Source organism: Staurois parvus, unplaced genomic scaffold (genome assembly GCF_062004578.1).
Source record: "Staurois parvus isolate SC_StPar_1 unplaced genomic scaffold, SC_StPar_1.0 ptg000191l, whole genome shotgun sequence".
Taxonomy (NCBI): Eukaryota; Metazoa; Chordata; class Amphibia; order Anura; family Ranidae; genus Staurois; species Staurois parvus.
Window position 1 is genome coordinate 8408409 of NW_028317987.1, and position 288358 is coordinate 8696766.

General features: G+C 45.9%; 3 protein-coding genes across 3 annotated transcripts; 1 reads left to right on the plus strand and 2 right to left on the minus strand.

Annotated features, from left to right (window-relative positions):
* Nucleotides 1–31933: 31933 nt before the first annotated feature.
* Nucleotides 31934–240415, minus strand: LOC149461971 (uncharacterized). Its single transcript, XM_089677773.1, has 14 exons — nt 240054–240415; nt 237912–238006; nt 226340–227268; nt 177155–177970; nt 134585–135850; nt 127557–128902; nt 125680–126854; nt 123350–123474; nt 121197–122174; nt 105219–105354; nt 73228–74134; nt 33533–33545; nt 32436–33285; nt 31934–31956 (listed from the first exon to the last, which is right to left on the minus strand). The coding sequence occupies exons 1-14, from the start codon at nt 240413–240415 to the stop codon at nt 31934–31936; spliced, it is 9021 nt and encodes a 3006-aa protein (XP_089533899.1).
* A 26464-nt stretch (nt 240416–266879) lies between these two features.
* Nucleotides 266880–273685, plus strand: LOC149461972 (uncharacterized). The gene is made up of 3 exons (XM_089677774.1): nt 266880–266897; nt 269370–269511; nt 271308–273685. The coding sequence occupies exons 1-3, from the start codon at nt 266880–266882 to the stop codon at nt 272570–272572; spliced, it is 1425 nt and encodes a 474-aa protein (XP_089533900.1). The 3' UTR covers nt 272573–273685.
* Nucleotides 273686–282930: 9245 nt separating this feature from the next.
* LOC149461973 (uncharacterized) lies at nt 282931–284694 on the minus strand. Its single transcript, XM_089677675.1, has one exon. The coding sequence runs from the start codon at nt 284414–284416 to the stop codon at nt 283019–283021; it is 1398 nt and encodes a 465-aa protein (XP_089533801.1). The 5' UTR covers nt 284417–284694; the 3' UTR covers nt 282931–283018.
* Nucleotides 284695–288358: the final 3664 nt, after the last annotated feature.

A 288358-nucleotide genomic window follows, 5' to 3' on the forward strand; every position in this document is an offset into this window, starting at 1 on the left:
GTGTGAGAATTCTGACTACAGTTTGCGCATCTTCTTTATTAGTGACAAATGCTTCCACCCATCTGCTGAACATATCCACCATTACCAACAAAAACTCTTGCCTCTGTCCTGTTTTTGGCATGTGGGTAAAATCTATTTGTAAATGGGTGAAAGGTGTAGTTGGGTACACTAGATGCTGGTGTTGTGATTTCTTTGGGTTCTGTGGATTGTTCCTTATACATGTAATGCACCTAGAAACATATTCTTTCACCAACCTAGATAAGCCTGTAATGTAAAAATCCTGCAATAATGTTTCACATGTCGTTTTCCATCCTCTATGTCCTAGACCGTGGTACTGTGCGATGAACAGTGGGGCACTTGACATGGGAATGCATGGTTTCCCCTCTAAGCACACTAGACCAGAAGCTGGATCTAGTTGAGCTCCAGAACCATTCCAGTCTGCTAGATCGACTTCTGTAGCAAATGTTTGTAAATCTGCATACATCTGGTCATGTGGGGTAGTTGTGACGCCTGAAGTGGGCATAGACATCTGTTCACTGACCACCTGTTGTAATGCGGCTTCCTTTGCTACCTTATCTGCTAATGCATTTCCTTTGGCAATATGATCTCTGTGATTTGTATGTGTCCTGCAATGAAGAATGGCTAATGTTTTTGGTAACTGTATGGCTTTGAGTAGATCAGATATCAAGGAAGAGTGAGATATGGTTTTGCCATCAGCAGCAATGAATCCTCTTCTCTCCCAAATGACCCCAAAATCGTGTACAGCACCATGGGGGTACTTGGAGTCTGTGTAAATGTTGACATCCTGTCCTGCAAATAATTGACATGCTCTTGTAAGGGCAATCAGTTGGGCTGCTTGGGCTGACTGATATGAGATTGGCTTTGCCTCGAGTATTTTGTCAGGAAGTTGCACAATGGCATCTCCTGCATGGTAAGTATTATCATTTGGCCTAGAACATGAGCCATCTACAAACACATCTGGGGCCCCATCAAGAGCCACAGCTGACATGTCGGACCTAGGGGAAGTGTCTTGCTGTATGTGGGTTATACAATTGTGTTCTGGTGCCACTTCATCCTGTTCCCCCTTTAGCCCCAATAGGGCATTCAAAATTGGAGCAGGACCTGAATTTGCTGAAGAATATTTAATAATCAAGTTGGGATCAGATAGAAGAATCACTTCATATCCGCTCAACCTTTGTGCTGACGTGTTGAGTGTGTATGTTTTTCAGTAGTAAGGACACTTGATGTGTGGTGTGTAGGGTAGTTTCATGTCCCAATGTGAAAGAAATAGCCATTCCCACCACCATCACGCAGGATGCAACAGCTCTCAGACAAGCAGGCATGCCCTGAACCTGAGTTGGCACTACTTTGGGAAAAAAAAGCTACAGGGCGGAGCTTGCCTCCATGTTCCTGAGCCAGGACCCCCGCCATGGTTGTACAATTTCCCCCCGCATACAGATGAAACATATTCTTATAGTCAGGTAGTCCAAGACCAGGGGCCGTTACCATAGCATTCTTCAGGTACACAAAGGCATCAACCATTTCATTTGACCATGTGAGAATGTCAGATGATTCTGAAAGTGTGGCAGACCTCAGAGTGTGATCATAGAATGAACAATCAGGTACCCATTGGCGGCAGTAACCAATCATACCAAGAAAAGATAGCATGTCCTTTTTTGTTTGTGGGCGGGGCAGACCCACGAGAGCCGCAGCTCTTTTGTGACTGACATTCCTCTCACCATGACTTAGAGTAACACCAAGGTACTCAACCTGTTTTTGGCACCATTGCAGTTTCTTTTTAGATGCTTTGTGACCATTCCCTGACAACCCTTCTAACAGAGACCAACTATCCTCCTGACTGGCCTCCTGACTTGAACTACAAATCAATAGGTCATCCACATATATAATGAGGACCGAACCATTGGGAGGGGTCCAGGACCTCAGTGTGGTCTGGAGGGCAAGTGAGTAGACTGCAGGCGAATCTACATAGCCCTGGGGCATTCTACACCAGGTCATCTGGCGGTTACGGAACATAAATGCTGTATCGTTCTGTATCGTTCTCTGATATGAAGGACGGGACATTCTGGGTAGTCTGTCTCAGCCTCTGATTTGAAGGATGGGACATTCTGGGAAGTCTGTCTCTCTCTGATATGAAGGATGGGACATTCTGTATAGTCTGTCTCTCTCTGATATGAAGGTTGGGACATTCTTGGTAGTCTGTCTCTCTCTGATATGAAGGATGGGACATTCTAAGAAGTATTTCTCTCTCTGATATGAAGGACGGGATATTCTGGGTAGTCTGTCTCGGTCTCTGATATGAAGGATGGGACATTCTGGGTAGTCTGTCTCGGTCTTTGATATGAAGGACGGGACGTTCTGGGTAGTCTGTCTCAGTCTTTGACATGAAGGACGGGACATTCTGGGTAGTCTGTCTCAGTCTCTGATATGAAGGACGGGACATTCAGGATAGTTTGTCTCTCTCTGATATGAAGGATGTTACATTCTGGGCATTATGTCTCTCTGATATGAAGGACGGGACATTCTGGGTAGTCTGTCTCTCTCTGATATGAAGGATGGGACATTCTGGGTAGTCTATCTCGGTCTTTGATATGAAGGACGGGACATTCCGGGTAGTGTGTCTATCTCTGATATGAAGGATGGGACATTCTGGGTAGTCTGTCTCTCTCTGAGATGAAGGTTGGGACATTCTGGGTAGTCTGTCTTTCTGATAGGAAGGATGGGAGATTCTGAGTAGTTTGTCTCTGTCTCTGATATGACGGAGGGGACACTCTGGGTAGTCTGTCTCATTCTCTGATATGAAGGATGGGACATTCTGGGTAGTCTGTCTTGGTCTCTGATATGAAGGACGGGACATTCTGGGTAGTCTGTCTCATTCTCTTATATGAAGGATGGGACATTCTGGGTAGTCTGTCTCTCTGTCTCTGATATGAAGGACGGGACATTCTGGGTAGTCTGTCTCTCTCTGATATGAAGGACGGGACATTCTGGGTAGTCTGTCTCTCTCTGATATGAGGGACGGGACATTCTGGGTAGTCTGTCTCGGTCTCTGATATGAAGGATGGAACATTCTGGGTAGTCTGTCTCGGTCTCTGATATGAAGGATGGAACATTCTGGGTAGTCTGTCTCATTCTCTGATATGAAGATGGGACATTCTGGGTAGTCTGTCTCTCTGTCTCTGATATGAAGGACGGGACATTCTAAGTAGTATATCTTTGTCTGATATGAAGGACGGGACATTCTGGGTAGTCTGTCTCGGTCTCTCATATGAAGGATGGGACATTCTGGGTAGTCTGTCTCGGTCTTTGATATGAAGGACAGGATGTTCTGGGTAGTCTGTCTCTCTCTGATATGAAGGACGGGACATTCTGGGTAGTCTGCCTCAGTCTCTGATATGAAGGAGGGACATTCTGGGTAGTCTGCCTCTCTCTGATATGAAGGACGGGATATTCTGGGTAGTCTGTCTCGGTCTCCCATATGAAGGATGGGACATTCTGGGTAGTCTGTCTCGGTCTTTGAAATGAAGGACGGGACATTCTGGGTAGTCTGTCTCTCTCTGATATGAAGGACGGGACATTCTGGGTAGTCTGTCTCGGTCTCTGATATGAAGGATGGGACATTCTGGGTAGTCTGTTTCGGTCTCTGATATGAAGGTCGGGACATTCTGGGTAGTCTCTCTCGTTCTCTGATATGAAGGATGGGACATTCTGGGTAGTCTGTCTCGTTCTCTGTTATGAAAGACGAGAAATTCTGGGTAGTCTGTCTCTGTCTCTGATATGAAGGATGGGACATTCAGGATAGTTTGTCTCTCTCTGATATGAAGGTTGGGACATTCTGGGTAGTCTGTCTTTCTGATAGGAAGGATGGGAGATTCTGAGTAGTTTGTCTCTGTCTCTGATATGACGGAGGGGACACTCTGGGTAGTCTGTCTCATTCTCTGATATGAAGGATGGGACATTCTGGGTAGTCTGTCTCAGTCTCTGATATGAAGGATTGGACATTCTGGGTAGTCTGTCTCTCTCTCTGATATGAAGGACGGGACATTCTGGGTAGTCTGTCTCTATCTGATATGAAGGATGGGACATTCTGGGTAGTCTGTCTCTATCTGATATGAAGGACGGGACATTCTGGGTTGTCTGTCTCGTTCTTTGATATGAAAGATGGGACATTCTGGGTAGTCTGTCTCGTTCTCTGTCATGAAGGATGGGACATGCTGGGTAGTCTATCTCTCTCTGATATGAAGTAGAGACATTATGGGTAGTGTGTCACATTTTAGAGGTCTCTGTTTTATTATGCATTTTGTTTTTATCTTGTGTTCTGTGTCTTTAAGACTTTTCTATCTGTAGTAAAATATCTTTTTTTCTATTTCAATGGTTTTTATTAAATGTTTAAACAGTATAAACAGAGGCAATAAGACACGCCCACGCAGGGGCTATCAATTGCACAGATAAACAAAATGCAAAATAAAAAAAAACATTCTGGGTAGTCTGTCTCTCTCTGATATGAAGGATGGGACATTCTGGGTAGTCTGTCTCTCTCTGATATGAAGGACGGGACATTCTGGGTAGTCTGTCTCAGTCTCTGATATGAAGGATGGGACATTCTGGGTAGTCTGTCTCTCTCTGATATGAAGGATGGGACATTCTGGGTAGTCTGTCTCTCTCTGATATGAAGGATGGGACATTCTGGGTAGTCTGTCTCTCTCTGATATGAAGGACGGGACATTCTGGGTAGTCTGTCTCAGTCTCTGATATGAAGGATGGGACATTCTGGGTAGTCTGTCTCTCTCTGATATGAACGACGGGACATTCTGGGTAGTCTGTCTCGTTCTCTGATATGAAGGACGGGACATTCTGGGTAGTCTGTCTCTTTCTGATATGAAGGACGGAACATTCTGGGTAGTCTGTCTCATTCTCTGATATGAAGGATGGGACATTCTGGGTAGTCTGTCTCTCTCTGATATGAAGGATGGGACATTCTGGGTAGTCTGTCTCTCTGTCTCTGATATGAAGGACGGGACATTCTGGGTAGTCTGTCTCTCTGTCTCTGATATGAAGGACGGGTCATTCTGGGTAGTCTGTCTCGGTCTCTGATATGAAGGACGGGACATTCTGGGTAGTCTGTCTCTCTCTGATATGAAGGACGGAACATTCTGGGTAGTCTGTCTCTCTCTGATATGAAGGACGGGACATTCTAAGTAGTATATCTTTGTCTGATATGAAGGACGGGATATTCTGGGTAGTCTGTCTCGGTCTCTCATATGAAGGATAGGACATTCTGGGTAGTCTGTCTCGGTCTTTGATATGAAGGACAGGATGTTCTGGGTAGTCTGTCTCTCTCTGATATGAAGGACAGGACATTCTGGGTCGTCTGTCTCAGTCTCTGATATGAAGGATAGGACGTTCTGGGTAGTCTGTCTCGTTCTCTGATATGAAGGACGGGACATTCTGGGCAGTCTGTCTCGGTCTCTGATATGAAGGACGGAACATTATGGGTAGTCTGTCTCATTCTCTGATATGAAGGATGGGACATTCTGGGTAGTCTGTCTCTCTGTCTCTGATATGAAGGACGGGACATTCTGGGTAGTCTGTCTCTGTCTCTGATATGAAGAACAGGACATTCAGGATAGTTTGTCTCTCTCTGATATGAAGGTTGGGACATTCTGGGTGGTCTGTCTCTCTGATAGGAAGGATGGGAAATTCTGGGTAGTTTGTCTCTGTCTCTGATATGACGGAGGGGACACTCTGGGTAGTCTGTCTCATTCTCTGATTTGAAGGATGGGACATTCTGGGTAGTCTGTATCATTCTCTGATATGAAGGACGGGACATTCTGGGTAGTCTGTCTCGTTCTCTGATATGAAGGATGGTACATTCTGGGTAGTCTGTCTCGTTCTCTGATATGAAGGATGGTACATTCTGAGTAGTCTGTCTCTCTCTGATATGAAGGACGGGACATTCTGGGTAGTCTGTCTCCCTCTGATATGAAGGATGGGACATTCTGGGTAGTCTGTCTCTATCTGATATGAAGGATGGGACATTCTGGGTAGTCTGTCTCTCTCTGATATGAAGGATGGGACATTCTGGGTAGTCTGTCTCTCTCTGATATGAAGGACGGGACATTCTGGGTTGTCTGCCTCGTTCTTTGATATGAAAGATGGGACATTCTGGGTAGTCTTTTTCTCTGTCATGAAGGATGGGACATTCTGGGTAGTCTATCTCTCTCTGATATGAAGTAGAGACATTATGGGTAGTGTGTCACATTTTAGAGGTCTCTGTTTTATTATGCATTTTGTTTTTATCTTATGTTCTGTGTCTTTAAGACTTTTCTATCTGTAGTAAAATATCTTTTTTTCTATTTCAATGGTTTTTATTAAATTTTTAAACAGTATAAACAGAGGCAATAAAACACGCCCACGCAGGGGCTATCAATTGCACAGATAAACAAAATGCAAAATAAAAAAAAAAGGGGTGGAAAAACAATGCTCTAATGCCAACAGGGCAAAAGGTACGCCCACGCAGGGGCTATCAATGGCACATAAGTTACAAAACAATAATGTAACTGATTATAACAACTAAATGCAGCTGTCCTAGTCACACCAAAAACAGAGAGAGAGAAAAAGGAAAAGAAAAAAAAAAGAAAAAAGAGGGGGGGCAAAGAGCAGGGATTCAAGAGCGCCAACACCGAACGCCATTACATCCCCAGACTAGCCGGGGGGAGTGAGGGAAGGGCATATTGCAACCACGGCTCCCATATTTTCAAAAATTTACGTTGGGAGTCATTGCGGATACTCGACATCTGTTCGTTGAGCATCATAGTGGTCATACGATCCCGCACCCCCTGAAGAGGGACAAACGGACTCTTCCAGGCCTGAGCAATTGTTCTAGTGGCTGATGAAAACAGATAGGAAGCCAACTTCTGCTGGTGAGCCAAGAGGCCTGGTATGGGGCAATGAAGCAAAGCATACCGAACATCCCGGCGTATGAAGGTAAAATATCTTTTTTACACAGTTTGTTGCATAAGAGTTAGGTTTATTGTTTCTTACATTTTTTAGTCGTTTTTGAACTTCCCTGGTATCTCTGTAAGGTAGATACAATGCAGGAATGGTTATTAGGGTACATTTCTTGGGGCTGCAGTTCCTCTGAACTCCACAAGATGGTGATCTCATTTCTACTACCCAGACAGGACTTCTCTATGGAATACGGACAGGAAGTGATGTCAGGAACAGACAGGAAGTGATCTGGAATAAAGATAAGACGTTCCCTTTGGTCTGAAGGAGATCGGAGAGGTTGCTGGACGTGGCAGTAGAGGAGGTAATTATTATTATACAGGATTTATGGCACTGACAGTTTGCTCAGCGCTTTACAATATAAGGAGAGACAAAAGAGCAACAATACAGATCAATACTAGAGGGATAGGAGGGCCTGATCCTGGGAACTTATAATATAAGAGGGAGGGGCTAGTGGTACAAAAGGTAGTAACTGTGGGGGATGGACTGATTGGAAGAGTAGAAGATTCCAGTATTAGCTGAGGGCAGGAGAGGCTTCCCTGAAGAGATCGGTTTTCAGAGATTACCTAAAAGTGAGCAGAGTAGGTGATAGTCTGATAAATTGGGGTAAAGAGTTCCAGAGGATGGGGAAGTTCTGGAGAAGTCCTGGAGACGAGCATGGGAGGAGGAGACAAGGGAGCTAGAGAGTAGGAGGTCTTGTGAGAAGCGGAGAGGATGGTTTGGGTGATATTTAGAGACAAGATCGGTGATGTACTTTGGGGCAGAGTTATAAATGGCTTTATATGTTATTGTTAGTGTTTTGAATTTTATCCGTTGGGCAATGGGAAGCCAGTGGAGGAATAGGCAGAGAGGGGTGGAGGACACTGAATGGAGGCCAGTGGAGGGATTGGCAGAGAGGGATGAAGGACACTGAATAGAGAGCAGTGGAGGGATTGGCAGGGAGGGGTGGAGGACACTGAATTGAGGCCAGTGGAGGGATTGGCAGAAAGGGGTGGAGGACACTGAATGGAGGCCAGTGGAGGGATTGGCAGAGAGGGGTGGAGGACACTGAATGGAGGCCAGTGGAGGGATTGGCAGAGAGGGATGAAGGACACTGAATAGAGAGCAGTGGAGGGATTGGCAGGGAGGGGTGGAGGACACTGAATTGAGGCCAGTGGAGGGATTGGCAGAAACGGGTGGAGGACACTGAATGGAGGCCAGTGGAGGGTTTGGCACAGAGGGGTAGAGGACACTGAGTAGAGGCCAGTGGAGGGATTGGCAGAGAGGGGTGGCAGATACACAACGGTTAGTAAGGTGGATGAGTCTGGCAGCAGCATTCATGATAGACTGAAAAAGGGATAGCCTGCGATGAGGTCGGCCAATGAGGAGGGAGTTACAAAAGTTGCTTAGTGGTTTCCGAGGTTAGGAACGGGCGTATCTTGGAGATGTTGCGGAGGTAAAGTCTTCAAGATTTGGACAGTGATTGGATTTGGGGGTGAAAGGACAGATGGGAGTCTAGGATTACACCTAGTACCCTGGCATGGGGGGAGGGACTGATGGTTGTATTATTGATCTTGATGGAGAAGTCAGGGGAGGGGGCACAGGCTGGGGGGAATACTAAGAGCTCAGTTTTGGAAAGATTGAGTTTGAGGAAGTGGAGTGACATCCATGCCGATATGTCACTTAGTAGGTTAGTAATGCGAGAGGAGACTGAAGGGGTGAGGTGAGAAGGAGACTGAAGGGATGAGGTGAAGAGGAGACTGAGGGGCGAGGTGAGGAGGAGACTGAAGGGGTGAGGTGAGGGGTAGAAAGATAGATTTGTGTGTCATCAGCATAGAGATGGTACTTAAAGCCGTGGGAGTTTATCAAGTGACCAAGGGAGGAGGTGTAGATGGAGAAGAGAAGGGGTCCAAGGACAGAGCCTTGAGGGACCCCTACAGAGAGAAGGAGTGAAGAGGAGGAGGCAGAGTTATCGGTAACACTGAAGGAGCTCTGCGATAGGTAGGAGGAGAACCAGGAGAGAGCAGAGTCTCGGAGGCCAAGAGAATGTAGTTTTTTGAGGAGGAGGGGGTCAAGTAGTAAGAGTACGGAGTAGTGGCCATTGGTTGGGATGAGTACGGAGTAGTGGCCATTGGTTGGGATGAGTACGGAGTAGTGGCCATTGGTTGGGATGAGTACGGAGTAGTGGCCATTGGTTGGGATGAGTACGGAGTAGTGGCCATTGGTTGGGATGAGTACGGAGTAGTGGCCATTGGTTGGGATGAGTACGGAGTAGTGGCCATCGGCTGGGATGAGTACGGAGTAGTGGCCATCGGCTGGGATGAGTACGGAGTAGTGGCCATCGGCTGGGATGAGTACGGAGTAGTGGCCATCGGCTGGGATGAGTACGGAGTAGTGGCCATCGGTTGGGATGAGTACGGAGTAGTGGCCATCGGTTGGGATGAGTACGGAGTAGTGGCCATCGGTTGGGATGAGTACGGAGTAGTGGCCATCGGCTGGGATGAGTACGGAGTAGTGGCCATCGGCTGGGATGAGTACGGAGTAGTGGCCATCGGCTGGGATGAGTACGGAGTAGTGGCCATCGGCTGGGATGAGTACGGAGTAGTGGCCATCGGCTGGGATGAGTACGGAGTAGTGGCCATCGGCTGGGATGAGTACGGAGTAGTGGCCATCGGCTGGGATGAGTACGGAGTAGTGGCCATCGGCTGGGATGAGTACGGAGTAGTGGCCATCGGTTGGGATGAGTGCGGAGTAGTGGCCATCGGCTGGGATGAGTGCGGAGTAGTGGCCATCGGCTGGGATGAGTGCGGAGTAGTGGCCATCGGCTGGGGTGAGTGCGGAGTAGTGGCCATCGGTTGGGATCAGTACGAAGTAGTGGCCATTGGTTTTAGCAGACTGTAGATCATCAGTGAGTTTTAGTAGGGCAGTTTCAGTGGAGTATAGTGAGTGAAAGCCAGACTGTAAAGGGTGAAGAAGGTTGTTGTCGGTGAGGGAGGAGCTCAGGCGATTGTAGACTAAGCGTTCTAGGAGTTTAGAGGTAAATGGCATCAGGGAGATGGGTCTTAAGTTGTTCAGGTTGGTGGGGTCCAGGGAGGGCTTGTTAAGTATGGGAGTGATGTGCGCATGCTTTAGAGGGGAGGGGAAGGCACCAGTAGAGAGGGAGAGATTGAAGATGTGAGTGAGGGAGCATAGGATGGAAAAGAGGGTGACAGTAGTAGTTGTGAGGGGACAGAATCCAGGGGGCAGGTGCTGAGACGGGCTTATGAGAAAACCTTAGTGACCTCTTCAGTAGTAGCGAGGTCAGAAGAGGAAAGTGTGGAGGGAGGTTTAGTATAAGGAATGCTAAGTGGGATGGATGTCTGTGCAGTGGCGATGTCCCTACGAATTGCATCAATCTTGTTTTTGAAATGATTTGCAATCTCATGAGCAGTGAGTGAGGTACTGGGTGGAGGTGGAGAAAGTAGAGAGTTAAAAGTAGAGAAGAGAAAACAAGGACTGGATGACAAGGTATTGATGAGAGCGACAAAGTCGTCTTGTTTGGCAGCATGGAGGGAGGAATTGTATGTGAAGAAAGCAGATTTATATCGGGTGAATGCTTGCTGAGATTTGGTTTTATGCCACAATCACTCCAACAATCATTTCTGGTGTGGTCAGTCTGCCACGGATGTAATGGTCTGATGGGCTTGATGCTTCGTGTTGTTAGAGGAGCAAGTCAGTCTAATGTGGATGAGAGCAAACTGTTGTAGACAGCAGTGGCCAGGTCAGGGCAGGACAGGGGAGAGATTCTGTCATAGAGGAGGTCAGTTGCAGAGTGGAAAGGAGCCGGGTTCAAGTTGTGAAGGTTTCTGCGGGTAATTGTTTGCTGCTTGGAGGGATAGGTGTTTGAAGATGAGGAGACTGTGAAGGTGATGAGATTGTGATCAGAGAGAGGAAAGGGGGTGTTTGTGAGGTTGTAGGGAGTGCAAAGATGGGAGAAAACAAGGTCTAATGTATTCCCATCAGAGTGAGTGGAGGACGGTATACATTGTGCTAATGTAAAAGATGAGGTTATGTTGAAGAGTTGGGATGTAGCCGGGTTGTTGACATTAATAGGAATGGTAAAATCTCCGAGAATGATAGTTTGTAGTTTAGAGGAGAGAAAGTAGGGTGTCCAGGTGGAGAAATCATCAAGAAAGCGGGACACGGGTCCAGGAGGCCGATAGATCACTGCAATCCTCAGAGAAATGGGAGAAAACAGCCGGATGCAGTGAGTCTGGGAAGAAGAGAAGGATAGAGAGGGAGGGTTAGGGAGGACTTGAAAGGTGCTCAGTGGGGATAGAAGCAAACCAACCCCACCACCTTTCTGACCACTGGGTCTGGGTGAGTGGGTCCAGATGAGGCCTCCATAGGGAAGTGCTGCGGGGGAAGCAGAATCTGCTGCTTGGAGTCAGGTTTCTGTAATTGCTAGTAGGTTAAGGGAGCGGGAGACAAAAAGGTCATGGAGAGAGGTGAGATTATTACAGACAGAGCGGGCATTCCAGAGCGCACATGAAAAAGGGAGGGTGGTTTTTGTGAGCACGGGGACTGATATTAAATTGAGGGGATTGCAGCTATTCCTGGAGGAAAGAGGATGCCTGGTGTGGGGGTGAATTACTGGAGGACCAGAGTTTGGGGAGATATCCCCAGAGGTTAGGAGAAGGAGGAGGGTGCCTGGTGTGGGGGTGAAATACTGGAGGACCAGGGTTTGGGGAGATATCCCCAGAGGTTAGGAGAAGGAGGGTGCAGAAAGTAAGATGGGAGCGGGATGTACATGAGCGCACATGCCTTCCAGTCCTGGTGTTTGGGTCAGCAGGAGGTGATGAGAGCAGTAGTAGGGAGTTGGTAGCAGTGAAGGGGAGATGTACAAGTTCTGGGGTGGAGCAGAGGGGTGAGATTTTTGGAACACAGGAAAGTAATATGAGAAGGAGGCGTAGAGGGGAAATATGAAAGGTACACTGAGTGGGACTCAGACTTGTAGGAGATGTTTCCCGGGGTGTTTGCTTGCAGTCTGTCCAGCGTGCAGGAGAGTTTCTTGTTGTATCTTCCTGCTGCTTTAGTTCAACTGCTTCTTAGCACTCCATCAACGCAGAACTCACTCAAAAGCAGCCACCCCATCAGTGATCTTCCCCCATCAGTGACTGTGCCCCCCATCAGTGATCTTCCCCCATCAGTGCCTGTGCCCCCCATCAGTGATCTTCCTTTAGCTGATCTAAATTTATAGGGAGATGGCCCAATGAGCACTCATCTCCGCCCCAATTAGGAACTGATAAGGATCACATGAATAGGGGGGGATGATTCTAAAACACAGACCAGACACAGGCTACAGTCATAAAACGGTAATAAGATGTTATGTTCTATTTACACCCAGTAGCCCCCCGTCATGTCCGTCCTCTTCGTCCATAGTCATGTCCATCCTCTTTGTCTATAGTCCTGTCTGTCCTCTTCCTCCATAGTCATGTCCGTCCTCTTCCTCCATAGTCACTATGATGTCTTTTATCTCCAGCAGATGATACACACATGTTGATGATATACATCAATATTTAGAAGGACACAAGGATCTCTACAAGGACGTCATGATGGACAATCAGCCGCCCCTCACATCACCGGGTAAGAGGAGACTTTATTGTAAAGGAGAGAGCAGTACGGAGGATCCACCTAGATCCCCCATCATCTGATAAACACATAGAAACAATGGATTCAGTCAGTGTGTGTGTTTCCTACAGATGGATCCAGTCATGGGAACCCACCAGAGAGATGTCCCCGTCCTCTGTATTCCCGGGATTCCACACAGGAAGGTCACACCATCCCTCACCATCATCAGGTAGATGAGGAACAATCACTGATAGTATCATTAGGATCTGTACATTATCTGCATTGTTACCATTGATGTCATTTTATTATATCTTTCAGAGTGGAATCCTCTGGGATTATAATATTGTTGTTAAGGAAGAATTTAAAGAGGAGGATGAGGAGTATGGAGTGATGGAGGAGTTTTCAGAAGGACACAAGGATATGATGGAGCCACCTAATACCAGGAACCCACCAGAGAGATGTCCCCGTCCTCTGTATTCCCGGGATTCCACACAGGAAGGTCACACCATCCCTCACCATTGCAAGGTTGGTGGGATGGAGAATCTTGAACATGGAGTTTTTTTATGTGACCTTACATTTTACAGATGATATTCTCTCTCATTTCCTTGATTTAGAGTGGAGATCCAATCGATATAGAATTTGAGGTGAAAGCAGAAGAAGAAGAGGCGTATGTGAGGGATGATCAGCAGTCTATGGAGGAGGATGGAATAACGGGGACATTTATAGAGGAGGACACTCCTACAGAGATCAGCACAGGTGGGTCATGAACACTAAATCCATTCCTCCACCCATACTGCTCACTGATTGGTCCAGAGTAGGGCGGGGACTGGGTGATATCAGCCTGTAATCCCCTGGTCACTTTCCTGAGCTGTGTTCCCCGTCCTGTATTCCTGGATTTCTCTCGGATAATCTTCCTTCTCTGTGCTGCAGACACAATTTATGTATCTAGACTGGATTTATGGAGGTTCTGGGGTTCAGCTGGCAGCAAAATGTTGATTTTCACCATAGATGTCTATGAGTCCAGCAAGATCTCTGACAGAACATTTCTCCCAGGGTTCCTTGCTCTGTTATCTGCTGGCTGTGCTGGGTGGAGGGATATGTCTGTAGTGTCTCAGACCCAAGTCACTGAGTGCAGTCTCAGGAGATGGGAGGCAGCGGTGTGGGATCTCTGCAACTTGTCTACAGTAAACATTTAATCTTCCACTGATTACTGAATACCAATATTATGAGTTCTGACCCTTACACTGTATAATTTATATTGTACATTCCATACTCCTGACCCCTGCACTATATACTCTATGTTGTACATTACATACTCCTGACCCCTGCACTATATACTCTGTTGTACATTACATCCTCCTGACCCCTGCACTATATACTCCATGTTGTACATTACATACTCCTGACCCCTGCACTATATACTCTATGTTGTACATTACATACTCCTGACCCCTGCACTATATACTCTATGTTGTACATTACATACTCCTGACCCCTGCACTATATACTCCATGTTGTACATTACATACTCCTGACCCCTGCACTATATACGCTATATTGTACATTACATACTCCTGACCCCTGCACTATATACTCTATGTTGTACATTACATACTCCTGACCCCTGCACTATATACTCTATGTTGTACATTCCATAGTCCTGACCCCTGCACTATATACTCTATGTTGTACGTTACATACTCCTGACCCCTGCACTATATACTCTATGTTGTACATTACATATTCCTGACCCCTGCACTATATACTCTATGTTGTACATTACATACCCCTGACCCCTGCACTATATACTCTATGTTGTACATTACATACTCCTGACCCCTGCACTATATACTCTATGTTGTACATTACATACTCCTGACCCCTGCACTATATACTCTATGTTGTACATTACATACTCCTGACTTCTGCTCTCCCCCCTCCCCCCACTGCTATATATACACATAATATGGATTCTCTTTTGTTACACCCATTTCCTCCCAGCTGGACATTTTATATCGGATGATGTGATTGGAGCACAGACTTTTACATGGTGATAATAATGTGGTAACATCCTCCAACTTTGGACCCTTAAACAGAAAGTGATAATGAGGGAGGAGTCAATACCCCAATGATGGTGGTCTTCAGGATCAGTCCAGTCTTCATCTTGGTTGTTTTCCCCCCATCCTCACTCTCTGACCTCTGGTGGGGCTCAGCCCTGCTGTTCTTCATGACTAAATCATGGAGTAAATAAGGATGTGCAGTACTTCTTGTGTTGGGAAGATGGCGATGAGTGATAGAGGGGGTGGGGACCCTCGTCCTATAATCCCCTCATCACTGTCCCTCCTATAAAAGACAGTTCTGGTTGCTTCCTCACTCTCTGACTAAGGTCCATGAATAAAGAAATGACCTGGTAGGAGATCAGAGGAGCCATTTCCTAGTTCCCTTGAGGGTGGAATTGTAAGCTCCTCAGAGATCAAGCTGCCTGATGTGGGCGGAGTCCTGGTTTGGGGGAACCAATCAGCTCCTGTCTAGTAATCCTCTTTGTCTTTGTATTTTAGTCCATGGCCGGGAGATGAGGAAAACCTCCGAGGATTGTCTCACTTTGTCTCCAGACTGGAAAGTAGAAGATGAGGACATCACACAGTATAGTCCAGGAGAAAACCCGGCTCCCTCCAATGTCCATCCGGCACCACCCAGTGTAGATGGACCATCGGATTCCTCGTATCCTGAGGAACCTCAGACTGTGCAGGACCGGGCCGGCCTTCCAACAGGGAAGAGCTTCTCCTGTACTGAGTGCGGGAAAGGTTTCCAGTCTAAATCTGGTCTGAATGGGCATAAAAGATTTCATACAGGGGAGAAGCCACATTCCTGTCCTGAGTGTGGGAAATGTTTTTCAGAGAAGTCCAATCTTTACAAACATCAAGGAACTCACACAGGGGAGAAGCCGTATTCCTGTCCTGAGTGCGGGAAATGTTTTTCAGAGAAGGTCAGTCTTTCCACACATCAGAGATCTCACACAGGGGAGAAGCCGTATTCCTGTCCTGAGTGTGGGAAATGTTTTTCAGTGAAGTCCAATCTTTACACACATCAAAGATCTCACACAGGGGAGAAGCCGTATTCCTGTCCTGAGTGTGGGAAATGTTTTTCATTGAAGTCCAATCTTTACACACATCAGAGATCTCACACGGGAGAGAAGCCATATTCCTGTCCTGAGTGTGGGAAATGTTTTTCAGTTAAGTCCCATTTTAAAAGTCATCAGAGATCTCACACAGGGGAGAAGCTGTATTCTTGTTCTGAGTGCGGGAAATGGTTTTCACTGAAGTCCAAACTTGATTATCATCAGAGATCTCACACAGGGGAGAAGCCACATTTCTGTCCTGAGTGTGGGAAATGTTTTTCATTGAAGTCCAGTCTTTACATACATCAAAGATCTCACACAGGAGAGAAGCCGTATTCCTGCCCTGAGTGTGGGAAATGTTTTTCAGTGAAGTCCAGTCTTTACACACATCAGAGATCTCACACGGGAGAGAAGCCGTATTCCTGTCCTGAGTGTGGGAAATGTTTTTCAGTTAAGTCCTATTTTAATACACATCAGAGATCTCACACTGGGGAGAAGCCATATTCTTGTCCTGAGTGTGGGAAATGTTTTTCAGTGAAGTCCAGTCTTTACACACATCAGAGATCTCACACGGGAGAGAAGCCGTATTCCTGTCCTATGTGTGGGAAATGTTTTTCAGTTAAATCCCATATTAACAGACATCAGAGATCTCACACTGGGGAGAAGCCGTATTCTTGTCCTGAGTGCGGGAAATGTTTTTCACAGAAGTCCAGTGTTTACATACATCACAGATCTCACACAGGGGAGAAGCCACTTTCCGGTCCTGAGTGAGGGAAATGTTCCTCACTGAAGTCCTGTTTTCCTGTACATCAGGTATTATAACGGGGTAGACAGATCAGATGGGTCAATACTTATTGGGGGGTGGAATGGGGAAAGATGGGGGGAGGGCTATGGTAGATGATAAGAAGGTTCCCATGTTACAAACAACCAGTGCAATTGGTACCGTTTTTGTATGCAAATAAAAAATACAAAAAATCCATGTTAACAAGGTGTCGGCGAATGAACAAGGTGTCGGCGAATGAACAAGGTGTCAGTGAATGAAAGTGTTTGTTCCCCAATGCCAGAAGTGTGCCCAGCACAATAGGTGAGTTGGAAGGTTTGGTGCATGAAGAGAACTAGGATTGAATTGGTATTGCTGAATCTTGGCTTCATTCCTCACATGACTGGACCATTCATATTCTTGGCTAGGTTCTCTTTCGGAGAGACGGGGGAAATAGGAAAAGTGGTGGTGTCTGTCTCTATGTGAGAAGTGATCTCAGAGTGAGTGTGAAAGAGGACCTAGTTGATAGAGAGTGTGATGAGGCTGAAGTATTATGGGTGGAACTGCACATGGGGGGCGGTACTACAAAGTCATCATTGGAGTTTGTTATAGGCCTCCCAGTGTTAATGAGGAGGTGGAGACTCAGCTCCTCCCACAGATGGAAAGGGCTGCAAGGGCTGGGACAGTGATAATAATGGGGGATTGTAACTACCCGGAAATTGACTGGAGTAATGGTACTGCAGGAACAGTTAAAGGGCAGAAATGTATAAACCTACTACAGGACAATTTTATGGTCCAGTTCATAGAGGCCCCAACTAGGAATGATGCTCTGCTGGACCTGGTCATCTTCAACCATGCAGAGCTTATTATGAATGTCCATATAAAATAACATCTGGGTAGCAGTGACCATAACATGATTTCATTTATTGTTAGCTATAAACAGTAAGCACAGGAAAAATAAAAATGCTCAACTTTAAGAGAGCTAATTTTCCATTGCTGAGAGCTGCTCTCCAAGACTTAGACTGGGAGGGAATATTGGCATCGATGAACACAACACAGAAATGGGAGTTCTTCAAAAAGACTGTATGTGACCACACTGCAAAATATATTCCCATGGGCAACAAGTATAAAAGGCTACAAATCCAACCTATGTGGCTTACGGCCAAAGATACAAAAGCGATAGATAATAAGAAAAGAGCTTTTATTAAATATAACAATGAAGGAACGCGATCATCGTTTACACATTACAAAGAATAGAACAGAAGATGCAAAAAGGAAATAAAGGCACAAAAACTGAAAACAAACGACAGAAAGATATCAGGACGACCCCAAAACATTCCTCCAATATATGAATAGTAGAAAGGTCCGGTCCCAGCATGTAGGCCCTTTACAGAACCATCTAGAGGGGGGGGGGACAAAGAGAAGGACAATGTATGAGATCCCTTCTTCAGCTCTGTGTATACAAAGGAGCATGGGGGGGCTCTTGTCCATAATGGGGGGTGGTACTGACACCCCCCCAGATGATCCACATTGGCTCACAGTTGATATGATCCAGAAATATTTAGACTGAATAAAGCCCCTGGACCAGATGGCAGACACCCACGGGGCCTTAAAGGATTCAGCTCTGTCATTTCACGGCCATTGTTTCTGTCCAGGAATGAGAAGATCGCCATGACGCATGAATCTGACAAGACATACAGGCAGGTGGGCAGTAGGACCCAGGCACGCCTGTCACCAATGATGGCACCGGCAGGCACTAGGACCCAGGCGCACCTGTCACCAGTGACGGCACCGGCAGACAATATGACCCGGGTGCGCCTGTCATCAATGACGGCACCGGCAGGCACTAGGACCCGGGTGCGCCTATCACCAATGACGGCACCGGCAGGCACTAGGACCCGGGTGCGCCTATCACCAATGATGGCACCGGCAGGCACTAGGACCCAGGCGCGCCTGTCACCAATGACGGCACCGGCAGGCAATATGACCCAGGCACGCCTGTCACCAATGATGGCACTGGCAGGCACTAGGACCCAGTAGCGCCTTCCACCAATGACGGCACCGGCAGGCAATATGACCCAGGCACACCTGTCACCAATGACGGCACCGGCAGGCAATATGACCCAGGCGCACCTGTCACCAATGACGGCACCGGCAGGCAATATGACCCAGGCGCGCCTGTCACCAATGACGGCACCGGCAGGCACTAGGACCCAGTTTAACCCCTCGCCATCCTGAGGATTTACCCCCCTTCTTGACCAGATCTCTGGCGCTCTACTAATTCAACGGATAATTGTGCGGTCATGCAATGCTGCACCCAAATGAAATTTATGTCCTTTTTTTCACACAAATAGAGCTTTCTTTCGGAGGTATTTGATGACCTGTGCGGTTTTTATTTTTTGTGCTATAAACAAAAAAAGACCAAAAATTTTGAAAAAAAAATATTTTTTACTGTTGGCTATAAAAAATATATAGTAAACTCAAAGTTAGTTATAAATTTAGGCCAAAATGTATTCTGCTCCATGTTTTTGGTAAAAAAATCCCAATAAGTGTATATTGATTGCTTTGTGTGATAGTTATAGCGTCTACAAACTATGGGAGAGATAATGGAATTTACGCCATTTTTTACTATACAGCACTGCACTAGTTTTACTGACAATTGCGCGGTCATGCAATACGGTACATAAATGAACATGTAACTAAACTCTTCTTTAAACATAGATGAATCTATCCCAATATACAATAAAATAAAAAAATAAATTGTAAAATAAAATAAAAATCCCAAAAAATTATATATCAAACTAAATGTCCCAAAAAATAAATGTCCAAAATGTCTCTGTAAAGATGTCTTTCCAAATTCCAAAGCAAACTCGTATCATCTTTAATCATCCAGTATGGAAATTCCAAAAATTCTTCATGAACCTCAAAAAACTAAACTTCTGATAGTGTATTACCTTTAAACTGAACATACATGTAAAATAGTGAAAGAACCGTGTATCATGCCAACTGCATACCGTGAGCTCACACGTGAAAAAACAATTCCTCTACCAATATATCAATCTCTGAATATGTAAATACACTCGTGACAAGAATCAGAAGAGTGACCATTCCAAGTCCAAACGATGAAACGTGATCACCTCCAAATAGTGAGAATGGAGAATAACCCAAATCTCTAATAGTGAGCTCTACAAACTCAATAATAGTGAACAATAAAGTGCTCTCCTCCAACTGGTGCAACAATGGATCATTCCCCTCTGGAAATAAATCCCAGGCTTTCAGGGGATAGTCGCACTCTCCAGGCTTCCTAATGTTCCTGTTGGCACTCTTCCATATTCCTCATCAGGTGAGATAGGAGACAATCAGCGCTATATAGTAACAGAAGTCAATATTTATTGAATATCTTACATTACAATTGAAGAATATCAGCTTTTAGCATTCAGAACAGCTCAGGTGTAGTCCTATGTATAGAGAACCGCATGTTCCCACTTCCAAAATGGCCACCACCACACTTCCGGTTTTGCGTGAGTGCTTTAGACGTCGCATGTCCCAATGCATTTCATCATTTCCTGGACTTTTTCACAAGGGATCAAGATGTCTGAGAGGTGGTTCCTTATATTCTGTCCCACATCAAGGGCAGGAAATCGAATCCGCCATCTTACTCTATGGAAAAATGGTGGCATGTATATCTTTATTCCCATTCCCTATACGAGCACTGCAATCCCTATACAAACACTGCAATCCCTATACAAACACTGCAATCCCTATACGAGCACTGCAATCCCTGTACGAGCACTGCAATCCCTATACGAGCACTGCAATCCTTATATGAACACTGCATTCCCCATACGAACACTGCAATCCCTATACAAACACTGCAATCCCTATACGAGCACTGCAATCCCTATACGAGCACTGCAATCCCTGTATGAACACTACAATCCCTATACGAGCACTGCAATCCCTATACGAGCACTGCAATCCCTATACGAACACTGCAATCCCTATACGAACACTGCAATCCCTATACGAGCACTGCAATCCCTGTATGAACACTGCAATCCCTGTACAAACACTGCAATCCCTATACGAGCACTGCAATCCCTATACAGACACTGCAATCCCTATACGAGCACTTCAATCCCTATACAAACACTGCAATCCCTATACGAACACTGCAATCCCTATACGAGCACTGCAATCCCTATACGAGCACTGCAATCCCTGAACAAACACTGCAATCCCTATACGAACACTGCAATCCCTGTATGAACACTGCAATCCCTGTACAAACACTGCAATCCCTATACGAGCACTGCAATCCCTATAGGAGCACTGCAATCCCTATACAAACACTGCAATCCCTGTATGAACACTGCAATCCCTATACAAACACTGCAATCCCTATACAAACACTGCAATCACACAGCATCTATACTAGAACCATATAACTGTGTACCTATACTGTAATATAAACTCCATCTTAATGACCCCCCCACTCCCCCTAACAGGTACACGCCCCCATACCTGATCTAAATCCCCATGTAATTAAAATGCTAAAAAGGATCAACATATACTGTGAATCCAACTAAATAGCAGCAATGTATATACACCCTTCTTATATAATATATAAATATATAACAGACCGATATTCAATACAATGACAATCCCTATGGTAATGACTCCCTCTACTGGTCAATCTATGCATTCCCAGATCAATACATTCTACATCTACTCACACACAAACTAAACCTAATCCATATCCCCCAAACTATCTCATAACAATTATCATAAATATGATATATAATAAAATAAATTAAATAAAATATATGAATAAAATAAATAAAATCAACCCCTAAAAAACACTAACAGTTAATATAAAATCTACCAAATACACAAAAGTTTTCACTATTTTACATGTATGTTCAGTTTAAAGGTAATACACTATCAGAAGTTTATTTTTTTGAGGTTCACAAAGAATTTTGGAATTTCCATACTGGATGATTAAAGATGATACAAGTTTGCTTTGGAATTTGGAAAGACATCTTTACAGAGACATTTTGGACATTTATTTTTTGGGACATTTAGTTTGATATATAATTTTTTGGGATATTAATTTTAATTTACAATTTATTTTATTTATTTTATTGTAAATTGTATTTATGTATTATTTATTGTATATTGGGATAGATTCATCTATGTTTAAAGAAGAGTTTAGTTACATGTACACATACTTTCAAGGGTGAAAGTTTACTTTCTTTTGGGTATAGTAGATATTTTTGTAGGTGATAGGGTGCGGAATTCTGTTTATTGATTATTGTGTAAGTAAATTAAATTTGCATCCTTTTTTTCACACAAATAGTTTTCCCTTAGTGGTCATTGATCACCTGTGCACTTCTTATTTTCCGCTCTATAAACAAAAAAGACCAAAATTTTTTAATAAAAACAATATTTTCTCATTTATGTCATAACAAATATCAAAAAAATTTAATTTCATCATAAATTTAGGCCAAAATGTATTCTACTACATGTTTTTGTTAAAAACATTCCCAATAAGTGTATATTGATTGCTTTGTGTGAAAGTTATAGCGTCTACAAACTATGGGAGAGATCATGGAACTTACACAGCTTTTACTTTGACTCCTCATCACATTTCTTGAGGTGCTAAAATACCAGGACAGTACAAACACCCCCAAATGACCCCTTTTCAGAAAGTAGACACCCTAAGCTATCTGCTGAGAGGCATATTGAGTCCATGGAAGATTTATTTTTTTCCACAAGTTTTTGGAAAATTATTATTTTTTTCTTTACACAAAGTTGTAACTTAAATTATATATTTGTCACACAAGCCATGGGTATATGTGGAATTACACTCCAAAATATATTCTGCTACTTCTACCGAGTATGGGGATACCACATGTGTGAGACTTTTTGGGAGCCTAGCGACATACAGGAGCCTGAAATCCAATGACTGCTTTGAAATCCCAAAGGCAAAGGTGTGGAATCTCCTTATTTCACTTCCTCACTACCTATCACAGTTTTGGAGGCCCTGAAATGTCAGGATAGCACCAGACCCCCCAAAATGACCCCTTTCTGGAAAGTAGACACCCCAAGGAATTTAAAATGAGGCATGGTGAGTTTTTTGCAGATCTCATTTTTTCCTACAAGGTTTTGAAATATAAAAAAAAAAGAAATTTTTTTTTTGTTTTTTATTCATTTTCCAAAAACATGTGGCAACAAACGAGATCTGCAAGATATTCACCGTGCTTATTATCAATTTCCTTGGGGTGTCTACTTTCCAAAAAGGGGTCATTTCGGGGGGGTTTGGTGCTATCCTGACATTTCAGGGCCTCCAAAACTGTGATAGGGAGTCAGGAAGTGTAATGAGGAAATAAAGCCCTTTAAAAGGTGCTTATTGTATTTTGGGGTCCTGTACTTGGCTAGACTGCCAAAATGTCTCACATGTGGTACCCCCATACTTAGGAGAAGTAGCAGAATGTATTTTGGGGTGTAATTCCACATATATCCATGGCATGTGTGAGCAGTAAATCATTTAAGTGACAATTTTGTGTAAAAAAAAAATTTTTTTGTAATTTTCCAAAAAACTTGTAAAAAAATTATTTCATTTATTAATTCAACATGCCACTCAGCAAATAGTTTGGGGTGTCTACTTTCCAAAAAGGGGTCATTTGTGGGGGGTGGGGGCATTGTATGCCCAGCATTAGAAGTTTATGCCACACATCATTCACTCTTCTACCCACCTGAAGACCAAGCCTTTTCTGACACTTTTTGTTCACATGAAAAAAATCAGTATTTTTTGCTAGAAAATTAATTTAAACCCCAAACATTATATATTTGTTTAAAGTAGACATCCTAGTGAATAAAATGGTGGGTGCTACAATTTTTCATGTCACAATGATTATTCAAATGCAAATTAAAAAAATGCACTTTTTTTACTTTTAATGCACAAAAACACATTATGTTGGCCAATTATTTGGTAAAATATAAAAGATGATGGTATGCCGAGTAAATAGATACCAAACATGACATGATTTAAAACTGTACATTCAATGGTGACAAACTGCAAACATTTTTAACATCCATAGGCAACGTTTTAAAAGCCTTTACAAGCTACCATTTTAGATCTACAGAGGAGGTCTAGTATTAGAATTACTGCCCTTGATCTGACGTGGTGATACCTGACATGCATGGTGCAACCGCTGTTTACATACCAGTACAGGGTCAACACTCCTGCACACCGGTGTGCACATGCGTGGGGGGGGGGGGGGGGGGCAGGGTTTTTTTTCATTATTTTGTTATTTTGATTTTTTCAATTATTTTTACACTGTCCCTTTAATTTTTTTTTATCACTTTTAATGCTATCACAGGGAATGCAAATATCCCCTATAACCTCAATGGGGAGAAATCTCGGGCCTATCAGACTCTAGATATCTCCTCTGCCCTTACATTATCTAATCAAACCAAGATCGGTGATCAGATGCTTTCCCAATTTACAAATGGCGCTGTTTATATCCTGCGAAACTGAAGTGATGAAATGCTGGTAGCTTCCGATTTCTTAGACTATAGAGATGATTGGCACCATTCTGGTCTCCAATCAGCTCTATGGTCAGCTGGCAGAAACACCGGCTGCATTCTCAGGTTCCCCTGTTGGCACGGAACTGCCCGAAAAGGCCATGGAAGGCAGCGGGGGAGGGGGGGCATCATATCCTGCTGCTTGAAAAAGCAATCTTGCAGCTAATTAGCCACTAGGATTGCTTTTACATGAAAGTTGATCGCCGGCTGAAAAAAAGGATAACAGGATGATGCCTGCAGATGTAGGCATCATCCTGGTATAACCATTCAAAGTCCAGGGATGTACCAGTACATCGCTGGTCCTTGTTGGGTATATATACTATATTATTTTTTTTTGTATGCAGCCAGTGGACTGAATGAAAAAAAGAGAAGAAATCTCTGCCAGTAAAAGTGTGTGGTATGCCCACCATTAGAATATACCACCCTGCATCCACCCACTTCTAATGGTGGGCACACATTAGGTCACATGGTGCCACATGCCCCAATTCCAAGATTGTACAAATGTCTAAATAGTGGCACGCTTGAATAAAAATTGTCCACGTATAAGTGGTACCCCATATGGAAAAATGATGACACCAAGTCCCAAACTATCTTGCCACTACTCCCCATGTAAACTGGGCATCCGGGGGCTCCACGTGACTATCTTTTCCCTCATACATCCAAAACATATAAGTATATCCTGTTGTCCTCTCACAGGTCTTCTACATCTTGACCCCATATCTGGCACGCTTGCTGGGGAGAAATTGTTGAATGCAAGGCAGCCAGAAAAATGAATCAGGGACTCATCAACGCAGATGTTTTGCTGGGAAGTATAGACATCTGCAAATTTTTGGTTAAGGTGATTTGCGAGGGGCTGAATTTTGTGGAGCTGGTCAAATTCAGGGTCTCCCCGAGGATGACAGAGTGTATTGTCATTGAAATGCATAAAACACATTATACTCTCATATCTATGCCTGGCCATGGCAGCAGAGAACACGGCATATGATGAATCGGGTCTGCGGACCAATACAACCGTAATTCATTTCTTTTAGTAATGCCCATGTTGAGCGTTAGGCCCCAAAAAAATGTAAATTTGAAAACCGTAATGAGTTTCCATGCGAATGGTCTGGCAAAGTTTGAATTTGGGTTGGCAGCGATAAATTGTTGTGCATATAAACTGCTTTGATCCACAATCAATGCATACAGATATTCCATGAAAAACAGCTCCAAATATTAAGGAGGTATGTGAAAGATCAGGATGTACTAGACCGCTGGTGCTCTCCAGTTCACCAAAAGGTAGCGTGGCACTAGTACTGGCATTCTGCTGCATATGAGAGTCATCAAAATTTACCGGCAAGTGCTAGCAGAGATCAGGCCTGATTCTGCGAACACTGCAGTTTTGTGTGCAATGTATCAAGTGACAGTGATCTACTGACACTGTGCTTGCTGGGGGAGAAGGGGGGTAAGCGTACGGGCTAAACACAGGTGTTGGTAGGTGCCGGGGCTGATCCCACTAACGCTGCATTTTTGGGGATGCTATACTAATGTGAACGCTGGTGTAGTGCTGATCTGATCAAAGATATTGACCCGTTCAGACACCATACTAGCAATGGAGGATTATTGTACATGAGTGTGCTCCTGGCAATCGAGGGGTTAAATGTGATGACTGGTGTACTGACTAGCAATCTGACACTATCTGGGAGGGGTGTGAAAACCATGAGAGCGCAAATCATGTATATATATATATATATATATATATATATGTGATTTTGCACACCCATGCCACCCTGTAGCAGTATTTCTGCTATAGGGTAGTCAGGAAGCGGTTACAGAAGAGGTTTGTGTTACGGCGCTGCTTTACTTTAACTGACAATTGTGCGGTCATGCAACACTGCACCCAAATTAAATTTACATCCTTTTTTCCCCACAAATTGAGCTTTCTTTCGGTGGTATTTGATCGCGTGTGTGTTTTTTATTTTTTGCGCTATAAAAAAAAAGGCTGACAATTTTGAGAAAAAAAACAATATTTTGGAGACTTTTTGCTATAAAACATGTCCAGTAAAAAAATTTAAAAATAAAATTTCATCATAAATTTCTGCCAAAATGCATTCTGCGACATGTCTTGCTGAAAAAATAAAACAAACAATACGTTTAAATTAATTGGTTTACGTGAAAGTTATAGCGTTTACAAATGGCTGGAAAGATACCGGGATTTTTAATTTTTATCTATACTAATAATGGCGGCGATCAGCGACTTATGGCGGTGATCAGCGACTTATGGCAGGACTGCGGCGGACATTCTGACACTGGGGGGAACTGACTTGGGGTCACTGACATCCCCAGTGACACCAATACAGTGATCAGTGCAAAAAAAAAAATACTGACACTGTACTAATGGCACTGGGGAGGGAGGGGTTAAAATTTTTATTCAATGACAGGGTTAACTGTGCGAGGGGAGTGTTTTACTAGGGGGCGGGGTGTGTACTGCAGTGAGACACGCTGATCCGGACAGATAAACATTTCTGTCCCGATCAGCTTGTCAGGAGCTGACAGGGAACTGACAAAGAGTAGAGCTGTGTGTAAACAATGCAGCCCTGCTCTCGGTCAGTGTTTGCCACTAATCGCAGGGAAACGGCCGGTAATGACTGACTGTGACCCGGTGACTGACATCCGCAGCCGCGATTGGTGACACAGGTAGCGCGGTGGTGTGCCTCGCGCGTGCCCCCTACCTGTTTTGCAATAGCACGTTTTAAAACATGCTTTTACACAGCTGTGCCGCTCTGCAAACGTTTTATTGCAGTGGCTGGTCTTAAAGTGGTTAATAACCCCACTTATAGCTCTATATTGTATGGAATAGGTTGTTATAAAAGGACAGACCCGTGAAGTTGGTGTTTTCATTGTGTCAATCAGCCTTTGGTCCCTATCAGGACCAGCCACAGTTTTGAGAGTATTATCCAGCGTATTTACACTGTAACCTTTTTCTACAAATCTATCTTTAAGGACTTTAGCCTGAGAATGGTAATCATCAATATTTGTGCAATTTCTACGAATTCTTGTGTTCTGGCCCTTGGGAATATTTTGTAACCACGTCGGGTGGTGGCAACTATCCGTAGGAATATAACTATTCCGGTTTGTTTTTTAAAAATGATTTCATCGTGTCATTACCATTTATGTTCATTATAGTAAGGCCTAAAAAGTCAATTTCTGATTTGCTGTAGGAATATGTTAGATTAATGTTCAGGCTATTATTATTTAAGGTGCTAAAGAAATTCGTTAAGGATTGATCGTCTCCATTCCAAAAAAGAAGGATGTCATCTATATACCTTTTGTATAGTAAAAGTTCCGGCCAATCATGAGCATGAATCAGGTCTTCCTCCCAGGAAGCCATAAACAGATTAGCCAAGCTAGGGGCAAATGTGGCCCCCATGGCCACGCCTTTAATCTGTAGATAATATTCCTTATTGAACCAAAAATTATTCTTTTGCATTGCAAACTCTAAAAGGTTTAAAATGAATTCTCTTTGTGGTAAGTGTAAGGTGCTGCAGTGTGAAAGAAAGAAATCGTCTGCTTCCATGTCGTCCTTATGACTGATGTTAGAATATAGAGATGTCACATCAGAAGTGACCAAAAATGTGTCTGGTGATAGAGTGACATCTCTCCCTACATTAAGGACTTGTTTTGTGTCTCGGAGATATGAGGGTGTCTGTGTAACTAGTGTCTGTGTCTCGGAGATATGATGGTGTCTGTGTAACTAGTGTCTGTGTCTCGGAGATATGATGGTGTCTGTGTAACTGGTGTCTGTGTCTCGGAGATATGATGGTGTCTGTGTAACTAGTGTCTGTGTCTCGGAGATATGATGGTGTCTGTGTAACTGGTGTCTGTAGGTAATAATCAATATACTCTCCTACTTTACAACACAGCGACCCTATACCACTAACGATCGTCTACCTGGTGCTGTAATAGGGTCCTTGTGAATTGTAGGTAGTAGATAAAACACGGGTAGTTTAGGTGCTACTGGACAGAAAAAGGCTTTTTCTTTTTTACTTAAAATCTTATTGTCAAAACCAGTTTTGATAATCTATTTCAAAGTACGTTTAAAGCTGGGAGAGGGTCTTCTGGGAGGAGAGAGTAAGTAGTTGTATCATTTAAAATATTGTAACCTTCTGGAATGTAGTCACTTTAATTAACCGTTTCAATACCGTGTGATTTTCCCCCTTCCTGCCCAGGCCATTTTTCAGGTTTCAGCGCTCTCACACTTTGAATGACAATTGCGCGGTCATACAACACTGTACCCAAAGTAAAATTTTATCATTTTCTTCACACAACTAGAGCTTTCTTTTGGTGGTATTTAATCACCGCTGGGGTTTTTATTTTTTGCTAAATTAACAAAAAAAGACCAAAAATTTTGAAAAAAAAACACATTTTTCTTTGTTTCTGTTATAAAAGTTTACAAATAAATAATTGTACTTCATAAATTTAGGCCGAGATGTATTCTGCTACATGTCTTTGGTGAAAATAACCCAAATTAGGATGTATTTTTTAGTTTGTAGGAAAGTTATAGAGTTCACAAACTATGGTATAGATCTGAATATTGATCAATCCTGAAGTACTGACAGCCAATCTAATTTCTTGAGGTCCAAGAATGTCAGAATAGTACAGATATCCCCAAATGACCCCTTTTTGCAGAGTAGACAGTCCGACGTACTTCATAAGAGGCATGGCGAGTTTTTTGAAGTTGTATTTTTTTGTCATAATTTTTCGGAAAATGAAAAAATTAAAAAAATTATTTTCACTATTTTTTTTTTACATACTGTCACCAGTGCAGTACAGCGTCATCATATAACTGGCATGGCGGTGAACATGGACACTGACTGGTGACAGTATGAAAAAAAAAAATATATATTTTTTTTATTTTTTTATTATATATAATTTTTTATTACATTTTTTTAAAGATTTTTTTTTCATATTTTACTATGACCAAAGTAGTACAATGTTACCATAGTAACATTGTACTACTTTGGGGGAGTGATCAGTATTTTTATTTTTTTTTTTTTATACACAGTTTGCTTATAGCAAAGAATTACTTTGCTATAAGCAAGCATTTAGCTGAATGAAATCGATTCATTCAGCTTTTTTTTTTTTTTTTGTGCTTAGCTGTGATTTGGTCACAGCTAATCACATGACATGTGCATGTGATCGCTGTGACCATTCACAGCTAGGCACTAGTATACAATGGATGGCATCATGAATGAAGCCATCCATTGTATACAACTATCATGTGACCTGCTGTGATTGGTCACAGCAGGTCACATGGTACCAGCTACGGGAGCAGGTACTCTGATCTGTCATCGGCCGTGTCTGCGGTGCACGGCCCGTGACAGATCCCGCTGCTGCGCCGCTCTGCTGTGCCACAAACTGCGCATGTGCGGGAGCACGCCAAATGGCGTGCACCCGGAATACAGGAGCGCATTTCAAGCCGCCAAACGGCCATTGGCCGGGCGGCTAATGGTTAAGGATCACCACGCCTCCCCCCTTATCAGCCGGTCTAATGAACAAATCCTTCTTCTCGAGGAGGGACTTCATGGCTTTGTTGATGCCTGCACCACCATGCGGCTGCTTAATGGGCATATTTACCAAATCTTTCAGGACTTTCTCTTTAACCACTTCCCGACCGCGGTTGCATATAAACGGCCGGACGGGTGGCCGTTTATAAATGGCTTCCCCACACCCTGCTTGTGCGCGCTCCCTTGAAGCGCGCAGCACCGCGATCCGGAGCCCGCTGTGTCCTCCAGACACAGTGAAACACCGATCGTTGGGCGGGACCTCTGTACGAGGTCCCGATCATGTGATCACTGATTGGCCAATCAGTGATCACATGCAAAGTAGTAAGCAAGATGTCACTTGTGACATCATTGCTTACTACGTGTGAAATCTGTGAATGATCACAGAGGTCACATGGTACAGGGCTATTCACAAATGCCTTGTACAATGTGACAAGCTGTGACCAATCACAGCTCACTCAGTACTTCTCAATGAGTGCAAGAATGCAGCCAGAGAGAAGGATAAATGATTGCTTTTACATCCTATATGGGTGTAAAAGTAATCAGTGTAAAGAAAAAAAAAAATATTCATCACCCCTCACAAGTAGTACAGTGTCACCATGGTGACACTGTACTGCTAGGGTGACAGTACGTAAAAAAAAATCTAAATAAAATAAAAATGTAAAAAAAATGTTTAAAAATATAATTTTTGGTTATAAATTAATTTGGATTTTTTTTTTTACTAAAAAGATAACGGAATTTTGGCAAAGATTTATGATGAAATATTTATTTGCAAAATTTTATTTAAAAAATTTTAAAACATTTTTGGACTTTTTCATTTACATAGCAAAAAAAATTAAAATCCCAGCGGTGAATAAATACCACAAAAATAAAGCTTTATCTGTCTCAAAAAATGGTAAAAAATTCATTTGGGTACAATGTTGCATGACCGCGCAATTGTCAAACTGTGATAGCGCTGAAAGCTGAAAACTGCCCTGGTCAGGAAGGGGGTAAAAGTGTCCGGTCTGGAAGTGGTTAAAGAGATTGATAAAAGAGCGATTGTGGTGGGGGGTTGTAGGTGGATATTGTGGTGGGGGGGTTGTAGGTGGATATTGTGGTGGGGGGGTTGTAGGTGGATATTGTGGTGGGAGGTTGCAGGTGGATATTGTGGTGGGAGGTTGCAGGTGGATATTGTGGTGGGGGGTTGCAGGTGGATATTGTGGTGGGGGGTTGCAGGTGGATATTGTGGTGGGGGGTTGTAGGTGGATATTGTGGTGGGGAGTTGTAGGTGGATATATTGTGGTGGGGGGTTGTAGGTGGATATTGTGGTGGGGGGGTTGTAGGTGGATATTGTGGTGGGGGTTGTAGGTGGATATTGTGGTGGGGGGGTTGTAGGTGGATATTGTGGTGGGGGGTTGTAGGTGGATATTGTGGTGGGGGGGTTGTAGGTGGATATTGTGGTGGGGGTGTTGTAGGTGGATATTGTGGTGGGGGGGTTGTAGGTGGATATTGTGGTGGGGGGGTTGTAGGTGGATATTGTGGTGGGGGGGGTTGTAGGTGGATATTGTGGTGGGGGGGTTGTAGGTGGATATTGTGGTGGGGGGTTGTAGGTGGATGCCTTGCGGAGATTTCAATGTACAAAGTGACTAGAGGAATCTTCGGTAGGAATCAGATTCTCGGCCAAATGCCTTTTGGGAGATAATTGTCTGGTAAACTCACGTATATCAATGTAAGTTGTAATTTGTGACGTTTCTTGGCTGGGGATATTTTACACCTTTGTCCAATAAGTGTAATTCCTCCTTGGTAACTTCATTCTTACTCAAATTAATAATGCCCTTGTCTATTAGAGTCTCCTTTTTGTTGTAGTGTGTTGCAGCGTCTGCCCCCTCTCTTTCCCCTGTAGTGTCGCTCCTTTTTCGGACCCTTCCTTCCCCTATAAAACACTGTTGTGTATTAGAGTTGTAATTATACTGCGTCCTCCCTAGGAGTGGAGGGAGGTGCCCTATGGGCTTGATACTGAGGTCTATTAGGTGGGCCTCTCCTGTGATGGTTGGAATAGGATTGTGGTCCCCTTCGTTCATTATTTGGGGAAGGTTGGTATTGGGTGTGAGGAGAATGGTATGATGGGGATCCAGAGTAGGTATTGTCATGGTTTGGTCTAGAACCTTTGTTTTTAGATGTGGAATTTCTATTCTGTGTGGTATTTCTACCTGGATGCCATCTATGGTCTCTAGTCCATTCCCTAGCAGATCCGGAGAGGTAAGTGTGCATGGATGGGGTGTAGGTCAGTCCTTACCCTAGATGAAATCTCTCATACAGACACAATGGGACTCATGGGACTTTATAAAGAGGAACTCCAGAAAAACATATCAATAAAGAGCTTAAAATGTTTTATTCACAATCAGTATATAAATCATAAAACCCTCCCAGCAGGTGTACAAGGCCATGAAATCTCTCACAAAGTGCATCAATGGACAATTCCTGGACAACAATCACCGTGGGACAGAATTCTGAGAGGTTATCTCCTGTCCATTCCTTCTCTGTGAATGGGGCTAAAACACCGATGTCATTAGGAGATTTGCTGAGCCGAGGGAATGTTCTCCATCATTACAGAGCATTTCACACTTCATCCATGTCTTTGGGGGCCTCTGATCTCCTTATGAACTGTTTCTTCCATGATGAAGATCAGCCATGGAGTATATCTGAGGTGTATATCAGGGTGTGCTTCTTCCCCACATGAGAGCTGGGATGTCCAGCAACATTCATCTAGAAGACATTTCCCACACTCAAGGCACTAATACACCTCCAGGGTTGTGTGGGACCCCTGATGTACAGGAAGACAGGACTTCAGTGAGGAACATTTCCCTCAGGACAGGAAAGTGGCTTTTCCCCATGTGAGATCTCTGATGTTTGTAAAGATGGGATTTCTGTGAAAAACATTTCCCACACTCAGGACAGGAATACGGCTTCTCCCCAGTGTGAGATTTCTGATGCGCAGAAAGATTGCACTTCTTTGAAAAACATTTTCCACACTCAGAACAGCAATATGGCTTTTCACCTGTATGCACTCTCTGATGTGTGTAAAGACTGGACTTCTCTGAAAAACATTTCCCACACTGAAGACAGGAATACGGTTTTTCTCCTGTGTGAGATCTCTGATGTCTGACAAGTTTAAATTTTAGTACAAAACATTTCCCACACCAAGGACAGGAATACGGTTTCTCCCCTGTATGAGATCCTTTATGCCTATTAACACTGGACTTATCTGAAAAACATTTCCCACACTCAAGACAGGCATACGGTTTTTGCCCCGTGTGGGATCTCTGATGTCTGACAAGTTCAACTTTTTGTACAAAACATTTCCCACACTCAAAACAGAAACACAGTTTTTCCCCCGTGTGAGATCTTTTATGCCTATTAAGGCTGAATTTAGAATGGAAACATTTTCCACACTCAGTACAGGAGAACCTCTTCTCTGTTGGAAGGCCGGCCTTGTCCCGCACAGTCTGAGGTTCCTCAGGATACAAGGAATCCGATGGTCCATCTACACTGGTTGGTGCCGGATGGACATTGGAGGGAGCCGGGTTTTCTCCTGGTCTATACTGTGTTATGTCCTCATCTTCTACTTTCCAGTCTGGAGACAAAGTGAGACAATCCTCGGAGGTTTTCCTCATCTCCCGGCCATGGACTAAAATACAAAAAGACAAAGAGGATTACTAGACAGGAGCCGATTGGTTCCCCCAAACCAGGACACCGCCCACATCAGGCAGCTTGGTCTCTGAGGAGCTTACAATTCCACCCTCAAGGGAACTAGGAAATGGCTCCTCTGATCTCCTACCAGGTCATTTCTTTATTCATGGACCTTAGTCAGAGAGTGAGGAAACAACCAAGATGAAAACTGGACTGATCCTGAAGACCACCATAATTTACATAGGTAGTCTTGCTGAAAAAAGACAAAAAAGTCCATCCAGTTCAACCATAGAAAAAAAAATTATAATCTTACATCCACAGTTGATCCAGAGGAAGGCAAAAAAAACCCCAGCAAAGCACGATCCAATTTGCTTTTGCTGGGAAAAGATTCCTTCCTGACCCCCCGAGAGGCAATCAGATATTCCCTGGATCAACTTTCCCTATAAATGTTATATCCAGTTATATTCTGTGTATCCAAGAAAGAATCCAGGACTTTCCTACAGCAACCCCCCCTTATGTATTATACATGGAGATCATATCCCCCTTATGTATTATACATGGAGATCATATCCCCCCTTATGTATTATACATGGAGATCATATCCCCCTTATGTATTATATATGGAGATCATATCCCCCTTATGTATTATACATGGAGATCATATCCCCCCCTTATGTATTATACATGGAGATCATATCCCCCCTTATGTATTATACATGGAGATCATATCCCCCCCCTTATGTATTATACATGGAGATCATATCCCCCTTATGTATTATACATGGAGATCATATCCCCCCTTATGTATTATACATGGAGATCATATCCCCCCCTTATGTATTATACATGGAGATCATATCCCCCCTTATGTATTATACATGGAGATCATATCCCCCTTATGTATTATACATGGAGATCATATCCCCCCTTATGTATTATACATGGAGATCATATCCCCCCCTTATGTATTATACATGGAGATCATATCCCCCCTTATGTATTATACATGGAGATCATATCCCCCCTTATGTATTATACATGGAGATCATATCCCCCTTATGTATTATACATGGAGATCATATCCCCCTTATGTATTATACATGGAGATCATATCCCCCCTTATGTATTATACATGGAGATCATATCCCCCCCTTATGTATTATACATGGAGATCATATCCCCCCTTATGTATTATACATGGAGATCATATCCCCCTTATGTATTATACATGGAGATCATATCCCCCCTTATGTATTATACATGGAGATCATATCCCCCCTTATGTATTATACATGGAGATCATATCCCCCCCCTTATGTATTATACATGGAGATCATATCCCCCCTGTTGTGGACCTTTTGAATTATATCTCAAAAATATGACTTTATCAAGACATAATATTATATGACAAACAGCTCAGTATAGCCGGATGCTAAGAGTTAATTTTGTCTTGGTTGAACCATCAAGGATTCTAGTTAAGAAATGGAGAAGGGGGGAAGTGAGTCTTTTCCAAGACAATAAGACTGTTTGGACTGTCAACAAGGACTATTTGTATATTGAGGTTGAGAAGAATGCAGATACAGAAAGTCAAACAAATAGCCAGATAGGACTTCGACTTTCAAACATTTTAACAATAATGAGACGGGAACTCAACTGGTTGAAAGCTTAACCAAAACGTGCAGAGTGTGATGAACCAACAGACCTCTGAAATATACTATTGTTCACCAAGGGTGAAAGCATTAACAGTTGTTTACCATGAGTCCAACACAAGGGCCAGGCAAACAGAAAGTTTTTTTTTCTACACAGAGAAAATGTTGATTCTAAAACAAAGAGGTGAAATTCAGGACATTTAAGTCTAAAAGTTGACTGTATATAAAGTCTAAAAGTTGACTGTATATAATTACAAAGATATATTACAAAAACATATTATAAATGAGATGTTATGGATTTTACACACCACTAAATATTCAGAAATGGGAACTATATATCACTAACTTGAGTATTGAGATGATGGGAAGTAAGATGTATTATAAACTAGCATTAGTTACATGTCTTATCAGGAAACAAACAGGATGGTATTTCAAGAAGGAATAACTGAATATACACCTATATTCCATGGTCCCTATTTAGAATATCATAGGTATGATCACTTATATCTGGAAAAAGACGTATATTTGATTCCTGAAATTACCTTAAGATTCCACCCGAGGTATGAGTCATCTCAAATACTCAAATTGTTCTATGATACATGACCGCCACCTGGCGGGCAGGTGAGAAATAGCTTATGTACACACATTTCTCAACTAGCCAATCAGGAAGCCTGGTGGGAAGGTATCTTAGAACAATGGATTAGTGGATATAAAAGCCTTTGTACCTTTAACAGAAAGGGGACCTCATCAAGAAAAAGCTCAAGAAGAGACCTCATCAAAAGAAGACCCTGACATCTGAAGAAGATCTCTGCTGAATAACTACTCTTCCATCCTTTCAAACCTCCTAAAACTTTAACTAAATTTCTAAACCTCTAACCTTATAACTTCCTACATTCTCCCTTACTGAATATCTATCACTTGCCCTATAATATCAGTCTAAAGGCGTTCCATTGCCAGTTAAATCCACGGGAGAGTTGCCTAGTCTGAATTCCGGGTGTGGTGAGATGTTTATTTGATTTTGTATTACCTATTTTCTCCGTTGTGTGGAATCATAGAATTACCTTAGTGTATCACAACAATATTGGGTAGTTAGATATATGTAGAGAGATCCTGTTTTACTGTTAAAAATTGTTTATTGCCATATTATAATTTTTTTCATATTTCATAATTTATTGAATATTAATAACCAGAGTATCATATATCAAGGGCTTGCTTCTTGCAATCCTATGGCCACGGCTTGTGAGAATATAACCTTTGAGATATTCGAAATTATTAATTATTAATAAATTTAATAAATAATCATATCATTTAAAAATTGTGATATTGATGTAATTAGTTAGAAACCTTATTATTGTGTCTTACATTGGTAGGATATATTTTTGATTGTGTGTACCAATATTCATTTATCACCAGTCTTTTGCGTTTTGTGTTAATATATATATAATTTTTGTACATAAATAAATTTTTATATTTATCTATTGCAAGGCAAATTTTGTGTGTATGGTACGAAATCATATTGGCTAAAAGAATTCAAGGTATAATAATAAGTGGTGATCAAATTATCAAGGTGTCCAAATTATTGGTTTACTAAATATTTGCCGCATTTTAACGGCTGGAGGCACTGTAATATTTCATCTAAGGGAAAGGGACACGCCCTTTATAAATAATATATATCCTTACATAAACCAACACAGGATAAATTTGGAGGCACTGCTGAGATCCATAGAAATCGTACCATAACACAAAACGCACTGGTGATTGTATATTTGTACACTTTGTCAAACATATATTTTATATCAAAATGACATCCAGTAATCACGGATCCACCTCTTCCAAGCATAACGAGGAAAATATGGCGGCTCAAGGCATTGAGCAGGAAGCTATGAAGCCAGCCCGGAAAGCTGTCGGTGCTTGGCAGAAGTATGTTGAATGTGAAGTAATAGATTATCTCCGCAAGAGATTAGGTCTGGGGGATAGCAATAATGAATTTGTGGATGAAGAGAAACAGCAGGCCATGAGCACCTTTGAGGACCTGTTCAACCAAAAGGGCCAGGTTGTTGGGTTTTTAATAGCATTTGCTGGAGCAGAAAGTGATAGAAGCCGTGACAGACTTCTCCTAGAAGCTTGGCCCATGTTATGGTTCATGACCGCTGGAGCTGCCCAGCGGACCATGACTCTAAGGGAAGAGTTGTCAGAGGCCCGCCTCTTGTTAGAAAGCAAAAATCAGGACATTGAGTCTTTGAAAGGGAAGCTTGGTCATGCCGGTATTCGTTTAGACGAATCCGAGAAATATTATGATAAATTGGTCGGAGACTTTCGAAGTGCTCAGGACCTGTATGAGAGAAACTTTCAGGAATTAAAACAACTTCAAGAGAAGTATCAGGACTTAAAAGATGAGGTGGAGTACTTCAGATCAGAGAGGTTATCTCCTGTCAAAATTAAAGTTCACCCAGGGGATAAGCATGACCAGTCAGAACTTACCTTGATAAAATCTGAGCAGAAAACTCTGGAGGAGCAGATTATAAGGTTGACGGCCCAAATAAATTCTGGGGTCCAAAGACGGACCAACCCAGTCAAGCCAGAGGCTGATGAGCGGAGATACCCGCATCACAGCGAAGTATCTGATAGTGAGTCAGGGTCAGAATATAGGTCACCTCCTAAGCTTTCAAGATACACTCCAGAGCGCTCTGAAGGAAAGTATGAGGTTTCATATAGGCAGGAAGGGAAATCCCAGGGGTCATTCAGGAGATATGACACCCCAAAGGTCATTAAGTTCCTGAAGGACACTGTTCCTATGTTTTCTAAGAAAGGGTCCCTTGAGATCACCGAACACATGAAAACATATGAACAGACGTTAGAGATTCTGGGCATTAGAGATGACCACACCAAAATAGAATTGCTGCCATGGGTGTTTGAAGAGAAATACCGGCAATTCTTTGAGACCTTGAGGGCCTATTCCAATCAGTCCTGGAGAGAGGTTAAACATAAGTGCCACATGGAATTTGGGCCTTATAAAACTGTAACCTCTGCCAAGGCTGCGGCCTACAAATTAAAGTGTGGTCCTCACCAAAGCCCTGCAGAATTTCTGGCTGTCCTCAGAAATGCCTATTTCCTGGCTGAAAAGGATCCCAATCCTAACCAGCCAGAATTCAAGACACTATTCTATGAAGCATTACCTGCTTACATAAAATTGGGACTTGCAAAGGATTACAGAAAAGGATGCTCTCTTGATTGGTTGGTGAGAGAGAGTGACTATTTATTCTCAATCCAACAGTCCAGTGAGGGCGGGATAAAAAGAGAACCTAAAAATAGCCCCAAGATAGTAGCAGCCACTACCGTTTCCCCTCCAAATCCAAATTTGCAGGCAGAGAAGAAATCATATGCGGAAGTAGTCCGTGGGGGTAAAACCAATGGTTCCCCTAGATTTGTACCTCAAACCCAGCAAGTGAAGGAGGTCCATAACTTTGCACCCCAAAACCAGTGGGTGAGAAAGGATAGACAAAAGCCAGGAAACTACGGTAGTGGAAGTGAGAAGAATAAAAAGTATGGTAAGGGTCAGTACAGTGATGAGAATCAAAGGAGTCAATGGTATCCTCAGAGGTTCTATTATCCTCGCCAAAACCAACATGGGAATTTTTATGGGAACCCCAATTTCAACAGGCCCCATAATTACAATAAGAATCCCAATTTTAATAAAAACTCCGACTTCCAAAGATTTCCTCCACGCCAAGAACACCCTCAGGCTCAAAGGGGGGATACAGTACCCCAGGCTCCCTTTAATAACAGGGAGACCCCAAAACCTCAGAGAGAACAATGGCGTCGGGACCAGAGCAGTAGTTCTGACTCTGAGTCTCATTACCAGTCCCGTCCAAAATACAAGCGCAAGTATAGGAAGAGGGAGAATCAACAGAATGACTCCTCTGAGCGTATTGGACAAATAGAGGCACAGGTCAGCAAAATGGCTGAACAAATGGACAGGCTTGTCACTCAATTTCCATCCAATCCTTTTTTAGGAGCAGCTCCTGTGACCAACCAAGGGTCACAGAATTAACAGGCAACCAAGCCTTAAACCAACAGGGGAGGACACTGAGTCAAATGACAGGAGATGTGTGTCCCGTCCCTGACACGCCTACTAATAGAGAATCTAGTTCTCAGGCAAAGGGGGACCATTTGTTGGTTATTAATGATTCTCCTGTTTTTCAGTGTCCATCTATTGCCCCTAATATAGTCGCGGCATCGGAAGTCGTCGGGATTGACAAGCCAGACGGAGCACCAACTTCTAGTTGTGCTTCTGTCTTGAGACAGTCCAAGAATCCCACCAGGGAGGATAAGGGTGATGTGTCCACCACATGCGGTGAGATAAGAGCTAGTCATATGTTATTGAAGGGCCCACAGATCTTCAACCACACTAATTTCATGTGTGAGCTGACTGAATCTGATGGGAGATATTATGCCACAGTACAGGTGCAGGATGCCAGTGATCTTTCGATTGTCGGTTTAATAGACACTGGATCCCAAGCAACCATCATGTCACAGGAACATTTTGATAAAGTGGCGAATGTCATGCCCACCAAGCCGAGACTTAAAAGCTTTGACAGCTCATTGATTGGTGTAGGTGGAGACCCTTTACAAGTCATGCGTACCGCCTGGCTTAAACTGAAACTGGGTAATAAGGAACTGAGACACCCCATCATCATTGCCAGCATCTCCCGGCACCACATGATAATTGGGATGGACTTCCTAAAAAGGCTGAACACAGTAGTTGACTGTGTGAACCAAGTACTGTGGTCACAGGTAAATACCCCGATTAAATATGGGAAACTTAAAACTCCCCATTCCCGACAACACTGCCACCTGGTGGAAGAAAGGCCTGGATCATTAGAAATCCATTTCAGGAACAGCCAACTTCCTGATGTAACGGTTATCAAATCTGATGACCATAACTAGAGATGAGCGAAGAAATGAAAAATTCGATTCGACTGATTCGGCGAATTCGTGGACAATATTCGATTCGAGTCGAATAAATTCGCTGTGAATTTAACTTAAAAAAGGGTGTTTCTAGGCTTCAGAGAGACTTAATATTAGTGCAGAACACTGTACCTTTAATTTAAATGCCCTTGGAGTCTGCTGGGGAAGAGAAATAATACTGTCTGTCAGTATGACATGCAGATGAGTGCCGTCGATCTTAGAATCACTGCACACTTCACTCCTTTGGCCAGTCACGGGGCCAAAACCAGTGTTTGGAGCCACAGTGTGGCGGTGGAGGCAGCAGCAATGGGAGGCCATACAGCAACCTATGACAAAATGGAAACCAGCAGGAGCGTGAGGAGACCTGAAAGTGGCACATGGCAGAGTGGGAGCAATGGGAGGCGGTACAGGGACCCAGGTCACACTGTGGGCCCAGCAGCAGCGTGACCAGGCGGTACGGGGGCCCATGGCCGATATGGGGCTTGGTGGCACCTATGGAAGGCCTGTAATCTGCCAGCGACCTATGACAAAATGGACAACCGCAGGAGTGTGAGGAGATTTCAAAGTGGCACATGGCAGAGTGGAAGCAATGGGAGGCCGTACAGGGACCCAGGTCACACTGTGGGCTCAGCAGCAGCGTGACCAGGAGGTACGGGGGCCCATGGTCGATATGGGGCCTGGCGGCACCTATGGAAGGCCGCTAATCTGCCAGCAACCTATGACAAAATGGACAACCGCAGGAGTGTGAGGAGATTTCAAAGAGGTACATGGCAGAGTGGAAGCAATGGGAGGCCGTACAGGGACCCAGGTCACACTGTGGGACCAGCATCAGCGTGAACAGGCGGTACGGGGGCCCATGGCCGATTTGACCTCATTCATCCCATAGTCCTGCCGACTCACGAATAGCGTGGCCTCCTCAAAGGGCCTGAGCAAGCGCAGGTGTCACACATGAGCTGACAATGGCTGACATCTAAGTTACACAGGGAGTACCTTTATCCGCTTTTAACATCAGGAAATCTGTGATGGCCTTTAGCTGTTCGTAAAGGCGGTCTAACATATGTAGGGTTGAATTACACCTTGTTGCAACGTCACAGCATGAGGAGTCGGTACGGGGGCCCATGGCAGATTACATGTCTGGCAGCAGCAATGGGAGGCCCGTAATCTGCCAGCACCCTATGTCAAAAAATTTAACACACCAGCAGTGTGAAGAGACCTGAAAGTGGCACATGGCAGCAGAGTGTGGCGATGGAGACAGCAGCAATGGGAGGCCGTACAGGGACCCATGAGAGACTCTGGACTTGGCAGCAGCATGAGGAGGCGGTATATAGGGGCCCATGGCAGATTAGGGGCCTGGCAGCAGCTATGTGAGGCCCGTAATCTGCCTGCACCCTATGTCAAAAAATTAAACACACCAGCAGTGTGAAGAGACCTGAAAGTGGCACATGGCAGCAGAGTGTGGCGATGGAGACAGCAGCAATGGGAGGCCGTACAGGGACCCATGAGAGACTCTAGACTTGGCAGCAGCATGAGGAGGCGGTATATAGGGGCCCATGGCAGATTAGGGGCCTGGCAGCAGCTATGTGAGGCCCGTAATCTGCCTGCACCCTATGTCAAAAAATTAAACACACCAGCAGTGTGAAGAGACCTGAAAGTGGCACATGGCAGCAGAGTGTGGCGATGGAGACAGCAGCAATGGGAGGCCGTACAGGGACCCATGAGAGACTCTGGACTTGGCAGCAGCATGAGGAGGCGGTATATAGGGGCCCATGGCAGATTAGGGGCCTGGCAGCAGCTATGTGAGGCCCGTAATCTGCCTGCACCCTATGTCAAAAAATTAAACACACCAGCAGTGTGAAGAGACCTGAAAGTGGCACATGGCAGAGTGTGGCGATGGAGACAGCAGCAATGGGAGGCCGTACAGGGACCCATGACAGACTCTAGACTTGGCAGCAGCATGAGGAGGCGGTATATAGGGGCCCATGGCAGATTAGGGGCCTGGCAGCAGCTATGTGAGGCCCGTAATCTGCCTGCACCCTATGTCAAAAAATTTAACACACCAGCAGTGTGAAGAGACCTGAAAGTGGCACATGGCAGCAGAGTGTGGCGATGGAGACAGCAGCAATGGGAGGCCGTACAGGGACCCATGAGAGACTCTGGACTTGGCAGCAGCATGAGGAGGCGGTATATAGGGGCCCATGGCAGATTAGGGGCCTGGCAGCAGCTATGTGAGGCCCGTAATCTGCCTGCACCCTATGTCAAAAAATTTAACACACCAGCAGTGTGAAGAGACCTGAAAGTGGCACATGGCAGAGTGTGGCGATGGAGACAGCAGCAATGGGAGGCCGTACAGGGACCCATGACAGACTCTAGACTTGGCAGCAGCATGAGGAGGCGGTATATAGGGGCCCATGGCAGATTAGGGGCCTGGCAGCAGCTATGTGAGGCCCGTAATCTGCCTGCACCCTATGTCAAAAAATTTAACACACCAGCAGTGTGAAGAGACCTGAAAGTGGCACATGGCAGCAGAGTGTGGCGATGGAGACAGCAGCAATGGGAGGCCGTACAGGGACCCATGAGAGACTCTGGACTTGGCAGCAGCATGAGGAGGCGGTATATAGGGGCCCATGGCAGATTAGGGGCCTGGCAGCAGCTATGTGAGGCCCGTAATCTGCCTGCACCCTATGTCAAAAAATTTAACACACCAGCAGTGTGAAGAGACCTGAAAGTGGCACATGGCAGCAGAGTGTGGCGATGGAGACAGCAGCAATGGGAGGCCGTACAGGGACCCATGACAGACTCTGGACTTGGCAGCAGCATGAGGAGGCGGTATATAGGGGCCCATGGCAGATTAGGGGCCTGGCAGCAGCTATGTGAGGCCCGTAATCTGCCTGCACCCTATGTCAAAAAATTAAACACACCAGCAGTGTGAAGAGACCTGAAAGTGGCACATGGCAGCAGAGTGTGGCGATGGAGACAGCAGCAATGGGAGGCCGTACAGGGACCCATGAGAGACTCTAGACTTGGCAGCAGCATGAGGAGGCGGTATATAGGGGCCCATGGCAGATTAGGGGCCTGGCAGCAGCTATGTGAGGCCCGTAATCTGCCTGCACCCTATGTCAAAAAATTAAACACACCAGCAGTGTGAAGAGACCTGAAAGTGGCACATGGCAGCAGAGTGTGGCGATGGAGACAGCAGCAATGGGAGGCCGTACAGGGACCCATGAGAGACTCTGGACTTGGCAGCAGCATGAGGAGGCGGTATATAGGGGCCCATGGCAGATTAGGGGCCTGGCAGCAGCTATGTGAGGCCCGTAATCTGCCTGCACCCTATGTCAAAAAATTAAACACACCAGCAGTGTGAAGAGACCTGAAAGTGGCACATGGCAGCAGAGTGTGGCGATGGAGACAGCAGCAATGGGAGGCCGTACAGGGACCCATGAGAGACTCTGGACCTGGCAGCAGCATGAGGAGGCGGTATATAGGGGCCCATGGCAGATTAGGGGCCTGGCAGCAGCTATGTGAGGCCCGTTATCTTGCAGCACCCTATGTCAAAAAATTAAACACACCAGCAGTGTGAAGAGACCTGAAAGTGGCACATGGCAGCAGAGTGTGGCGATGGAGACAGCAGCAATGGGAGGCCGTACAGGGACCCATGAGAGACTCTAGACTTGGCAGCAGCATGAGGAGGCGGTATATAGGGGCCCATGGCAGATTAGGGGCCTGGCAGCAGCTATGTGAGGCCCATAATCTGCCTGCACCCTATGTCAAAAAATTAAACACACCAGCAGTGTGAAGAGACCTGAAAGTGGCACATGGCAGCAGAGTGTGGCGATGGAGACAGCAGCAATGGGAGGCCGTACAGGGACCCATGAGAGACTCTAGACTTGGCAGCAGCATGAGGAGGCGGTATATAGGGGCCCATGGCAGATTAGGGGCCTGGCAGCAGCTATGTGAGGCCCGTAATCTGCCTGCACCCTATGTCAAAAAATTTAACACACCAGCAGTGTGAAGAGACCTGAAAGTGGCACATGGCAGCAGAGTGTGGCGATGGAGACAGCAGCAATGGGAGGCCGTACAGGGACCCATGAGAGACTCTAGACTTGGCAGCAGCATGAGGAGGCGGTTTATAGGGGCCCATGGCAGATTAGGGGCCTGGCAGCAGCTATGTGAGGCCCGTAATCTGCCTGCACCCTATGTCAAAAAATTTAACACACCAGCAGTGTGAAGAGACCTGAAAGTGGCACATGGCAGCAGAGTGTGGCGATGGAGACAGCAGCAATGGGAGGCCGTACAGGGACCCATGAGAGACTCTGGACTTGGCAGCAGCATGAGGAGGCGGTATATAGGGGCCCATGGCAGATTAGGGGCCTGGCAGCAGCTATGTGAGGCCCGTAATCTGCCTGCACCCTATGTCAAAAAATTAAACACACCAGCAGTGTGAAGAGACCTGAAAGTGGCACATGGCAGCAGAGTGTGGCGATGGAGACAGCAGCAATGGGAGGCCGTACAGGGACCCATGAGAGACTCTGGACCTAGCAGCAGCATGAGGAGGCGGTATATAGGGGCCTATGGCAGATTAGGGGCCTGGCAGCAGCTATAGGAGGCCCGTAATCTGCCAGCACCCTATGTCAAAAAATTAAACACACCAGCAGTGTGAGGAGACCTGAAAGTGGCACATGTTTGAGGCATGATTCATGGCGGATTTAGTCAGTTGTGTCAGGAACTGGTGGTTTGAAATCCAGACTAATCCACGCCTGATTCATTTTCACAAACGTGAGTCTCTCCACACTTTGGGTGGACAGTCGTGTCCTCCGCGGAGTTACAATACCTCCTGCCACACTAAACACGCGCTCCGATGCCACGCTACTGGCCGGGCATGACAGCCTTTCAAGGGCAAATTCAGCTAGTTGGGGCCAAAGGTCAAGTTTCGTTGCCCAGTAGTCAAGGGGATTGTCTACCTCGGTTGGCAGGGTGCTGTCCAAGTAGGCCCAAGCCTGTTGTTTGAGCTCCTGCTCCAGGTCCACCTGATGCTGCTGCTGCTGCTGCGGCTGGTTAGTAGTTTCCTCACTGCGCTGGTGAAGAAAGCTACTCATCATCGACTGCAGACTGAGGCAGCCACTGCTGGTGGAGCTGCCACTGCTCCTACCACCCCACCCCTCCCCTGCTGCCATGCCAGCGGAACGCGAGCGCACAGGGCCCACAGTGTCTGAGGATGGACGTTGGCGCACAAAGGCAGAGACCAACTGACTACATAGGTGGTTTTTATAGTACGTAATTTTGGCCTCCCTCTCAGCAGGTGTGAAAAAGGCCACCATTTTGGACCGGTAGCGAGGGTCCAACAAGGTGGACAGCCAAAAGTCATCCCTCTGTCTGATGGTTATTATTCGGCTGTCGCTACGCAAGCAACCGAGCATGCTATGGGCCATTTGTGCCAAGGAATGCGAGGGACTCCCTGCCTCCATCTCCACAGCATACTGCCACGGTGCGTCTGGGTCCTCTGTCTCCTCCTCCTCCTCCTCTACCAGATGCTCCTGCTCCTCCACTCCTGTCCGCTGAGTGGAAAAACCACCCATTTCACTCAATAATTCCTGAGCACAAATGTCCTCTACCTCCTCCTCTTCTTCCTGTCCTGCCCCCACAGGGGTCATGTGGCGTTGAGATCTGTGCGCCACGTCTACCGCACCCTGACCAGCCATTGTTAACAGCATTTGTTCCAGGACGTGCAACAGAGGAATGACGTCGTTCATCCCATAGTCCTGCCGACTCACGAATAGCGTGGCCTCCTCAAAGGGCCTGAGCAAGCGGCAGGTGTCACGCATGAGCTGCCAATGGCTGACATCTAAGTTACACAGGGGAGTACCTTTATCCGCTTGTAACATCAGGAAATCGGTGATGGCCTTTCGCTGCTCGTAAAGGCGGTCTAACATGTGTAGGGTTGAATTCCACCTTGTTGCAACGTCGCAGATCAGGCGATGCTGTGGAATTCCGTTCTGCCGCTGCAGCTCAATGAGGGTGTTCTTTGCGGTGTAGGAATGGCTGAAATGCATGCACAGTTTACGTGACATTTTAAGGATGTCTTGCAGTGGGATGGTGGATTTTAGGAACCGCTTGACAACCAGATTGAACACGTGAGCCATGCATGGCGCATGGCACAACCTTCCTTGACGCAGAGCAGACACCATGTTCTTTCCGTTGTCAGTCAACATGGTTCCGATTTTTAGTTTGCGCGGAGACAGCCATCTGTCGATTTCTCTGTTCATTACACTCAGCAGTTCCTCCCCTGTGTGACTACGTTCGCCAAGGCATACCAGGTGCAGCACAGCGTGACACCGTTGCGCCCTGCACATGTGATATGCCGGTCGGGTAATGGGACTTGGCACGGGGGTGGCGGCTGAGGACACGGCGGAAAAAGAGGTGGTAGAGGCGGACATGCTTGCTGGACCAAGGACGTGCAAACGTGGAGGCAAAAGCGTCGTGACCTGTCCAAGTTGCTGGTGCGGCTGTGCCGGCACCACGTTCACCCAGTGGGCCGTAAATGACATGTACTGTCCCTGACCGTAGTTACAGCTCCACACGTCGGCGCTGCCGTGCACTTTGGCAGAGACCGACATGCTCAAAGACTGGCCCACCATCTCTTCTACATGTGAATGCAGGGCTGGCACTGCCTTTTGGGCAAAGAAATGACGGCTTGGCACTCTCCACCGCGGCGCGGCACAAGCCATCATTTCTCGGAAAGGTGCTGAGTCCACCAGTTGGAAAGGGAGGGACTGCAGCACCAGCAACTTGGACAGGAGGACGTTCAGCTTTTGCACCGTCGGGTGCGTGCTCGCAAACTGTTGTCTCTTGGATACGGATTCCAAGAAAGACTGTTGACGGAATCCGAGAAGAGGAGTAGCAGGAGAAGGAGCATCTGAACGAGCGGAAGATGCCAACGAGCGACAACTCCCCTCAGCAGAGGTGTTGGAGCCTTGACTGGCTGATAGAGGGCGATTGACGACGTCGGGTGACGGAGCAAGTAACGGAGCGGGTGATGGAGCGGGGGCTGGGGCAGGCAGAACCGCCGTATGTTTATCACGGTTTTCCCAGGCCACCGAATGGTGACGCTGCATATGCTGACGCAACGCTGTAGTCCCAACATGGGCCCCCTGGCCACGCTTGCATTTCTGGCCACATAGTCGACATACGGCTACGTTTACTTCCTCGGGCGGCTTGAGGAAAAATTGCCACACCACCGAGTAGGAAACTTTGCCCCCGCTACTCTTCACTGGCTGACTGCTACTTCCTCCGTGCGCACCGGCACCACTACTGGCCGTGGTGGTAGGCTGCAGTGGAGCTGGTGCTCTACTCCGTGGACGTTTGGCTCCACTGACACTGATGCGACCCTGCTGCTGTCTCCTGGGCAACCCACCGACTGTTTTGCTCGCTGCCAAGCTGCCACCCTCTTCTCCTGATGATGCGGAAGAAATTGCCTGATGACGATGAGGCTGCCAAGTGCGATCAACCTCCTCATCATCAAGTAGGGTCTCCGCCTCACTACTAGCCCCCTCGGCTGCGTCTGGGTCAGGAGACAGACCTGTCTCTAGACCGGCTACCGAGCCACTCTCCTCGCCAGTACTTGTTCGCTTGGCTGCTGAAAAGGCCGATGTCTCCCCCCGTTCCTGACCGCCCTCTGTTAGCTCTTCCTCACTGTACAGTGGGGCTGAGCCCACAGCATGCGATACTTCGCTTGGTGAGGGAACAGCAAAGGACAGGGGCAGGTAGAGGACACGTGATTTCAGTGGGCTTGCTCCCGGGCCATGCCAACTAACGGTTGTGTCTGACGTACCCACCGACCGTTGGCTGTAGGTGTCAGAGGTGACCTGGGAAGAGGAAGACGACCGAGCCAACCAATCAATGACGGCAGGGTTGTCGGTGGAGACACGACCGCTGGATGACACCGGGAGCACTGGCCTCTGGCTGCGAATACTGCTGCCTCGACCCCTTCCTCTGCTGCCACGTCTGCTCGCTCCTAAAACATTGCCTCCTCTGCCACTCCTCTGCATGTTGTCTGACATACTATTTAATTCAACGATTAGGTGTCCCTGAGTAACAATTCTCTGGCACTCAGTAACAATTCTGTCTGTCCCTGAGTATGAATTCTGTGGCCCTGAGTAACAATTCTGTGTCTGTGCGAGTAACAATTCTGTGTCTGTGCGAGTAACAATTCTGTGTCTGTGCAAGTAACAATTTTGTGTCTGTGCGAGTAACAATTCTCTGGCACTCAGTAACAATTCTGTCTGTCCCTGAGTAACAATTCTCTGGCACTCAGTAACAATTCTGTCTGTCCCTGAGTAACAATTCTCTGGCACTCAGTAACAATTCTGTCTGTCCCTGAGTATGAATTCTGTGGCCCTGAGTAACAATTCTGTGTCTGTGCGAGTAACAATTCTGTGTCTGTGCAAGTAACAATTTTGTGTCTGTGCGAGTAACAATTCTCTGGCACTCAGTAACAATTCTGTCTGTCCCTGAGTAACAATTCTCTGGCACTCAGTAACAATTCTGTCTGTCCCTGAGTATGAATTCTGTGGCCCTGAGTAACAATTCTGTGTCTGTGCGAGTAACAATTCTGTGTCTGTGCAAGTAACAATTTTGTGTCTGTGCGAGTAACAATTCTCTGGCACTCAGTAACAATTCTGTCTGTCCCTGAGTAACAATTCTCTGGCACTCAGTAACAATTCTGTCTGTCCCTGAGTAACAATTCTCTGGCACTCAGTAACAATTCTGTCTGTCCCTGAGTAACAATTCTCTGGCACTCAGTAACAATTCTGTGTCTGTGCGAGTAACAATTCTGTGTCTGTGCAAGTAACAATTTTGTGTCTGTGCGAGTAACAATTCTCTGGCACTCAGTAACAATTCTGTCTGTCCCTGAGTAACAATTCTCTGGCACTCAGTAACAATTCTGTCTGTCCCTGAGTAACAATTCTCTGGCACTCAGTAACAATTCTGTCTGTCCCTGAGTATGAATTCTGTGGCCCTGAGTAATAATTCTGTGTCTGTGCGAGTAACAATTCTGTGTCTGTGCAAGTAACAATTTTGTGTCTGTGCGAGTAACAATTCTCTGGCACTCAGTAACAATTCTGTCTGTCCCTGAGTAACAATTCTCTGGCACTCAGTAACAATTCTGTCTGTCCCTGAGTAACAATTCTCTGGCACTCAGTAACAATTCTGTCTGTCCCTGAGTATGAATTCTGTGGCCCTGAGTAACAATTCTGTGTCTGTGCGAGTAACAATTCTGTGTCTGTGCAAGTAACAATTTTGTGTCTGTGCGAGTAACAATTCTCTGGCACTCAGTAACAATTCTGTCTGTCCCTGAGTAACAATTCTCTGGCACTCAGTAACAATTCTGTCTGTCCCTGAGTAACAATTCTCTGGCACTCAGTAACAATTCTGTCTGTCCCTGAGTAACAATTCTCTGGCACTCAGTAACAATTCTGTCTGTCCCTGAGTATGAATTCTGTGGCCCTGAGTAACAATTCTGTCTGTGCGAGTAACAATTCTGTGTCTGTGCAATAACAATTTTGTGTCTGTGCGAGTAACAATTCTCTGGCACTCAGTAACAATTCTGTCTGTCCCTGAGTAACAATTCTCTGGCACTCAGTAACAATTCTGTCTGTCCCTGAGTAACAATTCTCTGGCACTCAGTAACAATTCTGTCTGTCCCTGAGTAACAATTCTGTCTGTCCCTGAGAATGAATTCTGTGGCCCTGAGTAAGAATTCTCTGGCACTCAGTAACAATTCTGTCTGTCCCTGAGTAACAATTCTCTGGCACTCAGTAACAATTCTGTCTGTCCCTGAGTAAAAATTCTGTGGCCCTAATAACGTTTCTGTGGCCCTAAGTAACAATTCTCTGACACTGAGTGAAAATTCTGTCTGTCCCTGAGTATGAATTCTGTGGCCCTAACTAGCGTTTCTTTGTCCCTAAATAACGATTCTGTGGCCCTCATTAACAAGTCTGTGTCCCTGAGTAATGGTTCTCTGTCCCTAAGTAACTTCTCTCTGTCCCCAATTCTCGTTTCTGTGGCCCTAACTCTGTCCCTGTCCCTAGTACAGAGCGGTCTGCCTCTGTTCAATGACTGCAGGCAAATGAAGATTTCCAAAATGGCCGCTATATATACCTCGACCATTACACAGTGCTGGCTGGCTGGCTGCTGATTGGCTGATGCGATCACATGTCGTTGAGGAATGCATTATGGGGCAGCGCGCCTTGTCTGCGCGCCTTCCCCGACATCCCCGCTCCGTCGCCGCACATGTCAGCCGCCATTTTCGGAAAAATTTCGATTCGCGCGTCCGAATTAGGCTGTTTTTCGGATTCGGCACGAATCGAAATTTTTCCGATATTCGACTCGAATTCCACTTCGGATACTTCGATTCGCTCATCTCTAACCATAACCCTATCAGAAGAGATGAGGAACACATTTTTAGAATTCCCCAAGATAAAATAAAAGATATTTCCCTCCAAGATGACATCCTTACGATATCTTTTCATCAGGAGGATAAACCAAGAAAAGGGGGAGATCATACCCAATGCTTGACAGGTATTGAAAGGGTTAACAGCGACTTGTTTATCCCCATCCGGATAAATGGTCTTAATAGGTCAAAATATGCCAAACTAGATTTGAGACAGGAACACAGCTTTGTAAGCCATGGGCTGATAAAACACCTGACCGAAATGGAAATGATCCGTTTCTCCACACCTCAGCGTCATTGGATTTCAGACTCCCTTGATGACTCTGATGATCACAATTCAATGGCTAGGTGTCTCTTAAACGTCACTGTAGGAAACAAAACAGCCACCCATGTGTTCCTAGTCTTGGATAATCCCCAAACTAAAATTTATTTTGGCAACAATGTATTACATCGCTTTGCAATGCAAGTCGACCTAATTAATGACTGTTTATGGAGTCGACTAAAGGGGGACCCCGAAAAATACCAAAATCTGGACTTAGCTTTAAAATCCCAGCAACAGATGCCTTATGCTGTTGAAGTCCAGGTAGCCCAAAAGATTACAATTCCTAAGGGCATAAATAATTTCATACTCCCCATCCAAGTCAAAAAGGGACATAGACTGAAGGGGTCAGATGCATTAGTATGCCTCTCCCATAAAATGCAGGGGGAGGGACTGAACATTACACACACGCCCCTAGTCAACACACATCAATCCCCGATGTACATTTACGTACATAATCTGTCCAATCAGGACATCGTCTTACCCAAAGAGACCCTTATTGGTCTAGCGGTAGAGACTGAATATTACACCTTTGGGGTCACTAACCAGGTGATTGGACTCATCCCCGATGAATATTTGTCGGAGGAACAATTAATTGAACAAACATTCCATTCATTACCAGAGGGTATTTTCACCATAGAGTCCATTTATCCATTCGATTCTAAAGATGGCACCTGTCGAATCGAAGAGACATCAATTGTCTTTGATCACCCAATCAAAGAACAAGAGTACCCCAAAGAACCTGGATGGCAGGAGAACACACACACACATCACATACCCAATGACCTCACCACAAAACTTGAAGAGGCATATGAGATAGGTCAGCCGGAAAGCTTTCCTGGATTCAAGGAGTTAGTGGAAGAGATGGTGGCCCTCGCCGATGCGTGTTCCAATGATCTCGACCGACAATTGCTCCGAGAGCTTCTCCTTGAATTCCAAGAGATCTTTGCCAAGGATTCTTACGATTGTGGGACTACTGACCTACACATTGCTAGGATCCAAACAGATCCAGATGCCCCACCAGTATTCGTAAGACAGTATAGGTTACCATTAGCTTCCTATGAATCTCTAGCTGAGATTATCAGGAAGTTACATGAAAGGGGTATAATTCGGCCCATCCACAGCTCCTATAACCACCCGATCCTGGGTATTTTAAAACCCAATGGACAATGGCGTTTGTGCGCTGACCTCCGTCAGCTAAACAAACGTGTGTACATGTCAGGATGGCCTGTCCCATACATAGACCAATGTCTCGCCCAGCTCCAAGGATCCCAAGTTTTCACAGCCTTGGATTGTGCACAGGGGTATTGGACCATAAAGGTGAGTGAGAAAGACCAATACAAACTGGCTTTCAGTTTTGGGAATCGACAATATTGTTGGGTGAGAATGCCTTTCGGATTCATAAATTCCGGACATGAATTTGCTGTGTTCATGCACAAGGCCATGCCAGACGCCTTCGAAAGGGGGACGTTGGCATATGTGGACGATATCCTGATCAAAAGTACAGATATGGCCAAACACATTACAGAACTTCGGCATGTCCTGGGCCAATTAAAAGCAGCAGGAGTTAAACTGTCCTTACAAAAAGCCCAGTGGTGTCGCACGAAGGTAAACTTCCTAGGCCATGAAGTTACTGCTGAAGGTTTGAACCCGCAAAAGAAGAAAGTTGAGGCGGTTCTGAACTGTAAAGTCCCTACTAACCTTAAAGAATTGAGATCATTCCTAGGTATGGTAAACTACTCGCGTAAGTTTATTGATAATTACGCCGAGATAAGCAAGCCACTGCTTCACCTACTGAAGAAGGATGTCGAATGGTCGTGGGGTAAGAAACAGGAGGACGCCATGAAGGAATTAAAAGAACGTCTCACACAAGCGCCGTGTCTAGGATATCCCGAAGGGGGTAAAAATTTCTATCTAGAGACAGGGTTTACGCAGGTAAGTATGAGTTCCGTTCTTTACCAGAAACGTGATGATGTCAGTAAGGTGATTGCCTATGCCAGTAAAACTTTGTCCCCGGTTGAAGTAAAGTTCAGTGACTGTGAAAAAGCTCTATTGTCCACCGTGTGGGCATTACAGAATTTCCACAGTTACATTCAGGGAGAGAGAATCATTGTTGAAACGGCACACCAGCCTTTACAGTATTTAAAGAGTGAACGTATCAAGGGAGGAAATGTGTCTAATAGCCGCATCACTGCTTGGACTTTGTCTTTGCAAGGGTGGCCCCTTGAAATTCGGTACAAATAGAACAAGGAAAGTCCAGTAGCCCAGGGCCTAGCCGAGCTCCATGATTGTTCCGCAACTACGCCTGCTATGGAGGCCCCGGACACTGACTTTCTGGAAGAACAACTGTTCTCTCCCTACAAGGTTTACGATGAAGAATACTGTAAACAGCTGCCGTGTGTATATGTGGATGGTTGTGCTTTTCATCACAAGGATGGGGAACAGCTCCAACTAGTAGCAGGGATTGGAATCGTTTGGACCCAAGGTGTCACCCCAATTTCTGTGGGATACAAACTTGGACCAAAAAGCAGTCAGGTTGCTGAACTTACTGCAATCCTTAGAGCAGTTGAGATGGCTATAGAATTCAACATTAAAGAGTGTGCCATCATAACTAGAGATGAGCGAATCGAAGTATCCGAAGTGGAATTCGAGTCGAATATCGGAAAAATTTTGATTCGTGCCGAATCCGAAAAATAGCCTAATTCGGACGCGCGAATCGAAATTTTTCAGAAAATGGCGGCTGACATGTGCGGCGACGGAGCGGGGATGTCTGGGAAGGCGCGCAGACAAGGCGCGCTGACCCATAATGCATTCCTCAACTACATGTGATCGCATCAGCCAATCAGCAGCCAGCCAGCCAGCACTGTGTAATGGTCGAGCTATAAATAGCGGCCATTTTGGAATTCTTCATTTGCCTGCAGTTATTGAACAGAGGCAGACCGCTCTGTACTAGGGACAGGGACAGAGTTAGGGCCACAGAAACGATAATTGGGGACAGAGAAAAGTTACTTAGGGACAGAGAACCATTACTCAGGGACACAGACTTGTTAATGAGGGCCACAGAATCGTTATTTAGGGACAAAGAAACGCTAGTTAGGGCCACAGAATTCATAATCAGGGACAGACAGAATTGTTACTCAGTGCCAGAGAATTGTTACTTAGGGCCACAGAAACGTTATTAGGGCCACAGAATTTTTACTCAGGGACAGACAGAATTGTTACTGAGTGCCAGAGAATTGTTACTCAGGGACAGACAGAATTGTTACTGAGTGCCAGAGAATTGTTACTTAGGGCCACAGAAACTTTAATTAGGGCCACAGAATTTTTACTCAGGGACAGACAGAATTGTTACTGAGTGCCAGAGAATTGTTACTCAGGGACAGACAGAATTGTTACTGAGTGCCAGAGAATTGTTACTTAGGGCCACAGAAACTTTACTTAGGGCCACAGAATTTTTACTCAGGGACAGACAGAATTGTTACTGAGTGCCAGAGAATTGTTACTCAGGGACAGACAGAATTGTTACTGAGTGCCAGAGAATTGTTACTCAGGGACAGACAGAATTGTTACTGAGTGCCAGAGAATTGTTACTCAGGGCCCCAGAAACTTTACTTAGGGCCACAGAATTTTTACTCAGGGACAGACAGAATTGTTACTGAGTGCCAGAGAATTGTTACTCAGGGACAGACAGAATTGTTACTGAGTGCCAGAGAATTGTTACTTAGGGCCACAGAAACTTTACTTAGGGCCACAGAATTGTTACTCGCACAGACACAGAATTGTTACTCGCACAGACACAGAATTGTTACTGAAGGCCACAGAACTGTTACTTAGGGCCACAGAATTGTTACTCGCACAGACACAGAATTGTTACTCAGGGCCACAGAACTGTTACTTAGGGACAAAGAAACGCTAGTTAGGGCCACAGAATTCATACTCAGGGACAGACAGAATTGTTACGGAGTGCCAGAGAATTGTTACTCAGGGACAGACAGAATTGTTACTGAGTGCCAGAAAATTGTTACTTAGGGCCACAGAAACTTTACTTAGGGCCACAGAATTGTTACTCGCACAGACACAGAACTGTTACTGAGGGCCACAGAAACTTTACTTAGGGCCACAGAATTGTTACTCGCACAGACACAGAATTGTTACTCGCACAGACACAGAACTGTTACTGAGTGCCAGAGAATTGTTACTTAGGGCCACAGAAACTTTAATTAGGGCCACAGAATTTTTACTCAGGGACAGACAGAATTGTTACTGAGTGCCAGAGAATTGTTACTCAGGGACAGACAGAATTGTTACGGAGTGCCAGAGAATTGTTACTCAGGGCCACAGAAACTTTACTTAGGGCCAGAGAATTTTTACTCAGGGACAGACAGAATTGTTATTGAGTGCCAGAGAATTGTTACTCAGGGCCCCAGAAACTTTACTTAGGGCCACAGAATTTTTACTCAGGGACAGACAGAATTGTTACTGAGTGCCAGAGAATTGTTACTCAGGGACAGACAGAATTGTTACTGAGTGCCAGAGAATTGTTACTTAGGGCCACAGAAACTTTACTTAGGGCCACAGAATTGTTACTCGCACAGACACAGAATTGTTACTCGCACAGACACAGAATTGTTACTGAAGGCCACAGAACTGTTACTTAGGGCCACAGAATTGTTACTCGCACAGACACAGAATTGTTACTCGCACAGACACAGAACTGTTACTGAGGGCCACAGAACTGTTACTTAGGGCCACAGAATTGTTACTCGCACAGACACAGAATTGTTACTCGCACAGACACAGAATTGTTACTCAGGGCCACAGAACTGTTACTTAGGGACAAAGAAACGCTAGTTAGGGCCACAGAATTCATACTCAGGGACAGACAGAATTGTTACGGAGTGCCAGAGAATTGTTACTCAGGGCCACAGAAACTTTACTTAGGGCCACAGAATTTTTACTCAGGGACAGACAGAATTGTTACTGAGTGCCAGAGAATTGTTACTCAGGGACAGACAGAATTGTTACGGAGTGCCAGAGAATTGTTACTCAGGGACAGACAGAATTGTTACTGAGTGCCAGAGAATTGTTACTTAGGGCCACAGAAACTTTAATTAGGGCCACAGAATTTTTACTCAGGGACAGACAGAATTGTTACTGAGTGCCAGAGAATTGTTACTCAGGGACAGACAGAATTGTTACGGAGTGCCAGAGAATTGTTACTCAGGGCCACAGAAACTTTACTTAGGGCCACAGAATTTTTACTCAGGGACAGACAGAATTGTTACTGAGTGCCAGAGAATTGTTACTCAGGGACAGACAGAATTGTTACGGAGTGCCAGAGAATTGTTACTCAGGGCCACAGAAACTTTACTTAGGGCCACAGAATTGTTACTCAGGGACAGACAGAATTGTTACTGAGTGCCAGAGAATTGTTACTTAGGGCCACAGAAACTTTAGTTAGGGCCACAGAATTGTTACTCAGGGACAGACACAGAATTGTTACTGAGGGCCACAGAACTGTTACTTAGGGCCACAGAATTGTTACTCGCACAGACACAGAATTGTTACTGAGGACCACAGAACTGTTACTTAGGGCCACAGAATTGTTACTCGCACAGACACAGAATTGTTACACAGGGACACAGAACTGTTACTGAGGGCCACAGAACCGTTACTTAGGGCCACAGAATTGTTACTCGCACAGACACAGAATTGTTACTCGCACAGACACAAAATTGTTACTGAGGGCCACAGAACTGTTACTTGGGGCCACAGAAACGTTAATCAGGGACACAGAATTGTTACTGAGGGCCACAGAACTGTTACTTAGGGCCACAGAATTGTTACTCGCACAGACACAGAATTGTTACACAGGGACACAGAACTGTTACTGAGGGCCACAGAACCGTTACTTAGGGCCACAGAATTGTTACTCGCACAGACACAGAATTCTTACTCGCACAGACACAGAATTGTTACTCAGGGAAACAGAACTGTTACTGAGGGCCACAGAACTGTTACTTAGGGCCACAGAATTGTTTCTCGCACAGACACAGAATTGTTACTCGCACAGACACAGAATTGTTACTGAGGGCCACAGAACTGTTACTTGGGGCCACAGAAATGTTAATCAGGGACACAGAATTGTTACTGAGGGCCACAGAACTGTTACTTAGGGCCACAGAATTGTTACTCGCACAGACACAGAATTGTTACTCAGGGACACAGAATTGTTACTCAGGGACACATAATCGTTTAATTAAAGAGTATGTCAGACAACATGCAGAGGAGTGGCAGAGGAGGCAATGTTTCAGGAGCGAGCAGACGTGGCAGCAGAGGAAGGGGTCGAGGCAGCACTATTCGCAGCCAGAGGCCAGTGCTCCCGGTGTCATCCAGCGGTCGTGTCTCCACCGACAACCCTGCCGTCGTCGATTGGTTGGCTCGGTCGTCTTCCTCTTCCCAGGTCACCTCTGACACCTACAGCCAACGGTCGGTGGGTACGTCAGACACAACCGTTAGTTGGCATGGCCCGGGACCAAGCCCACTGAAATCACGTGTCCTCTACCTGCCCCTGTCCTTTGGTGTTCCCTCACCAAGCGAAGTATCGCATGCTGTGGGCTCAGCCCCACTGTACAGTGAGGAAGAGCTAACAGAGGGCGGTCAGGAACGGGGGGAGACATCCGCCTTTTCAGCAGCCAGGCGAAGAAGTAGTGGCGAGGAGAGTGGCTCGGTAGCCGGTCTAGAGACAGGTCTGTCTCCTGACCCAGACGCAGCCGAGGGGGCTAGTAGTGAGGCGGAGACCCTACTTGATGATGAGGAGGTTGATCGCACTTGGCTGCCTCGTCGTCATCAGGCAATTTCTTCCGCATCATCAGGAGAAGAGGGTGGCAGCTTGGCAGCGAGCAAAACAGTCGGTGGGTTGCCCAGGAGACAGCAGCAGGGTCGCAGCAGTGTCAGTGGAGCCAAACGGCCACGGAGTAGAGCACCAGCTCCACTGCAGCCTACCACCACGGCCAGTAGTGGTGCCGGTGTGCACGGAGGAAGCAGCAGTCAGCCAGTGAGGAGTATCGGGGGCAAAGTTTCCTACTCGGCGGTGTGGCAATTTTTCGTCAAGCCGCCCGAGGAAGTAAACGTAGCCGTATGTCGACTATGTGGCCAGAAAGTCAAGCGTGGCCAGGGGGCCCATGTTGGGACTACAGCGTTGCGGCAGCATATGCAGCGTCGCCATTTGGTGGCCTGGGAAAACCGTGATAAAGATACGGCGGTTCTGCCCGCCCCAGCCCCCGCTCCATCACCCGCTCCGTTACTTGCTCCGTCACCCGACGTCAATCGCCCTCCATCAGCCAGTCAAGGCTCCAACACCTCTGCTGAGGGGAGTTGTCGCTCGTTGGCATCTTCCGCTCGTTCAGATGCTCCTTCTCCTGCTACTCCTCTTCACGGATTCCGTCAGCAGTCTTTCTTGGAATCCGTTTCCAAGAGACAACAGTTTGCGAGCACGCACCCGACGGTGCAAAAGCTGAACGTCCTCCTGTCCAAGTTGCTGGTGCTGCAGTCCCTCCCTTTCCAAGTGGTGGACTCAGCACCTTTCAGAGAAATGATGGCTTGTGCCGCGCCGCGGTGGAGAGTGCCAAGCCGTCATTTCTTCGCCAAAAAGGCAGTGCCAGCCCTGCATTCACATGTAGAAGACATGGTGGGCCAGTCTTTGAGCATGTCGGTCTCTGCCAAAGTGCACGGCAGCGCCGACGTGTGGAGCTGTAACTATGGTCAGGGACAGTACATGTCATTTACGGCCCACTGGGTGAACGTGGTGCCGTCACAGCCGCACCAGCAACTTGGACAGGTCACGCCGCTTTTGCCTCCACGTTTGCACGTCCTTGGTCCGGCAAAGATGTCCGCCTCTACCACCTCTTCTTCCGCCGTGTCCTCAGCCGCCACCCCCGTGCCAAGTCCCATTACCGGACCGGCATATCACATGTGCAGGGCGCAACGGTGTCACGCTGTTCTGCACCTGGTATGCCTTGGCGAACGTAGTCACACAGGGGAGGAACTTCTGAGTGTAATGAACAGAGAAATCGACAGATGGCTGTCTCCGCGCAAACTGAAAATCGGAACCATGTTGACCGACAACGGAAAGAACATGGTGTCTGCTCTGCGTTAAGGAAGGTTGTGCCATGCGCCATGCATGGCTCACGTGTTCAATCTGGTTGTCAAGCGGTTCTTAAAATCCACCATCCCACTGCAAGACATCCTTAAAATGTCACGTAAACTTTGCATGCATTTCAGCCATTCCTACACCGCAAAGCACACCCTCCTTGAGCTGCAGCGGCAGAACGGAATTCCACAGCATCGCCTGATCTGCGACGTTGCAACAAGGTGGAATTCAACCCTACACATGTTAGACCGCCTTTACGAACAGCGAAAGGCCATCACCGATTTCCTGATGTTACAAGCGGATAAAGGTACTCCCCTGTGTAACTTCGATGTCAGCCATTGGCAGCTCATGCGTGACACCTGCCGCTTGCTCAGGCCCTTTGAGGAGGCCACGCTATTCGTGAGTCGGCAGGACTATGGGATGAACGACGTCATTCCTCTGTTGCACGTCCTTGAACAAATGCTGTTAACAATGGCTGGTCAGGGTGCGGTAGACGTGGCGCACAGATCTCAACGCCACATGACCCCTGTGGGGGCAGGACAGGAAGAAGAGGAGGAGGTAGAGGAGGACATTTGTGCTCAGGAATTATTGAGTGAAATGGGTAGTTTTTCCACTCAGCGGACAGGAGTGGAGGAGCAGGAGCATCTGGTAGAGGAGGAGGAGGAGGAGACAGAGGACCCAGACGCACCGTGGCAGTATGCTGTGGAGATGGAGGCAGGGAGTCCCTCGCATTCCTTGGCACAAATGGCCCATAGCATGCTCGGTTGCTTGCGTAGCGACAGCCGAATAATAACCATCAGACAGAGGGATGACTTTTGGCTGTCCACCTTGTTGGACCCTCGCTACCGTTCCAAAATGGTGGCCTTTTTCACACCTGCTGAGAGGGAGGCCAAAATAACGTACTATAAAAACCACCTATGTAGTCAGTTGGTCTCTGCCTTTGTGCGCCAACGTCCATCCTCAGACACTGTGGGCCCTGTGCGCTCGCATTCCGCTGCCATGGCAGCAGGGGAGGGGTGGGGTGGTAGGAGCAGTGGCAGCTCCACCAGCAGCGGCTGCCTCAGTCTGCAGTCGATGATGAGTAGCTTTCTTCACCAGCGCAGTGAGGAAACTACTAACCAGCCGCAGCAGCAGCAGCAGCATCAGGTGGACCTGGAGCAGGAGCTCAAACAACAGGCTTGGGCCTACTTGGACAGCACCCTGCCAACCGAGGTAGACAATCCCCTTGACTACTGGGCAACGAAACTTGACCTTTGGCCCCAACTAGCTGAATTTGCCCTTGAAAGGCTGTCATGCCCGGCCAGTAGCGTGGCATCGGAGCGCGTGTTTAGTGCGGCAGGAGGTATTGTAACTCCGCGGAGGACACGACTGTCCACCCAAAGTGTGGAGAGACTCACGTTTGTGAAAATGAATCAGGCGTGGATTAGTCTGGATTTCAAACCACCAGTTCCTGACACAACTGACTAAATCCGCCATGAATCATGCCTCAAACATGTGCCACTTTGAGGTCTCCTCACACACTGCTGGTGTGTAGAATTTTTTGACATAGGGTGCTGGCAGATTACGGGCCTCCCATAGCTGCTGCCAGGCCCCTAATCTGCCATAGGCCCCTATATACCGCCTCCTCATGCTGCTGCCAGGTCCAGAGTCTGTCATGGGTCCCTGTACGGCCTCCCATTGCTGCTGTCTCCATCGCCACACTCTGCCATGTGCCACTTTCAGGTCTCCTCACACACTGCTGGTGTGTTGAATTTTTTGACATAGGGTGCTGGCAGATTACGGGCCTCCCATAGCTGCTGCCAGGCCCCTAATCTGCCATGGGCCCCTATATACCGCCTCCTCATGCTGCTGCCAGGTCCAGAGTCTGTCATGGGTCCCTGTACAGCCTCCCATTGCTGCTGTCTCCATCGCCACACTCTGCCATGTGCCACTTTCAGGTCTCCTCACACACTGCTGGTGTGTTGAATTTTTTGACATAGGGTGCTGGCAGATTACGGGCCTCCCATAGCTGCTGCCAGGCCCCTAATCTGCCATGGGCCCCTATATACCGCCTTCTCATGCTGCTGCCAGGTCCAGAGTCTCTCATGGGTCCCTGTACGGCCTCCCATTGCTGCTGTCTCCATCGCCACACTCTGCCATGTGCCACTTTCAGGTCTCCTCACACACTGCTGGTGTGTAGAATTTTTTGACATAGGGTGCTGGCAGATTACGGGCCTCCCATTGCTGCTACCAGGCCCCTAATCTGCCATAGGCCCCTATATACCGCCTCCTCATGCTGCTGCCAGGTCCACAGTGTCTCATGCCATGTGCCACTTTCAGGTCTCCTCACACTGCTGGTGTGTTGAATTTTTTGACATAGGGTGCTGGCAGATTATGGGCCTCCTATAGCTGCTGCCAGGCCCCTAATCTGCCATAGGCCCCTATATACCGCCTCCTCATGCTGCTGCCAGGTCCAGAGTCTCTCATGGGTCCCTGTACGGCCTCCCATTGCTGCTGTCTCCATCGCCACACTCTGCCATGTGCCACTTTCAGGTCTCCTCACACACTGCTGGTGTGTAGAATTTTTTGACATAGGGTGCTGGCAGATTACGGGCCTCCTATAGCTGCTGCCAGGCCCCTAATCTGCCATAGGCCCCTATATACCGCCTCCTCATGCTGCTGCCAGGTCCAGAGTCTCTCATGGGTCCCTGTACGGCCTCCCATTGCTGCTGTCTCCATCGCCACACTCTGCCATGTGCCACTTTCAGGTCTCCTCACACACTGCTGGTGTGTAGAATTTTTTGACATAGGGTGCTGGCAGATTACGGGCCTCCCATTGCTGCTGCCAGGCCCCTAATCTGCCATAGGCCCCTATATACCGCCTCCTCATGCTGCTGCCAGGTCCACAGTGTCTCATGCAATGTGCCACTTTCAGGTCTCCTCACACTGCTGGTGTGTTGAATTTTTTGACATAGGGTGCTGGCAGATTATGGGCCTCCTATAGCTGCTGCCAGGCCCCTAATCTGCCATAGGCCCCTATATACCGCCTCCTCATGCTGCTGCCAGGTCCAGAGTCTGTCATGGGTCCCTGTACGGCCTCCCATTGCTGCTGTCTCCATCGCCACACTCTGCCATGTGCCACTTTCAGGTCTCCTCACACACTGCTGGTGTGTTGAATTTTTTGACATAGGGTGCTGGCAGATTACGGGCCTCCCATAGCTGCTGCCAGGCCCCTAATCTGCCATGGGCCCCTATATACCGCCTCCTCATGCTGCTGCCAGGTCCAGAGTCTCTCATGGGTCCCTGTACGGCCTCCCATTGCTGCTGTCTCCATCGCCACACTCTGCCATGTGCCACTTTCAGGTCTCCTCACACACTGCTGGTGTGTAGAATTTTTTGACATAGGGTGCTGGCAGATTACGGGCCTCCTATAGCTTCTGCCAGGCCCCTAATCTGCCATAGGCCCCTATATACCGCCTCCTCATGCTGCTGCCAGGTCCAGAGTCTGTCATGGGTCCCTGTACGGCCTCCCATTGCTGCTGTCTCCATCGCCACACTCTGCCATGTGCCACTTTCAGGTCTCCTCACACACTGCTGGTGTGTTGAATTTTTTGACATAGGGTGCTGGCAGATTACGGGCCTCCCATAGCTGCTGCCAGGCCCCTAATCTGCCATGGGCCCCTATATACCGCCTCCTCATGCTGCTGCCAGGTCCAGAGTCTCTCATGGGTCCCTGTACGGCCTCCCATTGCTGCTGTCTCCATCGCCACACTCTGCCATGTGCCACTTTCAGGTCTCCTCACACACTGCTGGTGTGTAGAATTTTTTGACATAGGGTGCTGGCAGATTACGGGCCTCCTATAGCTGCTGCCAGGCCCCTAATCTGCCATAGGCCCCTATATACCGCCTCCTCATGCTGCTGCCAGGTCCAGAGTCTCTCATGGGTCCCTGTACGGCCTCCCATTGCTGCTGTCTCCATCGCCACACTCTGCCATGTGCCACTTTCAGGTCTCCTCACACACTGCTGGTGTGTTGAATTTTTTGACATAGGGTGCTGGCAGATTACGGGCCTCCCATTGCTGCTGCCAGGCCCCTAATCTGCCATAGGCCCCTATATACCGCCTCCTCATGCTGCTGCCAGGTCCACAGTGTCTCATGCAATGTGCCACTTTCAGGTCTCCTCACACTGCTGGTGTGTTGAATTTTTTGACATAGGGTGCTGGCAGATTATGGGCCTCCTATAGCTGCTGCCAGGCCCCTAATCTGCCATAGGCCCCTATATACCGCCTCCTCATGCTGCTGCCAGGTCCAGAGTCTGTCATGGGTCCCTGTACGGCCTCCCATTGCTGCTGTCTCCATCGCCACACTCTGCCATGTGCCACTTTCAGGTCTCCTCACACAATGCTGGTGTGTTGAATTTTTTGACATAGGGTGCTGGCAGATTACGGGCCTCCCATAGCTGCTGCCAGGCCCCTAATCTGCCATGGGCCCCTATATACCGCCTCCTCATGCTGCTGCCAGGTCCAGAGTCTCTCATGGGTCCCTGTACGGCCTCCCATTGCTGCTGTCTCCATCGCCACACTCTGCCATGTGCCACTTTCAGGTCTCCTCACACACTGCTGGTGTGTAGAATTTTTTGACATAGGGTGCTGGCAGATTACGGGCCTCCTATAGCTGCTGCCAGGCCCCTAATCTGCCATAGGCCCCTATATACCGCCTCCTCATGCTGCTGCCAGGTCCAGAGTCTGTCATGGGTCCCTGTACGGCCTCCCATTGCTGCTGTCTCCATCGCCACACTCTGCCATGTGCCACTTTCAGGTCTCCTCACACACTGCTGGTGTGTTGAATTTTTTGACATAGGGTGCTGGCAGATTACGGGCCTCCCATAGCTGCTGCCAGGCCCCTAATCTGCCATGGGCCCCTATATACCGCCTCCTCATGCTGCTGCCAGGTCCAGAGTCTCTCATGGGTCCCTGTACGGCCTCCCATTGCTGCTGTCTCCATCGCCACACTCTGCCATGTGCCACTTTCAGGTCTCCTCACACACTGCTGGTGTGTAGAATTTTTTGACATAGGGTGCTGGCAGATTACGGGCCTCCTATAGCTGCTGCCAGGCCCCTAATCTGCCATAGGCCCCTATATACCGCCTCCTCATGCTGCTGCCAGGTCCAGAGTCTGTCATGGGTCCCTGTACGGCCTCCCATTGCTGCTGTCTCCATCGCCACACTCTGCCATGTGCCACTTTCAGGTCTCCTCACACACTGCTGGTGTGTTGAATTTTTTGACATAGGGTGCTGGCAGATTACGGGCCTCCCATAGCTGCTGCCAGGCCCCTAATCTGCCATGGGCCCCTATATACCGCCTCCTCATGCTGCTGCCAGGTCCAGAGTCTCTCATGGGTCCCTGTACGGCCTCCCATTGCTGCTGTCTCCATCGCCACACTCTGCCATGTGCCACTTTCAGGTCTCCTCACACACTGCTGGTGTGTAGAATTTTTTGACATAGGGTGCTGGCAGATTACGGGCCTCCTATAGCTGCTGCCAGGCCCCTAATCTGCCATAGGCCCCTATATACCGCCTCCTCATGCTGCTGCCAGGTCCAGAGTCTCTCATGGGTCCCTGTACGGCCTCCCATTGCTGCTGTCTCCATCGCCACACTCTGCCATGTGCCACTTTCAGGTCTCCTCACACACTGCTGGTGTGTAGAATTTTTTTACATAGGGTGCTGGCAGATTACGGGCCTCCCATTGCTGCTGCCAGGCCCCTAATCTGCCATAGGCCCCTATATACCGCCTCCTCATGCTGCTGCCAGGTCCACAGTGTCTCATGCCATGTGCCACTTTCAGGTCTCCTCACACTGCTGGTGTGTTGAATTTTTTGACATAGGGTGCTGGCAGATTATGGGCCTCCTATAGCTGCTGCCAGGCCCCTAATCTGCCATAGGCCCCTATATACCGCCTCCTCATGCTGCTGCCAGGTCCAGAGTCTGTCATGGGTCCCTGTACGGCCTCCCATTGCTGCTGTCTCCATCGCCGCACTCTGCCATGTGCCACTTTCAGGTCTCCTCACACACTGCTGGTGTGAATTTTTTGACATAGGGTGCTGGCAGATTACGGGCCTCCCATAGCTGCTGCCAGGCCCCTAATCTGCCATGGGCCCCTATATACCGCCTCCTCATGCTGCTGCCAGGTCCAGAGTCTCTCATGGGTCCCTGTACGGCCTCCCATTGCTGCTGTCTCCATCGCCACACTCTGCCATGTGCCACTTTCAGGTCTCCTCACACACTGCTGGTGTGTTGAATTTTTTGACATAGGGTGCTGGCAGATTACGGGCCTCCCATAGCTGCTGCCAGGCCCCTAATCTGCCATAGGCCCCTATATACCGCCTCCTCATGCTGCTGCCAGGTCCAGAGTCTGTCATGGGTCCCTGTACGGCCTCCCATTGCTGCTGTCTCCATCGCCACACTCTGCCATGTGCCACTTTCAGGTCTCCTCACACACTGCTGGTGTGTAGAATTTTTTGACATAGGGTGCTGGCAGATTACGGGCCTCCCATAGCTGCTGCCAGGCCCCTAATCTGCCATAGGCCCCTATATACCGCCTCCTCATGCTGCTGCCAGGTCCAGAGTCTCTCATGGGTCCCTGTACGGCCTCCCATTGCTGCTGTCTCCATCGCCACACTCTGCCATGTGCCACTTTCAGGTCTCCTCACACTGCTGGTGTGTAGAATTTTTTGACATAGGGTGCTGGCAGATTACGGGCCTCCCATTGCTGCTGCCAGGCCCCTAATCTGCCATGGGCCCCTATACCGCCTCCTCATGCTGCTGCCAAGTCCAGAGTGTGTCATGGGTCCCTGTACGGCCTCCCATTGCTGCTGTCTCCATAGCCACACTCTGCCATGTGCCACTTTCAGGTCTCCTCACACTGCTGGTGTGTTGAATTTTTTGACATAGGGTGCTGGCAGATTACGGGCCTCCCATTGCTGCTGCCAGGCACGTAATCTGCCATGGGCCCCCGTACCGACTCCTCATGCTGTGACGTTGCAACAAGGTGGAATTCAACCCTACATATGTTAGACCGCCTTTACGAACAGCGAAAGGCCATCACCGATTTCCTGATGTTAATAGCGGATAAAGGTACTCCCTGTGTAACTTAGATGTCAGCCATTGGCAGCTCATGCGTGACACCTGCGCTTGCTCAGGCCCTTTGAGGAGGCCACGCTATTCGTGAGTCGGCAGGACTATGGGATGAACGACGTCATTCCTCTGTTGCACGTCCTGGAACAAATGCTGTTAACAATGGCTGGTCAGGGTGCGGTAGACGTGGCGCACAGATCTCAACGCCACATGACCCCTGTGGGGGCAGGACAGGAAGAAGAGGAGGAGGTAGAGGAGGACATTGGTGCTCAGGAATTATTGAGTGAAATGGGTGGTTTTTCCACTCAGCGGACAGGAGTGGAGGAGCAGGAGCATCTGGTAGAGGAGGAGGAGGAGGAGACAGAGGACCCAGACGCACCGTGGCAGTATGCTGTGGAGATGGAGGCAGGGAGTCCCTCGCATTCCTTGGCACAAATGGCCCATAGCATGCTCGCTTGTTTGCGTAGCGACAGCCGAATAATAACCATCAGACAGAGGGATGACTTTTGGCTGTCCACCTTGTTGGACCCTCGCTACCGTTCAAAAATGGTGGCCTTTTTCACACCTGCTGAGAGGGAGGCCAAAATAACGTACTATAAAAACCACCTATGTAGTCAGCTGGTCTCTGCCTGTCTGCGCCAACGTCCATCCTCAGACACTGTGGGCCCTGTGCGCTCGCGTTCCGCTGCCATGGCAGCAGGGGAGGGGTGGGGTGGTAGGAGCAGTGGCAGCTCCACCACTAGCGGCTGCCTCAGTCTGCAGTCGATGATGAGTAGCTTTCTTCACCAGCGCAGTGAGGAAACTACTAACCAGCCGCAGCAGCAGCAGCAGCATCAGGTGGACCTGGAGCAGGACCTCAAACAACAGGCTTAGGCCTACTTGGACAGCACCCTGCCAACCGAGGTAGACAATCCCCTTGACTACTGGGCAACGAAACTTGACCTTTGGCCCCAACTAGCTGAATTTGCCCTTGAAAGGCTGTCATGCCCGGCCAGTAGCGTGGCATCGGAGCGCGTGTTTAGTGCGGCAGGAGGTATTGCAACTCCGCGGAGGACACGACTGTCCACCCAAAGTGTGGAGAGACTGACGTTTGTGAAAATGAATCAGGCGTGGATTAGTCTGGATTTCAAACCACCAGTTCCTGACACAACTGACTAAATCCGCCATGAATCATGCCCCAAACATGTGCCACTTTCAGGTCTCCTCACACTGCTGGTGTGTTCCATTTTTTGTCATAGGGTGCTGGCAGATTACGGGCCTCCCATAGCTGCTGCCAGGCCCCTAATCTGCCATGGGCCCCTATACCGCCTCCTCATGCTGCTGCCAAGTCCAGAGTCTCTCATGGGTCCCTGTACGGCCTCCCATTGCTGCTGTCTCCATCGCCACACTCTGCCATGTGCCACTTTCAGGTCTCCTCACACTGCTGGTGTATTCCATTTTTTGTCATAGGGTGCTGGCAGATTACGGGCCTCCCATAGCTGCTGCCAGGCCCCTAATCTGCCATGGGCCCCTATACCGCCTCCTCATGCTGCTGCCAGGTCCAGAGTCTGTCATGGGTCCCTGTACGGCCTCCCATTGCTGCTGTCTCCATCGCCACACTCTGCCATGTGCCACTTTCAGGTCTCCTCACACTGCTGGTGGGTTCCATTTTTTGTCATAGGGTGCTGGCAGATTACGGGCCTCCCATAGCTGCTGCCAGGCCCCTAATCTGCCATGGGCCCCCGTACCGACTCCTCATGCTGCTGCCAGGCCCGTAATCTGTCATGGGCCCCTGTTGTCGCTTGTTGGCATATTCCGCTCGTTCAGATGCTCCTTCTCCTGCTACTCCTCTTCACGGATTCCGTCAGCAGTCTTTCTTGGAATCCGTTTCCAAGAGACAACAGTTTGCGAGCACGCACCAGACGGTGCAGAAACTGAACGTCCTCCTGTCCAAGTTGCTGCTGCCAGGCTCGTAATCTGTCATGCGCCCCTGTACCGCCTCCTCATGCTGCTGCCAGGTCCAGAGTGTGTCATGGGCCCCCGTACCGACTCCAAATGCTGCTGCCAGGCCCGTAATCTGTCATGGGCCCCTGTACCGCCTCCCCATGCTGCTGCCAGGTCCAGATTGTGTCATGGGTCCCTGTACGGCCTCCCATTGCTGCTGCCAGGCCTGTAATCTGCCATGGGCCCCCGTACCGACTCCTCATGCTGCTGCCAGGCCCGTAATCTGCCATGGGCCCCTGTACCGCCTCCTCATGCTGCTGCCAGGTCCAGAGTGTGTCATGGGTCCCTGTACGGCCTCCCATTGCTGCTGTCTCTATCGCCACACTCTGCCATGTGCCACTTTCAGGTCTCCTCACACTGCTGGTGGTTTCCATTTTTGTCATAGGGTGCTGTATGGCCTCCCATTGCTGCTGCCTCCACCGCCACACTGTGGCTCCACACTCTGGTTTTGGCCCCGTGACTGGCCAAATGAGTGAAGTGTGCGGTGATTCTAAGATCGACGGCACTCATCTGCATGTCATACTGCCTGACAGTATTATTTCTCTTCCCCAGCAGACTCCAAGGGCATTTAAATTAAAGGTACAGTGTTCAGCACTAATATTAAGTCTCTCTGAAGCCTAGAAACACCCTTTTTTAAGTTAAATTCACAGCGAATATATTCGACTCGAATCGAAATTTTTCCACGAATTCGCCGAATCAGTCGAATCGAATTTTTGAATACTTCGCTCATCTCTAATCATAACCGATTCCAATTATGTCAGGAATAGCTTTGTGGAGTATTTCCCTAGGTGGAAGCGAAACAACATGAACAAGAGTAATCACAAACCCGTGAAACATGGTAAGCTCTTTTGTCACATCGATGAACTGGTAAGGTCCAATGATATCACCCTGCACTTCAAGAAGACCAAAGGCCACTCCAAGGTTCTAGGTGCCGAGAAAGAAGGGAACGATCTGGCCGATTCTCTAGCCAAGGAAGGGGCAATCACCGGTGAACTGTTAGACATTGATCAATTTTTAGGTACCGTACAGGTTGAAGCTGTCACCAGGCAACAGGCCAGAATAGCTGGTGATCCAAATGCATTACAGTGGAGTCACGATTCTCCTAGTGAGGATTTAATTACTGCCCAAAAAGAAGACCCAATAATTGGCTTGTTTTATAGTCATATGGAAGATCCCAACCAAAATCCCATAAATAAGGAAGTATGTAGTGGGAAGGAGGATTTACGTATCTTAATGAAATCCAAATCCCAATTCTCTTTATACCAGGGATTGTTGATACGAACCTCAAAGGGTGGCGTACAACAATGGGTCGTCCCACTTAAATTTAGAGGTTTGATGCTACAGCATGCCCACGATGCTCCCACTTCCGGTCATCGTGGAGAGAAGATCACGTATGAGATCCTGCGGGATTATGCCTACTGGCCTCATATGTTACGTGATGTGAAGGAGTACTGCCAAGGTTGCCTAATATGTCCCCAATTTCAACCTACCAAGCCAACTCACAGAGCACCTCTCCAGAAGAGGGGGATATGTATGCCTTGGTCAGACCTTCAGATGGATTTTATTGGGCCCGTAACAAAATCTTCACGAGGAAATCGGTATATGTTAACAGTTACCTGTTTATTCACCAAGTATGTCGAATGTATACCAGCACCAAATAATAGCTCAGAGACATGTGCTGCATTGCTAATAAATCATGTATTTTCACGTTTTGGTCTACCACAGAGGATAGAGTCTGATAGAGGATCGCACTTCACTAGCGAAGTGATGGCCAAATTGTGGAAAATTTTGGGGGTTAAAAGGAAATTGCATATCGCCTATCGGCCAGCCTCTAGTGGTGGTGTAGAACGATACAATCAGACCATCGTTAACGTCCTTAAGAAATTTGTTAAGGAAACAGGCAAAGATTGGGATGTCAAGCTCCCGCTGGTCCTGATGGCGTTGAGGGCTACTCCGAATACAGTTACAAAAATGTCATCTTTTGAACTGATGACAGGTAGACGGATGGTACTGCCCCAGCACTTATTGTATCGCACTACAGATCAAAATTTGATCAATGCCACCACCACACACCAGTACATAGAGGATTTACGTAAACATTTGCAATATGCTTTTGCCTTTGCCCAGCGAAATTTGGAAAGAGCTGCAACTAGTGCTAAGACATACTATGATCTCAAAACCTCCAAGAAGGAATATGAGATTGGTGACAAGGTCTATCTATACAACTTTGCAAGAGACCAGATCAAGGAACGGAAATTCCTTCCATCTTGGAAAGGTCCGTTCTCTATCATTGATAAAATCTCTCCGGTCGCATATAAATTGCAGGTTACCCGGCATGGTGAAATCAGTGATAGATGGGTGCACATCAACCAATTACGTGCTTGCCATCCAAAGTCTCAATTGCAGTTGTTGAAAGACTAACCCACCAGTTCCTATCTGGAGATATTGAGATCATTATTAAATTTCCTTTGAACATATTATTCATCTTTTGCCTTACAGGATCCAGTAACATAATTGTATATATCCAATACTTAAACTGTTCATTTTAATAATTTAGAAATGAAGGCCCAGACGATGACCAGACCGGTGATCGGAGGTGTCAATGACCAGACCCTAGAAGGAAGCTATAATGTCCTGTGGGAAAGACCAGATGCCAGAGATCGATCCGGAGACGATAACCTGATGTCCCAGGCCACCAAGGGCCAGTCTAGAGGATAAGACCCGCCTAGGAGACCGTCTAAGAGACCTGTCGTGCGGAGGACCCCATGGGCTCCAAGGTGGATGTGCCAGGCCAGGCCGGCCTCATCGCAAAACCAGGATCGTCATCAGAAGTGTCCGTCTGAGAACGCCGAGTCAAGTTGAGGACCAAACCAGCATCACCGCTGCCATTTTTTCTAAAAAAAAAAAAAAAAAATTCTTTATTTCATTCACCCCATATGAGAAGATGAACGGTCACCCTAGCCAAAAGTCCCACTCATGGTTTGCAATACAGACACCCATCTATACGTGCCTGTACCCCAAAAAAGGGGGATTTTGTAGTGACTTTTGAAATTATGTATCAAAAACATGACTTTATTTCAACAACAACCCAACCTAGCCGCCCGTTAAGGGTTAACTCTTTTTGGTTGAAAATTCAAAGGACCCTCCAACTCAGACATGCAAACAATGGGTGAAGTGAGCTTTTTCCAAGACAATAGACTGTTTGACTATCCACAGGTGGTCTAAGACTAGGATTATAAAAAGTTTAAATTGGAGACTATGAGAATAGCTAAAGTGTGGATATGTCAACAAATACTGTTTATATATTGGGGTTGAGTTGAAGACGTCTACAAAAGTTAAACAGATAGTCAAATAGGACTTCAACCTTCAAACATTAAGTCATAACAAGTGAACAATAATGAGACGGGAACTCAACTGGTTGAAAGTTTACCCAAAACCTTGCAGGGTGTGATGAACCAACAAACCTCTCGAACTGTCACAATATGCTATTATCCACTAAGGTTGAAAGTATAAATGGTTGTTTACTCTGACTCCAACACAATAGACAGGTAAACAGAGGGTCTTTTCTCCTCATGGGAATTCTGGTTCTAACACAAAAAGGGTAAATTCAGGACATATAAGGCTAAGAACTGGATATATCTACCCACAGAGATATTACCAAAAAGCATATTATCAATGGATGTTATAAAGAATATGTTTCACACACCACAAAATATTCTGCAGAATGGGGATTGTATATCACTAACTTGAGTAGTGAGATGAGGAAAAGTAAGATATATTGTGAATTAGCATCAGTTGTATGTCTTATCAGGAAACAAATGCTTTCACACAAGTTTGTATCTCAGGGAGATGAATAACCGAATATACACCTATATTCCATGGTTCCTATTTAGAACATTATAGCTATGATCACTTATATATCTGGATAAGACGTATATTTAATACCTGAAATCACCTTGAGTTCCACCCGAGGTGTGAGTCATCACAAATACTCAAATTGTTCTATAAGCCCTGACTGCCACTTAGTGGACAGGTGAGAGATAGCTTAAATACATACATTTCTCAACCAGCCAATCAAAAAGCCTGGTGGGAGGGTCTCTTAGAACAATAGTTTAGATGGTATAAAAACCCATGCACCTGATTTAAAAAAAAAAAAACCTCATTGAAAAAAAACCTCACTGAAGAACCTCACTGAAAAACAGCAAAGAGAGACAAGCTGAAGGAAATCTGACGAGGCTGAAATCCATCTGAAGAGCTACTGATTAACTCTTTTCAAACTTCTAAAACTTTACTAAATTTCTAAATCTCTGTACCTCTAACTTCCTACATTCTCCTACACTATTGAACTATATCTCACTTCCCCCTGTGGTCATCCCTGAAGGCGTACCATTGCCAGATGAATCCATTGGGGAAGTTTCATAGTCTGAATTCCGGGTGTGGTGAGACTGTCCATTTAATTTTGTATTGTATATTTTCTCTGTTGTGTAGAGTAATAAGAATTACCTTAGAGTGATCACAACTGTATTGGGTGGTTATATATATATAGAGAGATCCCGTATTACTGTTAGATATTGTTGGTGTCATATAACAAATTTTTCATATTTCATAAATTATTAAATATTAATAATTAGAGTATAATTTATCAGGGAATATCTTCTTCCATTGCTATGGCCACGTAATGAGAGAAAATAACCTCTGAAATACTCTAAAATTATTAGTTATTACTAGATTTAATCTTTAATAATCATTATCATCTAGAAGATTGTTATATTGACTGAAGGTCTTGTCCCCACTAAGAATCTCTGGAACCTTCAAGCTCCAGGTCCCGACCCGGACCTACTAAATCCATTGACAACCTAGAACACAGTTTTCTCTGCTCACTAAATACATGTTGGAGATTCTCAAAAAGCAGCCAGGAGGACCCTGTGTCATCGTCACAGTGGCAGGACTTCACACTTCCACACCTCCATCAGACTTCCAAGTGTTTGTGAGAGCTTCTGCTAGAACATTGACTCCATTTTTATTCTACTCCTGCCATCAATGGTGGACCCGGTCCCACACTTCATCCATTTCTTTGGGGACCTCTGATCTACCTATAAACGGTTTCTTCCATGATGAAGATCAGCCATGGAGTATATCTGAGGTGTATATCAGGGTGTGCTTCTTCCCCACGAGAGCTGGGATGTCCAGCAACATTCATCTAGAAGACATTTCCCGCACTCAAGGCACTAATACACCTCCAGGGCTGTGAGAGACCCCTGATGTACCGGAAGACAGGACTTCAGTGAGGAACAATTCCCTCACTCAGGACAGGAAAGTGTCTTATTCCTCGTGTGAGATCTCAGATGTGTGGAAAGATGGGACTTCACTAAAAAACATTTCCCGCACTCAGAACAGGAATACGGCTTCTCCCCCGTGTGAGATCTTCGATGTGTGTAAAGAGTGGACTTATTTGAAAAACATTTCCCGCACTCAGGACAGGCAAAAGGCTTCTCCCCTGTGTGAGATCTCTGATGTTTGTGCAGATTGGACTTCTCTGAAAAACATTTCCTGCACACAGCACAGGAATACGGCTTCTCCCCTGTGTGAGATCTCTGATGACTGGACAGACGGTATTTCTCTGAAAAACATTTCCCGCACTCAGGACAGGAGTATGGCTTTTCCCCTGTGTGAGATCTCTGATGTTTGTGCAGACTAGACTTCTGTGAAAAACATTTCCCGCATGCAGCACAGGAATATGGCTTCTCCCCCGTGTGAGATCTCTGATGTTTCTGCAGACTGAACGTCTGTGAAAAACTTTTTCCGCACTCCGGACAAAAATATGGCTTCTCCCCAGTGTGAGATCTTAGATGTCTGACAAGTTTTGATTTTTCTACAAAACATTTCCCGCACTCAGAACAAGAGTACGGCTTCTCCCCCGTGTGAGATCTTTCATGGACATTAACTTTGTATTTAGAATGGAAACCCTTCCCGCACTCAGTACAGGAGAAGCTCTTCCCTGTTGGAAGGCCGGCCCGGTCCCGCACAGTCTGAGGTTCCTCAGGATACGAGGAATCCGATGGTCCATCTACACTGGGTGGTGCCGGATGGACATTGGAGGGAGCCGGGTTTTCTCCTGGACTATGCTGTGTGATGTCCTCATCTTCTACTTTCCAGTCTGGAGACAAAGTGAGACAATCCTCGGAGGTTTTCCTCATCTCCCAGCCATGGACTAAAATACAAAGACAAAGAGGATTACTAGACAGGAGCTGATTAGTTCCCCCAAACCAGGACTCTGCCCACATCAGGCAGCTTGGTCTCTGAGGAGCTTACAATTCCACCCTCAAGGGAACTAGGAAATGGCTCCTCTGATCTCCTACCAGGTCATTTCTTTATTCATGGACCTTAGTCAGAGAGTGAGGAAACAGCCAGAACTGTCTTTTATAGGAGGGACAGTGATGAGGGGATTATAGGACGAGGGTCCCCACCCCCTCTATCACTCATCGCCATCTTCCCAACACAAGAAGTACTGCACTTCCTTATTTAGTCCATGATTTAGTCATGAAGAACAGCGGGGCTGAGCCCCACCAGAGGTCAGAGAGTGAGGATGAGGGGAGAACAACCAAGATGAAGACTGGACTGATCCTGAAGACCACCATCATTAGGGTATTGACTCCTCCCTCATTATCACTTTCTGTTTAAGGGTCCAAAGTTGGAGAATGTTATCACATTATTATCACCATGTAAAAGTCTGTGCTCCAATCACATCATCCGATATAAAATGTCCAGCTGGGAGGAAATGGGTGGAAAAGAAGTAAGGCCGATGTAATGTACAACTTATCATACGGAATACAAAAGTTAGGACTATACAGTATTAGTTTTCTTCTATATTTATCTGGTGATCTAGCCAGTAAATCTGCTGTTTTATAAAGACCATTTACCACTGACAGGGGGCTTACAATGAGCAGCTTTTATTTATTCATGACAAACTTTTATCCCAAAAGGAAAAAACTGTTTGATGAAACTGATTATGAAGTGTGATCTGGAGTTTGGCTTCAATTAGTTACTGTTTTTATATCTGCTAGTACATCTAACACTCCCCTCCCCCCAGACTGACCATGCTGCAATCTCCACAGTGGGGGCGCTCTAATACAGAAGGTGTGTTACTGGCCAGATCACCAGGTGAAAACAGGGAAAAAAGCCAAAGAAAAGGAATGCAGCCGCCACACCCAATGATTGGTAAGCTGCAATATGGGACATTTGTGGTCTAATATCCCTTTAGTTTGGTTGGTGAAATCTCATCCTATGTCCAGTGATAGCAGTGACATCTACTGGCCACAGTGAGACATCACAGGACAACCTAAACTTAGGGAGAAACCAAGTGAAGAACTATACAATCAGCCTGAGCCAAGTACAGCCCAGCCACAAACTAAACCCACATAGTAGCCTCTATTCAGGACAAGGGGGCCACACTAATAAATAGTGTAAGGATCACATCAAATTGGTGTTTAGTAATCAGAGATCACTTACAGGGGTTGTAACCCTCAGACATGGAATATGAACAAAGCATATCCCTCTACAGTGTGTACTTGTCTCAGTCCAGAGCACTAAGTGTCATTTCTGTCTGCTGTCTCCTTCCTCTGCGATCAGCAGTTGAGTCCCTTCTGACAAGTCTTCCTGACACCAGGAGAAAAAAAGATGACAAGGGAGGGAGTTCCAGCACACAGCCTGTGATTGACAGCCTCAGCTCTGTTCCTGTGTGAAGGAAGTGTGTCCCTTCCCATCAATCATCTCTCAGAGCTCACTTCACTGAGCTGTGAAGAGAGTGACTTCAGCTCTCTGCCCCCTTTTTTCTGACTGCTCAGACAACCTGTATAAATTCTGGACTTTGAACAAATATAGAGAAATGAGTGCTATAGATAAACAGGTACAACGTATGTAGGAGGATTTGTTTTATCTCTGTGTATCACCTGAGGCCAGTCATTGCACTGGGTATATGGAGGGATTATAACCACTTTAAATGTTTACTGTAGACAAGTTGCAGAGATCCCACACCGCTGCCTCCCATCTCCTGAGACTGCACTCAGTGACTTGGGGCTGAGACACTACAGACATATCCCTCCACCCGGCACAGCCAGCAGACCACAGAGCAAGGAACCCTGGGAGAATTGTTCTGTCAGAGATCTTACTAGACCCGGACATGGGGCAGGAGGCCCAAATTACATGACCCAAGTACCTAGGTCTAGTAATGCTCATGAATCAGCATTTTGCTGCCAGCTGAACCCCAGAACCTCCATAAATCCAGTCTAGATACATAAATTGTGTCTGCAGCACAGAGAAGGAAGATTATCCGAGAGAAATCCAGGAATACAGGACGGGGAACACAGCTCAGGAAAGTGACCAGGGGATTACAGGCTGATATCACCCAGTCCCCGCCCTACTCTGGACCAATCAGTGAGCAGTATGGGTGGAGGAATGGATTTAGTGTTCATGACCCACCTGTGCTGATCTCTGTAGGAGTGTCCTCCTCTATAAATGTCCCCGTTATTCCATCCTCCTCCATAGACTGCTGATCATCCCTCACATACGCCTCTTCTTCTTCTGCTTTCACCTCAAATTCTATATCGATTGGATCTCCACTCTAAATCAAGGAAATGAGAGAAAATATCATCTAAAAAATCCACACATGACCCATACAAGTCCATGTTCTAGATGCTCCATCCCACCAACCTTGTGATACTGAGGGATGGTGTGACCTTCCTGTGTGGAATCCCGGGAATACAGAGGATGGGGACATCTCTCTGGTGGGTTCCTGGTATTAGGTGGCTCCATCATATCCTTGTGTCCTTCTGAAAACTCCTCCATCACTCCATACTCCTCATCCTCCTCTTTATACTCTTCTTTAACATCAATATTATCATCCCCGAGGATTCCACTCTGAAAGATATAATAAAACATTCATTGTAACAAACATGCTGTGTATAAATCACAACTACCAATAATTGTCATCATCTACCTGATGATGGTGAGGGATGGTGTGACCTTCCTGTGTGGAATCCCGGGAATACAGAGGACGGGGACATCTCTCTGGTGGGTTCCCATGACTGGATCCATCTGTAGGAAACACACACACTGACTGAATCCATTGTTTCTATGTGTTTATCAGATGATGGGGGATCTAGGTGGATCCTCCGTACTGCTCTCTCCTTTACAATAAAGTCTCCTCTTACCCGGTGATGTGAGGGGCGGCTGATTGTCCATCATGACGTCCTTGTAGAGATCCTTGTGTCCTTCTAAATACTCCCACTCCTCCATGGAGAAATAGACAGTGACACCCTGACACCTTATAGGAACCTGACACACACAATGATACAGTCACCATCCAGACACATCCCTTGTCTGTTACTGGAGAATGTCCCAGAATTCCCGGCACCGCTCACCTCTCCTGTCAGCAGCTCCATCATCTTCTTGGTGACTTCTAGAATCTTCTGCATGTTGTGTCTCTCAGGGTTTAGGGAGTCACATGGAGGCACTGTGATGGTCATATGATCACCTGACTTCAGAAGAGGAAATCTCTGTATTGAGGAACCAATAGGAATATCATGTTAGAATCCCAGAATCCTCCTCACCTCTCTGGTCAGGTCTGTGTGATGTCATGTGACCTCCCAGAATCCTCCTCACCCCTCCGGTCAGGTCTGTTTGTAGGAATCGTGCACACAGAGACGGACACGGCCCTCCGTTTTGTTAAGAATTTTCTATGTTATACAATTTCTAACTCCCAAAGCAGGCTACCCCCTCCATCTTGTAGATCTCTCACCCCCCTCCCGTGCTGTGGGGTGACATGTGGCCCGAGTGATGAGAAGGGTCACAGGCGGCCAAAGCACAGCAGGAAGCTCCGAGCTATAAAACCTCATGAGCTGGGTGCATAGCTGTCTATTAACTGTGCAATCTGGCACATAGTAAAAGTATAAACCGAGTCCCTCACTGAACTTCAAAAGACCTTCCAAGGGGTCGTAAACACAGACTTACTTTTAAAAACTCACTTTACATATAAGTTGATATGTTCACGTAGGACATAACTACCTAAACATGGAGCCTATATGCGGAAGGCTCAGATGGAGACCATTCTCCTGGTATGTGACACCCCTTAGCTGACATACAGAGAAAAGCAGAAAAGTATATCTCTTGAACCATTTAAGTGCATATTTCATGTTTCATCTCTAACCATTCCGCAGATGCGGCTGAGTATTAATATACTAGTGACCAGGCCGGCAAATGTACCTAGGAAATGTTATGAGCCAAAATATAAGCTAGGAGAGATTCTGGTTGTAACTTAGGTCTCCACCCAACACCCCTCCCCAAAAGGAGACCATTGGTTACTACTCCAAAGAGACACCCTGCTGGGATTTTCTAGAAAAAGGCTGTTATGCTTGGAGTGTGGATGAGAGAAGAGAATAGTCTCCTGCTTTTAACATCGAGACTAGCAGTAGAGCCAAGAAATTGGCTTATGAGACTTGAAACTGCATAACCCAAGGCTTTTTGGCTAGTACTTATCTACCTAAACTTCTGTTATCTCTTTGCTGTGTTATTGCTCTCTATATATTTATATATATATTGGTTACATCTTTTTTCTGTAAATATTTTTATTGCAACCTTTTGACCTTTTAGTAATAAATCTTACTTTCTGAAACTGTTGAACTGTTTCTAAAGCTCTTTAATGCAACTTAAGAATTCCTGCCGCTGAAGAGCGCTACTGTGTGTGTTTAACCCTCTGTATAACCTGTCTGCAGTGACAGTGGTATACAGATGATTATTTCAACCACCCTAGTGTTATTGCTGATATTGCCGAGTTTCCTCTTTCTCTGTACAAAAAGGAGGTGGTGGCAATGTGAAGGGTTAATTGCGTAATTAACCTGACCCAGTAACAATCGTGCTCAGGTTGCCGGTACATAGATTTGTGGTCCAGTCAGCTGGAAAATCATTGTGCAGGGTGCAGCTGGGCGTGGCATTGTTACGCACCTGACATCGTGGTTTTAGATTGGCTAGTCCTTCGGTCACGAGTCTGGTGAGAGGGGCAGAGATTTGATATCGCAATTGTCACACTGTGTATTATTAATAGACATAAGAGTGCTGTCATGTGACCCCCCAGAATCCTCCTCACCTCTCCGGTCAGGTCTGTGTTTTATTAATAGAGATGAGAGTGATGTCATGTGACTTCCCAGAATCCTCATCACCTCTCCGGTCAGGTCTGTGTTTTATTAATAGAGATGAGAGTGTTGTCATGTGACTTCCCAGAATCCTCACCTCTCCAGTCAGGTCTGTGTTTTATTAATAGAAATGTGAGTGATGTCATGTGACTTCCCAGAATTCTCCTCACCTCTCCAGTCAGGTCTGTGTTTTCTTAAAAAAGTTGAGAGTGATGTCATGTGACCTCCCAAAATCCTCCTCACCTCTCCGGTCAGGTCTGTGTTTTATTAATAGAGATGAGAGTGATGTCATGTGACCTCCCAGAATCCTCCTCACCTCTCTGGTCAGGTCTGTGTTTTATTAATAGAGATAAGAACGATGTCATGTGACCTCCCAGAATCCTCCTCACCTCTCCGGTCAGGTCTGTGTTTATTAATAGAGATGAGAGTGATGTCATGTGACCTCCCAGAATCCTCCTCACCTCTCCGGTCAGGTCTGTGTTTTATTAATAGAGATGAGAGTGATGTCATGTGACCTCCCAGAATCCTCCTCACCTCTCCGGTCAGGTCTGTGTTTTATTAATAGAGATAAGAGTGATGTCATGTGACCTCCCAGAATCCTCCTCACCTCTCCGGTCAGGTCTGTGTTTTATTAATAGAGATGAGAGTGATGTCATGTGACCTTCCAGAATCCTCCTCACCTCTCCGGTCAGCAGGTAGATGATCTCCAGGGTGAGGTTTAGTATCTTCTCAGTCATGTGACTCCGGTCCTCCTCCATCCTCATTGGTGCCATCATGTGATCTATACAGGTCTCCTTGTACACGGATAACTTTGGGAAATGAAAGTAAGAATGATTTGGATGGTATTGGTCACACAATAATAGGATGTGGATGTGAGGGGGGAATAGGAGGGTTGCTGGACATTGAAGAACTACTCCCCCCATGGGAAGACAGTAGTCTGGACTGTTTAGCATTTGCTACATTTTGGAGGTCCCGGGACCCTCTTGACCTGTCAGATCAGAAATCCCCTTTTCTCTGTTGGGTTTGTTTGGTCTCTGAACTGGTTTTGATGAGTATTAGATCTGCAGACAAGGAATGATAAATACGATCCTTCCTATGACTTGTTTGCTCTGAGGCAGTGCTGTGAGGTCAATGTCGGCTCATCATGAGGTCCAGGAAGGGGAACTTGATGAATTTTGGCCGGAGTTGCTGGCTAATCAGGACAATTGGCAGAACTCCGGCTGCAAGGCTCCAATCTCCGGCAGCCTGCTGACTGACAGGAGTGATGTCACTGTCACTCTCTGCAGTAAGAGAAGAGATTGGATTGGGTAGCAGGAGGATGGTGCTGGTAGAGTAGAGAGCTGTCAGGAAGGAGCCTATTCTCTTCCCTCCAATGACAGCCTAGTATGGGTAGAAGGAGGACAGCAGGAGGGTTGGAGTATCAAGTATATTGTAATATCCAGGACATTGTACAGAGTGGTGGTGGGTTCCTGGGGCTCTGAATTCCAGCACCGGGCACTGCCAGAGCCTGTGTCATGGGAAGGTATTGGAGTGTCTCCTGAAGATGTATAGCACTGACCCCCACTTACCTTTTAGTCAAAAATGCACCAAGAGTCCTCCTCTAAGAACAAGTGCCCACCAAGGGGGGAAGGATTGTCCTTCTGCATTCTATTTGGTATCTTGGAATACATTATTTGACCAGTGAGATGGTAAGAAGGTGAAGGTTGCCTTCCTTTTCTAGTAGAAGCTCTGTAAGGAGGTCTGGAAAGTAAGTGCTTACCTCCTTACCTCAGTGTCCCCCTAAGCCTGACAAACTACTCTTTCCTCAGAGCCCTGCTCCCCACCAACCCTATCCACCCAGATTCCTTCAGCTACTCTACCCCCTCAAAACCCTTTAACTTCACTATCCTCTTTAATCTCCTAGACTGTAAGCTCGAAAGAGCAGGGCCCTCGAACCCCTTGTGTAGTGTATTGTTACTGTCTTGTCTCATGTTATGTCCCCCCTGCTACTGTACAGCGCTGAGCATACCCTTTGGCGCTATATAAATACTGTATAATAATAATATCCCCTCAGGGGCCCCAAAGTCTCCCATCCTCAGTAACCTCTGAGAGACCCCTCAGCTCCTCTACTTCCCTCAGACTCCTCAGTATTTCCCTCCCTCTGACACCAATGATGGAACATGTTCTCCATGGCCGGCTGGGGAATGTTTTCTTCCTCCTGAGCAGCAATGTAAGGGGCTCTATGCTCCATACTCCTGACCCCGGCACTCCATCATTGTGTTGGCTGCATAGTGTAATGATTGCCCATTGGCTGCCTGTGTAGTGTCATCATTGTCCTTTGTAGGCCATGTATGGTCAGGATGGTCCTTGTCTTGTCTATTTATTGTCAGTGCTGTTTGTTTAGAGGACCATATTACTAGAATTTATCTCCACAATGAGGAGAATGTTCCGGCCCCGGAAGTGGGGGAATGTTCTGCCCCTGAAGGGGTTCATCTGGGTTCCCACACTATATATGTGTGTATCATCATCTGCTGGAGATAAAAGACGTCACAGTGACTATGGAGGAAGAGGACGGACATGACTATGGAGGAAGAGGACGGACATGACTATGGAGGAAGAGGAGGGACGTGACTATGGAGGAAGAGGAGGGACGTGACTATGGAGGTGAAGACGGACATGACTATGGAGGAAGAGGACTGACATGACGGGGGTTACTTGGTGTAAATAGAACATAACATCTTGTTACCTCCTCTGCTGCCACTTACACCAATGTCTCCTCACCACTTTGTATGGTATAGAACTTCCTGTCTTTATTCCAGATGACTTCCTGTCTGTACCTGACATCACTTCCTGTCTGTGCCTGACATCACTTCCTGTCTGTTTTTTATAATAACTTCCTGTCTGGATAGAAGTGAGATCACCACCTTGTGGAGTTCAGAGGAACTGCAGCCCCGAGAAACATTAAAATAACCGTTCCTGTGGTTTCCATGAAAGATCAAAAATAACTAAAACAAATCTGAGAAAAAATAAATCTAGCTCTTATGCGACCAACTATTTATTTTCCAATATTTTTATTGAAATTTTTCAAGTTACAGAAAATGTAACAGACAAGTGTCATGTTATAAGGTATGAAATATCCCCAACAAACAGGCGGATGAATAAACAACAGACATCCCGCAGGGAAGCAGGAAATGTGTGCAATAATGACTGGAGACGTCACATAGAACATTCCCAGCATTAAGTCCACCTTGTACAGGGGAAGCAATAATAGGAGACATATGGATCACACAGAGCATTCATCATACACACCACACATAGTGCACAACACATACAACATGGAACTACACTAGCACCAGAACATGGGAAAATAAAAGAGACAGCAGAAAGGAAGAAAAGAGGGTAACAGTAATGAGAGGAGAGAGGGGAGGAGGAGAGGAGGAGGAGAGGAGGAGGAGAGGAGGAGGAGAGGAGGGGAGGAGGAGAGGAGAGGGGATGAGGAGGAGAGAGGAAGGGGGGGAGGAGAGGAGGAGGAGAGGAGGATTAGGAGGAGGAGGAAGAGAGGAGAGGGGAGGGGAGAGTGGAGGAGGAAGAGAGGAGAGGGGAGGGGAAGAGGCGGAGAGGAGAGGGGAAGGGGGGGAGGAGAGCCAAATCAGGAAGTACTAGGGCATGGAGATGTATGGAATCCATGGATCCCATGTTTTATCACATTGTTGATGTAGCTAGGGGCAGTGTTGTGGATGGCTTTATAAGCTGTGGTTAGTATTTTGAATGTTATATGTTGGGTTAGTGGAAGCCAATGGAGGGATTGGCAGAGAGGGGCAGCAGTCTCTGACCGGTTGGTAAGGTGTATGAGTCTAGCAGCAGTCACTGATCGGTCGGTAAGGTGTATGAGTCTAGCAGCAGTTGCTGATCGGCTGGTAAGGTGTATGAGTCTAGCAGCAGTCACTGATCGGTCGGTAAGGTGTATGAGTCTAGCAGCAGTCACTGATCGGTTGGTAAGGTGTATGAGTCTAGCAGCAGTCACTGATCGGTTGATAAGGTGTATGAGTCTAGTGGCAGTCGCTGATCGGTCGGTAAGGTGTATGAGTCTAGCAGCAGTCACTGATCGGTTGGTAAGGTGTATGAGTCTAGCAGTGGTCGCTGATCGGTCGGTAAGGTGTATGAGTCTAGCAGCAGTCACTGATCGGTCGGTTGGTAAGGTGTATGAGTCTAGCAGCAGTCGCTGATCGGTTGGCAAGGTGTATGAGTCTAGCAGCAGTCGCTGATCGGTTGGCAAGGTGTATGAGTCTAGCAGCAGTCGCTGATCGGTTGGCAAGGTGTATGAGTCTAGCAGCAGTCGCTGATCGGTTGGTAAGGTGTATGAGTCTAGCAGAGGTCACTGATCGGTTGGTAAGGTGTATGAGTCTAGCAGCAGTCACTGATCGGTTGGTAAGGTGTATGAGTCTAGCGGCAGTCGCTGATCAGTTGGTAAGGCGTATGAGTCTAGCAGTGGTCGATGATCGGTTGGTAAGGCGAATGAGTCTAGCAGCAGTCGCTGATCAGTTGGTAAGGTGTATGAGTCTAGCAGTGGTCGCTGATCGGTTGGTAAGGCGTATGAGTCTAGCAGCAGTCACTGATCGGTTGGTAAGGTGTATGAGTCTAGCAGCAGTCGCTGATCGGTTGGTAAGGTGTAGGAGTCTAGCAGCAGTCGCTGATCGGTTGGTAAGGCGTATGAGTCTAGCGGCAGTCGCTGATCGGTTGGTAAGGTGGATGAGTTTAGCAGCAGTTGCTGATCAGTTGGTAAGGTGTATGAGTCTAGCAGTAGTCGCTGATTGGTTGGTAAGGTGTATGAGTCTAGCAGAAGTCACTGATCGGTTGGTAAGGTGTATGAGTCTAGCAGCAGTCGCTGATCGGTTGGTAAGGTGTATGAGTCTAGCAGCAGTCGCTGATCAGTTGGTAAGGTGTATGAGTCTAGCAGTAGTCGCTGATCGGTTGGTAAGGTGTATGAGTCTAGCAGAAGTCACTGATCGGTTGGTAAGGTGTATGAGTCTAGCAGCAGTTGCTGATCAGTTGGTAAGGTGTATGAGTCTAGCAGTGGTCGATGATCGGTTGGTAAGGCGAATGAGTCTAGCAGCAGTCACTGATCAGTTGGTAAGGTGTATGAGTCTAGCAGTGGTCGCTGATCGGTTGGTAAGGTGTATGAGTCTAGCAGCAGTCGCTGATCAGTTGGTAAGGTGTATGAGTCTAGCAGCAGTCGCTGATCGGTTGGTAAGGTGTATGAGTCTAGCAGCAGTCGCTGATCAGTTGGTAAGGTGTATGAGTCTAGCAGTAGTCGCTGATCGGTTGGTAAGGTGTATGAGTCTAGCAGAAGTCACTGATCGGTTGGTAAGGTGTATGAGTCTAGCAGCAGTTGCTGATCAGTTGGTAAGGTGTATGAGTCTAGCAGTGGTCGATGATCGGTTGGTAAGGCGAATGAGTCTAGCAGCGGTCACTGATCAGTTGGTAAGGTGTATGAGTCTAGCAGTGGTCGCTGATCGGTTGGTAAGGTGTATGAGTCTAGCGGCAGTCGCTGATCGGTTGGTAAGGTGTATGAGTCTAGCAGCAGTCGCTGATTGGTTGGTAAGGTGTATGAGTCTAGCAGAAGTCACTGATCGGTTGGTAAGGTGTATGAGTCTAGCAGCAGTTGCTGATCAGTTGGTAAGGTGTATGAGTCTAGCAGTGGTCGATGATCAGTTGGTAAGGCGAATGAGTCTAGCAGCAGTCGCTGATCAGTTGGTAAGGTGTATGAGTCTAGCAGTGGTCGCTGATCGGTTGGTAAGGCGTATGAGTCTAGCAGCAGTCGCTGATCGGTTGGTAAGGTGTATGAGTGTAGCGGCAGTTGCTGATCGGTTGGTAAGGTGTATGAGTCTAGCAGTGGTCGATGATCGGTTGGTAAGGTGTAGGAGTCTAGCAGCAGTCGCTGATCGGTTGGTAAGGCGTATGAGTCTAGCGGCAGTCGCTGATCGGTTGGTAAGGTGGATGAGTTTAGCAGCAGTCGCTGATCGGTTGGTAAGGTGTATGAGTCTAGCAGCAGCATTCATAATAGACTGAAGGGGGGATAGCCTGTGTAACGGTAGACCAGTGAGGAGGGAGTTGCAGTAATCAAGGCGGGATATAACCAAGGCGTGGATAAGTTGTTTTGTTGTGTCATTGGTCAGGAAGGGGCAGATTTTGGAAATGTTCCGGAGGTTGAGGCATCAGGATTTAGCCAGTGAGTGGATGTGGGGCCCAAAGGAGAGGTCAGAGTCTAGGATTACACCTAGCACTCTGTCATGAGGGGAAGGACCAATGGTTGTGCTGTTGATCTTAGTGGTAAAGTCATGAGTGGGGGATCGGGGAGGAGGAAATATCACAGCTCGGTTTTGGAAAGATTGAGTTTAAGGTAGTGATGTGACATCCATGCTGATATGTTGCTTAGTAGATTTGTGATACGTGAGGAGATTGAGGGGGTGAGCTGGGGAGTGGAGAGATAGATCTGGGTGTCATCGGCATAGAGGTGGTATTGGAAGCCATGGGAGGTTATCAGTTGGCCCAGGGAGGTGGTATAGAGAGAGAAAAGGAGGGGCCCAAGAACAGAACCTTGGGGTACCCCAACAGAAAGAGGAAGAGGAGTGGAGGAGGAGGAGTTGTATGTGACACTGAACGTGCACTGAGAAAGGTAAGAGGAGAACTAGGAGAGAGCAGAGTCATGGAGGCCAATGGAGTGGAGTGTACTGAGGAGGAGCGGGTGGTTGACTGTGTCAAAGGCAGTGGAAAGGTCAAGGAGTATGAGTATGGAGTAGTGGCCATTGGTTGGGATGAGTATGAAGTAATGGCCATTGGTTGGTATGAGTATGGAGTAATGGCCATTGGTTGGGATGAGTATGGAGTAATGGCCATTGGTTGGTATGAGTATAGAGTAATGGCCATTGGTTGGGATGAGTATGGAGTAATGGCCGTTGGTTGGGGTGAGTATGGAGTAATGGCCATTGGTTAGGATGAGTATGGAGTAATGGCCATTGGTTAGGATGAGTATGGAGTAATGGCCATTGGTTAGGATGAGTATGGAGTAATGGCCATTGGTTAGGATGAGTATGGAGTAATGGCCATTGGTTAGGATGAGTATGGAGTAATGGCCATTGGTTGGGATGAGTACGGAGTAGTGGCCATTGGTTGGGGTGAGTACGGAGTAGTGGCCATTGGTTGGGGTGAGTATGGAGTAATGGCCATTGGTTGGGATGAGTATGGAGTAATGGCCGTTGGTTGGGGTGAGTATGGAGTAATGGCCATTGGTTAGGATGAGTATGGAGTAATGGCCATTGGTTGGGGTGAGTATGGAGTAATGGCCATTGGTTGGGGTGAGTATGGAGTAATGGCCATTGGTTAGGATGAGTATGGAGTAATGGCCGTTGGTTAGGATGAGTATGGAGTAATGGCCATTGGTTAGGATGAGTATGGAGTAGTGGCCGTTGGTTTTAGCACTTAGTAGGTCATTAGTGAGTTTTAGTAGGGCAGTTTCTGTGGAATGTTGTGGGCGGAAGCCAGGCTGTCGGGGATCAAGAAGGTTGTTGTCGGTGAGGTAGCAGTTTATACATTTGTGAACAAGGCGCTCGAGAAGCTTGGAAGCAAATGGGAGCAGGGAAATGGGTCTTAAGTTATTCAAACAGGTGGGGTCCAGCGAGAGTTTTTTGAGGATGGGGGTAACCAGTGCATGTTTGATCGGGGAGGGAAAGGTGCCCATGGAGCGTGAGAGGTTGAAGATGTAGGTTAGAGAGTTTAGGATAGAGCAGGAAGGAGGCTGCAACAGTCGTGAGGGGACAGGATCCAGGGGACAGGTGGTGAAGTGGGCCTTGGAAAGGAGTTCAGTCACTTCCTTGGTGGTAACAGGGTCAAAGGAGGAGAGTGTAGAGTTTGGTGTTGGGCCTGGTATGTTGGTTAGAGGAGGGAGCTTGACACTGGAGATCTCATCACGAATTGTGTTCATCTTCTTTTGAAGTGACTGGCAATCTCCTGTGCAGTAAGTAAGTTGGTGGGTTGAGGCAGAAGGGGGTGGAGTAAGGAATTAAGGGTAGAGAAGAGGTGACGAGGATTGGATGAGAGGGTCTTGATGAGAGTGTTATAGTAGGTTTGCTTAGCAGCGTGGAGGCTGGAGTTGTATTTGAGAAGAGCGGATTTGTAGAGGGTAAAGTTTTTCAGGAATTTAGTTTCACGCCATGCTCACTCAAGAGTGCGGCTACGTCTCTTGAGACTTCTGGTGTCATCTGCTTGCCAGGGTTGTGACAGGTGAGGCCGGGTTCTGCGTGTAGAGAGAGGAGCAAGAGTATCCAGGAAGGATGATAGATAGTTGTTGTAGGCAGATGTGGCCAGCTCTGGGCAGGACAGGGGTGCAATTTTATCATAGAGCCGCTCAGTAGTAGAATGAAGAAGATCAGGGCTGCGGTGGTGGAGGCTTCTACAGGTAACGGTTTTCTGGTTGGAGGCATGGGAGGTAGGAGGCATGTGAGGGTAGGAGGCAGGGAGAGTGTGAAGCTGATAAAGTTGTGATCAGAGAGAGGAAAGGGGTGTTAGAGAGGTTACAGGGAGTACATAGGTGGGTGAATACAAGGTCAAGGGTGTTGCCATTGGAGTGGGTGGTGGATTGTGACCATTGTGTTAGGTTGAGTAGTTGAGAGGTGGCAGGGGTGTGAACATTGACTGGGATGTTAAAGTCACCGAGGATGGCGGGCACCTCAGAGGAGAGAAAGTATGGTAGCCATACTGAAAAGTCATAAAAAAAGTGTGGCTGGGCCCGGGGGCCGGTAGATGACAGCGATCCTCAGACAAACAGCAGAAAAGAGACAAATACAGTGCACTTCAAAAGAGCGGAGGGACAGAGACGGAGGGGCAGGAAGAACCTGGAATGTGATTTGTGAGGAAAGAAGTCTGACTCCACCCCCTTTTCATCCACTGGGTCTGGGTGTGTGAGTCCAGAGGAGGAAGCCATGGGAGAGTGCAGCTGAGGAGACAGAGTCAGAATCCTGGAGCCAGGTTTCAGTAATAGCAAGAAGGTTGAGGGAGTGGGAGAGGAAGAGGTCATTGATAGTAGAGAGGCTGAGCGGGCATTCCAGAGGGCACATAGGAGGGAGGGGTTGGTGCATGGAAGCAGGGGGATGGAGATGAGAGAGTGAGGGTTGCGGCTGTGGCCAGAGAGGGAAGGCTGCTGCTTCTGTACTTATCATTTCATTCCCCCCACATACAATGTCTGGAACCGGCATTTCATGACACCAATACCTCCCCTCCTGGTACCGACCAGAAATTCCCTCATTGGAATATACAGGGTTAATCTGGGTTCCCACACTATATATGTGTGTATCATCATCTGCTGGAGATAAAAGATGTCACAATGACTATGGAGGAAGAGGACGGACATGACTATGGAGGAAGAGGATGGACATGACGGGGGTTACAGGGTGTAAATAGAACATAACATCTTATTACCTCCTGCCTGTACCTGACATCACTTCCTGTCTTCCATAGAGACTTCCTGTCTGGGTAGAAGTGAGATCCCCACCTTGTGGAGCTCAGAGGAACTGCAGCCCCGAGAAGCGTCTGGTAGTGTGACCCCGGCCTTGTGCTGGGTGTGTATGGACTGTAGATCCTTATAGAGGGGTCACCTCCACTCCCACCAAGGGGGACAGAAATATATGACTGCCTTGTCCAGCCTTTCTCAGCCAGGGTTCCTCCAAAGGTTCCTAGGGGTTCCTTCAGGAATGAATAATTTCTGTCTCCTAGTAACAGCTAGTAGGTGGGGCCTGGGGCGGAGTTCTACAAACTCAGAGAAATCACACCCAGTCCAGGAAGTTGTATAGTTTCTTCTATAATGTAATATAAATGAACAGAAGTGAATGTAGTTGGTTGTTTCAAGAATTAATATCCAGGAAACCCCCTGTGGGAGATCATACAGTTGGAGGAGAACGGTCATTATTGGCACAATAGTATAGTTAGTAAGGCATAGACAATACTGTGCCACAGTGAGTAATCTGATGTGGTACAGTATTGTAGGAGATTACTCTCATTGGTGACCAATGTAAGGGACAAGTACACTGACCACTGATATAAGGGGGTCCTTCTCCCATTGGTCACCAATGTAAGGGACCACTACACTGACCACTGATATAAGGGGTTCTCTTCCCCCATTAATCACCATTGTAAGGGACAAATACAATGACCACTGATATAAAGGGGTCCTCCTCCCATTGGCCACCAATGTAAGGGACCACTACACTGACCACTGATATAAAGGGGTCCTCCTCCCATTGGCCACCAATGTAAGGGACCACTACATTGACCATTAATATAAAGGGTCCTTCTCCCATCGGTCACCAATGTAAGGGACCACTACACTGACCACTGATATAAGGGGGTCCTCCCATTGGTCACCAATGAAAGGGACCACTACAATGACCTCTGATATAAGGAGGTCCTTCTCCCATTGGTCACCAATGTAAGGGACCACTACACTGACCACTGATAAAAGGGGGTTCTCTTCCCCCCATTAATCACCATTGTAAGGGACCACTACACTGACCACTGATATAAGGGAGTCCTTCTCACATTGGTCACCAATGTAAGGGATCACTACACTGAACTCTGTTATAAGGGGGTCCTTCTGCCATTGGTCACCAATGTAAGGCACCACTACACTGACCACTGATATAAGGGGGTCCTTCTCCCATTGGTCACCAATGTAAGGGACCACTACACTGACCACTGATATAAGGGGGTCCTTCTCCCATTGGTCACCAATGTAAGGGACCACTACACTGACCACTGATAAAAGGGGGTTCTCTTCCCCCCATTAATCACCATTGTAAGGGACCACTACACTGACCACTGATATAAGGGGGTCCTTCTCACATTGGTCATCAATGTAAGGGATCACTACACTGAACTCTGTTATAAGGGGGTCCTTCTCCCATTGGTCACCAATGTAAGGGACCACTACACTGACCACTGATATAAGGGGGTCCTTCTCCCATTGGTCACCAATGTAAGGGACCACTACACTGATCACTGATATAAGGGGGTCCTTTCCCATTGGTCCCCAATGTAAGGGATCACTATACTGACCATTGATATAAGGGGGTCCTTCTCCCATTGGTCACCAATGTAAGGGACCACTACACTGACCACTGATATAAGGGGGGGCTTCTCCCATTGGTCACCAATGTAAGGGACCACTACACTGACCACTGATAAAAGGGGGTTCTCTTCCCCCCATTAATCACCATTGTAAGGGACCACTACACTGACCACTGATATAAGGGGGTCCTTCTCACATTGGTCATCAATGTAAGGGACCACTACACTGACCACTGATATAAGGGGTCCTTCTCCCATTGGTCACCAATGTAAGGGACCACTACACTGACCACTGATATAAGGGGGTCCTTCTCCCATTGGTCACCAATGTAAGGGACCACTACACTGATCACTGATATAAGGGGGTCCTTTCCCATTGGTCCCCAATGTAAGGGATCACTATACTGACCACTGATATAAGGGGGGCCTTCTCCCATTGGTCACCAATGTAAGGGACCACTACACTGACCACTGATATAAGGGGGGGCTTCTCCCATTGGTCACCAATGTAAGGGACCACTACACTGACCACTGATATAAGGGGTCCTTCTCCCATTGGTCGCCAATGTAAGGGACAAATACAATGACCACTGATATAAGGGGTCCTTCTCCCATTGGTCACCAATGTAAGGGACAAATACAATGACCACTGATATAAGGGGGTCCTTCTCCCATTGGTCACCAATGTAAGGGACAAATACAATGACCACTTGGGATGATCTCTGGGTTTAGTTGTCGGAGAGTAGGGATGAGACGACAGTACAAACCAAACTTTGCCTGTTCCGGTCCCGTGTTTTGCAGGAGCCGATCATCACATGTAGAAGAGACATTTCTACCACTTCTATATATAACTAGGCGTGTCCATACTGGAGATTTCCATTTAGTTTGGATACATTCATTCATTGAAGAATTTCATTTACTCCCCTTCGTTATGTTGGCCCAATTCATCTTCAGAATTTGTTTTGTATTTCCAGCATTTGTTTTGTATATTCGTTGGTTCGGGTGGATTTGATAAAGTTGGTGGTTTTTCCAGAATATTGCTGTACATCTCAATCTCTGAAAATGACATTTTCATACAAAAAACAAATTGAAACCAAATGCACGTTTATATATAACAGCGTCCTGCACTGGGGCCCAAGGAAGCAACGGATACTTGTAACTGCCAAATCCCCAGGAATCAGTGATGTCATTGGGAATCCCTGCCATGTAAGGAAGGGGGTGGGGATAGCAGTGACATCACTGACTACATATGGCCAATGGTCACATTTGGACAATTGTCAGGAGCATTTAGCACTCCGCTCCATCACTGCTGCTGGTCTCATTCCAGCACCCTGGTTTTGAATGTGATACATTCTACATGTCTGTCCAGCTGAAAGTTGATGGATGTTGCCTGTTTCTGGGTGGAGACCAAACTTGATTTAAGCCAGCCAAGCCTGCAGTCCCATGCTTTTGATATTGTGTTTTTAACACATGTTCCAATCTCCATGTTTGTCTGCCAGTTTGGATTCCCTCATTGATGACCTCGGATCGGATATCTCTGAACTCTGCCTGCCTGTTGACTATGGATCTGATTCCGAGTACCCCAAGCCTTGCCTGCCTTGTACCTGGACTGTCATTGAACCAATCTGCCTGGCTGCCAACCTCAAGTCCCTTTTTTCTGTGCTCAGTTCACACCTGCCCCAGCATGGTAGCCAGGCACTATAGCATTGTGTATAAGTCCTGAGAGTAACTGAGCTTGCCTTATGGGAAAGGGGGCTGCTTTAGGTAAAGAACACAGAAGCCATCTCTAGTGTGTGACCACCTGTGTTAGGGGTAAGTGTGACATTATCACAAGTCTTTAACAAGAACGTGTTTCTGTGAAGATGGACTCTACACAGGATCATGTATTTGCTGAGGAGATATGCAAACTGAGATGTCAAGTCCAGGAACTGTCTGTGCTTGTAAACGCACCTCCAGCAGGAATGCAGGAACCAGAGCCCAGGGTTATCCCGCCTGATCATGTTTCTGGTGATCCGACATGTTTTCCAACTTTAAAAACAGTTGTTTACTATGCTTCAAGCTCAGACCACGCTCTTCTGGTTCTGAAGGACACGGGTTACCCTTGTTGTTACATGGTTGCAGGGGCCCCCAGTCTTGGGCTTTTAGTCTCCTCACAGATGACCCAGCCTGAAGGTCAGTTGGGTTTAATCAATGATAAATCTGACCGTGCCCACTCAGCAGAAACTAACCAGCAGGATAAATACATCACTGAACAATACTGTTCTGATTTCCACCACTGGTCACCTGACTCGGGGTGGAAGGACCCAGATCCAAGAAGCCGGTTCAGGTTAGGCCTATCCTTTATCCTCTGGGGACAAGGCTAGAAGATCTCAGGGCCTCTGCTTATACTGTGAGGACCATGGCCACTTTGTCACCAGCTGCTCCAATAAGCCAAGAAAAGGGCCCTTCCCCTGAATTTTTAAACTCTATTTTTAGGGCCCGTCTAGTGCTTTCTTAATCTACCCCCTGGAAAGCTGTTTGCTCCCCTCCACCTTAGGCATAAAGTGCTTTCAGAAGAATATCCAGCTAAGATGGCCGAGCACCCAGAGAGTAATAAAACCTTTTCTTTGGTTTCTCGTGGGCTTTAGTGGCCTCTCTCCATAAGGACTCCTGTTTCTGTGTAAGAGCTTGCAGAATCTGTGCTCACTATAAGTCCTCAAAAGTCCAACACTCTGGATTACCCCTTCCTTTGCCTGTCCATAAACACCCTTGGATGCATGTCCAGGCTGACTTGTCCTCAAGGTCTGCTGCCTTTACACCTGCTGATGTGGTCTAGTCTGTCTCTACACCTGCTGATGTGGTCTAGTCTGTCTCTACACCTGCTGATGTGGTCTAGTCTGTCTCTACACCTGCTGATGCGGTCTAGTCTGTCTCTACACCTGATGATGTGGTCTAGTCTGTCTCTGCACCTGCTGATGTGGTCTAGTCTGTCTCTACACCTGCTGATGCGGTCTGGTCTGTCTCTACACCTGCTGATGTGGTCTAGTCTGTCTCTACACCTGCTGATGTGGTCTAGTCTGTCTCTACACCTGCTGATGTGGTCTAGTCTGTATCTACACCTGCTGATGTGGTCTGGTCTGTCTCTACACCTGCTGATGCGGTCTAGTCTGTCTCTACACCTGCTGATGTGGTCTAGTCTGTCTCTACACCTGCTGATGCGGTCTGGTCTGTCTCTACACCTGCTGATGTGGTCTAGTCTGTCTCTGCACCTGCTGATGCGGTCTAGTCTGTCTCTACACCTGTTGATGCGGTCTGGTCTGTCTCTACACCTGCTGATGCGGTCTGGTCTGTCTCTACACCTGCTGATGCGGTCTAGTCTGTCTCTGCTGATGCGGTCTAGTCTGTCTCTGCACCTGCTGATGCGGTCTAGTCTGTCTCTACACCTGCTGATGCGGTCTAGTCTGTCTCTACACCTGCTGATGCGGTCTAGTCTGTCTCTACACCTGCTGATGCAGTCTAGTCTGTCTCTACACCTGCTGATGTCATCTAGTCTGTCTTTACACCTGCTGATGAGGTCTAGTCTGTCTCTACACCTGCTGATGCGGTCTAGTCTGTCTCTACACCTGCTGATGCGGTCTAGTCTGTCTCTACACCTGCTGATGTGGTCTAGTCTGTCTCTACACCTGCTGATGCGGTCTAGTCTTTCTCTACACCTGCCAATGCGGTCTAGTCTTTCTCTACACCTGCCAATGCGGTCTAGTCTGTCTCTACACCTGCTGATGTGGTCTAGTCTGTCTTTACACCTGCTGATGCGGTCTAGTCTGTCTCTACACCTGCTGAGGTGGTCTAGTCTGTCTCTACATCTGCTGATGTCATCTAGTCTGTCTTTACATCTGCTGATGTCATCTAGTCTGTCTTTACACCTGCTGATGTCATCTAGTCTGTCTCTACACCTGATGATGCCGTCTAGTCTTTCTCTACACCTGCCAATGCGGTCTAGTCTGTCTCTACACCTGCTGATGTGGTCTAGTCTGTCTCTACACCTGCTGATGTGGTCTAGGCTGTCTCTACATCTGCCAATGTGGTCCAGTCTGCCTCTGCACCAGTTGTTCTGATTCAGCCCAGGCCAATTGAGCCTTTTTTCATTTTTGGGACTTTCAGTAACCGGGCCTCACCCTACTGCAACTGCATCTGCTCAAACCTGTCTAAGAAGTTCCATCCAGCCTTTGGATAAACTGCCTCATTCAGCCATGTGGGGTCACAACTTTGTCTTCAGGCCACTCTGCATGCAGCCTGCATTCAGCTTGACTTCAGTACCATGTCACCTTCTATCCAACCTGATGTTACAGGTTCTCTGCTGTCCAGTTTGGCTCCATAAACTCTCTGCCTGCTAACCAACCTGACTTTGCTGATCCCCTGACCAGGGGTGGACTGACAACTCATGGGACCCCAGACAATAGGGGATCATGGGGCCCCTGTGTCCTTGCTCATACTCAAAAAAGCCTATGAAAAAGGTACCAGGGGCATCTCATGGGGCCCCCTACTGACCCCAGGCCCTCGGGCAGTGCCCAAGTTTCCAAATGGTCAGTCCACCCCTGCCCATTGCTCAGCATGCTGGTCCTTTGTTGGATGCCCAGCCTGATGGTCCTGTGCTGGATGCCCAACATGCCTTTAAGGGACTATTGGCCCCTCTTCAGATGAAGGTTAATGTCAGGAACATCTAGTGCCCCCAATCCATCACAACTGATGGTCTCATTACAGCATCCTGGTGTTAGCTATGATTCAGCCAGTCTCTGGGTGCAGACCAAACCTGATTTAAGCCAGCCAAACCTGCAGTCTCATGCTTGTGATAGCGTGTATAATACGTGTTCAAGCTCCCTGTCTGTCTGTCCTGCTCTGCTGTTTGTATTCCTCTGTTTATGACCTTGGATCAGATATCAATTACTCTCTGAACTCTGCCTGTCTTTGGACCAGGGATTGGACCCTGATTATTCTGAATATTGCCTGCCTTGTCAATCAAATGTTGCCAAACACAACAGCGCTCAAATCTTGGTGCTTCACAATTCCACATGGTATCTGTCACTTGATGAGGTGCAGCCCTCCACAGATGGGGGAATCTGGGAACTGACAAAGACAACACACAAGAGGGAGCATTACCGTAATACCAAATTTATTAAAAGATCGCAAATGGAATCTCACAGGCCGACCATAAAAACAGACATAGAGCCAGATCTTCAGTCCCAGACAATGGGGTCCTGTCCCAAATACTGCCCGGTTGGGAAACTGACATTTCTGGAGATGAACTCGCCTTGTACATGGACTGTCATTGAACCATTCTGCCTGTCTGCCAACCACAAGTACCTGTTGCTGTGCTCAGTTTGCACCTGCCCTGGTGTGGTAGCCAGGCACTATAGCATTGTGTATCAGTCCTGGGGGCACCGAGTACCAGTAGGCCTGCCTGCCTTATGGGAAAGGGGCTGCTATAGGTAAGGACCACAGAAGTCAGATATAGTGTCTGACCACCTGTGTTAGAGAGAAGTGTGACAAGACCTCCAAGTGTTTGTGAAATCTCCCACCACAAAATGTACTCAGCCAATCACGGGGCAGGACTCCAGTTGTATTCTTCTCCTGCTATCAATGGCCAACCCGGTCCCACACTTCATCCATGTCTCTGGGGACCTCTCATCTCCTTATGAACTGTTTCTTCCATGATGAAGATCAGCCATGGAGTATATCTGAGGTGTATATCAGGGGGTGCTTCTTCCCCACATGAGAGCTGGGATGTCCAGCAACATTTATCTAGAAGACATTTCCCGCACTCAAGGCACTAATACACCTCCAGGGTTGTGTGGGATCCCTGATGTACAGGAAGACAGGACTTCAGTGAGGAACATTTCCCTCACTCAGGACAGGAAAGTGGCTTCACTCCTGCATGAGATCTCTGATGTTTGGAAAGATGGGGCTTCTGTGAAAAACATTTCCCGCACTCAGGACAGACATAAGGCTTCTCCCCCGTGTGAGATCTCTGATGTGTGTGAAGATTGGACTTGTCTGAAAAACATTTCCCACACTCTGGACAGGAATACGGCTTCTCCCCTGTGTGAGATCTCTGATGTGTGTGAAGACTGGAATTGTGTGAAAAACATTTCCCACACTCTGGACAGGAATATGGCTTCTCACCTGTGTGAGATCTTTGATGTGTGTAAAGAATTGACTTATTTGAAAAACATTTTCCGCACTCTGGACAGGAATACGGCTTCTCCCCTGTGTGAGATCTCTGATGTTTGTGAAGACTGAACTTGTCTGAAAAACATTTTCCACACTCTAGACAATATGGCTTCTCTCCTGTGTGACATCTCTGATGTTTGGAAAGAGTGGACTTCCATGAAAAACATTTCCCACACTCAGGACAGAAATATGGCATCTCCCCTGTGTGAGATCTCTGATGTCTGTAAAGATCAGACTTCTGTGAAAAACATTTTCCACACTTCGGACAGGAATACGGTTTCTCTCCTGTGTGAGATATCTGATGTGTGTAAAGATGGGACTTCTGTGAAAAACATTTTCCGCACTCAGGACATGAATACGGCTTCTCCCCCGTGTGAGATCTTTTATGCACATTAAGTTTGTATTTAGAACAGAAACCTTTCCCACACTCAGGACAGCAGAAGCTCTTCCCTGTTGGAAGGCCGGCCTGGTCCCGCACAGTCTGAGGTTCCTCAGGACAATCCTCGAAGGTTTTCCTCATCTCCCGGCCATGGACTAAAATACAAAGACAAAGAGGATTACTAGACAGGAGCTGATTGGTTCCCCCAAACCAGGACTCCGCCCACATCAGGCTGCTTGGTCTCTGAGGAGCGCACAATTCCACCCTCAAGGGATCTAGGAAATGGCTCCTCTGATCTCCTACCAGGTCATTTCTTTATTCATGGACCTTAGTCAGAGAGTGAGGAAACAACCAGAACTGTCTTTTATAGGAGGGACAGTGATGAGGGGATTATAGGACGAGGGTCCCCACCCCCTCTATCACTCATCGCCATCTTCCCAACACAAGAAGTACTGCACTTCCTTATTTAGTCCATGATTTAGTCATGAAGAACAGCGGGGCTGAGCCCCACCAGAGGTCAGAGAGTGAGGATGGGGGGAGAACAACCAAGATGAAGACTGGACTGATCCTGAAGACCACCATCATTGGGGTATTGACTCCTCCCTCATTATCACTTTCTGTTTAAGGGTCCAAAGTTGGAGGATGTTATCACATTATTATCACCATGTAAAAGTCTGTGCTCCAATCACATCATCCGATATAAAATGTCCAGCTGGGAGGAAATGGTGTAAAATAATTAAGACCTATGTAATGTCCAACTTATCATAAAGGATACAAAAGTTAGGACTATACAGTATTAGTTTTCTTCTATATTCATCTGGTGATCTAGCCAGTAAATCTGTTGTTTTATAAAGACCATTTACCACTGACAGGGAGCTTACAATGAGCAGCTTTTATTTATTCATGTAAAATGTTTATCCCAAAAAGAAAAACCTGTTTGATGTAACTGATTATGAAGTGTGAGCTGGAGTTTGGCTTCAATTAGTTTCTGTTTTTAAATCTGCTAGTACATCTAACACTCCCCTCCCCCCAGACTGACCATGCTGCTGTCTCCACAGTGGGGGCGCTCTAATGCAGAAGGTGTGTTACTGGCCAGATCACCAGGTGAAAACAGGGAAAAAAGCCAAAGAAAAGGAATGCAGCCGCCACACCCAATGATTGGTAATCTGCAATATGGGACATTTGTGGTTTAACTGCTTGCCGACCCGCCGCAGTGTTTTTACTGCAGCAGGGCGGCACCTGTACGCACAATGCCGTCTTTTAATGTCGCTGTGCAAAACAGGTAGGGGGCGCGCATGTCCCCGCCCTACCCTACCCGCCGATCATGGCAGTGGGTGTCCATCACCGGCTCCCGGCAGGTGGGTGGCAGTGGACGGACGTGGCATACTTGGACAGAGGGGTGGCGGTGGACGTGGCATACTTGGACAGAGGGGTGGCGGTGGATGTGGTATACTTGGACAGAGGGGTGGCGGTGGACGTGGTATACTTGGACAGAGGGGTGGCGGTGGACGTGGTATACTTGGACAGAGGGGTGGCGGGGGACGTGGTATACTTGGACAGAGGGGTGGCGGTGGACGTGGTATACTTGGACAGAGGGGTGGCGGTGGACGTGGTATACTTGGACAGAGGGGTGGCGGTGGACGTGGTATACTTGGACAGAGGGGTGGCGGGGGACGTGGTATACTTGGACAGAGGGGTGGCGGTGGACGTGGTATACTTGGACAGAGGGGTGGCGGTGGACGTGGTATACTTGGACAGAGGGGTGGTGGAGGATGTGGTATACTTGGACAGAGGGGTGGCGGTGGACGTGGTATACTTGGACACAGTTCCCCACACACAGCTAATGTGTAAGGTAAAGTCTATGGGCTGGAAAAATCTGAATGTAAATGGATAGAAAACTGGCTAAAAGATCATATTCAGAGAGTAGAGGTTAATGATTCATACTCTGAATGGTCTGGGGGTGTCAGTGGTGTACCCCAAGGTTCAGTCTTATTAGTGGGGTACCCCAAGGTTCAGTGTTATTAGTGGGGTACCCCAGGGTTCAGTGTTATTAGTGGGGACCCCAAGGGTCAGTGTTATTAGTGGGGTACCCCAGGGTTCAGTGTTATTAGTGGGGTACCCCAAGGTTCAGTGTTATTAGTGGGGTACCCCAGGGATCAGTGTTATTAGTGGGGTACCCCAAGGTTCAGTGTTATCAGTGGGGTACCCCAAGGTTCAGTGTTATCAGTGGGGTACCCCAGGGTTCAGTGTTATTAGTGGGGTACCCCAAGGTTCAGTGTTATTAGTGGTGTACCCCAGGGTTCAGTGTTATTAGTGGGGTACCCCAAGGTTCAGTGTTATTAGTGGGGTACCCCAAGGTTCAGTGTTATTAGTGGGGTACCCCAGGGTTCAGTGTTATTAGTGGGGTACCCCAAGGTTCAGTGTTATTAGTGGGGTACCCCAGGGTTCAGTGTTATTAGTGGGGTACCCCAAGGTTCAGTGTTATTAGTGGGGTACCCCAGGGATCAGTGTTATTAGTGGGGTACCCCAAGGTTCAGTGTTATCAGTGGGGTACCCCAAGGTTCAGTGTTATCAGTGGGGTACCCCAAGGTTCAGTGTTATCAGTGGGGTACCCCAGGGTTCAGTGTTATTAGTGGGGTACCCCAAGGTTCAGTGTTATTAGTGGTGTACCCCAGGGTTCAGTGTTATTAGTGGGGTACCCCAAGGTTCAGTGTTATTAGTGGGGTACCCCAGGGTTCAGTGTTATTAGTGGGGTACCCCAAGGTTCAGTGTTATTAGTGGGGTACCCCAAGGTTCAGTGTTATTAGTGGGGTACCCCAGGGTTCAGTGTTATTAGTGGGGTACCCCAGGGATCAGTGTTTGGACCCTTACTTATTAATATATATATAAACAATATGGGGTGTGAGATTATAAATCCCATTCCAGTCTTTGCAGATGACACCAAGCTGTGCCGGGGAATAACGTCCTTACAGGATGTCTCCAACTTACAAGCCGACCTCAATGCTCTGTGTAATTGGGGGGCTATGGGGCCAATGAGGGCTAATGGTGATAAATGTAAGGTTCTGCACTTGGGGGCTAAGGATATGCATGCATCATACAAACTAGGGGGGTACAAAAGGGGGGTCAATGGTGAAGGATCTGGGGGGGGGTCAATGACAGAGAAGGATCTGGGGGGGTCAATGGTGAAGGATCTAGGGGCAATGGTGAAGAAGGATCTGTGGGAAAATTGTGGAGAAGGATCTGAAGGACAATGGTGGAGAAGGATTTGGAAGGACAATGGTGGAGAAGGATCAGGGGGGGTCAATGGTAGAGAAAGATTTGGGTGGGTCAATGGTGGAGAATGATCTGGAGGGGTCAATGGTTGAAAAGGATCTGGGGGGTCAATGGGGGAGAAAGATCTGGGGAGGTAAAAGGTGGAGAAGGATCTGGGGGTTCTAGTAGATCACAAGCTTAATAATGGCAGCAATGCAAAGTTGTGGGTTCTAAAGCAAGCAAAATCCTCTCTTGTATTAGGAGAGGTATAGACTCCAGAGAGAGAGATAACACCCCCCCTCCCCCCCCCCCGGTAAAAATCATTAGTAAGACCTCATCTGGAATATGCAGTTCAGTTTTGGGCTCCAATTCACAAAAAGAACATTGGGGAACTGGAGGAAGTACAGAGAAGGGCAACCAAACTGATACGAGGCATGGAGGAGATCAGCTATGAGGAAAGATTAGAGGAACTGAATGTATTCTCTACTGAGAAGAGGAGATTAAGGGGGGATATGATCTCCATGTATAATACATAAGGGGGGGATATGATCTCCATGTATAATACATAAGGGGGGGATATGATCTCCATGTATAATACATAAGGGGGGATATGATCTCCATGTATAATACATAAGGGGGGGATATGATCTCCATGTATAATACATAAGGGAGGATATGATCTCCATGTATAATACATAAGGGGGGATATGATCTCCATGTATAATACATAAGGGGGGATATGATCTCCATGTATAATACATAAGGGGGGGATATGATCTCCATGTATAATACATAAGGGGGGGATATGATCTCCATGTATAATACATAAGGGGGGGATATGATCTCCATGTATAATACATAAGGGGGGGATATGATCTCCATGTATAATACATAAGGGGGGGATATGATCTCCATGTATAATACATAAGGGGGATATGATCTCCATGTATAATACATAAGGGGGATATGATCTCCATGTATAATACATAAGGGGGATATGATCTCCATGTATAATACATAAGGGGGATATGATCTCCATGTATAATACATAAGGGGGGATATGATCTCCATGTATAATACATAAGGGGGATATGATCTCCATGTATAATACATAAGGGGGGGATATGATCTCCATGTATAATACATAAGGGGGGATATGATCTCCATGTATAATACATGAGGGGGGGGATATGATCTCCATGTATAATACATAAGGGGGATATGATCCCCATGTATAATACATAAGGGGGATATGATCTCCATGTATAATACATAAGGGGGATATGATCTCCATGTATAATACATAAGGGGGATATGATCACCATGTATAATACATAAGGGGGGATATGATCTCCATGTATAATACATAAGGGGGGATATGATCTCCATGTATAATACATAAGGGGGGATATGATCTCCATATATAATACATAAGGGGGATATGATCTCCATATATAATACATAAGGGGGGATATGATCTCCATGTATAATACATAAGGGGGGATATGATCTCCATGTATAATACATAAGGGGGGATATGATCTCCATGTAAAATACATAAGAGGGGATATGATCTCCATGTATAATACGTAAGGGGGGATATGATCTCCATGTATAATACGTAAGGGGGGGATATGATCTCCATGTATAATACGTAAGTGGGGGATATGATCTCCATGTATAATACATAAGGGGGATATGATCTCCATGTATAATACATAAGGGGGGATATGATCTCCATGTATAATACATAAGGGGGATATGATCTCCATGTATAATACATAAGGGGGGATATGATCTCCATGTATAATACATAAGGGGGGATATGATCTCCATGTATAATACATAAGGGGGGATATGATCTCCATATATAATACATAAGGGGGATATGATCTCCATGTATAATACATAAGGGGGGATATGATCTCCATGTATAATACATAAGGGGGGGTATGATCTCCATGTATAATACATAAGGGGGTGATCTGATTTCCATGTATATTACATAAGGGGGATATGATCTCCATGTATAATACATAAGGGGGGATATGATCTCCATGTATAATACATAAGGGGGATATGATCTCCATGTATAATACATAAGGGGGATATGATCACCATGTATAATACATAAGGGGGCATATGATCTTCATGTATAATACGTAAGGGGGGATATGATCTCCATGTATAATACATAAGGGGGATATGATCTCCATGTATAATACATAAGGGGGGGATATGATCTCCATGTATATTACATAAGGGGGATATGATCTCCATGTATAATACATAAGGGGGGATATGATCTCCATGTATAATACATAAGGGGGGGATATGATCTCCATGTATAATACATAAGGGGGGGATATGATCTCCATGTATAATACATAAGGGGGATATGATCTCCATGTATAATACATAAGGGGGGGATATGATCTCCATGTATAATACATAAGGGGGATATGATCTCCATGTATAATACATAAGGGGGGATATGATCTCCATGTATAATACATAAGGGGGATATGATCTCCATGTATAATACATAAGGGGGGATATGATCTCCATGTATAATACATAAGGGGGGGATATGATCTCCATCTATAATACATAAGGGGGGATATGATCTCCATGTATAATACATAAGGGGGGATATGATCTCCATGTATAATACATAAGGGGGGATATGATCACCATGTATAATACATAAGGGGGGGATATGATCTCCATGTATAATACATAAGGGGGGATATGATCTCCATGTATAATACATAAGGGGGGATATGGTCACTATGTATAATACATAAGGGGGGATATGATCTCCATGTATAATACATAAGGGGGATATGATCACCATGTATAATACATAAGGGGGGATATGATCTCCATGTATAGTACATAAGGGGGGATATGATCACCATGTATAATACATAAGGGGGATATGATCTCCATGCATAATACATAAGGGGGATATGATCACCATGTATAATACATAAGGGGGGATATGATCTCCATGTATAATACATAAGGGGGATATGATCTCCATGTATAATACATAAGGGGGGATATGATCTCCATGTATAATACATAAGGGGGGGATATGATCTCCATGTATAATACATAAGGGGGGATATGATCTCTATGTATAATACATAAGGGGGGATATGATCTCCATGTACAATACATAAGGGGGATATGATCTCCATGTATAATACATAAGGGGGGATATGATCTCCATGTATAATACATAAGGGGGGATATGATCTCCATGTATAATACATAAGGGGGATATGATCTCCATGTATAATACATAAGGGGGATATGATCTCCATGTATAATGCATAAGGGGGGGATATGATCTCCATGTATATTACATAAGGGGGGGTATGATCTCCATGTATATTACATAAGGGGGGGGTATGATCTCCATGTATAATACATAAGGGGGGATATGATCTCCATGTATAATACATAAGGGGGGATATGATCACCATGTATAATACATAAGGGGGGATATGATCTCCATGTATAATACATAAGGGGGGATATGATCTCCATGTATAATACATAAGGGGGGATATGATCTCCATGTATAATACATAAGGGGGGGATATGATCTACATGTATAATACATAAGGGGGGATATGATCACCATGTATAATACATAAGGGGGGATATGATCTCCATGTATAATACATAAGGGGGATATGATCTCCATGTATAATACATAAGGGGGGATATGATCTCCATGTATAATACATAAGGGGGGATATGATCTCCATGTATAATACATAAGGGGGGATATGATCTCCATGTATAATACATAAGGGGGATATGATCTCCATGTATAATACATAAGGGGGGGATATGATCTCCATGTATAATACATAGGGGGGATATGATCTCCATGTATAATACATAAGGGGGGGATATGATCTCCATGTATAATACATAAGGGGGGATATGATCTCCATGTATAATACATAAGGGGGGATATGATCTCCATGTATAATACATAAGGGGGGATATGATCTCCATGTATAATACATAAGGGGGATATGATCTCCATGTATAATACATAAGGGGGGATATGATCTCCATGTATAATACATAAGGGGGGATATGATCTCCATGTATAATACATAAGGGGGGATATGATCTCCATGTATAATACATAAGGGGGATATGATCTCCATGTATAATACATAAGGGGGGGATATGATCTCCATGTATAATACATAGGGGGGATATGATCTCCATGTATAATACATAAGGGGGGGATATGATCTCCATGTATAATACATAAGGGGGGATATGATCTCCATGTATAATACATAAGGGGGATATGATCTCCATGTATAATACATAAGGGGGGATATGATCTCCATGTATAATACATAAGGGGGGGATATGATCTCCATGTATAATACATAAGGGGGATATGATCTCCATGTATAATACATAAGGGGGGGTTGCTGTAGGAAAGTCCTGGATTCTTTCTTGGATACACAGAATGTAACTGGATATAACATTTATAGGGAAAGTTGATCCAGGGAATATCCGATTGCCTCTCAGGGGATCAGGAAGGAATTTTTTCCCCTGCAGGAGCAGATCGGATAGTTCTTTGCTGGGTTTTTGCCTTCTGGTGGATCAGCTGTGGGTGTCGGATTATAACTTTTATTTTTAATGGTACAACTAGATGGAATGTCTTTTTTCAGCCAGACTAACTATGTAACTATGTAGGTCCCACACTGCTGCCTCCCATCTCCTGAGACTGCACTCAGTGACTTGGGGCTGAGACACTACAGACATATCCCTCCACCCGGCACAGCCAGCAGATAACAGAGAAGGTCCCCTGGAGGAGTCAGGCACAAGGCAGGAGACCCCAGTCACATGTCCTGGGTGCCTACATTATGCAATGCTTAGAGTAAAAATCAACATTTTGCTGCCAGCTGAACCCCAGAACCTCCATAAATCCAGTCTAGATACATAAATTGTGTCTGCAGCACAGAGAAGGAAGATTATCCGAGAGAAATCCAGGAATACAGGACGGGGAACACAGCTCAGGAAAGTGACCAGGGGATTACAGGCTGATATCACCCAGTCCCCGCCCTACTCTGGACCAATCAGTGAGCAGTATGGGTGGAGGAATGGATTTAGTGTTCATGACCCACCTGTGCTGATCTCTGTAGGAGTGTCCTCCTCTATAAATGTCCCAGTTATTCCATCCTCCTCCATAGACTGCTGATCATCCCTCACATACCCCTCTTCTTCTTCTGCTTTCACCTCAAATTCTATATCGATTGGATCTCCACTCTAAATCAAGGAAATGAGAGAAAATATCATCTGTAAAATGTAAGGTCACATAAAAATCCACACATTGTCTCTATGAATCCATGTTCTAGATGCTCCATCACACCAACCTTGCAATAGTGAGGGATGGTGTGACCTTCCTGTGTGGAATCCCGGGAATACAGAGGACGGGGACATCTCTCTGGTGGGTTCCTGGTATTAGGTGGCTCCATCATATCCTTGTGTCCTTCTGAAAACTCATCCATCACTCCATACTCCTCATCCTCCTCTTTATACTCTTCTTTAACATCAATATTATCATCCCCGAGGATTCCACTCTGAAAGATATAATAAAACATTCATTGTAACAAACATGCTGTGTATAAATCACAACTACCAATAATTGTCATCATCTACCTGATGATGGTGAGGGATGGTGTGACCTTCCTGTGTGGAATCCTGGGAATACAGAGGACGGGGACATCTCTCTGGGGGGTTCCTGTAGCTGGATGACTCCACCATGGTGTCCTGGTACAGATCTTTGTGTTCTTCTAGAAGCTCTGACTCCTCCATCCCCCCATCCTCATCCTCCTCCTCTTCTATCTCTTCTTTAACCTCAACTTTAGGATCTCTCAGGTTTCCACTCTGAATATATAATAAAAATGACATCAATGGTAACAATGCAGATAATGTACAGATCCTAATGATACTATCAGTGATTGTTCCTCATCTACCTGATGATGGTGAGGGATGGTGTGACCTTCCTGTGTGGAATCCCGGGAATACAGAGGACGGGGACATCTCTCTGGTGGGTTCCCATGACTGGATCCATCTGTAGGAAACACACACACTGACTGAATCCATTGTTTCTATGTGTTTATCAGATGATGGGGGATCTAGGTGGATCCTCCGTACTGCTCTCTCCTTTACAATAAAGTCTCCTCTTACCCGGTGATGTGAGGGGCGGCTGATTGTCCATCATGACGTCCTTGTAGAGATCCTTGTGTCCTTCTAAATATTGATGTGTATCATCAACATGTGTGCATCATCATCTGCTGGAGATAAAAGACGTCACACTGATTATGGAGGAAGAGGATGGACATGATGGGGGGTTACTTGGTGTAAATAGAACATAACATCTTATTACCTCCTCCGCTGCTACTTCCACACACAAGGCACAGCCTGTTTATATTCCATATGACTTCTTGTCTGTTCCTGTCATCACTTCCTGTCCGTATTCCATAGAGAAGTCCTGTCTGGGTAGTAGAAATGAGATCACCATCTTGTGGAGTTCAGAGGAACTGCAGCCCCGAGAAATGTCCCCTAATACCCATTCCTGCATTGTATCTACCTTTCAGAGATATCAGGGAAGTGCCAAAATAACAAAAAAAGTAAGAAACAATAAACCTAACTCTTATGCAACCAAATGTTTAAAAAATATATTTTAATACAGATAGAAAAGTCTTAAAGACACAGAACACAAGATAATAAAAACAAAGGAATACATAATAAAACAGAGACCTCCAAAATCAGACATGTTCCGTTCTCAAAACACTGACTATGTGTGGCTCTAAACGGACAGCTAAACCCTTGTCAGAATCTCCAGCAAACAGAAGCCCACTGCTTGTGTTGTCTACCAAAGAATCCAACTTTATTTTATAGGTGAAACTGAAACACAATACAATGACAGCATATCAGTATACATAGAATAACTAGTGTAACATATCAGTATACATAGAATAACTAGTGTAACATATCAGTATACATAGAATAACTAGTGTAGCATAAATGACAGATGACACAGCAGAAAGGCACTTACAGGTGATAATGTCTCCAGCCCCTTGGGAGAGAATCAGGCACGCTGCATCCCCAGTGAATGGCAATCTAAAATGGCTGAAGAACTTCCTAAACCAAAAGTCATTTCCTGTCTGAGAGTTTACATATCCAGAGAACTGCCATACATGTTTGCCACTAGATGGCCGTGGTACACTACATGTCCATATAAGTAACTATAATTCCATTAGCCTGTGAAGGCAACACACTCCCTGCCTGATATAATATATTATATCACTACCTATACATATCTACTGTACAGGGAAAACACATCATAAGAAAATACATTCCGGCCTAGATTGGTAACATAAAACATGAGTCCACAACATATCAGGGTCTTTTGGCTATGGTACTTCAAGCTGATAGCACACATGAAGAAATAGTTTAGTCCATAAACCCATCTTCGGATTGGAGAAGCCGCCCAAGGCCAAACTATCTCCAACCCCAATTGTAATCCACAGGATGGAATTTAACTCAATGGCGAATGTCTCGCCTGAACGCTATCAGTGAGGAGCTCTCTGCTATGTATTGTGCCAACTACACAACAGAAATGCTATTCAAAGGAGAACATTGACATCTGAAACTGGTCTAGTATACACTTTAGCAGTCCCTTGTTTCGTCACTTTGACTTCAACCTTTCTGACATTACCATCTTTACTTGGCAATGTATTTGTGACAATTCCCACAGGCCAGTTGTTTCTGCTTTCTTGACTATCTTTCAATAAAACAACATTTCCATCTTTGACGTTGGGACTGGTCTCAGTCCATTTCTTGCGACTTTGTAAGGTACACAGGTATTCTCTCCTCCATCTCTTCCAAAACATATCAGCCAGGCATTGGACTTGTTTCCATTGCTTTACATGAAGTTCTGTTGTACTAAAGTCCCCATAAGGGGCCGATAAAGAGTCTACCTTTTGGGTCAAGAGCATGGCAGGCGTAAGAACTGTAGGATTATCAGGATCTGTAGATAGTGGTACCAAAGGTCTTGCATTAATGATAGCCATGACTTCTGCCATGAAAGTACTCAAAGTCTCATGAGTCAAACGAGTAGGTTTAGCTTGGAGTAACATTGCATCTAAAATGCGCCTCGCTACACCTATTAATCTCTCCCAAGCACCTCCCATGTGAGATGAGTGTGGAGTGTTAAAGATCCATGTGCATCCTTTGTCTTGAAGATAGTCTAGAAGTTCTGTATCATTTGAGCATATATGCAGCTCTTTGCATGCTCCTACAAAGTTAGTACCTCTATCAGAGCGAATCAACTTAGCTGGACCACGAACAGAAAAGAATCTTCTTAGAGCATTGATGAAACTGGATGCTGACATGGACTCAACCAATTCTATATGCACTTCTCTTGTAGAAAGACATGTGAAAAGAACAGCCCAGCGTTTGCTGTCAGCACTGCCTCCTCTAGTTCGTCGTGTTACAACTGCCCAGGGGCCAAACACATCAACACCCACACTAGTGAAGGGAGGTTCAGGATTGACTCTATCTTTAGGCAACTCTGCCATCTTTTGGCTTTCCAATCTCCCTCTGAGCTTACGGCACACGACACATTTGTGAATGATTGCAGACACTAGACGTTTTCCCCCAAGAATCCAGAAACCTGCAGCTCTGATTTGTTGTGGTGGTTTATGTAAGGATATATATTATTTATAAAGGGCGTGTCCCTTTCCCTTAGATGAAATATTACAGTGCCTCCAGCCGTTAAAATACGGCAAATATTTAGTAAACCAATAATTTGGACACTTTGATAATTTGATCACCACTTATTATTATACCTTGAATTCTTTTAGCCAATATGATTTCGTACCATACACACAAAATTTGCCTTATAATAGATAAATATAAAAATTTATTTATGTACAAAAATTATATATATATTAACACAAAACGCAAAAGACTGGTGATAAATGAATATTGGTACACACAATCAAAGATATAACCTACCAATGTAAGACACACTAATCAAGTTTCTAACTAATTACATCAATTACAATTTTTTAATGATATGATTATTTATTAAATTTATTAATAATTAATAATTTCGAATATCTCAAAGGTTATATTCTCGCACGCCGTGGCCATAGGATTGCAAGAAGTAAGCCCTTGATATGTGATACTCTGGTTATTAATATTCAATAAATTATGAAATATGAAAAATTTATAATATGGCAATAAACAATTTTTTTAACAGTAACACAGTATCTGACTACAGATATCTAACTACCCAATATTGTTGTAATACACTAAGGTAATTTTATGATTCTACACAACAGAGAAAGTAATTAATACAAAATCAAATAAACATCTCACCACACCCGGACGTCAGACTAGGCAACTCTCCCGTGGATTTAGCTGGCAGTGGAACGCCTTTAGACTGATATATAGGCAAGTGATAGATTCAATAGGGGAGAATGTAGGAAGTTATAAGTTTAGAGGTTTAAAGTTTTAGGAAGTTTGAAAAGATGGAAGAGTAGTTATTTCAGCAGAGATCTTCTTCAGATGTCAGGTCTTTCCATGAGGTCTTTATGAGGGTTTTTTTTTCTTAAAGCACATGGGCTTTTATATCCACTAGTCCATTGTTCTAAGATACCTTCCCACCAGGCTTCCTGATTGGCTAGTTGAGAAATGTGTGTACATAAGCTATTTCTCACCTGCCCACCAGGTGGCGGTCATGTATCACAGAACAATGTGAGTATTTGAGATGACTCATACCTTGGGTGGAATCTTCAGGTAATTTCAGGAATAAAATATACGGCTCTATCCAGATATAGCAGTGATACCTATATTATTCTAAATAGGGACCATGGAATATAGGTGTATATTCGGTTATTCCTCCTTGAAGTATCATCCTGTTTGTTTCCTGATAAGACATGTAACTAATGCTAGTTTATAATACATCTTACTTCCCATCATCTCAATACTCAAGTTAGTGATATATAGTTCCCATTGCTGAGTATTTAGTGGTGTTTAAAGTCTATGACATCTTATTTATAATCTGTTTTTGTAATACATTTTTGTAATGATATACAGTGAACTTTTAGACTTAAATGTCCTGAATTTCACCCCTTTGTTTCAGAATCAACATTTTTCTCTGTGTAGGGAAAAAAACTCTCTATTTGCATGGCCCTTGTATTGGGCTCATGGTAAACAATTGTTAATGCTTTCACCCTTGGTGAACAATAGTATATGGTAATAGTTTCAGAGGTCTGTTGGTTCATCACACTCTACAAGGTTTGGGTAAGCTCTCAGACAATCAGTTTGGTTCCTCTATTGTCATGTCCAGACCTTGTATATGTTTACCTGCTTATTGAAGTCTGAATAATGGTGTTTGATCACCTGTAGAACTTCAAAATAGTATTGTCTCTAGGAGGAAAGAAAAACAATCCCTTCACCCATTCTCTCCAGTTCTTTAACTAGAATTCTTGGTGGTTCAACCAAGACAAAATTAACTCTTAACATCCGGTTATGCTGATCTGTTTGCCATATAATATTATGTCTTGATAAAAGTCATATTTTTGAGACATGATACAAAAGCCCACAACAAAATCCCCCTTTGTTTTTGGGGTATAGGCACGCGTAGAGGGGTGTCTGTATCGAAAAACATGAGTGGGACTTTTGGGTTAGAGTGATCGTTCGTCTTCTCCGGTGAAGGGAATGAAATTCAAAAAAAAAAAAATTTCGATAATAAAATGGCAGCGGTCATGCTGGTTGTTCCTCAACTTGACTCGGCGTCTTTAGATGGACACTTCCGATGACGATCCTGGTCTTGTGATGAGGCCGGCCTGGCCTGGCACATCCACCTTGGGGTCCATGGGTCCTCCGCACGACAGGTCTCTTAGACGGTCTCCTAGGCGGGTCTTTTCCTCTGGACTGGCCCTTGGTGGCCTGGGACATCAGGTTATCGTCTCCGGATCGATCTCTGGCATCTGGTCTTTCCCACAGGACATTATAGCTTCCTTCTAGGGTCCGGTCATTGACACCTCCGATCGCCGGTCTGGTCATAGTCTGGGCCTTCCTTTCTAAATTATTAAAATGAACAGTTTAAGTATGGGATATACATAAAATTATGTTACTGGATCCTGTAAGGCAAAAGATGAATTATATGTTTAAAGGAAATTTAATAATGATCTCAATATCTCCAGATAGGAATTGGTGGGTTCAGTCTTCCAACAACTGCAATTGAGACTTCGGATGGCAAGCACGTAATTGATTGATGTGCACCCATCTATCACTGATTTCACCATACCGGGTAACCTGCAATTTATATGCGACCGGAGAGATTTTATCAATGATAGAGAACGGACCTTTCCAAGATGGAAGGAATTTCCGTTCCTTGATCTGGTCTCTTGCAAAGTTGTATAGATAGACCTTGTCACCAATCTCATATTCCTTCTTGGAGGTTTTGAGATCATAGTATGTCTTAGCACTAGTTGCAGCTCTTTCCAAATTTCGCTGGGCAAAGGCAAAAGCATATTGCAGATGTTTACGTAAATCCTCTATGTATTGGTGTGTGGTGGTAGCATTGATCAAATTTTGATCTGTAGTGCGATACAATAAGTGCTGGGGCAGTACCATCCGTCTACCTGTCATCAGTTCAAAAGATGACATTTTTGTAACTGTATTCGGAGTAGCCCTCAACGCCATCAGGACCAGTGGGAGCTTGACATCCCAATCTTTGCCTGTTTCCTTAACAAATTTCTTAAGGACATTAACGATGGTCTGATTGTATCGTTCTACACCACCACTAGAGGCTGGCCGATAGGCGATATGCAATTTCCTTTTAACCCCCAAAATTTTCCACAATTTGGCCATCACTTCGCTAGTGAAGTGCGATCCTCTATCAGACTCTATCCTCTGAGGTAAACCAAAACGTGAAAATACATGATTTATTAGCAATGCAGCACATGTCTCGGAGCTGTTATTTGGTGCTGGTATACATTCGACATACTTGGTGAATAAACATGTAACTGTTAACATATACCGATTTCCTCGTGAAGATTTTGTTACTGGCCCAATAAAATCCATCTGAAGGTCTGACCAAGGCATACATATCCCCCTTTTCTGGAGAGGTGCTCTGTGAGTTGGCTTGGTAGGTTGAAATTGGGGACATATTAGGCAACCTTGGCAGTATTCCTTCACATCACGTAACATATGAGGCCAGTAGGCATAATCCCGCAGGATCTCATACGTGATCTTTTCCCCACGATGACCGGAAGTGGGAGCATCATGGGCATGCTGTAGCATCAAACCTCTAAATTTAAGTGGGACGACCCATTGTTGTACGCCACCCTTTGAGGTTCGTATCAACAATCCCTGGTATAAAGAGAATTGGGATTTGGATTTCATTAAGATACGTAAATCCTCCTTCCCACTACATACTTCCTTATTTATGGGATTTTGGTTGGGATCTTCTATATGACTATAAAACAAGCCAATTATTGGGTCTTCTTTTTGGGCAGTAATTAAATCCTCACTAGGAGAATCGTGACTCCACTGTAATGCATTCGGATCACCAGCTGTTCTGGCCTGTTGCCTGGTGACAGCTTCAATCTGTACGGTACCTAAAAATTGGTCAATGTCTATCAGTTCACCGGTGATTGCCCCTTCCTTGGCTAGAGAATCGGCCAGATCGTTCCCTTCTTTCTCGGCACCTAGAACCTTGGAGTGGCCTTTGGTCTTCTTGAAGTGCAGGGTGAGATCATTGGACCTTACCAGTTCATCGATGTGACAAAAGAGCTTACCATGTTTCACGGGTTTGTGATTACTCTTGTTCATGTTGTTTCGCTTCCACCTAGGGAAATACTCCACAAAACTATTCCTGACATAATTGGAATCGGTTATGATGGCACACTCTTTAATGTTGAACTCTATAGCCATCTCAACTGCTCTAAGAATTGCAGTAAGTTCAGCAACCTGACTGCTTTTTGGTCCAAGTTTGTATCCCACAGAAATTGGGGTGACACCTTGGGTCCAAACGATTCCAATACCTGCCACTAGTTGGAGCTGTTCCCCATCCTTGTGATGAAAAGCACAACCATCCACATATACACACGGCAGCTGTTTACAGTATTCTTCATCGTAAACCTTGTAAGGAGAGAACAGTTGTTCTTCCAGAAAGTCAGTGTCCGGGCCCTCCATAGCAGGCGTAGTTGCGGAACAATCATGGAGCTCGGCTAGGCCCTGGGCTACTGGACTTTCCTTGTTCTGTTTGTACCGAATTTCAAGAGGCCACCCTTGCAAAGACAAAGTCCAAGCAGTGATGCGGCTATTAGACACATTTCCTCCCTTGATACGTTCACTCTTTAAATACTGTAAAGGCTGGTGTGCCGTTTCAACAATGATTCTCTCTCCCTGAATGTAACTGCGGAAATTCTGTAATGCCCACACGGTGGACAATAGAGCTTTTTCACAGTCACTGAACTTTACTTCAACCGGGGACAAAGTTTTACTGGCATAGGCAATCACCTTACTGACATCATCACGTTTCTGGTAAAGAACAGAACTCATACTTACCTGCGTAAACCCTGTCTCTAGATAGAAATTTTTACCCCCTTCGGGATATCCGAGACACGGAGCTTGTGTGAGACGTTCCTTTAACTCCTTCATGGCGTCCTCCTGTTTCTTACCCCACGACCATTCGACATCCTTCTTCAGTAGGTGAAGCAGTGGCTTGCTTATCTCGGCGTAATTATCAATAAACTTACGCGAGTAGTTTACCATACCTAGGAAGGATCTCAATTCTTTAAGGTTAGTAGGGACTTTACAATTCAGAACCGCCTCAACTTTCTTCTTTTGTGGGTTCAAACCTTCAGCAGTAACTTCATGGCCTAGGAAGTTTACCTTCGTGCGACACCACTGGGCTTTTTGTAAGGACAGTTTTACTCCTGCTGCTTTTAATTGGCCCAGGACATGCCGAAGTTCTGTAATGTGTTTGGCCATATCAGTACTTTTGATCAGGATATCGTCCACATATGCCAACGTCCCCCTTTCGAAGGCGTCTGGCATGGCCTTGTGCATGAACACAGCAAATTCATGTCCGGAATTTATGAATCCGAAAGGCATTCGTACCCAACAATATTGTCGATTTCCAAAACTGAAAGCCAGTTTGTATTGGTCTTCCTCACTCACCTTTATGGTCCAATACCCCTGTGCACAATCCAAGGCTGTGAAAACTTGAGATCCTTGGAGCTGGGCGAGACATTGGTCTATGTATGGGACAGGCCATCCTGACATGTACACACGTTTGTTCAGCTGACGGAGGTCAGCGCACAAACGCCATTGTCCATTGGGTTTTAAAATACCCAGGATCGGGTGGTTGTAGGAGCTGTGGATGGGCCGAATTATACCCCTTTCATGTAACTTCCTGATAATCTCAGCTAGAGATTCATAGGAAGCTAATGGTAACCTATACTGTCTTACAAATACTGGTGGGGCATCTGGATCTGTTTGGATCCTAGCGATGTGTAGGTCAGTAGTCCCACAATCGTAAGAATCCTTGGCAAAGATCTCTTGGAATTCAAGGAGAAGCTCTCGGAGCAATTGTCGGTCGAGATCACTGGCACACGCGTCGGCGAGGGTCACCATCTCTTCCACTAACTCCTTGAATCCAGGAAAGCTTTCCGGCTGACCTATCTCATATGCCTCCTCAAGTTTCGTGGTGAGGTCATTGGGTATGTGATGTGTGTGTGTGTTCTCCTGCCATCCAGGTTCTTTGGGGTACTCTTGTTCTTTGATTGGGTGATCAAAGACAATTGATGTCTCTTCGATTCGACAGGTGCCATCTTTAGAATCGAATGGATAAATGGACTCTATGGTGAAAATACCCTCTGGTAATGAATGGAATGTTTGTTCAATTAATTGTTCCTCCGACAAATATTCATCGGGGATGAGTCCAATCACCTGGTTAGTGACCCCAAAGGTGTAATATTCAGTCTCTACCGCTAGACCAATAAGGGTCTCTTTGGGTAAGACGATGTCCTGATTGGACAGATTATGTATGTAAATGTACATCGGGGATTGATGTGTGTTGACTAGGGGCGTGTGTGTAATGTTCAGTCCCTCCCCCTGCATTTTATGGGAGAGGCATACCAATGCATCTGACCCCTTCAGTCTATGTCCCTTTTTGACTTGGATGGGGAGTATGAAATTATTTATGCCCTTAGGAATTGTAATCTTTTGGGCTACCTGGACTTCAACAGCATAAGGCATCTGTTGCTGGGATTTTAAAGCTAAGTCCAGATTTTGGTATTTTTAGGGGTCCCCCTTTAGTCGACTCCATAAACAGTCATTAATTAGGTCGACTTGCGTTGCAAAGCGATGTAATATATCGTTGCCAAAATAAATTTTCGTTTGGGGATTATCCAAGACTAGGAACACATGGGTGGCTGTTTTGTTTCCTACAGTGACGTTTAAGAGACACCTAGCCATTGAATTGTGATCATCAGAGTCATCAAGGGAGTCTGAAATCCAATGACGCTGAGGTGTGGAGAAACGGATCATTTCCATTTCGGTTAGGTGTTTTATCAGCCCATGGCTTACAAAGCTGTGTTCCTGTCTCAAATCTAGTTTGGCATATTTTGACCTATTAAGACCATTTATCCGGATGGGGATAAACAAGTCGCTGTTAACCCTTTCAATACCTGTCAAGAATTGGGTATGATCTCCCCCTTTTCTTGGTTTATCCTCCTGATGAAAAGATATCGTAAGGATGTCATCTTGGAGGGAAATATCTTTTATTTTATCTTGGGGAATTCTAAAAATGTGTTCCTCATCTCTTCTGATAGGGTTATGGTCATCAGGTTTGATAACCGTTACATCAGGAAGTTGGCTGTTCCTGAAATGGATTTCTAATGATCCAGGCCTTTCTTCCACCAGGTGGCAGTGTTGTCGGGAATGGGGAGTTTTAAGTTTCCCATATTTAATCGGGGTATTTACCTGTGACCACAGGACTTGGTTCACACAGTCAACTATGGTGTTCAGCCTTTTTAGGAAGTCCATCCCAATTATCATGTGGTGCTGTGATATGCTAGCAATGATGACGGGGTGTCTCAGTTCCTTATTACCCAGTTTCAGTTTAAGCCAGGCGGTACCCGTGACTTGTAACGGGTCTCCACCTACACCAATCAATGAGCTGTCAAAGCTTTTAAGTCTCGGCTTGGTGGGCATGACATTAGCCACTTTGTCAAAATGTTCCTGTGACATGATGGTTGCTTGGGATCCAGTGTCTATTAAGCCGACAATCGAAAGATCACTGGCATCCTGCACCTGCACCGTGGCATAATATCTCCCATCAGATTCAGTCAGCTCACACATGAAATTAGTGTGGTTGAAGATCTGTGGGCCCTTCAATAACCTATGACTGGCTCTTATCTCACCGCATGTGGTGGACACATTACCCTTATCCTCCCTGGTGGGATTCTTGGACTGTCTCAAGACAGAAGCACAACTAGAAGTTGGTGCTCCGTCTGGCTTGTCAATCCTGATGACTTCCGATGCCGCGACTATATTAGGGGCAATAGATGGACACTGAAAAGCAGGAGAATCATTAATAACCAACAAATGGTCCCCCTTTGCCTGAGAACTAGCTTCTCCATTAGTAGGCGTGTCAGGGACGGGGCACACATCTCCTGTCATTTGACTCAGTGTCCTCCCCTGTTGGTTTAAGGCTTGGTTGCCTGTTAATTCTGTGACCCTTGGTTGGTCACAGGAGCTGCTCCTAAAAAAGGATTGGATGGAAATTGAGTGACAAGCCTGTCCATTTGTTCAGCCATTTTGCTGACCTGTGCCTCGATTTGTCCAATACGCTCAGAGGAGTCATTCTGTTGATTCTCCCTCTTCCTATACTTGCGCTTGTATTTTGGACGAGACTGGTAATGAGACTCAGAGTCAGAACTACTGCTCTGGTCCCGACGCCATTGTTCTCTCTGAGGTTTTGGGGTCTCCCTGTTATTAAAGGGAGCCTGGGGTACTGTATCCCCCCTTTGAGCTTGAGGGTGTTCTTGGCGTGGAGGAAATCTTTGGAAGTCGGAGTTTTTATTAAAATTGGGATTCTTATTGTAATTATGGGGCCTGTTGAAATTGGGGTTCCCATAAAAATTCCCATGTTGGTTTTGGCGAGGATAATAGAACCTCCGAGGATACCATTGCCTCCTTTGATTCTCATCACTGTACTGACCCTTACCATACTTTTTATTCTTCTCACTTCCACTACCGTAGTTCCCTGGCTTTTGTCTATCCTTTCTCACCCACTGGTTTTGGGGTGCAAAGTTATGGACCTCCTTCACTTGCTGGGTTTGAGGTACAAATCTAGGGGAACCATTGGTTTTACCCCCACGGACTACTTCCGCATATGATTTCTTCTCTGCCTGCAAATTTGGATTTGGAGGGGAAACGGTAGTGGCTGCTACTATCTTGGGGCTATTTTTGGGTTCTCTTTTTATCCCGCCCTCACTGGACTGTTGGATTGAGAATAAATAGTCACTCTCTCTCACCAACCAATCAAGAGAGCATCCCTTTCTGTAATCCTTTGCAAGTCCCAATTTTATGTAAGCAGGTAATGCTTCATAGAATAGTGTCTTGAATTCTGGCTGGTTAGGATTGGGATCCTTTTCAGCCAGGAAATAGGCATTTCTGAGGACAGCCAGAAATTCTGCAGGGCTTTGGTGAGGACCACACCTTAAATTGTAGGCCGCAGCCTTGGCAGAGGTTACAGTTTTATAAGGCCCAAATTCCATGTGGCACTTATGTTTAACCTCTCTCCAGGACTGATTGGAATAGGCCCTCAAGGTCTCAAAGAATTGCCGGTATTTCTCTTCAAACACCCATGGCAGCAATTCTATTTTGGTGTGGTCATCTCTAATGCCCAGAATCTCTAACGTCTGTTCATATGTTCTTATGTGTTCGGTGATCTCAAGGGACCCTTTCTTAGAAAACATAGGAACAGTGTCCTTCAGGAACTTAATAACCTTTGGGGTGTCATATCTCCTGAATGACCCCTGGGATTTCCCTTCCTGCCTATATGAAACCTCATACTTTCCTTCTGAGCGCTCTGGAGTGTATCTTGAAAGCCTAGGAGGTGACCTATATTCTGACCCTGCCTCACTATCAGATACTTCGCTGTGATGCGGGTATCTCCGCTCATCAGCCTCTGGCTTGACTGGGTTGGTCCGTCTTTGGACCCCAGAATTTATTTGGGCCGTCAACCTTATAATCTGCTCCTCCAGAGTTTTCTGCTCAGATTTTATCAAGGTAAGTTCTGACTGGTCATGCTTATCCCCTGGGTGAACTTTAATTTTGACAGGAGATAACCTCTCTGATCTGAAGTACTCCACCTCATCTTTTAAGTCCTGATACTTCTTTTGAAGTTGTTTTAATTCCTGAAAGTTTCTTTCATATAGGTCCTGAGCACTTCGAAAGTCTCCGACCAATCTATCATAATGTTTCTCGGATTCGTCTAAACGAACACCGGCATGACCAAGCTTCCCTTTCAAAGACTCAATGTCCTGATTTTTGCTTTCTAACAAGAGGCGGGCCTCTGACAACTCTTCCCTTAGAGTCATGGTCCGCTGGGCAGCTCCAGCGGTCATGAACCATAACATGGGCCAAGCTTCTAGGAGAAGTCTGTCACGGCTTCTATCACTTTCTGCTCCAGCAAATGCTATTAAAAACCCAACAACCTGGCCCTTTTGGTTGAACAGGTCCTCAAAGGTGCTAATAGCCTGCTTTTTCTCTTCATCCACAAATTCCTTATTGCTATCCCCCAAACTTAATCTCTTGCGGAGATAATCTATTACTTCATTTTCAACATACTTCTGCCAAGCACCGGCAGCTTTCCGAGCTGGCTTCATAACTTCCTGCTCAATGCCTTGAGCCGCCATATTTTCCTCGTTATGCTTGGAAGAAGTGGATCCGTGATTACTGGATGCCATTTTGATATAAAAGATATGTTTGACCAAGTGTACAAATATACAATCACCAGTGCGTTTTGTGTTATGGTACGATTTCTATGGATCTCAGCAGTGCCTCCAAATTTATGTTGTGGTGGTTTATGTAAGGATATATATTATTTATAAAGGGCGTGTCCCTTTCCCTTAGATGAAATATTACAGTGCCTCCAGCCGTTAAAATACGGCAAATATTTAGTAAACCAATAATTTGGACACTTTGATAATTTGATCACCACTTATTATTATACCTTGAATTCTTTTAGCCAATATGATTTCGTACCATACACACAAAATTTGCCTTATAATAGATAAATATAAAAATTTATTTATGTACAAAAATTATATATATATTAACACAAAACGCAAAAGACTGGTGATAAATGAATATTGGTACACACAATCAAAGATATAACCTACCAATGTAAGACACACTAATCAAGTTTCTAACTAATTACATCAATTACAATTTTTTAATGATATGATTATTTATTAAATTTATTAATAATTAATAATTTCGAATATCTCAAAGGTTATATTCTCGCACGCCGTGGCCATAGGATTGCAAGAAGTAAGCCCTTGATATGTGATACTCTGGTTATTAATATTCAATAAATTATGAAATATGAAAAATTTATAATATGGCAATAAACAATTTTTTTAACAGTAACACAGTATCTGACTACAGATATCTAACTACCCAATATTGTTGTAATACACTAAGGTAATTTTATGATTCTACACAACAGAGAAAGTAATTAATACAAAATCAAATAAACATCTCACCACACCCGGACGTCAGACTAGGCAACTCTCCCGTGGATTTAGCTGGCAGTGGAACGCCTTTAGACTGATATATAGGCAAGTGATAGATTCAATAGGGGAGAATGTAGGAAGTTATAAGTTTAGAGGTTTAAAGTTTTAGGAAGTTTGAAAAGATGGAAGAGTAGTTATTTCAGCAGAGATCTTCTTCAGATGTCAGGTCTTTCCATGAGGTCTTTATGAGGGTTTTTTTTTCTTAAAGCACATGGGCTTTTATATCCACTAGTCCATTGTTCTAAGATACCTTCCCACCAGGCTTCCTGATTGGCTAGTTGAGAAATGTGTGTACATAAGCTATTTCTCACCTGCCCGCCAGGTGGCGGTCATGTATCACAGAACAATGTGAGTATTTGAGATGACTCATACCTTGGGTGGAATCTTCAGGTAATTTCAGGAATAAAATATACGGCTCTATCCAGATATAGCAGTGATACCTATATTATTCTAAATAGGGACCATGGAATATAGGTGTATATTCGGTTATTCCTCCTTGAAGTATCATCCTGTTTGTTTCCTGATAAGACATGTAACTAATGCTAGTTTATAATACATCTTACTTCCCATCATCTCAATACTCAAGTTAGTGATATATAGTTCCCATTGCTGAGTATTTAGTGGTGTTTAAAGTCTATGACATCTTATTTATAATCTGTTTTTGTAATACATTTTTGTAATGATATACAGTGAACTTTTAGACTTAAATGTCCTGAATTTCACCCCTTTGTTTCAGAATCAACATTTTTCTCTGTGTAGGGAAAAAAACTCTCTATTTGCATGGCCCTTGTATTGGGCTCATGGTAAACAATTGTTAATGCTTTCACCCTTGGTGAACAATAGTATATGGTAATAGTTTCAGAGGTCTGTTGGTTCATCACACTCTGCAAGGTTTGGGTAAGCTCTCAGACAATCAGTTTGGTTCCTCTATTGTCATGTCCAGACCTTGTATATGTTTACCTGCTTATTGAAGTCTGAATAATGGTGTTTGATCACCTGTAGAACTTCAAAATAGTATTGTCTCCAGGAGGAAAGAAAAACAATCCCTTCACCCATTCTCTCCAGTTCTTTAACTAGAATTCTTGGTGGTTCAACCAAGACAAAATTAACTCTTAACATCCGGTTATGCTGATCTGTTTGCCATATAATATTATGTCTTGATAAAAGTCATATTTTTGAGACATGATACAAAAGCCCACAACAGATTGCACCTTCTGTTATGTGGTGCCCTTGGTGAACTATCTGGTTGTGATAATATCTTACGATCAATGTAGCAATGTGGTGATCATGAGGAATGATGACAGGATGCTTCTCCTCATCTGACAGCGTGGCAAAGGATAAACGGCCACCTACTCTCAATAGTCCATCTTGATCTACAAAGGGACTCAGTTTTGTAAGATGGCTCTGTCTTGGAAGTGTCTTTTGTTGTTCAATACAGTCATATTCTTGTCTGAAACATGCGTGTTGTACAGAAGAAATTATAACTGTTTTGGCCTGTGAAAGTTCTTCGAAACTGACTCTTTCATGGAAAACTCCCCAGCTTCCGGGTTGATCATCATTGGTTTTCTTCTGGAAGCTATTGGCAACATGAATTAATTTTGCTATAACCCTGCTTAGTCTCTTCCAGTTGGAAAATCTTTCGAAACAATACGGCCGTAGTCTGGTGTCAAAGGCTTTAGTACTGAAGTTTACTACTTCTGACCTAATTTCAGGATCAGCTTCAGGATCCACTAAAGGATAAACATTGTTGTCATCAGGACTATCTACAGCTGTCTGATACAGAAAAGGTGGACCTGAGAACCATATAGAGTTCTGAAGGCAAGCTATCTGTGTAGGCCTGGTAGCATAATCTGCAGGATTTTGTTCTGAGGGTACGTAGAACCACTGCTCTGGACAGGTTGTTTGTCTGATCCTATTCACCCGATTGGAGACATACAAGAAGAATCTCTTTGAGGTGTTGCAGATATAGCCTAAAACTGTTTTACTGTCTGTAAAGAATTTCACAGCATCTAGGCTCAGGTCTATCTCGTCTCTCACTAGCTCATACAGTTCAACCGCTAGTACAGCTGCACATAACTCTAGGCGTGGAATGGTATGTGCCGGCCTAGGGCTCAGTTTGGATTTTCCCATTACGAATCCAACATGACAGACATTTCCTGCATCGCTAACCTTCAAGTAAGTGACTGCACCTATCGCTATAACGGAGGCATCTGAAAAGATGTACAGTTCTCTCTTGCAGGCCTGTGACAATGAAACAGGAACATAACATCTGGATATTTGAAGACATTGTAAAGCTTGTAAAGACTGTCAGGGATCGGTGTTCCTGCCACGATACGCCGGGCGGCGCATGCGCAGGACACCAATGCAGTCCAATCAGCAGGCAGCGGGACCTGGGCAATCGCGATGGCCGCGCATGCGCACTCGCGATCACGGACGCGCGCCTGGCACCAATGACAGCGCAGGGCGGGCTATTTAAACGGGAATAGAGGTATGTCAAATTGCCATTTGGTCTTTGTTCCTGTGTTCCTGTACCTGATCCTGTGTTACTCCGTTGCCGACCTCTGCATTGTACCTGACCTTGATTGTATCCTGCTTAACCCCTGGCTTGCCTGACCATCCTTCTGCCTGACCCTTTGTACCGCGCTGTCCGCTAGTTACTGAACCCGGCTTGTGACCTCGACCATTCTCTGCCTGCTCCTCTGGTACCTCGCTGCCCGCACGTTGCTGACCTGGTCCGCCTGACTACGCCTTCAGTCACCCAGACGATCCATCCATCCCGCACGGATCACTACTAGTAAGTCTGCCTGCCTCTTCCCATCAGACTCCATTCCCGCAGTCCCCTGCCGGTGCTCTCTACCACAGCCGGATGCACTCGGGGGTCGCGACCTGGTTCCAGTCTGCACCAAGTCCATCCCCACCATCAGGGGCCCTGGTGAACAGCAGGCTGGGACTTAGACCCCGCGCCCTGAGGAAATCCGTGCTGTGGGCTGCTAGAGACACTGCCAGGCGGTTCCTGACAGTACCAAACGGCCAGATGTCGGAGTCTGGAAGAGGACCATCCCTGTTGGAGGACATGTGCCAGCACCTGGCGGCACTAACCCAGGCAGTAAGGACGCTACAGGAGGGGTATACGCACTTGGAGGGACGGATCCAGACATTGACAACGTCCGCTCATGCACCCCAAGATTTGGGTCCTTTCTCGTCGGTCGAGAGTCTTCCGGAGACTCCTGCTGGAGCCGCGGCCTCTATGCCTGTACCGGAACCCCGGGTACCCACACCGGAACGGTTCAATGGGAACTGCACCAAGTTCAGGGCCTTCCGCAATGCCTGCCAACTTTACTTCAAACTGCAGCCGCGGACATTCTCCACAGAATCTGTGAAGGTGGGGTTCGTCATCTCGTTGCTACAGGACGAACCCCAGGCCTGGGCTCACCGGTTACTGGAGACCCATCAACCACAGCTAGTGTCAGTTTCAGCCTTCTTTGAATCAATGGCACTCCTCTACGATGACCCACAGCGAACAGCCTCGGCTGAATTAGCCCTACAAACACTCAGACAGGGTTGCAGAGCGGTTGAGGAGTATGCGGCAGAGTTCAGGCGCTGGATGGGAGACACGCAGTGGAACGACGCGGCCCTGCGCCACCAGTTCCGCATTGGTTTATCTGAGCCCCTGAAGGATGAACTAGCCAGGGTAGGCCTACCAGCCACATTGGAAGACCTCATCACCCTGGCCATCCAAATTGATCGGCGGTTGCGGGAACGCAGAATGGAAAGATCTGGTCAGAGTCAGAGGCCTACATGGGTATCGCCCCGTGTGCCAGTGCAGACCACCTTGCCTACTGAAGACCACTACCCAGAGACAGTGGACGCACCCAAACCCATGCAAGTGGGGTTAACCCGTCCTTCATTATCACCCGAGGAACGCCAGAGAAACAAGCCTTTCAGAAGCAAGGCCTGGGGTCTGCTGCGACCTTTACCCATACCTAAGAGACCATGGGAGATGATCTCCATCGATTTTATTGTGGAGCTCCCACCATCCCAAGACCATACCGCCATTTTTGTGGTGGTGGACCGCCTGTCCAAAATGGCCCATTTTCTGCCCGTGAAAGGTACACCGTCAGCTGCCGAGACAGCACAAGTCTTTATAAAGGAAATAGTAAGACTTCATGGGATCCCGAAAGACATCGTCTCAGACAGAGGAGTTCAGTTTACCTCTAAATTCTGGAGAGCACTGTGCGAATCCCTGGGAATCAAACTGTCATTATCATCAGCATACCACCCGCAGACCAACGGGCAGATGGAACGTACCAACCAGACCCTGGAGCAGTATCTCCGATGCTACACTTCATTCCTCCAGGATGATTGGCTGACTCTCTTACCACAGGCCGAATTCGCTTATAACAATGCGAGTCACTCTGCTACTCAGCAATCCCCGTTCTTCGCCAACTATGGATTCCACCCTACGTTTCTACCTGACACAATTCCTGAGAATCCAGTACCGGCTACACAAGATCTGTTACAATTCTTTTCAATAAATAACAAGGTGCTTCAGGAGGCAATCACAAAGGCTCAGGAAGATAGTAAGAGGGCCTTCGATAAAAGAAGGAGGGGCGACCTTGTTCTGCATCCGGGGGACCAGGTCTGGCTGGCCACAACAAATTTAAAAATGTCTTGCCCATCAAGAAAATTGGGACCAAAATTCATGGGTCCATTTAAGGTGAGACGGAAAATCAACGAGGTGGCATATGAACTCATACTCCCCGAATCCTTCAGAATACACCCAGTGTTTCATGTGTCCTTGTTGAAAACCGTAGCACCGGATCCATTCCCGAATCGGAGATCTAGATCTCCGGAGGCCATAAACATTGATGGGGAGGAGGAATTTGAGGTGGAAACAGTTCTAGATTGCAGGAAAAGGAGAGGCCAGACCCAATTCCTTATTAAATGGAAAGGCTACAGCCCGGAGGAAAATTCATGGGAACCTGCCCAGAACGTTCATGCCCCTAGACTGATCCAGGAGTTTTTTCGTAATCACCCTCACAGGAGAAGACAGTTGGGCATCCGGCGGCTGCCCATAGGGGGGGGGCAAAGTCAGGGAGACGGGCAGCGCATGCGCAGGACACCAATGCAGTCCAATCAGCGGGCAGCGGGACCTGGGCAATCGCGATGGCCGCGCATGCGCACTCGCGATCACGGACGCGCGCCTGGCACCAATGACAGCGCAGGGCGGGCTATTTAAACGGGGATAGAGGTATGTCAAATTGCCGTTTGGTCTTTGTTCCTGTGTTCCTGTACCTGATCCTGTGTTACTCCGTTGCCGACCTCTGCATTGTACCTGACCTTGATTGTATCCTGCTTAACCCCTGGCTTGCCTGACCATCCTTCTGCCTGACCCTTTGTACCGCGCTGTCCGCTAGTTACTGAACCCGGCTTGTGACCTCGACCATTCTCTGCCTGCTCCTCTGGTACCTCGCTGCCCCATCAGACTCCATTCCCGCAGTCCCCTGCCGGTGCTCTCTACCACAGCCGGATGCACTCGGGGGTCACGACCTGGTTCCAGTCTGCACCAAGTCCATCCCCACCATCAGGGGCCCTGGTGAATAGCAGGCTGGGACTTAGACCCCGCGCCCTGAGGAAATCCGTGCTGTGGGCTGCTAGAGACACTGCCAGGCGGTTCCTGACAAAGACTCTGTCCATTGGACCCACTCATGGAGTCTCTCTTGTGGAAGTAAGGCATCCCACTCACTTTCTCCACTTGACAGTTCACGAACTAAGGCCTTACCTTTTATGGTGACTGGTGCTACAAACCCGAGAGGATCATAAAGACTGTTCACAGTGGATAGGATCCCTCTTCTTGTGAATGGCTTTTCTGCTAAAGAAACCTGAAACACAAAGCAGTCTTTATGTAGATCCCAGCTTAGGCCTAAACTCTTCTGTAAAGGAAGGGTGTCTGTTCCCAGGCACAGGTCTTTGAGATCTTTAGCTCTATCTTCTGCGGTGAAAGCTTCCATGACTTGTTTGCTGTTAGAGGCAATCTTATGTAGTCGCAGATTAGACTCCGCCAGCATCTGTTTTGCTTTGTTGAGAATGTCGACTGCTCCTTCAGGTGTGTTAGCTGAAGCAAGTCCATCGTCTACATAGAAATGTCTCATCACAAAGTGTTTGGCATCTTGACCATAACATTCTGCACCTTTGTGGGCAGCTTTGCGCATGCAGTATATGGCAACAGCAGGAGACGGGCTGTTACCAAAAACATGTACTCTCATTCTGTACTCTGTCACCTCTTTAGCTATGTCATTATCCTTGTACCACAGGAAACGCAGGTAGTCATGATGGTCCTCTCTCACTAGGAAACAATAAAACATCTGTTGCACATCACCTGTGAAAGCAATAGGCTCTTTCCTGAAGCGTAAGAGGACTCCCAGAAGTGTGTTATTTAGATCTGGGCCACTCAGTAGTACATCATTCAATGAAACACCTCCATGTTGAGCACTGGAATCGAACACAACTCTTATTTGGTCTGGCTTGTGTGGATGGTAAACGCCAAACATTGGCAGATACCAGTGTTCTTTACCTTCATCCAGTGACGGTGCTACTTCAGCATGATTATTATCAAGCATCCTTTTGATGAATTCTGTAAAGTCTTTTTTCACTTCAGGCTTTCTTTGCAAGGTTTTACGTAGTGTGTTCAGGCGCTTCATGGCCTGCTCTCTGTTACTGGGTAAGTAACACCTTGGTATGCGAAAGGGTAAGGGAGCTACCCAATTGTTGTTTTCATCTTGGAAAGCCTCTTTATCCATGATATGGAGAAAAGCTCGATCATCTATAGACATTGCTTGTTTGTCGTCATCTTTTGTTCTCTGGAATACTGAGTTCCCTAAAGTGTCAGACTCCATGCCACTACTAATGTCTCTATTGTAACTAGAAGGAAAGTCACAGTATGGTTTTGGGATGTTAAGGGTTTCTTTCACAACAAAGCTGTTTTGGCATGGACTTAGAAGGGATGTGCGTCCATTCAGTAGCACAGATGTCTTTGACGTATTGACACTGTCAGGCCGATGTACTGCTCCTAGACAAACTTCTCCTACTATGACCCACCCTAGGTCAAGTCTTTGGGCATAGGGGGCATTAAAGGGCCCATTAATTTGTTGGCGTACCTTATGTACTTGTAGAATGTCTCTCCCAAGAAGTAGAAGAATAGAGGCATCTGTCTGGATAGCTGGAATAAGGTGAGATATTGAATTGAGATGAGGATGATGATGGGCTACTTCTGATGAAGGGATCTCTGTTTTATCATCCGGTATCATATCACACTCTATCAAAATGGGAAGTGAGAGATGGACTCTCTTGTCAAGAGACTCAATAGTAAAGTCAGTAGCTCTTCTTCCTGAAGTTTCTATCATTCCTGCACATGTCTTTAGCGTGTATGGGATAGCACTTGATGTAATATTGAAGGCATCGAAAAAGTCTGACCTTGCCAGTGACCTGTTACTCTGTTCATCCAGAACTACATACATCTTAACTGCCTTCTCCTTTTTCCCTGTGGGGTACACTGTTGCTAGGCAGATCTTGGCACATGAGCGTGGACTTGTACTGTCGCCACAGATTTCAGTGCATTTGGACATTACTGGGGGTGCTGAATTATCCTTTTGCTCGCTGCCCTCATCTTTCTGCTCTTCAGCGACCTCTAGTGGTTGATGCAATGTATCAGGGTGTAAAGCTGTGATGTGTCTGTTACTGCCACATTCTGAGCAATCCGCTTGTATTTTGCAGTCTTTTGCTAGATGCTTAGTGGATCCACAACACTTGAAGCAGATGCCGTTTTGTCTAAGAAAGGCTATCCTTTCCTTGATGGGTTTACTTTTGAACCCTTTGCACTTGTTTAGAGGATGGGGCTTTTTATGAAGTGGGCAAAGTCTGTCAGGACCTTCAAAGGCGTTTACCTTGTAGCTGCTTGGACAGCCTGGGTCCTCAGAGGGAACCGTTGTCTTGTGGGCGATCACTGAAGTCCTATTGTAGGATCTAAGTGGCTTTTCTGCCTTTGGCAGTTGACTGCTGGTGATGAAGGAAAAGCTGGGATCACACCGGATCCTTGCTTGCTGCTGTACAAATCTAGAAAACACAAAGAAAGGGGGGAAGGGGACATCATATTCTTCTTGGTATTTGGCTCCAACACTCACCCATTTTTCTTGCAGGTTGTGAGGTAGTTTCTCCACTATTGGCTTAGTACCGCTGGCGGTATCTAAATGTGCAAGTCCTCTTAGATAGCCTTCTTCTTTGGCACACTGGACTTCCCAAAGAATATCACCCAGCTCTTGCAGTTTCAAGTTGTCTTTGCTGTTTAGCTTGGGGAAAGACTCAAGTCTTTTCATTAGAGCACCTTCAATTGCCTCTGGTGATCCATATCTTTCCTCTAGCCTTTGCCAGGCCATATCAAGTCCTGCTGGAGGGTTAAATATATGTACCCTGCGCATCCTTCTTGCATGTTCTGCTGACTCCGTCCCAAGCCATTTTATCATCAGGTCCAGCATCTCGGCTGCTGATAAGCCTAAGTCTTTGACTGCATACAGAACAGAAGACTTCCATGCCCAGTAATTCTCAGGGCAGTCATCAAACTTGAGAAAGCCCGAATTAACCATTTCTTTACGGATAAGATATTTAGTGACATCTTGTGTACTCTGGTGTTTGGATTGCTGTACTAAGGATTCATTTTTAATCGCTCTGGTACTGCTGGCCTCATCGGTTTGTTTTCGTACACTCAGGGGTTCTGCTGGTCTTGGTTTAGATTCAGCTGATTCTGGATTGGGGAACTGTTTTGTTGCCTTGCTGCTTGAATGTTCTTGGACATACTCCCTTGTGCGTTCTACTGAGGAGAGGGGTTTCTCAGGCACATATGGGCCTTTGTGGATAGACCCACTTCCAGACCGTTCCATTTCGGCATAAGCTGCGGCGGCGGCTGCACACTGACGCTGAAGAATATGCAACTTTGCTTCTTGTTCTGATTTTTCTTTTTCTTACTCAGCCCTTTCCTTCATAATGGCAGCCTCTGCTGCTGCAGCGGCGGCTTCTTTCTCAGCCCTTTCCTTTATAATGGCAGCCTCTGCTGCTGCAGCGGCGGCTTCTTACTCAGCCCTTTCCTTTATAATGGCAGCCTCTGCTGCTGCAGCGGCGGCTTCTTTCTCAGCCCTTTCCTTTATAATGGCAGCCTCTGCTGCTGCAGCGGCGGCTTCTTTCTCAGCCCTTTATAATGGCAGCCTCTGCTGCTGCAGCGGCGGCTTCTTTCTCAGCCCTTTATAATGGCGGCCTCTGCTGCTGCAGCGGCGGCTTCTTTCTCAGCCCTTTATAATGGCGGCCTCTGCTGCTGCAGCGGCGGCTTCTTTCTCAGCCCTTTCCTTTATAATGGCAGCCTCTGCTGCTGCAGCAGCGGCTTCTTTCTCAGCCCTTTCCTTTATAATGGCGGCCTCTGCTGCTGCAGCGGCGGCTTCTTACTCAGCCCTTTCCTTTATAATGGCAGCCTCTGCTGCTGCAGCGGTGGCTTCTTACTCAGCCCTTTCCTTTATAATGGCAGCCTCTGCTGCTGCAGCGGCGGCTTCTTTCTCAGCCCTTTATAATGGCGGCCTCTGCTGCTGCAGCGGCGGCTTCTTTCTCAGCCCTTTATAATGGCGGCCTCTGCTGCTGCAGCGGCGGCTTCTTTCTCAGCCCTTTCCTTTATAATGGCAGCCTCTGCTGCTGCAGCAGCGGCTTCTTTCTCAGCCCATTCCTTTATAATGGCGGCCTCTGCTGCTGCAGCGGCGGCTTCTTTCTCAGCAATTTCCTTCATAATGGTGGCCTCTTTCTCAGCGAATTCTAGCTGAACACAAGTTGCCTCTGCTTTGGCGCGAGCTCTGGCTAAAAGGGCACTTGCTGATGAAATCTGACTGGACCTTGCTGATCTAGACGAGTGTGAGCGTGCATCATCTTGCTGGACACTTGGCATGCTCTCCCTGCCTTGATGTGTCCCGGGTGGCTGATCTTCAGCCTTATACTGTCTTCCTGATCTTAGACTCATTCTGTCTGTGCAGTGACTCCTATCTCCAGGCTTGTTGCGCTGCACCTTTTCACTGTTCCGTTCTCAAAACACTGACTATGTGTGGCTCTAAACGGACAGCTAAACCCTTGTCAGAATCTCCAGCAAACAGAAGCCCACTGCTTGTGTTGTCTACCAAAGAATCCAACTTTATTTTATAGGTGAAACTGAAACACAATACAATGACAGCATATCAGTATACATAGAATAACTAGTGTAACATATCAGTATACATAGAATAACTAGTGTAACATAAATGACAGATGACACAGAGGAAAGGCACTTACAGGTGATGATGTCTCCAGCCCCTTGGGAGAGAAGCAAGCACGCTGCATCCCCAGTGAATGGCAATCTAAAATGGCTGAAGAACTTCCTAAACCAAAAGTCATTTCCTGTCTGAGAATTTACATATCCAGAGGAGAACTGCCATTCATGTTTGCCACTAAATGGCCGTGGTACACTACATGTCCATATAAGTAACTATAATTCCATTAGCCTGTGAAGGCAACACACATGTCCTAAATGTGATATTACTGTGTGTGTGTAGTGCTTTTACTCACATGGATCTGCTTTCTTTTCTCTCTGGGGTGGAATGCGCTCAGAGAGAGATTTCATAATTTCCTGTACCTGTGTAATGGAAACACATCTACAGGAAGATCTCTGATAGAGCAGGGATCGATCATCAGATCCAGGCTGAACATCACTGGCCTGAACATGATGATTGATCGGTCAGGAACTGAATAACGGCAATGGCAGGTTGGTGTGTGCACATGTGCTCTCCTGGTAACTGCGGGAGCGCGAATCACATACATATATATACATATACACATGATTTTGTGCAGGGACTCCGCCCTGTGGCAGTATTTCTATTATAGGGCGGACTTAAAGCGGTTAAGGAAAGCTGTATTTCTATTTATTGACATTTTTGCACATTTATATGAGTATGTTTAGGTGTGGGCAGCGTTGTTTTAGTTGAATTCACTGTTAAGTTGGTTTATTGATTATTGATCACCTTTTTTAGCTGCTTGTGGGAATACTTTGTATTATTTGTGCTCCTCTTCACTAGTGTACCTTTCCAGTTCCTGTGTTTATAAATATGGACACAGAATGATCTCTGATTCTGTACAGGTGATCAGCAGGTCCAGGTGATCAGCAGGTCCAGGTGATCAATAGGTACAGGCCAGAAATCATTGACCTGGACCTGATAATCGGCTTGTGTTGTACTGAATGACAGCACAGTCAGGGCGGTGGGCTCACACGTGTACATGTACTGTATGTGATCTGGAACAGAGGGACTGCCCTGCCGCAGTATAAGTGTGGTGGTCGGTCCTGAACTGGGTAAAGTCAGATTGTTTGCTGATGATCTTTTACTTACTTTGGTCCAACCCAACACCTCCCTGCCAGTCCTATTCTCTGTACTCCATACATTTCCCTTTCCTCTGTAAAACAGAATGATAGTTTCCTTGGCCCACCTCCTACCTGGATTATTTGGGCATTCATCTCCCTCGCTCGTACAACTACATCCCCACTTTCAAATACTTGAGAGTCCTACTTCTGTCCTGGACTCATCTTCACCTCTCCTGGATAGGGAGGATCACTGATGGAAAATTGGCCTTTTTACCAAAACTCCTTTACTTGTTCTGTACATCCCCATCCCCACCCCCACCGATCCCTATCTCCTCCTATACTCTGAAATCTTTTTTAAAATCAGGTCTTGTGATTCAACTGAGCAGACAAAGGGCCACGAATCCCAAGACATGCTATGTATATACATAAGGAACAAGGAGGTTTGGGTGTTCCAAATGTTACTAAATATTTCTTGGTGCCCAGATTACCCCACTAACCCCCCTTTACACCACAATACATGGCTCCTTATGGGCTGACTTAGAAGCATTGCTCTGTTCTCAAACTTCTCACCATTCACTCCCATGGAGTCCTCCTAAATCCAGACCTACAGTTGCAAGAAAAAGTATGTGAACCCCTTGGGATTACGTGGAGTTTTGAATGAATTGGGCATAAAATGTGCTCTGAACGTCATCTAAGTCACAACAATAGAAGAACACAGTCTGCTGAACATAATACTACACAAACATTAGATGTTGCCATGGTTTAACTGCACATAACATGTAAACATTCACAGTGCAGGGAGGAAAAAGTATGTGAGGCCCTAGCTTAATGACTTCTCCCAGAGCTAATTGGAGCCAGGAGTGAGCCAACCTTGACTCCAATCAGTGTGATGATATTGGATGTGTTGTTGACAGCTGTCCTGCCCTTAAAAAACACCCACCTGTTTTGGGTTTACTGGTTTCAAGAAGCACTGTCTGATGTGAACCATGCCTCGCAGAAAAGAGCTCTCAGAAGACCTACGATCAAGAATTGTTGACTTGCATGAAGCTGGAAAGGGTTACAAAAGTATCTCCAAAAGCCTTGATGTTCATGTGTCCACGGTAAGACAGACTGTCTACAAATGGAGAAAGTTTAGCACTGTTGCTACTCTCCCTAGGCGTGGTCGTCCTGTAAAAATGACTGCAAGAGCACAGCGCAGAATGCTGCATGAGGTAAAGAAGAATCCCAGAGTGTCAGCTAAAGACCTACAGAAATCTCTGGCACATGCTAACATTTTTGTTGACACATCTACAATAAGGAAAACATTAAACAAGAATGGAGTACATGGGAGGACACCACAGAGGAAGCCATTGCTGTCCAAAAAGAATATTGCAGCACGTTTGAAGTTTGCAAAAGAGCACCTGGATGTTCCACAGCACTACTGGCAAAATATACTGTGGACAGATGAAACCGAGATTGAGTTGTTTGGGAAGAACACACAACACTATGTGTGGAGAAAAAAAGGCACAGCACACCAACATCAAAACCTCATCCCCACTGTAAAACATGGCGGAGGGAGCATCATGGTTTGGGGCTGCTTTGCTGCCTCAGGGCCTGGACGGATTGTTGTCATTGATGGGAAAATGAATTCCAGAGTTTATGAAGACATTTTGCAGGAAAACGTACGACCATCTGTCCGCCAACTGAAGCTCCGCAGAGGATGGGTGATGCAACAGGACAATGACCCAAAGCATACAAGTAATTCAACAAAACAATGGCTGCAACAGCACAGAATACACCTTCTGGAGTGGCCCAGTCAGAGTCCTGACCTCAACCCGATTGAAATGCTGTGGCATGATCTTAACAGAGCGATTCACACCAGACATCCCAAGAATATTGCTACACTGAAACAGTTTTGTGAAGAGGAGTGGTCCAAAATGACTCCAGATCGTTGTGCAGGTCTGATCTGCAACTACAGGAAACGTTTGGTTGAGGTTATTGCTGCCAAAGGAGGGTCAACCAGTTATTGAGTCCAAAGGTTCACATACTTTTTCCTCCCTGCACTGTGAATGTTTACATGTTATGTGCAATTAAACCATGGCAACATCTAATGTTTGTGTAGTATTATGTTCAGCAGACTGTGTTCTTCTATTGTTGTGACTTAGATGACGTTCAGAGCACATTTTATGCCCAATTCATGCAAAACTCCACGTAATCCCAAGGGGTTCACATACTTTTTCTTGCAACTGTACATCTATCAGCCTCTTGATGGGTCACACACTCTTCACTGGGGGCTCTGATAAATATTCCAGCAACTTCATATCCCCTCACTTGCCTCTCTGTCCTCTTTTGGGTGATCCAAAAACGGTTACAAACGTTCCTAATCTGCGCTCTCCCCGGAACCCTTGGTACATCTTAATGCATTTGCAGCCCCCAGGCCTCACAAGTTCTTAATATAAATTGTCACACATTCCATACCCTGGACTTTGTCTGCCCTTGTACTACATAGCTGGGGGGAGATCTAGAGGAGATTGTCCAATCAGATTGTATAGGAAGGTATTATAATGAGGGAGGTGTGGTCCCGAGCAGTGAACACGCCCTGTCACACCCCCTTCTGTGATGCAACAAGGAAGTGAAGGCTTCTGGGAAGTGGCCTACAGGAAGTGAATGGTGAGATATCATGGACAGGAAATGATGCAATCTGAAAATCCGTTCCAACGATCCAATAAACTGACAGACAAGTGATGGTCCTGTGGGTGAGGGGAGAAGAAAGCCCATCGGGACGGCCGGGCCAGAGACGGCATCAGAGAACGCTTCTGTGTATTATGGGAGGGAAATTCTGCCCGAAAAGGGGAACTTCTCCTTTAAGTATGGACCAAACTGGTCACGTCTGGGTGAATGATGGCTCATTCATTCAACAATTTATAGACTCAGCCAATCACAGGGCAGGACTCCATTGTTATTCTTCTCCTGCCATCAATGGCCAACCCGGTCCCACACTTCATCCATGTCTTTGGGGGCCTCTCATCTCCTTATGAACTGTTTCTTCCATGATGAAGATCAGCCATGGAGTATATCTGAGGTGTATATCAGGGTGTGCTTCTTCCCCACATGAGAGCTGGGATGTCCAGCAACATTCATCTAGAAGACATTTCCCGCACTCAAGGCACTAATACACCTCCAGGGTTGTGTGGGACCCCTGATGTACAGGAAGACAGGACTTCAGTGAGGAACATTTCCCTCACTCGGGACAGGAAAGTGGCTTCTCCTCCATGTGAGATTTCTTATGCCTGGAAAGATTGAAGCTCCTTGAAAAACATTTCCCAAACTCAGGATAGGAATACGGCGTCTCCCCTGAGTGAGATCTCTGATGTGTAACAAGTGCTGATTTATATATGAAACATTTACTGCACACAGGACAGGAATACAGCTTTTCCCCCATGTGAGATCTCTGATGTGTGTACAGAACAGACTTCTGTGAAAAACATTTCCCACACTGAGAACAGGAAAGTGGCTTCTCCCCCATGTGAGATCTCTGATGTTTGGAAAGACTGCACTTCTCTGAAAAACATTTCCCGCACTCAGGACAGGAATATGGCTTCTCCCCCATGTGAAATTTCTGATGGCTGTAAAGATGAGACTTCACTAAAAAACATTTCCCGCACTCAGGACAGGAATACGGCTTATCCCCCATGTGAGATCTCTGATGTTTGTAAAGACTAGACTTGTCTGAAAAACATTTCCCACACTCAGGACAGGAATACGGCTTCTCCCCTGTGTGAGATCTCTGATGTACATAAAGATTAGACTTCTGTGTAAAACATTTCCGACACTCAGGACAGGAAAATGGCTTTTCACCCGTGTGAGATCTCTGATGTCTGGAAAGAATGGACTTGCATGAAAAGCATTTCCAGCACTGAGGACAGGAATACGGCTTCTCCCCCGTGTGAGATCTCTGATGTCTGTAAAGACTGGATTTTTGTGAAAAACATTTCCCACACTCAGGACAGGAATATGGCTTTTCCCCCGTGTGAGATCTCTGATGTGTGTAAAGATTGGGCTTCTGTGAAAAACATTTCCCGCACTCATGACAGGAATATATTTTTTCTCCTGTGTGCAGCCTTTGATGTGTGACAAGATGTGATTTTAATACAAAACATTTCCCGCACTCAGCACAGGAATACGGCTTCTCACCTGTGTGACAACTTTTATGCCTATTAAGATTGGATTTATAACGGAAACATTTCCCGCACTCAGTACAGGAGAACCTCTTCCCTGTTGGAAGGCCGGCCCGGTCCCGCACAGTCTGAGGTTCCTCAGGATACGAGGAATCCGATGGTCCATCTACACTGGGTGGTTCCGGATGGACATTGGAGGGAGCCGGGTTTTCTCCTGGACTATACTGTGTGATGTCCTCATCTTCTACTTTCCAGTCTGGAGACAAAGTGAGACAATCCTCAGAGGTTTTCCTCATCTCCCGGCCATGGACTAAAATACAAAGACAGAGGATTACTAGACAGGAGCTGATTGGTTCCCCCAAACCAGGACTCCGCCCACATCAGGCAGCTTGGTCTCTGAGGAGCTTACAATTCCACCCTCAAGGGAACTAGGAAATGGCTCCTCTGATCTCCTACCAGGTCATTTCTTTATTCATGGACCTTAGTCAGGGAGTGAGGAAACAACCAGAACTGTCTTTTATAGGAGGGACAGTGATGAGGGGATTATAGGACGAGGGTCCCCACCCCCTCTATCACTCATCCCCATCTTCCCAACACAAGAAGTACTGCACTTCCTTATTTAGTCCATGATTTAGTCATGAAGAACAGCGGGGCTGAGCCCCACCAGAGGTCAGAGAGTGAGGATGGGGGGAGAACAACCAAGATGAAGACTGGACTGATCCTGAAGACCACCATCATTGGGGTATTGACTCCTCCCTCATTATCACTTTCTGTTTAAGGGTCCAAAGTTGGAGGATGTTATCACATTATTATCACCATGTAAAAGTCTGTGCTCCAATCACATCATCCGATATAAAATGTCCAGCTGGGAGGAAATGGGGGGAACAAAAGAGAATCCATATTATGTGTATATATATCAGTGGGGGGAGGGGGAGAGCAGAAGTCAGGACTATGGAATGTACAACATGGAGTATATAGTGCAGGGGTCAGGAGTATGTAATGTACAACATAGAGTATATAGTGCAGGGGTCAGGAGTATGTAATGTACAACATAGAGTATATAGTGCAGGGGTCAGGAGTATGTAATGTACAATATAGAGTATATAGTGCAGGGGTCAGGAGTATGTAATGTACAACATAGAGTATATAGTGCAGGGGTCAGGAGTATGTAATGTACAATATAGAGTATATAGTGCAGGGGTCAGGAGTATGTAATGTACAACATAGAGTATATAGTGCAGGGGTCAGGAGTATGTAATGTACAACATAGAGTATATAGTGCAGGGGTCAGGAGTATGTAATGTACAACATAGAGTATATAGTGCAGGGGTCAGGAGTGTGTAATGTACAACATAGAGTATATAGTGCAGGGGTCAGGAGTATGTAATGTACAACATAGAGTATATAATGCAGGGGTCAGGAGGATGTAATGTACAACATGGAGTATATAATGCAGGGGTCAGGAGGATGTAATGTATAACACAGAGTATAAAGTGTAAGGGTCATGATTGTCCATTTGAAGGCCAGGCCTTTTTTGAAGTAAAAATCAGTATTTTTTGCTGTGAAATTACTTAGAAGCATAAAACATATCAAAGACGCCGCTTTAAAAGCCTTTCCAGGTTACCAGTTTGGAGTTACAGAGGAGGTCTGGTGCTGGAATTATTTCTCTCCCTCTGATGATTGCGGCAATACCTCAAGTGTGGGACAATCTCTGTATACGTACCAATGCAGGACTGATGGCTGGCTTTGCCTTTGCACACAAGAACGGTGGGACGGGCACTTTACATTTTGTTTCCTAATTTTTAACCTATTTCTTTAATTTTGAATCACTTTATTGCTGACACTAGGAATGTAAACATCCTTTGTGACAGCAATAGACAGTGACAGGTACTCTTTATGGAGAGATCTGGGGTCTATTAGACCCTGGATGTTTCCTCTGCCCTTGCAAGCATTGGTGTGGTCAGATACTTTCCAAATTTCAAAATGGCGCCATTTACAAGTGAGATAATGTAAGAGTGAGGACTACATAATGTACAATAAAATCATATAATAAAGGGTCAGAACTCATAATATTGTATTCAGGAATCAGGGGAAGATGAAATGTTTACTGTAGACAAGTTGCAGAGATCCCACACCGCTGCCTCCCATCTCCTGAGACTGCACTCAGTGACTTGGGTCTGAGACACTACAGACATATCCCTCCACCCGGCACAGCCAGCAGACCACAGAGCAAGGTACCCTGGGAGAATTGTTCTTTTTTTTTTTTAATTTAAATTTTTATTTATTTTCCATATATAATACATATTTCATCATTATTCTCATACAAAAACCATTTCCATATCATTAATAACATTTCTTACTATCTTTATTCCCATTTACCTCCCCCCTCTATCTAATTTCTCCTCCTCCCTAAATAAAACCTCCCTCTCCCCATATAAACCCACCCACTCTGCATTGTTCTATTACCTCTTTTCCCAACGAGGATATAGAATATATAAATCCTTCCATCTTTCTCACACTACTACTTCATATATTTCACCATAAATTCTTCCCATTTTCTCCACTTCTTAGAGAATAACCCCATCTTGTCTTCTTGCATATAATACAATCTCTCCATCCTACATATCTGATTCGTTCTCTCCACCCAATCCTCTATCTTCGGCACCTCTGGTCTATGCCAGAACTTAGGTATCAGACCCTTTGCCGCATTCAGGTAGCCCCATATACCCGAGTCCTTATATTTATTTACTGATAATTCTGTACTATGTAGTAGACACTTCTGGGTCCAGTCCTATCTTTATCCCAGAGATATTCTCAATTAGTTGGACAATTCTCTCCCAGAAACCTTGGATCTTCGGGCACTCCCACCATATATGATACAGCGTACCTATCTTTCCACATCCCCTCCAGCACTCTACTGTATTTTCCCCACATATCTTATACTCAACCTTCGGTGTGATGTGCCATCTCGTCACTTATAATTTACCTCCACCTCTCTCATACTTATATTCTCGTGTATTAATCTATATATTTTCCTTTGTTTATCTTCATCTATCTCTATTCCCAAATCTCTTTCCCATTTTACTATATACATTGGCTTTCTGTGTGTGTCTAACTCAGTGAGAGTCTTATAAACTTTTGCCGTGCCCCGCCTCCCGTCACCTCGTGTTTCCAACAACCTCTCAAACAGATTCCAATCCTTTCTCAATCTCATCGTTTTGGAAGGTTTCTGACAAAGTGTTTTAATTGGTGATATCTCCACTCATCTATTTTAATGAAGAGTTCCCTTTTATCTTTTTTCAAATCCTTAAGTGTTCTCAATTCCTGTCCTTCCATAATATCTCTCAATTGGATATCTTCTTTTTTAAACCATTTTCCTGTGCTCTCCTCCTTAGCTGGAGGAAAATAATCCATGTTCCTCAGTGATATTAATTGTGAATTAAAATCCCATTTCATAAGTTTATGCAATTTATCCCAAACCTTTAAAACATTTAATGTAAAAACACTCGTGGTATCTTTTAACCCTCTATATTGTGCTGGTGCCCATATAATTCTACTCAGGGTAACTCCACTTAGTTCATTCTCAATCTGAACCCACCTTTTCCCCTCTTGGTTATGTGTCCAATCATACATTCTCGCTAGGACTGCTGCTCTATAATACCTCTTAATATCTGGCACTCCCAAACCTCCCTTCTCCTTTTTTCTACTTAACAAGTCATATGATATTCTAGGTTTTTTATTTTTCCATATGTATTTTGTTAACATCCTTTTTATTACTTTAAAAAAGACCTCCGGGATTTTGACTGGAATCATCTGGAATTTATAGAGGATTTTTGGTACAATTATCATTTTTATCAGGTTTATACGGCCTATCCAAGACGGATTGCCTCCTCCCAATCTCCTTAGTTCCTCCTTGATCTCATTTAAGAGTGGGATATAGTTTAATTTATACAGGTTCGTATATGAAGCAGAAAGTTTAACCCCCAAATACTTTATCTCTCTATTTTTCCATATAAAAGGGAATTCTTTTTGTATTTTTTCTTTTTCACTGTTTGGAAGGTTTACATTTAAGATCTCAGTTTTTGTTGGATTGATTTTCAAGTTTGATAGCTCCCCATAATCCTTTAAGCTCTTCATTAGATTTGGGAGTGTTATCCTAGGATTTGCCACATAAAACAACAGGTCATCCGCAAAGGCAGCTACTTTATGTTCGACTTCCCCTATCTGCACTCCTTTTATATCTATATTCTTCCTAATAGTTGCCAATAAAGGTTCCAATGCCAATACATACAACAATGGGGACAGTGGACATCCCTGTCTAGTTCCATTTGACATCCCAATAGGTTCCGACCTCTCTCCATTAACCATGACAACCGCTGAGGGCTCTCTATACAACTTTCCTATCCACTCTCTCATTCTTACTCCCATTCCTAGAGTTTCCAGGGTATCCATCATAAAGCCCCAATCTACTCTATCGAATGCCTTTTCAGCATCGATGGAAAGCACTACTACCGGGGTTTTCCCCTTCCTAGCTTTTTGGATAAGCAACAGAGTTCTCAGCCCATTATCTCTACCCTCCCTCCCTGGGAGAATTGTTCTGTCAGGGATCTTACTAGACCCGGACATGGGGAAGAGAATCCAAAGCACATACCCCAGGTGTCTAGGTCTAGAAATGCTCATGAATCATCATTTTGCTGCCAGCTGAACCCCAGAATCCCCATAAATCCAGTCTAGATACATAAATTGTGTCTGCAGCACAGAGAAGGAAGATTATCCGAGAGAAATCCAGGAATACAGGACGGGGAACACAGCTCAGGAAAGTGACCAGGGGATTACAGGCTGATATCACCCAGTCCCCGCCCTACTCTGGACCAATCAGTGAGCAGTATGGGTGGAGGAATGGATTTAGTGTTCATGACCCACCTGTGCTGATCTCTGTAGGAGTGTCCTCCTCTATAAATGTCCCCGTTATTCCATCCTCCTCCATAGACTGCTGATCATCCCTCACATACGCCTCTTCTTCTTCTGCTTTCACCTCAAATTCTATATCGATTGGATCTCCACTCTAAATCAAGGAAATGAGAGAAAATATCATCTATAAAATATGAGCTTTATTATTGTGACATCGCACACAAAATCCACACATTGTCTCTACAAGTCCATCTTATAGATGCTCCATCCCACCAGCCAGGCCCAGACTGGGCCAAAAAAATTGTCCCAGGCATTTTAGACTGAGCAGTCCAGTGTAATCCTCCGCAGAATGTAGAAAAAGAAAACTTTCCACCCACATATCTCCATCTCTGAGGCACAACACTGCCGGGGGGTGTAGGTGAGGATGACACAGGAGGAGAGGGAGGAGGAACAGAACCAGCTCTCTCTCTCAACTGTCCATGCGGGAAAAGGGGTGGAATGTCATTGATGGCTCTGGGCTGTAAGAGAGAGGCTCTCTCAGCTCAGAGCCCTGCAGCCACTGGGCAGCCACAGTTCAGCCTCCTGGGACCCCTAACAATAGCATCAGAGCAGCAAGGTTACATTGCCCCCTGGCTCAGTCCCCCATGGCTTCGGGGCTCCAGAGCTGTCTGCCTCACTCCCTCCCCAGACATCACAGGGTACTAAGGAAATGCAGCAGAGTTCCCAGAGTTCTGGCCCTGTCCGGAAGCCCCTGTCCACAAGGCAAATACCCAGTGTGCCCTATGGCCAGTCTGGACCTGACACAAACCTTGTAATGGTGAGGGATGGTGTGACCCTCCTGTGAGGAATCCCGGGAATACAGAGGACAGGGACATCTCTCTGGTAGATTTTTGTAGCTGGATGACTCCACCATGGTGTCCTGGTACAGATCTTTGTGTTTTTCTAGAATCTCTGACTCCTCCATCACCCCATCCTCATCCTCCTCCTCTTCTATTTCTTCTTTTTCCTCAACTTTAGGATCTCTCAGGTTTCCACTCTGAATATATAATAAAAATGACATCAATGGTAACAATGCAGATAATGTACAGATCCTAATGATACTATCAGTGATTGTTCCTCATCTACCTGATGATGGTGAGGGATGGTGTGACCTTCCTGTGTGGAATCCCGGGAATACAGAGGACGGGGACATCTCTCTGGTGGGTTCCCATGACTGGATCCATCTGTAGGAAACACACACACTGACTGAATCCATTGTTTCTATGTGTTTATCAGATGATGGGGGATCTAGGTGGATCCTCCGTACTGCTCTCTCCTTTACAATAAAGTCTCCTCTTACCCGGTGATGTGAGGGGCGGCTGATTGTCCATCATGACGTCCTTGTAGAGATCCTTGTGTCCTTCTAAATACTCCCACTCCTCCATGGAGAAATAGCCAGTGACACCCTGACACCTTATAGGAACCTGACACACACAATGATACAGTCACCATCCAGACACATCCCTTGTCTGTTACTGGAGAATGTCCCAGAATTCCCGGCACCGCTCACCTCTCCTGTCAGCAGCTCCATCATCTTCTTGGTGACTTCTAGAATCTTCTGCATGTTGTGTCTCTCAGGGTTTAGGGAGTCACATGGAGGCACTGTGATGGTCATATGATCACCTGACTTCAGAAGAGGAAATCTCTGTATTGAGGAACCAATAGGAATATCATGTTAGAATCCCAGAATCCTCCTCACCTCTCCGGTCAGGTCTGTGTTTTATTAATAGATATAAGAGTGATGTCATGTGACCTCCCAAAATCCTCCTCACCTCTTCAGTCAGGTCTGTTTTATTAATAGAGATGATAGTGATGTCATGTGACCTCCCAGAATCCTCCTCACCTCTCCGGTCAGGTCTGTGTTTTATTAATAGAGATAACAGCGATGTCATGTGACCTCCCAGAATCCTCCTCACCTCTCCGGTCAGGTCTGTGTTTTATTAATAGATATAAGAGTGATGTCATGTGACCTCCCAGAATCCTCCTCACCTCTTCAGTCAGGTCTGTTTTATTAATAGAGATGAGAGTGATGTCATGTGACCTCCCAGAATCCTCCTCACCTCTCCGGTCAGGTCTGTGTATTATTAATAGAGATCAGAGTGATGTCATGTGACCTCCCAGAATCCTCCTCACCTCTCCGGTCAGGTCTGTGTTTTATTAATAGAGATAAGAGTGATGTCATGTGACCTCCCAGAATCCTCCTCACCTCTCCGGTCAGGTCTGTGTTTTATTAATAGAGATAACAGCGATGTCATGTGACCTCCCAGAATCCTCCTCACCTCTCCGGTCAGGTCTGTGTTTTATTAATAGATATAAGAGTGATGTCATGTGACCTCCCAGAATCCTCCTCACCTCTCCGGTCAGGTCTGTGTTTTATTAATAGAGATAAGAGTGATGTCATGTGACCTCCCAGAATCCTCCTCACCTCTCCGGTCAGGTCTGTGTTTTATTAATAGAGATCAGAGTGATGTCATGTGACCTCCCAGAATCCTCCTCACCTCTGCGGTCAGGTCTGTGTTTTATTAATAGAGATAAGAGTGATGTCATGTGACCTCCCAGAATCCTCCTCACCTCTCTGGTCAAGTCTGTGTTTTATTAATGGAGATGAGAGTGATGTCATGTGACCTCCCAGAATCCTCCCCACTTCTCCGGTCAGGTTGGTGTTTTATTAAGAGGTACGAGTGATGTAATGTGATCTCCCAGAATCCTCCTCACCTCTCCGGTCAGGTCTGTGTTTTATTAATAGAGAGGAGAGTGATGTCATGTGACCTCCCAGAATCCCCCTCACCTCTCCGGTCAGGTCTGTGTTTTATTAATAGAGATGAAAGGGATGTCATGTGACCTCCCAGAATCCTCCTCACCTCTGTGTGTTATTAATAGAGATAAGAGTGATGTCATGTGACCTCCCAGAATCCTCCTCACCTCTCTGGTCAAGTCTGTGTTTTATTAATGGAGATGAGAGTGATGTCATGTGACCTCCCAGAATCCTCCTCACCTCTCCGGTCAGGTCTATGTTTTATTAATAGAGATGAGAGTGACGTCATGTGACCTCCCAGAATCCTCCTCACCTCTCCGGCCAGGTCTTTGTTTTATTAATAGAGATAAGAGTGATGTCATGTGACCTCCCAGAATCCTCCTCACCTCTCCGGTCAGTAGGTAGATGATCTCCAGGGTGAGGTTTAGTATCTTCTCAGTCATGTGACTCCGGTCCTCCTCCATCCTCATTGGTGCCATCATGTGATCTATACAGGTCTCCTTGTAGACGGATAACTTTGGGAAATGAAAGTAAGAATGATTTGGATGGTATTGGTCACACAATAATAGGATGTGGATGTGAGGGGGGAATAGGAGGGTTGCTGGACATTGGAGAACTACTTCCCCATGCGAAGACAGTAGTCTGGACTGTTTAGTATTTGCTACATTTTGGAGGTCCCGGGACCCTCTTGACCTGCCAGATCAGAAATCCCCTTTTCTCTGTTGGGTTTGTTTGGTCTCTGAACTGGTTTTGATGAGTATTAGATCTGCAGACAAGGAATGATAAATCTGATCCTTCCTATGACCTGTTTGCTCTGAGGCAGTGCTGTGAGGTCAATGTCGGCTCATCACGATGTCCAGGAAGGGGAACTTGAGGACTTTTGGCCGGAGTTGCTGCCTAATCAGGACAACTGGCAGAACTCCGGCTGCAAGGCTCCAATCTGTGGCAGCCTGCTGACTGACAGGAGTGATGTCACTGTCACTCTCTGCAGTAAGAGAAGAGATTGGATTGGGTAGCAGGAGGATGGTGCTGGTGGAGTAGAGAGCTGTCAGGAAGGAGCCTATTCTCTTCCCTCCAATGACAGCCTAGTGTGGGTAGAAGGAGGACAGCAGGAGGGTTTGAGTATCAAGTATATTGTAATATCCAGGACATTGTACAGAGTGGTGGTGGGTTCCTGGGGCTCTGAATTCCAGCACCGGGCACTGCCAGAGCCTGTGTCATGGGAGGTATTGGAATGTCCCCCCCCACTTACCTTTTAGTCAAAAATGCACCAAGAGTCCTCCTCTAAGAACAAGTGCCCACCAAGGGGTGAAGGATTGTCCTTCTGCATTCCACTTGGTATCTTGGAATACATTATTTGACCAGTGAGATGGTAAGAAGGTGAAGGTTGTCTTCCTTTCCTGGTAGGAGTTCTGTAAGGAGGTCTGGAAAGTAAGTGCAGGTAAGAGGACAATCAGAGACCAAGAGCCCCCCTCCCTACCTCAGTGTCCCCCTGAGCCTGACAAACTTCTCTTTCCTCAGAGCCCTGCTCCCCGCCAACCCTATCCTACCAGATTCCTTCAGCTACTCTACCCCCTTAAAACCCTTTAACTTCACTATACCCTCAGGGGCCCCAAAGTCTCCCATCCTCAGTAACCCCTGAGAGACCCCTCAGATCCTCTACTTCCCTCAGACCCTCAGTATTATCCTCCCCCTGACACCAATGATGGAACATATTCTTCATGGCCGGCTGGGGAATGTTTCCTTCCCCCTGAGCAGCAATGTAAGGGGCTCTATGCTCCATACTCCTGACCCCGGCACTCCATCATTGTGTTGGCTGCATAGTGTAATGATTGCCCATTGGCTGCCTGTGTAGTGTCATCATTGCCCTTTGTAGGCCATGTATGGTCAGGATGGTCCTTGTCTTGTCTATTTATTGTCAGTGCTGTTTGTTTAGAGGACCATATTACTAGAATTTATCTCCACAATGAGGAGAATGTTCCGGCCCCGGAAGTGGGGGAATGTTCTGCCCCTGAAGGGGTTCATCTGGGTTCCCACACTATATATGTGTGTATCATCATCTGCTGGAGATAAAAGATGTCACAGTGACTATGGAGGAAGAGGACGGACGTGACCGTGGAGGAAGAGGACGGACGTGACCGTGGAGGAAGAGGACGGACGTGGCCGTGGAGGAAGAGGACGGACGTGGCCGTGGAGGAAGAGGACGGACGTGGCCGTGGAGGAAGAGGACGGACGTGGCCGTGGAGGAAGAGGACGGACGTGGCCGTGGAGCAAGAGGACGGACGTGGCCGTGGAGCAAGAGGACGGACGTGGCCGTGGAGGAAGAGGACGGACGTGGCCGTGGAGGAAGAGGACGGACGTGGCCGTGGAGGAAGAGGACGGACGTGACCGTGGAGGAAGAGGACGGACGTGACTATGGAGGAAGAGGACGGACGTGACTATGGAGGAAGAGGACAGACATGACGGGGGTTACCGGGTGTAAATAGAACATAACATCTTATTACCTCCTCTGCTGCCACTTCCATCAAGGTCTCCTCTCCACTTTGTATGGTATACAACTTCCTGTTTATTCCAGATGACTTCCTGTCTGTGCCTGAATCACTTCCTGTCTTTGCCTGACATCACTTCCTGTCTGTGCCTGACATCACTTCCTGTCTGTGTTCTATAAAAACTTCCTTTCTGGATAGAAGTGAGATCACCACCTTGTGGAGTTCACAGGAACTGCAGCCCTGAGAAACATTAAAATAACTGTTCCTGTGGTTGCCATGAAAGATCAAAAATAACTAAAAAAAAGGGGAGGGGGGAGAGAGGAGAGAGGGGAGGGGAGTCAAATCAGGAAGTACTAGGGCATGGAGATGTATGGAATCCATGGATCCCATATTTTATCACATTGGTGATGTAGCTAGGGGCAGTGTTGTGGATGGCTTTGTACGTTGTGGTTAGTATTTTTGAATTTTATATGTTGGGTTAGTGGAAGTCAGTGAAGGGATTGGCAGAGAGGGGCAGCAGTCACTGATCGGTTGGGTTGTCTAATGAGAGCGATCCCGCCAAACCTGATCCTTCTGGGGGGGACAATGCAAAAATATATATCAATCCACTCATAATGACATCATCTTCTGGGAGTGTCTGCACATCCATCCATTTCATACACATTTCATTGTCTCAGCAGATCTCCTGCAGCCTATTAGCGCCCATTTCCCTCTCTATGTCTCAGCAGATCTCCTGCAGCCTATTAGCGCCCATTTCCCTCTATGTCTAAGCGGATCTCCTGCAGCCTATTAGCTCCCATTTCCCTTTCTACATCTCAGCGGATCTCCTGCAGCCTATTAGTGCCCATTTCCTTCTCTACATCTCACCGGATCTCCTGCAGCCTATTAGTGCCCATTTCCTTCTCTACGTCTCACTGGATCTCCTGCAGCCTATTAGTGCCCATTTCCTTCTCTACGTCTCACCGGATCTCCTGCAGACTATTAGCACCCATTTCCCTCTCTATGTCTCAGCGGATCTCCTGCAGCCTATTAGCACCCATTTCCCTTTCTACGTCTCAGCGGATCTCCTGCAGCCTATTAGCTCCCATTTCCCTTTCTACGTCTCAGCGGATCTCCTGCAGCCTATTAGCTCCCATTTCCCTCTCTATGTCTCAGCAGATCTCCTGCAGCCTATTAGCGCCCATTTCCCTCTCTATGTCTCAGCAGATCTCCTACAGCCTATTAGCTCCCATTTCTCTCTCTATGTCTCAGCAGATCTGCTGCAGCCTATTAGCTCCCATTTCCATGTCTCAGCAGATCTCCTGCATCCTATTAGCACCCATTTCCATTTCTATGTCTCAGCAGATCTCCTGCATCCTATTAGCACCCATTTCCCTCTCTATGTCTCAGTAGTGGTGTGACTACAGATGATCCCTCAATATCGCCTCTCCAAGAATAATGTCCCTTCAATCTAATATTCCTGAGACATCTATACAAGTCCTGCGCCAACAACAACTTCTTCATGATACCTTTAGGGCTGAAGCCCAAACCTTTCCCCAGAAGGTCCATCTTCCCCGATGTCAGTCCAGCTGAGGAGAAGGTGACAATTCCGTCTATTTCTGTTGATGATGAATCATCTGTTGGGATGGTTGGATGAGTGGGAGATCCCTTGTTGCAGCGTTGATGTTTCCTACCTCCCCTGTGGCCGGATCTCTGCTGTTTCCTTGATTCTGATGGACAATACGAGGTCGGTGTTGTCCCTCTATAGATCCTAATAAAGTGCCTCCAGCAGAGGAGGGAAGTGATGGGTCAGAGGCTGTAGAAGAAGCTCTAGTGAGCAGTCTAGATGGATGAGGTGAGTCTTGTGTAGGTGGTGCTCCAAGAGTACGCCTGATTAGTAGATGGTTAGATGTTGGACTCCTTCAGCTGCTCGGCTGACAATGCAGACTGCAGTGTAGACTCCACCTGTGTGATCTGTACAGCCAGAGCAGCTTCTTCCTTCTGGAGAGATGAAACTCCGAGAACAATGGAGCTTTTGTTTAGGACTTGTGTAAACAGACCACTGGACTCCTCCCTGTCCACAAACAGACCATTAGACTCCTCCCTGTCCACAAACAAACCACTGGACTCCTCCCTGTCCACAAACAGACCACTGGACTCCTCCCTGTCCACAAACAGACCACTGGACTCCTCCCTGTCCGTAAACAGACCATTAGACTCCTCCCTGTCCACAAACAGACCACTGGACTCCTCCGTAGCTGCATACAGACCATTGGACTCCTCCCAGTCCACAAACAGACCATTGGAATCCTCCCAGTCCGCAAACAGACCACTGGACTCCTCCCAGTCCGCAAACAGACCACTGGACTCCTCCCTGTCCGTAGACAGACCACTGGACTCCTCCCTGTCCGTAAACAGACCACTGGACTCCTCCCTGTCCGTAAACAGACCACTGGACTCCTCCCTGTCCGCAGACCACTGGACTCCTCCCTGTCTGCAAACAGACCAGTGGACTCCTCCCTGTCCACAAACAGACCACTGGACTCCTCCCTGTCCGTAAACAGACCATTAGACTCCTCCCTGTCCACAAACAGACCACTGGACTCCTCCGTAGCTGCATACAGACCATTGGACTCCTCCCAGTCCATAAACAGACCATTGGACTCCTCCCAGTCCGCAAACAGACCACTGGACTCCTCCCTGTCCGTAAACAGACCACTGGACTCCTCCCTGTCCGTAAACAGACCACTGGACTCCTCCCTGTCCGTAAACAGACCACTGGACTCCTCCCTGTCCGTAAACAGACCACTGGACTCCTCCCTGTCCGTAAACAGACCACTGGACTCCTCCCTGTCCGCAGACCACTGGACTCCTCCCTGTCCGCAAACAGACCACTGGACTCCCCCCCTGTCCGCAAACAGACCACTGGACTCCTCCCTGAACACATACAGACCACTGGACTCCTGCCTGTCCACAAACAGACCACTGGACTCCTCCCTGTCCACAAACAGACCAGTGGACTCCTCCCTGTCCACAAACAGACCACTGGACTCCTGCCTGTCCACAAACAGACCACTGGACTCCTCCCTGAACACATACAGACCAGTGGACTCCTCCCTGTCCACAAACAGACCACTGGACTCCTCCCTGTCCACAAACAAAGCTGGGGTCAGTTTACCTCATAGCCCCCTTGGAATAAGCTGTGCTTCTAATATTCAGCTAAAGTTATCTTTTTACATAGACAAGACAGCTGTCTTTAGGAACTTCACAGGAGGACTTTGATCTGGTGTCATTTACCCAAAAAACCCTTCCCCCTCCTCCACTAAGAACACCCTCTTCCCCCCACAGAGGACACCCTCCCCCACTACAGACACCCTCTCCACTGAAGACACTCCTCCCCCTCCTTTCCTGTGCTGGGGACACTCTTCTCCTTCTGAGGACACACCTCTCCCCTAGTGTTGTCACCCCTCCCCCACTGAAGACACTCTTTCCACTGAGATCACCCCCTCCAGTTTAACCAGTTGCTGCCCAGTCTATAGCCAGATGGCGGTTGGACGAACAGCTCGCCCCTCCAGGTGGTGCCATATGGCATCCTTTCTGGAGTGTGCACCCCACAGGGCTGTGGTGCGATCTGTCACCGGCCATGTACCTCAGACACGGCCGATGACAGATCTGTATACCGGCCCCGTTGCCAGTGCCATGTGACCTGCTGTGACCAATCACTGCAGGTCACATGACAGTTGTATACAATGGATGGCTTCCTTTCATGCCATCCATTGTATACAAGTGTGTCTAGCTGTGAATTGTCACAGCGATCACATGCACAAGCTGCACCAATCACAGCCCAGCTGTAGCCAAATCACAGCTAAGCACAAAAAAACCCCTGAATGAATCGATGTCATTCAGGTAAATGCATAAAACCTCCAGCAGCACTGAATGTCCGTTCAGAAAGCACGCTGGATGCAGGACAGGCCAGTACCTTGATGGCATATTGAGCAAGTTCTGGCCAATGATCCATCCTCAAGACCCAGTAACCCAGTGGATGCTCAGTTGGAAAGGTCTCCAAGTCTGTTCTTGCCCCTAGATAATCCTGCACCATATGATGCAGACCCTGCCAATGGGTGCTTAAACCTAACAGCCCCGGGCGCTGAGGACTAAAGAACTGTTTAATCGGTCAGCTGGCCGCCTTCTCCACCGCTCTTCCTTTGACAGAATGAAGCCTCAGAAACACGTTGTCCAGGAAATGGTGACCTCCCTGTGTCTGGAAAGGTGTTACACAATTTCAAGGCATCCTCAGGATGTTTCATCCTCTGCTCCCTCTGGGAAGACTGGATGAGCTCTGCACCTTGACCCTTGTAACGTGGATCAAGAAGGGTTGCCAACCAGTATTGATCCCTCTTCTTGATAACACAAATCCTCAGGTCCTTACACAGACTTTGCAGAATCAGGGAGCCCATGCAATGTAAGTTTGAGGAGGCAGGAGATTCTGAGTCCTCTGGGTCACTGAGGATGACATTGTCAGGAACTACCTCCTCCCAGCCATGTACTACTCCTGGCTGGGTTCTGGGGACTGAAAAGTGTCCCTTGAAGACTGCTCTATGTGATCCTCTACTTCCATGCTGCTGCAATCCTCCTCCTCCTCCACTTCCTCCTCCTTCTGTGTGTTCTGCAGCCCCACAGGAATGGTTTCTGCATAAAGGGGGCCCTGAGAGGACAGGAAATCCTCCTCTTCCTCCCAATGTTCTGCCTCCAGTGCCCTGTCCATGATTCCATGCAGCGTGTGCTCCAGCAGGAAGACTACAGGGATAGTGTCACTGATGCATGCAGTGTCACAGCTCATCATCCTTGTGGCCTCCTCAGATGGTGACAGGACAGTGCATGCATCCATTGTCAGCAGCCACTGGTGAGGTGAGAAGAAGCCAAGCTCCCCTGAGCCTGTCCTTGTGCCATTCTCACACAGGTACTCATTGATGGCCCTCTGCTGTGTGTGCAGCCACTGCCGTGTTACCAAAGTGGAGTTCCACCGAGTGGACATGTCACAAATGAGTCGGTTGGTGGGCAGGTTGAATTTCAGCCAACTGAACACAGGCCGTGTATGACCACCGGAAATGGCCACAGACTTTTCTGGCCTGCCTCAGAAGATCTTGAAAGCCTGGGTACCTGTTCAAGAAGCACCACCAAATTCAGGACGTGTGCCAAGCATGGAACATGTGTCAAGTGTCCCTGTTGGAGGGTGGAGAGCCCCTTCAGAGCTGACAGAATCTGTGTCCTGATGTGGCTCCTGTCCCTTAGACAGACCAGCTGAAGCACCACGTGGCATCTTTTAGCCTGACTACTTGCATAGCCCCATGAACACTTATGGAGCACTGCTGGTTCAGATGACAATTCAGCAGAAGAGGCCATAGAGGAAGAGGAAGGGGAGGGGGTGGAGCAGACAGATGTGGCAGAATCACCACCAGGTTTTTGGAGGCATGGTGGTGGAACAAGCTCCAGAACTGAACCCTGTCCTGCATCCTTCCCAGCTGCTAGCAGAGTTACCCAGTGTGCCGTGATGGATATGTACCATCCCTGACTGTGCCTGCTGGACCACGTGTCAGTAATGTGGACCTTGCTGCTGACCGCCTTGTCCAACAAGGACAAAACATGACCTTCCACATGATGGTACAGAGCTGGAATGGCCTTGCATGAAACAAATTGTCTTTTCAGAACCTGTCACTGTGATACAGCACATTCTGCAAATTCCCGGAAGGGGGAAGAGTCCACCAGATGGAAAGGCAGCAGTTGTAAGGCAGCAATTTGGCCAGGATAGAATGTGGATGGGTGGGACAGTCTTTTTTTTCACGGTTCAGCAAATGGGGTAGTGAAATGTTCCTGCTGAAATGAACAGGTGGTGTCCTGCTGTCAGATGGGCCACCCACTGCTGTACCATCACTCCTCTCAGTGGAGGCTGTTGAGAAGACCTGACGTTTTACAGTAGAGATCCCAGATGAGGAGCAAGGAGAAGTCTGCACTTTTTCTGGGTCTTTCAGGTGCTGTTACCAGCGGGCTGCATGGCAGCTCATCCTACGTCTTGTCAAGCATGTGGTGCCCAAGTGGCTGGTGTTTTGGCCACGCTTGGTCTGCTTCAGTCAAAGACTGCAAACAGCAATGCTGCACATGTGTTGAAGAAAGCCCACACCAGAGAACTTGTGGAAGTCTGCCAGGAGTCAGCAGCACCCCCCACCTGTGGAGCTCTGTCGTGTGATGCCATTGGTTGGCTGCCCTTATGCCTGTCCCTGGAGGACATCCTGCCTTGTTGGAGTTCTGCCTCCTCCTCACTGTCCTCCTCTGTTCTCTCAGGCACCCAAGTATGGTCAGTGACCTCATCATCCCCATCCTCCTCATCAATGGAGCCAACTTGGCCATGTGCTGCGGCTGGGGGAACAGGACTGACAATTTCTTTTCCCTCACTGGCGCCCCCTCTCTCTAGGCTCACGTCACTCCTTTCCTCATCCTGGGAACCAACATCACAGCATTCAGATTGCTGCACATCCTCCAGCAGCATGGGACTGACACTATGATCCAATCATTCTGGTGACTCCTCCATTCATGATGGTGGGGCTACGGAAGGAGCAGCTGTGGTGGACAAGGAGCCGGAGGAACAGGACACTTTGGCAGCTGTGGTGGAAGGCAAAATAGTATGAGCCTGGATGACAGAGGATGAGGATGACTGACTTATCCACTCCACCACCTCTTCTGCATGTTGTGGTTCAATAATACGACCAGCACTTTGGCCAATCATGGCTCTTCCTGAGAACTCAGCTGTTATTGGCCAAAGCTTTGGCCAATCACAAAGCATGTTTTACATTGTTTGGGCACGTGGGTGAACTTCCTGCATAATGGTGAACACTCAAACTAAAACTGTCAGCCCATCCCTACTCAAAATATTATTCTCTGCGGATCTACTGCTTCCACTTTACACCTACTTCACTGATCTTTTGGCGTTTGCCAGTAAATTAAGAATACTGAACCATGTGCAAATCCATATACAACAAAGTGTTTGTGCTCGGGATGCAGTTCCCTGCAGATCTACTGCTTCCACTTTACACTGACTTCATGTAGCACTACCTCAGAAGGAGCTGAATGTTGCCCCTGGTTCCCCTTTGCTTTGCCCCACAGCAAGGCAAACACACACACTTCTGCTCGTTGTCTCCAATGACCAGTCTAGGGGATGTTTTGTGTTTGGAGTTTATTGTAGAACTGGGGATAGGGATGGGGAATGTAGTCGGATCCTCCAGAATCAGAACTCTTCACACTGAGGACATCTAGCTGATCTCTTAGTAGAACACTTGTGAAGTCTCGGCTGACAGTAGATAGCAGACTTCTCAGTAACAAATAGCAGCAAGTAGTTGTAGGAGAGCCAAGTCCCATTAGCAGTAGCAATACTTGGACAAGCTCTGCAGAACACTAGGCAGGGCTCCCTTTCTCAGACCCAGGCTGACTATCAAGCACCAGAGGGGTAACAAGCACACAGAGCCCCCCAGATCTCTCAGAGTTTGCACTCACAGGTCCAAGGACAGAATGGTTGCCTCCTTCCAATCTTCCAAGCCACTCTCTCCAGTGACACCAGACAGAGCTTTGGCAGACAGCTCCCCTCAGTCAGCTTACTGTAGAATCAGGGTCACTCTCTCTAACTTCAGGCCCTCAGGTCACCCACCCGAGGCCACATAACAGCAAGTGCCAGGCGAGGCAGCCTGCCTCCAGCCTGGCGGGTGCAATCCTCTCCGAGGAAAGACACTGAATCCTCAGAGTATAAATACCACTCCCAGCATGCAATGGGGCCACCCTCCCCTGCAATTGGCCAGGACTGTATCCATATTCATGCTGGTCATTTGTCTAGCCAATTCCCATGTTCTGGAAGACTCTCATAGCTTCCTGAAGGCGGGCAGAACTCAGACAAACTCCAACAGAACCAGAGCAGCATGAGCAGCCCTGACTAATCAATCACAGCTCTCTGTAACTCAGAATACCGACTGAATTTACCTGACAGCCTCTCTGGTGAGCAGAGAAACACAGCTATGCTTTACCTGACTCTACACATCCTAGACCTGACCAGGAGGGGGCGCTACATTCATTCATCTCATCAGATTTGCTGCTATAGGAAATCATCTCAAATCCTGTGCAAATCCATGGAGACAGACAATATTGTGTGCTCAGTATAGTGTTCTCTGCAAGTCCACCGCTTCCACTTTGCATCTACTTCAATCCACCTATTTTACTCCAAAAATCCACCAATCAGTGAAAAGTTGATAAGGGGTGAAAGTGCTCCGCCCTCCAAACTGTGTGGGCTGTAGTGTAGCCCCGCCTTCTTCCACCTCTTGTACACGGGATGGTGAGGGCACCCCCTAGTAGTGCTTCCCCCTCACCACACCAATAGGACTCCCAGCTTTTCAGCTCCCAGAGTCAGAAACATCCTTCACACTCTCCTCATCTCCGATGGTAAAGGAACCGGATCCTCCTCGCTCACTCCTGCAAGTCTGCTGCGGGTTCTGTCAGTGTCCCTCCTAGACTCCGCCTCCAACCGCCATTCCAGCAGGAGCTCCGCCTCTAAATACACACTCAGGGAAGAGAGAAAGGGGAACCCGACATTGTGTGACACCTTTTCTAAAAAACATGGAAATACGAAAATCAACGGGACTAATGCAATCACATTTACTGCAAAATCAGAGGAGCCAAAATATGTCCCCCGAGCAGTCATATATTTCTGTCCCCCTTGGTGGGAGTGGAGGTGACCCCTCTATAAGGAGCTACAGTCCATACACACCCAGCACAAGGCCGGGGTCACACTACCAGACGCTTCTCGGGGCTGCAGTTCCTCTGAGCTCCACAAGGTGGGGATCTCACTTTTACCCAGACAAGAAGTCTCTATGGAAGACAGGAAGTGATGTCAGGTACAGACAGGAAGTGATGTCAGGTACAGACAGGAAGTGATGTCAGGTACAGACAGGCAGTTCCATTAATGAGGAAGCAGAGAGTCCACATTCCTGGATCTGGCAGCAGAGGAGGTAATACATAGATTATCCCCTTCAGGGGGAGGAGTTGATGATAATATATTTGCTCCCAAAGCTGGCCTACATGGTTCAGTTTCATCGTTCAGCCAGCGGGATGACCATAAAACCTGAAGTGATTCCCCCATCCACACATTGGAGGTGGAGGGGGGAATCCTCCCCGCTGCACTCTTGTATTCTGACAATGGGGGGACTCCTCCGCTCTCAGAATACACAGATCAGCACTGAAGCTATTGGCTGCAGCCGCTGGGGGAGTGGCTTTTATCTGGCAGTGGCCACACATGGATGGAAATGTGAGCGATCCCTGCTGAACCAGCTGAATATCCATGGATCTATGGTCACCTTCAGTGACTTCCTCCCCTCCCCCTCATCTCCTTCATGATGGAAGTCATGCTGAGATCATCTCCCATTGGCTGAGCAATATTCTCATTTGTCTCTCAGCTCCTTCTTGCTATTCCTCATCCTGCCTGTTGTTTCCTTGGATTGATTTTCTGTGTAGTGACCCCGGCTTGGTCTCTTGGATGCGCTCGTCTGTTGCTTGCCCTGACCTTTCTCCTGATTCCTGGATCTCCTCCTCATCTCTCCTCCATATCCTCTTACACAGCTTTTCTCCACACCTGCAGTGACCCTGGGGGGAGGAAACTTGGCACCAGCACGCCGCCAAATCCATCCCCACCATTAGGGGCTCTGGAGACAATTGTCTGCTATTTACACTCCGTTCCTCCGCACGTCACCTGATCACATGACAGCTTACTTCCACAGATTCCGGACAGATTTCTGGATGGTAAAGGTCAAAGGTCACTCTTCAGTTTAGGAGAGGTAGGACGCACCCAGGAACAAGGATTTGGTTTATACGGGAGTCTCATATAGAGGACCCCTCAAATCTCCCCATCCAAATGTCCCTCCATCCAGTCTATATGTCCTATGGCATCACACTGACCTCACAGCTCCTCCTCCCAATGTCCCTCCATCCAGAGTCAGAGAATCCTATGACATCACACTGACCTCACAGCTTCTCCCAATTTCCCTCCATTCAGAGTCAGAGAATCCTATGACATCACACAGACCTCACAGCTCCTCCTCCCAATGTCCCACCATCCAGAGTCAGAGAATCCTATGACATCACACTGACCTCACAGCTCCTCCTCCCAATGTCCCTCCATCCAGAGTCAGAGAATCCTATGACATCACACTGACCTCACAGCTCCTCCCATTGTCCCTCCATCCAGAGTCAGAAAATCTTATGACATCACACTGACCTCACAGCTCCTCCAAATTTCCCTCCAACCAGAGTCAGAGAATCCTATGACATCACACTGACCTCACAGCTCCTCCCCCCAATGTCCCTCCATCTGACTTTTTTCTGATGCTCTTAGGATGTGGGGTCCCTTGGTATCCTCACATGTAAAGAGGGACTGTTGGTCCTGCGTTGTATGTAATGACATCAGAATGCTGCAACAAGCCTATACCCTGCGTAGTGTGGGGGTCCTGTGGGGGGGAATTATACCTCAGCCTGAAGTGGGGCTTTAATAAAATGGAGACCTGAATGGAGAGGTGAGGAGGATTCTGGGAATATCATTTGATGTGACTCTTTGTGTTCAGATGTAGAGTTTTCCTCCTGTGAAGTCTGGAGATCATATGACATCACATTGCCTCCACCTCCCTCCCTGATAGAAGAGAGAAAGAAGAAGAAGATTCTAGAAGTCACCAAGAAGATGATGGAGCTGCTGACAGGAGAGGTGAGCGGTGCCGGGAATTCTGGGACATTCTCCAGTAACAGACAAGGGATGTGTCTGGATGGTGACTGTATCATTGTGTGTGTCAGGTTCCTATAAGGTGTCAGGGTGTCACTGTCTATTTCTCCATGGAGGAGTGGGAGTATTTAGAAGGACACAAGGATCTCTACAAGGACGTCATGATGGACAATCAGCCGCCCCTCACATCACCGGGTAAGAGGAGACTTTATTGTAAAGGAGAGAGCAGTACGGAGGATCCACCTAGATCCCCCATCATCTGATAAACACATAGAAACAATGGATTCAGTCAGTGTGTGTGTTTCCTACAGATGGATCCAGTCATGGGAACCCACCAGAGAGATGTCCCCGTCCTCTGTATTCCCGGGATTCCACACAGGAAGGTCACACCATCCCTCACCATCATCAGGTAGATGATGACAATTATTGGTAGTTGTGATTTATACACAGCATGTTTGTTACAATGAATGTTTTATTATATCTTTCAGAGTGGAATCCTCGGGGATGATAATATTGATGTTAAAGAAGAGTATAAAGAGGAGGATGAGGAGTATGGAGTGATGGAGGAGTTTTCAGAAGGACACAAGGATATGATGGAGCCACCTAATACCAGGAACCCACCAGAGAGATGTCCCCGTCCTCTGTATTCCCGGGATTCCACACAGGAAGGTCACACCATCCCTCACTATTACAAGGTTGTGGGATGGAGCGTCTAGAACATGGACTTGTAATGATGATGTGTGGATTCTTTATGTGACCTTACATTTTACAGATGATATTTTCTCTCATTTCCTTGATTTAGAGTGGAGATCCAATCGATATAGAATTTGAGGTGAAAGCAGAAGAAGAAGAGGCGTATGTGAGGGATGATCAGCAGTCTATGGAGGAGGATGGAATAACGGGGACATTTATAGAGGAGGACACTCCTACAGAGATCAGCACAGGTGGGTCATGAACACTAAATCCATTCCTCCACCCATACTGCTCACTGATTGGTCCAGAGTAGGGCGGGGACTGGGTGATATCAGCCTGTAATCCCCTGGTCACTTTCCTGAGCTGTGTTCCCCGTCCTGTATTCCTGGATTTCTCTCGGATAATCTTCCTTCTCTGTGCTGCAGACACAATTTATGTCTCTAGACTGGATTTATGGAGGTTCTGGGGTTCAGCTGGCAGCAGAATGTTGATTTTTACTCTAAGCATTGCATAATGTAGGCACCCAGGACATGTGACTGGGGTCTCCTGCCTTGTGCCTGACTCTTCCAGGGGACCTTCTCTGTTATCTGCTGGCTGTGCCGGGTGGAGGGATATGTCTGAAGTGTCTCAGACCCAAGTCACTGAGTGCAGTCTCAGGAGATGGGAGGCAGCGGTGTGGGATCTCTGCAACTTGTCTACAGTAAACATTTAGATTACAATTGATTACTGAATACCAATATTATGAGGCCTGACCTTTACACTGTATAATTTATATTGTACATTACATACTCCTGACCCCTGCACTATATACTCCATGTTGTACATTACATACTCCTGACCCCTGCACTATATACTCTATGTTGTACATTACATACTCCTGACCCCTGCACTGTATACTCTATGTTGTACATTACATACTCTTGACCCCTGCACTATATACTCTATGTTGTACATTACATACTCCTGACCCCTGCACTATATACTCTGTTGTACATAACATACTCCTGACCCCTTCACTATATACTCCATGTTGTACATTACATACTCCTGACCCCTGCACTATATACTCTATGTTGTACATTACATACTCCTGACCCCTGCACTGTATACTCTATGTTGTACATTACATACTCTTGACCCCTGCACTATATACTCTATGTTGTACATTACATACTCCTGACCCCTGCACTATATACTCTGTTGTACATAACATACTCCTGACCCCTTCACTATATACTCCATGTTGTACATTACATACTCCTGACCCCTGCACTATATACTCTATGTTGTACATTACATACTCCTGACCCCTGCACTATATTCTCTATGTTGTACATTCCATAGTCCTGACTTCTGCTCTCCCCCTCCCCCCACTGCTATATATACACATAATATGGATTCTCTTTTGTTACACCCATTTCCTACCAGCTGGACATTTTATATCGGATGATGTGATTGGAGCACAGACTTTTACATGGTGATAATAATGTGATAACATCCTCCAACTTTGGACCCTTAAACAGAAAGTGATAATGAGGGAGGAGTCAATACCCCAATGATGGTGGTCTTCAGGATCAGTCCAGTCTTCATCTTGGTTGTTCTCCCCCCATCCTCACTCTCTGACCTCTGGTGGGGCTCAGCCCCGCTGTTCTTCATGACTAAATCATGGACTAAATAAGGAAGTGCAGTACTTCTTGTGTTGGGAAGATGGCGATGAGTGATAGAGGGGGTGGGGACCCTCGTCCTATAATCCCCTCATCACTGTCCCTCCTATAAAAGACAGTTCTGGTTGTTTCCTCACTCTCTGACTAAGGTCCATGAATAAAGAAATGACCTGGTAGGAGATCAGAGGAGCCATTTCCTAGTTCCCTTGAGGGTGGAATTGTAAGCTGCTCAGAGACCAAGCTGCCTGATGTGGGCGGAGTCCTGGTTTGGGGGAACCAATCAGCTCCTGTCTAGTAATCTTCTTTGTCTTTGTATTTTAGTCCATGGCCGGGAGATGAGGAAAACCTCCGAGGATTGTCTCACTTTGTCTCCAGACTGGAAAGTAGAAGATGAGGACATCACAAAGTATAGTCCAGGAGAAAACCCGGCTCCCTCCAATGTCCATCCGGCACCACCCAGTGTAGATGGACCATTGTATTCCTCGTATCCTGAGGAACCTCAGACTGTGCGGGACCGGGCCGGCCTTCCAACAGGGAAGAAATTCTCCTGTACTGAGTGCGGGAAAGGTTTCCATTGTAAATCCAGTCTTAATAGGCATAAAAGATCTCACATAGGGGTGAAGCCTTATTCCTGTACTGAGTGCGGGAAATGTTTCAGTTCTAAATCCCATCTTAATGTGCATAAAAGTTCTCACACGGGGGAGAAGCCACATTCCTGTGCTGAGTGCGGGAAATGTTTTTCAGAGAAGTCCAGTCTTTACAGACATCACAGATCTCACACAGGGGAGAAGCCATATTCCTGTCCTGAATGCGGGAAATGTTTTTCAGTGAAGTCCCATCTATACACACATCAGAGATCTCACACGGGGGAGAAGCCATATTCCTGTCCTGAGTGCGGGAAATGTTTTTCACTGAAGTACAATCTTTACAGACATCAGAGATCTCACACGGGGGAGAAGCCATATTCCTGTTCCGAGTGCGGGAAATGTTTTTCAATGAAGACCCATCTGTGCACACATCAGAAATCTCACATGGGGGATAAGCCGTATTCCTGTTCTGAATGCGGGAAATGTTTTTTACTGAAGTCAGATCTTTACAAACATCAGAGATCTCACACAGGGGAGAAGCCGTATTCCTGTCCTGAGTGTGGGAAATGTTTTTCAGAAAAGTCCAGTCTTTACACACATCAGAGATCTCACACGGGGGATAAGGCATATTCTTGTCCTGAGTGCGGGAATTGTTTTACAAGTAAGTCCAAAGTTTACACACACCAGAGAACTCACACAGGGGAGAAGCCGTATTCCTGTCCTGAATGCGGGAAATGTTTTTCACTGAAGTCCAATCTTTACAGACATCAGAGATCTCACACGGGGGAGAAGCCATATTCCTGTCCTGAGTGTGGGAAATGTTTTTCAGACAAGTCCAATCTATACACACATCAGAGATCTCACACAGGGGAGAAGGCATATTCTTGTTCTGAGTGCGGGAAACGTTTTACAAGGAAGTCTTATCTTTACAAACATCAGAGGTCTCACACGGGGGAGAAATAATTTTCCTGTCCTAAGTGTGGGAAATGTTCCTCACTGAAGTCCTGTCTTCCTGTACATCAGGGATCTCATACAACCCTGGAGGTGTATTAGTGCCTTGAGTGCGGGAAATGTCTTCTAGATGAATGTTGCTGGACATCCCAGCTCTCATGTGGGGAAGAAGCACACCCTGATATACACCTCAGATATACTCCATGGCTGATCTTCATCATGGAAGAAACAGTTCATAAGGAGATGAGAGGCCCCCAAAGACATGGATGAAGTGCAGTAAATGTCGGGGTGCAGAGTGGTCAGTAGATCCTGGAAATGAAGGACACAACTTCAGCCCTTCTTGGGTGTCGGAGTTGCGTTTCCTGATAATGATATAGCGGGTTACAGAGCTAGAAGCCGGGAGAGCCCAGATCTCGTTATCGGGGAACTTTACACAGACAACAAGAACTTCTGAAGTTGATGTCCTTCATTTCAAGGCTCTACAGAACAGTGGTGACCCCGAAGCGTCTCTCTGTCTTCAGTCCATCCTTCTCCCATCCCCCAACAGGAGGGAAGGAGAACTCCGCCCCAAACTAGGGGGGAACTTTCCTCTCATTATTTCCCTTGGCTTCTGTGTGGGTTTGGGTGGTTGGAGGAGTGCGGCACGAGAGGGAACACAGCTTGTTGTTCTATGTCTACATATGGGGTCTGGGTAGAGGGGATCCACCGGAAAATATTTCTACTCTTTGATTTTCTGCAAATCGTTCAAAGACTTTGAAGGGCGATATTATGTGTGCTTTGTAAAGGGGATTGGCCCAATAGATACCACCCCACTTAGAGATTAGATGAACTAATATGACCAGCATTCATTCAGCCATGTCACATGTTGGGATCTTTTCTACAATACTTTGTTATAATAATGGAACACGTTGTGTATTGTATTGTACACCAATAATAATGACTCCGCCCCCACATTCCAGACAAGGGATCTTTCTGACCAATCAGATTTCTTCCTTTGTTATTTCCTGATTTTTTTCTGCAATCTTGTTAAAAGTGAAATTATAATAAAAAATGTATTGAATGAAAAACAAAATGGTGTGTGTGTTCAATGATGACAAAGCTGTGTATCCAGAAACGGCTGGTCGGTGACACTTCCATATACAGCCCAATGAAGTGACAAGGAAGCCCTAGAACCCTTTGGAGGAACCCTGGCTGAGAAAGGCTGGACTAGGCAGTCACATATCTCTGCCCCCCTTGCAGGGTTCCCAACCCTCCGTGACTTTTATTACTGACACAACATGAACATTTACTGACGGAGGACATGTTTTTACTGACATCCTGAAAAATGACAGAACTCCTGTTAGGATGTCAGACGATGGATATTGAATCCATATAACAGGACATGTGATCACTGACAATCCCCAGAACAAGCCATCTGCCTGGTTTACACCTAATAATTCAATCCATGGTGACCACAAATCAGCCCAACGCAGACACATGAAAACCAAGTTCTGCTCGGCATGCCATGGAGAGTAATGGGCACGGTCAGATGGGAGGGCTTAGAAGAGGATGATGTCACAGACCCGCCCCCTGATCACCTACCTCTAAATGAAGAAAGCAGCTGATTGGGTGAGTACACATTGCTGTGACCTCCATGCTTAGCTTCACAGTGCGGCAATGTTACCTTCACATGCCGAGTCTCACAGGTGGCACCGCCTGTCATCCATTGTGCTGAAATGTCATTGCAGCAACTCAGAATGGTCCTCAGTAGTCTGTATGGCCCCCATGTGCTTGTATTCATGCCTGACAACATCGGGGGAGGGTCCTAATAAGATATCACCAGCAAGACTCCCATCATCCATCCATTACACATCTGCATCAGAGGCTGGTCAGGAGCTCTGAGGAAAGGGATTCATCCCCGAAACGCCTCAGCCATTTGACCGCACTGACACTTGGAACATCTTGCTTGCCGTTGTGGCCATCGTCATTATGCAAATGCTTTTTAGATACATGCTTCACCCGTGAGTATGGTTTTATTTTTCATACCTTCCAATAAACCTTGGATAATGCACAAGGTGTGTGCGCACCTGTTTATTCTCTATCTAGTGGCTGATCTCCCCGTCTGAGGAGGGCTGCACCCCTGAAGCATTTCCTTTGGTTGTCGCTGTCCTCGTTCTCTTGGCTTCCCTTTTGGCTGTGCATATCCTGAGGCGCTGGAGACTACATACGATATCCAGTTTGGTTGCAACCTGGTGGCGTCGGATGGACCAAAACATGATATCCTAGAGGTGTTCTGTTGGATTTAGGTCAGGTAAGTGAAAGGATTGATTTTCTTATCCCCTCAGAGACCCCCGGTCTGTGGAGAGATTCCTGGTTTATCAGCAGAATTCTGGGAACACCCCTGGAACACGGAAATAACGGCAGCTTATGTTCAGAGATGGTCAAAGTTTATTAGACATTACTAAGATTATATAGGATACAGAAATAATAAGGGGGGGGGGAGCGAGTTCTAGAACTGTAACTTGTAAGTTTCCATCATGAGCTGACTACATGAAACATGACATATACATTTCTTGGTATAAACTGTTTTTGCTAGTTTTCTGAGAAATAGCCGGGCAAAGAAAACTTCAGGGTCATGTTATCTTTTGTTGATACATCCTTCAGCAAACTAAAACAGTTCCATTAAACTTCTAATATATCTGCAAAAACCTAACTTAATACTTAAAATAACGTACATCAACACAATGGAGGTTCTCTAGATCCTTTCTGAAAGGATTAAATGGAATATAACTGAATCCATTTTGTATACACTAATACAAGATGCTAGTTTAATATACATATATGAGATATGTACACACTAAAAAAACTGTCTATGTCAGCTTCATGTAGAAATGAGTGTTTTTGCAAATTTTACAAAAAAGCAGATAAGGTTTACTCTCATTTCTACAAAGTTTTAACCACAACTTGGGCGTTGGGTCAGATTCCAGCCATGGTCTGGGCGTTGGGTCAGATTCCAGCCATGGTCTGGGCGTTGGGTCAGATTCCAGCCATGGTCTGGGCGTTGGGTCAGATTCCAGCCATGGTCTGGGCTTTGGGTCAGATTCCAGCCATGGTCTGGGCGTTGGGTCAGATTCCAGCCATGGTCTGGGCGTTGGGTCAGATTCCAGCCATGGTCTGGGCGTTGGGTCAGATTCTAGCCATGGTCTGGGCATTGGGTCAGATTCCAGCCATGGTCTGGGCATTGGGTCAGATTCCAGCCATGGTCTGGGCGTTGGGTCAGATTCCAGCCATGGTCTGGGCGTTGGGTCAGATTCCAGCCATGGTCTGGGCGTTGGACCAGATATGGTATGATAGTTAAAGCAGAAGAGTGAAAATGCAAACCTCATACAAATAATTGTTGACTTAAGGTAGAAAAATGTCCATGTATCTGATTGGATGGTCTGAGGGTGTGTTTGCCCAAAGACTACAGTATAATAACCCTGATGTTATGCCAACAAAACTGAAGTGTTTGCAATCGCAACTGAGGTGACTTGAGTGCATTCACTTTCCGAGATCTCGTAGCTGTGTCCAGGTGTGACCGTTGATATCTTGAGGGGGCCCCAAGGAACAGGAAAAAGACCACCTACTTACTTTCAGTGGTGTCAGAAGTGGGATAATTGCCAAGGTAAGTAAGAGTTTTTTTTTTTAATGCTTTCTTTACCGAGGTAATTATTCTAAATAGAGATGAGCGAAGTATTCAAAAATTCGATTCGGCGAATTCGAGGAATAAATTTGATTTGAGTCGAATATATTCGCTGCAAATTTAACTTATAAAAGGGTGTTTCTAGGCTTCAGAGAGCCTTTATATTAGTGCAGAACACTGTACCTTTAATTTAAATGTCCTAGGAGTCTGCTGGGGAAGAGAAATAATACTGTCAGTCAGTATGACATGCAGATGAGTGCCGTCGATCTTAGAATCACCGCACACTTCACTCATTTGGGCAGTCACGGGGCCAAAACCAGAGTGTGGAGCCACAGTGTGGCGGTGGAGGCAGCAGCAATGGGAGGCCATACAGCAACCTATGACAAAATGGAACCCACCAGCAGTGTGAGGAGACCTGAAAGTGGCACATGGCAGAGTGTGGCGATGGAGACAGCAGCAATGGGAGGCCGTACAGGGACCCATGACACACTCTGGACCTGGCAGCAGCATGAGGAGGCGGTACAGGGGCCCATGACAGATTACGGGCCTGGCAGCAGCATGAGGAGGCGGTACGGGGGCCCATGGCAGATTACGGGCCTGGCAGCAGCAATGGGAGGCCATACAGCACCCTATGACAAAATGGAACCCACCAGCAGTGTGAGGAGACCTGAAAGTGGCACATGGCAGAGTGTGGCGATGGAGACAGCAGCAATGGGAGGCCGTACAGGGACCCATGACACACTCTAGACCTGGCAGCAGCATGAGGAGGCGGTACAGGGGCCCATGACAGATTACGGGCCTGGCAGCAGCATGAGGAGGCGGTACGGGGGCCCATGGCAGATTACGGGCCTGGCAGCAGCAATGGGAGGCCCGTAATCTGCCAGCACCCTATGACAAAATGGAACCCACCAGCAGTGTGTGAGGAGACCTGAAAGTGGCACATGGCAGAGTCTGGCGATGGAGACAGCAGCAATGGGAGGCCGTACAGGGACCCATGACACACTCTGGACCTGGCAGCAGCATGAGGAGGCGGTACAGGGGCCCATGGCAGATTACGGGCCTGGCAGCAGCAATGGGAGGCCCGTAATCTGCCAGCACCCTATGACAAAATGGAACCCACCAGCACTGTGAGGAGACCTGAAAGTGGCACATGGCAGAGTCTGGCGATGGAGACAGCAGCAATGGGAGGCCGTACAGGGACCCATGGCACACTCTGGACCTGGCAGCAGCATGAGGAGGCGGTACAGGGGCCCATGACAGATTACGGGCCTGGCAGCAGCATGAGGAGGCGGTACAGAGGCCCATGACAGATTACGGGCCTGGCAGCAGCATGAGGAGGTGGTACGGGGGCCCATGGCAGATTAGGGGCCTGGCAGCAGCAATGGGAGGCCGTACAGGGACCCATGACACACTCTGGACCTGGCAGCAGCATGAGGAGGCGGTACAGGGGCCCATGACAGATTACGGGCCTGGCAGCAGCATGAGGAGGCGGTACGGGGGCCCATGGCAGATTACGGGCCTGGCAGCAGCAATGGGAGGCCATACAGCACCCTATGACAAAATGGAACCCACCAGCAGTGTGAGGAGACCTGAAATTGGCACATGGCAGAGTGTGGCGATGGAGACAGCAGCAATGGGAGGCCGTATAGGGACCCATGACACACTCTGGACCTGGCAGCAGCATGAGGAGGCGGTACAGGGGCCTATGACAGATTACGGGCCTGGCAGCAGCATGAGGAGGCGGTACAGGGGCCCATGGCAGATTACGGGCCTGGCAGCAGCAATGGGAGGCCCGTAATCTGCCAGCACCCTATGACAAAATGGAACCCACCAGCAGTGTGAGGAGACCTAAAAGTGGCACATGGCAGAGTGTGGCGATGGAGACAGCAGCAATGGGAGACCGTACAGGGACCCATGACACACTCTGGACCTGGCAGCAGCAAGAGGAGGCGGTACAGGGGCCCATGGCAGAGTGGCGAAGCGTAAGCAGCTTAAATTGAAGGCCATACAGAGGCCTATGTTAAAAATAATAACATGTTTGGGGCATGATTCATGGCGGATTTAGTCAGTTGTGTCAGGAACTGGTGGTTTGAAATCCAGACTAATCCACGCCTGATTCATTTTCACAAACGTGAGTCTCTCCACACTTTGGGTGGACAGTCGTGTCCTCCGCGGAGTTACAATACCTCCTGCCGCACTAAACACGTGCTCCGATGCCACGCTACTGGCAGGGCATGACAGCCTTTCAAGGGCAAATTCAGCTAGTTGGGGCCAAAGGTCAAGTTTCGTTGCCCAGTAGTCAAGGGGATTGTCTACCTCGGTTGGCAGGGTGCTGTCCAAGTAGGCCCAAGCCTGTTGTTTGAGGTCCTGCTCCAGGTCCACCTGATGCTGCTGCTGCTGCTGCGGCTGGTTAGTAGTTTCCTCACTGCGCTGGTGAAGAAAGCTACTCATCATCGACTGCAGACTGAGGCAGCCGCTGCTGGTGGAGCTGCCACTGCTCCTACCACCCCACCCCTCCCCTGCTGCCATGGCAGCGGAACGCGAGCGCACAGGGCCCACAGTGTCTGAGGATGGACGTTGGCGCAGAAAGGCAGAGACCAACTGACTACATAGGTGGTTTTTATAGTACGTTATTTTGGCCTCCCTCTCAGCAGGTGTGAAAAAGGCCACCATTTTTGAAAGGTAGCGAGGGTCCAACAAGGTGGAGAGCCAAAAGTCATCCCTCTGTCTGATGGTTATTATTCGGCTGTCGCTACGCAAGCAACCGAGCATGCTATGGGCCATTTGTGCCAAGGAATGCGAGGGACTCCCTGCCTCCATCTCCACAGCATACTGCCACGGTGCGTCTGGGTCCTCTGTCTCCTCCTCCTCCTCTACCAGATGCTCCTGCTCCTCCACTCCTGTCCGCTGAGTGGAAAAACCACCCATTTCACTCAATAATTCCTGAGCACCAATGTCCTCCTCTACCTCCTCCTCTTCTTCCTGTCCTGCCCCCACAGGGGTCATGTGGCGTTGAGATCTGTGCGCCACGTCTACCGCACCCTGACCAGCCATCGTTAACAGCATTTGTTCCAGGACGTGCAACAGAGGAATGACGTCGTTCATCCCATAGTCCTGCCGACTCACGAATAGCGTGGCCTCCTCAAAGGGCCTGAGCAAGCGGCAGGTGTCACGCATGAGCTGCCAATGGCTGACATCGAAGTTACACAGGGGAGTACCTTTATCCGCTTGTAACATCAGGAAATCGGTGATGGCCTTTCGCTGTTCGTAAAGGCGGTCTAACATATGTAGGGTTGAATTACACCTTGTTGCAACGTCGCAGATCAGGCGATGCTGTGGAATTCCATTCTGCCGCTGCAGCTCAAGGAGGGTGTGCTTTGCGGTGTAGGAATGGCTGAAATGCATGCAAAGTTTACGTGACATTTTAAGGATGTCTTGCAGTGGGATGGTGGATTTTAGGAACCGCTTGACAACCAGATTGAACACGTGAGCCATGCATGGCGCATGCCACAACCTTCCTTGACGCAGAGCAGACACCATGTTCTTTCCGTTGTCGGTCAACATGGTTCCGATTTTCAGTTTGCGCGGAGACAGCCATCTGTCGATTTCTCTGTTTATTACACTCAGAAGTTCCTCCCCTGTGTGACTACGTTTGCCAAGGCATACCAGGTGCAGCACAGCGTGACACCGTTGCGCCCTGCACATGTGATATGCCGGTCGGGTAATGGGACTTGGCACGGGGGTGGCGGCTGAGGACACGGCGGAAGAAGAGGTGGTAGAGGCGGACATCTTTGCTGGACCAAGGACGTGCAAACGTGGAGGCAAAAGCGGCGTGACCTGTCCAAGTTGCTGGTGCGGCTGTGCCGGCACCACGTTCACCCAGTGGGCCGTAAATGACATGTACTGTCCCTGACCGTAGTTACAGCTCCACACGTCGGCGCTGCCGTGCACTTTGGCAGAGACCGACATGCTCAAAGACTGGCCCACCATCTCTTCTACATGTGAATGCAGGGCTGGCACTGCCTTTTTGGCGAAGAAATGCCGGCTTGGCACTCTCCACCGCGGCGCGGCACAAGCCATCATTTCTCGGAAAGGTGCTGAGTCCACCACTTGGAAAGGGAGGGACTGCAGCACCAGCAAATTGGACAGGAGGACGTTCAGCTTCTGCACCGTCGGGTGCGTGCTCGCAAACTGTTGTCTCTTGGAAACGGATTCCAAGAAAGACTGCTGACGGAATCCGTGAAGAGGAGTAGCAGGAGAAGGAGCATCTGAACGAGCGGAAGATGCCAACGAGCGACAACTCCCCTCAGCAGAGGTGTTGGAGCCTTGACTGGCTGATAGAGGGCGATTGACGTCGGGTGACGGAGCAAGTAACGGAGCGGGTGATGGAGCGGGGGCTGGGGCAGGCAGAACCGCCGTATCTTTATCACGGTTTTCCCAGGCCACCGAATGGCGACGCTGCATATGCTGACGCAACGCTGTAGTCCCAACATGGGCCCCCTGGCCACGCTTGACTTTCTGGCCACATAGTCGACATACGGCTACGTTTACATCCTCGGGCGGCTTGACGAAAAATTGCCACACTGCCGAGTAGGAAACTTTGCCCCCGCTACTCCTCACTGGCTGACTGCTACTTCCTCCGTGCACACAGGCACCACTACTGGCCGTGGTGGTAGGCTGCAGTGGAGCTGGTGCTCTACTCCGTTGCCGTTTGCCTCCACTGACACTGCTGCGACCCTGCTGCCTCCTGGGCAACCCACCGACTGTTTTGCTCGCTGCCAAGCTGCCACCCTCTTCTCCTGATGATGCGGAAGCAATAGCCTGATGACGACGAGGCTGCCAAGTGCGATCAGCCTCATCATCATCAATTAGGGTCTCCGCCTCACTACTAGCCCCCTCGGCTGCGTGTGGGTCAGGAGACTGACCTGTCTCTAGACCGGCTACCGAGCCACTCTCCTCGCCAGTACTTCTTCGCCTGGCTGCTGAAGAGGCGGATGTCTTCCCCCGTTCCTGACCGCCCTCTGTTAGCTCTTCCTCACTGTACAGTGGGGCTGAGCCCACAGCATGCGATACTTCGCTTGGTGAGGGAACACCAAAGGACAGGGGCAGGTCGAGGACACGTGATTTCAGTGGGCTTGCTCCCGGGCCATGCCAACTAACGGTTGTGTCTGACGTACCCACCGACCGTTGGCTGTAGGTGTCAGAGGTGACCTGGGAAGAGGAAGACGACCGAGCCAAACAATCGATGACGGCAGGGTTGTCGGTGGAGACATGACCACTGGATGACACCGGGAGCACTGGCCTCTGGCTGCGACTAGTGCTGCCTCGACCCCTTCCTCTGATGCCACGTCTGCTCGCTCCTGAAACATTGCCTCCTCTGCCACTCCTCTGCGTGTTGTCTGACATACTCTTTAATTAAACGATTCTGTGTCCCTGAGTAACGATTCTGTGTCCCTGAGTAACGATTCTGTGTCCCTCAGTAACGATTCTGTGTCCCTCAGTAACAATTATGTGTCCCTGAGTAACAATTCTGTGTCTGTCCCTGAGTAACAATTCTGTGTACCTGAGTAACAATTCTGTGTACCTGAGTAACAATTCTGTGTCCCTCAGTAACGATTCTGTGTCCCTCAGTAACAATTCTGTGTCCCTGAGTAACAATTCTGTGTCCCTGAGTAACAATTCTGTGTCCCTGAGTAACAATTCTGTGTCTGTCCCTGAGTAACAATTCTGTGTCCCTGAGTAACGATTCTGTGTCCCTGAGTAACGATTCTGTGTCCCTGAGTAACGATTCTGTGTCCCTCAGTAACAATTCTGTGTCCCTGAGTAACAATTATGTGTCTGTCCCTGAGTAACAATTCTGTGTCCCTGAGTAACAATTCTGTGTCCCTGAGTAACAATTCTGTGTCCCTGAGTAACAATTCTGTGTCTGTCCCTGTGTAACAATTCTGTGTCCCTCAGTAACGATTCTGTTTCCCTCAGTAACGATTCTGTGTCCCTCAGTAACGATTCTGTGTCCCTGAGTAACAATTCTGTGTCCCTGAGTAACAATTCTGTGTCTGTCCCTGAGTAACAATTCTGTGTCCCTCAGTAACAATTCTGTGTCCCTCAGTAACAATTCTGTGTCCCTCAGTAACAATTCTGTGTCCCTCAGTAACAATTCTGTGTCCCTCAGTAACAATTCTGTGTCCCTGAGTAACAATTATGTGTCTGTCCCTGAGTAACAATTCTGTGTCCCTGAGTAACGATTCTGTGTCCCTCAGTAACAATTCTGTGTCCCTGAGTAACAATTCTGTGTCCCTGAGTAACAATTCTGTGTCCCTGAGTAACAATTCTGTGTCTGTCCCTGAGTAACAATTCTGTGTCCCTGAGTAACAATTCTGTGTCCCTGAGTAACAATTCTGTGTCCCTGAGTAACAATTCTGTGTCTGTCCCTGAGTAACGATTCTGTGTCTGTCCCTGAGTAACGATTCTGTGTCCCTGAGTAACAATTCTGTGTCCCTGAGTAACGATTCTGTGTCCCTCAGTAACGATTCTGTGTCCCTGAGTAACGATTCTGTGTCCCTCAGTAACGATTCTGTGTCCCTCAGTAACGATTCTGTGTCCCTCAGTAACAATTCTGTGTCCCTGAGTAACAATTCTGTGTCCCTGAGTAACAATTCTGTGTCTGTCCCCGAGTAACAATTCTGTGTCCCTGAGTAACAATTCTGTGTCTGTCCCTGAGTAACAATTCTGTGTCCCTGAGTAACAATTCTGTGTCCCTGAGTAACGATTCTGTGTCCCTCAGTAACAATTCTGTGTTCCTGAGTAAAAATTCTGTGTCTGTCCCTGAGTAACAATTCTGTGTCCCTGAGTAACAATTCTGTGTCCCTCAGTAACGATTCTGTGTCCCTCAGTAACGATTCTGTGTCCCTGAGTAACGATTCTGTGTCCCTGAGTAACAATTCTGTGTCCCTGAGTAACGATTCTGTGTCCCTGAGTAACGATTCTGTGTCCCTGAGTAACAATTCTGTGTCCCTCAGTAACAATTCTGTGTCCCTGAGTAAAAATTCTGTGTCCCTGAGTAACAATTCTGTGTCTGTCCCTGAGTAACAATTCTGTGTCCCTGAGTAACAATTCTGTGTCCCTGAGTAACGATTCTGTGTCCCTCAGTAACAATTCTGTGTCCCTGAGTAAAAATTCTGTGTCCCTGAGTAACAATTCTGTGTCTGTCCCTGAGTAACAATTCTGTGTCCCGAAGTAACTATTCTGTGTCCCTAAGTAACGATTCTGTGGCCCTAAAGTCTCTCTGGCCCTAACTCTGTCCCTAATACTGACAGGTCTGTCTCTCTTGAATGACCGGAGGCTAATGGAGAATTCTAAGATGGCCGCAATTTATAGCTCCACCATTACACAGTGCTGGCTGGCTGGCTGCTGATTGGCTAATGCGATCACATGTCATGAATGAATGCATTATGGGTCAGCGTGCCTTGTCTGCGCGCCTTCCCAGAGATCCCCGCTCCGTCGCCACACATGTCGCCGCCATTTTTGGGAAAATTCGATTCGTGCATCCGAAGTTGGCTAATTTTCGGATTCGGCGCGAATCGAATATTTCCCAATATTCTAAACGAATTCCACTTCGCCAAGTTCGATTCGCTCATCTCTACTTACAATATCTAATCAAACAAAGATCTGTGTGATCAGATGCTTTCCCAATTTACAAATGGCGCTGTTTATATCCTACTAAACTGAAGTGATGAAATGCTTGTAGCTTCCGAATTCTTAGACTATAGAGATGATTGGCACCATTCTGGTCTCCAATCAGCTCTATGGTCAGCTGGCAGAAACACCGGCTGCATTCTCAGGTTCCCCTGATGGCACGGGACTGCCCGAGAAGGCCGTGGAAGTCAGCGGGGGAGGGGGGACATCATCTCCCACTGCTTGTAAAAGCAATCTTGCAGCTAATTAGCCACTAGGATTGCTTTTACATGAAAGCCGATCGCCGGCTGAAAAAAATGATACCAGGATGAGGCCTGCAGCTGTAGGCATCATCCTGGTATAACCATTCAAAGTCCAGGGATGTACCAGTACATCGATGATCCTTGTTGGGTATATATACTATGTTCTTTTTTTTGTATGCAGCCTGTGGACTGAATGAAAAAATGAGAAGAAATCTCTGGCAGAAAAAGTGTGTGGTATGCCCACCATTAGAATATACCACCCTGCATCCACCCACTTCTAATGGTGGGCACACATTAGGTCACACGATGCCACATGCGCCAGTTCCAAGATTGTACAAATGTCTAAATAGTGGCACGCTTGAATAAAAATTGTCCACGTATAAGTGGTACCCCATATGGAGAAATGATGACACCAAGTCCCAAACTATTTTGTCACTGCTCCCCATGTAGTCTGGGCATCCAGGGGGCTCCTCGTGACTATCTTTTCCCTCGTAAATCTGAAACTTATAAGTATAGCCTGTTGTCCTCTCACAGGTCTTCTACATCTTGACCCCATATCTGGCACGCTTGCTGGGGAGAAATTGTTTGAATGCAAGGTGGCCAGAAAAATGAATGAGGGACTCATCAACGCAGATGTTTTGCTGGGGAATATAGACATCTGCAAATTTTAGGTTAAGGTGATTTGCGAGGGGCTGAATTTTGTGGATCAAATTCAGGGTCACCCCGAGGATGACGGAGTGTATTGTCATTGAAATGCATAAAACACATTATACTCTCATATCTATGCCTGGCCATGGCAGCAGAGAACACGGCATATGATGAATCGGGTCTGCGGACCAATACAACTGCAATTCATTTCTTTTAGTAATGCCCATGTTGAGGGTTAGGCCCAAAAAAATGTAAATTTGAAAACCGTAATGAGTTTCCATGCGAATGGTCTGGCAAGGTTTGAATTTGGGTTGGCGGCGATACATTGTTGTGCATATAAATTGCTTTGATCCACAAACAATGCATACAGATATTCCGTGAAAAACAGCTCCAAAAAATCAAGGAGAGGAGTTAAATTTGCTGTTTCCACCTGAATTCTGGGTTGGGCAGTAAAAGGGGGAAGTACGGATGCTGCAGAATTTGTGGGCTGCCAATTGGGATTTGCAAGCACATCTGGAAGGATACTAGGGGCTCTACAGGCCTGTGTGCGAATTCCTGGTGGCTGCGGGACAATACTTGTGCTCACCACCACACCAGCTTGTACTGCACTTATGAGACTTGCCACGTCACCAAGTGATACTGAAGTGCTGGTATGTGAAAGACCAGGATGTACTAGGCCGCTGGTGCTCGCCAGTTAACCAAAAGGTAGCGCGGCACTAGTACTGGCACTCTGCTGCATATGAGAGTCATCAAATTTTACCGGCAAGTGCTAACAGAGATCAGGCCTGATTCTGCCAACACTGCAGTTTTGTGTACAATGTATCAGTGACGGTGACCTACTGACACTGCACTTGCTGGAGGAGAAGGGGGGGTAAGCGTAGGGGCTAAATGCAGGTGCTGGCAGGTGCCGGGGCTGATCCCGTTAATGCTGCATTTTTGGGGACACTATACTAATGTGAACGCTGATATAGTGCTGATCTGATCATATATAGATCTGTTCAGACACCATACTAGCAATGGAGGTTTATTGTGTATGAGCGTCTTCCTGGCAATCAAGGGGTTAAATGTGATTACTGGCATACTGACGGGCAATCTGAAGCTATCTGGGAGGGGCGTGAAAACCACGGAAGCACGAATCACGTATATATATATATATATATATATGTGACTTTTTGCACACCTGTGCTGCCTGTAGCAGTATTTCTGCTATAGGGCGGTCAGGAAGCGGTTTGTTACGGCGCTGCATTTCTTTAACTGACAATTGCGCAGTCATGCAACACTGCACCAAAATGAAATTTACGTCATTTTTTCCTGACAAATTGAGCTTTATTTTGGTGGTATTTTATTGCCTGTGCTGTTTTTATTTTTTGCACTATGAAAAAAAAGGTCTGACAATTTTGAGAAAAAAAACAATATTTTGGACTTTTTGCTATTAAACATGTCCAGTAAAAAAATTTAAAAATCAAATTGTCATAAATTTCATCCAAAATGTATTCTGCTCCTTGTCTTTGCTAAAAAAAAAATCCCAATACGTGTAAATTAATTGGTTTACGTAAAGTTATAGCGTTTACAAATGGCGGTATAGATACTGGGATTTTTTAAAATTTTTATGCTAACAATAGCTGCGATCAGCGACTTATGGCAGGACTGCAGTGGACATTCTGACACCGGGGGAAACTGACTTGGGGTCACTGACATCCCCAGTGACACCAATACAGTGATCAGTGCAAAAAAAAAACACTGACACTGTACTAATGGCACTGGGGAGGAAGGGGTTAACATTTTTAGGCAATCAAAGGGTTACCTGTGTGAGGGGAGTGTTTTACTAGTGGGTGGGGGGAGGTGTGCTTCATAGGAACACACTGATCAGGAAAACTGAAAGCTGCTCTCTGGAACAGTGTGCTGGAAACTGACAGGGATGAGAGCTGCATTGAAAACAATGCAGCCTTCCTCCCTGTCAGTGTTTGCCGGCAATCACCAGGCTCTTGTGAGTAATCACCGTCCAGGACCCGCTGATTGACACCCATGGCCATGATCGGTGCCGCAGGTAGGACGGTTGCATGCCGCGTGCCCCCTAGCAAGTAAACAGGATGACGGTTATAAACATGATCCTGCGCACAGGGGCCGCTTTGTGGCAGTATATGTACTGTGGGCCATCCCCTAGTGGAGTGATCAGTGATAATCCCATACACTGTCACTGGACTAATGACACTGGCTGGGAGGGGTTAACAGGTAGGACCATGAAGAGGATCCATGTGTGTAATTATGTGTCACGTGTGTACAGTGTGCTGCCTTTACTAACTCATCTCTCATTATACATTGTGCTGATCCAACAATATTATCCCCATGAACCCCAATGCAGCATTCCCAATATGTCATTATTTATTATATGGGGATATATATATATACACAGACTATATGACCTCCTCATGTATATATTACACTGCCCTGCGTTTCTTACAGCTTTAATGCCGGTGAATGTTTCTAATGTCTCTTACTATACCTCCTGATGTTTAATGTATTGTTGCTTGTGTGAGCATGTTGTGATGTCACCTTTGTCCCGCCTCCTTTCCCGAGACTGCCCAACCCAAGTGGGAGGGTCCAACCTCTGTCCCAGGGTATATATTGAAGAGGGCTGTCATTGCCAAGTCAGCTCTGATGAAGAAGGGACTCCCTTCGAAACGCGTCAGCCTGACTCTGAGAACCTTCCCTCGTGTTTAGACTCGCGCTGGTCTCTGATTGGTCAAGTCTCACCAAGGACTTTACACGCTTGTTATACTTCTGTTTGTGAGGATATTTTCACATCCAATAAAATCACATTTTACTGAGGTAATGCACAAGGTTGGTGCGCTTTTTGTTTCACTTTACAGTATTGGTGGGGCTTCCCCAGCCTTGTTTAGAGCCGCACAACCTTTGATGCCTTGGTGGGGAATTTCTTCAAGTTCCGGGTCCATCTATCCACCCTTGTTCTGGGCCATAGAGGGCAGGAGGGGTTGTTTTGTGTTTACACCGGCAGTACCATTACTCCAGTCACTTTCCAGGTCGTTACCATCCCCCATTATTATCACTGTCCCAGCCCTTTCCATCTGTGGGAGGAGCTGAGTCTCCACCTCCTCATTAACACTGGGAGGCCTATAACAAACGCCAATGATGACCTTTGTAGTACCGCCCCCCATGTGCAGTTCCACCCTTAATACTTCAGCCTCATCACACTCTCCATCAACTAGGTCCTCTTTCACACTCGCTCTGAGATCACTTCTCACATAGAGACAGACTCCACCCCTTTCCTGTTCCAGACACCACCCCCTTTCCTATTCCAGACAGACTCCACCCCCTTTCCTATTCCAGACAGACTCCACCCCTTTTCCTGTTCCAGACAGACTCCACCCCCTTTCCTGTTCCAGACAGACTCCACCCCTTTCCTGTTCCAGACAGACTCCACCACCTTTCCTATTTCCCCCGTCTCTCCGAAAGAGAACCTAGCCAGGAATATGAATGGCCCAGTCATGTGAGGAATGAAGCCAAGATTCAGCAATACCAATTCAATCCTAGTTCTCTTCATGCACCAAACCTTCCAACTCACCTATTGTGCTGGGCACACTTCTGGCATTGGGGAACAAACACTTTCATTCTTTGACACCTTGTTCATTCACCGACACCTTGTCCATTCACCGACACCTTGTCCATTCACCAACACCTTGTCCATTCACCGACGCCTCCTTCATTCACCGGCACCTTGTTCATTCACCAACACCTTGTCCATTCACCGACACCTCCTTCATTCACTGACACCTTGTCCATTCACTGACACCTTGTTCATTCACCGACACCTTGTCCATTCACCGACACCTCCTTCATTCACTGACACCTCCTTCATTCACTGACACCTTGTCCATTCACCGACACCTTGTTCACACGGATTTTGTGTATTTTTTATGTTCATACAAATGGTACCAATTCCACTGGTTGTAACATGGGAACCTTCTTACCATCTGCCATAGTCCTCCCCCCATCTTTCCCAATTCCACCCCCCAATAAGTACGGACATGTCTGATCTGTCTACCTCATTATAACTGAATTCTCCCTCCCCCTCCATCCTAGTTTATATACTCCTCCAGCCTTCCCATAAACCCCTCCCCCAGCACAGCAGACCCCCTTCCATGTAGGTGCAGACCATCTCTAGTATATAGGCTGCACCCCAATGAGAAATCAGCCCAGTGCTCTAGGTCAGGACTCCATTTTTATTCTTCTCCTGCCATCAACGGGCAACCCGGTCCCACACTTCATCCATGTCTTTGGGGGCCTCTCATCTCCTTATGGACTGTTTCTTCCATGATGAAGATCAGCCATGGAGTATATCTGAGGTGTATATCAGGGTGTGCTTCTTCCCCACATGAGAGCTGGGATGTCCAGAAACATCCATTTACCGCACTCAAGGCACTAATACACCTCCAGGGTTGTGTGGGGGCCCTGATGTACAGGAGGACAGGACTTCAGTGAGGAACATTTCCATCACTCAGGACAGGAATACGGCTACTCCCCCGTGTGAGATCTCTGATGTCTGTGAAGATGGGACTTATCTGAAAAACCTTTCCCGCACTCAGAACAGGAATACGGCTTCTCCCCTGTGTGAGATCTCTGATGAATGGAAAGATGGGACCTCACTGAAAAACATTTCCCACACTCAGGGCAGGAATACGGCTTCTCCCCTGTGTGAGATCTCTGATGTGTGTAAAGATGGGACTTATCTAAAAAACATTTCCCGCACTCAGGACAGGAATACGGCTTGTCCCCCGTGTGAGATCTCTGATGTTTGAAAAGACTGGACTTATCTGAAAAACATTTCCCGCACTCAGGACAGAAATACGGCTTCTCTCCTGTGTGACATCTCTTATGACTATAAAGATGGGACTTCTGTGAAAAACATTTCCCGCACTCAGGACAGGAATATGGCTTTTCCCCCGTGTGAAATCTCTGATGTGTGTGCAGACTGGACTTCAATGAATAACATTTCCCACACTCAGGACAGGAATACGACTTTTCCCCCGTGTGAGATCTCTGATGTCTGTAAAGATGGGACTTCTCTGAAAAACATTTCCCGCACTCAGGACAAGAATACGGTTTCTCCCCCGTGTGAGATCTCTGATGGATGTAAAGAATGTGCTTCAGTGAAAAACATTTCCCACACTCGGGACAGGAATACGGCTTCTCCCCTGTGTGAGATCTCTGATGTTTGTGCAGACTGGACTTCTCTGAAAAACATTTCCCACATTCAGGACAGGAATATGGCTTTTCCCCCGTGTGAGATTTCTGATGCCTGTACAAATTAGACTTGTCTGAAAAACATTTCCCGCACTCAGGACAGGAATACGGCTTCTCTTCCGTGTGAGATCTTTTATGCACATTAAGACCGGATTTAGAACAGAAACCCTTCCCGCACTCAGTACAGGAGAAGCTCTTCCCTGTTGGAAGGACGGCCCGGTCCTGCACAGTCTGAGGTTCCTCAGGATACGAGGAATCCGATGGTCCATCTACACTGGGTGGTGCCGGATGGACATTGGAGGGAGCCGGGTTTTCTCCTGGACTATACTGTGTGATGTCCTCATCGTCTACTTTCCAGTCTGGAGACAAAGTGAGACAATCCTCAGAGGTTTTCCTCATCTCCCGGCCATGGACTAAAATACAAAGACAAAGAGGATTACTAGACAGGAGCTGATTGGTTCCCCCAAACCAAGACTCCGCCCACATCAGGCAGCTTGGTCTCTGAGGAGCTTACAATTCCACCCTCAAGGGAACTAGGAAATGGCTCCTCTGATCTCCTACCAGGTCATTTCTTTATTCATGGACCTTAGTCAGAGAGTGAGGAAACAACCAGAACTGTCTTTTATAGGAGGGACAGTGATGAGGGGATTATAGGACGAGGGTCCCCACCCCCTCTATCACTCATCGCCATCTTCCCAACACAAGAAGTACTGCACTTCTTTATTTAGTCCATGATTTAGTCATGAAGAACAGCGGGGCTGAGCCCCACCAGAGGTCAGAGAGTGAGGATGGGAGGAGAACAACCAAGATGAAGACTGGACTGATCCTGAAGACCACCATCATTGGGGTATTGACTCCTCCCTCATTATCACTTTCTGTTTAAGGGTCCAAAGTTGGAGGATGTTATCACATTATTATCACCATGTAAAAGTCTGTGCTCCAATCACATCATCCGATATAAAATGTCCAGGTGGGAGGAAATGGGGGGAACAAAAGAGAATCCATATTATGTGTATATATAGCAGTGGGGGGAGGGGGAGAGCAGAAGTCAGGACTATGGAATGTAAAACATAAGAGTATATAGTGCAGAGGTCAGGAGTATGTAATGTACAACATAGAGTATATAGTGCAGGGGTCAGGAGTATGTAATGTACAACAGAGTATATAGTGCAGGGGTCAGGAGTGTGTAATGTACAACAGAGTATATAGTGCAGGGTTCAGGAGTATGGAATGTACAACATAGAGTATATAGTGCAGGGGTCAGGAGTATGTAATGTACAACAGAGTATATAGTGCAGGGTTCAGGAGTATGGAATGTACAACATAGAGTATATAGTGCAGGGGTCAGGAGGATGTAATGTACAACATAGAGTATATAGTGCAGGGGTCAGGAGTATGTAATGTACAACATAGATTATAGAGTGCAGGGGTCAGGAGTATGTAATGTACAACATAGAGTATAGAGTGCAGGGGTCAGGAGTATGTAAGGTACAACAGAGTATATAGTACAGGGGTCAAGAGTATGGAATGTACAACAGAATATAGTGCAGGGGTCAGGAGTATGTAATGTACAATATAGAGTATATAGTGCAGGGGTCAGGAGTATGTAATGTACAACACAGAGTATATAGTGCAGGGGTCAGGAGTATGTAATGTACAACATAGAGTATAGAGTGCAGGGGTCAGGAGTATGTAATGTACAACAGAGTATATAGTACAGGGGTCAAGAGTATGGAATGTACAACAGAATATAGTGCAGGGGTCAGGAGTATGTAATGTACAATATAGAGTATATAGTGCAGGGGTCAGGAGTATGTAATGTACAACGTAGAGTATATAGTGCAGGGGTCAGGAGTATGTAATGTACAACATAGAGTATAGAGTGCAGGGGTCAGGAGTATGTAATGTACAACAGAGTATATAGTACAGGGGTCAAGAGTATGGAATGTACAACAGAATATAGTGCAGGGGTCAGGAGTATGTAATGTACAACGTAGAGTATATAGTGCAGGGGTCAGGAGTATGTAATGTACAACATAGAGTATATAGTGCAGGGGTCAGGAGTATGTAATGTACAACATAGAGTATATAGTGCAGGGGTATGTAATGTACAAGTTATATAGTATAAGGGTCAGGACTCACAGTATTAGTATTCTGTAATCAGTGGAAGCCTAAATGTTTACTGTAGACAACATGTAGAAGTGAGCTGGGATTAAACCATCATGAAACAGGTTAGACTGGAGGTGAAAAAATCCTTGGACAGAGGGGTGGCTGTGAACGTGGTATACTTGGATAGAGGGGTGGCAGTGGGGTACCCCAGGGTTCAGTGTTATTAGTGGGGTACCCCAAGGTTCAGCGTTATTAGTGGGGTACCCCAAGGCTCAGTGGTATTAGCTGGTTCCTGCCCGGCCTATGGCCAGATGGTGGCCAGGCGAGCACCTCGTCCCTCCGGGTGGAAGCCATATGGCGTCCTTCCAGGCATGCGCAGTTTGCATGCCCGCAGAACCGTGCAGCGGCGCGATCTGTCACCGGCCATGTACCTCGGACACGACAGGTGACAGATCTGTGTACTGGCCCTGTTGTCAGTACCATGTGACCTGCTGTGACCAATCACTGCAGGTCACATGACAGTTGTATACAATGGATGGCTTAATTTTCTTCCCAAAAGAAGAACAAAAATTTTGAAAAAAAAAAACCCACGTTTTTCTTTGTTTCTGTTATAAAAGTTTGCAAATAAATAATTGTTCTTCATAAATTTAGGGCGAGATGTATTCTGCTACATGTCTTTGGTGAAAATAACCCAAATTAGGATTTATGATTTAGTCTGAAGGGAAGTTATAGAGTTCCCAAACTATGGGAGATATCTGAAAATTGATCAATCCTGAAGTACTGACGGCCAATCTAATTTCTAGAGGTCTAAGATTGTCAGGACAGTACAGATATCCCCCAAATGTCAGAACGGTACAGATATCCCCCAAATGTCAGGACGGTACAGATATCCCCCAAATGTCAGGACGGTACAGATATCCCCCAAATGTCAGAACGGTACAGATATCCCCCAAATGTCAGAACGGTACAGATATCCCCCAAATGTCAGAACGGTACAGATATCCCCCAAATGTCAGAACGGTACAGATATCCCCCAAATGTCAGAACGGTACAGATATCCCCCAAATGTCAAAACGGTACAGATATCCCCCAAATGTCAGAACGGTACAGATATCCCCCAAATGTCAGAACGGTACAGATATCCCCCAAATGTCAGAACGGTACAGATATCCCCCAAATGTCAGAACGGTACAGATATCCCCCAAATGTCAGAACGGTACAGATATCCCCCAAATGTCAGAACGGTACAGATATCCCTCAAATGTCAGAACAGTACAGATATCCCCCAAATGTCAGAACGGTACAGATATCGCCCAAATGTCAGAACAGTACAGATATCCCCCAAATGTCAGGACAGGACAGATATCCCCCCAAATGTCAGGACGGTACAGATATCCCCCAAATGTCAGAACGGTACAGATATCCCCCAAATGTCAGGGTGGTACAGATATCCCCTAAATGTCAAGACAGTACAAATATCCCCCAAATGTCAGGACGGTGCAGATATCCCCCAAATGTCAGGACGGTGCAGATATCCCCCAAATGTCAGGACGGTGCAGATATCCCCCAAATGTCAGGACGGTGCAGATATCCCCCAAATGTCAGGACGGTGCAGATATCCCCCAAATGTCAGGACGGTGCAGATATCCCCCAAATGTCAGGACGGTGCAGATATCCCCCAAATGTCAGGACGGTGCAGATATCCCCCAAATGTCAGGATGGTGCAGATATCCCCAAATGTCAGGACGGTACACATATCCCCCAAATGACAGGACTGTACAGATATCCCCCAAATGTCAGATAAGTACTGATATCCCCCAAATGTCAGAACGGTACAGATATCCCCAAATGTCAGGACGGTACAGATATCCCCCAAATGTCAGGACGGTACAGATATCCCTCAAATGTCAGGACGGTACAGATATCCCCCAAATGTCAGGACGGTACAGATATCCTCCAAATGTCAGGACGGTACAGATATCCCCCAAATGTCAGAACGGTACAGATATCCCCCAAATGTCAGGACGGTACAGATATCCCCCAAATGTCAGGACGGTACAGATATCCCCCAAATGTCAGGACGGTACAGATATCCCCCAAATGTCAGGACGGTACAGATATCCCCCAAATGTCAGGACAGTACAGATATCCCCCAATTTTTACTTTGGGTACAATGTTGTATGATCGTGCAGTTGTCATGCAAAGTGTGAGAGCGCTGAAACCTGAAAAATGGCCTGGGCAGGAAGGGGGAAAAAGTGCCCGGTATGGAAGGGGTTAGTGGGGTACCCCAAGGTTCAGTGTTGGGACCCCGACTTAATAATATATTTATAAACAATATAGGGTCTGATATTAAAAAACCCAAGGGGGATATGATCTCCATGTATAATACATAAGGGGGGATATGATCTCCATGTATAATACATAAGGGAGATATGATCTCCATGTATAATACATAAGGGGGGATATGATCTCCATGTATAATACATAAGGGGGGATATGATCTCCATGTATAATACATAAGGGGGGGATATGATCTCCATGTATAATACATAAGGGGGGGATATGATCTCCATGTATAATACATAAGGGGGGATATGATCTCCATGTATAATACATAAGGGGGGATATGATCTCCATGTATAATACATAAGGGGGGATATGATCTCCATGTATAATACATAAGGGAGATATGATCTCCATGTATAATACATAAGGGGGGATATGATCTCCATGTATAATACATAAGGGGGGGATATGATCTCCATGTATAATACATAAGGGAGATATGATCTCCATGTATAATACATAAGGGGGGATATGATCTCCATGTATAATACATAAGGGGGGGATATGATCTCCATGTATAATATATAAGGGGGGGATATGATCTCCATGTATAATACATAAGGGGGGGATATGATCTCCATGTATAATACATAAGGGGGGATATGATCACCATGTATAATACATAAGGGGGATATGATCTCCATGTATAATACATAAGGGGGGATATGATCTCCATGTATAATACATAAGGGGGGATATGATCTCCATGTATAATACATAAGGGAGATATGATCTCCATGTATAATACATAAGGGGGGATATGATCTCCATGTATAATACATAAGGGGGATATGATCTCCATGTATAATACATAAGGGGGGATATGATCACCATGTATAATACATAAGGGGGATATGATCTCCATGTATAATACATAAGGGGGATATGATCTCCATGTATAATACATAAGGGGGGATATGATCTCCATGTATAATACATAAGGGGGATATGATCTCCATGTATAATACATAAGGGGGGATATGATCTCCATGTATAATACATAAGGGGGGATATGATCACCATGTATAATACATAAGGGGGATATGATCTCCATGTATAATACATAAGGGGGGATATGATCTCCATGTATAATACATAAGGGGGGGATATGATCTCCATGTATAATACATAAGGGGGGGATATGATCTCCATGTATAATATATAAGGGGGGGATATGATCTCCATGTATAATACATAAGGGGGGGATATGATCTCCATGTATAATACATAAGGGGGGATATGATCACCATGTATAATACATAAGGGGGATATGATCTCCATGTATAATACATAAGGGGGGATATGATCTCCATGTATAATACATAAGGGGGGATATGATCACCATGTATAATACATAAGGGGGGATATGATCTCCATGTATAATACATAAGGGGGGATATGATCACCATGTATAATACATAAGGGGGATATGATCTCCATGTATAATACATAAGGGGGGATATGATCTCCATGTATAATACATAAGGGGGGATATGATCTCCATGTATAATACATAAGGGGGGATATGATCACCATGTATAATACATAAGGGGGGATATGATCTCCATGTATAATACATAAGGGGGGATATGATCTCCATGTATAATACATAAGGGGGGATATGATCTCCATGTATAATACATAAGGGGGGATATGATCTCCATGTATAATACATAAGGGGGGATATGATCACCATGTATAATACATAAGGGGGGATATGATCACCATGTATAATACATAAGGGGGGATATGATCACCATGTATAATACATAAGGGAGGATATGATCACCATGTATAATACATAAGGGGGGATATGATCACCATGTATAATACATAAGGGGGATATGATCTCCATGTATAATACATAAGGGGGGATATGATCTCCATGTATAATACATAAGGGGGGATATGATCTCCATGTATAATACATAAGGGGGATATGATCTCCATGTATAATACATAAGGGGGGATATGATCTCCATGTATAATACATAAGGGGGGGATATGATCTCCATGTATAATACATAAGGGGGGATATGATCTCCATGTATAATACATAAGGGGGGATATGATCTCCATGTATAATACATAAGGGGGGATATGATCTCCATGTATAATACATAAGGGGGGATATGATCTCCATGTATAATACATAAGGGGGGATATGATCTCCATGTATAATACATAAGGGGGGATATGATCACCATGTATAATGCATAAGGGGGGATATGATCTCCATGTATAATACATAAGGGGGGATATGATCTCCATGTATAATACATAAGGGGGGATATGATCTCCATGTATAATACATAAGGGGGATATGATCTCCATGTATAATACATAAGGGGGGGATATGATCTCCATGTATAATACATAAGGGGGATATGATCTCCATGTATAATACATAAGGGGGGATATGATCACCATGTATAATGCATAAGGGGGATATGATCTCCATGTATAATACATAAGGGGGGATATGATCTCCATGTATAATACATAAGGGGGGGATATGATCTCCATGTATAATACATAAGGGGGATATGATCTCCATGTATAATACATAAGGGGGGATATGATCACCATGTATAATACATAAGGGGGGATATGATCTCCATATATAATACATAAGGGGGGGATATGATCTTCATGTATAATACATAAGGGGGGATATGATCTCCATGTATAATACATAAGGGGGATATGATCTCCATGTATAATACATAAGGGGGGATATGATCTCCATGTATAATACATAAGGGGGGGATATGATCTCCATGTATAATACATAAGGGGGGATATGATCTCCATGTATAATACATAAGGGGGGTATGATCTCCATGTATAATACATAAGGGGGGGGATATGATCTCCATGTATAATACATAAGGGGGGATATGATCTCCATGTATAATACATAAGGGGGGATATGATCTCCATGTATAATACATAAGGGGGGGATATGATCTCCATGTATAATACATAAGGGGGGGATATGATCTCCATGTATAATACATAAGGGGGATATGCTCTCCATGTATAATACATAAGGGGGGGTATGATCTCCATGTATAATACATAAGGGGGGATATGATCTCCATGTATAATACATAAGGGGGGGATATGATCTCCATGTATAATACATAAGGGGGATATGATCTCCATGTATAATACATAAGGGGGGATATGATCTCCATGTATAATACATAAGGGGGGATATGCTCTCCATGTATAATACATAAGGGGGGGTATGATCTCCATGTATAATACATAAGGGGGGATATGATCTCCATGTATAATACATAAGGGGGATATGATCTCCATGTATAATACATAAGGGGGGATATGATCTCCATGTATAATACATAAGGGGGATATGATGTCAGAAGCTGCAGACATCACAGGGGGTCCCTATACCCGGTGGGAGGTCTGAGAGCAGCCATGATGTCAGTACATTGGAGCTGGTGATAGTGAAAGGTATTGAGGAACCAAATGTACCCGGTTCAGTCTAGTTTGTAAATAGAGCGGCCTGGGATACATGGTAAGAGGGAACTTCCACAACAAAAACAAGAGTGTGTGGGGTCCTCCTTACAAATACATAGCAGACCTTTATCCTTTTTTTTTTTTTTTTTTTTTTTTTTTAAAGAATCTGTATTGGGTTTTCAATTTTACAAAACCTGAGCAGGTTAAATATTCTAAGGATGTATCTCAACAACATAGCACTTTTAGTAGTTGTACTGACATAATAACCAACACAGGCGACAGTAATAGATTTGTATAGATAATCTAAACAAAGAAATTCTCCAAGTATGTGATATCCCTGAAGAGTTTTCAGAATAGGAAGAGAAGTCAGTTGTTTACAGCAGTATCATCAGGAAAATCTGAGCGGAGATTCTGAAAAAAACAACTGTTTAGAAAAAAGGAGAGGGGTGTTGTGAGTCAGATGTAGAAGGATGTGTAAAAGTATGTGAGAACATACCGAGGTATATAGGTGATAGCAGGTTGTGGCGTAATGGCTATGTGCCGAAGAACTGAGACTATGATGAGTGTCATGTATATGGGTCGAAAACTACTGTAGGAAGAAGAAGAAACGTTGTGAAAGAAGATAGAAATAGAGAGAGAAGACGACGATAAGTTAAAGGGAGCAATAGAGAGAAAAGGTGGGAGAGAGCTGAGACTGAAGAACAAGGAGAAAAGAGAAGGGTAGATGAAGTAGCAGCGGGCTGGAGGGGTCCTTCCCAGAAGACATTGTACGAAGATGAAGGGTGAATTAAGGAGATAGGGGGTGGCAGAAGAAGGCAATATGGGGTGACCCTTATCCTGGATGGGAGTCTGGTATAGATATAAATGGGGGAAGCCCACACAATAAAGAAGGCTGGGGGTCCTCCCCAGATCATGCACCCCTCCCCTAAACCATGCCAGGACATGTGCCCTCAGTATGGGGAGCGTATGTTGTAAAGGACCTCTTCCCCACAACCCTGACCCAGGGGGGTCTCCTGGTGGGGGACATATTGGAATCTGGAATCCCCCCTTCAAATAAGAGGGCTCTCAGCTACCTCCCCCACATGAATGTGTAAGGGTACGTATACCCCGGGGTACTCATTCAGAAAGAAATAATGACGTCACCCACACCACATGACTCGTCCTTTATTAATAAACAAAGATTTCCCCAAAGTAATCCCTCGTCACTCATCCAACAATGCAGATCTACATCATTAATAATGAACGATGCCCAATGAGAAAACACATGCTGATCCATTTCCAGCAACTACTCACCATGGATGACAACTGACAGTGACTATGGAGGAAGAGGACGGACATGACTATGGAGGAAGAGGACGGACGTGACTATGGAGGAAGAGGACGGACGTGACTATGGAGGAAGAGGACGGGCGTGACTATGGAGGAAGAGGACGGGCGTGACTATGGAGGAAGAGGACGGGCGTGACTATGGAGGAAGAGGACGGGCGTGACTATGGAGGAAGAGGACGGACGTGACTATGGAGGGAGAGGACGGACATGACGGGGGGTTACTGGGTGTAAATAGAAAATCACATCTTATTACCTCCTCTGCTGCAACTTGTACCAAAGTCTCCTCTATACTTCCTCCCTCATGGAACTTCCTGTCTGTACCTGATATCACATCCTGTCTGTAGATGACATCACTTCCTGTCTGTACTGATATTGCTTCCTGTCAGTTCCTAATATCATTTTCTGTCTGTACCTGACATCACTTCCTGTCTTCCATAGAGTCTTATTGTTTGTGTAAAGGCGAGAACATCACCTTGTGGAGCTCAGAGGAAGTGCAGCCCAGAGAAATGTCTCCCTGAACATGGCCTTGTTCTGAGTTCAGCTTTTTGAATGTTTTGTCATATTTGCCCATTAATTATCCTTTGTGGGGAAGTTACAGACCTGGGTTATCCAATCTAATCCATATGATGGCAATCGGCCTATAAAATCCTCCATAACTCAGCAGCAATGTCCCGAGGATTACATCTTATTCATATAATTTTCTCTGCCTGGGGCCATAGTTGGGCCTGGAGGAGACTTGTCACATGAAGGATTCTCATCAGCTGCACTCTGTAATTAGCTCCCTCTTGATATTGCATTCAGTTGATGATGAAATAACTCCATACATCTGAACCCGACCCATCTCCACGCAGCAGCTGACCGTCTGTATGACAGCATCCTCCCTCTGTCATGCCCTGACCTGGCCACGACTACATACGACTCACTGTCAGCTGCCCTTGACTCCCCTAACCACTCGTAGCATTAGACCCCGACCGCTTCAAGCCTGGCAAAACGATCACACAAAATGCTTCAAACGACGCAGTCGCATGCTGGAGCGCTTATGGCGCAAAACCAGATCCCCTCGCGCATTCTCCCTCTATAAAGCTGCCTACCTCTACTACACCACCTCCCTCCACGCCGCCAAGTAAGCCTGTTTCATAACCCTTATCAACACCCTCTCCACCTGTCCTCGTCGGCTCTTCTCCACCTTCAATTCCCTGCTCTCTCCCCCCCACCCCCACCCAGCACCTCATTCACCGCCCACGGGATTGCCACTCACTTCCAAAACAAGATTGACATAATCCGTAAGGACATTGTCAACTCACAATACACCTCTCCACCCAGCCTCCCACCCTCCATCAACCCCTTAACCCTCCCCTCCCCAACCTGATAGCCGCACTACCCCCCACTATACCTAATGCCCCGCACATCACCTCGCCAACACTCCACTCCTTCAGCCCAACTACCCCCAAGGAGGTCTCTAAGGTCTTCACTGAAGCCCGCCTCACCATTTGCCCCCTGGACCCTATCCCCTCACAGCTCCTCCAGTCACCCCCCCTCCATCATTCGCTCCCTCACCCACATCTTCAATCTCTCCCTCTCCACCGGCACCTTCCCCTCCCCTCTGAAGCACGCACACATCACCCCCATACTCAAAAAACCCTCCCTTGACCCCACCAACCTTAACAACCTTAGACCAATCTCCTTGTTGCCCTTCAATTCCAAGCTCCTTGAGCGCCTGGTCTACAATCGCCTAAGCGCCCACCTCACTGATAACAACCTCCTTGACCCCCTACAGTCTGGCTTTCGTCCCCTGCACTCCACCGAAACTGCCCTACTTAAAATCACCAATGACCTGCTAACTGCCAAAGCCAATGGCCACTATTCTATCCTCCTGCTCCTCAACCTCTCTGCAGCCTTCAACACTGTTGACCACCCTCTCCTCCTTGCCAAACTGCACTCCCTTGACATCAAGGACGCTGCTCTCTCCTGGTTCGCCTCCTACCTTTCCCAACGCTTCTTCAGCATCACCTACAACACTGCCACCTTACCCTCCCTCTCTGCGGGGTCCCCCAAGGCTCTGTCCTTGGGCCCCTCCTCTTCTCCTTCTATACCTCCTCCCTTGGCAAACTTATTCACTCCCACAGCTTCAATTACCACCTCTATGCCGACGACACCCAAATTTAGCTCTCCACCCCCACCTCACCCCCTCACTCTCTGCCCGCATTGCCCACCTCCTAAACGACATATCAGACTGGATGTCGCTCCACTTCCTCAAACTTAATCTATCCAAAACCGAGCTCCTGGTCTTCCCCCCACCCCGTGCCCCCCATCCTCTCTATCACTACTAACAACGCCACCATCTCTCCCACCCCACACGACAAAGTCCTGGGTGTCACCCTGGACTCCCACCTCTCCTTCCTACCCCATATCCAACTATGTTTTACATTACATACTCCTGACCCCTGCACTATATAATCCATGTTGTACATTATATACTCCTGGCCCTGCACTATATACTCTGTTGTATATTACTTACTCCTCACACACTCACTATATACTCTATGTTGTACATTATATACTCCTGACCCCTGCACTATATACTCTGTTGTACATTACATCCTCCTGACCCCTGCACTATGGAAAAATCCCAGTGAAACCTGTGATCCGGTGCTGTGCAGGAATAATAGGTGAAATGCACACTCACCAGAGACGCAATTTAACTAAACATTTGTGTCATATACACCAGAGGTCACATTTGGTTGTAGATGGAGCGTGGCCTGGAATGGATGACTCCGCGATGAATGATGGAACATCTGGAGGACCCCTTAATAAGTCTGGCTGAAGATGGGATCTGCTGATTACAGCTCTCCTCTGGGCCTTGGGATGGTCACCTGGTGGTCCTGGGGGGTTAAATGCTCGATGTGGAGCAGAAAGGAATACCCATAGTGTAGTATTTTAAGTAGAACCAAAAAATGAATTTATTAAAGATTAAAACAGAAAAGACACACTTCTTAGGTACTGTAGTATAAAACAATCCTCGTGCAGAAAGGATGTGATAGAATTGAATACAGCATAACACTGACCAGCTGGAAAAAGGAGTGGCCGCCAGAGCTCCCTGTTCCAGTGGCTTGACGTCACAGCTAGCAAGGGCTTCTCCTTGACGTGCGTTTCGTATCACACGTACATCATCAGAAGAGTAAGCACTATAACTGTCGGACGTCAGGATGGCTATATATATAGTGTGTGTTCCCTGCACTATATACTGTATGTTGTACATTACATACTCCTGACCCCTGCACTATGAACTCTATGTTGTACATTACATACTTCTGGCCCCTGCACTATAAACACTGTGTTGTACATTACATACTCCTTACCCCTGCACTATATACTCTGTGTTGTAAACTACATACTCCTGACCCCTGCACTATATACTCCGTGTTGTACACTACATACTCCTGACCCCTGCACTATATACTCCGTGTTGTACATTACATACTCCTGACCCCTGCACTATATACTCTGTGTTTATATTACATACTCCTGACCTCTGCACTATATACTCCATGTTGTACATTACATACTCCTGACCCCTGCACTATATACTCTATGTTGTACATTACATATTCCTGACCCCTGCACTATATACTCTATGTTGTACATTTACATACTCCTGACCCCTGCACTATATACACTATGTTGTACACTACATACTCCTGACCCCTGCACTATATATATTCTATGTTGTACATTCCATACTCCTGACCCCTGCACTATATACTCTATATTGTACATTACATACTCCTGACCCCTGCACTAAATACTCTATGTGGTACATTATATACTCCTGACCCCTGCACTATATACTCTGTGTTGTACACTACATACTCCTGACCCCTGCACTATTTACTCTATGTTGGACATTCCATACTCCTGACCCCTGCACTATATACTCTATGTTGTACATTACATTTTCCTGACCCCTGCACTATATACTCTGTGTTGTAAATTACATACTCCTGACCCCAGCACTATATATGTTGTACATTACATACTCCTGACCCCTGCACTATATACTCTATGTTGTACATTACATATTCCTGACCCCTGCACTATATACTCTATGTTGTACATTTACATACTACTGACCCCTGCACTATATACACTATGTTGTACACTACATACTCCTGACCCCTGCACTATATATTCTATGTTGTACATTACATACTCCTGACCCCTGCACTATATACTCTATGTTGTACATTTACATACTCCTGACCCCAGCACTATATACTCTATGTTGTACACTACATACTCCTGACCCCTGCACTATATACTCTATGTTGTACATTTACATACTCCTGACCCCAGCACTATATACTCTATGTTGTACACTACATACTCCTGACCCCTGCACTATATACTCTACGTTGTACACTACATACTCCTGACCTTTGCACTATATACTCTACGTTGTACATTACATACTCTTGACCCCTGCACTATATACTCTACGTTGTACACTACATACTCCTGACCCCTGCACTATATATATTCTATGTTGTACATTACATACTCCTGACCCCTGCACTAAATACTCTATGTGGTACATTATATACTCCTGACCCCTGCACTATATACTCTGTGTTGTACACTACATACTCCTGACCCCTGCACTATATACTCTATGTTGGACATTCCATACTCCTGACCCCTGCACTATATACTCTATGTTGTACATTACATTTTCCTGACCCCTGCACTATATACTCTGTGTTGTACATTACATACTCCTGACCCCAGCACTATATATATGTTGTACATTGCATACTCCTGACCCCTGCACTATATACTCTATGTTGTACATTACATATTCCTGACCCCTGCACTATATACTCTATGTTGTACATTTACATACTCCTGACCCCTGCACTATATATTCTATGTTGTATATTACATACTCCTGACCCCTGCACTATATACTCTATGTTGTACATTTACATACTCCTGACCCCAGCACTATATACTCTACGTTGCACACTACATACTCCTGACCCCTGCACTATATACTCTACGTTGTACACTACATACTCCTGACCTTTGCACTATATACTCTACGTTGTACATTACATACTCCTGACCCCTGCACTATATACTCTACGTTGTACATTACATACTCCTGACCCCTGCACTATATACTCTACATTGTACATTTACATCCTCCTGACCCCTGCACTATATACTCTATGTTGTACACTACATACTCCTGACCCCTGCACTATATACTCTATGTTGTTCATTACATACTCCTGACCCCTGCACTATATACTCTATGTTGTACACTACATACTTCTGACCTCTGCAATATATACTCTATGTTGTACATTACACACTTCTGACCCCTGCACTATATACTCTAGGTTGTACATTACATACTCCTGACCCCTGCACTATATACTCTATGTTGTACATTACATATACTGACCCCTGCACTATATACTCTACATTGTACATTACATACTCCTGACCCCTGCACTATATACTCTACATTGTACATTTACATACTCCTGACCCCTGCACTATATACTCTATGTTGTACACTACATACTCCTGACCCCTGCACTATATACTCTATGTTGTTCATTACATACTCCTGACCCCTGCACTATATACTCCATGTTGTACACTACATACTTCTGACCTCTGCACTATATACTCTATGTTGTACATTCCACACTTCTGACCCCTGCACTATATACTCTATGTTGTACATTACATACTCCTGACCCCTGCACTATATACTCTATGTTGTACACTACATACTCCTGACCCCTGCACTATATACTCTATGTTGTACATTACATACTCCTGACCCCTGCACTATATACTCTATGTTGTACATTCCACACTCCTGACCCCTGCACTATATACTCTATGTTGTACATTCTATACTCCTGACCCCTGCACTATATACTCTTTGTTGTACACTACATACTCCTGACCTCTGCACTATATACACTATGTTGTACATTCCACACTCCTGACCCCTGCATTATATACTCTATATTGTACATTACATACTCCTGCCCCTGCACTATATACTCCATGTTGTACATTTCATACTCCTGACCCCTGAACTATATACTCCATGTTGTACATTACATACTCCTGACCCCTGTACTATATACTCTATGTTGTACATTACATACTCCTGACCCCTGCACTATATACTCTATGTTGTACATTACATACTCCTGACCCCTGCACCATATACTCCATGTTGTACATTCCATACTCCTGACCCCTGCACTATATACTCTATGTTGTACATTACATACTCCTGACCCCTGCAATATATACTCTATGTTGTACATTACATACTCCTGACCCCTGCACTATATACTCTGTGTTGTACATTACATCCTCCTGACCCCTGCATTATATACTCCATGTTGTACATTACATACTCCTGACCCCTGCACTATATACTCTACGTTGTACATTACATACTCCTGACCCCTGCACTATATACTCTATATTGTACATTTACATACTCCTGACCCCTGCACTATATTCTCTATGTTGTACACTACATACTCCTGACCCCTGCACTATATACTCTATGTTGTTCATTACATACTCCTGACCCCTGCACTATATACTCTATGTTGTACATTACATACTCCTGACCCCTGCACTATATACTATATGTTGTATATTACATACTCCTGACCCCTGCACTATATACTCTATGTTGTACATTACATACTCCTGACCCCTGCAATATATACTCTATGTTGTACATTACATACTCCTGACCCCTGCACCATATACTCCATGTTGTACATTCCATACTCCTGACCCCTGCACTATATACTCTATGTTGTACATTACATACTCCTGACCCCTGCAATATATACTCTATGTTGTACATTACATACTCCTGACCCCTGCACTATATACTCTGTGTTGTACATTACATCCTCCTGACCCCTGCATTATATACTCCATGTTGTACATTACATACTCCTGACCCCTGCACTATATACTCTACGTTGTACATTACATACTCCTGACCCCTGCACTATATACTCTATATTGTACATTTACATACTCCTGACCCCTGCACTATATTCTCTATGTTGTACACTACATACTCCTGACCCCTGCACTATATACTCTATGTTGTTCATTACATACTCCTGACCCCTGCACTATATACTCTATGTTGTACATTACATACTCCTGACCCCTGCACTATATACTATATGTTGTATATTACATACTCCTGACCCCTGCACTATATACTCTATGTTGTACATTACATACTCCTGACCCCTGCAATATATACTCTATGTTGTACATTACATACTCCTGACCCCTGCACTATATACTCTGTGTTGTACATTACATCCTCCTGACCCCTGCACTATATACTCCATGTTGTACATTACATACTCCTGACCCCTGCACTATATACTCTACGTTGTACATTACATACTCCTGACCCCTGCACTATATACTCTATATTGTACATTTACATACTCTTGACCCCTGCACTATATTCTCTATGTTGTACACTACATACTCCTGACCCCTGCACTATATACTCTATGTTGTTCATTACATACTCCTGACCCCTGCACTATATACTCTATGTTGTACATTACATACTCCTGACTCCTGCACTATATACTATATGTTGTATATTACATACTCCTGACCCCTGCACTATATACTCTATGTTGTACATTACATACTCCTGACCCCTGCACTATATACTCTATGTTGTACACTACATACTCCTGACCCCTGCACTATATACTCTATGCTGTACATTACATACTCCTGACCCCTGCACTATATACTCTATGTTGTACATCCCACACTCCTGACCCCTGCACTATATACTCTATGTTGTACATTCTATACTCCTGACCCCTGCACTATATACTCTTTGTTGTACACTACATACTCCTGACCTCTGCACTATATACTCTATGTTGTACATTCCACACTCCTGACCCCTGCATTATATACTCTATGTTGTACATTACATACTCCTGACCCCTGCACTGTATACTCTATGTTGTACATTCCACACTCCTGACCCCTGCACTATATACTCTATGTTGTACATTACATACTCCTGACCCCTGCACTATATACTCCATGTTGTACACTACATACTCCTGACCCCCGCACTATATACTCTATGTTGTACATTACATACTCCTGACCCCTGCACTATATACTCCATGTTGTACATTCCATACTCCTGACCCCTGCACTATATACTCCATGTTGTACATTACATACTCCTGACCCCTGCACTATATACTCTATGTTGTACATTACATACTCCTGACCCCTGCACTATATACTCTATGTTGTACATTACATACTCCTGACCCCTGCACTATATACTCTATGTTGTACATTACATACTCCTGACCCCTGCACTATATACTCTATGTTGTACATTACATACTCCTGACCCCTGCACTATATACTCTGTTGTATATTACATACTCCTGACCCCTGCACTATATACTCTATGTTGTACATTATATACTCCTGACCCCTGCACTATATACTCTATGTTGTACATTACATACTCCTGACCCCTGCACTATATACTCTATGTTGTACATTACATACTCCTGACCCCTGCACTATATACTCCATGTTGTACATTCCATACTCCTGACCCCTGCACTATATACTCTATGTTGTACATTACATACTCCTGACCCCTGCACTATATACTCCATGTTGTACATTCCATACTCCTGACCCCTGCACTATATACTCTATGTTGTACATTACATACTCCTGACCCCTGCACTATATACTCTATGTTGTACATTACATACTCCTGACCCCTGCACTATATACTCTATGTTGTACATTACATACTCCTGACCCCTGCACTATATACTCTATGTTGTACATTATATACTCCTGACCCCTGCACTATATACTCTATGTTGTACATTACATACTCCTGACCCCTGCACTATATACTCTATGTTGTACATTACATACTCCTGACCCCTGCACTATATACTCCATGTTGTACATTCCATACTCCTGACCCCTGCACTATATTCTCTATGTTGTACATTACATACTCCTGACCCCTGCACTATATACTCCATGTTGTACATTCCATACTCCTGACCCCTGCACTATATACTCTATGTTGTACATTACATACTCCTGACCCCTGCACTATATACTCTATGTTGTACATTACATACTCCTGACCCCTGCACTATATACTCTATGTTGTACATTACATCCTCCTGACCCCTGCACTATATACTCTATGTTGTACATTACATTCTCCTGACCCCTGCACTATATACTCTATGTTGTACATTACATTCTCCTGACCCCTGCACTATATACTCTATGTTGTACATTCCATACTCCTGACCCCTGCACTATATACTCTATGTTGTACATTCCATACTCCTGACCCCTGCACTATATACTCTATGTTGTACATTATATACTCCTGACCCCTGCACTATATACTCTATGTTGTACATTACATACTCCTGACCCCTGCACTATATACTCTATGTTGTACATTACATACTCCTGACCCCTGCACTATATACTCCATGTTGTACATTCCATACTCCTGACCCCTGCACTATATTCTCTATGTTGTACATTACATACTCCTGACCCCTGCACTATATACTCTATGTTGTACATTACATACTCCTGACCCCTGCACTATATACTCTATGTTGTACATTACATCCTCCTGACCCCTGCACTATATACTCTATGTTGTACATTACATTCTCCTGACCCCTGCACTATATACTCTATGTTGTACATTACATTCTCCTGACCCCTGCACTATATACTCTATGTTGTACATTCCATACTCCTGACCCCTGCACTATATACTCTATGTTGTACATTCCATACTCCTGACCCCTGCACTATATACTCTATGTTGTACATTACATCCTCCTGACCCCTGCACTATATACTCTATGTTGTACATTACATCCTCCTGACCCCTGCACTATATACTCTATGTTGTACATTACATTCTCCTGACCCCTGCACTATATACTCTATGTTGTACATTACATTCTCCTGACCCCTGCACTATATACTCTATGTTGTACATTACATACTCCTGACCCCTGCACTATATACTCTATGTTGTACATTACATTCTCCTGACCCCTGCACTATATACTCCATGTTGTACACTACATTATTCTGATACTATATAGTTTTTTTAAGAATACCCAACATTTGTCATTGCTCGGTGAATGTGTGTCACATTCTTTTAGTTAACTTTTTAAAAACAGACCTCTAAGTGTTTGTGAAATCTCCCACCAGAAAATGTACTCAGCCAATCACGGACTCCTTATTTTTTTTCTTCTTCCGCCATCAATGGCCGACCCGGTCCCACACTTCATCCATGTCTTTGGGGGTCTCTGATCTCCTTATGAACTGTTCCTTCCATGATGAAGATCAGCCATGGAGTATATCTGAGGTGTATATCAGGGTGTGCTTCTTCCCCACATGAGAGCTGGGATGTCCAGCAACATTCATCTAGAAGACATTTCCCGCACTGAAGGCACTAATACACCTCCAGGGTTGTGTGGGATCCCTGATGTACAGGAAGACAGGACTTCAGTGAGGATTATTTCCCTCACTCAGGACAGGAAAGTGGCTTCTCCCCATATGAGATCTCTGATGTTTGTAAAGATGGGACTTCTGTGAAAAACATTTTCGGCACTCAGGGCAGGAATACGGCTTCTCCACTGTGTGAGATCTCTGTTGTATGTAAAGACCGACCTTCACTGAAAAACATGTCCCGCACTCCAGACAGAAATACGGCTTCTCCCCTGTGTGAGATCTCTGATGTGTGTGAAGACTGGACTTCACTGTAAAACATTTCCCGCACTCAGGAGAGGAATATGGCTTTTCCCCTGTGTGAGATCTCTGATGTTTGTAAAGACTGTACTTCACTGAAAAGCATTTCCCGCACTCAGAACATACTGTAAATATGGCTTCTCCCCTGTGTGAGATCTCTGATGCCTGTAAAGACTGGATTTCTCTGAAAAACATTTCCCGCACTCAGGACAGGAATATGGCTTCTCTCCCACATGAGTTCTCTGATGTGTGTAAAGATTGGACTTGTCTGAAAAACATTTCCTGCACTCAGGACAGGAATACGGCTTCTCCCCTGTGTGAGATCTCCGATGTCTGGAAAGATCGGACTTATAACGGAAACATTTCCCGCACTCAGTACAGGAGAAGCTCTTCCCTGTTGGAAGGCCGGCCCGGTCCCGTACAGTCTGAGGTTCCTCAGGATACGAGGAATCTGATGGTCCATCTACACTGGGTGGTGCCGGATGGACATTGGAGGGAGCCGGGTTTTCTCCTGGACTATACTGTGTGATGTCCTCATCTTCCACTTTCCAGTCTGGAGACAAAGTGAGACAATCCTCGGAGGTTTTCCTCATCTCCCGGCCATGGACTAAAATACAAAGACAAAGAGGATTACTAGACAGGAGCTGATTGGTTCCCCCAAACCAAGACTCCGCCCACATCGGGCAGGTTGGTCTCTGAGGAGCTTACAATTCCACCCTCAAGGGAACTAGGAAATGGCTCCTCTGATCTCCTACCAGGTCATTTCTTTATTCATGGACCTTAGTCAGAGAGTGAGGAAACAACCAGAACTGTCTTTTATAGGAGGGACAGTGATGAGGGGATTATAGGACGAGGGTCCCCACCCCCTCTATCACTCATCGCCATCTTCCCAACACAAGAAGTACTGCACTTCCTTATTTAGTCCATGATTTAGTCATGAAGAACAGCAGGGCTGAGCCCCACCAGAGGTCAGAGAGTGAGGATGGGGGGAGAACAACCAAGATGAAGACTGGACTGATCCTGAAGACCACCATCATTGGGGTATTGACTCCTCCCTCACAGAGGGGGTGAGGTGAGGGGTAGAGAGATAGATTTGTGTGTCGTCGGCATATAGGTGGTAGTTGAAGCTGTGAGAGTGTATGAGTTGGCCAAGTGAGGAGGTGTAGATGGAGAAGAGAAGGGGCCCAAGGACAGAGCCTTGAGGGACCCCAACAGAGAGGGGGAGTGAGGGGGAGGTGGTAGAATTATAGGTAACGCTGAAAGAGCATTGTGATAGATAGGATGAGAGCCAGGAGAGAGCAGAATCTCTGAGGCCGAGGGAGTGTAGTTTTTTTTTTGAGGAGGGGGTGGTTGACTGTGTCGAAGGCCGCAGAGAGGTCAAGGAGTAGGAGCACTGAATAGTGGCCATTAGCTTTGGCGGTTAGCAGGTCGTTGGAGAGTTTTAGTAAGGCAGTTTCGGTGGAGTGTAGGGGATGGAAGCCGGACTGTAGGGGATCAAGGAGGTTGTTGTCATTGAGGTGAGAGCTTAGGCGGGTGTAGACTAGGCGCTCGAGGAGTTTGGATGTAAATGGGAGCAGGGAGATGGGTCTGAGGTTGTTTGGGTCATTGGGATCCAGGGAGATATAGTTTAATTCCGTGTTATTAGAGATACAGTATTCAGTAATCACTCAGAGACATATGTTCTTCAATTAGCATCTGAAAGGACAGAGCAGCATTTAGGAGGTGACACCTAGATGCCAAAACAACTTTCCAATCTATGTAGCCAGAATTTGCCACCTTCCTGAACCTGAAACTAAAGCTCTAGCTATTTCGGCTACATGAATCAGCAGGAGACTGAGAAAAGCCTCAGAAATGTCTGCCAGCTTTGATTTATATCCACAGATCAGAAGAATCTATTTCATCTCTCATAAAAGTTAAAATATTAGTTGCAGAAAGATGAAAATAATTCCTTCTGATTGGACACATTTTAGGTTCCATCTACATGTAAAAGTATATTTGTAGCCTCTGTAGAATCCCGGAGAAATGCACAAAACAGTATATGGCGCCCGATTGCAACAATGATTGGTACTGACGCCATCGGATTTACGCTCTAGTGTTGGAAATTCTATCCCTGACAGAAGTGAACAGAACCGTTCCTGGCCCATTCAGCTCTGGGCACTTTAGAACACAAAACGTCCTGTGGGCTCGTACAGGAACACCCCCCAGGGTTGATTGGCCAAGGGCTAAAGTCCCACCCACATCCATATTTCAATAAACTGAGGACCCTGAGATATGGACGGGGTGATTCGTACGGAGCCGGTTCCATATGACTGGCGAATCGTGGACTTTCTTTGACTTGCTCCAGTCACAGGATAAATCTTGGTAAAAGTTGTATTTCTGTTTTTATTCCCTTTTTGTTTTACAGTGAATAGCCAATTGTGTGTCTTTTTGTCTTTCTTGGTTTTTTTAAATTCCTTTTTTCTTTGTACATATTTTATGCACTGCCCACTTTTGGGATATTAAATTCTAAAATGAATAAAGAGTCTTCTTTGTACTAAGTTCGGGTTCCTATCTCTGGAGACATTGTTGTATTGTAGCATTTACTGTATGTGCTCGGTCTTATTGCCAACTTGTATGCAATTGTACTGTGTGTTGGCAGATTACATTCAGATTGTAAACTAGCAGATCTTCCAGATGGAGATGTGTGTGTGTGTGGTGTCTCAGCAGACCAGTCCGCGGACAAATTGTTGGGTGGTGGCAAGCTACTGTTTGTTGTGTGGGGGCGTGTGGAAAGTGGAAGAGTGATTAACACCGGGGTTCCAGCTTGTAGGATAGCTGGAGGAATCCTAGAAGGGTGTGATAATTGCTAGACTGCTCTCCAACCCATAGCATGAGTCAGATTGTATATAAGATTTGTATCTGCCTATGTGTGGTCAGCCAGCTAGATTGGAGCGGAGTTTCCCTCTAGTGGTGGCCAGAGGTAGTGCGGACTGTGAAAGTGTATCACGGCCAGTCTTATATGCTCAAAGTAAGTCCCCCTCATTCCCTCTTTACCCCAAAACAGGGACCACATGCCGTGGGCATGCGTTATCGTGACAGTCTCTCACATAGGAGGGAAAAGCTGCCACAAAAGATTGTAGCAATTTACTAATATACTCACTGACTTTCTCGATGAGTGACCTCTCCTTGACATAACAGGTGTTCTGGGAAGGGGGGCCAACCTACAATGTATGGACTTTTGTAAGCCTATAAACAACTGCTATCTAGATTTAACACCTTAACCTCTTGCCAACCATGCTATAGCCGAATGACAGCTACAGAGCGGTTGTCCAGTTTTGGGAGGGTGTCATATGATGTCCTCCCAGAAATCATCCTCCCGTGCACCCCCAGCAGTGTGCACCCAGTGATCTCCATGACTGCTGTGTCCTACAGACACAGCTGATCACGTGATGAGGTAAAAGGCCAATCACAGCAGCCTTTTACCACGTGATCAGCCGTGTCAAAATGACACAGCAGATCAATGAGTAAATACAGTTGCCGATTATTGACAGCACTTTCCTCATGCTGTCACAACATGACAAAAGTACTGCCGATAACTGGCAATTGTCATAGAACAGATTGACACTGATCATCAGGGAACTGATGATCAATGCCCAGCAGTGCCTCCCACCAGTGCCCAGCAGTGCCACTCATCAGCCAACCATCAGTGCTGCCCATCAGTGATGGACAGCAGTTGCGCTCATCAGTGCCCAGCAGTGCCCCCAGTCAGTGCTGTCAATCAGTGTTGCCCATCAGTTCCACCTATCAATGCCCATCATTGCTGCATATCAGTGTAGCCCATCAGTGCTGCCTATCCATGCAACCTCATCAGTACCTATCAATGCTTCCTATCCATGCCAATCAGTGCTGCCTATCAGTGCATTAATGCACATCAGTGAAGGAAAAAATTTTTAAATAAAAACAAAGAAAAACTTTTTTTTTCACATTTTTTGCAAAAAATAAAACACTTAATGGTGATTAAATTCCACTAAAAGAAAGCTCTATTTGTGTGAAGAAAATGATAAAAATCCACAATGTTTCATGACCGCACAATTGTCATTCAAAGTGCTACAGTGCTGAAAGCTGAAAATTGGCCTGGGCACGAAGGGGATAAAAGTGCCCGGTAGGCGAGGGGTTAAATAAGGTCATGGTATTTTTATCAATGATACCCTTCTCAAAAGCTTCCTCAGTCACACCAAAGAGGATCTTCTGACCATTCTCCATGTTGATGGATGTTATCTTAGTGTACCTTTCCTTATACTGTATCTAAAGATCTTTTGACACCTCAATACATATTTTCCTCGCTCCATGATGACAAGGCTCCACCCTTGTCGGCAGGCTTGATCACAATGTCACGGCAGTTCTTAAGCTTTTCCAAAGCAACGCGTTCTTCTCCCATAAGATTACCATATGCCATCTTTCCAAAATTCACCATTTTTAATTCTCTGGTAACTGCAGCCACAGAACACTGAACTCCAGCTACTGCCAACAAGGGGGAAAAGAAGACATGATAACTCACATCATCTACTCTGGACAGGACCATGTGTTTCTCACCATACTCACATCTCTGAATTTCCTCCTCCAGTTCTAAAACCATGTCAGCTTAAACATCTTCAATATCCTCTATATTAGTAATCTCCAAATTGCGACCCGGGGGCCAGATGTGTCCCTTTACTTATTTTTATCCGGCCCTTGGGGCACTATTTCATCCACTAATACCAATCAACAATGGTGCATAATTACCCCACTGAAACCAATGATAGGATACAATTCCTCCCAATGACACCAACAATGGGGCAAATGACACAACACCAAAGATGGGGTATTGTTTTTTCCAAGTGACGTTGGGATCTTTTCTACTCTCAATGACTGCAGTCTGACCCCCCTTAAAGTCTGAAGGACAGTAAACTGGCCCTTTGTTTAGAACGTTTGGACACCCCTGCTCTACATGACCTTCCTCCCATAGGGCATCCACATCTATAAAAGCTCTGTACTCCTTTCTGGAGAGCTGGGGACAATATTTTATCAGTCCATTAAAGGATCATCTTGTCTATTGTTTGTGGAATGTAATGCTTTCAAGATCAACTTACTGGTAAATAAATATAAACCTTTAACTGCTTCAAAGCTCGAACCTTTCCTAACAGAGCAAAACCTCAAACCCTTAGAAAGTAAAAAAAATCACTTTGGAAAGATTAACAATTTTAAAGTCACTTTCATCTATTGTTCATCCAACCTGTTCTTGTTCTAGTATATTGTTTTCTACCCCATTTGTGGAGAACCTCCCTCCCCAACCCGTTCCCTTCCTATACCCCCTCCTTGACTAAGATCCCTTTGTTTTCCTGCTTCTGTTCCCCCCTCCCCTCCCCTTCCCCATGCTTCTATTTTTTGATAGTGATCCACCAACACCAACTTGGTCCTTACGTGTAAAAAATGAATGGTGTGACTGGAACGAAGTTCCTTTAATCTGAAGTTCTATGACAGTGATTGGCCTTTTATATCTTTATATGGTCATCTGCTTTATGGGCTCCTAGTAATATTGGTGACATCCAAGCTATGCAGAATGGTCTTGGTGGTCCCTGTAGAAATCCATATATATGGGCATTTGTGCTTTATTAATTACAGACTAAACCCACCTGGAGACCTGAGGACACTGTACAGGTTCTATATGTAGTCTCGGGGGTCCCTGTGGAAGTCCATGTGTGGACATTTCTACCTATGATAAATGACAGACTAATCCCACCTGGAGACCTGGGGACACTGTACAGGTTCTATATGTAGTCTCAGGGGTCCCTGTGGAAGTCCATGTGTGGACATTTCTACCTATAATAAATGACAGGCTAAACCCACCTGGAGTGTGCTAAGTTCTTGGAGAACGTCTACACAGTGTTTCCAGATTGGCTTTATCACCCCAACGAGCTCGCTCCAGTTCATGGATGTCATCATTATGTTTGGAGGATCTCACCAGTCAGGAGCCTTTCCTGTCATCCTACATGTTCCCTTCTGAGGATTGTTCTATCCTTCCAAACAAATGTATGAAATCATGGATGAGTCCTCCTTCTATGTGATCTAGAAGATCTTCAATCACAATGTCTTTATGGATGAAGTGGATGGCCCAGTTTATATATTATTTATTGCTTTACAGCTTTATTCCCTCCAGGATTCATTCTTTATTTATAGAACCATTCAAGGAAGTGTTCTTACTTTGAGAGATCTCCACCACCATTCCTCTGTGACCATTACATCCTTGTCATTTATGTCTAACATCTTCATTATGAGTGGATTCAACTATATTTTTATGCTTTAGGGCTTATTTCTACATGTTCTTTACCCAAAGGATCTGTTTTGGGGCATATCTGTTTTATTAGGTATATCTGTTTCTTTCTTGTGTTCTGTGCCTTTAAGACTTTTCTATATGTAATAAAATATCTGTGTTAAACAGTTTTTTGCATAAGAGCTAGATTTATTTTTTCTTATTTCTTGAACTTCTGTTGTATCCCTGTAAGGTAAATATTATAAAGGAATGGTTATTATGAGATGTTTCTTGGGGCTGCAGCTCCTCTAACCTCCACAAGGTGGTGATCTCACTTATATCCAGACAGGAAGTCTCTATAAAATACAGACAGGAAGTTATCTGGAATATAGATAGGAAGTTCCATGTGGTACGAAGCAGAGAGCAGACATTGCTGGAAGTGGCAGCAGAAGAGGTAATAAGTTGTTATTTTTTATTTACACCCAGTAACCCACGTCATGTCAATCCTCTTCCTCCATAGTCATTTCCGTCCTCTTCCTCCATAGTCACTGTGACGTCTTTTATCTCCAGCAGATGATGATACACACATATATAGTGTGGGAACCCAGATGAACCCCTTCAGGGGCAGAACATTCCCCCACTTCCGGGGCCGGAACATTCTCCTCATTGTGGAGATAAATTCTAGTAATATGGTCCTCTAAACAAACAGCACTGACAATAAATAGACAAGACAAGGACCATCCTGACCATACATGGCCTACAAAGGGCAATGATGACACTACACAGGCAGCCAATGGGCAATCATTACACTATGCAGCCAACACAATGATGGAGTGCCGGGGTCAGGAGTATGGAGCATAGAGCCCCTTACATTGCTGCTCAGGAGGAAGGAAACATTCCCCAGCCAGCCATGAAGAATATGTTCCATCATTGGTGTCAGAGGGAGGGAAATTCTGAGGGAAGAGGAAGCTGTAGGGCTTAGTGGGACACTGAGGTAGGGAGGGGGGCTCTTCATCTCTGATTGTCCTCACACCTGCACTTATTTTCCAGACCTCCTTACAGAACTCCAGCCAGGAAGGGAAGGTCATCTTCACCTTCTTACCATCTCACTGGACAAATAATATATTCCAAGATACCAAGTGAAATGAAGGACAGTGCTTCTCCCCTTTGCGGGCACTCATTTTTAGAGGAGGTATGATTGTGCATTATCAACTAAAAGGTAGTTAGTGCTCTACATCTTCAGGAGACACTCCAATACCTTCCCATGACACAGGCTCTGGCAGTGCCCGGTGCTGGAATTCAGAGCCCCAGGAACCCACCACCACTCTGTACAATGTCATAAATACTACAGTATACTTGGTAACCAAACTCCCCCACCATCCTCCTCCTACCCGCACTGGGGTGTCCCCCACAGCTCTCTACTCCTCCAGCAGCATCCTCCTGCTACCCAATCTAATCCTTTCTCTTATTGCAGAGAGTGACAGTGACATCACTCCTGTCAGTCAGCAGGCTGCTGGAGATTGGAGCCTCACAGCCAGAGTTCTGCCAATTATCCTGATTAGCCAGCAACTCCAACCAATAGTCCGCAAGTTCCCCTTCCTGGACATCATGATGAGCCGACATTGACCTCACAGCACTGCCTCAGAGAAAACAAGTCATAGGAAGGATCAGATTTATCATTCCTTGTCTGCAGATCTAAAACTCATCAAAACCAGTTCAGAGACCAAACAAACCCAGAGAAAAGGGGATTTCTGATCTGACAGGTCAAGAGGGTTCTGGGACCTCCAAAATGTAGCAAATAGTAAAAAGTCCCGACTAATGTCTTAACATGGGGGGCAGTAGGTCTTATATGTCCAGCAACCCTCCTATTCCCCCCTCACATCCACATCCTGATATTATGTAACCAATACCATCCAAATAATTCATTTCCCAAAGTTATCCGTCTACAAGGAGACCTGTATAGATCACATGATGGCACCAATGAGGATGGAGGAGGACCGGAGTCACATGACTGAGAAAATACTAAACCTCACCCTGGAGATCATCTACCTGCTGACCGGAGAGGTGAGGAGGATTCTGGGAGGTCACATGACATCACTCTTATCTCTATTAATAACACACAGACCTGACCGGAGAGGTGAGAAGGATTCTGGGAGTCTAACATGATATTCCTATTGGTTCCTCAATACAGAGATTTCCTCCTCTGAAGTCAGGTGATCATATGACCATCACAGTGCCTCCATGTGACTCCCTAAACCCTGAGAGACACAACATGCAGAAGATTCTAGAAGTCACCAAGAAGATGATGGAGCTGCTGACAGGAGAGGTGAGCGGTGCCGGGAATTCTGGGACATTCTCCAGTAACAGACAAGGGATGTGTCTGGATGGTGACTGTATCATTGTGTGTGTCAGGTTCCTATAAGGTGTCAGGGTGTCACTGTCTATTTCTCCATGGAGGAGTGGGAGTATTTAGAAGGACACAAGGATCTCTACAAGGACGTCATGATGGACAATCAGCCGCCCCTCACATCACCGGGTAAGAGGAGACTTTATTGTAAAGGAGAGAGCAGTACGGAGGATCCACCTAGATCCCCCATCATCTGATAAACACATAGAAACAATGGATTCAGTCAGTGTGTGTGTTTCCTACAGATGGATCCAGTCATGGGAACCCACCAGAGAGATGTCCCCGTCCTCTGTATTCCCGGGATTCCACACAGGAAGGTCACACCATCCTTCACAATTATAAGGTTGGTGGATGGAGCTTCTAGAAATGGACTTGTGGAGACAATATGTGGATTTTTTATGTGATGTCACAATAATAAAGCTTACTGTATATTTTACAGATGATATTCTCTCTCATTTCCTTGATTTAGAGTGGAGATCCAATCGATATAGAATTTGAGGTGAAAGCAGAAGAAGAAGAGGCGTATGTGAGGGATGATCAGCAGTCTATGGAGGAGGATGGAATAACGGGGACATTTATAGAGGAGGACACTCCTACAGAGATCAGCACAGGTGGGTCATGAACACTAAATCCATTCCTCCACCCATACTGCTCACTGATTGGTCCAGAGTAGGGCGGGGACTGGGTGATATCAGTCTGTAATCCCCTGGTCACTTTCCTGAGCTGTGTTCCCCGTCCTGTATTCCTGGATTTCTCTCGGATAATCTTCCTTCTCTGTGCTGCAGACACAATTTATGTATCTAGACTGGATTTATGGAGGTTCTGGGGTTCAGCTGGCAGCAAAATGTTGATTTTTACTCTAAGCATTGCATAATGTAGGCACCCAGGACATGTGACTGGGGTCTCCTGCCTTGTGCCTGACTCCTCCAGGGGACCTTCTCTGTGATCTGCTGGCTGTGCCGGGTGGAGGGATATGTCTGTAGTGTCTCAGACCCAAGTCACTGAGTGCAGTCTCAGGAGATGGGAGGCAGCGGTGTGGGATCTCTGCAGCTTGTCTCATGTAGACATTTAAAGTGGTTGTAAACCCTCCATATACCCAGTGCAGTGACTGGCCTCAGGTGTTGCACAGAGATACAAAAAATCCTCCTACATATGTTGTACATGTTTATCTGCAGCACTCTCTTCTCTATATTTGCTCAAAGTCCAGAATTTATACAGCTTGTCTAAGAAGTCAGAAAAAAGGGGGCCGAGAGCTGCAGTCACTCTTCAGAGCTCAGTTAAGTGAGCTCTGAGAGATGATTGGTGGAAAGGGACACACCCCTTTCACACAGGAACAGAGCTGAGGCTGTCAATCACAGGCTGTGTGCTGGAGCTCCCTCCCGTCATCTTTTTTCTCTTTGTGTCAGGAAGAATTTTTATGTGATTAAGTGATTCATGCTGATTGCAGAGGAAGGAGACAGCAGACAGAAATGACACTTATTGCTCTGGAGTGAGACAAGTACACGCTGTAGAGGGATATGCTTTGTTCATATTCCATGTCTGAGGGTTACAACCACTGTCAGTGATCTCTATTTACTAAACACCAATTTGATGTGATCCTTACACTATTTATTAGTGTGGCCCCCTTGTCCTGAATAGAGGTACTATGTGGGTTTAGTTTGTGGCTGGGCTGTACTTGGCTCAGGCTGATTGTATAGTTCTTCGCTTGGTTTTTCCCTAAGTTTAGGTTGCCTTGTGATGTCTCACTGTGGCCAGTAGATGTCACTGCTATCACTGGACATAGGATGAGATTTCACCAACCAAACTATTATTATTATTATTATTACATGGAGTTTATATAGCGCCAAAGGGTTTGCTCAGCGCTGTACAATAGGGGGGGACAATACATGGCACAGTACAACAAAGACAGACAGCGTACGAGGGGTAAGAGGGCCCTACTCTTACGAGCTTACAATCTAGGAGGGAGGGGGTAAAGGTACAGTAGGAAGTGGCTGGGGGGGATGAAGTGGTAGGAGGAATGAGGGAGGATGGCTGTTAGGTGAGGGTGGGGTAGGCTTCCCTGAAGAGATGGGTTTTGAGGGAGCGCCTGAATGTGAATAGAGAAGGCGACAGTCTGATGGATTGGGGCAGTGAGTTCCAGAGGATGGGGGAGGACCTGGAGAAGTCCTGCAGTCGTGCATGGGAGGAGGAGACCAGGGAGCAGGATAGAAGGAGGTCCTGTGAGGAGCGAAGGGTACGGGTAGGGTGGTACCTGGTGATCAGATTGGTGAGGTAGTCAGGGGCAGTGTTGTGAACGGCTTTGTAGGTCAGGGTAAGGAGTTTAAATTTGATGCGTTGGGCAATCGGGAGCCAGTGGAGGGAGAGGCAGAGGGGGGTGGCAGAGGTGGAGCGGGTGGTAAGGTGGATGAGTCTGGCAGCTGAGTTCAGGATGGTCTGGAGCGGGGAGAGCCTGCACTTGGGTAGGCCAGTGAGGAGGGAGTTGCAGTAGTCAAGGCGTGAGATGATGAGGGAGTGTACTAGAAGTTTGGTGGTGTCTGGGGTGAGGAAGGAGCGTATCTTGGCAATGTTGCGAAGATGGAGCCTGCATGTGTTTGTGAGTGATTTGACATGCGGTTGGAAGGAGAGGTTCGCGTCAAGAATGACGCCAAGGACTTTGGCTTGCGGGGCGGAAGTGATAGTGGAGTTGTTGGTGATGATGGATAGGATGGGGGGGGGGGGGTGTGGGCAGGGGGAAAGACAAGAAGCTCGGTTTTGGAGAGGTTAATCTTGAGGAAATGTAGCGACATCCAGTCTGAGATGTCATTTAGGAGGTGAGTGATGCGGGCGGAGATAGTGGGGGTGAGGTGAGGGGTGGAGAGGTAGATTTGGGTGTCGTCAGCATAGAGGTGATAGTTGAAGCCATGAGATTGTATGAGTTTGCCCAGGGAGGAGGTGTAGATGGAGAAGAGAAGGGGTCCAAGGACAGAGCCTTGGGGGACCCCAACAGAGAGGGGGAGGGAGGGGGAGGTGGCACCATTGTAGGTGACACTGAAGGAGCGTCGGGATAGGTAGGATGAGAACCAAGAGAGAGCAGCATCTCCGATGCCAAGGGAGAGTAGTTTATTAAGAAGGAGGGGGTGGTCAACTGTGTCGAAGGCCGCAGAGAGGTCCAGGAGAAGGAGGACAGAGTAGTCGCCCTTGGCTTTGGGGCTAAACTAAAGGGATATTAGACCACAAATGTCTCATATTGCAGCTTACCAATCATTGGATGTGGCAGCTGCATTCCTTTTCTTTGGCAGTAACATGCCTTCTGTATTAGAGTGCCCCCACCGTGGAGACAGCAGCATGGTCAGTCTGGGGGGAGGGGAGTGTTTGATGTATTAGCAGATATTAAACAGTAATTAATTGAAGCCAAACTCCAGATCACACTTCATAATCAGTTACATCAGTTTTTTCCTTTTGAGATAAAAGTTTTACATGAATAAATAAAAGCTGATCATTGTAAGCCCCCTGTCAGTGGTAAATGGTCTGCCTCATCCCTGGAACTGATACATTCTGCTGCAGAGTTTTTATAAAACAGATTTACTGGCTAGATCACCAGATGAATATAGAAGAAATCCTATATAAGAAAACTAATACTGTCTAGTCCTAACTTTTCTATCCTCTATGATAAGTTGGACATTACATCGGCCTTAATTATTTTACACCCATTTCCTCCCAGATGGACATGTTATATCGGATGATGTGATTGGAGCACAGACTTTTACATGGTGATAATAATGTATAAAAACAAACAAGGGCGCACTCTAATCGTGCATTACTGTGGTATAACACGTAATTTATTAAATAAAAAGGATGTTTACTCACAAACCAACGTGATAATGGGCAGTATAGGTGATCCACAAAAACAGTCACAATGCAACTGTCTCTAATGATGCGGATACGCTGACGCATTTTGGGAACTGAACCCCCTTCCTCAGAGCTGAGGATGTGTCTGCTGGCCACAAGCCTATATACCAATGGGATGTCAGAAGGAGGGTGAAAAACTTAGACACAGTTGTATTGTGACTGTTTTTGTGGATCACCTATACTGCCCATTATCACGTTGGTTTGTGAGTAAACATCCTTTTTATTTAATAAATTACGTGTTATACCACAGTAATGCACGATTAGAGTGCGCCCTTGTTTGTTTTTATTCATCAGTGGTCAGATTTCCCGATCTCAGAAGGGCAGCACCTCTTCAGTTGGCAATTTGACAATTCCTTGGTTTGCATGAAGATTGGAGCGCTGGTTTCATTTGTTTTTCTTTTGGTGATAATAATGTGATAACATCCTCCAACTTTGGCCCCTTAAACAGAAAGTGATAATGAGGGAGGAGTCAATACCCCAATGATGGTGGTCTTCAGGATCTGTCCAGTCTTCATCTTGGTTGTTCTCCCCCCATCCTCACTCTCTGACCTCTGGTGGGGCTCAGCCCTGCTGTTCTTCATGACTAAATCATGGACTAAATAAGGAAGTGCAGTACTTCTTGTGTTGGGAAGATGGCGATGAGTGATAGAGGGGGTGGGGACCCTCGTCCTATAATCCCCTCATCACTGTCCCTCCTATAAAAGACAGTTCTGCTTGTTTCCTCACTCTCTGACTAAGGTCCATGAATAAAGAAATGACCTGGTAGGAGATCAGAGGAGCCATTTCCTAGTTCCCTTGAGGGTGGAATTGTAAGCTCCTCAGAGACCAAGCTGCCTGATGTGGGCGGAGTCCTGGTTTGGGGGAACCAATCAGCTCCTGTCTAGTAATCCTCTTTGTCTTTGTATTTTAGTCCATGGCCGGGAGATGAGGAAAACCTCCGAGGATTGTCTCACTTTGTCTCCAGACTGGAAAGTAGAAGATGAGGACATCACACAGTATAGTCCAGGAGAAAACCCGACTCCCTCCAATGTCCATCCGGCACCACCCAGTGTAGATGGACCATCGGATTCCTCGTATCCTGAGGAACCTCAGACTGTGCGGGACCGGGCCGGCCTTCCAACAGGGAAGAGGTTCTCCTGTACTGAGTGTGGGAAATGTTTCCATTCTAAATCCCATCTTAATGTGCATAAAAGATGTCACACGGGGGAGAAGCTATATTCCTGTCCTGAGTGTGGGAAATTTTTTTCAGATAAGTCCAATCTTTACAGACATCAGAGATGTCACACAGGGGAGAAGCCGTATTCCTGTCCTGAGTGTGGGAAATGTTTTTCACAGAAGTCCGATCTTTACAAACATCAGAGATCTCACACGGGGGAGAAGCCGTATTTCTGTCCTGAGTGTGGGAAATGTTTTTCACAGAAGTCCGATCTTTACAAACATCAGAGATCTCACACGGGGGAGAAGCCGTATTCCTGTCCTGAGTGCGGGAAATGTTTTTCAGATAAGTCCAATCTTTACAAACATCAGAGAGCTCACACAGGGGAGAAGCCATATTCCTGTTCTGAGTGCAAGAAATGTTTTTCAGATAAGTTCAGTCTTTCCACACATCAGAGATCTCACACAGGGGAGAAGCCATATTCCTGTCCTGAGTGCGGGAAATGTTTTTCAAGGAAGTCCCATCTGTGCAGACATCAGAAATCTCACACAGGCGAGAAGCCATATTCCTGTCCTGAGTGTGGGAAATGTTTTTCAGTGAAGTGCCATCTTTCCAGACATCAGAGATCTCACACGGGGAGAAGCCACTTCCCTCTCCTGAGTGAGGGAAATTTTCTTCACGAAGTCCTGTCTTCCTGTACATCAGGGGTCCCACACAACCCTGGAGGTGTATTAGTGCCTTGTGTGCGGGAAATGTCTTCTAGATGAATGTTGCTGGACATCCCAGCTCTCATGTGGGGAAGAAGCACACCCTGATATACACCTCAGATATACTCCATGGCTGATCTTCATCATGGAAGAAACAGTTCATAAGGAGATCAGAGGTCCCCAAAGACATGGATGAAGTGTGGGTCCGGGTCAGCCATTGATGGCAGGAAAGAATAAAAATGGAGTCCTGCCCTGTGATTGGCTGAGTACATTTTGGGGTGGGAGATTTCACAAACATGTAGACATCTACTTCCTGTACACCGGACACTTCCACCCCCTTCCTGCCCAGGCTGACTGGTAACTATCAGCGCTCTCACACTTTGAATGACAATTACACAGTCATGCAACATTGTACCCAAATTATATTTTTGTAATTTTTTCACACAAATAGATATTTATTTTGGTGGTCATTAAACACCACTTTTTACCATTTTTCATGTTTCTTGTTTTTACAAATAAATGTCTTTCCTTATAAATGTAGACAAAGGTGTATTCTGCGCCATTTCTTGGGTACAATAACCCCAATCAGTGTCTATGATTCAGTGTGTAGGAGAGTTATAGAGTCTACAAACTATGGGATAGATGTCTGAAAATCCATCATGTCTGATGACGGCAGATCTCATTTCTGAGGACCAAAAACACCAGAACGGTACAAATTGTCAGAACTTTATCTGTGAGGAAATAATTCGTATACAATTCATGGAAACAGGCGGGATCTGGAATGAAGGAGATTCCCTACTAATTCTCACAAAGTAACCGACATCCCAGTTCTGTATTTGTCATAATTGGAAGACAAAATAAAACACAATAATGTGCAAAAATATATATTTATTAATAATATAAATCAGTACAAAATGGGGATGAAATATAGGTGATGATAAATAATAAACAATACAAGATAACAGTACAATGATCTAATCCACAATAATGGGGAGAAATACAAGCCAGCAATTACTGCCAAATATTAATGAATTACATCCAACTGTCTGGAAATGTCGTGTAAGAAATCAGTAACTCAGCAACATGTGACAACAGATATACAAATCCCCCCCGTGATCTCTCTACAACCAGATATTCAACGCTCAACGTGTACCTTGCCATGACTTGATCTGGAATCCCATACACAGGCCAATCCAATCCGCTTACAATCTGAGATGAAGATGTAATGTTACATGAAGTAGTCTGCCTTGTCATATATATACTGTATACATCCGGATAAACCATTGACTAGAAGCCAGAATCAGCTTCAGGGATATGTAAAATCAATCTTCCCCAGAGGAGAGAAATGATAATAATTTATACTGCAGGTAAAATGACGTCACATCCCCTCCTGTGCTCACCAGAACCGTTATCGGACTAAACAATGTATCTGGAGATATAAGGGGAGTACAAGTTATCTGAGGAAAATGAAAGTTCTAGTTCCCAATATGGACTGTATGGTGTCAGTGATGTCAGCTTTCAGTGCTCACTTCAGGGGGTGTCTGTGTCCGTCTGTTGCCCCTTGTCTCCTGTCTTGTGAGGTCTTGTTTTGTGATGTGTCCTCTTCTCTGTCCGTCTCTTACTTTTATCCTTCCAAATAAAACCTAGGCGAGCAAAGCTTATCTCTCCTCACAATGACGTCAGACTAGGTGCTATTTTCTCTACTAATTGATTTCAGTGACCTGAAGGGGGCAGTATAGGATGAGGAATTCTCTGACATGTCTTCTGGAACATGACAAGGGTTGACCTTTAACCTCGGCTGGTAAGGACATGACTACATTTAGAGAGAACTGCTTTTCTGCCAGGTTTGGTGTCACACAGACTGGTACCCATGTCACTGCTAATAATGTATTACTGAAAGTGGTTGTAAACCTAAAAACACAAATCCGTCTAATCCTGCAGTTGGGTAGATTTTACCTTTACTGAGCCATTCAGCTTAGTCTGGTATCTTGAAGCAATCCCTTTCTCCAGAAATCCCGCCTGATCTTCTGAGCAGAATAAATCTGACACCAGCAGAAATATGGTGTCACCACTCCCCTTCTCCTGTGAGTGACAGGCTGTGCTGAGGATGAGACCAGTATGAGCCTCCATGTAATACACTGCAGGGGGTGGGGGAGGGGGTGTCCTCTCCATGCTGGTCTCTGCCTTCACAAGATCCACAACTCAGCACTCATCAGCACCAGTGATTGTTCTTGAGCCGAGGCTGGAGGGGGTATAACTGGGGGATTGTGTGACATCACATCTCCGCCTACTATTCTCTGGTCCTAAGCCACGCCCACAGACCTGCAGATTTTGGAGGGCTGAGACAAGCTAAAGGAGCATTTTTCTGAGGTGCGCTCACAGCTGTATGGATGTTTACATTAAAATGTATTCATTTATGGAAAAAAGTACATTTTTTAGATTTGGGTTTACAACCACTTTAAGTGATTCTGGAGAAAAAAAATCTAGTAATATATATCAAGTAATGTGTTAATTAAGTGATTCTGGAGAAGAAAAATCTACCTTTATATCCTACAAAAAGATGAGGTCATTATACTGAGACTTCTTATCTCACGTCTTCTGTAACATAACAACGTTGTCATACAATGAACTCAAACTGATACTTTATAATGTTACAAACAGAATATCCCCAATATATCAATATGTATTCATTGTTAAACCATTTCATATAAATATATGTATGTGGAAATGGAATCTAGTAATATAAACCTGGATGACATAAGTAAGCAAGCATTCACTTCATGTAATACTAATAATAATACAATTGACATTTTTGGATCAGATATTCCTGTCACATAATAATAACACCATATACAATGTAAGGTATAATATGCACTCTTTCCAGAGGATCATGGGAAATAATCATTGTGACCAGTTTTTGTGTCCTTTGTTCAATCTAGACATGGACTCATCCATTTATCTTACCACTTGGTGTCATGTCTAGTCTTCATCTTGTAGCCGTCTGATCCCACCATACCTCCCCCCAGATTTATAACCTGGGAACATAAGCTGTAACCACCTTGGAATGCTCTTAGAATCTGTGTTCAGAAACCATGAAATAGAATATACAGAACAAAATGGCTTCCAGCATGTCCATGTAGAGATGATAAGTTCAGGCCTTCTTGTTTCATTCTGTGAGCCCAGAACAGATCCGACAACCTGCTGATCTACAATTGGCTCATAACCCTGTGGGGTGGTAACCTGTAGGCACCTGCTGATCTACGATTGGCTCATAACCCTGTGGGGTGGTAACCTGTAGGCACCTGCTGATCTACGATTGGCTCATAACCCTGTGGGGTGGTAACCTGTAGGCACCTGCTGATCTACGATTGGCTCATATCCCTGTGTGGTGGTAACCTGTAGGCACCTGCTGATCTACGATTGGCTCATAACCTTGTTAGGTGATAACCTGTAGGCACCTGCTGATCTATTATTGGCTCATAACCCTATGGGGTGGTATCCTGTAGGCACCTGCTGATCTATGATTGGCTCATACCCCTTTGTATCCTGATCAGATGATGATTGCAGCACTCCCAATGTTGTTCATGTAATGGAGTGCACAGTGTGTTCCATCCAAGAAGGGCAGCAAGGTAGAATCCGGCAATTACAGGCCAGTGAGTCTAACATCGGTGGTAGACAAGTTAATGGAATCACTCCTGAAAGGAAGGATCATTGATCATCTAGAAACACACAACTTGCTGGATCCAAAGCAGCATGGCTTTGCTGAGGGCAGACCATGGCAGACTCATCTGATTGGACTTTTTGACTATATCACCAATGATTTGGACCAGGGTGGTGCTGTGGACATAGAATATCTTGATTCCAGCAAGGCATGTGATACAGTTCCACATAATGATCTAATACAGAAGTTGGACAAGCTAGGACTTAGCCCTTGGGGGGTTCAGTGGATGTGCAGCTGGATAAAGGAGAGATACCAGAGTGGGGTTGTAAATGGGGTTCACACGGAACAGAGACCAGTCACTAGTGGTGTACCCCAAGGTTCTGTACTGGGTCCTGTTCTATATGTAATCTATATGTAAGTGATAGAACTAAAGGGTTGTTGGGTAAGGGGATGTCTCTTTGCTGATGACACACAAGGTGTGTAATAGGGAGGATATCCCTAAAGGTGTCTGTAACATGGCACAGGATTGCTGAAAGATTGGCATTGCTGGAAGATTGGTCAGAGAAGTGGAAATTGCAGTTCAATGTTTATAAACGTAAATAATGCACCCAGGGAAGAATAATCCCTTGAGAGAGTACAACATGGGGGTTATGTTACTTGCCAGCACTTCAGAAAAAAAGGATTTGGGGTACTTATTTAGATCTTTATATCACTAAAGGGGTCAACGGCGGGAGGAAGGAGGTCCCGATTCCTCTATATAGATCTTTATATCAATAGAAGGGTCACCGGTGGGAGAAAGGAGGTCCTGATTCCCCTATATAGATCTTTATATCACTAGAGGGGTCACCAGCAGGAGGAAGGAGGTCCTGATTCCTCTATATAGATCTATCACTAGAGGGGTCACCGGCAGGAGGAAGGAGGTCCCGATTCCCCTATATAGATCTTTATATCACTAGAAGGGTCACCGGTGGGAGAAAGGAGGTCCTGATTCCTCTATATAGATCTTTATATCACTAGAGGGGTCACCAGCAGGAGGAAGGAGGTCCTGATTCCTCTATATAGATCTATCACTAGAGGGGTCACCGGCGGGAGGAAGGAGGTCCCGATTCCTTTATATAGATCTTTATATCACTAGAGGGGTCACCGGCAGGAGGAAGGAGGTCCTGATTCCTCTATATAGATCTATCACTAGAGGGGTCACCGGCAGGAGAAAGTAGGTCCCGATTCCTCTATATAGATCTTTATATCACTAGAGGGATCACCGGCGGGAGGAAGGAGGTCCCGATTCCTCTATATAGATCTTTATATCACTAGAGGGGTCACCAGCAGGAGGAAGGAGGTCCCGATTCCTCTATATAGATCTTTATATCACTAGAGGGATCACCGGCGGGAGGAAGGAGGTCCCGATTCCTCTATATAGATCTTTCTATCACTAAAGGGGTCACCGGCAGGAGGAAGGAGGTCCCGATTCCTCTATATAGATCTTTATATCACTAGAGGGGTCACCGGCAGGAGGAAGGAGGTCCCGATTCCCCTATATAGGTCTTTATATCACTAGAGGGGTCACCGGCAGGAGGAAGGAGGTCCCGATTCCTCTATATAGATCTTTATATCACTAGAGGGGTCACCGGCAGGAGGAAGGAGGTCCTGATTCCTCTATATAGCTCTATATATCACTAGAGGGGTCACCGGCAGGAGGAAGGAGGTCCTGATTCCTCTATATAGATCTTTATATCACTAGAGGGGTCACCGGCGGGAGGAAGGAGGTCCCGATTCCTCTATATAGATCTTTATATCACTAGAGGGGTCACTGGCAGGAGGAAGGAGGTCCCGATTCCTCTATATAAATCTATCACTAGAGGGGTCACCGGCAGGAGGAAGGAGGTCCCGATTCCTCTATATAGATTTTTATATCACTAGAGGGGTCACCGGCGGGAGAAAGGAGGTCCCGATTCCTCTATATAGATCTTTATATCACTAGAGGGGTCACCGGCGGGAGGAAGGAGGTCCCGATTCATCTATATAGATCTTTATATCACTAGAGGGGTCACCTGCAGGAGGAAGGAGGTGCAGATTCCTCTATATAGATCCTATCACTAGAGGGGTCACCGGCAGGAGGAAGGAGGTCCCGATTCCTCTATATAGATCTTTATATCACTAGAGGGGTCACCGGCAGGAGGAAGGAGGTCCTGATTCCTCTATATAGATCTATATCACTAGAGGGGTCACCGGCAGGAGGAAGGAGGTCCTGATCCCTCTATATAGATCTTTATATCACTAGAGGGGTCACCGGCAGGAGGAAGGAGGTCCCGATTCCTCTATATAGATCTGTCACTAGAGGGGTCACCGGCAGGAGGAAGGAGGTCCTGATTCCTCTATATAGATCTTTATATCACTAGAGGGGTCACCTGCAGGAGGAAGGAGGTCCCGATTCCTCTATATAGATAGTCAAAAGTAAAAACCAAAGGACACAACTGCAATGCATATTCAATGCATAATATGTCCAATTTGTCATAATATGCATTGCAGTTGTGGCCTTTGGTTTTTAATTTTGACTATTTGATATTTACCACTTGATGTGATTTGGTTCACTTATACATCATCCATTCACCTATTTATTTGTCACTCACTGACGACACTTGTGTAGGGGAGGAAATTAATCCTTTCTGTGACTGCTGTAACCTGCTGACTGGCATCTCCTCTGAACCCTGACACTTGTACAGTGAGGGATTTCATCCCCTCCCTTCTCCTCTCAGACTGTAATAGAGAGAGAGCCATTAAAGGAGCCAATGACAGGGACTTTCTCAAGCAGGAGGTGCAGCTGCCAAGCATTGTGGAATATGCAGTCCTGGACAGAAACGGCCTGATAGGCTGATATAGGAATGGAACTACAGAGACCAGCATGCTTAGTGAGAGCAGAGTGAAGGACTCCATCTTGTTTTTCCTGAGGGGAGGCAGTCTGCATGTGGCAGGAGACAGTCTGGACCTGGCAGAGAAGTGCTCAGGGTCAGTTCACTCCATGTTTAGGTATCTGCATCAGTCAGGGAACATCCAACCTGAGAGATGTGGCCTACAGTACAGTGCCTACACCGACAGTGTGAAGGGCCCATCGTGAGGTGACCACAGGAGCCGGTCATTTCCAGGACCATGGTTTGGGTCTTAGTCCCAGGATCTGGTGAGAGGGATTTTGCCCCCTGGCAGATGACAGGAACACGGCACACAGAGACATGACACTTCTCCCATACTCACCAGGCACTGGGTTGTGTAGATGGTCCTGCTATACAGACACAGTGTTTGCTTTGCTATACAAATCCTGCCACGGGATTACAATGATACTTTACCATAGGAGTGTAAGTGCACCAATGAAAGTGTCTCGCTGAAGACCCCAACATTCATCCTGTTACCAAGAGACTGAAGTTACTGGTGCCATACGGGCACGCGCATGCGTATTCAGGCCTCTATATTGCATGGTGTGGGAGGGAATAGCTCTACCTTGGAAAGTAGCTATGAAGCATCAGTTGGGCGCAGTGTTGGCCTATTGGGCTTGTGGTGTCGGGGGTTAGAAGGGAGAAGTCTGACACCACAGAGAGTCATCCTTCTGCTCTCCTCCTGCTTGGACATCATAGAGCTGAGTTTATGTAAAGGGGTTTAGACCCACTTTGAGGGCGCCATGTAAGTGTTTCCTCTGCTCTTGGGGTTATTCACGGTTGGAATCCCCTGAAAGCAGCCTGAGGATGGTAAACACACAAAGCTGTATTGAACTATGGAAGGCACTCAATCAGGGTATGAAGGTAGCTTCCAGGTACCCAAAAAAGGGGTAGAGAAGGGAGGAGCCCAAAATAATTGTAATCCGGCCCATGATAGGGCAATTTGGGTAGCGATGGTCTGAGCAAGTATTAATCCAGGCAGACAAGGTATGAGTGTTCGATGGGGCCGTCTGGACAGAGAAGTGGGGCATTCAATGGGGCCAGTCCAGGCAGGGTAATGGAGATTCATGGACAGTCCAGGCAGGGAAAATAGGGGGATTCACAGACAGTCCAGGCAGGGAAAATAGGGAGGTTCACAGACAGTCCAGGTAGGGGGGTATGGGCACTCACGATATTTGGCAGGAGTCACCTCTGGCACACACAGCAGATAGCAGGCAAACATACTCCTTGGCACACAGCGGGTAGCAGATATAGTACTTCTTGGCACACACAGCGGATAGCAGGCAAAGGTACTCATACTCCTTGGAACACAGCGGGTAGCAGATAAAGTACTCCTTGGCACACACAGCAGAGAGCAGGAAAAGGTACTCCTACTCCTTCGCACAGAGCGGGTAGCAGGCAGAGTACTTCTTGGCACACACAGCAGAGAGCAGGCAAAGGTACTCCTACTCCTTGGCACACAGCGGGTAGCAGGCAGAGTACTTCTTGGCACACACAGCGGATAGCAGGTAAATGTATTACATGTATAACATGAACTATTTGTACCATTTGAAGATCTGGGTCCTATTGGGCACACTGACTGCTCTTTTTCCTGCCAGTATGGATCCTAACTAACTGTATTTATCACCCTGAGGACTTGGGCCTAATAAAAGGTATCTGTGATCAAGGACTAGATTTAAATGAGACCCAGATAACCAAAAGTGAAAGAAAGTCAAAAAGAAGTTTTGAAGAGAACAATCCTTTTTCAGGAAAATGTTGATGATGCAGTTTAAATCTGCTTATGCTCAAAAGTCAGGTTCTGATAAATGTTGGATCTGTAGTAAGTTACATCCGAGCACATAGGAAATTCCTCTTCTGGCCGCTCCAGTCAAAATATTTTTGTTAATAAAAGGGAATGTAAGTATTGGTTTGACCAATATTACTTCTAATGCCGCCATATCTTTTCCAACTCTGGGAGTCACTCAACTCCCCGATTGGTGTTTTAGACTGGGGAATACTTCCCACAAGGGAAAGGGAATGTGCTCTCAGTCCATAATAAATATATCTGATCCTGGTAGGAGGGATGGAACTTCTTCTGTGAAACTCTGGCAAGTAAATGGTAGAGCCCTGAATGAAAGTTTAGAAGGGATACAAGACAATGTGGGGAAAACTATGTTTGGAAAACTTTGTTTTTTATTTCACACTTGTTGTCACCCCTGAATTTCGTTCTGCAATACAAAAATTGCCGATCTCCTTGGGAAACAATACCTATATCTGTTGTGGTAAGATCTGTTACCCTTGGATACCGAGTAATGTCCAGGGCTGGTGCTATGTAGCCCAATTAGTGCCAATCATGGCAGCTATAGACCAGAAGGAACACCAGGTAAAAGCCAGTACATACCCAAAACACCATCAAAAATATAGTAAACTTGATTACCCTCTAATCAGTATTAGTGTATAAACATAAAGTCCAAAACCCAAAAAATAAAACAAAAACCATCCAAAAGAAAAAACAAAAAGTCCAAAATAAAGTCCCAAATTATTATTTCAAAATCTTTATCTGTGATATCTTAATTCTTCATATCTTCCAAAATCTTTGTGATATACTTCAAACCAGATCTTCATATACCTCAAAGAAAAGAACTCAACATGTGTAATATCTTCAAAGAAAGGGGTATATAAAAAACCGTGCCACACGTGTTTCATGCACATAAAAAATAAACGTGCCACCACAACCGTGAAAAAGGAAAATCCCTCAGCCTTAGGAGTCAATCCACTGCATACCACTAGAGGAAGTGCATAGGTACCCTCAGAATGGTATCAAGGGTCTGAGTACTTCTTTCCAACCTTTAAATATTCCTTCAGCCTTTCCAGCCACTTCCCACAGACCTCATAAACAGACCATGGATCAGTATGTATCATAAAAACTTATAGCACTTTATTGTAGCAACTTACATTCAAATAAGATGACATCAGCTTCAACATCACAAATGATATGTTCACAATCCTGCCTCTCCTCATAAGTGTATAGATTCCACACTATCTCACTCCCGAGGGGGAACCGATTGCCTGTGGTAAGTCCCCAGTACCTCAAAGCCCCATGAGGATTCCAGGAAGCCACAGCCGCATGTACCAGGATCAAAAATGGCCGTCGCCGCACTTCCGGAAGAGCGTCACTACGTCACCATGTCACGTGCCCCGGACGCGTTTCGTCACATTCGGACTTTATCAACAGGGATCCCACTGGGGAATAACACTCATGAACAAAATAAATAATTACACAAACATTATTGATGATATACTGGAGAGGAACTCTAAGGACATGGGGTTGCTAAATACCGAGACCAGAGCTATTAGAGAACAGCTGGAGATGCAAGATTTAGCTATTGAAAGCATGAGTGCTGCTCTGACAGGTCTGTGTGAGATGACAGAGGATTCTGAATGTTGTACTTGGATATATAATACCACAATGACTGTTCCAGATTATTATGAAATAATAAAGCAACACAGGGAACAGGTAGATGGTTTAATGGAAGAAGCTAGAGCTATAGGAAAAGATGGATGGACTCCTTTTGATTGGCTAGGATCAGGATTTGGTTCCGTCTTTTCATGGATGAAAGGTATTGCTGTAATCATAGTCATGATATTGTTTTTTGTTTTATTTTTATATCTATGTTTTAAATGCTTATTATATTGTATTGTTAGAGCTACCAAGCCGCAAAATACAAATGAAGGTTATCTGACTATGTACAAAAAGATGAATGAGGTAAAGAATTGAGGTCATGTTCATGATCTAAGAGGGGATTGAAAGGATCTAGAGAACCTCCATTGTGTTGATGTACGCCATTTTAAGTATTAAGTTAGGTTTTTGCAGATATATTAAAAGTTTTAGTTTGCTGAAGGATGTATCAACAAAAGATAACATGACCCTGAAGTTTTCTTTGCCCGGCTATTTCTCAGAAAGCTAGCAAAAACAGTTTATACCAAGAAATGTATATGTCATGTTTCATGTAGTCAGCTCATGATGGAAACTTACAAGTTACAGTTTTAGAACTCGCTCCCCCCCCTTATTATTTCTGTATCCTATATAATCTTAGTAATGTCTAATAAACTTTGAACATCTCTGAACATAAGCTGCCGTTATTTCCGTGTTCCAGGGGTGTTCCCAGAATTCTGCTGATAAACCAGGAATCTCTCCACAGACCGGGGGTCTCTGAGGGGATAAGAAAATCAATCCTTTCACTTACCTGACCTAAATCCAACAGAACACCTCTAGGATATCATGTTTTGGTTCATCCGACGCCACCAGGTTGCAACCAAACCGGATATCGTATGTACTCTCCAGCGCCTCAGGATATGCACAGCCAAAAGGGAAGCCAAGGAAACCAGGACAGCGACAACCAAAGGAAATGCTTCAGGGGTGCAGCCCTCCTCAGACGGGGAGATCAGCCACTAGATAGAGAATAAACAGGTGCGCACACACCTTGTGCATTATCCAAGGTTTATTGAAAGGAGTGAAAAATAAAAACATACTCACGGATGAAGCATGTATCTAAAAAGCATTTGCATCATGACGATGGCCACAACGGCAAGCAAGGTGTTCCAAGTGTCAGTGCGGTCAAATGGCTGACGCGTTTCAGGGATGAATCCCTTTCCTCAGAGCTCCTGACCAGCCTCTGATGCAGATGTGTAGTGGATGGATGATGGGAGTCTTGCTGGTGATATCTTATTAGGACCCTCCCCCGACATTGTCAGGCATGAATACAAGCACATGGGGGCCATACAGACTACTGAGGACCATTCTGAGTTGCTGCAATGACATTTCAGCACAATGGTATGACAGGCGGTGCCACCTGTGAGACTCGGCATGTGAAGGTAACATTGCCGCACTGTGAAGCTAAGCATGGAGGTCACAGCAATGTGTACTCACCCAATCAGCTGCTTTCTTCATTTAGAGGTAGGTGATCAGGGGGCGGGTCTGTGACATCATCCTCTTCTAAGCCCCTCTGTTAGGAATGGACTTGCCAGTAATGGTGGGACTCACCTGCCTTGTGGGCTGCAGTACCAGCGGTTGCTCCCAGCAATCAGAGACTCAACCCTCCAGTCAGCCAAACACCTGAAACTGCTTAGGCAGGTGTATTTAAGTGATGGCCAGACCTGCAGTCTTTGCCTTGGTGTGTGTGTGTTTTCCTGGGCCCTGTATCTTGTAATCCTGCATTCTTGTTCCTGTTCCTGCTAGTACGTTTCCTTGTTGCCAAACTCTGCCTGTTCTGATTACGCTGACCGTCTCCTGCTCTGACCCCGGCTCGTTCCTGACCATCCCTCTGTCTGACCCTCTGTACCATGCTGCCCGCTACCTGCTGAACCTGGCTTGTGACCCCGACCATTCTCCGCTTGCTCCCCCTGTACCTACCTGCCCGATTGTTATTGACCCGGCCTGCCTGACGACGCTTGCACTGTATGTACTGTTATCTGTGGGTGGTTGGTTTGGTTTGTTTGCACTGTGTTATGTTTTAGTATTGCACTGCGTTTATGTATTGTTAGTGTTAATAAATTATATTGTTTATAACATATCTGAAGCCTGCGTTTCCCTGCGTCAGTCACATACCTCTGGTCATACCCGGGAGCCCTGACACCCTCCCATCTGACCGTGCCCATTACTCTCCATGGCATGCCGAGCAGAACTTGGTTTTCATGTGTCTGCGTTGGGCTGATTTGTGGTCACCATGGATTGAATTATTAGGTGTAAACCAGGCAGATGGCTTGTTCTGGGGATTGTCAGTGATCACATGTCCTGTTATATGGATTCAATATCCATCGTCTGACATCCTAACAGGCGTCTGTCATTTTTCAGGATGTCAGGAAAAACATGTCCTCCGTCAGTAAATGTTCATGTTGTGTCAGTAATAAAAGTCACGGAGGGTTGGGAACCCTGCAAGGGGGGCAGAGATATGTGACTGCCTAGTCCAGCCTTTCTCAGCCAGGGTTCCTCCAAAGGGTTCTAGGGCTTCCTTGTCACTTCATTGGGCTGTATATGGAAGTGTCACCGACCAGCCGTTTCTGGATACACAGCTTTGTCATCATTGCACACACACACAGGATTTTGTTTTTCATTCAATACATTTTTTATTATAATTTCACTTTTAACAAGATTGCAGAAAAAAATCAGGAAACAGTAAAATAAGGAATCCGATTGGTCAGGAAGATCCCTTGTCTGGAATGTGGGGGCGGAGTCATTATTATTGGTGTACAATACAACACACAATGTGTTCCATTATTATAACAAAGTATTGTAGAAAAGATCCCAACATGTGACATGGCTGAATGAATGCTGGTCATATTACTTCATCTATTCTCTAAGTGGGGCGGTATCTATTGGGCCAATCCCTTTTACAAACCACACATAATATCGCCCTTCAAAGTGAAAACAGAAACGATTTGCAGAAAATCAAAGAGTAGAAATATTTTCCAGTGGATCCCCTCTACCCAGACCCCATATGTAGACATAGAACAACAAGCCGTGTTCCCTCTCGTGCCGCACTCCTCCAACCACCCAAACCCACACAGAAGCCAAGGGAAATAATGAGAGGAAAGTTCCCCCCTAGTTTGGGGCGGAGTTCTCCTTCCCTCCTGTTGGGGGATGGGAGAAGGATGGACTGAAGACAGAGAGACACTTTGGGGTCACCACTGTTCTGTAGAGCCTTGAAATGAAGGCCATCAACTTCAGAAGTTCTTGTTGTCTGTGTAAAGTTCCCCGATAACGAGATCTGGGCTCTCCCGGCTTCTAGCTCTGTAACCCGCTATATCATTATCAGGAAACGCAACTCCGACACCCAAGAAGGGTTGAAGTTGTGTCCTTCATTTCCAGGATCTACTGACCACTCTGCACCCCGACATTTACTGCACTTCATCCATGTCTTTGGGGGCCTCTGATCTCCTTAACAACTGTTTCTTCCATGAAGAAGATCAGCCATGGAGTATATCTGAGGTGTATATCAGGGTGTGCTTCTTCCCCACATGAGAGCTGGGATGTCCAGCAACATTCATCTAGAAAACATTTCCCGCACTGAAGACACTAATACACCTCCAGGGTTGTGTAGGACCCCTGATGTACAGGAAGACAGGACTTCAGTGAGGAACACTTCCCTCACTCAGGACAGGAAAGTGGATTCTTCCCCACATGAGATCTCTGATGTGTGGAAAGACTGGACTTCTGTGAAAAACATTTCCCGCACACAGGACAGGAATACGGCTTCTCCCCCATGTGAGATCTCTGATGTCTGTAAAGACTGAACTTCTGTGAAAAACATTTCCCGCACTCAGAACAGGAATACGGCTTCTCCCCCGTGTGAGATCTCTGATGTTTATGAAGACCGGACATCTCTGAAAAACGTTTTCCACACTCAGAACAGGAAACTGGTTTCTCCCCCGTGTGAGATCTCTGGTGTATGTAAAGATTGGACTTCCTTGTAAAACATTTTCCACACTCAGAACAGGAATATGCCTTCTCCCCTGTGTGAGATCTCTGATGTGTGTAAAGATGGGACTTCTGTGAAAAACATTTCCCACACTCAGGACATAAATATGGCTTCTCCCCCGTGTGAGATCTCTGGTGTATGTAAAGATTGGACTTCAGTGAAAAACATTTCCAACACTCGGGACAGGAATATGCCTTCTCCCCCGTGTGAGATCTCTGATGTGTGTAAAGTTGGGACTTCAGTGAAAAACATTTTCCACACTCAGAACAGGAATATGGCTTCTCCCCCGTGTGAGATCTCTGATGTCTGTAAAGACTGGACTTCTCTGAAAAACATTTTCCACACTCAGGACAAGAATATGGCTTCTCCCCCATGTGAGATCTTTTATGCACATTAAGATGGGATTTATAACTGAAACATTTCCCACACTCAGCACAGGAATATGGCTTCTCCCCCGTGTGAGACCTTTTATGCACATTAAGACGGCATTCATAAAGGAAACCCTTCCCACACTCAGTACAGGAGAAGCTCTTCCCTGTTGGAAGGCCGGTCCGGTCCCGCACAGTCTGAGGATCCTCAGGATACGAGGAATCCGATGGTCCATCTACACTGGGTGGTGCCGGATGGACATTGGAGGGAGCCGGGTTTTCTCCTGGACTATACTGTGTGATGTCCTCATCTTCTACTTTCCAGTCTGGAGACAAAGTGAGACAATCCTCGGAGGTTTTCCTCATCTCCCGGCCATGGACTAAAATACAAAGACAAAGAGGATTACTAGACAGGAGCTGATTGGTTCCCCCAAACCAGGACTCTGCCCACATCAGGCAGCTTGGTCTCTGAGGAGCTTACAATTCCACCCTCAAGGGAACTAGGAAATGGCTCCTCTGATCTCTTACCAGGTCATTTCTTTATTCATGGACCTTAGTCAGAGAGTGAGGAAACAACCAGAACTGTCTTTTATAGGAGGGACAGTGATGAGGGGATTATAGGACGAGAGTCCCCACCCCCTCTATCACTCATCACCATCTTCCCAACACAAGAAGTACTGCACTTCCTTATTTAGTCCATGATTTAGTCATGAAGAACAGCGGGGCTGAGCCCCACCAGAGGTCAGAGAGTGAGGATGGGGGAGAACAACCAAGATGAAGACTGGACTGATCCTGAAGACCACCATCATTGGGGTATTGACTCCTCCCTCATTATCACTTTCTGTTTAAGGGTCCAAAGTTGGAAAATGTCCAGCTGGTAGGAAATGGGTGTAACAAAGAGAATCCATATTATGTGTATATATAGCAGTGGGGGGAGGGGGGAGAACAGAAGTCAGGACTATGTAATGTACAACATAGAGTATACAGTGCAGGGGTCAGGAGTATGTAATGTACAACATAGAGTATATAGTGCAGGGGTCAGGAGTATGTAATGTACAACATAGAGTATATAGTGCAGGGGTCAGGAGTATGTAATGTACAATATAAATTATATAGTGTAATGGTCAGGACTGATAATATTGTTATTCAATAATTAAAGGTCCTTAAAGGGTTGCTTGTCTCCCATCTCCTGAGACTGCACTCAGTGACTTGGGTCTGAGACACTACAGACATATCCCTCCACCCGGCACAGCCAGCAGATAACAGAGAAGGTCCCCTGGAAGAGTCAGGCACAAGGCAGGAGACCCCAGTCACATGTCCTGGGTGCCTACATTATGCAATGCTTAGAGTAAAAATCAATATTTTTCTGCCAGCTGAACCCCAGAACCTCCATAAATCCAGTCTAGAGACATAAATTGTGTCTGCAGCACAGAGAAGGAAGATTATCCGAGAGAAATCCAGGAATACAGGACGGGGAACACAGCTCAGGAAAGTGACCAGGGGATTACAGGCTGATATCACCCAGTCCCCGCCCTACTCTGGACCAATCAGTGAGCAGTATGGGTGGAGGAATGGATTTAGTGTTCATGACCCACCTGTGCTGATCTCTGTAGGAGTGTCCTCCTCTATAAATGTCCCCGTTATTCCATCCTCCTCCATAGACTGCTGATCATCCCTCACATACGCCTCTTCTTCTTCTGCTTTCACCTCAAATTCTATATCGATTGGATCTCCACTCTAAATCAAGGAAATGAGAGAAAATATCATCTGTAAATTATAAGCTTAAATAAAAAAATCCATATAGTGCCTCCACGAGTCCATGTTCTAGATGCTCCTTCCCACCAACCTTGTAATAGTGAGGGATGGTGTGACCTTCCTGTGTGGAATCCCGGGAATACAGAGGACGGGGACATCTCTCTGGTGGGTTCCCATGACTGGATCCATCTGTAGGAAACACACACACTGACTGAATCCATTGTTTTTATGTGTTTATCAGATGATGGGGGATCTAGGTGGATCCTCTGTACTGCTCTCTCCTTTACAATAAAGTCTCCTCTTACCCGGTGATGTGAGGGGCGGCTGATTGTCCATCATGACGTCCTTGTAGAGATCCTTGTGTCCTTCTAAATACTCCCACTCCTCCATGGAGAAATAGACAGTGACACCCTGACACCTTATAGGAACCTGACACACACAATGATACAGTCACCATCCAGACACATCCCTTGTCTGTTACTGGAGAATGTCCCAGAATTCCCGGCACCGCTCACCTCTCCTGTCAGCAGCTCCATCATCTTCTTGGTGACTTCTAGAATCTTCTCCATGTTGTGTCTCTCAGGGTTTAGGGAGTCACATGGAGGCACTGTGATGGTCATATGATCACCTGACTTCAGAAGAGGAAATCTCTGTATTGAGGAACCAATAGGAATATCATGTTAGACTCCCAGAATCCTCCTCACCTCTCCAGTCAGGTCTGTGTTTTATTAATAGAGATGAGAGTGATGACATGTGACCTCCCAGAATCCTCCTCACCTCTCCGGTCAGGTCTGTTTTATTAATAGAGATGATAGTGATGTCATGTGACTTCCCAGAATCCTCCTCACCTCTCCGGTCAGGTCTGTGTTTTATTAATAGAGATAAGAGTGATGTCATGTGACCTCCCAGAATCCTCCTCACCTCTCCGGTCAGGTCTGTGTTTTATTAATAGAGATAAGAGTGATGTCATGTGACCTCCCAGAATCCTCCTCACCTCTCCGGTCAGGTCTGTGTTTTATTAATAGAGATAAGAGTGATGTCATGTGACCTCCCAGAATCCTCCTCACCTCTCCGGTCAGCAGGTAGATGATCTCCAGGGTGAGGTTTAGTATCTTCTCAGTCATGTGACTCCGGTCCTCCTCCATCCTCATTGGTGCCATCATGTGATCTATACAGGTCTCCTTGTAGACGGATAACTTTGGGAAATGAAAGTAAGAATGATTTGGATGGTATTGGTCACACAATAATAGGATGTGGATGTGAGGGGGGAATAGGAGGGTTGCTGGACATTGAAGAATTACTGCTCCCCCTATGAGAAGACATTTAGTTTGGACTCAGGGATTTACAAATCCTATCTCCCGACTCTCGGGACATGTAGTTCTGGGCGCTGTGCAGGTTGTGTTCTTACATTTATCCTTGTTGCAGGCAAGCAGCAGGGCTTACTGAAGAAAGTGATTAGTAGACTCCGGGGGGGGGGGGGGGGGGCAGGCTGCAGCTGGGCACGCTCAGTGTCTGTGACACTTGTTCAGACAGCACACTTCCCCCCTCCCTCCCCGCATAGATGGGGGAGGAGAGAGATTCTGTTTTGCTCCGCCTCTTCCCGCCCCTCTGCTCTGTGACTGCCCCGTGGGTGGGAAATTTGAAGATCCATCTGGTTGTACAATTGGCGATGTCTGAGCCTGCAGAGAGCAGCCTGGGGGTGAGCGATCTCTGCTCTACCATGGAGCTTTCCCCACCTCCTCCCCTTCTCTCCTTATCTACCTCCCCCCTCCCTGTTCTTCCAGGAGCTTCACACTTCACTATTCCATGTCCAGTTAGCTGCTGAGCTCTGATGTAAGGGGGGTGGACTCCGCTGAGCTCTGATGTAAGGGGGGACTCCGCTGAGCTCTGACGTAAGGGGGGTGGACTCCGCTGAGCTCTGACGTAAGGGGGGTGGACTCCGCTGAGCTCCGACGTAAGGGGGGTGGACTCCGCTGAGCTCCGACGTAAGGGGGGTGGACTCCGCTGAGCTCTGACGTAAGGGGGGTGGACTCCGCTGAGCTCTGACGTAAGGGGGGTGGACTCCGCTGAGCTCTGACGTAAGGGGGGTGGACTCCGCTGAGCTCTGACGTAAGGGGGGTGGACTCCGCTGAGCTCTGACGTAAGGGGGGTGGACTCCGCTGAGCTCTGACGTAAGGGGGGTGGACTCCGCTGAGCTCTGACGTAAGGGGGGTGGACTCCGCTGAGCTCTGACGTAAGGGGGGTGGACTCCGTTGAGCTCTGACGTAAGGGGGGTGGACTCCGCTGAGCTCTGACGTAAGGGGGGTGGACTCCGCTGAGCTCTGACGTAAGGGGGGATTCTGCTGGACACTGACATAAGGGGGGACTCCACTGGACACTGATGTAAGGGGGGGACTCTGCTGGACACTGACATACGGGGGGGGGACTCTGCTGGACACTGACATAAGGGGGGGGACTCTGCTGGACACTGACATAAGGGGGGGGACTCTGCTGGACACTGACATAAGGGGGGGGACTCTGCTGGACACTGATATAAGGGGGGGGACTCTGCTGGACACTGATGTAAGGGGGGGCCTCTGCTGGACACTGACGTAAGGGGGGCCTCTGCTGGACACTGACGTAAGGGGGGCACTCCGCTGGACACTGACATAAGGGGGGCACTCCGCTGGACACTGACATAAGGGGGGCACTCCGCTGGACACTGACGTAAGGGGTAAAGATGGGGACTTTTATGCAAGGGGGGACTCTTATGTGAACATGGTGCTCATCCTGACTGCTGCACTCTCTATGTTGTGTTTTGTACTTACTCCTGGCCCCTGCACTCTCTATGTTGTGTTTCTGTACTTACTCCTGGCCCCTGCACTCTCTATGTTGTGTCTTTGTACTTACTCCTGGCCCCTGCACTCTCTATGTTGTGTTTTGTACTTACTCCTGGCCCCTGCACTCTCTATGTTGTGTTTTGTACTTACTCCTGGCCCCTGCACTCTCTATGTTGTGTTTTGTACTTACTCCTGGCCCCTGCACTCTCTATGTTGTGTTTCTGTACTTACTCCTGGCCCCTGCACTCTCTATGTTGTCTTTGTACTTACTCCTGGCCCCCGCACTCTCTATGTTGTCTTTGTACTTACTCCTGGCCCCTGCACTCTCTATGTTGTCTTTGTACTTACTCCTGGCCCCTGCACTCTATATGTTGTGTTTTGTACTTACTCCTGGCCCCTGCACTCTATATGTTGTGTTTTGTACTTACTCCTGGCCCCTGCACTCTATATGTTGTGTTTTTGTACTTACTCCTGGCCCCTGCACTCTATATGTTGTGTTTGTACTTACTCCTGGCCCCTGCACTCTATATGTTGTGTTTTGTACTTACTCCTGGCCCCTGCACTCTCTATGTTGTGTTTTGTACTTCCTCCTGGCCCCTGCACTCTATATGTTGTGTTTTGTACTTACTCCTGGCCCCTGCACTCTCTATGTTGTTTTGTACTTACTCCTGGCCCCTGCACTCTATATGTTGTGTTTTGTACTTACTCCTGGCCCCTGCACTCTATACATTATGTTGTATGTAGACCTGACTAAGATGTTCATTGTCCCAATAGTTGCTGGTTGGAATGAAATTCTTCTTTAAGGTCGGCTCATTAAGGCAGTCCATACATTACTCATATTGTTCATCCAATCAGTGGGCTGAACAGAAAACAAAATGATCCAATCCTGGAGGACACTGGAGCTTGATTTGTCTGCTCAGCATGTGCTTGTACTGAGCACCCAAGTGCTCCCATGTGCATCAACCTTCATATTCTCCACCCTGGCAAAGTCATTTCATGCTTTATAGGGACATCCATCCATTGACAGTCCTTCGTGATAAAACGTCTCATTCAGTAATAGTAGAACAATAAACACCGGATATAAATATGGTTTGGGTTACAATTATTATTTTTATCAGGACAAGTAGATTGTCATGAGGGACAAGTAGTTTCGGCCCCCGATTTAGTCCCTTGGACAAATAGTTTTTTGATAAATTTCCACATCGCTGGGACTGCTTAACGTTTAGTACATTTTCAAGGTCCTGGGTCCTCGGCTTGCTGGATCAGAAATCCCCTTTTCTCTGTTGGGTTTGTTTGGTCTCTGAACTGGTTTTGATGAGTTTTAGATCTGCAGACAAGGAATGATAAATACGATCCTTCCTATGACTTGTTTGCTCTGAGGCCGTGCTGTGAGGTCAATGTCGGCTCATCATGAGGTCCAGGAAGGGGAACTTGATGACTTTTGCCTGGAGTTGCTGGATAATCAGGATAATTGCCCGATATCCGGCTGCAAGGCTCCAATCTCCGGCAGCCTGCTGACTGACAGGAGTGATGTCACTGTCACTCTCTGCAGGAAGAGAAGGGATTGGATTGGATAGCAGGAGGATGCTGCTGGTAGAGCAGGGAGAGCTTTGGGGGAGGACTCTGTTCTCCTCCCTCCAATGGCAGCTCAGTGTGGGTAGGAGGGGGACAACAGGGGGAAGACCTTTGGTTGCCAAATATACTGTAATATCCAGGACATTGTACAGAGTGGTGGTGGGTTCCTGGGGCTCTGAATTCCAGCACCGGGCACTGCCAGAGCCTGTGTCATGGGAAGGTATGGGACTGTCTCTGAAAGATGTATAGCACTGACCCCTGACTACCTTTTAGTCTATGCTGAGCATACAGACCTCCTTTAGAAACAAGTGCCCACCCCGGGGTGAAGACTGTCCTTCATTCCACTTGGACAATATTATTTGACCAGTGAGATGGTAAGAAGGTGAAGGTCGCCTTCTTTTCTTGGCTGGAGTTCTGTAAGGAGGTCTGAAAGTAAGTTCAGGTAGGAGGACCATCATAGACCAACAGCCCCCTCCCTAACTCAGCGACTCCCTGAGCCATAGTACCTCCTCTTCTCTCAGAGATCTCCTATCAAGGACCCAAAGTCCTTCAGCTACTCTACCCCCTCAGAGAACTTGAACTCCACTACCCTCCAAGGGGCCCCAAAGTCCTCCATCCTCTGTACCCCCAAAGAGATCCCTCAGCTCCCCTTCATCCATCAGAACCCTTAGAGGACCATATTACTAGAATTTATCTCCACAATGAGGAGAATGTTCCGGCCCCGGAAGTGGGGGAATGTTCTGCCCCTGAAGGGGTTAATCTGGGTTCCCACACTATATATGTGTGTGTATCATCATCTGCTGGATATAAAAGACGTCACAGTGACTATGGAGGAAGAGGATGGACATGACTATGGAGAAAGAGGACGGACATGACTATGGAGGAAGAGGACGGACATGACTGGAGGAAGAGGACGGACATGACTATGGAGGAAGAGGACGGACATGACTATGGAGGAAGAGGATGGATGTGACTATGGAGGAAGAGGATGGACATTACTATGCAGGAAGAGGATGGACATGACAATGGAGGAAGAGGATGGACATGACTATGGAGGAAGAGGAAGGACATGATTTTGGAGAAAGAGGACGGACATTACTATGGAGGAAGAGGATGGATATGACTATGGAGGAAGAGGACAGACATGACGGGGGTTACTGGGTGTAATAGAACATAGCATCTTATTACCTCCTCTGCTGCCACTTCCACCGTCTTCTTGCTGGTTCTTACTGTATGGAACTTCCTGTCTTTATTCCAGATGACTTCCTGTCTGTACCTGACATCACTTCCTGTCTGTACCTGACATCACTTCCTGTCTGTATTCCATAGAGACCTTCTGTTTGGATATAAGTGAGATCACCACCTTGTGGATTTCAGAGGAACTGCAGAAACAATTGAGTACTGTCTGTGATACTTTTTTTATTTGCACTAACATACAATTTTGAGGACAAGCTTTCGGGGTATGTCCCCTTATTCAAGGTCCGAGCAGCACTGCTTGGACCTTGAAGAAGGGGACATACCCCGAAAGCTTGTCCTCAAAATTGTATGTTAGTGCAAATAAAAAAAGTATCACAGACAGTACTCAATTGTTTCTGTCACAAGTGCACTAATACGGCTACAATCATCTCAAGCAAAGAGGAACTGCAGAAACATCTCAGAATATCCATTCCTGTATTATATCTACCTTACAGGGCTACTGGGGAAGTTCAATAATAATAATAATAATAATAATAAATAGCTCTTATGTTTAATAAAGATATTTTATTACATATAGAAAAGTCTTAAAAACACAAAACACAAAATACAAATGTATAGTTAATAAAACAGATAACACCAAAACTGATCCTTTTGTTGAAAAAAATGCAAAAATAATCCTAAAGTATAAAAATAATATCAATCCACTGATAATGAAGATGTTAGACATAAATGACAAGGATGTAATGGTCACAGAGGAATGGTGGTGGAGATCTCTCAAAGTAAGAACACTTCCTTGAATGGTTCTATAAATAAAGAATGAATCCTGGAGGGAATAAAGCTGTAAAGCAATAAATAATATATAAACTGGGCCATCCACTTCATCCATAAAGACATTGTGATTGAAGATCTTCTAGATCACATAGAAGGAGGACTCATCCATGATTTCATACATTTGTTTGGAAGGATAGAACAATCCTCAGAAGGGAACATGTAGGATGACAGGAAAGGCTCCTGACTGGTGAGATCCTCCAAACATAATGATGACATCCATGAACTGGAGCGAGCTCGTTGGGGTGATAAAGCCAATCTGGAAACACTGTGTAGACGTTCTCCAAGAACTCAGCACACTCCAGGTGTGGAGAAAGTCTCCAGGTGGGTTTAGCCTGTCATTTATCATAGGTAGAAATGTCCACACATGGACTTCCACAGGGACCCCCAGACTACATATAGAACTTGGAGGTACCTGTAACATGAACAGGAGTTGGTGTTGCTGGAAGACTGGTCAGAGCAGTGGAGTTGATTGTAGATTTAGTCCTGTAGAACATCTGGTATATGGATACAAAGCCCCCCAGCTGGGAGTAAAGGGTGGAAATGGCTGGTGACCCCCAGATTTGGGCAATGATGTCATCACTATAAATGGATAAAACCGGCGCTATGTGTAACAACTCCAAACCTACAAAAACCTTCTAGCGGACTGCTGCTGTAACAAAGGGAAGGATTCCCTGTCATCTAGAAGAGCATTATGTGTCACAGCGCTGTCCTATTGTGTGTGCACAGAAATCATCACAAATACACTACAAATATGTGGAGACATTCAGAGATAAAGAGCTCGGGGCTCCAAATCCTATTCTCTGCACATCCACTGCTTCCACTTTACACCCACTTCATTGGTCTTATGGGGTTTATCAATAAATGAAGGAAACTGAACCGTGTGCAAATCCATCCACAACATAAAGTGCTTTGTGCTCAAGATGCTGCTCCCTGCACATCCACTGCTTCCACTTTACACCACTTCATTCATCTCATCAGATTTGCTACTATAGGAAATCATTTAAATGATGTCCCATCTCGCTGCTCGTAAAAACAATTCTGCAGCTAATTGGCCACTAGGATTACTTTTACATGAAAGCCGACCACCAGCTAATAAACCAGCACTAGAATGATGCCTGTAGCTGCAAGCATCCTCCCGGTATAACCACTCCAAGTCCAGCGACGTTCCAGTACATTGCTGGTCCATGTTGGACATATATGTACCAGCAGAGAACACGGACATACAATGAATCGGGTCTGCGGACCAATATGACTACAATTCATTCTTTTCTGTAATGTCCATGTTGGGGGTTCGGCCCAAACAAATGTTAAATTCATAAACGGTGATAGAGTTCCATGTGAATTGTGTGACAAGAGCTGAATTTGGGTGTCGCCATGTATTGTGGTGTATAAATTGCCTTGGCCCACAATTGGTACAAATCTTCTGTGAAGAACAGTGGAGGGGCTGAACACTAGTGCTGGCAGTGACCGGGCCGATCCGGCTAACACTGAGTATTGGGGACACTATACAAAGCCGGCACTAGTATAGTTCTGTTCATGATCAATATATTGATCCGTACAAACACTATACTAGTAATGGCGGTGATCAGCGACCTATAGCGTGAGTGCGACAGTGTGCGGCCAATCTAACGCCAGCTGACCCTGGCTGGGAGGGGCTTACTGACCCTGACACGATGTGATGTCACTAGTGGCAGGAACACAGAGATCAGTGATACATTCTATATACTGACATTGTACTAATGGCACTGGCTGGGTGACGGGGCCATCAAAGGGTTAAATGTGCTAATCTAACATGTGTGTACAATGTAGTGGTGCTTTTACTCGGTGCCGTGTTCTCTCTTCTCTCCCTGGACCGACCGGGGGGGCAGTGGGGGGTGCAGGCACATTGACACCCCAAAACAGGAAGTGATGCAGATTACGCCACTTTGCCAAGAGCTGCTGTTCGTCCACAAAATGCGGGTAAGTGGTTGGCAAGTAGTTAAAAAAAAAACTTAAAAAAATTTAAAACAAAATTCTCAATATGGTATTTAACTTTTTTTTAAATACTTTTACCAGAATAGTAGGATGTTACCATAGTAACCATTGTACTACTGTGGGGGGAGGGGGGTGATCAGGGATTTTGTTTCCACACTTTTCTTTGCTGTAGAAATAATGGTCATTTCTCCTGCAATGCAAAGCTTGCTGTCAGAACTGAACTCATTCATCAACTGTCATCAGTGAGTTAGATTTTTGACAGCTCAAGATAATGGTCTGTGATTGGCTGGAGCTGGTCACATGGTACAGGGTGCTGGGATTGGCCCCATGTATCATGTGACAGCTGTGTGCCAATCACAGCTCACTTGGAGGAGAAGCAGAGCTGTTATGAATGAGATTGATTCATAATAACTGCTTACATTGGGATCACCTAGAGATCACATGATCACCGGGTCACAATCACTGGGATCTTCATTCCGCTGTATCCACCAGACACAGCAGTCGGGGGAGGGGAGCGCTGTGTGCCGGCTCGGGTGTGTGGTGTGCCTCCTGTGTTAGTACAGCCAGAGTGACGTACAAGTACATTGCTTTGCCTGTAGCTGCCGCCTGGCCACAGTACATTGTGGGTGGGAAGCGGGTAATCTAGGACTAAGGATTCCAAGCTCACTTCTTGGGCCATGATATCATCCAGGCAAGAAATGTAAGTTCTGTGTTCCAATTATGAGGTGACAACAGCATAGAGTGCTTTCAGGATAATGTACAAAGGTAGACAAGCATTGCATGCTGTTGGTGTTTGAAGCAAGTTTGTCTCCTTTTTTATTACAGATAATACATTTTGTTTGGCTTTTTCTACATTGTTCCCCGATCCTGACATTCGTGGCCTCCTGGGCTGGATGTGCCGCTGGATCCAGGCCCTGGAGCAAGCCCTGGAGGTGGAACCAGACGAGGACCAGCCCAGCCTTGGAGCCTATTTCAGGCAGCAATTTTAGTTTAGTTACAATTTTTTATGATGTTTTATAGTTTTCTATTGATTGTTGGTAATAAATGTTCTATTTCTCTTGGACAGTGCCCTGTGTTGTGGCCTTCTTCAGCCTTTGCAGGTCGGCAATCTTCTTCATTGCAGTTGGTGCTGATCTGCATGTCCCTAAAGCATTGCAGGACTCTGCTAGCTCCAGCTGCACTGGACAATCTTGCTTACCTGGAATTTCTGGTAATGTCCAAACGAAGTGTTTTCTGGCAAGTCCAGCTTTAGGACTGTAGCAGATAGGATTGCATGTTTCCGAGAGGTAAACCAGCTCCTTCAATCCTAAGCTGGGATACATAAAGATTGAAGTTGTCTGCTTGCTGTCTGCAGCTACTCCCAATCTTGGTTTGCTTCCTCTTGTGAAATGCTGCAACACTTTACACAGAACACTCCATTCACGTTACATTGTTCACGTTTGGAGTAGCTCTTCATTCCATCCAGGGACTTCTACATAGCTTGGTGGGGTGTAGTTCTGCAGACTGCCAAAAGGGGGTGCAGCCAAGTAGACAATGTGGGGGGGATCCTGTGGGCCAACTCTGTCAAGATGTCTCCCATCACCTCATCTCTAGTTTGGATTGGCATTACACAGAAGTCACATGACTTGAAAGCTGCTCTTGGAAGGACTATCAGTTATGGATGAGACCAGTTACATGCAATGTCCCCCAGAAAAGAAGGGGCCCTAATGGGCAAATTGTCTATCTGCTCCACACATACCACTTGGATCCAACTTGTTCCTCATTCACATGTCAGTGTTTTGACAACAAGAGGTGGGGAGGGAATGAAGTGAGGAACAAGTGTCCACTGGGCACATAAATTCCATAGGCACACACGTCTAGAATCAGGCAGCTAAAGATCCTATGCTCCCCAACCAATCTCGGGGCAAGATGTTACACGGGGTGTAAAGCAAACTTAGTCTGGGTCCAGTTAGTCCAGCATAATGATAGTCCAAACAACAGAAGGCCTTCTTCTTATTCTCCCAGCTTTTCTGTGTCTCTAGCATTCCTTGGCAGGCTTACTGTGTGTAAGTTGTGTCCTGGTGTCACGCCTGGTGTCCTGGATATTACACACTTCTTGTATAGTGTGTGTCAATGAAGTAGCACAGGGAACATATTTGGACAGCAGTGTCAGTCTCTGGGGAGGTGAGTGTTCCATGCAGGAGTCTTGGCCAAAATCAGCACCCCAAAAAGACAAAAGCTAGCCGACACTTAGAGAACAAGCTGCAATATTGTGTGTTCCCATATTGGGGAACGTTGGCCTTGCCCACAGAGTCCACTGAGAATTCTAAGCTCCCTTGGGACAGCCAAATGGTTAGCAGATAATGGCCAACCGCTACATGTGCCAGAGAACTTGTGTGATGGGGAACAGCTAAAACTATTTGCAGGACAGACCACCAGGTGAAAGCAGCAGAAAGGCCAAAGAGTCTCACCACCAATGCCTCTGGAAGGTCACCTTTTAGTTTTCTTTCTGAAGTGCTGCTTTTTTAGTGTTCGCTATTTGGAATTATTGGTAGCCATACTCAGAAAAGCGCCTGTGTTGGATTCCCGACATGACCAAGCCTCCATTATTACCCCAAACGCATTTCTGACAATTTGAAAGACACGTTCTGCTACTTTCCAAATAATGTTTATTACAAAAAACATACAAAATTAATGGGGAGGAGGAGGCTGCTGCTGCAGAGGGGGTGGGTGTGAGGGTTGGGGGGGGGGGTACAGTGTGTGGGGGGCTGGGAAAGAGTGGTGGGGAGGGAGTGCTGGGGGAGAGGTTGAATGGGGGGAATGGAAAACAAGAAGAATGTGGGGAGGGGCATTTGAGGGCTGAGGAGAGTGGGCAGAATGTGGAAGGTAAGGGTGGAAATGGGATTGAGAGGAGGGGCATGTAGAAACAAGGGGAGGGGGTGTTAAAGTGGGGGTGTGGAGTGGGGGTGTGGTCAAGGGGCAAATTGGAGTGTGAGGAAGGTGCAGAAGAGGGATCCATGGGGAAGGAGGCATACTGGTCTTTAGGTGGGGTTTCTTGAGGGGGCTGCTCCAGAGTGCGTCGTTCCAGATTCGGCACCTCCAATGCTTGTTCCCCTGCTGATTTCCCGGCACTTTCTACAGGGGAACTCTGTGGCAACCTTGGCATTGGCACCAAACTACTACTGCACGGGGGTTGTGAGCCTCTGGCCGAAGGTGCATTTTGTTCAGCCCCTGCTTGACATAAGGCCCGGATATCATGACTAAGGTCCTGCAACACTGTAGTCTGATCCCTGACCGCGGTGACAAGTCCAAGCAGGGCTTCATGTTGGAGCACCAGTAACCTTTCTATATTACTGGACACATTAGAAAGCCTCCTTTGCTCCCATAATCTCTCCATGTTGAACATCCTTTCCCTAAGCTTGAGAAGGGGGCTGGGTCCAGGTGGACGGGGTGCTGATCCAGCTGCCTCCAATGTTGGCTGCTAGGAAAAACAAACAAAAAATTAACGAGTGTTTAACACACAGCACAAGGGTACAGTAGGACAGGGGGGTCGTCTGACACCAAACACTAGATCATGTTCTTGTCCCACCCCTAGGACCAGGTATTGGTGAATGCCTTTCCCTGACACATTACACTGGATGAACATTTGACTGAAATGAATGGTTTGGCATCTTTACCCAGACTGATACCTTCCTGCTCTGAAATGTGATCAGATTTGGATTTAGACAAAGTGAAATGCTAAAATGCTGATTTGTCACATGCACATCACTCCCTCCAGCTCCTAAGCAATGATCCAAAAAAAGTAAGTTACACATCACGTTGCCAAATCCTGCCCAGCCAGGAACGGAGTTATACTCTAAATGGGTGACTCATTAGGGAGAACATCTTTAGCATCTCTTACCGGATGTTCAGGCAACTCAGGTGGAGGTGACGGCATTTCACACAAGTTTGGAGTGCCTGAACTTCCCTGCACCACAAAACCAAAAAAAAAATGCATGACATTTCCCAAATACACATGCAACATGCATTTGTACATCCCCACCCCATTACAGCAGTTCCCGTACCCCAGCATCAGATGCAGATTCTTCTCCCACTCCAACAGCTGGGGCCTCCAGGGGCAAAAGATGATCTGAAAATAGAGTTCAAGATGCTGATTAGTAACAGATACTACTTAGGCTGCATGTATGATGTGACATTTGTGACCAAGGTTTGAGGGATTGCTCATTGGTATGTTCTTCACCCAAGTTTATCCAGAGAAATAGTACACTGGCAGCCACAGCCCAGGAGACTGTTTGGGAGTAGAGAGAGCCATGGTAAGGCTCAGGAGCAGGGGCCACAAGAATGAGGGGCCACCTTTCCTGCCAAACAAGGAGGCAGATGTGTTAGGATGGCTCCATTATGCCCATAGGCTACTGCAGCCATTTTGAACATTGAATTCAAACATTAAAGCAAAATATATAACATTTGTCGTTAAGGCAACATTCCAAAAAGGATTCAATAGGTTACAGAAGGGTCACCCAGGGGGAAAATTGGGTCAAATCAAATATAAACATTCCCCAAAATATTTCCAAAGCCAGAGAAACGCATGTAAATGCACCCAAAAGAATTGTTGATATAACTGTGGATCTGAGGAGACCAAGAGCAATGCATCCAAAACTCCTTTAATCACTTTTAAACCGCAGGTCTCCTGCAAACTCAATGTGAAAAAGAAAATAAGTAATTCTTGTGGCAGTCTCAGAGTATCCAAAAACATTAAACAGCCTTTCCAGATGATTGGAAGCTGAGCTACAAAGGGCGGGACTACTCAATATTGAACCCTACGGACTAAGACTGGGATGTCATTCAAGTTCATGTGTGTGGAAAGGAAGTCATCCCAGCAGTGTTGGCAATATAGTGTATTTGTCAATGAACTATAGATTAGTCTTTATGATGCCTTTTGGGCTTTAGATTACTTAAATTCCAAGATTCTCTGTGGATAAGTCTGGCAAAGGAACACTGTAGATCTTCCTGCTAGTCATGTGATGTGCCAAAATGAAGCAGTCTAATTATTGGCCCCAAGTTTACATGAGAGGCCCAAAGCATTAGTTAGATTCCATTTTTTTGGGGGGGAGGAGCACTTTAAAATGATTTGCCCCTGGAGATTCCTTTTTCAAGAATTAGAAAATTGACATTTTTGTGTGATTTTATTTGGGATCTGGCTGGGTTTTTGGACTCCGGGAAAATGGCCCCAAGAATACTCAGTCTTGGTATGTATTTGATTTGGCCTTTACATTTTGAGCAATGGGAAAATGGTTGCCGTCACTTGGAACTTGACAATTGGGTGAGTAGCTACATTTCTTGATGTTGACCTCAAGTTTTACTATGCTGAAGTCCCAGATCACATGCTTCTGGTAGATCCCTACCTGCCATATCTGCTACTGGTTCCTGGCTTGCTCACTTCCTGGTGGGGTGATCCTGAGAACTGCGACCTGGTACTAACACCAGCAAAATCCATCTCCACCATTAGGAGCTCTGGTGATACCAGTTAGTACTTAGACCCCGCACCTCAGGTGAGCCTGCGTCATTCCCAGGGGGACCTGCCTGTGTACCTATCCTGCTGGTTTCAGGTAAGCCTTACACTGCCGGTCTTTGAGCCTGACCCCTGATCGTGACAACGGAAATAGATCGTATCCATAGAGCTCTGGTCTTTGAGCCTGACCCCTGATCGTGACAACGGAAATAGATCGTATCCATAGAGCTCTGGTCCCTGTAAAACTGGATGGGCCTTCTCAAGACATAATCATTAAACCCCATTTTTTTAAATTAAGGAGGCGGTGATGCGATACGCCAGGGAACATCCAGATTTGGAAATCCATGGGCACAAGATTCAAGTCTTTGCAGATATTTCTCAAGGTACTATCCTGAAACGGAGGAAGTTCAAGCCGTTGCTTTCATCTTTAATTCAAAGGGACATTCGTTATCAATGGAAATATCCATTTTGCTTACAATTTACTTACAATGGCAAATCCTACGCCTTTTCTACATTTTCTGAAGGAGAGAAACTTGTTGAATCTGGGCTTTATTTACCTTAGCCCCTCCCCACAGAACCAGCCCAGGGTTGACGGCCCTCCTCCCCCGCTTTCACCTCTGTGGTCCCCCTTTTCAAGGAAGAAGAAACCTGCTACTCCACGTTAGGTCCCTTGAGGAACCTGCTGGCTACTAGTTGATTTCTATCGGGCAGGGACCTCTACATGGTCTTGTTATGGGACATTGGCCTCCGCCCTTGTTCTTCTTTGAATTGTTATTGCAAATATTATGTTTTTTAATTTTATTGCTTTTTACCTGTTTATTGGCTAATTTGCATATACAGTTGCAAGAAAAAGTATGTGAACCCCTTGGGATTACGTGGAGTTTTGCATGAATTGGGCATAAAATGTGCTCTGAACGTCATCTAAGTCACAACAATAGAAGAACACAGTCTGCTGAACATAATACTACACAAACATTAGATGTTGCTATGGTTTAATTGCACATAACATGTAAACATTCACAGTGCAGGGAGGAAAAAGTATGTGAGGCCCTAGCTTAATGACTTCTCCCAGAGCTAATTGGAGCCAGGAGTGAGCCAACCTTGACTCCAATCAGTGTGATGATATTGGATGTGTTGCTGACAGCTGTCCTGCCCTTAAAAAACACACACCTGTTTTGGGTTTACTGGTTTCAAGAAGCACTGTCTGATGTGAACCATGCCTCGCAGAAAAGAGCTCTCAGAAGACCTACCATCAAGAATTGTTGACTTGCATGAAGCTGGAAAAGGTTACAAAAGTATCTCCAAAAGCCTTGATGTTCATGTGTCCACGGTAAGACAGACTGTCTACAAATGGAGAAAGTTTAGCACTGTTGCTACTCTCCCTAGGCGTGGTCCTCCTGTAAAAATGACTGCAACAGCAGAGCGCACAATGCTGCATGAGGTAAAGAAGAATCCCAGAGTGTCAGCTAAAGACCTACAGAAATCTCTGGCACATGCTAACATTTTTGTTGACACATCTACAATAAGGAAAACATTAAACAAGAATGGAGTACATGGGAGGACACCACGGAGGAAGCCATTGCTGGCCAAAAAGAAGATTGCAGCACGTTTGAAGTTTGTAAAAGAGCACCTGGATGTTCCACAGCACTACTGGCAGAATATACTGTGGACAGATGAAACCAAGATTGAGGTGTTTGGGAAGAACACACAACACTATGTGTAGAGAAAAAAAGGCACAGCACACCAACATCAAAACCTCATCCCCACTGTGAAACATGGCGGAGGGAGCATCATGGTTTGGGGCTGCTTTGCTGCCTCAGGGCCTGGACGGATTGTTGTCATTGATGGGAAAATGAATTCCAGAGTTTATCAAGACATTTTGCAGGAAAATGTACGACCATCTGTCTGCCAACTGAAGCTCCGCAGAGGATGGGTGATGCAACAGGACAATGACCCAAAACATACAAGTAATTCAACAAAACAATGGCTGCAACAGCACAGAATACGCCTTCTGGAGTGGCCCAGTCAGAGTCCTGACCTCAACCCGATTGAAATGCTGTGGCATGACCTTAAGAGAGCGATTCACACCAGACATCCCAAGAATATTGCTACACTGAAACAGTTTTGTGAAGAGGAGTGCTCCAAAATGACTCCAGATCGTTGTGCAGGTCTGATCTGCAACTACAGGAAACGTTTAGTTGAGGTTATTGCTGCCAAAGGAGGGTCAACCAGTTATTAAGTCCAAAGGTTCACATACTTTTTCCTCCCTGCACTGTGAATGTTTACATGTTATGTGCAATTAAACCATGACAACGTCTAATGTTTGTGTAGTATTATGTTCAGCAGACTGTGTTCTTCTATTGTTGTGACTTAGATGACGTTCAGAGCACATTTTATGCCCAATTCATGCAAAACTCCACATAATCCCAAGGGGTTCACATACTTTTTCTTGCAACTGTATGTCAGGTATTCTATTTCTCTGGGGTTAGGAACCTTTCTTATACATGTCTTTTACAGACCCCATGGTGCCGGGAAGCGTCTATGTGCTCTTCCAAATTGAGAGACTGTCCCCACTGCTATGCTTTGGTGGAGACTCTTCCATTCCTTGACCTTGTGTCTGGGTTATTTGGTGTTTTACTGTTTTATGCTGCATATCATTGTTTTACCACTTGAACTGACGATAGCCATTTTCTGGGCTCGGTGTCTTTTGTCTCTCCCCTATTTCTTCCTTTTTTTCCTCACTTTTTTAAATTGTTTTTCTTTGAGGGTCATCTCGGGAATTTTTATTTGGTCCTGGATTCTCGATCTGGGGGGATGTGTGGGTCTCCCCATCTCTGTCTTGCATTTTTCTATGTCCACCTTAAAACCTAATAGTGGCGTTGTTCCCTTACTCTCCGATAGTGTGCAGGTTTGGGATTCCCCTCTAAGCAACTCAAGGTTTTTTCTCATTATCTTCGCTGACTCTTCTCCACCTTCAACTCTCTACTCTCACCACCCCCACCTCCACCCAGCACCTCACTCACCGCCCTTGAGATTGCCAATCACTTCAAAAAGAAGATTGACACAATTCGCAAGGACATCACCACAACTCACACATCCTCTCAACCCGTCCCCTCTCACACAGCTACCCCCTCATCCCCCCTCTCCCTCGACATAACCTGCAGGGACTTCATCACTGCTCAAACTCCCTCCAACCCCGTTCCCCCTCACTCAGCTACCCCCTCATCACCCCTCTCCCACGGCCCCACCACTGCTCTGACCTCCTCTTCCACCCCACCCTGCATTCCTCATACTGAAGCCCCCCCCAACACTTCACACCTTTGACCTTACTAACATCGAGGAAGTCTCCAAGATCCTCTCTGATGCCCGCCTCACCACCTGCCCCCTCGACCCTATCCCCTCACAACTGCTACGACCTCCCTCCCCCTCCATCCTACGCTCCCTCACCCACATATTTAATCTCTCCCTCTCCTCAGGCACTTTCCCCTCCCCTCTGAAACATGCACACATCACCCCCATACTTAAAAAGCCCTCCCTGGACCCCAATGACCTGAACAACCTCAGACCCATCTCCCTGCTCCCATTTACATCCAAACTCCTCGAGCGCCTAGTCTACACCCGCCTAAGCTCTCACCTCAACGACAACCACCTCCTCGATCCCCTAGAGTCCGGCTTCCGTCCCCTACACTCCACCGAAACCTCCTTACTCAAACTCTCCAACGACCTGCTAACCGCCAAAGCTAATGGCCACTATTCAGTGCTCCTACTCCTTGACCTCTCTGCGGCCTTCCACACAGTCCACCACCCCCTCCTCCTCAAAAAACTACACTCCCTCGGCCTCAGAGATTCTGCTCTCTCCTGGCTCTCATCCTACCTGTCACAACGCTCTTTCAGCGATACCTATAATGCTACCACCTCCCCCTCACTCCCCCTCTCTGTTGAGGTCCCTCAAGGCTCCGTCCTCGGGCCCCTTCTCTTCTCCATCTACACCTCCTCTCTTGGCCAACTCGTACACTCTCACGGCTTCAACTGCCACCTCTATGCCGACGACACACAAATCTATCTCTCAACCCCCCACCTCACCTCCTCAGTCTCCGCCCGAATCACACACCTACTGAGCGACATATCAGACTGGATGTCGCTCCACTTCCTTAAGCTGAACCTCTCCAAAACCGAGTTTCTTGTCTTCCCCCCAGCCTGGACCCCACCCCCATTGACTTCTCCATCACATCCAACAATGCCAATATCAAACCCGCCCCGCAGGCCAGAGTACTTGGTGTCATTCTGGACTCCAACTTATCCTTCCAGCCCCAAGTCCAATCATTAACAAACTCATGCAGACTCCACCTCTGCAACATTGCCAATATACGTGCCTTCCTAACCCCAGAAACCACTAAACAGCTCATCCACTCCCTCATCATATCACGACTCGACTACTGCAACTCCCTCCTCACTGGCCTGCCTCGCCGCTGGCTATCCCCGCTTCAGTCCATCCTGAATACGGCTGCCAGACTCATTCACCTTTCCAACCGCTCCATCTCCGCCACCCCCCTCTGCCAATCCCTCCACTGGCTTCTGATTGCGCAACGGATCAAATTCAAAATCCTAACACTGACGTACAAAGCTGTCCACCATACTGCCCCAAACTACATCACTGACCTAATATCCAAGTGCCACCCAACACGCACACTCCGCTCCTCACAAGACCTCCTCTCTAGTTCCCTGATAACCAGCAATTGTCAGAGGAGGGATCAGCAGCGATCATCAGGGCACTGATGATCAGTGACCTGATGATCAGTGTCAAGCAGTGCCAGTCACCTTTGCCCTGCAGTTCTGCCCACAAGTGCCCAGCAGTGCCAGCCACCTGTGCCCATCAGTGCCCACCATTGCCGCCCAGCAGTGCCACCCATCAGTGCTCAGCAGTGTCGTCAGTCAGTGCCACCCATCAGTGCCACCTCAGTGCCTATCAGTGCCCAACATTGTTGCATATCAGTGCATCATCATCAGTGCTGCCTATAAGTGCTGCCTATCTGTGCCACCTCATCAGTGCCCATCAGTGCTGTCCATCAGTGCTGCCTATCATTGCTGCACATCAGTGCTGCCTATCAGTGCAGTCTCAGAAGCACACATCAGTGAAGGAGAAAAATTAACTGTTTGCAAAAATTTATAATAGAAAAAAAAAAAACTTTTTTTTCAAAATTTTTTCTAAATTTTTGTTTATAGCTCAAAAAATAAAACCCCCAGCAGTGAGTAAATACCATCAAAAGAAAACTCTATTCGTTTGAAAAAAATGGTAGAAGTTTAATATGGGTACAGTGTTGCATGACCACGCAATTGTCATTCAAAATGTGACAACGCTGAAAGCTGAAAATTGTCCTGGACAGGAAGGGGATAGAACTGCCCGGTAGGCGAGGGGTTAAGTGTCTTACTTCTATGCTGTTAGCAGCGAGAATCACTATTGCTGAATATTAGAAGAGATCAATTATTCCGCTTCAATATGTTCACAACAAATGAGATTGGATCCTGATTAACGACAGACTCACCTGTGTTTTACATCATAATACCAACATGTGTGATAAAACGTGGGATCCGTGGAGTCCATACATCTCCGTGCCCTAGTACTTCCTGATTTGGCTCTCCTCTCTTCTCCTTCCCTCCTCTCCTCCCCTCCCCTTCCCTCTTCTCTTCTCTCCTCTTCCCTCCCCACTACCCTCTCCTCTCCCCTGCACTCCCCTCTCTCCTCCTCTCCCTTCCCCTCTCCTCTCCTCTCCCCTGCCCTCCCCTCACCTCTCCCCTCACCTCTCCCCTCCATTCCCCTCACCTCTCCCCTCCCCTCCTCTCCCCTCCCCTCACCACACCCCTCCCCTCTCCTCCTCTCACTTCACCTCTCCCCTCCCCTCCCATCCCTTCCCCTCCCCTCCCCTCCCCTCTCCTCTCCTCTCCTCTCCCCTCCCCTCCCCTCTCCTCTCCTCTCCCCTTCCCTCTCCCCTCCCTTCACCTCCCCTCTCCTCTCCTCTCCACTTCCCTCTCCCCTCCCCTCTACTCCCCTCTCTTCTCCTCCTCCTCCCCTCTACTCTCCTCCTCCTCTCCTCCCCTTTTCCCTCCCCCTTCTCTCCTCTTCTCTCCGTCTCCTCTCACCGGCCCTGCCCTCCCCTCTCGCCTCCTCTCCCCTCCCCTCTCCCTTCTCCTCTCCCCTCCCCTCCCCCTACCCTCTCCTCCTCCTCTCCTCTCCACCTCCTCCCCTCCCCTCCTCTCTTCTCTTCTCTTCTCTTCTCTCCTCTCATTACTGTTACCCTCTTTTCTTCCTTTCTGCTGTCTCTTTTATTTTCCCATGTTCTGGTGCTAGTTGAGTTCCATGTTGTATGTGTTGTGCACTATGTGTGGTGTGTATGATGAATGCTCTGTGTGATCCATATGTCTCCTATTATTGCTTCCCCTGTACAAGGTGGACTTAATGCTGGGAATGTTCTATGTGACGTCTCCAGTCATTATTGCACACATTTCCTGCTTCCCTGCGGGATGTCTGTTGTTTATTCATCCGCCTGTTTGTTGGGGATATTTCATAACTTATTTTATAACCAGACACTTGTCTATTATATTTTCTGTAACTTGAAAAATTTAGAAAAATTTTTTCGGAAAATAGTTGGTTGCAAAAGAGCTAGATTTATTTTTTCTCAGTTTTTCTTAGATATTTTTGATCTTTCATGGAAACCACAGGAACGGTTATTTTAATGTTTCTCGGGGCTGCAGTTCCTCTGAACTCCACAAGGTGGTGATCTCACTTCTACCCAGAAAGGAAGTTATTGTAGAACAGAGGCAGGAAGTGATGTCAGGTATAGACAGGAAGTGATGTCAGGCACAGACAGGAAGTGATGTCAGGTACAGACAGGAAGTCATCTGCAATAAAGACAAGAAGTTCCGTACCATACGAAGCAGCGAGGAGACAGTGGTCGAAGTAGCAGCAGAGGAGGTAATAAGATGTTATTTTCTATTTACACCTAGTAACCCCCCATCATGTCCATCCTCTTCCTCCATAGTCACGTCCGTCCTCTTCCTCCATAGTCACGTCTGTCCTCTTCCTCCATAGTCACGTCCGTCCTCTTCCTCCATAGTCACTGTGACGTCTTTTATCTCCAGCAGATGATGATACACACATATATAGTGTGGGAACCCAGATTAACCCCTTCAGGGGCAGAACATTCCCCCACTTCCGGGGCCGGAACATTCTCCTCATTGTGGAGATAAATTCTAGTAATATGGTCCTCTAAACAAACAGCACTGACAATAAATAGACAAGACAAGGACCATCCTGACCATACATGGCCTACAAAGGGCAATGATGACACTACACAGGCAGCCAATGGGCAATCATTACACTATGCAGCCAACACAATGATGGAGTGCCGGGGTCAGGAGTATGGAGCATAGAGCCCCTTACATTGCTGCTCAGGAGGAAGGAAACATTCCCCAGCCTGCCATGAAGAATATGTTCCATCATTGGTGTCAGAGGGAGGAAAATACTGAGGGGTCTGAGGGAAGTAGAGGAGCTGAGGGGTCTCTCAGGGTTTACTGAGGATGAGGGACTTTAGGTCCCCTAAGGGGTAGTGGAGCTCAAGGGTTTTGAGGGGGGAGAGTAGCTGAAGGAATCTGGTAGGATAGGGTTGGCGGGGAGCAGGGCTCTGAGGGAAGAGAAGGTTGTAGAGCTCAGGGGAACTCTGAGGTAGGGAGGGGGGCTCTTGGTCTCTGATTGTCCTCTTACCTGCACTTACTTTCCAGACCTTCTTACAGAACTCCTACCAGGAAAGGAAGACAACCTTCACCTTCTTACCATCTCACTGGTCAAATAATGTATTCCAAGATACCAAGTGGAATGAAGGACAGTCCTTCACCCCTTGGTGGGAACTTATTCTTAGAGGAGGATTGTTGGTGTATTATCGACTAAAAGGTAGTCAGGGGTCAGTGCTGAACATCTTCTGGAGACATTCCAATTCCTTCCCATGACACAGGCTCTGGCAGTGCCAGGTGCTGGAATTCAGAGCCCCAGGAACCCACCACCACTCTGTAAAATGTCCTGGATGCTACAGTATACTTGGTAACCAAACCTGTCCCCCTCCTGTCCTCCTTCTACCCATACTAGGCTGTCATTGGAGGGAAGAGAACAGGCTCCTCCCCCACAGCTCTCTACTCCACCAGCAACATCCTCCTGCTATCCCATCCAAGCTCTTCTTTTACTGCACAGAGTGACAGTGACATCACTCCTGTCAGTCAGCAGGCTGCCAGAGATTGGAGCCTTGCAGCCGGAGTTCTGCCAATTATCCTGATTATCCAGCAACTCCGGCCAAAAGTCAGTAAGTTCCCCTTCCTGGACATCATGATGAGCTGACATTGATCTCACAGCACTGCCTCAGAGCAAACAGGTCATAGGAAGGATCATATTTATCATTCCTTGTCTGCAGATCTAAAACTCATCAAAACCAGTTCAGAGACCATACAAACCCAACAGAGAAAAGGGGATTTCTGATCTGGCAGGACAAGAGGGTCCTGGGACCTCAAATATGCATCAAACACTAAACAGTCCAAACTAAATATCTTCCCATGGGGGGAGTAGTTCTTCACTGTCCAGCAACCCTCCTATTCCCCCCTCACATCCACATCCTATTATTGTGTGACCAATACCATCCAAATCATTCTTACTTTCATTTCCCAAAGTTATCCGTCTACAAGGAGACCTGTATAGATCACATGATGGCACCAATGAGGATGGAGGAGGACCGGAGTCACATGACTGAGAAGATACTAAACCTCACCCTGGAGATCATCTACCTGCTGACCGGAGAGGTGAGGAGGATTCTGGGAGGTCACATGACATCACTCTTATCTCTATTAATAAAACACAGACCTGACCGGAGAGGTGAGGAGGATTATGGGAGTCTAACATGATATTCCTATTGGTTCCACAATATAGAGAGTTCCTCTTCTGAAGTCAGGTGATCATATGACCATCACAGAGCCTCCATGTGACTCCCTAAACCCTGAGAGACACAACATGCAGAAGATTCTAGAAGTCACCAAGAAGATGATGGAGCTGCTGACAGGAGAGGTGAGCGGTGCCGGGAATTCTGGGACATTCTCCAGTAACAGACAAGGGATGTGTCTGGATGGTGACTGTATCATTGTGTGTGTCAGGTTCCTATAAGGTGTCAGGGTGTCACTGTCTATTTCTCCATGGAGGAGTGGGAGTATTTAGAAGGACACAAGGATCTCTACAAGGACGTCATGATGGACAATCAGCCGCCCCTCACATCACCGGGTAAGAGGAGACTTTATTGTAAAGGAGAGAGCAGTACGGAGGATCCACCTAGATCCCCCATCATCTGATAAACACATAGAAACAATGGATTCAGTCAGTGTGTGTGTTTCCTACAGATGGATCCAGTCATGGGAACCCACCAGAGAGATGTCCCCGTCCTTTGTATTCCCGGGATTCCACACAGGAAGGTCACACCATCCCTCACTATTACAAGGTGGGTGGGATGGAGCATCTAGAACATGGACTTGTGGAGACAATGTGTGGAGTTTTTTTTTATGTGACCTTATATTTTACAGATGATATTTTCTCTCATTTCCTTGATTTAGAGTGGAGATCCAATCGATATAGAATTTGAGGTGAAAGCAGAAGAAGAAGAGGCGTATGTGAGGGATGATCAGCAGTCTATGGAGGAGGATGGAATAACGGGGACATTTATAGAGGAGGACACTCCTACAGAGATCAGCACAGGTGGGTCATGAACACTAAATCCATTCCTCCACCCATACTGCTCACTGATTGGTCCAGAGTAGGGCGAGGACTGGGTGATATCAGCCTGTAATACCCTGGTCACTTTCCTGAGCTGTGTTTCCCATCCTGCCTGTTGTGGGCGGAGTCCTGGTTTGGGGGAACCAATCAGCTCCTGTCTAGTAATCCTCTTTGTCTTTGTATTTTAGTCCATGGCCGGGAGATGAGGAAAACCTCCGAGGATTGTCTCACTTTGTCTCCAGACTGGAAAGTAGAAGATGAGGACATCACACAGTATAGTCCAGGAGAAAACCCGGCTCCCTCCAATGTCCATCCGGCACCACCCAGTGTAGATGGACCATCGGATTCTTCGTATCCTGAGGAACCTCAGACTGTGCAGGACTGGGCCGGCCTTCCAACAGGGAAGAGCTTCTCCTGTAATGAGTGCGGGAAGGGTTTCCATTATAAATACCATCTTAATGTGCATAAAAGATCTCACACGGGGGAGAAGCTGTTTTCCTGTCCTGAGTGCGGGAAATCTTTTTCTAATAAGTCATATCTTTACACACATCAAAGATGTCACATGGGGGAGAAGACATTTTCCTGTCCTGACTGTGGGAAATGTTTTCCTCAAAAGTCCAATCTTTACAGACATCAGAGATGTCACACTGGGGAGAAGCCGTATTCCTGTCCTGAGTGCGGGAAATATTTTTCACAGAAGTCTAATCTTTACACACATCAGACATCTCACACGGGGGAGAAGCTCTATTCTTGTCCTGAGTGTGGGAAATGTTTTTCACGGAAGTCCGATCTTTACATACATCAGACATCTCACACGGGGGAAAAGCCGTATTCCTGTCCTGAGTGTGGGAAATGTTTTTCACGGAAGTGCAATCTTTACACACATCAGAGATCTCACACGGGGGAGAAGCCGTATTCCTGTCCTGAGTGCGGGAAATGTTTTTCACAGAAGTCCGTTCTTTACACACATCAGAGATCTCACACGGGGGAGAAGCCGTATTCCTGTCCCGAGTGCCGGAAATGTTTTTCACGGAAGTCCAATCTTTACACACACCAGAGATCTCACACACGGGAGAAGCCATATTCCTGTCCTGAGTGCGGGAAATGTTTTTCACAGAAATCCCATCTTATTGCACATCAGAGATGCCACACGGGGGAGAAGCCGCATTCCTGTCCTGAGTGCTGGAAATGTTTTTCAACGAAGTCCAATCTTTACAGACATCAGCGATCTCACACAGGGAAGAAGCCACTTTCCTGTCCTGAGTGAGGGAAGTGTTCCTCACTGAAGTCCTGTCTTCCCATACACCAGGGGTCCCACACAACCCTGGAGGTGTATTAGTGCCTTGAGTGCGGGAAATGTCTTCTAGATGAATGTTGCTGGACATCCCAGGTCTCATGTGGGGAAGAAGCACACCCTGATATACACCTCAGATATACTCCATGGCTGATCTTCATCATGGAAGAAACAGTTGATAAGGAGATGAGAGGCCCCCAAAGACATGGATGAAGTGCAGTAAATGTCGGGGTGCAGAGTGGTCAGTAGATCCTGGAAATGAAGGACACAACTTCAGCCCTTCTTGGGTGTCGGAGTTGCGTTTCCTGATAATGATATAGCGGGTTACAGAGCTAGAAGCCGGGAGAGCCCAGATCTCGTTATCGGGGAACTTTACACAGACAACAAGAACTTCTGAAGTTGATGTCCTTCATTTCAAGGCTCTACAGAACAGTGGTGACCCCGAAGCGTCTCTCTGTCTTCAGTCCATCCTTCTCCCATCCCCCAACAGGAGGGAAGGAGAACTCCGCCCCAAACTAGGGGGGAACTTTCCTCTCATTATTTCCCTTGGCTTCTGTGTGGGTTTGGGTGGTTGGAGGAGTGCGGCACGAGAGGGAACACAGCTTGTTGTTCTATGTCTACATATGGGGTCTGGGTAGAGGGGATCCACCGGAAAATATTTCTACTCTTTGATTTTGTGCAAATCGTTTCTGTTTTCACTTTGAAGGGGGATATTATGTGTGGTTTGTAAAAGGGATTGGCCCAATAGATACCACCCCACTTAGAGAATAGATGAAGTAATATGACCAGCATTCATTCAGCCATGTCACCTGTTGGTCTTTTCATACAGTGATTTCCTATTATCATTGGCTCCATCTAGTGGCCATAATGCGGTATTGAACTGTTTTTCCTGACTGAGGTATTTTGGAAGTAATACATCATTATGGCCCCTAGAGGGAGCTGACGATTATAGGAAATAGCTGAGTTTATTAAAATATGGCCAGAATTTGTCAAGGCTGGACACATGCTTGTCACACTCCCCAACATATTTTTTGCATAGACCCCTTAGTTTACTGTGTCAGGGGTGGTTTCAGTACAGTAGACATTGAAGACATAAATTACATAAAACCACAGAATTAAACTATCCATTGATTTTAAACCAAAAATACCTCAATTGGCCTTTAGATGACGCTAGTATCCTAGCAATTAGCACCATCTAGTGTCCAAATTGTCAGGGAACACCCGAACAATTGATTTAGTCAGCCAAATCAATCAAATCACAGTATCTCCAATACAAAAAAATTATTTATAAAAATAATTTAACTGACTTAATTATTCTGAAAAATTCTTTAAGAACTCAAAGATCTGTGTAGGTATAGACTGCAGAGTATGAAAATCAATATTTATTTACATAAGTCACTTACAAACACCATAAATAATAGTCAGATTGTGATTTACACTGACACTAAGATGTTTCTGTAAAAGCTCTAAAATAGAGTGAATTAAATTCAATAATCAGTCTCCCTGTAAACATCATAACCAATAAAAACAGACAATAATCTGTCTCCTGCAGAAGGAATAAACTATGCAGAATTGTCCACCAGTATGGCCTAAGAACAGGAACATTTTTATAAATGACTTAACTTGAAGTGATGTTATCATGGGGAGAGTTATTAGGTTACAAAGGAATGTGGCAAAGGACTTACTAGTCTAAGCAAGCAAAATCAACAGAAAATATGTAATTACCTTCCAAGTATCAGGTCATCTTTTACAGAACTGATGATCAGACTCAAAGATGGCTGCTGATTAATGGTTGGGGTTGAGCTTCCACAAAATGGTGTTTCTTCTTCAGTTGATGAGTGTCTTTAGATGATCTGAGTCTGAGATGATGTCTACCTTCCAGATGGCTGTGTAGATGGTCCTTCCTCTGTGAGTGTTCCTGCCGGTTTTATGTAGTTATGACTAATACACTCTCAAAATCTGAATAAACCTGGCCCAGAAGGTGGAACCTTCTCTGTGATTGGGAAATCTGATTCTCTAACCCACGTTTACTCAAGCATTACCTCCCATGGCCACTGGGTGTCATCCTTGGATAAGAATTGTCTGGTCTGAGTTTATTTGGGGATGGAAGTAACTAATCTGTGATCGGGAAAAATGAATATTTCACTATAACAAGTTGTCCCTTGTGAAATCTATAGAATGCCTTGGAGAGTAGATATTATTCCTCATTTACAATCATTACGTTTTGGTGTAACAGTGATTAAATGGAGAATTGTAACTATCAGGAGGTTGGATTACATAAAGCAATTAGAATAATAGTTGTACACACAGAGGAGAGATAATAAAAGAATAATTTGTATACTGATCTACTGATTGATTACGGCTTTGGTAGCATGCATACAATATTCCTAACAATACCGATAAACTCCAACACACTAAATATATATCATGGGATTACAAATCAACAAACATACCATAATATACGTCCTACATTCTTATGAGACAATCTGGTATTTTATCCCCATCATGTCTTTTTGTATAATCTGAAATATATGGAAACAGGGAGGTTCCTTTTTGTACCTTTTCACCAAAACGAAATGAGTCTCAGCAGTGTTACTGGAGTCACCTTGTTACATAGTTACAGAGTTCATCTGGATGGAAAAAAGACACCAATCCATCCAGTCCAACCAACAGAAAAAACAAAACACACAAATAGAACATTACATGAGGAAATGCACATCTTACTGTAAAGGTCTCAGTAATCTATAAACAGAAGAATCCAGAAAAGAACTCTCACAGATCTGCAGCTTTGTAGAGTTAGCATTCATAATACGCGGCTCAAAAAATGAAAGAAAGACTTATTAATCAGAGTCTAGCATCAAGTCAATGAGACTCCTGAGATATTGATCTGGTCAGTGAAGTCGCAGAGGGGGCTGTTAATCAGTTTCAGCTGCTTTGGTGTTAATGAAATTAACAACAGGTGCACTAGATGGGCAACAGTTAGACAACCCTCAAAACAGGAATTTACAGGTGGAGGCCACTGACATTTTTTTCCCTACTCATCTTTTCTGACTGTTCTTCACTAGTTTTTCTTTTGGCTCGGGTCAGTATCACTACTGGTAGCATGAGGTCATACCTGGGCCCTACAGAGGTTGCACAGGTAGTCCAACTCCTCCAGGATGGCACATCAATACTTGCCATTGCCAGAAGGTTTGCTGTGTCTCCCAGCACAGTCTCAAGAGCATGGAGGAGATTCCAGGAGACAAGAGCATGGAGGTGATTCCAGGAGACAGGCAGTTACTCTAGGAGAGTTGGAAAGGGTCGTAGAAGTTCCTTAACCCACCAGCAGAACTGTATCTGCTCCTTTGTGCAAGGAGGAACTTCATGAGGGTGGCCTGAGGGCCCGACATCCTCTAGTGGGCCCTGTGCTCACTACCTGGCACCATAGAGCTGGATTGGCATTTGCCATTGAACACCAGAATTGGCAGGTCCAACGCTGGTGCCCTGTGCTTTTCACAGGTGAGGGCAGGTTCCCTCTGAGCACATGTGACAGACATGAAAGGACATAGCATCTGAAAGGACAGAGCAGCTTCTAGGCTAGAGGTGTCACCTGGATGCCAATACAATGTTGTCACCTATGTAGCCAGAGTTTGCCACCTTCTTGAACCTAGAAGAAGAATCCTAGTCATTTCGGCTACAAGAGTCAGCAGGAGACCGTGAGAAGGCTCCGAAGTTTCTGTCAGCTTTGATTTATATCCACAAATCAAAGGAATGTATTTCATCTCTCATAAAAGCTAAAATATTTGTTGCAGAGAGATGAAACTACTTCCTTCTGATTGGACACACTGTAGGCTACATCTGCATGTAAAACTGTATTTGTAGCCCCTGTGGAATCCCAGAGAAACACAAGAAATGGTTATATGGTGCCTGATTGCAACAGCTGAAAAGCGATTGGTACTGTTGTGTTCGGACTAACACACTGATGTCGGAAATTCTATCCCTGACCAAGTGATCCAAACCATTCCTGGCCCATTCAGATCTGGGCACTTCAGAACCCAGAACATCCTATGGGCTGCTACAGAAACACCCCCCAGGGTTGATTGACCAAGGGCTAATGTGCAGCCCACATCCATATTTCAATAAATTGAGGACCCTGAGATATGGACGGGGTGATTTGTACGGAGCCGGTTCCATGTGACTGGCGAATCACGGACTTTCTCTGACTTGCTCCAGTCACAGGATAAATCTTGGTAAAAGTTTTATTTCTGTTTTTATTCCCTTTTATTTTATTGTGAATAGCCAATTGTGTGTCTTTTTGTATTTTCTGCAACTTTTTTTTCTTTGTACATATTTAATACATTGCCCACTTTTGGGATATTAAATCATAAAATGAATAAGTGACTTCTGTGTACTAAGCTCGGGCTCATATCTCCGGAGAGATTGTTGTATTGTAGAGTCTATGTGCTCGGTCTAAGTTCATTGCCAATCTGTATGCAATTGTACTGTGTGTTGGCAGATTGCCTACAGATTGTAACATAGATCTGCCAGACAGAGATCTGTGTGTGTGTGGTGGCCCAGTAGACCAGTCTGTGGACAAACTGTTGGGTGGTGGCAAGCTACCGTGTGTTGTGTGTCTGGTGTGGGGGTCTGTGGACAGTTGAAGAGTGATTAACACCGGGGTTCTAGCTCGTAGGATAGCTGGAGGAATCCTAGAAGGTTGTGCCAATTTCTAGACTGCTCCTCAATCCTTAGCGTGCACCAGATTGTATATAGGATTCATATCTGCCTGTGTGTGGTCAGCCAGCTTGATTGCAGTGGAGTCTCCCTCTAGTGGTGGCCAGAGGTAGTGCGGGCTGTGAAAGGGTATCCTGACCAGTCTTATATGCTCAAAGTCCCCCTCATTCCCTCTTTACCCCAAGTCACGGGTGGACCACGCCTTGGTTAGCTAGTCACGGTGGGCGTGAATTTTATCCGTGACACAGTGTATAATCCATGATGTGGGACTTCTCTTGTCTTCATTACATTGGAGTACAGAAACTCTTCCATTGTGACGTTTATTACCAAGCTCTCCCAGAATCCCTCAGCTTGGAATAATGGCCGCTGTGTCTGCAGAAACGTAGAGAATACTTCCATATACCGCGTCTCTTCATCTTGTTCATCCTTCTCGTTGGCAGAACAATGACATCTCAGCTAGACTGGAGGATGTGGGGACCACCACAGGATTATTTGGTGCTTGTAATCACCTCCCCCCTTGTTCCTGCACTGAGAGGTCCCGGCTTCCATTCCTTCTCTATACACAGAACTAAATACTTCAGTTGGGGAGAAGTGTGTCCCTTGCGGGACTTGAGACCTGAAAATGACCCTTGTCTATTATTTGGTATAATAACTCCCATGGTTCAACCCGGGAAAATGATGAAAATATGATCTTCCTCATAGAAATTCTAACAAAAGGCAACATTTTCCATTTTAAGTCAAAGTTTATTTTAAATGGTTTCCCATTCACACAGAAGGAATGTACATGCTTTGTCACTGAGCGCTCTGCTAGACAAATGTTTTTTATGAATAGACCCCTAAATGTCAGGAGATATAATATATTCTATTATATTGTATTATGTTATGTTAAATTATATAAAGACGGGAAGTATGGAGCAGATAAATGAACAGACCTCCTAGTAATGTCATTACCAGGCTGCAGCTAGGGGGAGCTCTAATGTTTGAAGTGTTCCCACAGGAGAGTGATTCCTTCTAGCTCACATATACTTTTTGTATGTCTAGTAAAATTGGACTTTTGAGGTAGAAGATTATACATTGTAGCGCCCTCCTAGTTCAGCCAGGGGGATCTACACCCTAATGGTTGGTCAGAAGCTGCTTAGCAGCTGAGGTGTGATAGCCAGAGGGGTCAAAATGTGGTCAGGGCTGAGAGACTCTGCAAGCCAGCCCCTGCTGGCTCTGGAATTTCCCCCTGCTCTAAGGCTTTAGGAAGAGGGCCTTGGAGGCAGTGGGTGGATCTAAGGAGTGGCTGACTGCACTCTTGAGGGACCTAAAACATACATAAATAGTGTTGTGCTAACTCATATAGATACAATAGTCCATAAACAGATTCAAATGTGATAGTTCAATCAAAATATGAAATATAAATATACATATAAAGTGCTGGAATGGTGAAAATCTAATAAGGTGCTTGAATGGTGAAGAATCACTACAATGTGCTCAGAATAAATAAAGTCTATTTGATAAACACGGTGCTCCACCTTAACTCAATGTTCCTCCACCTAAAAAATGTATGGATGGCCGCTCTCCTCCTACCATGGACCTATGAATGAATACAGGTCAACCAAGCCTGGTAATTCCGGTGCTCTAGATGTCAGCAGATGACAGGCACCACCTTCCATAACAGTGTAAAATGGAATTCTTCTCACATGATAGAAGCAGTAACATAGCGATTTGCATTTCAAAACTCCCGCAATGATGTCACTAGGCTCTGCCCCCACGTGTTACGCCACCAACCACGTGGCTTCGTCAGGGAAACCATCTAGGTAACCATGACTACTGTTCCTGCTCCCTTCTGTAGAGCCTGCAACATCGCTGGATGTCACGTTTCACATGGAACAAAACCTTTTATCATGATACACCAATAATCCGACCTACATTTATTATACAACAATATTATTAAAATAAAAACTTTAAAAAGATCAGAAAAAAGTTTTAAAAAATCCTGTGATTTTTTTACAGCCCCATTTTGTGGTCAAAAAGAATAACATCACCCAAGTAAAAATTCATTATAAATCATACTTAACACTAATCATATTAATAAAAAGGAAAAATAAAATTATTAAAATAAATATTATATGATCTATAAAAACAGATAAAACCCACATTAATAATTATTGATAAAACTATTTAGGCAAATTCTACATTATGTCCTGATGGATAAAACGTCTGCATTTCGTATATATCCTATGTGCTCTTCCTAATTGGAAGACTCTCCCCACTGCTGTGCTTTGGTGGAGACTCTTCCATTCCTTGACCTTGTGTCTGGGTTATTTGGTGTTTTACTGTTTTATGCTGCATATTGTTGTTTTAGCACTTGAACTGACGATAGCCATTTTCTGGGTGTCATTTGTCTCTCCCCTATTTCTTCCTTATTTTTTTATTGTTTTTTATTGAGGGTCATCTCGGGAATTTTATTTGGTTATGGATTCTTGATCTCCCCTATGGGGGGATGTGTGGGTCTCCCCATCACTGTCTTGCATTTTTCTATGTCCACCTTAAGACCTAATAGTGTTGTTGTTCCCTTACTCTCCCATAATGTGCAGGTTCGGGATTCCCCTCTAAGCGTCTCAAGTTTTTTTCTCGTTATAAGTCCCTGGGAGCTGATATAGATGCTCTGCAGGAAACCCATTTTGTCTCCTCTTTCACACCACGTTATATTCATAGAGATTTCCCTGTGTGCTTTTTTGCTAATGCATCTGGGAAAAAATGAGGGGTAGCGCTCTGTTTGGCCCGGCGGTTATCCTTTACTGAATCTAAAGTGATACGAGACAAGGAAGGGCGATATCTATTGGTTAAAGGCACTTGGGGGGAAACTTAGTGACTTTCCTGATTTACTACGCCCCTAATGTGAATCAATTAGCCTTTTTTCGATCCCTGTTTCAATCTTTAGCTCCAGAACTGGAAGGCGATGTCATTTTAACAGGGGATTTGAATTTGGCTTTAGATCAAATGCTTGATAAATCGCATGCGACCAAACTTGCATCCCCCGAAACAAAGTCGCAAATTTGCTCAACTTTTATATCGCTATAATTTGGTGGATGCATGGAGAGAGGCCAATCTTCTTCTAGAGACTACTCTCATTTCTCTAGAGCTCACATCCGGTATTCATGTATACACCACATCTTTCTCCCTATGGAGTTGCTGCCTAAGTTGTGTTCGGCTAAAATTGTATTGACACCCTGGTCAGATCATGACCCGGTGATGCTAACAACCTCCAATTTAACTGCCAATCTAGTCAAGTTGCACTGGCGATTGAATGAGTCCCTTCTTAGCAATGAGTCAGCTCGCCTTGAAGTGGTGGAGCATTTGAACTCTTACTTTACCATTAGTACAGCAGAAGACACGACCACGGCTATTAATTGGGCAGCTCATAAAGCTTCTATCAGAGGTTTTTTTTATCCAACAAGCGATCTTGTGAAGAGTTGATCTCTGCCAAAACTAAGGAATACGAGGCATTACCGGCCCAACAAAAAATTTCTCCAACCCCGGACTTGTTACTTAAGGTACAACAGGCTCGTTTGGAGCTTAATCTTTGTCTCACCACAAAACCGGAAAACCAGCTATGATGGAGGAATCATAACTTCTTCACATGGCGAGACAAATTGGTTTCTAAACTTTCCCCTAAACATACTTACTCGGCGCGTCCTAAGCTTAGGCTTCCTGGAGGTCACATCTCACAGGATCCTCAGAAGAACCTTCAAGAATGTAATAAGTTTTATTCTACCTTATATAGTCTACCCCAGCCTGTTGAGCCTTCCGTGCTTCAAGATTTTTTAGGACCCTTGCAGCTCCCTTCCCTTGCCGACACCCACAGGGAACTTATGGAACAACCTATAACTAGTGAGGAACTTGGTAAAGTTATTAAAATGCTAACATCACATAAGTCCCCGGGCCCCAACGGTTTACCAGATGTTTACTATAAAACCTTCTCTGACCATCTTCTCCCCATATGGCTCTTTACTTCAGTTCCTTGAGAGAAGACGGGTGATTCCTTTAGATGAAAATAAAGCAGATATTAGTGTTATTCCTAAACCTAATAAAAACGTGACTGATATCCTTAATTATCGGCCTATTTTGCTAATAAATTGCGACCTGAAAATATTGACAAAACTTTTGGCCCTGCATCTTAATTCCTTTTTGGTGCAGTATGTTCACAAAGACCAATCAGGTCAGATTGCCAATTGTTAGATCAGATTTGAAGGTCCGTAGCTTTGATTTCTGCTGTTCGCTCTAATTTGGATGCCCCTCTTTCTTGGGAATTGCTGATTCTTTCTTTGGACCTCCATAAAGCTTTTGATAGCTTAACTTGAGAATATTTGTTTACTGTTTTGCGAGCTTTTGGATTTTGTGCTGCGTTTCTTGTGCTTTTGAAGTCATTATATAACACCCCCTCAGGTCAAGTGTCCATTAGAAGTTACAGATCCCCCGTGTTCCAAATTCGACGTGGCACTAGACAGGGTTGCCCACTCTCCCCACTGCTTTTTGCTTTGGCAATAGAACCCTTAGCTATGGCGATCTGCTTTCATGCCGGAATCCACAGGGTCCCCTGTGGTCATCAGAAACATAAATGCACTTTATTTGCTGATGATGTTCTCATGTATGTTACATCCCCTCTGGCCACTTTACCTAATCTATTGTTTCTCTTGAGTCACTTCTCTGAACTTTCTGGGCTGACTCTAAATTCTCATAAAACGATAGCCCTTAATGTTTTGTTACCTTCTTCAATGGAGCAACGGCTTCAAACTCTATATGACTTTCAGCAACTCCTTACCCTATTTGGGGGTTAATTTGATGGCCTCAATTGAGACCCTATTATACCGAGCGAACTATCCCCCTCTTTTCAAATGACTTTGGGAAGATCTTCATCGTTGGGCTGCTTACTCTATATCTTGGTTTGGCAGGATCAGCTCTATTAAAATGACCTTTTTAACTCGAATATTATACTTCTTTTGGACCTTACCGGTACCATTTCTGAGACGCGAGCTGCGGCTCCTACAGGCAGAGGTGCTTCGTTTTGTGTGGAAAGATATTATACATAAATTTTCAGATATAATCAAATTGCCACTTTTATCCACTTGAAAATAGTTTTACTAGATGGAGCGCCCATTCTTACCAGTTTTGAACTTTCCTGTCAGTGTACAAATCTCTCTAGAGGCCGTATTTGTGTGGTGTACATCCTTCTTGCTGATCCAAACTGTAACTCCCCTATATGGATCAATGGGAACGGGACCTGAATGTTAGTTATGATCTATCTGCTTGGCAAGACATAGCCCTGGAATTATCTAAAGTTTCCATCATTACTACCTGAATTGAAGCAAACTATAAAACTATTGTGATGGTACCGGGCCCCAACTCGGACGGCGAGGACCATCCTTCTGCCTCACCAATGTGCTTTCAGTGTTGCAGCCAGATGGGTTCTATGTGGCAATGTCTGATAGTTACTAGATTTTGGATCCGCATGTTTAACCTTATCTATAGGGTGATGGGGGTTAATGTTCGTAAGGTCCCGGAAATGGCCCTCTTCCATAAATTTCCACTTACAGTACCAAAAAAGACCCTTAACCACTTGCTGACCGCAGATAGCCGAATGACGGCTTTACTTCAGTCGGCCGGTTCTGGGAGGGCATCATATGATGCCCTCCCACTCGCCCCCGGAGCACGCACTCTGCGATCTCCATGATTGCTGTGTTCTATGGACACAGCTGATCACATGATGTGGTAAAAGGCCAATCACAGCGGCCTTTTAGCACGTGATCAGCCATGTCCAATGACACAGCAGATCACCGGGAAATGCAGTTGTTAGTTATTGGCTGCACTTTCCTCACACTGTCACAGCATGAGGAAAGTACTGCTGATAACCAGCAATTGTCAGAGGAGGGATCAGCACCGATCATCAGGGCACTGATGATCAGTGACCTGATGATCAGTGCCAAGCAGTGCCAGTCACCTGTGCCCTGCAGTTCCGCCCACAAGTGCCCAGAAGTGCTAGCCACCTGTGCCCATCAGTGCCCACCATTGATGCCCAGCAGTGCCACCCATCAGTGCTCAGCAGTGCCATCAGTCAGTGCCACCCATCAGTGTCACCTCTCAGTGCCTATGAGTGCTTCCTATCAGTGCCCAACATTGTTGCATATCAGTGCATCATCATCAGTGCCGCCTATAAGTTCTGCCTATCTGTGCCACCTCATCAGTGCCCATCAGTGCTGCCTATCATTGCTGCACATCAGTGCTGCCTATCAGTGCAGTGTCATCAGCACACATCAGTGAAGGAGAAAAATTAACTGTTTGCAAAATTTTATAATAGAAACAAAAAAAACCCTTTTTTTCAAAATGTGGCTTTTTTTGTTTATAGCTCAAAAAATAAAACCCCCAGCGGTGAGTAAATAACATCAAAAGAAAACTCTATTTGTGTGAAAAAAATGGTAGAAGTTTCATATGGGTACAGTGTTGCATGACCGCGCAATTGTCATTCAAAGTGTGACAGTGCTGAAAGCTGAAAATTGGCCTGGACAGGAAGGGGATAGAACTGCCCGGTAGGCGAGGGGTTAAGTGTCTTACTTCTATGCTGTTAGCAGCGAGAATCACTATTGCTGAATATTAGAAGAGATCAATTATTCCGCTTCAATATGTTCACAACAAATGAGATTGGATCCTGATTAACGACAGACTCACCTGTGTTTTACATCATAATACCAACATGTGTGATAAAACGTGGGATCCGTGGAGTCCATACATCTCCGTGTCCTAGTACTTCCTGATTTGGCTCTCCTCCCCTCCCCTCTCCTCTCCTCTCCTCTCCTCCCCTCCCCTCCCCCCTCCTCCTCCTCCCCTCTCCTCCTCCTCCCCTCCTCTCTCCTCCTCATCCCCTCTCCTCCCCTCCTCATCCCCTCTCCTCCCCTCCTCTCTCCTCCTCCTCCCCTCCTCCTCTCATTACTGTTACCCTCTTTTCTTCCTTTCTGCTGTCTCTTTTATTTTCCCATGTTCTGGTGCTAGTGTAGTTCCATGTTGTATGTGTTGTGCACTATGTGTGGTGTGTATGATGAATGCTCTGTGTGATCCATATGTCTCCTATTATTGCTTCCCCTGTACAAGGTGGACTTAATGCTGGGAATGTTCTATGTGACGTCTCCAGTCATTATTGCACACATTTCCTGCTTCCCTGCGGGATGTCTGTTGTTTATTCATCCGCCTGTTTGTTGGGGATATTTCATACCTTATAACATGACACTTGTCTATTACATTTTCTGTAACTTGAAACATTTTAATAAAAATATTGGAAAATAAATAGTTGGTTGCATAAGAGCTAGATTTATTTTTTCTCAGATTTGTTTTTAGTTATTTTTCATCTTTCATGTAAACCACAGAAACGGATATTTTAATGTTTCTTGGGGCTGCAGTTCCTCTGAGATCAACAAGGTGGTGATCTCACTTCTATCCAGAAAGGAAGTTATTGTACAACACAGACAGGAAGTGATGTCAGGCAGAGACAGGAAGTGATGTCAGGCAGAGACAGGAAGTCATCTGGAATAAAGACAAGAAGTTCCATACCATATGAAGTGGTGAGTAGACGGTGGAAGTGGCAGCAGAGGAGGTAATAAGCTGTTATGTTCTATTTACACCCAGTAACCCCCCAATCATGTCCGTCCTCTTCCTCCATAGTCATGTCCATCCTCTTCCTCCATAATCATGTCTGTCCTCTTCCTCCATTGTCACGTCCGTCCTCTTCCTCCATAGTCGTGTCCGTCCTCTTCCTCCATAGTCACGTCCGTCCTCTTCCTCCATAGTCACGTCCGTCCTCTTCCTCCATAGTCACGTCCGTCCTCTTCCTCCATAGTCACGTCCGTCCTCTTCCTCCATAGTCACGTCAGTCCTCTTCCTCCATAGTCACGTCCGTCCTCTTCTTCCATAGTTACGTCCGTCCTCTTCCTCCATAGTCACGTCCGTCCTCTTCCTCCATGAACCCAAATGAACCCCTTCAGGGGCAGAACATTCCCCCACTTCTGGGGCCAGAACATTCTCCTCATTGTGGAGATAAATTCTAGTAATATGGTCCTCTAAACAAACAGCACTGACAATAAATAGACAAGACAAGGACCATCCTGACCATACATGGCCTACAAAGGGCAATGATGACACTACACAGGCAGCCAATGGGCAATCATTATTATTATACAGGATTTATATGGCACCAACAGTGTGCGCAGTGCTGTACAAAATGAAGGAAGACATTACAGTTACAATACAATTTGGTACCAGAGGAAGCAGAGGGCCCTGATCCTGAGAGCTTACAATCTAGGAGGAAGGGTTGAGTGATACAAAAGGTAATAGCTGTGGGGGGAGGAGCTGATGGAGGAAATAAATGGCAGTTTACTAAGTAGAAGCAGGATAGGTTTCTTTAAAGAGGTTTTCAGGGATCGTCTAAAGGTGGATAGATTGGGAGACAGCCGGACAGATTGTGGTAGGGAGTTGCATAGGATTGGAGAAGCTCAGGAGAAGTCCTGGAGGCGAGCATGGGAGGAGGTGACACGGTAAGTAGAAAGTAGAAGGTCTTGGGAGGATTGAAGAGAGCGGTTTGGTTGATATTTTGAGGCCAGGTTGGTGATGTACCTGGGGGCAGAGTTGTGGATGGCTTTGTAAGTTGTTATTATTTTGGGTATATTTCGTTGGGTGAGTGGAAGCCAGTGGAGGGATTGGCAGAGAGGGGTAGCAGACAGTGAACAGTTGGTACACTACACAGGCAGCCAATGGGCAATCATTGCAATATGCAGCTAACACAATGATGGAGTGCCGGGGTCAGGAGTATGGAGCATAGAGCCCCTTACATTGCTGCTCAGGAGGAAGAAAACATTCCCCAGCCGGCCATGAAGAATATGTTCCATCATTGGTGTCAGAGGGAGGGAAATTCTGATGGAAGTAGAGGAGCTGAGGGGTCTCTCAGGGGTTACTGAGGATGGAAAACATTGGGGCCCCTGAGAGAGTAGTGGAGTTCAAAGGCTTTTAGGGGGTAGAGTAGCTGAAGGAATCTGGGTCTTTGATAGGGTTGGCGGGGAGCAGGGCTCTGAGGAAAGAAAAGTTTGTCAGGCTCAGGGGGACTCTGAGGTAGGGAGGGGGCTCCTGGTCTCTGATTGTCCTCTTACCTGCACTTACTTTCCAGACCTCCTTACAGAACTCCTACCAGGAAAGGAAGACAACCTTCACCTTCTTACCATCTCACCGGTCATATATTATTTTCCAAGATACCAAGTGGAATGAAGAAGGACAATCCTTCACCCCTTGGTGGGCACTTATTGTTAGAGGTCTGTTGGTGCATTATTGACTAAAACGTAGTCAGGGATCAGTGCTGAACATCTTCAGGAGACACTCCAATACCTTCCCATGACACAGGCTCTGGCAGTGCCCGGTGCTGGAATTCAGAGCCCCAGGAACCCACCACCACTCTGTACAATGTCCTGGATACTACAGTATATTTGGTAACCAAACCCCTCCCACCTGCTGTCCTCCTTCTACCCACACTATGCTGTCATTGGAGGGAAGAGACAGAATTATCCTGATTAGCCAGGAAAAGTCATCACGTTCCCCTTCCTGGACATCATAATGAGCCGACATTGACCTCACAGCACTTCCTCAGAGCAAACAAGTCATAGGAAGGATCGTATTTATCATTCCTTGTCTGCAGATCTAATACTCATCAAAACCAGTTCAGAGACCAAACAAACCCAACAGAGAAAAGGGGATTTCTGATCTGGATGGGCAAGAGGGTCCCGGGACCTCAAATATGCATCAAACACTAAACAGTCCAAACTAAATGTCTTCCCATGGGGGGAGTAGTTCTTCCCTGTCCCGCAACCCTCCTATTCCCCCCTCACATCCACATCCTATTATTGTGTGACCAATACCATCCAAATCATTCTTACTTTCATTTCCCAAAGTTATCCGTCTACAAGGAGACCTGTATAGATCACATGATGGCACCAATGAGGATGGAGGAGGACCGGAGTCACATGACTGAGAAGATACTAAACCTCACCCTGGAGATCATCTACCTGCTGACCGGAGAGGTGAGGAGGATTCTGGGAGGTCACATGACATCACTCTTATTTCTATTAATAAAAACACAGACCTGACCGGAGAGGTGAGGAGGATTCTGGGAGGTCACATGACATCACTCTTATCTCTATTAATAAAACACAGACCTGACCAGAGAGGTGAGGAGGATTCTGGGAGGTCACATGACATCACTCTTATCTCTATTAATAAAAACGCAGACCTGACTGGAGAGGTGAGGAGGATTCTGGGAGTCTAACATGATATTCCTATTGGTTCCTCAATACAGAGATTTCCTCTTCTGAAGTCAGGTGATCATATGACCATCACAGTGCCTCCATGTGACTCCCTAAACCCTGAGAGACACAACATGCAGAAGATTCTAGAAGTCACCAAGAAGATGATGGAGCTGCTGACAGGAGAGGTGAGCGGTGCCGGGAATTCTGGGACATTCTCCAGTAACAGACAAGGGATGTGTCTGGATGGTGACTGTATCATTGTGTGTGTCAGGTTCCTATAAGGTGTCAGGGTGTCACTGTCTATTTCTCCATGGAGGAGTGGGAGTATTTAGAAGGACACAAGGATCTCTACAAGGACGTCATGATGGACAATCAGCCGCCCCTCACATCACCGGGTAAGAGGAGACTTTATTGTAAAGGAGAGAGCAGTACGGAGGATCCACCTAGATCCCCCATCATCTGATAAACACATAGAAACAATGGATTCAGTCAGTGTGTGTGTTTCCTACAGATGGATCCAGTCATGGGAACCCACCAGAGAGATGTCCCCGTCCTCTGTATTCCCGGGATTCCACACAGGAAGGTCACACCATCCCTCACTATTACAAGGTTGGTGGGATGGAGCATTTAGAACATGAACTTGTAAAGATGATGTGTGGATTGTTTATGTGACCTTACATTTTACAGATGATATTTTCTCTCATTTCCTTGATTTAGAGTGGAGATCCAATCGATATAGAATTTGAGGTGAAAGCAGAAGAAGAAGAGGCGTATGTGAGGGATGATCAGCAGTCTATGGAGGAGGATGGAATAACGGGGACATTTATAGAGGAGGACACTCCTACAGAGATCAGCACAGGTGGGTCATGAACACTAAATCCATTCCTCCACCCATACTGATCACTGATTGGTCCAGAGTAGGGCGGGGACTGGGTGATATCAGCCTGTAATCCCCTGGTCACTTTCCTGAGCTGTGTTCCCCGTCCTGTATTCCTGGATTTCTCTCGGATAATCTTCCTTCTCTGTGCTGCAGACACAATTTATGTATCTAGACTGGATTTATGGAGGTTCTGGGGTTCAGCTGGAGGCAAAAATGTTGATGTTCAACATATGTGTTGGATGACCTGGGACATGTGTATTGGGTCTTCTACCATGTATCAGATCTAGTAAAATCTCTGCCAGAGCAATTCTCCCAGGGTTCCTTGCTCTGTTATCTGCTGGCTGTGCCGGGTGGAGGGATATGTCTGTAGTGTCTCAGACCCAAGTCACTGAGTGCAGTCTCAGGAGATGGGAGGCAGCGGTGTGGGATCTCTGCAACTTGTCTACAGTAAACATTTAATCTTCCACTGATTACTGAATACCAATATTATGAGTTATGAACATTACACTGTTTAATTTATATTGTACGTTACATCCTCCTGACCCCTGCACTATATACTCTATGTTGTACATTACATACTCCTGACCCCTGCACTATATACTCTATGTTGTGCATTACATACTCCTGACCCCTGCACTATATACTCTATGTTGTACATTACATACTCCTGACTCCTGCACTATATACTCTATGTTGTACATTACATACTCCTGACCCCTGCACTATATACTCTATGTTGTACATTACATACTCCTGACCCCTGCACTATATACTCTATGTTGTGCATTACATACTCCTGACCCCTGCACTATATACTCTATGTTGTACATTACATACTCCTGACTCCTGCACTATATACTCTATGTTGTACATTACATACTCCTGACCCCTGCACTATATACTCTATGTTGTGCATTACATACTCCTGACCCCTGCACTATATACTCTATGTTGTACATTACATACTCCTGACTCCTGCACTATATACTCTCTGTTGTACATTACATACTCCTGACCCCTGCACTATATACTCTATGTTGTACATTACATACTCCTGACCCCTGCACTATATACTCTGTTGTACATTACATACTCCTGACCCCTGCACTATATACTTTGTTGTACATTACATACTCCTGACTTCTGCTCTCCTCCTCCCCCCACTGCTATATATACACATAATATGGATTCTCTTTTGTTACATCTATTTCCTACCAGCTGGACATTTTATATCGGATGATGTGATTGGAGCACAGACTTTTACATGGTGATAATAATGTGATAACATCATCCAACTTTGGACCCTTAAACAGAAAGTGATAATGAGGGAGGAGTCAATACCCCAATGATGGTGGTCTTCAGGATCAGTCCAGTCTTCATCTTGGTTGTTCTCCCCCCATCCTCACTCTCTGACCTCTGGTGGGGCTCAGCCCCGCTGTTCTTCATGACTAAATCATGGACTAAATAAGGAAGTGCAGTACTTCTTGTGTTGGGAAGATGGCGATGAGTGATAGAGGGGGTGGGGACCCTCGTCCTATAATCCCCTCATCACTGTCCCTCCTATAAAAGACAGTTCTGTTTGTTTCCTCACTCTCTGACTAAGGTCCATGAATAAAGAAATGACCTGGTAGGAGATCAGAGGAGCCATTTCCTAGTTCCCTTGAGGGTGGAATTGTAAGCTCCTCAGAGACCAAGCTGCCTGATGTGGGTGGAGTCCTGGTTTGGGGGAACCAATCAGCTCCTGTCTAGTAATCCTCTTTGTCTTTGTCTTTTAGTCCATGGCCGGGAGATGAGGAAAACCTCCGAGGATTGTCTCACTTTGTCTCCAGACGGGAAAGTAGAAGATGAGGACATCACACAGTATAGTCCAGGAGAAAACCCGGCTCCCTCCAATGTCCATCCGGCACCACCCAGTGTAGATGGACCATCAGATTCCTCGTATCCTGAGGAACCTCAGACTGTGCAGGACCGGGCCGGCCTTCCAAAAGAGAAGAGCTTCTCCTGTACTGAGTGCGGGAAGAGGTTCTGTTCTACATACCATGTTAATGTGCATAAAAGATCTCACACGGGGGAGAAGCCGTATTCCTGTCCTGTGTGTGGGAAATGTTTTTCACGAAAATCTTATCTTTACATACATCAGAGATCTCACACGGGGGAGAAGCCATATTCCTGTCCTGAGTGCGGGAAAAGTTTTTCACAGAAGTCCAGTCTTTACACACATCAGAGATCTCACACGGGGGAGAAGCCATATTCCTGTCCTGAGTGTGGGAAAAGTTTTTCACAGAAGTCCAGTCTTTACACACATCAGAGATCTCACACGGGGGAGAAGCCGTATTCCTGTCCTGAGTGCGGGAAAAGTTTTTCAGAGAAGGCCAGTCTTTACAAACATCAAAGATCTCACACAGGGGAGAAGCCATATTCCTGTACTGTGTGTGGGAAATGTTTTTCACAGAAGTCCAGTCTTTACACACATCAAAGATCTCACACGGGGGAGAAGCCGTATTCTTGTCCTGAGTGTGAAAAATGTTTTTCAGATAAGTCCAGTCTTCACAGACATCAGCGATGTCACACGAGGGAAAAGCCATATTCCTGTCCTGAGTGTGGGAAATGTTTTTCAGAGAAGTCCAATCTTTACACACACCAGAGATCTCACACGGGGGAGAAGCCGTATTCCTGTCCTGAGTGCGGGAAATGTTTTTCAGACAAGTCTAGTCTTCACACACATCAGAGATCTCACACAGGGGAGAAGCCGTATTCCTGTCCTGAGTGTGGGAAATGTTTTTCAGACAAGTCTAGTCTTCACACACATCAGAGATGTCACACAGGGGAGAAGCCGTATTCCTGTCCTGAGTGCGGGAAATGTTTTTCAGACAAGTCTAGTCTTCACACACATCAGAGATGTCACACAGGGGAGAAGCCGTATTCCTGTCCTGAGTGCGGGAAATGTTTTTCACAGAGGTCCAGTCTTTCCAAACATCAGAGATCTCACATGGGGAGAAGCCACTTTCCTGTCCTGAGTGAGGGAAATGTTCCTCACTGAAGTCCTGTCTTCCTGTACATCAGGGGTCCCACACAACCCTGGAGGTGTATTAGTGCCTTGAGTGCGGGAAATGTCTTCTAGATGAATGTTGCTGGACATCCCAGCTCTCATGTGGGGAAGAAGCACACCCTGATATACACCTCAGATATACTCCATGGCTGATCTTCATCATGGAAGAAACAGTTGATAAGGAGATGAGAGGCCCCCAAAGACATGGATGAAGTGCAGTAAATGTCGGGGTGCAGAGTGGTCAGTAGATCCTGGAAATGAAGGACACAACGTCAGCCCTTCTTGGGTGTCGGAGTTGCGTTTCCTGATAATGATATAGCGGGTTACAGAGCTAGAAGCCGGGAGAGCCCAGATCTCGTTATCGGGGAACTTTACACAGACAACAAGAACTTCTGAAGTTGATGTCCTTCATTTCAAGGCTCTACAGAACAGTGGTGACCTCGAAGCATCTCTCTGTCTTCAGTCCATCCTTCTCCCATCCCCCAACAGGAGGGAAGGAAAACTCCGCCCCAAACTAGGGGGGAACTTTCCTCTCATTATTTCCCGTGGCTTCTGTGTGGGTTTGGGTGGTTGGAGGAGTGCGGCACGAGAGGGAACACAGCTTGTTGTTCTATGTCTACATATGGGGTCTGGGTAGAGGGGATCCACCGGAAAATATTTCTACTCTTTGATTTTGTGCAAATCGTTTCTGTTTTCACTTTGAAGGGCGATATTATGTGTGGTTTGTAAAAGGGATTGGCCCAATAGATACCGCCCCACTTAGAGAATAGATGAACTAATATGACCAGCATTCATTCAGCCATGTCACATGTTGGGATCTTTTCTACAATACTTTGTTATAATAATGGAACACGTTGTGTATTGTATTGTACACCAATAATAATGACTCCGCCCCCACATTCCAGACAAGGGATCTTCCTGACCAATCAGATTCCTTCCTTTGTTATTTCCTGATTCTATGATTACAATCTTGTTAGAAGTAAAACTATAAAAAAGAATTTATTGAGTGAAAAGAATTGTGTGTGTCGGGGCCATGATGGGGATCTTTGGGGCCCAAACATTTCTCACAGGAGACACTTTACAAGCCTTTACAGGTCATCCAGTCTCTGGTTCACCATGAATAATGGCCCAGAGTGCAGGGGTCAGGAGACTACTTCATACAGCCCTGCAAACAACGTGCAGTGGTCAGGAGTTACATCCCAGAGTACAGAGTGCAGTGGTCAGGAGTATGTGATTTACATCCCAGAGTACAGAGTGTAGTGGTAGGAGTATGTGATTTACCTCCCAGAGTACAGAGTGCAGTGGTCAGGAGTATGTGATTTACATCCCAGAGTACAGAGTGTAGTGGTCAGGAGTATGTGATTTACATCCCAGAGTACAGAGTGCAGTGGTCAGGAGTATATGATTTCCATCCCAGAGTGTAGTGGTCAGGAGTATGTGATTTACATCCCAGAGTACAGAGTGTAGTGGTCAGGAGTATGTGATTTACATCCCAGAGTACAGAGTGTAGTGGTCAGGAGTATGTGGTTTACATCCCAGAGTACAGAGTCCAGTGGTCAGGAGTATGTGATTTACATCCCAGAGTACAGAGTGCAGTGGTCAGGAGTATGTGATTTCCATCCCAGAGTACAGAGTGCAGTGGTCAGGAGTATGTGATTTCCATCCCAGAGTACAGAGTGCAGTGGTCAGGAGTATGTGATTTACATCCCAGAGTACAGAGTGTAGTGGTCAGGAGTATGTGATTTACATCCCAGAGTGCAGAGTGTAGTGGTCAGGAGTATGTGATTTCCATCCCAGAGTACAGAGTGCAGTGGTCAGGAGTATGTGATTTCCATCCCAGAGTACAGAGTGTAGTGGTCAGGAGTATATGATTTCCATCCCAGAGTACAAAGTGCAGTGGTCAGGAGTATGTGATTTACATCCCAGTATACAGAATGTAGTGGTCAGGAGTATATGATATACAGTCCCTATACAGAGTGAAGTAGTCAGAAGTAGTATGTCATGTACAGGGCACAGTGGGTAAGATCATGTCTTATACAGCCCAGCATTTAGAAGTGGTCATCGGTCAGGAACATGTCATACACGGCTCAGCAAAAAAGAATGTAGTGGTTAGGAACATGTCATGTACAGCCCATCATACAGAGTTCAGTGGTCAGGAGCACATAATATACAGCTCTGTGTACAGAGTGCAGTGGTCAGGAGTACATCTTAGACCCGTGTACAGAGTGTAGAGGCCAGGAACCTGTCATGTACAGCTCTTTGTACAGAGTGCAATGGTCAGGTTTATATCTTAGGTCTGTGTACAGAGTGCAATGTTCAGGAGTATATCATATACAGCCCTGTGTATAGAGTGCAGTGGTCAGGACTATATCATATACAGCCCTGTGTATAGAGTGCAGTGGTCAGGACTATATCATATACAGCCCTGGGTACAGAGTGCAGTGGTCAGGACTATATCATATACAGCCCTGTGTAGAGTGCAGTGGTCAGGAGTATATAATATACAGCCCTGTGTGCAGAGTGCAGTGGTCAAGAGTATATCATATACAGCCCTGTGTACAGAGTGCAGTGGTCAGTGTTATATTTTAGGCCTGTGTATAGAGTGCAGTGGTCAGGAGTATGTCATATACAGCCCTGTGTACAGAGTGCAGTGGTCAGGAGTATATCATATACAGCCCTGTGTACAGAGTGCAGTGGTCAGGAGTATGTCATATACAGCCCTGTGTACAGAGTGCAGTGGTCAGGAGTATATCATATACAGCCCTGTGTACAGAGCACAGTGGCCATGAATATATCATATACAGCCCTGTGTACAGAGTGCAGTGGCCATGAATATATCATATACAGCACTGTGTACAGAGTGCAGTGGATAGGAACATGTCATAAACTGCCCTGTGTATAGAGTGCAGTGGTCAGGAGTATATCATATACAGCCCTGTGTACAGAGTGCAGTGGTCAGGAACATGTCATATACTGCCCTGTATATATTGTGCAGTGGTCAGGAGTATGTCATATACTGCCCAGCATGCATAGTACAATGGTCAGGATTTTGTGGTATACAGCCCGGTATACAGAGTACACTGGTGAGGAATATAAACCCTTGTAAGGAATGCAGGTATCCAGCGACAGCAGGGAGGACCAGATCGGTGGGCTATGCCTAAGAAATGTGGAATAATACGGAGTAGGAGGAGTGTGATTACAGGGGGTGTAAAGTCAGGAGGTTTGTTACCTCCATGCATTCTATATATGAAGGTAAATACCCTTCTCTGTACAGCAGCCCCCCCAATACTCACCTGAGCCCCATCCCGATCAAGCAATGTGCACAAGATCCTCAGCAGTCTGGGGACTCTCCCTCCTCATTGGCTGAGGCAGGAGCAGGGACCATTGGCTCCTGCTGCTGTCAATCACATCCAGTGAGCCAAGAAGGAGGGAGAGGGGACTCTGTGGACACAGAGCAGTGGCTCGCTCTCGAGCCTGCTTGGATGCCCCTGTGATGGATATGGTAAAATGCCTATTTGGTTTCCTGTTGAATATTTACATTTTTCTATACATATCTACTTTTATACTTTTTATTTTTCTAAATGCTTTGTATGAATATATATATATGTTGTGTGTATATCTTTTTCCTGCTGGGCTTTGTGGTACTTTAAGAAATCCTTGCTCAAAAAGTGGCTGCTCAGCAACCCCTCCCATCGAGTGAACTTGAAGAACAAAAATATTTTCTTTCCAAGATAACACCTAAGAGGAGATCACCAGGAGCCGTGAAGGAAGTTTGCCTTGTATGGACATGACCAATTAGAAGCGTATACGTAGCCCAGTAACACTGCTCACCACCCTTGCATTATCTTGCATATATAAACTCACTTTTTCATTCCAATAAACTAGAAGTTTTCACAGACTAAACGTGTGTCAGTGTGGCTTTCTTCATGTGCGTGCACTAAAGAGCTAGCATGATTAATTAGGACAGGAACAGATAATCATCGGACACTTAGTCCGGACTAAATCACTCCCATAACAAGCTGCTTGCTGTGGGGGCACTCAACAGGAGGGAGGGGCCAGGAGCGCCTGTGGGGGACCTGAGAAGAGGAGGATCCGGGCTGCTCTGTGCAAACCCATCACACACAGCAGTAAGTATGACATGTTTGTTTTAAAAGAAAAAAAATGTTGCCTTTACAATCGCTTTAAGAGGAGTTTACTAATGGACACGACACCCTCAGACCATAAACAAAGCAAAAGTGACAAATAAATGTGACAGCAAATAACCAACCCAACAACCTGACTATAATACACTGTGTACAATGGAGGGAAGCTGACATACACCGGGCAGACCCAGGACTAGTAATCAGGGGAGCAGAGATGGGGGAACAGGATGCAGGAAACCAGAATCAGGGGAAAGTATACAAGATACAGGACGCAGGATCCAGCAGGGAAGCGGCTCACAGGCAGAACACTGAGGCACTGATGATACCTACGGGGGGATTATATACCTTCCCAGCAGCCAGCATCAGGTGGAGCCTCATTACTGACATCTTCTGTCTGCTGGGAGACAAAGCAATGTCTCCTCTCTACTTCCTCCTGAATCACCTCTCACCCAGAGCTTCCTGTCTGTACCTGACATCACTTCCTGTCTATACCTATATCACCATCTGTACCTGACATCACTTCCTGTCTGTACCTGACATCACTTCCTGTATGTACCTAACATATTTTCCCATGTGTACCTGACATCACTTCTCATGTGTACCTGACATCACTTCTCATGTGTACCTGGCATCACTTTCTGTCTGTACCTGACATCACTTCCCATCTGTACCTGACATCACTTCCCATCTGTACCTGTCATCACTTTCTGTCTGTAACTGGTATCACTTCCTGTCTGGGTAGAAGGGTGCTCACCATGTGGTGGAGCTCAGAGGAACTGCAGCTCTAAGAAATGTCTCATAGTTTGAACCTTGTTGTTGTTTCCAAGTGTTCTGGAATGTTCATGTCCATGACTTGTTGGTTCCAGGACTCTTCAGAGTGGCAGTGAGGTGATGACTCCGGAACACTCTCTGGGTTCCATCACCAGGCACTGCAATTATACCCGACTGCTGGGAGCCGGCATCTCCTTTCCTACAGTGAAAGTATAATTGTGACATCAGCAGAGAGGCAGCGGGAGGGTGGGATCAGGTAAGTACCACCACTGACCACCAATGCTGGGCTGGGGGTAAACTTTATTCTCACTGACACCAACAATGGCATTTGTTTTATCTCACTGACACCAACGATGGGGCTTATTTTATCTCACTGACACCAACAATGAAGCTTATTTTATCTCACTGACACCAACAATGGGGCTTATTTTATCTCACTGACACCAACAATGGGGCTTATTTTATCTCACTGACACCAATGGGGCTTATTTATCTCACTGACACCAACAATGGGGCTTATTTTATCTCACTGACACCAACAATGGGGCTTATTTATCTCACTGACACCAACAATGGGGCTTATTTATCTCACTGACACCAACAATGGGGCTTATTTTATCTCACTGACACCAACAATGGGGCTTATTTTATCTCACTGACACCAATGGGGCTTATTTTATCTCACTGACACCAACAATGGAGCTTATTTTGTCTCACTGACACCAACAATGGGGCTTATTTTATCTCACTGACACCAACAATGGGGCTTATTTTATCTCACTGACACCAATGATGGATGTCAAGGAAATCATGCCCACTGCGACTGGGTAACTGGAGTGAGATCCTTGATGGGTGGAGAATGAATGAGGGTGGAGCTTTCTCTGAATTCTCATCTGCTGTATTTTTAACTGAAATTGTACCTTTCATAAATCATTGCACTAATATTGTGTAAAATAATAAAACACATAAAACATCAGAACTACTAACAATTTATCCTCTAGTGTGTCTGCTGTTGTGAAGAAATATATATAATATTTGGGGGTTTTCAGTAATTTTAAGGTATAAATGGCTTTTAAAACATGTAAACAAAAAAATTAAAAATGTCTCCAGGACTCCATGGACCCCTTCATTCCACACAGTCTCCAGGAACCGGGAAACCACAGAGAAACCAAGTGTCCCCCGACTTCCTCTCCAGGCTGGGATGTTCCCCTGGTTGGGTGCCCCCTACAGTAGAAGAAGCAGACTGCACCTGACTACATCTTCTTTATGCTTTGTCTGATCAGGATGGCGGTCATTTCTCCCTGAACACGGAGCCCCCTAAACACGAGGTAAACGTGGTGCAGCATTGAGCCCCGTCCAGCTGTAGTGTAGACTTTGACAGGCTGCAGGCAGCGGGCTGGACGCTGTACCTGTGCCTACCAGGTGTATTATAATGCCAGCATTGCACCCACAGGGGCTGGACCCCCCATGTACAAGGGGCCTAAGAGATACCATCAGCTTGTGTCCCATTCCACCAGACCCCTATAACTGGAAGATGACATGTTTGGGGGGATGTGTTGTAGAAGAACCCAGACCACAGTATTGTGTGATGAAATTATAATTCAACTTTATTAATCATATATATGTGACACTTTAACAACAGAAGAAAAGAGATATATTGTTTACATTTCAAGGATCTATTTATACCATTTATATCATCTATGCTAAGAAACTGATTAACATATGACACACCCCTCATTAATACCAGCCCCGCCCACTTATGTGACCCTCTAAACATCCAAATCCCTGTAAATTCCCAGAAGACACTTTCATCTTTTATCCATTAGAAGCTGATTGGGTACAAGAGAACCCCGAGCCCCTCCTACTCATTCCCACACAAGTCCATGTCACCATCTACAAGGTGAGAGGACCTGATGGAGAACAAGACCATGACCACCAGGACCATCGCCTGACTGAAGCCAAGCTCACATTTCTTTCTAATGCTGCTTCTATGGTCTCCTCAGATACAGATTTGGCAGATGTACATTAGTGGAAACCTTTCACTCCGGCCAATGTAAGGTTTCCATCAGCAGCAGCACGGCCTTATAGCTATAGCACCCGGGGGTTGTCTACATTTGTTAGGCCAACTGTCGGCTTTCTGGTGGAAGTGATTCAGCCGCACTGAAGGTCCTCCCCCCGCCATGTATACCGGGCTCAGCTGTCCTTCCTGCAAGCCCAAGACAGGCATGGTGGGTGTCAGCGGTGAGAGCAGAAGGAGATCAGCAAACATCTGATCTCTGATCTCCCCTTCAGTGAATGGATGTTGGATGTGGGAGATTATGTCACTTCTGGGTTCAGCGCTGTCATTCTCCAGTCACTATGGTTTGGGAAGGAGCTGATTAGGCATGATCTGTGTTTGACCATCTTTTTTGGGGTACAGAGGTGACATTGGGGGTCTAATAATGTTCTGATGTCTCTTTAAAGAGGACCTGTGACCAGAAATATGTATCACGGGGAGCTATCAACCCCCTATATGACAGAAGCCATGTTAAGTGAAGAAAGAGATGAAAAAAATTTAAGTAACACTATAAGAATAAAAACCCACAAAACAAATCACACGACACATTTTACATATCATTGCACAAGCGAGAGTGAGAACAATTATTCTGAGGCCATCGTTCACGGATAACTATCTGAACTGATAACCTATAAAGGCTCTTAAAGCGTCATCTTTGAACAATTTTTGGTTCTGAAGTTTGTCACCATTTCACAAGTACGCACAATTTGTAAAGTTTGACATGTTTGGTATCTATATACTTGATGCCAACCCCATATTTTATATTTCACCAAACAAATTGGGTCATATATTGTGTTCTTTGTGCACTAACATTTTCTTTTTTTTACAGAAAATATGTATTTGATAAACAGCTGTACTAATATTCTGTGACATGAAAAATGGCAACTACCACCATTATATTCTCCAGAGTCTCTGCTTTCAGAAAATAAAAGAAATGTTTGGGGTTTAACTAATCATATGGCCTAAAATGTGAAATTAACTAAAAACAAAAGAAAAATAATCTCTGGCAGTGAAAGAAAATACAGCAATATATAACATTTCAAAATCAAAACTATGGTAGAAAATAATGGCTTAAGAAGCAAACCCACCATATTACTCAACCAGGTTCCAACTAAACCCACCCAAAACATTGGATCCCACCTCCTCCCACCCAGGTTCCTGTTGGAACTCCTTTACCTTGTGTAGATATCCCCTTCTGATATCCTCATGATCTAATTTAAATGTACAACACTCTCTATCTGACATCATTTGTAGACTCCACCTTGGTCTGCCAAGAGATAGTCAGCTGCCATGCAGTTCTGTGACACCACCTTAGGTGGTGGAGCCAATTCTGCTGCCAGCTCTGCTATAACATCAATGGGGTCATTGGTTACCTGATCCATGACTCCAGTACACCGGTCCATCTTACTTATCTTAGATTCCCCATCCCATCTATGAAGGGCTCACTGCATAAAACATCTCCAATCCAGAGAAAATGTTTCTTCTCACTGGAAGGCCAGGGGAGTATTGGGAGAAATTGAGGTTTCCCTTACAGATATGGGGGGAGGGGCAACATAACCTCAAGTACAGCTATGGGTGGAATTGAAGGGAAGACATTTTAGGGTGCTCCTTCCACAACAAGCAAATGTTATCTGGAAGGACTAGGAATCCATTGGACCAATGGGGATTAAACATTCTGCAATTACATTGAGAAACCATGAAATGTTACTGGCCTGTGATTGGCTCTCCTATTGTTAGTGAAGTAAGTGAGACTCCCTTTGTCGGTGTCATTAATGGAAACAAACCATGTGAAATGTTTCTTCCAAATCCAAAAAGGTGACCCCCTTGGGTAAGTACCCATCCTAATATTCCTGATATGAGTTTGTAGTCCCTGCTACTACAGGAAACATGTGGGCAATCATTTACACCTTTTACAGCAGGACAGTAAATATCAGAACACAATTCAAACAGAAGACCAACAGCAGGAAGTCTGCTAACTGAATGTGTAATGCAATCTGTCATTAGCATTCCCAGAGTTCCCTCTGCAACATAGTTGTATCAGCTGTTGGTCCTGTCTGTAGAACTGTTATTTCCCCACCTTCTGTAACAGGGTGACAACCCTGATCATTCTGCAGGAACATTACACAGCAGCGTTGTCACCCTGTACAGGGAAGTCTTAGATAGATTATAAGTAAGACACACAACAAGTAAAGTCCAACTTCAGCTAACTCTTCTACAGCAGTTACAGCAACAGGTTCTCTATAAGGGTCAACCCACCATATGAATGGAAGATGACAGTTGTAAGCACCCCCAGCAGTGTTATATGGTGTTTCCTACCCCCCCCAACTTTCATTTTTGCCAAATAGCTTGGCCTTCTACAGGAAGCAGAAAAAACAGATCTACTGGGAGGGTCAACAGGTAATAAAAATGTTATAAGGGGAGACTCAGAAAACATAAAATATTTATGCTAATGACAGATTCCACCATTTATATAATTATTGATTTTGCCCATTGTTACACTTTAGTGCCGATGTCTTAGCATTTCCAGGAATAATTAGTGCTCTTTGCTAACTTTGCCCCAAAAAGGGACCCGTTCATTCAGAGTCATTAAGGTGAACCCCAATAAGAGGAATTTCAGTCTCCCAGAAGAAGTGGTAGGAATATGACCGCACACTTAGCACTTTGTAAGTTCAGATCTCTTGCAGTTGTACCGTGTGAATAGTTTATGGAGATGAGCAATAGCTGGACAAAAAAAAAGATAACAAGAACATCCAATCTTCACCTGATAGGATCACTTTTGAGAAAACCAGATGAAACATAAGTGGTCAGCTGGGATTAGGTGGTACTGTTGAATATGTCCCCTAAAACAGTATTAACTCCGTGTTGGAAGGCCTACACCAGCTTAAGAAGTTACTCTCTAACCAAACATAGACCTCTATCTGGCTACAGACCTGCCTGTCATCCATGAGAGGAGATGGAACATGGAAAGGAGGCATTGATCATGGGAGAGGAGGTTGACCATGTAATGGGAGGTGTGGACAAGGTGGGCTTAGCTGGAGCCCTTAAGCCTAGCTTATGGTGTATCAGTTCTCAAAAGAACCTGAAATGGGTTCTCCTAATGAGGTTTCAGAGGCTTGGCAAGAAGCCATTGGACTTCATCCTAGACTCTGGTACTGAGGCATTGTTGGTCATGTATTGGTTGGTCAGATTCTGGCAATGAAGAAAACACATGAGAACATAGCTCAGTTAGTGAATGATGAAAATGCATTACATGTTCAGTCAATGCTCCATACAAAAGGATAAAGATGAGAATGATGAGGAATACAGTTCAGTCATTGCTGCTTGTCTGAAAAAATGTCCATAGGTAAAATATTCACAGGCCTTCTAGATGTGTTTCTGAAGGACATAAGAACTAAACCCAATGAATCCGATCATTAGAGTCCTGTTTGTTCAAAGTTTTTTTTTTTTTTAAGTAGCATCATGTCTTCCCTAGTTTGTGGGAAGACATTGGGCCTGTGAGCCTAATGGGACAGCTGTGACTTCTTTAATATTGCCCCTTCTTCTGGAGTTTCCTCTATGCAGCTCAAGCTTGTGAATCCTCTGGTGACAGATTAGCCAGGCATTACCTGTAAAAGCTTTGTCACATTCTGAACATTGATATGGCTTCTCTCCAGTGTGAATCCTCTCATGTATGACAAGGTTTCCTCTCTGTTTAAAAGTTTTATCACATTCAGAACACTGATATGGCTGCTCTCCAGTGTGGACCCTCTGGTGTGCTATAAGATATGACTTCTGTGTAAAAGTTTTATCACATTCAGAACACTGATGTGGTTTCTCTCCAGTGTGGATCCTCTGGTGTGTGATAAGATATGACTCCCATGTAAAAGCTTTGTCACATTCAGAACACTGATATGGCATCTCTCCAGTGTGGATCATCTGGTGTGATATAAGATTCGACTTCCGTGTAAAAGCTTTGTCACATTCAGAACACTGATATGACTTCCCTCCAGTGTGAACCCTCTGGTGTATGATAAGCTCTTTCTTGGTTAAAAAAGCTTTGTCACATTCAGAACATTGATATGGCTTCTCTCCAGTGTGCATCCTCTGGTGTCTGATAAGATGTGACTTCTGTGTAAAAGCTTTGTCACATTCAGAACATTGATATGGCTTCTCTCCAGTGTGAATCCTCTGGTGTCTGATAAGCTCTGCCTTGGTTGTAAAAAATTTGTCACATTCAGAACACTGATATGACTTCTCTCCAGTGTGAATCCTCTGGTGTGTGATAAGACTTGACTTCTGTGTAAAAGTTTTTTCACATTCAGAACACTGATATGACTTCTCTCCAGTGTGAATCCTCTGGTGTATGATAAGATTTGACTTCCATGTAAAAGCTTTGTCACACTCAGAACACTGATATGACTTATCTCCAGTGTGAATCCTCTGGTGAATGATAAGCTGTGACTTCCATGTAAAAGCTTTGTCACACTCAGAACACTGATATGACTTCTCTCCAGTGTGGATCCTCTGGTGTCTGATAAGATGTGACTTCTGTGTAAAAGCTTTGCCACACTCAGAACACTGATATAACTTCTTTCCAGTGTGAAACCTCTGGTGTGATATAAGATACAATTTCCTTGTAAAAGCTTTGTCACATTCAGAACACTGATATGGCTTCTCTCCAGTGTGAATCCTCTGGTGTGTGATAAGATATGACTTCCATGTAAAAGCTTTGTCACATTCAGAACACTGACAAGGCTTCTCTCCGGTGTGGATCCTCTGGTGTCTGATAAGATTTGACTTCCATGTAAAAGCTTTGTCACAATCAGAACACTGATATGGCTTCTCTCCAGTGTGAACCTTCTGGTGTGCGATATGTTTTGCCTCCATTGTAAAATCTTTGTTACGTTCCAAACAAGAAATCACTTGAAATGACTCCTCTTATGTATACATGGGTTGGACTTTACTGTAAAGCAATTGTCACTTCCAGAACACTGAAATGACTTTTCTCTTGTTATCCTCTGAGGTTGGATCAGTGTTGAAGAGGACCCAAAGCACTTATGACATTTAGAACACGGATATGACTTGTGTCCTGTGTGACTCCTCCAGTGAACTGCAATAAAAACTTTCAGTCAATTACAACACCCAGACGTTTGGTTTCCCATGTGACCGAGTTGTATTCACGAAGACCAGCATGACCAAAAACGTGGTTCATCAATCCACCTGTACAAAAAAAATAAAAATCAGAATTCTATATAAAAGGGCTAAAGTTGGTTTTTATTTTTAATGATCATTAATAAATATATCTTATATATCATCACGGGCTGTGTCAGCATTATGGTTGTCCTCAAAGGGCCAGTTGTAACTGTAAGACTAGATGTCCAGAGCACCTCACCCCCCCATTACATCAGATGCCAAGAACTCCACACCCACCCTAACATCACCGTGCACCTCCTTTGGGGGCATGAGGGGCAATCAAAGGGTTAACTGTGTGCTGGGAGTGTTTTACTAGGGGGTAGGGGGGTGCATCACTGTAAGCGCACTGTTCTGGATGGCTGTGCTGTGCAGTGTGCCTGAGCTAACAGGGAGGAAGATTGTTATTAAACAAAACAGTCCTCCTCCCCATCGGAGATACTCGGTAATCACTGGGCGCCGGCGGGTAATTACTGGCCGGGATCCGGTGATTGACAGCCACACATGCTATTTCTATAACTCCTGATTGGTGGGAGATATGACATCACACATACACTGTTTCTATCACTTCCGATTGGTGGGAGATATGACATCACATGCACACTACTGTATTTCTATCACTCCTGATTGGCGTGAGATATGACATCATACGCACACTGTTTCTATCTAGAGATGAGCGAATTATTCAAAAATTCGATTCAACTGATTCGGCGAATTTGTGGAAAAATTTTGATTCGAGTCGAATATATTCGCTGTGAATTTAACTTAAAAAAGGGTGTTTCTAGGCTTCAGAGAGCCTTTATATTAGTGCAGAACACTGTACCTTTAATTTAAATGCCCTTGGAGTCTGCTGGGGAAGAGAAATAATACTGTCAGTCAGTATGACATGCAGATGAGTGCCGTCGATCTTAGAATCACCGCACACTTCACTCATTTGGGCAATCACGGGGCCAAAACCAGAGTGTGGAGCCACAGTGTGGCGGTGGAGGCAGCAGCAATGGGAGGCCATACAGCACCCGCGGCAATAGTGGGCAAATCGGACGATTTTTTGCCGATAAAAAATCTGCGCATGAGCAGTGACCTGCAAGAGGAAGACAAAAAGAAGAAAAAGAAGAAGAGGATGAAGAAGAGGATGAAGAAGAAGAAGAGGAAGAAGAGGATGAAAAAGAAGAGGATGAGGAAGAGGAAGAAGAAGAAGAAGAAGAGGATGAGGATGAAGAAGAAGAAGAAGAAGAAGAAGAGGATGAGGATGAGGAAGAAGAAGAAGAGGAGGATGAGGATGAAGAAGAAGAAGAAGAAGAGGATGAGGATGAGGAAGAAGAAGAAGAGGATGAAGAAGAAGAAGAGGATGAGGATGATGAAGAAGAAGAAGAAGAAGAAGAAGAAGAAGAAGAGGATGAAGAAGAAGAAGAAGAGGATGAGGATGAAGAAGAAGAAGAAGAGGATGAGTATGAAGAAGAAGAAGAAGAGGAGGATGAGGATGAAGAAGAAGAAGAAGAAGAGGATGAGGATGAAGAAGAAGAAGAAGAAGAAGAGGATGAGGATGAAGTAGAAGAAGAAGAAGAAGAAGAGGAGGATGAGGATGAAGAAGAAGAAGAAGAGGATGAGGATGAAGAAGATGAAGAAGAAGAAGAAGAAGAGGATGAGGATGAAGAAGAAGAAGAGGATGAGGATGAGGATGAAGAAGAAGAAGAAGAAGAAGAAGAAGAGGATGAGGATGAAGAAGAAGAAGAAGAAGAAGAGGAGGATGAGGATGAAGAAGAAGAAGAAGAAGAAGAGGATGAGGAAGAAGAAGAGGAAGAAGAAGAAGAGGATGAGGATGAAGAAGAAGAAGAAGAAGAGGATGAGGATGAAAAAGAAGAAGAAGAAGAAGAGGATGAGGATGATGAAAAGAAGAAGATGAGGATGAAGAAGAAGAAGAAGAAGAAGAGGATGAGGATGAAGAAGAAGAAGAAGAAGAAAAAGAAGAAGAGGATGAGGATGAAGAAGAAGAAGAAGAAGAGGAGGATGAGGATGAAGAAGAAGAAGAGGATGAGGATGAAGAAGAAGAAGATGAGGATGAAGAAGAAGAATAAGAATAAGAAGAGGATGAGGATGAAGAAGAAGAAGAAGAGGATGAGGAAGAAGAAGAAGAAGAAGAAGAAGAAGAAGAAGAGGATGAAGAAGAGGAAGAAGAAGAGGATGAGGATGAAGAAGAGGATGAGGATGAAGAAGAAGAAGAAGAAGAAGAAGAGGATGAGGATGAAGAAGAAGAAGAAGAAGAAGAGGATGAGGATGATGAAGAAGAAGAAGAAGAAGAAGAAGAAGAAGAAGAGGATGAGGATGAAGAAGAAGAGGAGGAAGAGGATGAGGATGAAGAAGAAGAAGAAGAAGAAGAGGATGAGGATGAGGATGAAGAAGAAGAAGAAGTAGGATGAAAATAAGAAGTATTCCAGTCCAGCAAAAAGTGTATCTGCAGAGAGCTCCGCTATTTCTGACAGTTCTCTGACAGTTCCTTCACATTTACAGCGGTTGAAACATTGTATCTATTTGTTTCCAAATAAAAACATCTGTATCCTAAATGGAAACAAATAGATACAATGTTTCAACCGCTGTAAATGTGAAGGAACTGTCAGAGAACTGTCAGAAATAGCGGAGCTCTCTGCAGGGACACTTTTTGCCGGCTGTAGAAGGGATGAAAAATGGCCGATCGGGGAAAATTCGATTCGTGCATCCAAAGTTTGCTAATATTCGGATTCGGCGTGAATCAAATTTTTCCTAATATTCGAAACGAATTCCACTTCGCCAGGTTCGATTCGCTCTTCTCTATTTCTATCACTTCCGATTGGTGGGAGATATGACATCACACACGCACTATTTCTATAAATCTCGATTGGTGGGAGATATGACATCACACGCACTATTTCTATCACTCCTAATTGGTGGGAGATATGACATTACACACGCACTATTTATATCACTCCTGATTGGCGGGAGATACAGATGAAACTCAAAAAATTAGAATAACGTGCAAAAGTTTATTTATTTCAATAATGCAACTTAAAAGGTGAAACTAATATATGAGACTCATTACATGACCCGTGTACACTGCCCAACTGATTCCTTTACACTTTTTTGTTTTCCTCCCATACTGTGCCCTGCTGACCCCTGTACACTGCTCAACCGATTTATTTACACTCTTCTGCCAACCTCCCATCCTGTGCCCTGCTGACCCCTGTACACTGCCCAACCGATTCCTTTACACTCTCCTGCCGACTTCCCATCCTGTGCCCTGCTGACCCCTGTACACTGCCCAACTGATTCCTTTACACTCTTCTGCTGACCTCCCATCCTGTGCCCTGCTGACCCCTGTACACTGCCCAACTGATATCTCTACACTTCTGCTGACCTCCAATACTGATCCCTGCTGACCCCTGTACACTTCCCATCTGATTCCTTTACACTTCTGCTGACCTCTCATTCTGTGCCCTGCTGAGTCCCAGAAACCTGCTCAACTGATTCCCTTACTCTGTCCTGCCAATCTCCCATCCTGTGCCCTGCCCAACCAATTCCTTTACACTTTCCTGCCAACCTACCATCCTGTGCCCTGCTGACCCCTGTACACTGCTCAACCGATTCCTTTACACTTCTGCTGACCTC

Excerpts from the sequence above, each read along its gene's own strand:
- LOC149461971 (XM_089677773.1), bottom strand. The coding sequence starts at position 240,415 with ATGGAGAGATTATGGGAGCAAAGGAGGCTTTCTAATGTGTCCAGTAAT. Across the intron at positions 128,903-134,584 it reads CTCACATGGAGGAGAAGCCA|CGTCAGTGTGCAGCCGCCGC; the intron begins CTTTCCTGTCCC and ends CATATTCTTCAG. Across the intron at positions 123,475-125,679 it reads TGAACTGTCAAGTGGAGAAA|GGCTAATTCAGCCGAGGCTG; the intron begins GTGAGTGGGATG and ends GAGTGTTTGTAG.
- LOC149461972 (XM_089677774.1), top strand. Across the intron at positions 269,512-271,307 it reads TCCTACAGAGATCAGCACAG|TCCATGGCCGGGAGATGAGG; the intron begins GTGGGTCATGAA and ends TTTGTCTTTTAG.
- LOC149461973 (XM_089677675.1), bottom strand. The coding sequence starts at position 284,416 with ATGGAGGCAAAACATATCGCACACCAGAAGGTTCACACTGGAGAGAAG.